Source organism: Malania oleifera, chromosome 10 (assembly GCF_029873635.1).
Source record: "Malania oleifera isolate guangnan ecotype guangnan chromosome 10, ASM2987363v1, whole genome shotgun sequence".
Classification (NCBI taxonomy): domain Eukaryota; kingdom Viridiplantae; phylum Streptophyta; class Magnoliopsida; order Santalales; family Ximeniaceae; genus Malania; species Malania oleifera.
In genome coordinates this window covers 90,437,708-90,726,065 of record NC_080426.1, presented here as the reverse complement: position 1 = coordinate 90,726,065, position 288,358 = coordinate 90,437,708, and the positions used below count along the sequence as shown (strand labels likewise).

Below are 288,358 nucleotides of genomic sequence, written 5' to 3'. Positions count from 1 at the left end.
CAACTGATATACCATCCCTAGTAACCACATGGCCTAAAAATGCAATTTGACTCAACCAGAATTCACATTTCTTCAACTTAGCATACAACTTCTTCTCCCGCAGAATCTGTAGCACTAACCTCAAATGTTCCGCGTGCTCTTCCGTACTCCTTGAGTACACCAGAATATCATCAATGAATAGCACTACGAATCGATCTAGGTACTTATGGAAAACACTGTTTATCAAATCCATGAACACCTCCGGAGCATTCGTTAACCCAAAAGGCATGACTAAAAACTCGTAGTGGCCATATTTGGTTCGGAAAGCCGTCTTCACTACATCCTCCGCTCTAACCCTCACCTGATGATATCCTGACCGCAAATCGATCTTCGAAAAGACCCGTGTCCCCTGCAACTGGTCAACGAGATCATCTACATGAGGTAAAGGATAACGATTCTTCACAGTTACCTTGTTAATCTTACGATAATCAATGCACATCCACATCGACCCATCCTTCTTCTTCACAAACAGTACTGGAGCTCCCCACGGCGAAACACTAGGTTGAATGAATCCCTTGTCCAGTAATTCTTGCAACTGCTCCTTCAACTCCCGAATTTCTGCTGGAGCCATCCGGTACGGAGCTTTAGAGATCGATGCCTTACCGGGCATCAACTCTATCACAAACTCCACCTCACGATCCGAAGGTAAACTGGGTAAATCATTTGGAAACACATCCGAGAACTCACTGACTACCCGAATTTCCTTGAGTATCAACTCATCCCGCGACGGTTCCTTTATACAAGCTGGGTACCCCTGACATTCGTCCAAGAGTAGTCCCTTGGCCTGTAGTGCTGATAGAATTTGTGGAGCTAAATGCACATACGACCCCACGAATTCATATTCCTGCTCCCCAAGAGGTCTGAAAACAACCACCTTCCTACGACAGTATATCACAACATAACTGGAGAACAACCAATCCATCCCCAGAATGATATTGAACCCTGACATGTCGTATACCACAAGATTCGCCGGTAGTAGCTTCTCCTGAATTTCCACTGGACAGTCTACCAACATCTTCCTACAAAAAGATACACTCCCAGATGGCATAGTAACAGATAACACCTCATTCATATCTCGAGTCTCAACCCCACACCGTCCCACAAAATTCACAGATACAAAGGAATGGGTTGCACCCAAATCAAACAAAATAGAAGCTTTATTCAAAAGCAATAATAAGGTACTTGTTACCACGTTACCTGCATGCTCAGCGTCCGCTGGAGTAAGAGAGTATACTCTAGCCGGAGCTATATTTGTCTGAATGGTTCCCCGAGGTATCTAGTTGCTCCCTCGGTCCCCACTAACTGCAGGCACGTTTCGCCTCGGTGCTCGACAATCACGAGACTTGTGGCTTGGTTGGCCACAGTTGTAGCAACTACCCTCAAATGGCCGACACTCACCCTCGTGCCGCCTGTGGCATCTAGTACAACGACCATCAGTTTGGGTCACCTGAGAATCCTAGCGCTTGGTATTCTGTCGATAACCCGAACCTTTACACCTCTTCTTCCATGATCCCTGACGAGATCCAGTCTAAGAACCAGAAGGTACTGTCCTCTTCCTGGATTCCTGATCCATCTCATCCTCTCGGATACCAATATCGATCATCATGGCCTTATCCACCAATACTGAGAACTCGCGGATCTGAAGCATACCCACCAGTCTGCGGATATCCTTCCTCAAACCCTTCTTGAACCTTCGAGCCTTCTTATACTCACTCGAGATCATACATGATGCAAAACGGGACAGCTCTACGTACCGTGCCGCGTATCCCTACACCGTCATACCCCCTGAGTCAACGCAGAAAACTCATCTGCCTTCGCATCGCGTACTGAAGCCGAGAAGTATCTGTCAAAGAACACCTCCTTGAAACGGCACCACGTCATCTTCTCAGGACCAGCTCTCTGCCTCTCCAGTAGATTCACTGCAGTCCACCATCGACCCGCCTCCCCAGACAGCTGGAAGGTGGCATAAAGAACTTGCTGCCTATCCGTGCAGTGCAGGACCTCCAAGATCCTCTCAATCTTTTCCACCCAATCTTCTGCTACCATCGCGTCAAGTCCTCTAGAGAACATCGGAGGATGCATGCGTGTGAACCTTGGGCTCCCGCAATACTTGCCTCGTCAACCCTCGAGGCATAGAAGGAGACTCATCACTCGTAGTCTCCTCGGAGTCACTTCCCAGGTTATTATCCTTGGGCTCCATTCTGCAACACAATAGGAATCTATCAGTATCCCTACAACACATACAGTTAACACAATGATCTATACTAATCATGTTAACCACTTCCTGCCAGGTCTAGGTCTGTCCTATCACACTGACATAAAAGTCATCAATGATCTGCCCTGCTTTTACTAGAATCATCATCCTAGGAAAAACACGGAATACCATCGACAATTTTCGGTCTAGCAACCGAACAACCCTCAACCAACTCTACCCATATCCACATCCTAATACTCTAATATGTACTTATAACTAAGCCTAACCAAGTCTACAAGATCTAGTAACCTGTTTAGCTCTGATACCAAGCTGTCACGCCCCGAACCCGGAAATGGGACTCGGGGGTGAAAATTGTAACTTAACCTGTCATTGTATCATACAAATCATCAGAGATACATCACACTGGATGAGGGTCTAACCCCGTGGGGTTCCCAGGCACCATAAACACATCCAATCATAATTATATTCGCAGCGAAAAAAGTCATTTTATATCAACATATGCAGTACCATACCAGAGTCTATACAAGAGCAGAACATGACTCTAACAAAACGTACAAACTGGGTGCCCAAATACAACTCAAAATGGCAACCCAACAAAACTATAGTCCTAGCACTTACCCAAGCGCTAACGTAGTACACCGGCCACTACGCTCCCTACACCAAGACGCTAGTTTCGGTTACTCGAAGGACCTATAAGAATGTACGTACAGTAGGGATGAGACACCTCTCAGTAAGGAAGAGCATAGGTTATATCGGTGTGTGGCATTTGAGTGTTATCATGACAAAAACATACATGCAGTTAAATGCAGTCTAGTACTAGTTTACACAGTGCATACGTGCACACACAACATATGATTAGTAACTCGGTAACTAGAACTGGCGATCCCATCAACTCAGTCCCATCATATACACACATATGATCAGTACACAGTGTCATCACACTCATTAGCCCAAAGCCGATCTGACATTCCGGTGTTGGCTCGTACCCAACCCGCGAAGCACTATGCCACCGGCACATGGCAAGTCCTCCACTCCCATGGCATCGTACTAGCGTTAACTGGTGGATCCACACCTTTCGGTCTAATCTGCCAGAATAGGCTCACACCCTCGGATATAGAGCCGGCCACTCTCAGTACCTGGAACAATTTCGGAACCGCATTCCTACTAGCATTTCAACGTATCACACACACATGCATGCTCATATAACCAAACAAACCATACCCATTTGGTAATCTAAATCATGGTTTTCCAAACAAACACAGTTTATACAAATTCAAGGCACGTCCATCCCAAACACGTAGTATAAATCAACATATACATAGGTTTTCATCAAAACCAAGGATGCAGCCCGTCGCCCCCCTTTTTCCTAAAAACTGTAATAAATGAAAAACCCATTTTTTCCCCATTAGATTCTCCCAAATGAGTAGCCAAAACACACACAGGACCGTGGACCACAGTTCCACCAAGATCGATTTAAAAAATAACCAATATAAACATAGTTCCCCTTACCTTAACCCCGTAAGAAAATCCCGAACTCCGAGGTCCCTAAACAGCGAACTGAGTTTCAAAACCTACAAATCACAATACAGAATATACTCACAAGACTGATACCTACAAAACTACCACATCAGAATTAAAAATTGAGCCTTACCTCGATTTTACACCGAAACCCAAAAATCTCTGAAACGAGATTCTAATCCGTAGAAGTTGTAGAGAATCCTTCCACGATCCTCATGGTAGCTTCCGTTGTCCGATTCCGTCAATGATCGACAAAGAATTCTAGAGAGAAGGAGAGAGTAGAGAGAGTTTATAGAGAGAGAGAGAGAGAGAGAGAGAGAGAGAGAGAGAGAGAGAGAGAGAGAGAGAGAGAGAGAGAGAGGATTGAGTTTATTTAATGAAGAAGTAAAAGAAATTTCCTTTTATAGCCCTTGACCCAAAATTTTCCAATTTTTCCCCTTTTAATATTTAAACCCATTTTTCATATTTTGGGTTTTTACAGAGTTGCTTGATCGTAAAGCCCTCAGAGCCATCAAAATGACGTTGTTGAAATCTGTGGCGTTCAATATCAAGCATATAACATCCACCAAGTTTCTGATGGATGCGCTCTCTAATATGTACGAGCAGCTTTCAGCCGCAAACAAGGTACATCTCATGCCAAGTACAAGTTAAACAACTAACAACCAAACCAAGATATAAATTATTCAGCACTTTGGTAATATAACAACTCAAGATGGTCGTTTGTTTATATTTGCCAAATTTGAACCAAGCCCTGTAGTGAATGAAAATTTATGTTTGCTGATATAAAGCCCTGTATAGATGAATCAAATCACTTTTTCCAAATATTTAGAACTCAAATAAACTCTTGGTAAATTTATCTTTTGGGATGTTAACCAAGTAACGTACTCCCGTAAGGTTTCCGCAAGATATGGCGTAACCAACGTACTCCCTTTCGGTTTCCGCAACCCAAACCAAAATTAAACTTAAGTTTGTTTGATTTCCAAATATATGTAGTTTATATAATTTTCAAATTTAAAACCATCCACACAATTTAAATATGCTGAAAATAAAGAGTAAGGGAAAGAGAGAATGAGACGGAGATTTTTACGACGTTCGGCTTATACCCAGCCTACGTCCTCGCCTTTGGCAAACCACCAAAGGATTCACTAGTTCAGTTCCATTGACGGGTGGAACAATACCGATTACAACACTCCTTGGTTAAGGCTAGAGCCCGCCTTCTCCAAACGATATTCCCTCGTTCGGTCACTCTTTACATAGGCTAGAGCCCGCCTCTCTAGGCAATATTTCCTTGCTTAGCCAATTATTCAAATAACCCTTGGAATCGTCAAAGAACTACAAGAAACAAGATATAATCTGCGTATAAGTATACTCTCTCAAAGAGCAAGTTAGTACAATTTTAGTACTATATACTTTGAATGTAAAATATCAATATGAAATACAATGAATCTCAACTGTAGAATTCACCAATATCCTTCTTAGAAGAGGATTAGCAGTAGGAATTCAAAGGAGGAAGGATTAGCAACAAGAGAGCTTTTGAAGAACAAGAGTACTTTCAGCTTTACAAGCAGATTTTTCAATTCTTGGATGAGTTTTGATTTGCAAAACCATGTATTTATAGGCTTTCAAACTTGTTTCCATGTTGCAAAAGTTTCCTTTAAGAGTTTCCCAAGTTTTTATAAAATTTGAAGCTCAAACGGCTATATTTTAAAAACCTTAGAATTTAAAAATTTTTCCCGTTGAACATTGTTCAGATGACTGAAGGTTCGAGTTTAGTCATCTGAAGTTCCTTAAACCCCTTTAAAATAGAACTAGATATAGGGTCAATCATCTAAAGTCAGGGTTTAGACATCTGATGTCGTAGGTTCAGTCATCTGATGTCGCAAGTTCAGATGTCTGAACTTGCTACTGAAACTCTCTACCTGTTCTATCTTGTTCTCTATTAGCAGAGACCCTGCTTCAGTGTTTTGATTGTAACTTTTTCTGTATAACTCCAAATTAGGTTTTCTTAATGTCAAATGAAATCTAAGAGAAAATCCTACAACTTTTATGTTGACCACTTTTTAAAATAATGAGTTTTTGATAAAGAAAAATTCACCTTAATGTGGCTATATAAAAATTGGCAGCAAATGGAAAAACTCTTTTTGATGCTTTTCATTCCAAAAATGACTCTAACCTTTTTAAAATAATTTTTGACCTTATAAAAATATTTTCCAAATATTTTAAAAAGTATCTAGGTCTAAGTTAACCTAAGAGCTTCAAAATATTTCAAACGATATTTTAAACATTTAAAGTACTTATATGAAAACTTCTAAAACTTTTCTCATTCTAGGTTCTTGAGTCTTCATGTTTTGTCCTTGGATTGAGTTCATCTTTTCTTCAAGCTTCCATATTCTTTGAGCTTTCTCACTTTGCCTTTCTTGGGCTCTTTAATATTCCTTGGCTTTCAACAACTCATTCATATCCTCATATTCTTCAAGGTTTAATAAATCATCTTCAAATCCATGCTTTGACTCTTTTAAACTTCATTGGATCCTTGTGAGCACTTTGATCTTGCTTTCATCATGTTTGATCCTTGTGAGCACTTTGACCTTACTTTCATATATATGAACCCTGAAATATCATTACTCACACAAATACATTAAATTTCACTTGTTTGTTAGCATCAAAACAAGATAACAATATTTTAAGCCTTGTAAGGCCAACAATCTCCCCCTTTTTGATGATGACAAACAAGGAGGAAAAATTTGAGTAAGCCTTAAAAAAAAAAAAAAAAAAATTCCCCCTTTCAATTAGTTTCATCTTAATAAGATTAATATTAATTTCATCAATCATGCTCATCAATATTTAAATACTTGTTTTGAATAGATATAATGCTCGTGCTCAATTTTTGCTTCACAACTTCTCCCCCTTTTGACATCAATCAAAAAGAAAAGAAAAGATTTAAATTCAAATACAAATCATTTTGAGCATATGAATAACCATGTATTCCGAACATATGTACACACTCAAGTTATTGTTTTTCAATATAGCATGTGTAGTGTGTAGCTCACAGCATTTATTCAAAATACCAGCTGATATTAATTTGATGGTTTTTATGATACCAATTTAAAATTTAAAATTTAATTCATGATATCAATTGATTAATGATTCATGACACTCCCCCTGAATTTAATACATTCAGATTTGACACCAATTATGCTTTTAAGTTTATTATCCATGCTTCATATATGATTCATATCCTCCACGTTCTCATGAACACACTCATCAAAAACCAATATCATGCTAAGATCATCAATGTCACATCATGCTCATAGACATAATCATGCTCATAAATAATTTAACTTTGTGATACCAAGTGAGCTTTTAGATTTGATATCTATTGAAATTTTTATCATGTGAAACCAAAAATACTTTATAGATACCAAAGCTTAATATCACATAATGTATAGTTCGTGGATATCAATATAACTACAATATCTTTCATAGCTCATAGATAAAAAAAATAGTATGTTTATCCATGTGATTCATTTAAAATCATACATGTTCAAGAATTATCCTTATATAAAAAAAAATTATGCTTAAGCTCAATAATCTCATTCTCAATTTTCAACATAGTGAGCCATACTTTTCAATATAAATCAAGTCAAGTTAATTAATACACATGTAGCATATAGCATATCAATACATCACAGGTATGCAAGTAAGCATGTAGCATGTAACATCAAGGCACTTATTAGCTCAGATTTGATATTTTCTATATATATTTTCCTAAGTAAAGCCTTGTAAAAAGTCATCCTATGGTTTTGGCTAACAATGCCATTTTCTATTTTATATATGTGTGAAGTCATTATTTTATTTTTGGTACCCATATTTTCTTGGGTCCGGAGGATTTTTCAAGGAAGATTTCTTTTATTTTCCATACTTGCTTGGTTTTAACACCTTGCCTCTTAAATGGATATTCAAACTTTATATGCCCCTTTTTTTTTCATTGATAGCATATGGTGTTTGTGTAGGCATTAGAAGATGTGCAAGTATAGTCTTTGGATTCTTTCAAGAAATATCCCATGTAAGAATTCTTTTTCTTTTTATTTTCAATTCCATTGAAACCAATGTCTTCTTTATTTAGAGACATTCTTTGTAAGCCAATCATCTTATCAAAGTTTTTCTTTCCTTTTGTGAAGTTATGAATGGTCTTATCTTTAACTTTAATTTGACTCTGAAGATTTTCTATCTCTTTCTTGTTATCAACCTTCTTTTGTAATTTCTCTAACTCTAGAAATAATTTTCTTATTTTATCCTCTAATCCAGAAACATACATATCTTTCTCATATACTGTAGAGGATAGGGATCGAAGGTCTTCTATCATTTGTTCATTCTTGCTTTCTAGTTTCTCAATTTTCAAATTGTTTTCTTTTTCAACGAGATTTTTGGATTCTATTTCTTTCATTGTTGATTCATACTTATGTTCTAATTGCTTGAGTTTTGAGTCTTTATCTCTTTCAGCATTTTTAAAGAATTCTAACTCTTTTATTAAACTTTCATTCTTATTCTTCAATGAGGTGTTTTGTTTATTTGCTTTGACAAGCATCTTATGTACTTTGAATAAATCATTTTGAAGTTCATCATAAGATGGCATACCCTCATCACTTGATTCATCACTACAAGAATTATTTGAAGATTTAGTTGAGAAGCTTTCTTCGTTATCCCATGCCATAAAGCACGTGTAAGCAACCTCTTGGTCACTTATTTCATTCTCCGAACTACTTGTACTATCCCAAGTAGTGGCTTTCATGACATTCTTGTTTTTCTTTTTAGACCCTTTCTTTAATAGTGGACATTCCAGTTTTAAATGTCCAGCTTTATTGCAATTGTAGCATTTAGGAGTTTTATTTTTAGATTTCTTTTTGCTGATTTCTTCTTCTGATTCATCTTACTCGGATTTTTGATTTCTTCCCTTGAATTTGTTTCTCCTTCTTAGTATCCTTACTAGCTTTTTAGATATGAAGGCTTCTTCATCTTCATCCATTTCACTACTTGAATTTTCTTTTAAGGCTTTAAAGGCTATTTTTTCTTTGGCTTTGGTTTTCCCACTCTTTTCATTCATTACCATTTCGTATGTGAGGAGAGAACCTATAAGCTCATCTAAGGATGTATTTTTTAGATTTCTACCTTCCGTGATAGCAGTAGCCTTTGGTTCCCACATGGAGGGAAGGCCTCTTAGAATTTTTCTTATCATCTCATAAGTAGTGTAAGTTTTTCTTAAGGCATTTAGGGAATTAATTATGTGAGTGAACCTCGTAAATATATTTGTAATTGATTCATCCGGGTTCATCTTAAAGGCTTCATACTCACTTGTGAGCATATCTACCCTATTATCCCTAACATCCATTGTTCCTTCATAAGTAACTTCTAGATTATACCATATTTCCTTAGTTGATTTATAAGTCATTACTTGATTAAATTCATTAGCATCTAAAGCATAATATAACGCATTCATAGCACTAGAATTTGTTTGGAGCATTTTATAATCTTGATCGGTCATATCTTTCTTTTCCTTGGGTATTTATTTTCCATCTACTAATGTGGTATGAATTAGATTACCATCCGTGACGACTTCTCAAGCTTTCCAATCCATAGTTTGGAGATATATTTGCATTCTCTTTTTCCATAAAGTATAGTTTTCTCCACAAAAGATTGGTGGCCTAATTGAAGATTGTCCCTCTCCAAAGGGAGCTACACCTATGTTAGTCATTACGATCTTTTTATAGCTTCTAGTTAAGAGTTGCTATAACCCCGCTCTGATATCAATTGAAATTAAGAATAACTTCCCAAGAGGGGGAGGGGGGAGTGAATTGGCTTTTAAAAATTTCTTTTAATTCCTTTTGAGATACCTTAAACTTCCTTTATTTCTTTTAACCAATTCTTGCCTTGTTTGTTTAATTCTTTAATCAATTGAGAATTTAGTTCTTTTATCCAATCAATAACACAATTAAACAACCAATCAATTAAACAATATCTTCAAGCCAAACAATCAATTTATTTTCCAAGTACAAGTTCAACAACAAACAACAAAACCAACATATAAAGTATTCAGCACTTTGGTAATATAACAACTCAAGATGGTTGTTTGTTTATATTTGCCAAATTTGAACCAAGCCCTGTAGTGAATGAGAATTTGTGCTTGCTAATGTAAAGCCCTGTATAGATGAATCAAATCACTTTTTCCAAATATTTAGAACTTAAATAAACTCTTGGTAAATTTATCTTTGGGATGTTAACTAAGTAACGTACTCCTGTAAGGTTTCCATAAGATATGGTGTAACCAACGTACTCCCTTTCGGTTTCCGCAACCCAAATCAAAAATTAAACCTTAAGTTTGTTTGATTTCCAACTATATGTAGTTTATATGATTTTCAAATTTAAACCATCCACGCAATTTAAATATGCTGAAAATAAAGAGTAAGGGAAAGAGAGAATGAGATGGAGATTTTTACAACATTCGGCTTATACCCAGCCTACGTCCTCGCCTTTGGCAAACCACCAAAGGATTCACTAGTTTAGTTTCATTGACGGGTGGAACAATACCGATTACAACACTTCTTGGTTAAGGCTAGAGCCCGCCTTCTCCAAACGATATTCCCTCGTTCGGTCACTCCTTACATAGGCTAGAGCCCGCCTCTCTAAGCAATATTTCCTTGCTTATCCAACAATCCAAACAACCCTTGGAATCGTCAAAGAACTACAAAAAACAAGATATAATCTGCGTACAAGTATACTCTCTCAAAGAGCAAGTTAGTACAATTTCAGCACTATATACTTTCAATGTAAAATATCAATATGAAATACAATGAAGCTCAACTGTAGAATTCACCAATATCCTTCTTAGAAGAGGATTAGCAGTAGGAATTCAAAGGAGGAAGGATTAGCACTTCAGAATTCTCAGCAAAAGAATTTTTCAATGAGTGAGCAAGAGAGCTTTTGAAGAACAAGAGTGCTTTCAGCTTTACAAGCAGATTTTTCAATTCTTGGATGAGTTTTGATTTGCAAAACTATGTATTTATAGGCTTTCAAACTTGTTTCCATATTGCAAAAATTCCTTTGAGATTTTCCCAATTTTTTTAGAAAATTTGAAGCTCAAACGGCTATATTTTAAAGCATTAGAATTTAAAAAATTTTCCCGTTAAACAGTGTCCAGATGACTGAAGGTTCGAGTTCAGTCATCTGAAGTTTCTTAAACCCCTTTAAAATAGAACTAGATATAGGGTTAGATTTCTGAAATCAGGGTTCAGTCATCTGATGTCGCAGGTTCAGATGACTGAAGTCGCAAGTTCAGTCATCTGAACTTGCTGTTGCAACTCTCTGCCTGTTCTCTGACAGCAGTGATCCCATTTCAGTGTTTTGGCCATAACTTTTCCTGTGTAACTCTAAATTAAATGTTATTGGTGTCAAAAGAAAGTTAAGAGAAAATCCTACAACTTTTATGTTGATCACTTTTTAAAATAATGAGTTTTTGATAGATAAACATTCACCTTAATGCGGCTGTATAAAAACTGACAGCAAATGGAAAAACTCTTTTTGATGCTTTTCATTCCAAAAATGACTCTAACCTTTTTAAAATAATTTTTAATCTTATAAAAATATTTTCCAGGTATTTTAAAAAGTATCTAGATATAATTTAACCTAAGAGCTTCAAAATATTTCAAATGATATTTTAAACATTAAAGCACTTACATGAAAACTTCTAAAACTTTTCTCATTTTAGGTTCTTGAGTCTTTATGTTTTGTTTCTTCAAGCTTCAATCTTTTCTTCAAGCTTTCATATTCTTTGAACTTTCTCACTTTACTTTTCTTTGGCTCTTTGGACTTTAATATGCGTTGACTTTCAACAATTCATTCATGTCCTCATATTCTTCAAGGTTTTATATATTATCTTTAAATCCATGTTTTGACTCTTTTAAGCTTCATTTGATCCTTGTGAGCACTATGACCTTGCTTTCTCATATATGAGCCCTGAAATATCATTACTCACACAAATACATTAAATTTCACTTGTTTGTTGGCATCAAAACAAGATAACAAGATTTTAAGCCTTGTAAGGCCAACAACTGGTCATTACAAGAACCAATGCAGAAGTCAGAAGAAAGAATTCAAGACGAGGGCAAATACAGAAGCAAATATTGCTTCTAAAAATGATAAAATGTTGATATTCTCTTTGGAGAGCAAGCAGGAGTCTTGGGTCTTAGACTTCGGAGCCTCATTTCATGCCACATGCTGTAGAGATTGCCTAGAAGTGTACACACCAGGTAATTTTGGTAAGGTGTACCTTAGCAACGATCAACCTTACGACGTAACCGGCAAGGGAGTTGTGAAGATCAATATAAACGGGTCAGTGTGGAAGCTGAAGGATGTTAGGTATATTGCAGACCTAAGAAAGAATTTGATCTCAGTTGGTCAACTGGCAGATGAGGGATACACAACGAAATTCATTGGCGATGAATGGAAAGTTTCAAATGGTGTACTAACGATTACATTAGGTAAGAAAATCGGAACACTTTTTCTAACCTCCAATGCCTCCATGTCTATTGCAGTACAGATTGACATGTGTGAGGATTGTTAAGTCAGGAAACAGAAGAGGGTTAATTTCCAGGTAAACACTCATGCCCCAAAGAAGAAGAGACTAGAACTAGTCCACTTAGAATGTGTCAGGACACAACAACAGAATGCCGAGAATCCTCAAGTGGAGGAACCAATGGAGCAGATCGTCGCACCACCACCTCCTACTCCAGCTTCGAAGCTTAGGAGATCTACTCAGTCCCATGTACCAAACAAAATGTATAATGATTACTTACTTCCTATAGATGGAGGAGAGTCCGAATGCTATGATGAAGCATGTCAGGTGGCAAATAAGAGCAAGTGGGAGCTTACAATGAAAGATGAGATGAAGTCTCTCACCTCTAATAGAAAGTGAGAACTAGTTGAGTTGCCCAAAGGTCTTCACAACAAATGGGTGTATAGAATCGAAGAGGAGCATGACTGCTCTAGAAGGTATAAGCCTCGGTTGGTAGTCAAAGACTTCGAGCAGAAGGAAGGGATTGACTACACCAGAATCTTTGCACCAGTTGTGAAGCTGATAGTCATCAGATTAGTCTGCAGAAATTGAGCAGACAAGAAGATGGTAACTACAGAGAAGCTGAAGTTGTATTCAACTTTAGTTGGTCTTCATGCTTGAAGACACATATTATGTGCACATCATTTATTCATGATACTTTGGTGAGGTGTCTCTGTCTCCAAGTGGGAGATTGTTATAGCTGGAGCCAAGAGACAGCCAGGAGGAGCTAAGTTGGAAAACGTGATGAAATTAATCTCACGCGGTGCAATTTATATCTATTTACCTCATGATTGTAACTTTCTATATTTTTTATTCATTATGTTTAAATTGTAATTAAATTGTGATTGAAAGATCAGCCCTATAAATAGAGGGCTGAGGAATGACACAAAACATAATGAGAAGTTTAGAGAGAGCAGAGAGGAAGAAGGGAGGAAGAGAGGGAGAGAGAGAGAGAGAGAGAGAGAGAGAGAGAGAGAGAATTGTAATTTTTCCGGTGAGATGGTGAACATTTGATGTGTGCTCCGTGGACGTAGGTCGAAATTGACCGAACCACGTTACATCTTTGGTGTCACTTTGATCTGGATGCTCACATGTTCCTAACAATCTTATCATGCTGATAATAATATTATATAATTTATAAATAATTAATTAACTATAGATTGTAAATTATTATATTATTATTTGTAATGCATAAAATCCACTTCTGTATCACTAACTAGTTTAATTATATACAAGAGATGCCCGGCAGAATACAAATCTTGTCAAAGTGGAATCATACTAGGCTAAGCTCTTTCCCAGAAAAAATATATATATATATTGGGCCTTTGCTTGACCCTTGGGCTTGGCCCATCTCTTTTGAGTGATATGATATTCTTTCATCTTGGGCCTAGCCCATCACCGTCTGAGGTGACGTAGCTTAACACATTATATTTTATATAACAAATAATATTTCTAAATTTTAAATAATATTTAGCAATTTTAAGAAATTTTAAATTAAACGATTAAATTTTATATTATAATCATTCCAAGTCCAAGAATATAGTTAGAGCTAGATTTGATATCATAAGGGATTTTCCTTTTCTATTGATTCCTACAGAATGGATTAAAAACAATTCTTGAATGAGGTATTCAACTTCAAGGATGCATAGAAAAAGAAATCTTTATTGGGTTATACCTCTTATTTTTTATGATTGAAATATGATTTGATTAGGTCATCTAAGTTAATTTCTCAATAAATTGAACTTCATTGAACCCACCAGTGCCTTGCTCTCAATTCTCATCATATAAATCTGTAATCAATGAATAGGACATTGCAATAGTTAGTATATTATTATGTGCCTTATTATTGCAATTTTTTTTTTTTGCAGACTTTTTATTATATTTTGTATATATTTTGATATTGAGATTCAAAGAGCACCTTTGTCCCATACTCTCAATAACAACGTCAATATTGTCAAAAAAAAAAAAAAGAGGATTATCAGGCTGATGAATTGCTCACTTCGATGAAAGCTCAAACCTAAGGGTCAGTTGCAACCCAATTTGAAACGAGATTGGCATGATAGGGTTCCCAAAATATTATGGGCATACCGTATAACTTATCATACGCCTACCTAGTCAACACCTTACGCCTTTGTTTACAGCATTGAAGCTGTGCTCCCACTTGAGAAACAAATGCCATCGCTACACATAACGATCCAAGAAGGTTTCACTGAAGAGGAAAATGTACGCCTACGATTGGAAGAGCTAGAGGCTCTAGATGAAAATAAAAAAAAAAAAGGGCTCCAAGCACAACAACAACTAGAGTGCTATCAGACTCGACTCACCAAGGCTTTTGACCGTAAGGTCCGCCCGCAATCTTTCCAAGTTGGAAACTTAGTCCTCGCAGTATGACGACCTATCAATCTGAAGCACCATCCTCGCGATAAGCTTACCTCCAAATGGGATGGTCCATACTTGGACGAAAGCCCAAACCTAAGGGTCAATTGCAGCCCAATCTGAAGTGGCCCAGCTACTCCGACGGCCTAGGCCCACTCCCATTTTAAAATTCAACCCCACCACCGCAAACCGCAGTCATATATATATATATATATATATATAGATATATATATATATATATAGCAATATACTAATAAAATTGTCAATTAAGTAGTACGCATCTAGTAAGTTGCGAATTTTTACTATTAATATATATTTAGCAATATACTAATAAAATTGTCAATTAAGTAGTATGCGTCTAGTAAGTTGCGAATTTTTTACTATTGATAATAATAATTTAAATTATCTAATGAAATTCTACTATAGAGATGTATACTATTTAATTGACAATTTTATTAATATATTGCTATATATATATTTGTAATTAATAAAATTTTTGTAAAGTTGTTAAAAAATTTCTGAATTAGATCGAGTTGGTTTACACATAACTATATTAAACGTGCTTAATACCCACAAAGTAATATTAACATTACAAATAAGAATTTACTCCTAAGAAAGAATATAATTAACACTAAGAAAAAAAAAAATGTTGGCCCTAAAGTCGAATCTTGAGGGGGGTGAATGGACTCTTTTGCGAATTTTAACTTTTCTCTACAAAATATAAAATCTTGACAATATACAAATGATTACTGATTACGCGTCAAAAGTGCGTAATTAAGCGTTTAAAATTATTAATTAAAAATTATAATTCTAATTAAATACCTAGTTATGTTCAGTATTTCAACATTGAGCTCATTTGAGTTAATTATCCTATTTTTACCGTAAATTTACAGATATTCATATTTCATTATCACAGGATAATTTTTGAAAATTAAAATCGAGCCATGTGCGCAAAGATAGACTGTGTACGTGAGCCGTGTGCATGTGTGAAGGAACCGGTCCATGTGTGCGTGAGCTTGAACCCGTGAAGGAGCTAAGAGGCCGGCTTTAAAAGAATTTATTTTTAACTTTGATATGGGCCTTAAAGTCCGTACAACAACATGCCCAGTCCTAGAAGTCCTTGAGCCGAATTCTCGTACAAAAAGGAAGAGAATTAAATGGGAAGGAAAACAAAAAGAGGCGGGGGTGGGTTTAGAAGGCATTTGAAAAAGTCAATATTGGTGCGCTTGAAAATAGTGAGCTGGGCTTAATTTGTGTGAGGTTCGGAGGGCCATGGCCGTGGAACAAAAGTGGAATGGAAATGAAAAAGAAAAAAATGGACAGGTCGTGTGCGTGCGCGCAAAAAAAAAAATTGTCCTTGTGCAGATTAGATTATTGAAGCATCTCTAGTTGTGATAGGGCGCCTTCTTCTTTTATGCTTGTGCAGAAGCAGTGGGCGGACCAAACATCCCGTAATATAATTTATTATTTATTACCACTTTCGCTTTTTAACAAACCTATTATCCTTTTCCTCGCAGGCTGGTCTACGCTTTCTCCCTTTCCGTAGGAAAATTTCTCAAAAAAAATTTCATGTGCCAATTTTTATTTGGCTTGTTTCAATTCCATCACATGAATACATGTTTATATTTGGCTTGTTTCAATTCCATCACAAATATTTCATCTTTGTCGATGAAATAGTACAAATAGTAGATGAAATTTCAGTTTATATTTGGCTTGTTTCAATTCCATCACAAATATTTCAAAATACCAAAGAAACTGAATCTGAACCATGTTCAGTAAATTTTTTTTTTCTCGTTTTGCCCTAGTTTAAAACTAATCTGCATTCTTTGAGAAGATAATCTGACCTATTTAGGCTAATTATTAGACAACGTAACTCCTATACTTGGGACAGTCTTTACACTACTTATTTTTAGAAGTGAGTCAATTACATCACAATATACAAAACATATGTAACGAACCGAAAATTATAATGACTAGATAAATAGGAAAAATAATAAATGGAATAGATAAATAAAGGGAAAAAGGGAAAATTTTGGAAAGAAGAATAGTAGACCTCGTCGACGAATATACTGTCTTCATCGACCAATGTTCTTCTAGAGATCGTTGGTGAAGTCCAGTCCCTTGTTGACGAAGAGATCCCGAGTGAGTGAATTTCATATTTGAAGCTTCGTCAACGAATGCAATATCTCGTCGACGAAGTTCCTTCTGTGAATCATCAATGAACCCTATCATCTTGTTGACGAGGCCACATGGCAACATCGCATATAAAAGGATTTGGGGAAGCTTCTTTGTGAAGAAATCAGTTTTGCTTCTGATTTTATCTCTCTAAAACGTCCTCTCTCCCTTCTCTCTTCAAATCCGGTCCAGATTTAGCCCGAATCAACAAACAGAGACCACTATGGTGTTCTAGGGAAGATTTTCTACACATCTAGCGGAGCAAATTTCTAAACTGGGCTTTTCGGGAAATGCTCCAAAGTTGAGGTAAGAGTTAGGGTTCTTAGTTTTGGGGTTTTAATTGCTTATTTGAGGCTTATAGGTTGAGAAAATGCAGAGATAGTAGATTACTTGGGGTTTATCTAATTAAACTAGGGCTTTTGATTTAAGATTCGAGTGAGCGCCACAGGCATCTGCTAGGGTTCCTATTGGCATAGTTCAAGAAAGCAGGTGAGGAAGAAGTATATTAAACCAGGTTTTTATCAAATTAATTAGATAAAAATGGATCATTTTATATGTATATGTATATGTTTTCTTATGGGTTAAAAATGTCAACCATTTAAATTATGATTTCTGAGGCTAGGGCTGTTTTATTAGTTATGTATATGTGAAAATGGACTGATGAAAGTAAAGAATTTTCAAAAGAATTTTGTAAGAAATGAAAGACATATTTTTAATATTTAAATAATAAATGTAGGTTAACTTATTTTATAGGAAATGTAGGAATTTTACTGCTAAATTGTGTGACATGAATAAAATGAAAATTTTATGTTGAATTATGTTATATGTATGAGTTGCATGTTATATAAGGAATGCAATGAAAGTGAAAATGTTATATGGATTATGCTACATGTGATTGTTAATGCAACCATGTAAATGATGAACAACTAAAAGGAGCTATAAACTAACTGATGACAGCTAAAAGGAGCTGTAGTAGCAAATTTAGCGCATATCTAGGTGGACTAACTGATGTACAACTAAAAGGAGTTGTAGTACGAATGTCTAAAATGAAATGAAAATAATGAAATGAAAGAATGAAATGAAATGGAAATGAAATGTGAAATGTGAATAATGTAAAATAGGAAAGAGTCACGTAAAGTGAAATGCAATGAAATGTCAAAGCTAAGAACATGAACAAATGAGAGATATAGAATAATGACAATCAGAATAATGTATTAAACTAGTATCAGTATGTATGCTAGTATAACATGGTACTTGAATGGGCAGGGCAAACTCTTCGCCCAAGGGCTTGTAGAGAAAGGTGAGTGCCCTAGTAGGTATCAGATGTAGTAGTAGGCTGCATAATGTATTAGAGCAGAGGAAAATTACTTGTATGGGCGGGTAAATTTCCTTATTCTCGAGAGCCTTTGCTGGTAAACTTTTGTATGAACTGTGTGATACGAGATTACTTTTTCACCTGAGGGCTTGCTGAGTAAGGTAAGTGCCCTGATATGTTTCAGTTGTGACCATTGGTTGCCTAAAGTATCAGAGTACAAGGGTGATACTTGTATGGGTGGGTAATCACCCCAATCCTTAGGTATTCTCGTGGGTAAAATATTTTGCATGTGTTTGATCAGGTTCAGAAAATGATTTTAGAAATTATGATAATGATTTGCAAATAATGAATACATATACATATGTTATTTTATAGACTTCATGTTAGTCATATACTGATTTAATATATTGTTTCTTCTCTTATTGAGATGTGTCTCACCTTAATACAAATTTATTTATTTTTAGGACCTCCACAGGATCGATCTTAGAAAGCTCGAAATTATTATAGCATTTTTGGGTTGTAGAAGGGAAAAGGGTATAAAGTTGATGATACTTTTGGGATGTATAAATTTATGCTTTATGTTTTATGTTTTAAGTCTTCTGAGTTGTGAATACTGGAAGTTGTGGTTATGTTGTTTTGGAGATATGTAGATATGTGGATATAGATGGATAAATGGTTTATATGGAATGTTGATAGATGTTGAAAACTCTGGTATTATACTAATTGAGGATTGTAGTTATGTTTTCTGCTGCATAATTGTGAATAGAATAACAGGTATAGGAAAATGGATTACGTGGCACTTGGGTCCCACTAGGTGGATTCGGGGTGCCATAAAGCATGGTTTATTCAGGTATAACACACCAGACCGAGTTTTAGGGTTCGGGGCGTTACAATTTGGTATTTGAGAAATAGGTTTTAGGCTCTGCAAAACTTAGGAATGATTTATACCAGAGTATAGGAATCAGTTAGGATGAGGATACAAGATAGATATGTTAAGTGTTAAGAAGTATAGGATTTTGTTTTGTAGTTTAGAGGCGGAAATACATTGACGATTTCTTGTGATTTTTCTGAAGCAGACGATGGCCTCAGAAGCCGCAATAAACCTTAGATGATTTCGTTTTTAAGCTGTGAGACCTTATATGAAGAACTTGGATGTATAGTGAATTTAAATTTAATGATTGTGTTGTTAGAGTTATGATATGAGATTCTTATATCTTTCTTGTCCTATTTTCAGGATGGATACTAGAGATGAGGATGTGGGGGCTGAAGGAAGGGATGATTCAAGGAGTTCCAATAAAGAGGACATTGATACCTTTGCAATGCTTCGGGGTGTAGCCTGGAAGGTTAGAGCCAAAATGAGGAAGAATCCAATAGAGCATAACTGTCCACCTATAGGGCTGCAACATCAAGGAGTTTATGAGAATGAACCCTATGGCCTTTGTAGGAGGACCTGATCCAGTGGCTGCAGAGAATAGGGTACAGGAGATAGAGGAGATCATGGTTGTACTCGACTGAACGGACTAGTAGAAGGTCTGTTATACCGCATTTAAGATGACCGGAGATGCAAAATGTTGGTGGCTTTCTGTGAAGCTATTAGAGGAGCAGAGGCTGGTAAAGATAGCCTTGATCAAGGAGTGATTTAAAGATTTGTTCTTTGATAGATATTTTCCCTTATCTATCAGAGAGGAAAAGATTGAAGAGTTTACTAACCTGACCTAGGTGAATATGACCGTTGGGGAATATGCAAAAAAATTTGTGGAGCTATCTCGCTTTGCACCCTTTATGATCCTAAATGAGCCAAGAAAGGCCATGAAATTTGGAAAAGGCTTGAGATGCAGAATTTAAGAGCTAGTTGTGGGATTCCAGGTCCAAAATTTCTTAGACTTGGTTGATGAGGTTTCGGTGCTAGAAAATAGCATTTAGGGCAGTACAGAGCCTACAAAGCAGAAGAAAAGGCCTGCACCATCTAGTTTTCAAGTTGTGGTCAGTCAGAGATCAGGGAAAAAGGGGAAAGATGCAGTGGGCTCGAGACAGGAGACAGAAGATCAGGGTAATCAGTTTTACCCCATATGCTAGAAATGTAACCAGAGGCATATGGGTGAATAATGGTTTGGGACTCCTAATTGTTTCAGGTGTGGTAAATCGGGGCATATCAAGAAGAACTGTCAAGAACCGTCGTCGGTTACACCTGCACAGAACCAGGACCAGGGGAAACTGCAGATATCACTAGGCAAGGGTGGTCCAGCACAAGTGTACTTGTTGCTTCAGACTGATGTAGATACTGCTAGAGGTGCAGGTACGAGATTATATATTTAAGATAATGATGATTTAATTTAATTAGGGCTGATTAAGCAGTTTATATGATGATCTTAATATTTATGATGATGTTATTTAATGGTGGAAAATGTAGGAATTCATTTGATATATTTTGGGATATGTGAGATGTATTGAGTTATGAATTCCTAAAATGATAAAATAAATGGTTAACAAAAATTTTGAGGACAAAATTTTCTAAAGGAGGGGAGAATGTAACGACTCGGAAAATTATAATGACTAAATAAATAGGAAAAATAATAAATGGAATAGATAAATAAAGGAAAAAAGGGAAAATTTTGTGTTGACTTTGGTGTATTCCTAAGAGGGGGGGGGGTGAATTGGAAATTTTAAAATTCTCCTTATGTTTAGCTAATCTAGCAGGCAGTATTTCACAAACTTAGGGTCTTTCTATGTATTCACAATCCCAAACAAATATTCAAATAATAAACATAAGCATATAGGTGTAGAACGTAAATTGCAAAAAATAAAATCAACACCAGATATGTTATTGGGGTTCGGCCAATACTGCCTACATCCCCACCTCTAACTCGCAAGCCTGAGGATTCCACTAATACTCACTTAATGGGTGGAACGACACTAGTTACAACTAGGTCAATTAACAGGGCTAACCTCAACCTACACCTTACCAGGATGATGCACCTAACTTTCTTAATCGAATCTAAGTCAATTTGGGACTATTCAACAAGGATAGTATCCCTCTTCAGGCCCGTGCACCTAGAATACAATAAATTTAGCCAATAATGTGTGTGCACATAAAATGCTTCTTACACTAAGTAGATATGTACCAATAAGCTCAATTGAATAATGCACTCGCGTATGATAGGATATTAAGCTCAAGTGAGATTTTGTTAACTCATGTGTTAACTCTCAGCTAAATGTATATCAATGTATGTGTGAGAGTAAGACCTTTGATCTCAAACAAATATGCTTCTTGTGGAAACAATCAAATAGTCTTTACAACCCTAAACGAATATCACATGAATATTTCTCAAAAATAAAGCACAGTAGATAATAAAGGTTTTAAGCTTGCTAAAGATATTTTCGTCAAAGCACAAATCAAGCTTATGAATCTTACAATGAGGATGCAAGATCTTAAGCCAAGTAAGGATTTTTCCCAATCAAATATTTATGAGTGAAATATTATGGGAAAAATCTTAAGCAACTCTCTAAAAATCAATACATAAGCAAATATAAATGAGCGAGAGTTTGAGCTTGTATGAAGATTATGTAAAAACAATCTCACTCAAAATAAATGGCTAGATGAGTATAGGAGAAGAGATTTTGGCAATGAGTATGAAAAATATGGAAGTATAAATGATTTTGACCAAAAATATTTTTAGAGGAATTTGGTTAATCTCAAAACCCTAATCTTATGTTAATTTTGTAAATGAGGGTCTATATATAGAATTTGGAGAAATTATAGCCGTTGGGGACACGCTAGGTATTTTGGAAAAAGATTAAGTGAGTTTAATTAAAAATAACTCAAGTTCAAACTCGGTAAAAATTGGGCAACCTGAGAGGGTCGGTCGACCATCTTGATGGTTTAGTTGACCGTGGTGCTCAGTTCGGTCGACTAGCGATAATTTGAACTATGAGTTCGGTCGACCAGACTTTAGGGAGATTTCTGATCTTCGAGGTTCGGTCGACCAAGGTCTTTTGAACTTGAAGGTTCAGTTGACCAGAACGTTGAGACATCCCGCAAGGTGGTTCGGTCGACCAGATCGTTGCAACTCATTTCTGGTCAGTCGACCGAAGGGTCAAAATGTTGATTCGGTGGAGGTTCGGTCGATCGAAGATCTATGCGTGTTCTGGTTCGGTCGACCAAGTGGTCAACAGTCAACCCTAGTGAGGTTTAGTCAACCAAAGGTGTTCTATATGTTTTGGTTCGGTCGACCGAACATACAAAAACTGTGCATTTAAGTTATAATTTCCATATAAAGTCACCCATTCTCGCATAATTCTCATTTCTAAGTTATAGGGGACTTTTCATGAGATATTTTGGGGTCCTAAAGTCAATCTATGGTCTTTGAGAGATAACCCAAAAAATCTGGCGTCGGTCGATCGAAGGGTGCCCTAAGGTCATTTTGGATCCCTATGGTCATTTGAACTTATCAGTCCTATCATGCATGCAATGCATTAATTATTACATACCATATAAGATTACTGACCCAAAATGATAAATATAAAAATATAATACAACTTGAAATATAAATCGATCTTCACGCATGACTCCTTTGCAATTCCATGGAATACGTCGAGATATGCTTGTTCAGGTGCTCTTACGCCTTCCATATTGTATCATCATCTGTGCTAGCTAAAACATAAACCTACTCAAATACTCAAAGCACACGGATGAGGTACTATGGTTTGTCATAATTAAAATAAGGATCTGACCAAAAAGTCGACATTTTGGAAAGAAGAACAATATATCTCGTCGACGAATATACTGTCTTCGTTGATGAGTGTTCTTCTAAAGATTATCGACGAAGTCCAGTCCCTCGTCGATGAAGAGATCTCGAGTTAATGAATTTCAGATTTGAAGTTTCATCAATGAATGCAATATCTCGTTGACAAAATTCCTTCTATGACTCGTCGACGAATCTTGTCATCTCGTCGATGAGGCCACGTGGCGATATCGCGTATAAAAGGATTTGGGGAAGCTTCTTGGCAAATAAATCAGTTTTTCTTCTAATTTTCTCTCTTTAAAACGTCCTCTCTCCCTTATCTCTTCAAATCTGGCCTAGATTCAACCTGAATCGACAAACAGAGACCGCTACAATGTTATAGGGAAGATTCTCTACACATCTAGCGAAGCAGATTTCTAAACTGGGCTTTTTGAGAAATGCTCCAAAGTTGAGGTAAGGGTTAGGGTTCTTAGTTTTGGGGCTGTAATTGCTTATTTGAGGTTTATAGGTTGAGAAAATGCAAAAAAATAGTAGATTATTTTGGATTTATCTGATTAAACTAGGGTTTTTGATTTAGGGTTCGGGTAAGCGCCACATGCATCTGTTGGGGTTCCTGTTGGCATAGTTCAAGAAAGTAGGTAAAGGGTAAGTATATTAAACCAGATTTTTATAAAATTAATCAAATAAAAATGGATCATTTTATGTGAATATGTATATGTTTTCTTATGGGTTAAGAATGCCAACCGTTTAAATTATGATTTCTGAGCCTAGGGTTGTTTTATTAGTTATGTATATGTGAAAATGGACTGATGAAAGTGAAAGAATTTTTAGGGTAATTGTGTAAGAAATGAAAGGTATATTTTTAATATTTAAATGATAAATGTTGGTTGACTTATTTTATAGGAAATGTATATTTTACTGCTAAATTGTGTGGCATGAATAAAATGGAAATTCTATGTTGAATTATATATGAGATGCAGGTTATACAAGGAATGCAATGAAAATGAAAATGTTATATGGATTATGCTGCATGTGATTGTTAATGCAACCATGTAAATGATGAACAAATGAAAGGAGCTGTAGACTAACTGATGACAGTTAAAAGGAGCTATAGTAGCAGATTTAGCGCATATCTATGTGGACTAACTGGTGTACAGTTAAAAGCAGCTGTAGTATGAATGTATGAAATGAAATGAAAGAATGAAATGAAATGAAAATGAAATGTGAAATGGGAAAGAGCCACGTAAAGTGAAATGCAATGAAATGTCAAAGTTAAGAACATAAACAGACGAGAGATACAAAATAATAACGGACAGAATAATGTATTACAATAGTATCAGTATGTATGCTAGTATAACATGGTACATGTATGGGCGAGGCAAACTCTTTGCTCGAGAGCTTGTAGAGAAAGGTGAGTGCCCTTATAGGTATCAGATGTAGTAGTAGGCTACATAACGTATTAGGGCAGAAGGAAATTATTTGTATGGGCAGGTAAATTTCCTTATTCTCGGGGGCCTTTGCTGGTAAACCTTTGTATGAATTATGTGAGTACGAGATTACTTTTTCACCTGAGGGCTTACTAAGTAAGGTAAGTGCCCTGATATGCTTCAATTATGACCATTGGTTGCCTAAAGTATCAGAGCAGAGGAGTGCTACTTGTATGGGTGGGTAATCACCCCAATTCTTAGGTCTTCTCATGGGTAAAATACTTTGCATGTGTTTGATCAGGTTTAGAAAATGATTTTAGAAATTATGATAATGATATGCAAATGATGAATACATATACATATGTTATTTTACAAACATCATGTTAGCCACATGCTGATTTAATATATTGTTTCTTCCCTTACCAAGATGTGTCTCACCCAAATACAAATTTATCTTTTTCAGGACTTCCACGGGATCGAGCTTAGAGAGCTCGAGATTATTATAGCATTTTTGGGTTATAGAAGGAAAAATGGTATAAACTTGATACTTTTCGGATGTATAAATTTATGTTTTATGTTTTAAGTCTTCTGAGTTGTGAATATTGGAAGTTGTGGTTATGTTTTTTTGGAGATATGTATATATGTAGATACAAGTGGATAAATGGCTTATATGGAATGTTGATAGATGTAAAAAATTATGGTATTATACTGATTGAGGATTGTAGTTATGTTTTCCGCTGTATAATTGTTAATGGAATAACAGGTATAGGAAAATGAATTACGTGGCACTCGAGTCCCACCAGGCGGGTTCAGGGCGCCATGAAGCACGATTTATTTAGATATAACACACTAGACCGGGTTTTTGGGTTCGGGGCATTACAATATAAATCATGCACAAGATATAAATTAAAGAGTATAGGGAAGAAGAGTTGGACAAATGATATTAACGTGGTCCGGCCCCTGCCTATGTCCATGCCTTGAGTTGCACCCAAGGTTTCCACAATCCACTATCAACCTCCTTCACTGGCGGAGAAGCCTTTACAAATGGGAACAAATCCCTTTCGCTCACCAAAAGCCTTTCCAAGGGAACAAATCCCTTAACGTTCACCCAGGGCTGCAAGGTTCACCAAGAATCCTTGCAATTTTGGTTCACTAAGATCCTTCAGCCACGGTTTACCAAGAACCCTTCGCAACCCAGTTCACCAAGAACCTTTTGCAACAAGAAGATGAATTAAAAACAAAGCTCCTTGAATGAGTGGATATGTAATATGATAAAATCTTCACACAAATCTCTCAAGTACTGAATCAACACAAGATTAGAGAGCAAGAGAGAGATTGAGGACAAAAATGATAAACTAAAATGCAGTGTGTTGGGGAATGATAAACACTAAATGTTAATCACTAAGATCACTCCTTAAACAAGTTTTTGAACTTGTATTTATAGTCAAATTGGGTTACTAGCCGTGTTATGGTCGTTGGGCTAATATATAAATTGTTTGCTTTGAAAACTAGCCGTTTATGGTCATTGATGCTAGAATCCCAATGCAAATCATCGACTGTTTACCCCGAGTAGTCAACTATTTACCCCAAATAGTCGACTATTCCATCTGGGGCAAAATCTATATTTAGCTACTGCCTGAAACCTTCTAAGCATCTGGTCAAACCATCGATGGTTTGCGATGTTTCTTCATTAACTTGATTTTTAGGTGCTTGAATGAGGTCTTTGTAAGAACCTGACCTGAAAATTTTGAATTAAATAAATAAGAAAAGAGCAAGGAAATGAAAAAGGGAAAACTAGCTGGGGCTCGTCGATGAGGCTCCTTTTCTCGTCGACGAGGTCCCTTATACAGCTTAGCAAAAAAATTCAGAGGTTCGTCAACAAGAGGATGCCGAGAGATTTTGGGAAATTCTGAAATCTCAGGCTCGTCGACGAGGCAACTCCGTCATCGACGAACTCCCTTCTTATGGTCGTCGAGGAGGACGCCGTATCATCAACAAGGGTGGCCAGGTCAACCAAGTTATAAATATCTATTCATTTCTTAGTTGAGAAGAAAACTCAAAATCTCTCTCTCTCTCTCTCTCTCTCTCTCTCTCTCTAGGGATTCAAGCTATCTGTTACCTGAATCAACAATCCAATGTTACCACGTGGATCAAGAGGGAAATGAAATTAGGAATAGCTTCCCAAGAGGGGGGTGAATTGGCTTTTAAAATTTTCATTTTAGTTCTTTCTAAAGTCCTTAAATTCTTTTAATATTTAACCAATTCTTTTACTTGTTTATCTATTTTGTCAATCAAATAAGAACTAAGTAAACATTCAATCTTCAACCACAACACTTATTGCTTAACCAAACAAGTAATCAACTTTTCAACCAAACCAATCAATTTACCATGACGATCAAACCAAACAATCATATGAATTCTCATCTTGTGTGTAGCCCTGTTGTTAATATGAATTTGAACCAAGCCTTGTATATATGAATTTATACCTTCAATATAATATTCAATGCATCATCCAATCACTCTTTCCAAATATTCAGAATCCAAATAAACTCTCTGTTAATTTATCTTTGGGTGTTTAACCAAGTAACGTAATCCCGTATGGTTTCGGCAAAGAATGGTTCAACCAATGTACTCCCTTTCGGTTTCTGCAACTCAAATCAAAATTAAACCTTAAATTTGTTTGATTTCCAAATATACATAGTTTATATGATTTTCAAATTTAAACCATCCACGCAATTTAAATATGCACTGAAAATAAAGAATAGGGAAAGAGAGAGTGAGACAGAGATTTTTACGAGGTTCTGCTTCAACACAGCTTACGTCCTCGCCTTTGGCAAAACCACCAAAGGATTCACTAAACCTGTTGCATTGACGAGTGGAACAAACCTTTACAACACTCCCTTGTTAAGGTTAGAGTCCAAACAATATCCCCTCGTCCGGTCACTCCTTAACTAGGCTAGAGTCCGCCTCTCTAAGCAATATTCCCTTGCTTAGCCAACGATCCAAACAATCCTTGGAATTGTCCAAAATCTACAAGAGAAATAACAAGAAGCTGGTGTACAAGATATGCTCACACAAAGTGCAGGTTAGTACAAATTGAAACTATGTACTTCAAAAGATAAATATCAAGAAAGAAATACACTCTTGAAGCTTGACAAGAATTTCACCAAATTATTTTTCTCTAGATGAGAAATCAGTAATCTAACTTCAGGAATTGGTGAGCTAGAATTTCAGAATCACAGCACTTTTAGTTTGCAAGAGAATGATCAAGATGAGGCTTTGAGAGCAAGAGAGCTTGAGAGATTTTCAATGCTTGATGTATTTTGATTTACACAAACCATGTATTTATAGGCTTTCAAACAAGTTTCCTTGTTGCTAAAGTTTCCTTAGAGAGTTTCCTACGTTGTTAGAAAATTTTGAGTTCAAACAGCTATAATTTAAAATATTAGATTTTAAAAAATATGCCCGTCGAATAGTGTTCAGATGACTGAAGAGTCGAGTTCAATCATTTGAAGTTCCTGAAACCGTTTAAAAAATGAACTGGACACATGGTCAGATGACTGAAGAGTGGGTTCAGATGTCTGAAGTGTCGAGTTCAGACATCGGAACAGCTACTGCCTGTTTCAGTTTTATCCTAGAAAATCTTCAGACGTCTGAGCTTATTCTTCAGATGTCTAAAGTAATTCTTCAGACATCTGAACAGTGAGTTCAGTCATCTGAACAGACAAAAGCCTGTTTTAAAAATATTTTCCATTAAAAATGATTTGCTCTCTTATTCTGATTTTTACAAAACTTGTTTCAATGATCCTAAATAGGTCTTTAGGTCCTCATAAACTCTTGGAAAAGCTTCAAAACATATTTCAAACGATATTTAGCTTTGAAATACTTATAATATGTTTCCTAAGACTTTATATGCCATGCTTGAGATCATTCTCATTCTTTGCTTTTGAAGTTCTTTGGATATTTGCTTGAGCTAACTTTATCTGCAAATGCCTTAGTTTCTCTTTAGATCATTTGTTAGTTTATCTTCCTTGATGACCCACACTTGATCCATACTTGATCTTCACTTGATCCATATTTCTAGAAACACAAAAACTCAACCTTTCCAAGTTAAATTGTCCTTTGTTTGTTATCACCAAAACTGATTGAAAGACTTTGTTAGGCCAACAATCTCCCCCTTTTTGATGATGACAAACAAGGAGTAAAGGTAAAGGTTTTATGTGAAATGAAGTACTCCCCCTTACTATAAGCATTAATTAGCAAGCCATGTAGATAAGTTCATCATATGCTCATTATGCTCATTCATCATCTATCAAATATTCTTTATTTATCCAATTGATGAGTTACATAGTAAGTTGTTATTGCTAATATCATATATCCATGTCAGCTAAAACCATTCAATCATTTATCTGAAACCATTATGTCATTTATCTTTACTGGGACCACTCTACTCTCTCCCCCTTTGTCATTAGTCAAAAAGAGTAATTAGATTATGAAAATTTATCAAAAAAAATTCTCATAACAAGATGTAATTAGTACAAAAGAGCATCTATAGATCAACTCAAAATGTCAATACATAGAAGTTTCATGTGTACCCTTACAAAAAGTTTCATAGTGCTATGATGACAAAACATCTGAGGTACATTTGGAATCAACATAAGTCCAAATACTTCATTACATGCAAAAGTGTTATGACAACCTAGGTTAGGATGTAACGACCTACTCCTTTTTCACATATATGTATTTTTTATATAAATAAATTATCATCACATCATATATTCCAGCTCAGCAGGTCATAATCCACCTAGGCCCGTGGGCACCAGGGATATAACAAAACATACAGCGGAAGCCTACGCAGCAGAAAGTATAAAATCATATACATCTCATCATAATATGCATAACACATACCAGAGTCACTACAATTACTATCTCACAGTATATACATCTCAAAAATGAAATCTAGGGACAATTCCAACAAAACCTAACTGTCCCTACAAAAAACTTATCCTTCCAAAGAGGGCAAACAACTGATCTAGATCAGCGGGACTTTTCCCGCTCTCCTATCAGGGGCTCCTGAAAAATATATAAGATTTAGGGGTGAGATACCTCTTAGTAAGGGAAATAAACTAATACCAGTGTGTGGCAACATGAGTATTCTTTATTCTACATATACCATACATAACATATTCAATACTGTTTATCAAATCTGGGAAAACATATGCATATCAAAACATGGAAGAACATACTGCATTTTCATAAAAATTTCTCATCTCATATCATAATAATAATAACATAAAAACAATCTTGGTAGGTTAGCTGGCTGTTGTCATGTATTACCCCCACATGACTGGGTTGTGTGACCCGAAGGCGGGACCTGACAATGGTTGGCCGACCACTGCCAAGTCAAACAGTAGTCTGTAGGTCTGATGGGTCTACCCAGACTGGTCCGTACACCAGGGGCGATAACAGCACACTTCTTGAAAATAACCACATCAACCATCCAATCTCACACCACTCCGTACAGCGGCGTTAACACAGATATCATGATCACGAGGACCATGGACACATAGCAACGGTACCGTGCAAGTGCTAGCCTAGACGAAGCCAACCAGGTTCTGATATCATATACATATACTAAAATCATGATACATGGATATTTCATGTCAATAATTATAAAATCAATCATATCATTTTTCACATATACATATTTCATGAAAATCATCGGCCCGTACGCCGGAATTACACATTTTATCATAGCTCGGCCCGTACGCCGGCAAATCACATAGCACAGCCCGTACGTTGGCAAATCACATAGCTCGGCCCATACGCCGACAAATCACGTAGCACAGCCCGTACGCTGGCAAATCTCATCCACATAGCACGGCTCGTACGCTGGCAAACATATCCACATAGCACGATCCATACGCCGGCAAATCACACACACACACACACACACACACATATATATATATATATATATATATCTTGGCCCGTACGTCGGTTTTCCATCATAGAAATCCAGATCGTCCCCATTCCCAGAAAATAGTATTTCACAACATTTTTATACTCATGCCACACTAAACAAATTTTCCACGTATTCAACATATCATTATTTAAACAGTATTTTCCAAATATAAATCATATATATAAATATATTTATTTTGCCTGAAACCAAATGCTACATATATATACATGCACTTTCTCAAAACAAAACTAGCTTAGTTTATCCCCTTACCTGATTCCTGAAAAGCCCATAAGAAAATCTTCCCCGTACCCACAAGGTTCTCAACTCAATACCCTGAAAATGAAAACTTGCAGAATTAAAGTTTAGTATTTTCATACGTATAACATTTTTTATAACTACCACTAAGTCAAATTCAACTTAAAAAGTCTTACCTCAACTTAGGGATGATTCCCAACGTTCCCAATCAACACCTCTGGAACTGAAAATTTCCAGTATTAAAGTTTAGTATTTTTACGTGTATATCACTTTCTTCAACTATCAAAAATCCAAATATTGAATATAAAGCGTTACCTTGGATTTGGGATAAAATCCAACTTCGTTTCCCTAACGATTCGCTCCGGCAGACTTGTAGAGAACTTCGTCAGGAGCGTCGTGGTGGCTTCGGTTTGTCGATCCGATGTAAAACTAGCCCGAAATCAAAGAGAGAGAGAGTCGTAGGAGAGAGAGAGAGAGAAGAGAGAGAGAGAGAGAGAGCACTTCCAAAAAATCTAAGCAAGCTTCTTGAAAAAGCTTGAGTTATATTTTATATATAGTAATCATTAATTAAAGTAAAGCTTCTTGAAGAAGCTTTCACACTTTCTATATATATATATACCTTTAACCTATATATTAAATGCATATCATAATAACTTACTTATATATATACACACACACACACACACACACACATATATATATATATATTCCTTATCATACTATTCATTTTACTTGTTAATTTAATTAATTAATTTTATTTTATTATTTTATTATTTTATTATTATTATTATTTTTTTTAATTTTTTTTCCCGGTTACTACATTCCTTCTCCCTTAAAAGAATTTCGTCCTCGAAATTTACTGTTTCCGTAACTTGCCATCCTTTAATCAGGAAAAAGGGTCTACTCATTTTATTATCTACCCTCACTTATGGCGAAGGAATACCGTGGTTACATTTCAAGTCCTAGAAGATTACATGTACAAAAGAAACTTCTTCTAGAACTAAAATACTACACTATTCAAATCATTACATGTACCTGCAAAAGAAACTACCTAACTACTTACATTTTATCCACTCAGACCTCTTGAAATAAATGCGGATATCTCTGTTTCATCTTCTCTTTGGAGTCCCAAGAAGCCTCTTCTACTACATGATTCCTCCACAAAACCTTTACCTGAGGAATTTTCCTGTTATGTAGTTCATATACTTTCCTATCCAGAATCTGTAGTGGTACCTCCTCATATCCCAGTGAATCACTAAGCTCCAACTCATCATAACTGATAACATGAGAAGGGTCTGGGACGTATTTCCTCAACATAGCAACATGAAATACATCGTGAATCCTGGACAATACAGGTGGCAAAGCTAGCCTGTAGGCTACCGATCCCACTTTATCTAGAATCTCAAATGGACCGATAAACCTAGGACTAAGTTTACCCTTCCTCCCAAATCACATAACCCCTTTCATCGGAGCTATCTTCAAAAATACATGATCACCTACGTAAAACTCTAAATTCCTGCGGTGATGGTCGGCATAACTCTTATGTCGGCTCTAAGCTGCACTGATCCTGTCCCTGATAAGATGAACTTTATCACACGCCTGCTAAACCAGCTCTAGTCCCACTACTCGCCGCTCACCCACTTCATCCCAAAACAAAGGAGAACGGCATCTCCTACTGTACAGAGCCTTAAATGGTGCCATGCCAATGCTAGATTGATAACTGTTATTATATGCAAATTCTACTAATGGCATGAATTGGGTCCAACTACCCCCAAAGTCTAGTACATACGCTTTGAGCATGTCCTCTAATATCTGTATCGTCCTCTCAGTCTGCCCGTCTGCCTGAGAATGGAATGCCGTACTAAACGATAACTGAGACCCTAGAGCCTCCTGTAGACTCCTCCAAAATCGTGATGTCAATTGTGGGTCTCGATCCGACACAATAGATACAGGCACCCCATGAGAACATACTATCTCTTGAATGTAAATCTCCGCTAAACGATTGAGGGAGTAACTGATGTTGATGGGAATAAAGTGGGCAGTCTTCGTCAATCGATCAAAAATCACCCAGATGGCATTATGACCATGTAACGTCATTGGTAGTCTTGACACGAAGTCCATCGATATGTGATCCCACTTCCACTCCGGGATGAATAACGGCTGCAATTGCCCTGCCGGTCTCTGGTGCTCAGCCTTTACCTGCTAGCACGTCAAACACTGCGCTACATACTCGACAATCTCTCTCTTTATACCACTCCACCAGTATGACTCTCACAGATCTCCGTACATCTTCGTACTACCGGGATGAACTGTATACAAAGATCTATGAGCCTCCTCTAGAATAGTCTTCCTGATCTCAGTATCGGCAGGAACACATAATCTGGAACAGAACCGCAAAGCTTCGTCATCTGCAATACTGAACTCCTCCCCCTGCCCACTCTGTACTCTGTCTATCACCTCCACTAGCTCTGGATCTTCCTTCTGGGCAGCTTTAATTCTCTCCTGCAGGGTAGGCTGTACCACTAGGCTGGCAATACATACTGGGAGATCACTCTCCACCAACTCTATGCCGAGTCTCTCTAGATCCATTATGATCAGATGCTGGATTCCCATAGCCTCCAACACTGGCTCCCTAGATTTCCTGCTCAACGCATCAGCTACCATGTTTGCTTTCCCTAGGTGATAACTGATGGTACAATCAAAATCCTTAATCAGCTCCAACCACCTTCTCTGCCTCATATTCAGTTCTTTCTGCCTAAAGAAATACTTCAAACTTTTATGGTCAGAGAAGATCTCACATTGCTCACCGTACAGGTAATGCCTCTAAATCTTCAGTGCGTGTACCACTACAGCCAACTCAAGATCATGGGTAGGGTAGTTCTTCTCATATTCTTTCAACTGCCTGGATGCATACGCCACTACCCTGTCATGCTGCATTAATACACAGCCAAGTCCCTTCAAGGACGCATCACTGTAAATGGTATACCCTTCACCCCCACATGGGATGATCAACACTGGTGCTGTAAGTAGTCTCTGCTTCAGCTCCTGAAAACTCTGCTCACAAATATCGTCCCACTCAAATCTAACATTCTTCCTCATCAGTCGTGTCAAGGGCCCTGACAAAGCTGAGAATCCTTCAATAAAACGACGGTAATAGCCTGCTAGCCCCAAGAAACTCCTGATCTCCTGGACATTTCTTGGTCTAGCCTAATTCACTATAGCCTCAATCTTGCTAGGATCCATAGAAATACCGTCTCCAGATACAACATGCCCCAAGAACACGACCTTCTCCAGCCAAAATTCACATTTACTGAACTTGGCGTACAACTTCTTTTCCCGAAGTGTCTGCAAAACCTACAAGTGCGTCTCATGCTCCTCATAGTTCCTAGAATAGACCAGTACATCATCAATAAAAACAACAACAAACTGGTCTAGGTATTGGTGGAAGACTCTATTCATCAAGTCCATAAATACTGCAGGAGCATTCATCAAACCAAACGGCATTACTAGAAACTCATAATGCTCATACCTAGTTCTGAAGGCCGTCTTTGAGACGTCTTCTGCTTTCACCTTCACCTGATGGTAGCCAGATCTGAGGTCAATCTTCGAATACACCCGTGTACCCTGGAGCTGGTAAAACAAATCATCGATATGGGGTAGAGGATACCTATTCTTGATTGTCACTTTATTTATCTCCCTATAGTCTATACACATCCTCATAGTTCCGTCTTTCTTTTTCACAAATAAAACTGAAGCTCCCCACGGAGATACACTGGGCCGTATGAAGCCCTTATCTAGCAGATCTTGCAACTGATTCTTCAATTCTGCTAACTCCACTGGTGCCATTCAATAAGGTACTTTAGAAATCGGCGCTGTACCGGGAGGTAGATCAATAGAGAAATCCACCTCACGGTCGGGTGGCAAGCCTGGTAAGTCATCTGGAAAAACATCCACAAACTCCTTCACTACAGGCGTGCTAGCAAGTTTCGACTCATTCTCTGACATCTCTTTCACAACCGCCACAAACCCCTGACAACCACTCAGTAGTAGTCTCCTGGCCTGAATAGCTGAAACTAGCTGAGGCAAGGATTGTACATGCGACCCTACAAACTTGAATTTTGCTTCCCCCGGGGGTCTGAATATCACCTCTCGTGCACAACAATCTATGCTGGCAAAATTAGCCGCTAGCTAATCCATGCCAAATATAACGTCAAACCCATGCATGTCTAACACTATCAAATCAGCAAACAATGTTTTCCCCTGAATCTCTACTGGGCAGTCGCGGAGTACCCTACCACACCTCACTACCGACCCAGTTGGTGTAAATACCAACAGTTCAACATCTAATGATTGTGTTTCAGCCTCACATAATTTAATACACCCCAAGGACACAAACGAGTGTGTAGCTCCTGAATCAAATAATGCAATAACTTTAAAAGAAAGCATAATGACCATACCTATCACCACGTCACCTGACGCCTCAGCCTCACCTGGCGTCAGAGTAAACACCCTGGTTGGAGCTGTATTCCTCTACTGGCCCCCCCGTGGTGCTTGATAACTTCCCCGGTATGGTCTAGGAGCTGGAACTGCATCTGGTGGAGTAGGGCAGTCTCGTATCATGTGCCTCGATCTACCGCAGCGATAGCACACCGGAGCTGCATCTGGCGGGGTAGGACAATCTCGCACTATATGTCCCGATCTACCGCAGCGGTAGCACACTACACCACCAGCTTGACACTCCTACCACAAGTCTGACAAACTAGAGGACCCTACCCTGTCTGCACCTCGTGTCCTCCTGTCTCCTGTCTCCGCCCTCTACCATGATTACCTCTCCTCCACTAACCCGGCCTGTGACCTTGTTGGTAGCTCGTAGATGCAGATCTCTTCCTCTGCCCCTGCTCATTTGCATCAAGACGCTCACCAATCTCTGCCAAGGCCGCCCTGTCGACCAACTCAGCGAAGTCCTGGATCTGCAGCACCACCACCTGCCTAAATATACTCCGCCTTAAACCTCTCTCAAACTGCCTCGCCTTCCTCACCTCATCAGGAACAATGTATGGGGCGAATCGAGAGAGCTCGATAAAACATGCTGCATAATGCTGGACGGATAGTTGTCCCTACTTCAGACTCAGGAAGTCTTCTACCTTAGCCTCCCACAATAGCTGAAAAATACCTGTCAAAGAATAGATCTTTAAACCAGTCCCATGTCATAGCTATCGGAGTCACCCTCTGCTGCTCCAATAGTCTCACCACAGTCCACCACCTCTCAACCTCTCCTGTCAATTTATAGGTGGCAAAGAGGACCCTCTGTTCCTCAGTACATTGTAGCACAGCCAAGATTTTCTCAATCTCCTGCTTCCAGTTCTCAGCAGCTACAGGATCAACTCCACCTGAGAACGCCGGAGGATTCATCTTCGTAAATTTCTCTATTGTGCACCCATGGCCTGTAGATGGACCACTCTGCTCCCTCGAGCTCCTAGCAATCTCAGCCATAACCTGCTAAACCACGCTACGTAATACCGCATCAGAGTTGGTCCCAGCTGCACCTGATGGTCCTGCTCCATCACTGCCACTCGCATGGGCACTATTTCCTTCTGCATCCATCTTGGAAAATAGCAGTTGCAATTCAGTAATCCTATCCTCATAATTTACCCACCTATCCTCACCACTTATCTCAACATTTCTAACTCATTGCTAATCCCCAATCCTACATTCTAGGAACACAACCCGACAATAGCTTACTATGGTTTTCCTAAAATCGTCACCCCAGGAAAAACACAGAAATTATCATGGAAGTCCTGCCCCTAGACTGTAGAACAAAACCTCAAATCCTTTTCTAAACTCTGGTATTGTTCGTGCTGCACTCTAAAGTCTACGGAACCTAGCAACCTAGGCTCTGATACCAACTGTAACGACCTGCTCCTTTTTCACATATATATTTTTTTTATATAAATAAATTATCATCACATCATACATTCCAGCTCAGCAGGTCACAATCCACCTGGGCCCGTGGGCACCAGGGATATAACAAAACATACAGCAGAAGCCTACGCAACAGAAAGTATAAAATCATATACATCTCATCATAATGTGCATAACACATACCAGAGTCACTACAATTACTATCTCACAGTATATACATTTCAAAAATGAAATCTAGGGACAATCCCCACAAAACCTAACTGTCCCTACCAAAAACTTACCCTTCCAAAGAGGGCAAACAACTGATCTAGATCAGCGGGGCTTTTTCCGCTCTCCTATCAGGGGCTCCTGAAAAATGTATAAGATTTAGGGGTGAGACACCTCTCAGTAAGGGAATAAACTAATACCAGTGTGTGGCAACATGAGTATTCTTTATTCTACATATACCATACATAACATATTCAATACTGTTGATCAAATTTGGGAAACCATATGCATATCAAAACATGGCAGAACATACTGCATTTTCATAAACATTTCTCATCTCATATCATAATAATAATAACATAAAAACAATCCTGGTAGGTTAGCTGGCTGTTGTCATGTATTACCCCCACATGACTGGGTTGTGTGACCCGAAGGCGAGACCTGACAATAGTTGGCCGACTACTGCCAAGTCAAACAGTAGTCTGTAGGTCTGATGGGTCTACCCAGACTGGTCCGTACACCAGGGGCGATAACAGCACACTTCTTGAAAATAACCACATCGACCATCCAATCTCACACCACTCCGTACAGCGGCGTTAACACAGATATCATGATCACGAGGACCATGGACACATAGCAACGGTACCGTGCAAGTGCTAGCCTAGACCAAGCCAACCAGGTTCTGATATCATATACATATACTAAAATCGTGATACATGGATATTTCATGTCAATAATTATCAAATCAATCATATCATTTTTCACATATACATATTTCATGAAAATCATCGGCCCGTACGCCGGAATTACACATTTTATCATAGCTCGGCCCGTACGCCGGCAAATCACATAGCACAGCCCGTACGTTGGCAAATCACATAGCTCGGCCCGTACGCCGGCAAATCACGTAGCACAGCCCGTACGCTGGCAAATCTCATCCACATAGCACGGCCCGTACGCCGGCAAACATATCCACATAGCACGACCCATACGCCGGCAAATCACACACACACACACACACACACACACACACACACACACACACACACACACACACACACACATATATATATATATATATATAAATATCTCGGCCCGTACGCCGATTTTCCATCATAAAAATTCATATCGTCCCCATTCCCAGAAAATAGTATTTCACAACATTTTTATACTCATGCCACACTAAACAAAATTTTCCACGTATTTAACATATCATCATTTAAACAGTATTTTCTAAATATAAATCATATATATAAATATATTTATTTTTCCTGAAACCAAATGCTACATATATATACATGTATTTTCTCAAAACAAAACTAGCTTAGTTTATCCCCTTACCTGATTCTTGAAAAGCCCCTAAGAAAATCTTTCCCGTACCCACAAGGTTCTCAACTCAATACCCTGAAAATGAAAACTCGCAGAATTAAAGTTTAGTATTTTCATACGTACAACATTTTCTATAACTACCACTAAGTCAAATTCGACTTAAAAAGTCTTACCTCAACTTAGGGATGATTCCCAACGTTCCCAATCAACACCCCTGGAATTGAAAATTGTATTAAAGTTTAGTATTTTTATGCGTATATCACTTTCTTCAACTGTAAAAAATCCAAATATTGAATATAATGTCTTACCTTAGATTTGGGATGAAATCCAACTTCGTTTCCCTGACGATCCGCTCCGGCAGACTTGTAGAGAACTTCGCCAGGAGCGTCGTGGTGGCTTCGGTTTGTCGATCCGGTGTAAAACTAGCCCGAAATCGAAGAGAGAGAGAGTTGTAGGAGAGAGAGAGAAGAGAGAGAGAGAGAGCACTTCCAAAAAATCTAAGCAAGCTTCTTCAAGAAGCTTAAGTTATATTTTATATATAGTAATCATTAATTAAAGTAAAGCTTCTTGAAGAAGCTTTCACACTTTCTCTCTCTCTCTCTCTCTCTCTCTCTCTCTCTATATATATATATATATATATATATATCTTTAACCTATATATTAAATGCATATCATAATAACTTACTTATATACACACACACACACACACACACACACACACATATATATATATACATGCTTCAATATTTATATATATATATATATATATATATATTTTCCTTATTATACTATTCATTTTACTTGTTAATTTAATTAATTAATTTTATTTTATTATTTTATTATTATTATTATTTTTTAAATTTTATTTTTCCCGGTTACTACATAGGAAGTTCTAACTATCTTATCCTTTTTCTTCAGAATCATCTCCTTCTACTTCTTCTTCAGTATTGACTTCATCTTAATAAAATCAATATTAATTTCATCAATCATGCTCATCACTTTCTTTTGGTTTTACAAGCTTTTTCAATCAATATTAAATACTTCTTTTGAATAGATATAATGTTCATGCTCAATTATGCTCAATTTTTGCTTCACAACTTCTCCCCCTTTTGACATCAATCAAAAAGAAAAGAAATAATTTAAATTCAAATACAAATCATTTTAAACATATCAATAACCATGTATTCCAAACATATGTACACACTCGAGTTATTGTTTTTCAATATAGCATGGGTAGTGTGTAACTCACAACATTTATTCAAGATACCAACTGAAATTAATTTGATGGTTTTTTTTATTTTACCAATTTAAAATTTAAAATCTAATTCATGATATCAATTGATTAATAATTCACGACACTCCCCCTGAATTCAATATATTATGTTTTGTTATTAATTTTGCTTTTATCATCCCATGTAAAATATTGAATCATATCATGTATCAAATATCAATATCATGCTAAGATCATCAATATCACATCATGCTCATAAACATAATCATGCTCATAAATAATTTGACTTTGTGATACCAAGAGAGCTTTTAGATTTGATATCTATTAAAATTTTTAACATATAAAACCAAAAATACTTTATAGATACCAAATCTTAATATCACATAATGTATAGTTCATGAATACCAATATAACTACTATATCATTCATAGCTCATAGATAAAGAGCAGATGTTTATCCATGTGATTCATTTAAAGTCATGCATGTTCAAGAATTATCCTTATATAAAAAATTTATGCTTAAGCTCAATAATCTCATTCTCAATTTTCAACATAGTGAGCCATACTTTTCAATATAAATCAAGTCAAGTTAATTAATACACATGTAGCATATAGCATATCAATACATCACATGTAGACAAGTAAGCATGTAGCATGTAACATCAAGGCGCTTATATAATAAGCTCAGATTTGATATTTTCTTTATATTTTCTTAAGTTAAGCCTTGTAAAAAGTCATCCTATGATTTTGGCCAACAATGTCATTTTTTATTTTATATATGTGTGAAGTCATTATTTCATTTTTGGTACCCATATTTTCTTGGGTCCGGAGGATTTTTCAAGGGAGGTTTCTTTTATTTTCCATACTTGTTTGGTTTTAACACCTTTCCTCTTAAACGGACATTCGAACTTTAAATGCCTCTTTTTCTTGCATTGATAGCATATGGTGTTTGTGTAGGCATTAGAAGATGTGCAAGTATAGTCTTTGGATTCTTTCAAGAAATATCCTATGTAAGAATTCTTTTTCTTTTTATTTTCAATTCCATTGAAACCAATGCCTTCTTTATTTAGAGACATTCTTTGCAAGCCAATCATCTTATCAAGGTTTTCCTTTCCTTTTGTGAAGTTGTAAATAATTTTATCCTTATCTTTGATTTGATTCTTGAGATCATTTAACTCTGTGTCTTTCTTCTTATCAACCTCCTTTAATGATTTCTCTAATTCTAGAGATAATTTTCTAATTCTATCCTCTAATTCATAAATATACATATCTTTCTCATATATGGTAGAGGATAAGGATCGAAGGTCTTCTATCATTTGGTCATTCTTATTTTCTAGTTTCTCAATTTTCAAGTTGTTTTCTTTTTCAGTAAGATTTTTGGATTCTATTTCTTTCATTACTAATTCATACTTATGTTCTAATTGCTTGAGTTTTGAGTCTTTATCTCTTTCAGCATTCTTTAGAAATTCTAACTCTTTCATTACACTTTCATTCTTATTCTTTGATGAGGTGTTTTGTTTATTTGCTTTGACCAGCATCTTATGTACTTTGAATAGATCATTTTGAAGTTCATCATAAGATGGCATACCCTCATCACTTGATTCATCACTACAAGAATTATTTGAAGATTTAGTTGATGAGCTTTCTTCATTATCCCATGCCATAAAGCACGTGTAAGCAACCTCTTGGTTGCTTGATTCATATTCCAAACTACTTGTACTATCCCAAGCAGTGGCTTTTATGGTCTTTTTGTTTTTCTTCTTAGACTTTTTATTTAGTAGTGGACATTTCGGTTTTATATGTCCAACTTTATTGCAATTATAGCATGTAGGAGTTTTATTTTTAGATTTCTTTTTGCTAATTTCTTCTTCTAATTCATCTTATTCATATTTTTGATTTCTTCTATTGAATTTGTTTCTCCTTCTTAGTATCCTTGCTAGCTTTTTAGATATGAAGGCTTCTTCATCTTCATCCATTTCACTACTTGAGTTTTCTTTTTTAGGCTTTAAAGGCTATTAATTCTTGGGCTTTGGTTTTTCCATTCTTTTCATTCATTGCCATTTCATATGTAAGGAGATAACCTATAAGTTCATCTAAGGAAGTGTTTTTCAAATTTCTTCCTTCAGTTATGGCAGTGGCTTTTGGTTCTCATATGGTTGGTAGCCCTCTAAGAATTTTCCTTATCATTTCATAAGTAGTGTAGGTTTTTCCTAGTGCATTTAGGGAATTGATTATGTGAGTGAACCTAGTAAACACATTTGTAATTGATTCATCCAGGTTCATCTTAAAGGCTTCATACTCGCTTGTGAGCATATCAACCCTATTATCTCTAACATCCGTTGTTCCTTCATAAGTAACTTCTAGCTTATCCCATATTTCCTTAGCTGATTTACAAGCCATTACTCGATTAAATTCATCAGCATCCAAGGCACAATATAAAGCATTTATAGCACTTGAATTTGTTTGGAGCATTTTATAATCTTGATCGGTCATATCTTTCTTCTCTTTTGGGATTTGTTTTCCATCTACTATCTTAGTGGGAATTCGATCTCCATCTATAACAACTTCCCATACTTTCCAATTCATCGTTTGTAGATAGATTTGCATTCTCTTTTTCCAAAACGTGTAGTTCAAATCACAAAAGAGGGGAGGCCTAGTTGAAGATTGTCCCTCTCCAAAGGGAGCTATGCCTATGTGAGCCATTAGGTTCTTTCTATAGTTACTTGTTAAGATTTACTATAACCCTTCTCTGATACCAATTGAAATTAGGAATAGCTTCCCAAGAGGGGGGGGTGCATTGGCTTTAAAAATTTTCATTTTAGTTCTTTCTAAAGTCCTTAAATTCTTTTAATATTTAACCAATTCTTTTACTTGTTTATCTATTTTGTCAATCAAACAAGAACTAAGTAAACATTCAATCTTCAACCACAACACTTATTGCTTAACCAAACAAGTAATCAACTTTTCAACCAAACCAATCAATTTACCATATTGATCAAACCAAACAATCATAAGAATTCTCATCTTGTGTGTAGCCCTGTTGTTAATATGAATTTGAACCAAGCCATGTATATATGAATTTATTCCTTCAATATAATATTCAATGCATCATCCAATCACTCTTTCCAAATATTCAAAATCCAAATAAACTCTCTGTTAATTTATCTTTGGGTGTTTAACCAAGTAACGTAATCCTGTATGGTTTCCGCAAAGAATGGTTCAACCAACGTACTCCCTTTCAGTTTCTGCAACTCAAATCAAAATTAAACCTTAAATTTGTTTGATTTCCAAATATACATAGTTTATATGATTTTCAAATTTAAACCATCCACGCAATTTAAATATGCACTGAAAATAAAGAATAGGGAAAGAGAGAGTGAGACAGAGATTTTTACGAGGTTCTGCTTCAACACAGCTTACGTCCTCGCCTTTGGCAAAACCACCAAAGGATTCACTAAACCTGTTGCATTGACGGGTGGAACAAACCTTTACAACACTCCTTTATTAAGGCTAGACCCTGCCTTCTCCAAACGATATCCCCTCATCCAGTCACTTCTTAACTAGGCTAGAGCCCGCCTCTCTAAGCAATATCCTCTTGCTTAGCCAACGATCCAAATAATCCTTAGAATCGTCCAAAATCTACAAGAGAAATAACAAGAAGCTGGTGTGCAAGATATGCTCACATAAAGAGCAGGTTAGTACAAATTGAAACTATGTACTTCAAAAGATAAATATCAAGAAAGAAATACACTTTTGAAGCTTAACAAAGATTTCACCAAATTCCATTTCTCTAGATAAGAAATCAGTAATCTAACTTCAGGAATTGATGAGCTTGAATCTCAGAATCCCAGCACTTTCAGTTTGCAAGGGATTGATCAAGATGAGACTTTTAAAGCAAGAGAGCTTGAGAGATTTTCAATACTTGGTGTATTTTGATTTACACAACCATGTATTTATAGGCTTTCAAACAAGTTTCCTTGTTGCAAAAGTTTCCTTAAAGAGTTTTCCAAGTTGTTAGAAAATTTGGAGTTCAAACAGCTATAATTTAAAATATTAGATTTTAAAAAATTTGCCCGTTGAATAGTGTTCAGATGATTGAAGAGTCGAGTTCAGTCATCTGAAGTTCCTGAAACCCCTTTAACAAAATAAATTGGACATAGGGTCAGATGACTGAAGAGTGGGTTCAGATGTCTAAAGTGTTGAGTTCAGATGTCTGAAGTGTCGAGTTCAGACATCTGAACAGCTACTGCCTGTTTCAGTTTTGTCCCAGAAAATCTTCAGACGTCTGAGCTTATTCTTCAGATGTCTGAAGTAATTCTTCAGACATCTGAACAGTGAGTTCAGTCATCTAAACAGAGAAAAAGCTGTTTTAAAAATATTTTCCGTTAAAAATGATTTGCTCTCTTATTCTAATTTTTACAAAACTTGTTTCAATAATCCTAAATAGGTATTTAGGTCCTCGTAAACTCTTGGAAGAGCTTCAAAACATATTTCAAACAATATTTAGCTTTGAAATACTTACAATATGTTTCCTAAGACTTTATATGCCATGCTTGAGATCATTCTCATTCGCTTTTGAAGTTCTTTGGATATTTGCTTGAGCTAGCTTTATTTGCAAATGCCTTAGTTTCTCTTTGGATCATTTGTTAGTTTATCTTCCTTGATGACCCACACTTGATCCATACTTGATCTTCACTTGATCCATTCTTGATCCATATTTCCTTAAACACAAAAACTCAACCTTTCCAAGTTAAATTATCCTTTGTTTGTTATCATCAAAACTGATTGAAAGACCTTTTTAGGCCAACACTCTACGTTTATAGCGGATCGAAATTTCGTTTTGAGGATTTTCAGGTTTCGATCCAAAATCGAGGTAAGAGTCCGATTTCGTTTTTGGTTCAATAGATCTATAGTAGTAGTAGTAGTAGTAGTGAATATATTGAAGTATTGTTCTTCGATTTTTAGGTTTTGGGGGTCCTGTGTCGTTGTTTTGAACCAATGAAGTTCGTGTTTTAGTTTGCGGGAAAGGTAAGGGGTTTCTATTTATATCAGTTGTTTTTGTAATCTGAATCGGTAAAACTGTATTTTACGATTTTGTGGATGTTTTAGTTACTTATTTGGGAAAATCTATCGAGTAAAATTACGGGATTTTTGGTTTACCGTTTTTTGGGAAAATTGGGGGTTTCAGGTATCATCTCCGTTTTTGTTGGAAAACTTTATATTGGTATAAATTGTGATATAGAGATTATCGGGCCTTCGATTATTTTAAACTATATTTTTGGAACACTTGATATGTGATTGTTTGTTTACCCAAATGAGTGTGGAATGAGATGGTAAATTTGAATAATGTATTTTGTAGTAAAGAGTGTCGGTTAACTACTGTAAGCTGGGGATTATTCAAATGTGATATAGGGATGTGAGTTCCAAAATATTCCAAGTTTTGTGAAAACGCCTTGGCGGGATAATACCGGTGGGAATATATCAAAGCGGGCCGGATTAAAACGTCGTAGGCTGCGATATTGAACCAAGCTAGAATAAGACCGCAGGTTTTGTAGTCCAACTTTTGTCGAAGGGTGCGCAATACCACTAGATTGGCCAATTTTCACTGAAGTGTGTGCGAACACTAGACCTGCACCGGTTTAACACTATGGGGGCTTATGCTATGCCAGGTTACCGGGTGCACCGACTTTTGCCAATGGGTGTGAAATATCACCAAACGTATGACTTTTGTCGAAGGGTGTGAAATACCACCAGACAGTCTAGCTTAAGCTGAAGGGTGTGATGACACCAGATCGTATTGCTTTTGTATGTATGTATACTGGAACTGTATTTGCGAAAATATTGCATTATGAAATGTATGTTTTGCTGTTGAAATAACACTCATGTATCCACACATTGATATAACCTATTTCACCTTTATTGAGAGGTGTATACAAATGTTTTTCAAGTCCCTCGAGTAGGCAACACTAGCGTCCTAGCGTTTCAGGAGCATGGTAGTTGGTTAGTTATGTAGGAGTACTTGTGTAAGTACTATTCTTTGGCCGAGTTGTCATTCTGGGTTATGTAGACACCCGTAGTATATATTGTATTTTGGAAGTTAGATCTTGTTTTGTATAGACTCTAGTATGGTTTTATAAATGTATTAAGTTGAATTATTCCACTGCGTATATGGTATATGTGATTGTGGATAGGGTATACATGAACCCTACAGGGTGGGACCTTTGCATTGTATGGTATCATGGACGATTGTATGATACAGGGACAAGTTAGGATACTAAATCATACCTTGGGGCTCATTTCCGAGTTCGGAGCGTGACAATTTTAACCCAACCGGAACCAAGTTTATAAAAGATTACAACACTAGGATGATTTAAAACTTGTCCCTTATGAAAATACATTTGAGTATTGGATATTTTTGTCAAACTCTTTGTTTTGTCTTTGAAAACCATGAGTATTAAACTTATGACTTAGTGAAATCCTATATACTCTTATGTCCTAGTATGCACATGCAATTTGCTCAACTCTTGCTAAATAAACATATGTGAAACAGAACTACAAGAGTTGCAACAAATACTACCTCAAACACTTCCCATTACATATGTTTCTACATTAGCTTCTATTGGTATGTACTTGAGCTCTTTCGATTGAGTGTCCTCTTGATCTTTTCCCATTTGATTGTCCATTCGATCTTTGCCTATGAGAATGTTCACTTGATCTTTGCACAAAATCCTTATCCGTGTCATTTCGCCACTTATACCCGCCACAACTTAGTATCAAAAGATTAGTTTAACTAAGAACTACTAATGGGTTGTTACCATCAAAATATGACAATTAGGATAATGTAGGCACTTAAACTAGTAAAATCAGTTCATGTTCTCATCCTTGATTTGCATGTTTCATCAATATCGAGTATAAAGTAATTCAATATGTAAAGTATAACTTTTCTCCAAAGGTACAAAATCTTTGCGCAAAGTTATTGTATCGTATTGTCTTGAAGACTAATTTCATGTGCAAAGTAGAACTTTTCTCAAAGGCACAAAAAGATTGTTGCACAAAGCTATTGCATAATATTATCTTGAATTTGGTTGCTTGAACATAATTTGGAAGTGTATGGTTCTTCACAAGATGTCTACTAAAAGTAGAGTTGATATTTATAATAAGCTAATAAATATCCCTTCAAGGTAAAGAGTCTAGATTGCAAGAAGTCCAAATATTAGGATTATCATGAACTACTAAATCAAAGCACTTCTAGACTTCTCCAACAAATTTGGGGACTACAACAATAGATGTCTTCCCTATAACTAAAGTAAGAATTAATGAGCAACATTGGGTCTTAATTCCTCTAATTATCATTTCTTTCTTAATGTTCCATCCACTATTTCTCGACCTAAACTAAAGAAAGGGAAGTAGAGAAAGGGAGCTTGATCCATATTCGTAGTGTAAATGAATACAATCAAATAGTTAAAGAAAAGAAAAGGTGAAATTAGAGAAAGGTTGACTAAGAATTTACATTATTTCATGTATCGTTAATGTTGTTTTGTGCAATGTGAGCCTGTAATTAAATTACCATACCGGTTCATTGATTGAGCCATAATATTGTAATTATTGTGTACAATAATTTACATCAATCACATTTTTACTCACCTGTAATTGATGAAATTAGGTTGTGAAGAGAAAAAGCATGTTTAAATCTGTGTCTTAAGAAATAACTATGTTTTTCCTTTATTGTCTGTGTTTCTTGGACTTTGAATTGGTTATAAAATGCTTGACACTTGTGTGATCTTGAAACACAGTTTAATGCTTAATTTTTCAGTGCATTTTATTTTATTTCATTGTCCACAAATATAGTTTACCATTTTATTTTTTTTCTCTTCACATTAAAATAGCAACAAATAGTGAAACTGGAAATTGGAACATGTTAAACGTCTCACCCTGGGAGTATATAGAGTCAAAGGGGGGGGGAGGTGAATGGACTCTTTTTACGTATTTCAATTTTCTCTAGAAAATAAAATACTTGACAAGATTCAAGCAATTATATCACAATATAGGTAAAGTAAATCAAGCACAAGAAAAATAATAAAAAGTAGGGAGAGAAAAACTTAACACTGGTATTTAACGTGGTTTGGCACCAAGCCTACGTCCACACCTAAGCACAAAGTCAAGGATTCTACAATCCACTAAGGATACTCCTTCACCGGTGGAGAAGCTTTACAACTTGGGAACAAATCCCTATCACGCTCACCAAGAGCCATAAGGATCACTAAGATGCCTTGCAAGTTCAGTTCACAAAGAACCTTACAACAAGAAGATGATTACAATAAAGTGCTCCTTATTGAGCTGATATCAAATACAATTCAAGTCTCACACTACTCTCTTAAGGAATGATTCAAACAAGATAAATGAGCAAGAGAGATTGAGCACTTGTGAATGAATAACAAAGATGCAAAGTGCCTAGGTTTTGTATAAAATGATATTTTTCACTATGAACTTGTATAAGTCACCAAAACCATACTAAACAAGTCTATGGACTTGTATTTATTGCCAAAAACCCTTGTTAGTCGTTATTGGACCGTTGGGAGCAAATCCCAAAAGAAACTAGTCGTTTTCTAGTCGTTGGTGTGCTATTCACGATGCGAATCGTTGACGAGTCTACCCCACTCATAGATGAGTCCTCACCAATCATTGACAAGTAATCCTAACTCATCGACGAGTCACTTGGGCTGAAAACTCGTTTTGGCTACTGGAATTGTTAGTCGATGAGTGCAAGCCACTATTTGACGAGTTCGCTGTTTTCCTCATAACTCATGCTTGGACAAGAGTATATTAAAGTTATTAAGTCTAATGAAGATTAATACTTGTCCAAATGAGTTTCCCTTTGAGTATAAGATATCTTGTTTATGAAAACATATGTTAAAGCTCATTTAGATATCTTATATGCTTATATGTCCTTTTATAAAAATATACTTAACTTTCTTTGAGGCTTTAGGACATAAAACTCATTTTAATAAAACCGGGACTGAGTATGTAAATTTCTAAAGTACTAGGATGTTTGAAAACTTGTCCTTTTAGAAAACATATTTGAGTTTAGGATTCTTTTGACAAACTCTTTGTTTTACATTTGAAAACTATTAATGTTGACTTTGTGACTTTAGTGAAATCCTATAAACCCGTGTGTCCTAGTATGCATGTGGAATTTATTAACTCTTGCTCAGAAATCATGTAAGAAACAAAACCTCAAGAGTTACAACATGTTTCTACGTTACACAACCCATATTACAAATAATACAATCATTAAGCTTTGGTTGTGCTTGAGTCCTTCCGAGTGAGTGTCCATTTGATCTTTCCTTCGTGATGTCTACTCAGTCCGATCTTTACCTTTTGACCAATACCTTCATGTATTAGTCACTTGTACTTGTACTTAACATGTTCTGCAAAGATAGGAAACACTAGGAACCACAAATAGGTTAATATCATCAAAACAAATTAATTATGATTATATAACCCCCAAGACTAACAATCTCCCCCTTTTTGATGATGTCTAACCTGTTACTATTTTGCTTAATCTTTGCATTCATGTTTTTACTAACCATAGCTTATTATGCAAAGATGAGTTAACCTAGAACTACTAATGAGTTGTTATCATCAAAAAAAGACAATTAAGCTCATGTAGCCACTAATGCTAACAATCTCCCCCCCCCCCCCCTCTTTTTTTATGATGACAAACCAATGGTATTCTCTATAAGATATAATTTCAAAGCTCCCCCTCAAAATATGCATATTCTTAAATAAGAATAAAAATTGCTCCCCCCTACTATATGGATATTTAAAATTTACTCCCCCTTCCTTTATGCATATAGATCATAATAAAGACATTTATATCTATTGGAGCTTTAACAAGCATTTTTACTACATACATTTCTCTCTAACACAACAACTCCCTAACACCACAAAACTTCTCCCCCTTTGATCATCATCAAAAAGAGAGGTACTCTTCACTTTAAAAAAAAAAGTTTCACCCCCTTAAGATTAGTTTCCATTGTGGTGAGGTGAGTATGTGCTAAATTCATTATATACCCATTTTTGGTGCTAAACCATAACATCTAAAATTCCTAGATTGGCTTCCTTACTTACTCATGAATGATGATTTTTGAGGTTTATTACCACCTGTTGTTGGATCAATCATTCAATGTTAGTTTTCCAATTTGTTGTTATGATTAGCTAAACTCAACTTCATGTATGGGATAGGTTATGCTAAGCTTTATATATACTACTATGTATTCAAACTTAAGCATATATCATCAAAACAAAATATATAACTAAGGAATATATCTTTGTCTTAAAGAGATGAACTAACCTATCATAGCATGCTTTTGAAATTTATATTTAAAACCTTAGTAATTCACATGAGAAAAATAAGGTTTTTCATTTGTCACCCATAAAATTTATTTCTAAATAACAAGCTTTGTTTGCTATTTCATCTCATAAACAATATCCAATACTTCAAAAAGAAATTAACCAATCAACAAGATATATATACAATTAAAACATCAAATTGGTTATAACATTTGAATTCATCAATATTGGCATGAATCTCTAAAGCTCCCAACAAAGTAATCAACCAATTTAAAATGCATAATCTATGATTTTTATACTTTGAGCACATCCACAAAAACTTTAATAAGTTTTTTTTTTTTTAATTTAGCACTACAAAAATTCTCTTAGTCAACACTTATTCCATTTCACCTAGGTTCGGTTAAATCTACCTAAATCCTAGGTTCTAAAAATTTCAACAAGACTAAGTAGTTTGCTTAGGCACCCATTCTTCCTTGGGTCCCAAGGGATTGGTGTTCTTAACAACCCATTCCATATTCCTTTCTTTGCCTTTAGCTCCTCTAAAAGGGCAAAAATATCTTATGTGACCCTTTCTTTCACAATATAAACAAATTTTGTTTGAGTGCGAGGCTTTTGATTCATTTGCATTATTTTTGCTTGTTGAGGCATAATCATATGATTTATAATAGGATTTCAAATTCTTTTTTGGAAAGATTATTTCTCTCAACTCCCAAAGATATATTTGAGTTTTCTTTTCCTCTTATGATATTACCATGATCTTCATTTTTCTTTTTCAATAGAGTATTCTCTTTTAAAACATTTGTAATTTGAATTTTCAAATTTTCCACTTCTTCTTGAAAAAATTCATGGTCTTTTTGAGATTTTTCAATAAGCTCCTTATTTTCCTTTTAAAGGAAATATTTTCCTCTTTCAAGGTGGAACAAAGGTAAGGTTCTTTTCCTTTGTATTTTAACAATTTATCTTCTAAAACTTCAACATCATTTAAACCACAATAAATAATATTTTTCGCTTTAAAGTTCAATTCAACTAACCTCTTTTTGCTTATTGAAAGCTCTGTTAAGGACTTCGGAATATCCTCATTCTTGTTGTTTTTCTTTGTGAAAGAAAAGTCTCCATTTGAGATGATCTCCCACAAATCCAAGTCGTATGCTTGAATGAATACGACCATTTGATTTTTTCACGAGAGGTAGTTGGTGCCTTCGAACAACGGTGGTTGATAAATGGATCGTCTCAGGGAGGAGGAGGTGTTCACCAAATATGCAATTTGATCTTTTATGCTCTGGATTTTACTCCAAAAAATGCAAGCGCCTTGCTCTGATACCACTTGTTAAACGTCCCACTCAGGAGTATATAAAGTCAGAAATGGGGTGAATGGACTTTTTTCGTGTATTTCGATTTTCTCAACAAAATAAAATACTTGGTAAGATTCAAGCAATTATATCACAATATAGGTAAAGTAAACCAAGCACAAGAGTACAAATAATAAATAGTAAGGAGAGATAAGCTTAATACCAGTATTTAACGTGGTTCGGCACTAAGACTATGTTCCATGCCTTAACACCAAGTCAAGGATTCCACAATCCACTAAGGATACTCCTTCATCGACAGAGAAGCCTTACAACTCGGGAACAAATCCCTACCGCACTCACCAAGAGTCACAAGGATCACCAAGATGCCTTGCAAGTATAGTTTACAAAGAATTTTCACCAAACGGTTCACAAATAACCTTACAACAAGAAGATGATTACAATAAAGCGCTCCTTATTGAGCTGATATCAAATACAATTCAAACCTCACACTACTCTCTCAATGAATGATTCAAATAAGATAAATGAGCACGAGAGATTGAGCACTTGTGAATGAATAACAAAGATGCAAAGTACATAGGTTTTGTATAAAATGATATTTCCCACCATGAACTTGTATAAATCACCAAAACCATACTAAACAAGTTTATGGACTTGTACTTATAGCCAAAAACTCTTACTAGTCGTTATTAGACCGTTGTGAGCAAATCCCACAAGAAACTAGTCGTTTTCTAGTCGTTGGTGTGCTGTTTATGATGCAAATCGTCAACGAGTCTACCCCACTCGTCGACGAGTCCTCACTAGTCGTCGACGAGTCACCTAGGTTGAAAACTCATTTTGGCTACTGGAATTGTTAGTCGACGAGTGCAAGCCATTAGTTGACGAGTCCCCTGTTTTCCTCGCTAATGAACCTCTAAATGAACTAACTCATGCTAGGACAAGAGTATATTAAAGTTACCCCCAGGGTGTGGTTCAGGTGGTAGTGCGGGTTGCGGGAGTGCCTTTCACGAGGTCAAGTGTTCAAACCCTCCCGGACTCGTTTCTGCCATTGGACTCCTGAATTTACCCTCCTTTTGGAATTGTGAGGTCAACTTCAAGGGGCGCAGGATTAGTCACGTGGACCGTAAAATGGACGCGTGGATACCCGATGCGTATTCCAAAAAAAAAAGAGTATATTAAAGTTATTAAGTTTAATGAAGATTAATACTTGTCAAAATGAGTTTCCTCTCAAGTACAATATATCTTCTTTATGAGAACGTATTTTAAAACTCATTTAAATATCTTATATGCTTATATGTCCTTTTATTAAAATATACTTAATTTTTTTTTGAGGTTTTAGGACATAAAACTCGCCAAGTTCAAAGTGTAAGTTTCACTTTAGAGCTTGTCATTATACATTGGGTCCATCAAAATAATTAATTAAAAAAAGTTACCTAATATAGGCATTTAAAATTTTTTTTAAACCCCTACGGTGCAGCAGAGATCCATCCGGTTCGCATGTGCTGAAGAATTCTTTGGCCGCCATGCTCACTCGGGATCAAGAGAAAACCAATAAAACGATGCCACGTGTTAGAAGACTTTAGAACTTTTCATTTTTATTTCCTGGTGAGCATTAAGTAACCCACGTGCCTTTTGTTCGGAGTCGGACGCGCGAGCTGCACGAGGTATATATATTTTTTTTGGAGTGAGTTGCACGAGGTGGAGCTAATTTTTGTATAATAGAACAGTAATACAAAAAAATTTAAAAGCTGGGGCACTCTTTGACCATAACTTCATTAAATTAAAGGAGGACTGTTCATTTACCTTAATCATGGTTTTGTATTTAAGTGCCAGCTATTAATATATCTAATATTTATATTTATTATTTAATATATCATACGGTAAAAGCTGAAAAAAAATTTTTCGAACTTTTATTTCGATATGTATACATAGACCAGCAGAGACCCCGTGTTAATTTTATTTTTAAAATAGCCTTATATAAAATCATTAAATTATAAATTTTTAAAAAATATGAAATTTAGTTTTATGTATTGAATTAAACCATGTGATTAGATATGAGCTTGAAATTTTAGCAATATTATATATATATATATATATATATTTCAAATATTTTCCTTAAATCTAATTTTCGTAAAAATTTTAAGGTCCCATTTAGAGCTTGAAAGTACTAGAGAAATAAAAGAAAAATATGAATAATCCAATTTTACATATTTAGTTGTGGAATGAAAGAGAGTGAATAATAAAATTTTAAAAAAATAAAATTAATAAAAAAATTTTGATTTTAAACATCACTAACATTTGTTTTTTTTTTTTCTTTAGTTTGAAATCAAATTAGGGCAAACTTTTATTTTTAATAATATTTAGTGAGGGTGAATATAATGAAAAATAGGTTTCTCAATGAACAAAATTGATTTTAAGTATCACCAACATTTATTTCTCTTAACTTTTAATTATATTAGAATAATTTTAATTTTTAGTCTATTTGCAATTTTTATCTTCAAACCACCATAGGCCATGCATAATTAAAATGGATTTATTTCAAAAAACACCCTATGAGTTTATAATTTTATTTATCTAAAATCTAATAAAAATTGAATTAAATTAACTATAATTACAATGACATCTTAAAAATATGTAGCAATACTAATCATTAATTTTCCAAAAGTAATGCATTGTCAAGTGAGAAGTCTCTGTAAATGTTTTACGGACCTCCTTAATATCAATGTTTCGGAGTATATTTAATTTACATTTATTTAAATAATTCTAACACTTTCTTCAAATTAAGACAGCGTAATTAAAATGATAATATTTAAAGAAGAAGAATAATTTTTCTTTAAAAAAACCATGTCTCATCCCAACCAGGCCAGCCATTGACCGAGAGATTGCTGCCCTATAAAATGCACCACTCACCCCCATACCGTATGCAAAGAGCCTCAGTCCCAACCAGGCTCTCCCTTCCATGCTTGTGCTTAATTAATTATATATATATATATATATGCATACATGCATCTCCAATATTATTATTATTGAGTAAATCTTTTCGCAAGTAGCAGAAGGGAGATCTTTTAGATCTATATTTCATATTATCAATGGATATCTTCTACCTCTCCCTGCTCCTCCTCTCCGTCCTCCTCGTCTCTCTCTTCTTCCTGTTCTACGATAACAAGAACAAGTCGTCGTCGTCATCTTCCTCGTCCCCTCTTCCTCGCGGCCGCAGCGGATGGCCCTTCATCGGCGAAACCCTGGAGTTTCTGTCCACCGGCAAGAAAGGCCACCCCGAGAAATTCATATTCGACCGCATGGCCAAGTTCTCCACCGACGTCTTCAGGACGTCCCTGCTGGGGGAGCCCGCAGCCGTGTTCTGCGGGTCGGCGGGGAACAAGTTCCTGTTCTCGAACGAGAACAGGCTGGTGACCCCCTGGTGGCCCTCCTCCGTCAACAAGATCTTCCCAACCTCCCTCCAGTCCTCCTCCAACGAGGAATCCAAGAAGATGCGCAAGATGCTCCCCAACTTCCTCAAGCCCGAAGCCCTCCAGCGCTACATACCCATCATGGACGACATCGCCGCCCGCCACTTCCAGTCCGGGTGGGAGGGCAAATCAGAGGTGGAGGTCTTCCCTCTCGCCAAGCGCTTCACCTTTTGGCTGGCCTGCCGCCTATTCATCAGCGTGGAGGATCCTGACCAGGTGGCCAAGTACGCCGACCCCTTCAACGCCCTGGCTTCCGGGATCATATCCATGCCCATCGACCTGCCCGGCACCACCTTCAACCGGGCGGTGAAGGCGTCTGTGGTGATAAGGAAGGAGTTGCTGGCGGTTATAAAGCAGAGGAAGGTGGACCTGGCGGAGCAGAAGGCTTCCCCCACTCAGGATATACTCTCCCACATGCTGCTGGCCACCGACGACAACGGCCAGTTCCTGAGCGAGCTGGATATTGCGGATAAGATACTGGGCCTCTTGATCGGCGGCCACGACACCGCCAGCGCCGCCTGCACTTTCCTCGTCAAGTACCTCGCCGAGTTGCCCCACGTCTACGATCAAGTCTACAATGGTAATATATATTTATATTGATAGAAAAAATTAATCCAGCTGTGCTTCGTTGTCGTCAACCATTAATTTTCATTTTACTTGATTAATAAATTATGACTGCGCACTTCATATTTATTTTCAATTTTAAAAAATAAAAAAATTAATATTTATATATGTATAATAGAGCAAATGGAGATAGCGAAATCAAAAGCAGCGGGAGAGAAGCTGAACTGGGACGACATTCAGAAGATGAGGTATTCGTGGAACGTGGCGTGCGAAGTGATGAGACTGGCGCCCCCGCTCCAAGGAGCTTTCAGAGAAGCCATCAACGACTTCATCTTCGCCGGTTTCACCATTCCTAAGGGCTGGAAAGTATGTCCAATAAACTTTAATAATTTTCAACTTTCTTTAATTGCCTCATTATGTGTGTTTGTGTGTGTGTGTGTGTATATGGCATGAAATGAATGAATGAATGAATGCGCGCATGCATGCAGTTGTACTGGAGTGCGAACTCGACGCATAAAAATCCGGCGTACTTCCCGGAGCCGGAAAAGTTCGACCCGGAGAGGTTCGAAGGGAAGGGACCGGCGCCGTACACGTACGTGCCGTTCGGAGGAGGACCCAGGATGTGCCCTGGCAAGGAATACGCCCGCCTGGAGATACTGGTCTTCATCCACAACCTGGTTAAACGCTTCAAATGGGAGAAGCTCATTCCCCACGAGAAAATCACCGTCGATCCCATGCCCATCCCTGCCAACGGTCTTCCTGTTCGTCTTATTCCCCACCATCGTACCTAAGCCTTAAATTATTGTTCTTCTTTTTCTTCTCCTTCTTCTTTTATATATATTAGCTGCCTAGCTAGCCAGCTAGTATATGCCTACGCAATATATATATATATATATATATATATATATATATATATATATCTTGGTGTGCGAATTGTGGGTTCCTATACGCTCATCATCATCAACTCGGTCATTGTATTCGCAGCCGTACTTGCATGCTGCATGTACGCTGGCATCCATTGAAGATATATGTACGTAGATCTCAATTTTTCCACTTAGCCATTTACTCAATAGGTTATGTTAAATGGGTGGAACCATTACTGCCATCTACTTTGACCTGGAATGTAAAATGGCATAATAATAATAATAATAATACATAAAAAAAAAAAGAGCCTATCTGCCCTGTGTACAAGCTGCTGCCTAGCTTCCATTCACAATAAATAATATAAGATTCGTTTTAAATATATATATAAAATTTCAGATGTCTAAGTTGTATAATATATTGTAGCTAAAACCATAAAATATATAACATTTAAATAACACAATGTAAATTATTTAAGACCAAAAGCAGGGTGTCCCCGCTGAATTTAATGACCTATCACCAAAATCAACCAAATATGTACTTATTACCTCAAACATATCCGAATTGAAAATAATCTAAATGTGGGAGGGTATCTTTTTAAAATTTGTAGCTCGCTCACACAACCGTGACCAAATTAACTAGATTCGTTAATGACGCACAAATTTGTTCAATCACACAATCCAATATGTATACAAGGTCTTTCAACAACAAAATTTTATTTTTACAGTGAATGGTGCAAAAAAAATAAAGAAAAAAAAACTTGAAAATTGATATTATTGATGTCTACTAAGAGCATTGCGAATACTCGTTATTTGTGATGCAAGATTTATAATTGTATGGCCCAAAGATTTCCATCCACAATTTTTAAAATAATTATCACCAGTTTTTTTTATGTCACCAATAATCAATGGAAGAGAGATCTTTCTGCAGGCCTTTACTTTTTGTGGTGTTTCAAAAAAATGTTGCTAAATATGTCACTCATTTTATCACTAGGAGTTAAAAAAGTTCATCACGGAAAGTAGTAGCGACTGAATGACAAATATAGCACTTATTTCATCGCTAAAATGTTAAATTAGTACTTTTTTTTTTTTTTTTTGTGATGGACACTATGGTCGCTTAAGGTACACAAACATCTAAAGACTTCTTGAAATTGGCAAACAAATTCTCATCATTTAGGTCAGAAATGGCGTGAATATGTTGAAATGTCATGTTTGGTTAAGATCTGTGTGGATTTAGCACCAAAAAATAGGAATAAGAACCCTTATTCCCCTTTTTTTTAAGAGGTAAAGAACAAGCTTGATTAAAACAAAAAAAAAAAGAGTCAAGCCAGAAGCTTGAGCCATATAATGGAAACCATTATTAAAACAAAAACTTAATTAAACAAAAAAGTAGTAGAAATGAATAAACTAATAGGCTAACTAACATCCTTGGTGTTGAGGATACTGGTAAGCTCGTTAAGGCTTGAGTCCTTGACTATCAAAGATAAAATTTATAACCTAACTATCTCTAAGTTCAGTAGAACAATGAGTAAGCCGGGTGTTGATCTTCAGGGACTCCAGTGCAGCTGTTTACCACTTCTAGCTTAATTTACTACTCTTTGTGTAAAAGGGAAAAAGATGAGATTTTGAAAGTGTTTTTCTATCAACTACAAAAGCAAGTAAAATTATATTAACACTACTCCTACAAAGCATATCTCAAATAATGAATCAAACTTAGGTTGTCATGTGCCATAGCTATGTCTGGTCAGCTATCCGTATCGGGCTAAACAGTTAAGTGAACCATTCGAGTGTTATAGGGTAGCGAAGGTGCACCAATCATCTGGAGCATGATCAAGAACCAGAGTATACCCTATCCATCGATCACGAGAACACCCCGTACATGAACTGTAGTCTAGTCCGTATAAATGATTGAATCCCTAGCTATGCTATCCTTTACCCTGAGGTCTCATCACAATTAGAGAAGTACAATTGCATGAAAATTAAAGACAATGTATTTAAAGTGCAGATATTTAAATGAAAGCAAAGTAAAGAAAGAATGTAATAAAAATGGCTTCAATTGCAACTCAACGGTCTGTCACTAATGATCGAGAATACAACCAAAGAACTAGCTATCTATGCGGAAGCACCAGGAACTCGAAGGTTGTCATAGGCCTTCGAAGAATCCAAGAACGAACCAATACACAGAATTGAAAGGAAAGCAGTAAATCTATTCTAAGTGGCACCCAAAGACTCTCTAGGTTTGTCACTAACCAAAGAGGGGTCCAAAGGGGAACCCCAGGCATATAAACGAAGCTAGCTTTTATACCCAAAAGGGTTTACATAGCTTCAAATTCAAATTAGGAAACTTTGGTAGAAAATATTGCAAAGCAGTTCGCTGGGCTCGCATTTGTCAACTAGGTTGCACCCATGTCTTCCCCTAATCGTGCCCTAGTCGAGGCTCACGAGAATTCTGTGATTCAAACTTCAGGCATCCTCGACCTGGTCGCACCTATATGTAACAACCTCAAAATTCATACCATTTATATATATATATATATATATATATATATATATATATATATATATCTGTGTATTCACATCCATCCCTAAGCAGCGGAAACACATATCATACAACCATTCACATATATACTATGCAATACCAGAATCCAGTATATACAGACTTTAACCATACAAAAATGCCCCTCCAGCATCATCTACTCAAAAACATAACTCAGTCAAAAACTCACCCTAACCAGGGTGATATATATATATATATATATATATATATATATATATATATATATATATCTGTGTATTCACATCCATCCCTAAGCAGCGGAAACACATATCATACAACCATTCACATATATACTATGCAATACCAGAATCCAGTATATACAGACTTTAACCATACAAAAATGCCCCTCCAGCATCATCTACTAAAAAACATAACTCAGTCAAAAACTCACCCTAACCAGGGTGATCAAACACTCTCTCTATCTACGAGCCTGATCTATTCGCCTAACTGGCTCACCTGAAAAATGTTAGAGTAATGGGGTGAGTCGACGCTCAGTAAGTGAAAAAATGTTATTACTAGTGTGTGGCAGCTAAGTTAAGAATACTTTTTAATGCAATAATCTATAAAATACATCTTTCATGTAGGTCTATCTTTCTCAATTTAAAATATATTGTATTGTCTGTATTTTCTACTTTTCATACTGATAATATCATACTATACTCATTACATACAGTAAAACTGTATACATATATATATAACTGTACTTATTCCCTGGGACTCTGTACGTCATGGTTTGACCCTTCATGACAGGGTTGTGCGGCCCGCAAGCGGGACTTCATCTGGTCGGCCCTCTAGATAAGTCAATATACTCTACTTTACCTCAGTCCGGCCAAACTACATACTCTCCTAGGCACGGGACTGGCTGCTACCTCGTCAAACCGGCCCCCTCAACCTAGTGAACTGGGGAGTTGCAAACTCTCCGAGCATGGCTGACGGTACCCACACACTATCTAAGATATGTGGTTGCACTCTATCTGTATCTAGCAATGGTACCGTGCTCTATATTCTATATCTATATTGTATCTGTCTGTAATCTTTTCACAGGGATCTGATACTATATACATATATACATATATATTCTTTTACTGTTTTCTTCATCATGTTTCCAAAATTACCATAATTCTATCTTTCCGTACTGGTAAATGATGTAATCTCTATATACTGTATCCGTAACATTTTGATGCTACCTCTGTATATCTATCTGTATACTCTGTCTATATACTCTGTCTGAATACTATGTACATTATGGTAATAGGAAACATGGTATACTATAACTCTGTATATACTATTCTGTATAAAGTTGTAATATAAATAGTGATCTGAGTAAAACTGTATGCATGTATATGTATATATGTATTTATCTGTTTCATAAAACTATTCATATAAAGACTGTATATGCATGTAAATTTCTCTGTATAATCTCTATAAATATAAATCTATATCTCCTTAATCTGTACAATCTCATATACTGGAAAACTATATAAAATGTATATACTATCTATTTATATCTTTGTATTCAGTATAGTATGATATTTCATAAAAACTATATAAATTCCTTCATCACATGAAAATCTACTCAGGCCACACAAGCATTTAAATTCATATTCTGTAAATACTGCATAATAAACTGGAATAAATATGCGTTTATGAAGTCTCTGTTAACATTATAAAAACTCCTAAGATAGCATATTTCCCTTACCTTATCTCTGAAAAGCCCCTATAAAATTCTGGTTCTATACCCGCAGGGTTCTTAACTCAACATCTTGAAAACACAATCACCCAGAACAAAATATCAGTATTTCTTAGTCTACATCATTTCCTACAACTGCCAGGAAGTCAAAAACTGAATAAAAGACCTTACCCTGGATTTGGGATGAAATCCAACTTTGTTTTCCCGACGATCCGCTTCGGCAAACTTATAGAGAACTCTGCTAAGAGCGTCGTGGTAGCTTTGGATCGTCGATCCGGCGACTGGTGGGGCCGGAATCGAAGAGAGAAGGGAGAGAAAATCATAGAGAGAGAGAGAGAGAGGGCGCGGATAAATGGATAAAATCCTGATTTTTCACTATTTATAGGGCTAGATTCGTCAACGAAACACGTCACTTCGTCGATGAATCCTTCAGTAAGTTCGTCGATGAAGCCCTGTATTCGTCGACGAAATTCAAACTGCCCCAGACCCTCTCTCGATATTTTCTCGTCGACAAGGCCATGTATTCGTCGACGAATTTTCTTATGTACTCGTCGACGAAGCCCTGTATGCGTCGACGAAATTCCTTATGTACTCGTTGACGAAGCCCTGGCAATTCCTTGAAATTTATTATTATTATCCCTAAAATACGATGTCGTCGACGAAGTCTACTGCCTCTTTCTGTTCCTATTTCCATTTTTCTCTATCTTTAATATTTAAATATCAGTATTTTCTGGGTCGTTACATCCTCCCCTCCTTATAAAATTTCGTCCTCGAAATTTATTATCTGTATCCCCATCTATACACTTCGTCATTCTGTAGAAGAAAAAGGATTTACTTATTTTATTTCCTGCCCTCGCTTGTGGCGGAGGAATGCCGTGGTTACATTTACGTTATGGGAAAATTACATATATAAAACCAAAACCATCTACTAACTAAAATCATTACATGTACCTGCAAAAGAAACCTATCTAACTATTATACCTTACCTGAGTACCTCTATACCTCTTGGAACAACTGCGGGTATCTCTGTCTAATCTGCTTCTCAAGCTCCCAAGAAGCTTCCTCTATAGCATGATTCCTCCACAAAACTTTAACTAACTGTATTTCTTTAGTACGTAAGGTCTGTATCTTTCTATCCAAAATCTGCACTGGTACTTCTTCATATGCCAAGGAATCCTTCAGCTCTATCTCTGCATAGCTAATGATGTGGGATGGGTCTGGGATGTATTTCCTTAATATGGCAACATGAAACACGTCATGAATACGAGCCAAAGCTGGTGGCAAAGCTAGCCTATAGGCAACTGACCCTATTCTTTCAAGTATCTCAAAAGGGCCAATAAACCTAGGGCTCAACTTGCCCTTCTTTCCAAACCTCATAACTCCTTTCAGTGGAGCTATCTTCAAAAATACTCGATCTCCCACATCAAATTCCAACTCTCGGCGGCGAGTGTTTGCATAACTTTTCTGCCGACTCTGTGCTGTATTGATTTTTTCTCTAATTAACCGAACTTTGTCGGACGCCTGTTGTACTAAATCTGGACCCAAAACTCGCTTTCACCTACTTCATCCCAGAAAAGAGGAGAACGACATCTCTTGCCATATAGTGCTTCGTATGGAGCCATGCCGATACTAGCCTAATAGCTATTATTGTAAGCAAACTCCACTAACGGCATATACTGGATCCAATTGCCCCCAAAATCAAGCACACAGGAACGAAGCGTATCCTCTAATATCTGAATTGTCCTCTCTGTCTGACCATCTTTCTGGGGATGAAAAGCAGTACTAAAAGCTAACTGCGTACTCATAGCCTCCTGAAAACTTTTCAAGAATCGTGAAGTAAACCGAGGATCTCGGTTCGAGACTATGGATATTGGTACTCCATGAACACAAACTATCTTCTGAACATATATTTCCGCCAGTCTGTTCATGGAATAACCAATTTTAATAGGGATAAAATGGGCGGTCTTCGTTAGACGGTCTACAACCACCCAAATCGCATTCAGTCCCTGTCGTACTGGTGGTAACCCCATAACAAAGTCCATCGAAACGTGGTCCCATTTCCATTCTGGAATAAACAACGGCTGTAACTGTCCTGCTAGTCTCTGGTGTTCGACTTTAACTTGTTGACACGTCAAGCATTGCTGAACAAACTCAACTATCTCTCTCTTCATTCCACTCCACCAGAAATACTCTCGCAGGTCCCTGTACATTTTAGTACTACAGGGATGAATCGTGTATAGGGATCTATGAGCCTCCTCCAGTATAGTCCTCCTAATCTCGGTATTTGCAGGAACACATAGCGTAGTACGGAATCGCAGAGCTCCATCATTTGATATGCTGAACTCCTCACCCTGACCATCACGTACTCTAGCCATCATTGCTGCCAACTCTGTGTCATCACCCTAAGTTGCCTTAATCCTCTCGTAAAGTGTAGGCTAAACCACTAAGCTAGCAATAACTGCCTGAGGACTCTCCTCCACCAATTCTATACTGAGATTCTCCAGGTCCACCAGAATCGAGTGCTGAATCTCCATAACTGCCAGTACGGATCCCCCTGATTTCCTGCTTAGAGCATCTGCCACTACATTTGCTTTTCCTAGGTGGTAGCTAATCGTACAATCATAGTCTTTAATAAGTTCTAGCCACCTTCTTTGTCCCATATTTAATTCTTTCTAAGTAAAGAAATATTTCAAACTCTTATGATCCGTGTAAATCTCGCACTTTCCACCATATAAGTAATGCCTCCAAATCTTAAGAGCATACACCACTGCAGCAAGCTCTAAATCATGGACAGGATAATTCTTCTCATATTCTTTAAGCTGCCTAGACACATATGCAATAACCCTGTCGTGCTGCATCAACACGCAACCAAGACCTTCAAAGAGGCATCACTATAAATCACAAAACCGTCCTCCCCTGATGGAATAGCCAGTACTGGAGCTGAAACTAATCACTGCTTCAACTTTTGAAAGTTCTGCTCACAGTCATCAGTCCATTCAAATTTTACATTTTTTCTCGTAAGTCGTGTTAATGGACCTGATAGCCTGGAGAAACCATCCACAAAGAGTCGGTAATAACCTGCCAATCGCATAAAACTATTGACTTCCTGAACATTTCCTGGCCTCTCCCAATTCACCACTGCCTCAATCTTGCTTGGATCAACAGATACACCTGCTTCAAAAATCACATGGCCGAGAAAAGTAACCTGCCTTAACCAAAACTCGCATTTCTTGAATTTTGCATATAATTTCCTTTCCCTTAATACTTGCAACACCAGTCTCAAATGATGCTCATGCTCCTCAAGACTTCTGGAGTAAACCAGTATATCATCAATGACACAACCACAAACTGGTCCAAATACTGGTGGAACACCCGATTCATCAAATCCATGTAAACCGCTGGTGCATTAGTCAACCCAAATGGCATCACCAAGAACTCGTAATGCCCATATCTGGTACAAAAAGCGGTTTTCGAAATTTCCTCTGCTTTAATTTTCACCTGATGGTAACCTGACTGCAGATTAATCTTAGAGTATACCTGGGTCCCCTGGAGCTGATCAAATAAATCATTGATCCTAGGGAGAGGATATTTATTCTTGACTGTCAATTTATTTATCTCCCTATAATCGATGCACAATCTCATGGTTCCATCTTTCTTTTTCACAAAAAGAACTGGCGCTCCCTAGGGCGACACACTGGATCTGATAAAACCCTTATCCAGTAATTCCTATAGCTGATCTTTCAATTCTTTCAACTCGACTGGGGCAATACGGTGCGATGCTTTAGATACTGGTGCAGACCCCGGCAACAAATCTATAGTAAACTCAATCTCATGGTCTGGTAGCAAACAAGGCAATTCTTCTGGAAACACATCTGGAAATTCCCGCACAACTGGTATATCAGCTTGTCTCAATTCTTCTTTTGGCAATTCTTTTATGTATACAACATATCCCTGGAAACCACCCTATAACAATCTCCTCACCTAAATAGCCAACACTAGCCGTGGTGAGGCACGTACACGTGAACCCGCAAATCTAAACTCTGACTCGCTTGGGGGTTTAAAAATTACTTCTTTTCGATGGCAATCTATGCTAGCGTGACAAAGGGCTAACCAATCCATGCCCAATATCACATCAAAACCCTGCATATCTAGGACCATAAGATCGGCTAGCAGTACTCTCTCCTAAAAAATTACTGAAAAATTTCGAAGTACCCTCCTACATCTAATCACAGATCCCATTGGCGTGCCCACTGACAATTCTATATCTAATGGTTGTGTCTCTATTCTAGAAAGAGTGCATGGTACCTGTGTAAAAAAAAAATCATTCTATATGGTAAAGCAGTAAGAGTACCTATGACCACGTCTCCAGTTGTCTCAGCTTCTCCTGGTGTCAACACATAGACCCTCGCCAGCGCAGTGTTCCTCTGCTGATCACCGCGGGGCGCCTAATATCCACCTCAAAATGGTCTAGAAGTCTATACATAATTCAACGGCATTTGACATGATTGAGCTATATGACCCAGCCGTCCACAACGATAACAAACATTCTCCCCAAATCGGCACTCCCCAGGATGTCTCCGTCCACATCTAAGACAAATGGCAGGAAGTTGACCACCCTGAAATCCCCTGTGCTCTGCCATCTGTCTCTGGCCTCCACCAGATCTACCTCCTCTCCAAAGGCCTCGGCTGGGACCCGCTTGAAAACTCAAAGGCATAACCCTCTTCTTCTAACTTGGTATCTCCATCTCTCCAGATAGACTCTCCTCCGCTATGGTGGCCCTGTCAACCAATTTTGAAAAATCATAGATCCTTAGTACCGCCACCTACCTATAAATATCATGCCTTAAGTTTCTCTCAAACATTCTGGCCTTCTTTGCTTCATCTGGGACAACATAGGGGCAGAAACGAGAGAGCTCAATAAATCTCGCTGCATACTGTGAAATAGTCAACGATCCCTGGGACAAAATCAGGAACTCCTGCACTCGAGCATCTCTAACTGAAGCAGGGTAATATCTATCAAAGAACATGTCCCTGAATCGGGCCCAGGTCATCTGCACTAGTATAGCCCTCTACTCCTCTAGAAATTTGGTGGCTGCCCACCATCTCTCAGCTTCCCCTGCCAGCCTATATATAGCATATAAAACCTTCTGCTCATCGGTGCAGTGAAGCACTGTCAGAATCTTCTCTATCTCCTGCACCCAGTTCTTAGCAATTGCAGGATCAATCACTCTAGAAAAAACTAGTGGATTCATCTTCATGAATTTCTACATCCCCAAGTTGAGAATGGACCTCCTTGCTCTCTAGAGCTCCGCGCTATCTCAGCCATGACTTGCTGAGCCACACTGCGTAGCACAGCATCTGAATCCCCACTTGCTGCACCTGAAGGACCAGCACCATCATCCCCACTGGCGTGAGTGCTATTGCCTCCTGGGTCCATCCTGCAAACACATAGAACACTGTTTCAAAATTCTATCTTCCTACAGACCCAACTTACTCAACTAAAACTCCAAATCTCTTATTAACTATCCCTCATGTTTCTAACCCCAAAATCTACTCCTGCAACCCAAACACATGACTCGTCGACAGTTTACTATGATTTTCCTGGAATCGTCACCCCACGAAAAATACAGAAACAATCACAAAATCCTGTATCCAGATCACAGAACAAATCCTCAAATCTTTCTCCTATATTCAGGTATTGTTTTCCACTGCACTCTAGAGTCTACAGAACCTAGCAACCTAGGCTCTGATACCAAATTGTAACGACCTCAAAATTTATACCATTATATATATATATATATATATATATTGTGTATTCACATCCATCCCTAAGCAGCAGAAACACATATCATACAACCATTCACATATATACTATGCAATACCAGAATCCAGTATATACAGACTTTAACCATACAAAAATGCCCCTCCAGCATCATCTACTAAAAAAAATATACATAACTCAGTCAAAAACTCACCCTAACCGGGGTGATCAAACACTCTCTCTATCCGCGAGCTTGATCTGCTCACCTAACTGGCTCACCTGAAAAATGTTAGAGTAATGGGGTGAGTCGACGCTCAGTAAGTGAAAATATGCTATTACTAGTGTGTGGCAGCTAAGTTAAGAATACTTTTTAAAAATAACAACTAAACTGTAATGCAACAATCTATAAAATACATCTTTCAAGCAGGTCTATCTTTCTCAATTTAAAATATACTGTATCGTCTGTATTTTCTACTTTCCATACTAATAATATCATACTATACTCATCACGTATAGTAAAACTGTATACATATATATAACTGTACTTATTCCCTGGGACTTTGTACGTCATGATTTGACCCCTCATGACAGGGTTGTGCGGCCTGCAAACGGGATTTCATCTAGTCGGCCCTCTAGATAAGTCAATATACTCTACTCTACCTTAGCTCGGCCAAACTGCATACTCTCCTAGGCGCGGTACTGGCTGCTACTTTGTCAAATCGACCCCCTCAACCCAGTGAACTAGGGAGCTGCAAACTCTCCGAGCACGGCTGACGGTACCCACACACTATCTGAGATATGTGGTTGCACTCTATATGTATCTAGCAACGGTACCGTGCTCTGTATTCTATATCTATACTGTATCTGTCTGTAATCTTTCCACAGGGATCTGATACTATATACATATATAGATATATATATATATATATATATATTCTTTTACTGTTTTCTTCATCATATTTCCAAAATTACCATAACTCTATCTTTCCGTACTGTAAATGATGTAATCTCTATATACTGTATCCACAGCATCTTGATGCTACCTCTGTATATCTATCTATATACTCTGTCTATATACTCTGTCTGAATACTATGTACATTATAATAATAGGAAACATTGTATACTACAACTCTGTATATACTGTTCTGTATAAAACTGTAATATAAATAGTGATTTGAGTAAAACTGTATGCATGTATATGTATATATATATTTATCTGTTTCATAAAACTATTCATATAAAGACTGTATATGCATGTAAATTTCTCTGTATAATCTCTGTAAATATAAATCTATATCTCCATAATCTGTACAATCTCATATACTGGAAAACTATATAAAATGTATATACTATCTATCTATATCTTTGTATTCAGTATAGTATGATATTTCATAAAAACTATATAAATTCCTTCATCACATGAAAATCTACTCAGGTCACACAAGCATTTAAATTCATATTCTGTAAATACTGCATAATAAACTGGAATAAATATGCGTTTATGAAGTCTCTGTTAACATTATAAAAACTCCTAGGATAGCATATTTCCCTTACCTTAACTCTGAAAAGCCCCTATAAAATTCTAGCTCTATACCCGCAGGGTTCCTAACTCAACATCCTGAAAACATAATCACCCAGAACAAAACATCAGTATTTCTTAGTCTACATCATTTCCTACAATTGCCAGGAAGTCAAAAACTGAATAAAAGACCTTATCCTGGATTTGAGATGAAATCCAACTTTGTTTTCCCGACGATCCGCTCCGGCAAACTTGTAGAGAACTCCGCCAGGAGCGTCGTGATAGCTTTAGATCATTGATCCGGTGACTGGTGGGGCCGGAATCGAAGAGAGAAGGGAGAGAAAGTCATAGAGAGAGAGAGAGAGGAGAGAGAGAGGGCGCGGATAAATGGATAAAATTCTGGTTTTTCACTATTTATAGGACCAGATTCGTTGACGAGACACGTCACTTCGTCGACGAATCCTTCAGTAAGTTCGTTGATGAAGTCCTGTATTCGTCGACGAAATTCAAACTGCCCCAGACCCTCTCTCGGTATTTTCTCGTCGACGAGGCCCTGTATTCGTCGACGAATTTTCTTATGTACTCGTCGACGAAGCCCTGTATTCATCAACGAAATTCCTTATGTACTCGTCGACAAAGCCCTGGCAATTCCTTGAAATTTATTATTATTATCCCCAAAATACGATGTCGTCGACGAAGTCTACTGCCTCTTTTTGTTCCTGTTTCCATTTTCCTCTCTCTTTAATATTTAAATATCAGTATTTTTCGGGTCGTTACACTATATGTCTTTCTTGTTGCGCCGATAGTCGAGACTTGTAGGATCTCAGCTTCAGTAAATCTCAGGTTCTCGACCTGGTCGCCCCTCAGGTTCTCTTGGTCGAGCTATTGGTTGAGACTCTTGGGATCTATGGCTATGTCAGTCTTAGGTTCTTAACCTAGTCACACCTTAGGGTCACTTGGTCGAGTAGTTGGTTGAACCTTGCAGCATCTCACTTTTAGTCTGAACCTTGGAGTCTTCCGTTTGTGACCTGGTCACCCCCCGTGTTAGTTGGTTGTACCATGGTCGAACCAAGTCTTCACTACAAAAAAATTGGTTTTTAGTGACGAAGGTATTAGTAACGAATTCAATTTCGTCACTAAAACTTGGTATTAGTGACGGTTTTTAAGAATCGTCACTAATACTTTCGTCACTAAAAACAACGCGGTAAACAATTTTCGCGCGAAAATTTTTTCGAAAAAATATTAGTGACGATTCTAGGGTATTAGTGACGGTTTTGAAACCGTCACTACTAGTTTTTTTATTTAAAAAATATTTTAAAAAAATATTTAAGGGTATTAGTGACGATTTGGGAGAACCGTCACTAATAAGTGGGTATTAGTGACAGTTTTGAAATCGTCACTACTAGTTTTTTTATTTAAAAAATATTAAAAAAGAAATGGTTAAGGGTATTAGTGACGGTTTGGGAGGACCGTCACTAATAAGTGGGTATTACTGACGGTTTTGAAACCGTCACTGATGCTCAAAATCTGACATCCCCACCTTAATTTCTTCTTTCTTCTACTCCAACCTCCTTCTCCCTCCTACCATCTTTTCTTTCCCCAAATCTCATTCTGCTCCTCCCTCTTCCCCTCCCTCCTTGCTCCTCCATGCACGTAGTGCCACCCACAGCGTCTCCTCCATCTCTGCATCCATGGCAGAACGATGGGCGGGCTTGCAGTGTGGTCTGGGTGGGACGACTTTCCGAAGCCGAAAACTTGCTGCTGCCCCTCCGTCTTCTTCTTCTTCTTCTCTCATCTTCAGACCATTCTCCAGAACCCTATACCTATCCCTATCCCTAGGTTTATTTTCCAACCATCACTCTCCTCGAAGACCCCCGCCATTTCTCACTAGAGCTATTTCTGCTTTCGCTATTCAAGCTACTCCCGTCTCTACACCCGATGACAATGGTTGTCTCTCTTTCTCACCGATTTCATTTTCCATTTCTATTTTAATTATTAATTGGCTCTATGTGTTTCTGCAGTGAAGCATCAATGGAAGGCTGCAATAGACTTCAAGTGGATAAGAGACAACAAGGCCGATGTAGTTGCCAACATAAGGAATAGGAATGTCCATGCCGATCTGGAGCTCGTGCTTTAGCTCTACCAGAAAATCACCAATCTTCAGAAGGTTAAGGTTCTACTATCTTAATATATTGTTTGTTTGCGAGGCTTATGTGTGACATCTGGATTTAAATGAATTATTTTCTGCTTTGCATTAAGCTCAGAAAAGTAATATTGCTTATTTTGCCAAATATTGACCCCAGATTTCTAGTTTCTTGCTCTTGTGAAGTAATTTTTACATCTTACGTTTCAAAGTTTTTCAAGTAAGTCAGTCTATTTTCTTTGAGTTAAGGGACGGCGATGATTTCCTGGATTCAGAGCTGGGTTTAGCACTATTGGGAAAGTACTGTTACCGTTTCTGTTGAACTTGGTGCATTTCTTGTTTTTTTTACTAGTTCAATTACTATCGGTTTCAAGCTGGGTTTGTCAGTTTGTGATCTGAAGAGCTTGGAGCTGGGAATTAAGGATTTGGGTGCTTGAATTATTACTGTTGGGTTTGAATTTCTGGTTTTGGGGTTTATTTGGTATGTGGGTTGTTTTTAATTGGAACCATGGATGCGTCGGAGTGCTGTTTCTTGGCTTTTGGGGGCGAACTGAGGCTGATTAAGTGAAGTATTTAGGTTTTTGTTCGGGGGTTTTGAGCTGCGATTTGTGACAAGGTTTCACTTTCTGTAATCTATACTATTTTTGTACATGTCTTAATCTCTTGTTAAGGTTTCTCCTTGGTTAAAACCTTGTCAAAAGAATTAGCAAAAAATTTTGATTTATACAATGATTAGTTCTAAATTTTGCAAGTGTGATTCAGCTATCTTATCTGGTGTCACATTAATGCTATTTGCTTGCATTGTGTGGTTAAAATTGGTTTCTTATGCACATACAAGCTATGATATGTGAGCATTTTATTAACTCTTTACTAATAGTATGAATATTTTGTTATTGACTATGAATGTTTGATTTGCTAGCATGTTGCATATCTTGTTCTGGATGCCTCCACTTTATTCTTTGGAGTTTATGATGGACATGGAGGTAAGAATCGGGAGGTTCGGGTACTCTTATAGTGGGGTGGATGGTTATTCTTTATCTAGTTTACCCGGAGTTTCTTTTCAAAATTGATTTGAAATGCGATAAGCCTGCTCATGTAGACAAAATGAATTTTAGCCTTTTATCATCCACGACCTCGTCGATGCAGCCACCACCATCCACAACCTCGTCATCCTTCTCTGTCATCCATGACCTCATTGTCCTTCATCACCCTCCATGACCTCGTCGTCTGCTCCATCACCATCAAGGTCGAGGATTCTGAAGTTGGGCCTTAGATTGCAGATTGAGCCTTATTGTTCGAGAACTTCACCCTCGAGGATGACGCTGCAGCAAGCCATAGCCGCCCATGCAGCCATGGTCTCTCAGTACTGTCGAAGCTCGCATCACCATCATGGTGGATCCATGATATATTTAGGTCGATCCAGGCAGCGCTGTGGGTGTCGATGGAGTCTGACTGGGCGGTGGTGATCGTGATGACCTCAGTGGCTGTGATTGTCGACTTTGTGGTGTTTTTGTGGTAGAGATCGAGGGAGCAAGGGAAGGATAATGTATTTGAATTTGAATTTGTATATTGTATTTGTATTTAAATTTGAATTTGTATAATATATTTGTATTTGAATTTGTATAATATATTTGTATTTTTATTTAAATTTGAATTTGAATTTGAATTTTGAATAATTTATGAATGTTTTAGCAATTATGTTTTAATGTTACGTATACGAAAATGTAATTACATATTTTTATAGGAATTAATAATTGGAAAAAAATTAATTTAAAATTATTAGTGACAATTTCGAATTTAAGTATTAGTGAAGGTTTCAAAACCGTCACTAATAATTGTCTTTTTTTTTTTTTTAAGAGTTTTAGTGAAGGTTTTCAAATTGTCACTAATAATATAGTATTAGTGACGGTTTTAGAGTATTAGTGACGGTTTGAAAACCATCACTAATAGTTGCCTGTGAGCAATAGTGACGAATTTCAAACTGTCACTAATAGTACAACATTAGTGACGAATTTACAACCATCACTAATACTATGGCTTTAGTGTGATTTTTGATCGAGCCGGTGTAGAATTTATAGTGACAGACTTAGGGTTTTTAGTGACGGTTTTAATTCGTCACTAATACTTTATTATTAGTGACGGTTTGAAAAATTCGTCACTAATAAGTATTAGTAACGGCAGATATAGCAACTAATTCAAAACTGTCACTAATAACCTTATTTTTTGTTGTTTGCTTTGATAAACTAAAGCTTTAGGGGCTCGGTTGAGCATCTAATTTGAGTTTTTTGTTTCCAATTACTCCTTTGGCTTCTTGCATTGCTTAACTTCTCGATTTTAACCTGATTTTTTTAAAACATGAACAAACCTTGCATAAATTTGAACTATGATAAGAAGGGGTAAATGCATGATAAATAAGAGCAAAACAAAGGTAAATGGGGGCCTAAATTAGTGTATTTTAGGGACACATCACAACCCCCAACTTACACTCTGCTAGTCCTCGAGCAAAGCAAAACTAAGAAAACTATAAAAGATAACCAAAATCCTATCTACCTCCCCTTTCATGTGAAACACGATTGCATTTACCATATGCATCTCGTGAGGGTTTCTAGGGCGATACCCATAAACACCAATCTTAGTGGATATTAAATAAGATCAACATGTAACACAATCATGTCATTTCACATACAGGAATATAACCTAATTAAAAGTAGGCTCCTCTATACATAATTTCATTATACAAACAACTCTAAAGTAAATCACTCATACAAGTCTTAACAGTGTATAGCAATCACTCTCATTTAAGAGGATTTCACTGAATATTTTCTTCAAAGCATCATGCCAAGAACAAAGCAAACTACAAACCGAGGCTCCACCTAAGGGAAGGATGATACCCAAGATATTGAAAGGTGGTTGATCACTCCTCAAGCGAGAATGATGTACTGAGGACATATCCAATCTACCGAACCCATTCTAAGTAAGGTTTTAGATGTTTCTTTTCTACGAGAAGCTTTTCCCAATATTTTGCCTATGTTTAATACTTTGGGTTGGGAAAGATTTATCACTTATCAAGCTAAATGTGTTTATCCCAACTTAGTTCGGCTATTCTACGCCAACATGACAAGGGGTGAAAATTTGTACTCCACTACAGTCATGAATAAATCATTTGTTGTCACTCCTCAAACTCTAGCCATTAGGCTTAGAATCCAAGAAGGAGAGTTTGTATGTCCACAACTTGGACAATCTTGGATTATGGCCCAAGATTTCACTCCCGAGGAGTTCTTACCCATGATAATTACTGAAGAACTCATTTATTTTGGTCACCTTCCATAATACCGATAGCTCAATCTAGAACCTTGAATATTGCACAACCTCATTACATATAACATCTTGCCTAGGGTAGGGTCCCATGACCATATATCCTACTTAGATTGCTTTGTGATGTGGTGTTTGTATAAGGGTAAGTGGCTTGACTTGCCTAGCCTGGTGTTGAAATAGATTATTTCAAGAGAAGAAGCAACACGGATAATTCTTTCTTATGGAGAAATTTTAACCCTCATCTTTGAACATCTAGGAGTCACTATCCCATCCACCCTGTTTATCAAATGAACACATTATGATATCTTTTTATCCGCTACTGTTAAGAAAATGGGTTATGAAAAGTATCAGGAACATGGATGGGTGTCTAAGGGTGGCAGGGCACGTAGAGCTGATGTAGGACTCCGGGCTAATCGGAAACAAGCTCAGCAGCCCCAATAGGCTGCACCAATAGCAGATGATGCTCCTTCATGGTTTGTCAATTATCATCAGAATATGGATGTAAAGACCCGAAAATTTAAAAGGATTAAAATAATTTGAAAAAAATAATAATAAATAAAATAACAAATAAATAAATAAAAGGAATGGCGTTGGAAAAAGAAGGAAAAATTAAAATTAAAGAAATTAAATTAAATTAAGATAAATTAAATAATTAAATAATTAGTTATTAAATTAAACATTTTTGCATTGGATTAAAAAAAAAAACTAATTAGAATGATATATATAAGTAAGTTATTATAATATATATATATAAAGTAAAGTAAAAGAAAAAAGAAGAAGAAGAAGAAAGAAGAAGAAGAAAAAGAACAGAGGCTCGGTTCACGCCTCTTACCCCCCCCCCCCTGAAATATTTCTTGCGGCCGCTCTGTCTCCATCTCTCTCTCTCTCAATTTCTCGATGGATTTGTAGCGGATTGGAAAAGGGAAGGTGCCGTTGGATTCCTGATTCCACTGCCGACATTTCTACTAGAGCATATTTGTCGTGGGAATGGCTTAGGTATTGCTCCTAGGGAAAGGTAATTTTTCCCCATTTTCTCAATTTCGCTGTTAATATGCGGTTAAATCGACGATCGGACACCACCACGGGGTCCTAGTCATCGTCGTCGTCATTTTGGCGTAGGTAATTTTTCAATTGGGGTTTTCTAGGCACTACTCCAAAGTGAGAGTGAGATTTGAGAAATTTGGCAATTTGAGTATATTTGCGGGTATTATTATTTATTTAGAAATTATGGCCCTAGGAAATTTTAAATAATATTTTATTTAAAAATAATTTATTGGAACTAGAAATTTAATTTCAGGATCCGGGTGAGTGCCGCAGGTATTTTTCGGAGTCCCTATTGGCGTTATTCAAGAAACCAGGTAAGGGAAAAAATATATATTAAATCACAATTTTTATGAATTTGATGGAAAAATAAATTGTATTATATGTACGTGTATATGTTTCAATATGGGTAAAATGCCAACTATTTAAATTGTATTTTTTTCGAGTTTAAGGCTATTTATTAGATATGTATATGTGAAAATGAACAGATGAAAGTGAAAAAATATTTTCAGTGTAATTATGTAAGGAATGAAAGGTATTTTCAGTATATAAACGTTAAATATTGGTTGGCTTATTTTATAGGCAATGTATGAATTTTACTGCTAAACTGTGGCATGAGATTCTGTGCAAATATATGTTAAATGTACGAGATGCAAGTTAAGTAAGTAAAGGAATGAGAATAAAATGTGTTATGAACAATGTTGCTTGTGTATGTTAAATGCAATCGTGTAAATATAAGACAGCTGAAAGACAGTCATGTTAGCAGATCTAGCTCATTTCTATGTGGACTAACTGATGACAGTTAAAATGAGTTGTGTTAGATTCTAGCACATTTCTATGTGAACTAACTGATGATGGCTAAAGAGCAGCTGTAGTACAAAGGAATGAAATGAAAATGTTATGCAATGAAATGACAATAGAATGACAATGCAATGAAATTAAATGTGAAACATGAATGATATGAATGGGAAAGAGTCACTTAAAGTGAAATGCAATGTAATGTTAAACTATAAATATGAACAGATGTGTATGATTAAATTATGATAGAAATAATGAGGTATTATGATATTAGAAGTATGTATGTACGTAGAACATGTTACGATTGGGCGAGGCGTACCTTTCGCCTAAGGGCTTGCTGAGTAAGGCGAGTGCCCTAGTGGCTACAGATGTGGCAGTAGCCGCATAACGTACTAGGGCAGAAGGAACCTACTTGTATGGGCGGGTAGATTTCCCTATCCTTAGGGCCTTTGTCGATAAACTTTGGTATGAACTGTATGAGTACGAGATCAATTTATCACTTGAGGGCTTACCGAGTAAGGTGAGTGCCCTGGTATGCTTTAACTGCTACATTTGGGTTGCCTAAATATCATAGCAGAGGGGTGCTACTGGTATGGGCGGGTAATCACCCCTATCCTCAGGTAATCTCGTGAGTTAAACATTTGCATGTGTTTGATTAGGTTCAGAGAATGATTTCAAAAATTACGTTAACGATTTTCAAATGTTAAATAATATGTCATATATAAACTCATGTTGGCCACATACTGTTTTAATATATTATTTCTTCCCTTACTAAGATGTGTCTCACCCGAATATGAATTTATCTTTTTTCAGTATTTCCTCGAGATCGAGCTTTGAGAGCTCGAGGTTTTTATAGCATTATTGGGAAATAAAAAAAGAAAATGGTATATTTCTATGTTAATTTTGGGGAATGTAAATATTTATGTTTTATGCCTTTATGTTTTAAGGCTATTGAGTAAGGAATGATTGTGAAAATATTGAATTGTTTTGGGAGTTATGTAAATTTATGGAAATGCTGGTGATGGATGATTTATTATGGATTATAGTTAAAATTAGTAAACTCTAGTATTATGTTATATGGAGTTATGATTATGTTTTCCGCTGCGTATGTTATGGATTATGATTTATCAGGATACGATTAGGTATGACGCACCGGACCCGGGTTTAAGGGTTCGGGGTGTTACAATGGATTCGCAACTGAGTGCAATTCATGGAGACATGAACACAAATTTTAGTGCACTCCAATCCAGCGTCACTTCCCACTTCACTGCTTTTGATCAGAGGCTCGGATGACTAGAAAGCTATATGGGTGGCTCTTCTTCATTTGCAAGGGAAGGATCTCATGGAGACGAGCTCAGGAGGTGATGATGATGATGAGGAGGAGGGTAGTGACACTGATGGTGGTGATGAAGCTAAGTTTTACTTTTATTTCACTAAACAAAATTGGGTTGTAATATTTGTATTTTGCTACAGCTCTTGACAATTCTCTTTTATCTTTTGCTACTTTCTCTTACTATTTTCTTTTGGATATGTAGTAATCCATGCTGACTATGGTTTTTATTGAATACTCTTTGCATGTTGATTGTTGAATATCCTATATGACATCTTGCTGGATTTTTCTTGAAAACTGCATGCTAAATTTGGACCATGTATTTGAGAACCGATTGCTAATTTTTGGTCCTAAGTTGATTTGTATGTTATTTTTCTTAGTTAATCCTTTTTGTTGATGTCAAAAGGGGGAGAAGTATGCTGAAGACAAAATGAGAAGATATCATATTATGCTTGCTGGAAAAGTGTGTGGCATGCTGATAGGCCATAAGTGTTGATATGAGTTTTTAAGAGTTTTTCATGTTATATTCGTGTTGAATGCATATTTATGGTAAATGCTTACATGTTAAGATATGCATGCTGAATGTGTTTATCTTATGGATGTATTGAATGTTGAATGTTATCAAGGAAGATATTACGTTCAGGGGAGAAAAAAAAAATCTCATTCCCATTAACCTTAATTGGATAAAAAAAATCTCGTGTTCAAAACAATTAGGGGGTTTTTGTTTTCAACATCTTTCAAGATTCTTGGAATGTAATGTGTATGGTATTTCATTCCTACATATTTTTTAGCATAGGAATCAAATATGCAGGCATATTCATTCTTGGGAATGTAAGAATTCTCATCAGACATAAGCATCCCATTCCCACCTCACCCCATAGGTGAGTTTCGTAAGAATCTTATTTCTATGGAAATGCTACTTTTTGGGCCAAATTGCCCTCATTATTTTTACTTTTGGACAATAATGCTCTTATAATGTATTATAATTGCACTCCATCATTATATTTAACATAATAAATTACTAATAAATTAAAATTAAAAATTTTAAATTAGCATAAATAGTAATTACTTTAATTAGAATATATATATATAATGTTAATTAAATATATTTTTTATTTAATTAATTATTAATTGGACATAATTAAAATTTTATTTTAAAAACATTAAGAATGGCAAGTAAATATATTAATTAGCATAATTTTTAGTCAATTTTTAATTAGAAATATTAAAAAATATTAATTACAAATGTTAATCGGAAAATTTTAATTAATTTTTAATTAGACAATATTTATAATGTCTATTAATAGTGTTAAATATTTATGCTAATTAACATTATAATTGACATTTTAAATTTATTAAATAAAAGTAATATTATTTTATAAAAATTTAATATAGTAATTAATATTTAGACACTCTATTGCCTCCAATTATTTTGGTCAATCGATTATTAAGTGTTAAATATTTTAAATTTATAATTTTTAAAAATTTTATAATATATATTTGATTAAGTACATATTTTTAGTAAAATGTAATTGCTATTTGTATATTCATTATACACATTTCAAGTGCATAATAGTTATCTTTTTAAAATACCTATTAGGATCCTCATGTTGAACCAAATACTGATATAAGAATGATGTGTACATTCTTGAAAATCTTATAACGTGGGGAAAATTTACACATGAGAATTTGGTTACTACTCTAACGTTGGGAAAAGAAACCCTGAATTTAGAAGAGGTAACAAGTGCATTGCTGGGTTTTTATCAAAGAAAGACGATCGGCGATGAAATTTCACAAGGTGAAGGGCTTGTGGTAAAGGGTAATTAGGAACGTGGGAGAAGCAAGTTCCGGAGTAGATTGAGTGGTAATAAATCTCGATTGCAATCCAGAAAGAAGAAAGACATAAGGTGTTTTAAGTGCAAGAAAATTGGGCACATAAAATCGAAATGTCTAAAGTGGAAGAAAGGGAATGCTAAAAATCAAGAGGGTTCATCAAAATCTACAAATGTAGTGGAAGAAGGAGACTCGGGGAGTAATGATGGTGATATGCTTTCTATTTCATCGAGTTCAGAATGCCTCACAGATTCTTGGATCCTAGATTCGAGATGTTCTTATCACATGACACAAAATAGAAATTGATTCAACACTTACAGGTCAGTTAATTCTAGTTTTGTTCTAATGGGAAATGATGCTAGCTTCATGCAAAATTATTGGAATAGGAAATTTTAGAATTAAAATGTATGATGGTGTTGTGAGAACATTATAAGATTTAAGGCATATTGTACCGGATTTATGGAAGAACGTGATTTCATTAGGCACTTTAGATTGTAACGGGTATAGTTACAAGTCTAAAAGTGGGATAATGAAAGTGTGTAAAGACGTCTTGATGGTGATGAAGGGATAGAAGTTTGCAAAAAATATCTATGCACTGCTGGGTACCACAATTGTAGGTAGAGCTATAGTTGTAAAATCTAAGTTAGGTAATACTATTTTGTGTAAAATAACCAACCACACACAAGACGAAAGGTATTCTTGACTACATTTATTCAGATGTTTGGGGGCCGGTGAGGATCATGGGGTGGGCATATGTACTTCGTGAGTTTATCATGAAAGGTCTTGGTATACTTCATGCAACACAAGTTAGAGATGTTTTGTAGGAACCCGAACCAATAAAAAGAAAAAAAAAAGAGAAAAAAAGAAGAAGAAGGAAATCGATCGGTTTGGCATAGGACCAAACCATCGACGATTTCAGTGAGCTTAAGGAAACCGTCGATGGTTTCAACTACTGAGAGCTCATATGTGCAGTACACGGGAGAATTTGGTTTGGTAAGTGATCAAACCATCAAAGGTTTTAGGAAAATCGTCGATGGTTTTCTACGGGGCATGAGCTTATAAGTTACGTTTTTGTTATAAAATTTCATTTCAACTCATACTTTCTCTCTCCTAGGGTTTCCTCTCTCAACCCTCATTTGTCTTTTTCAATCTCTCTCACAAGCTCCCCTGGGTCACCCTGTCGCTCTCTGATCCTCTCTCCCTTCTCTCGGCTTGCAAGTCCATGTTCCTCAGTCGATTCAGAAGCTACGGTTTCGGTTCTCCAAAGGTTTTAGGCAGATTTTTCAAGAACAGGTAAAGGGATTAGCTTATGTTAGCTATTTTTTAAATATAAACCGATTAAATTGAAGTATATGATCACAGGAACAGTATATATGATTTTCTGAACGAATCAGGTATGTGAGAATGATGGTTTTGCTTGTTATACGTATTTGGGGAAAACTAAAGTGAATGGGTTGATCATCTCTTGTTTCTAGTAAAACATATATTTTGAGTTAAATTAAACCCTAGAGATGATCATACCTTTTTTTTCAGCAAATTACATGTTCCCTGGGCAGATTATTATATTATGATTTATCAGCCAAAACTGTGTGGCATGAGAACAATATTATGGCATAGTTCAACCTGGTGGTTTTATTAGATGACTTTATCAATATATGATATGCCAAATTTATACAGATATAATGATATGTCGGCTATGTGCCGATTATGATATTATGATATGGCGGCTATAAGCCGGTTATGATATAATGATATGGCGGCTATATGCTGGTTATGATATGATATGGCGGCTATATGCTGGTTTTGATACAATGATATGGTAGCTTTATGCCGATTTTGATATTATGATATGGCGGCTATATGTCGGTTATGATATAATGATATGGTGGCTATATGCCGGTTATGATATTATGATATAGCGGCTATATGTCGGTTATAATATAATGATATGGCGACTATATGCTGGTTATGATATTTTGATATGGCGGCTATATGTCGGTTATGATATAATGATATGGCGGCTATATGCTGGTTATGATATTATGATATGGCGGTTATATGCCCGTTATGATATTATGATATGGCGGTTATGATATTATGATATGGTAGCTATATGTCGGTTATGATATAATGATATGGCGGCTATATACCGGTTGTGATATTATGGTATGGCGGCTATATGCCAGTTATGATATAATGATATGGCGGCTATATACCAGTTATGATATATGGCAGCTATATGTCAGTTATGATATAATGGCCAAATGTCGGATTATGATATGGCGGCTATATGCCCGTTATGATATACGATATGATAGGTCGTATATGAAATTATAAAAATGAGTTCAGGTTACTGTTTTTTTTCCATATATATATATGATTTACGAGAAATGGGTTATACTGAGCTGAATTATGTTATGAAGAAAAGTATATGTATTTTTAGTTATACAGGTGAGTACAGTTTTCAAATGTCATTTTCTGTTCTGTTAAATAAATGGAAATATTATGTTCACACTAAAACTGATGTAGCCACACATTGATGATAATCTAATCGGTCTTATTGAGAAGTGTCTCACCCCAATATCCATCTCATATTTTAGGTCCTACAGGGAATTGTGTCTAGCGTGCTATGGGGCTGGGATTAGACTTTTTGGTAGTTATTATAAGTGCCAGTGAGACACTAGATTATTATGTTTGGGTAACTTTGGGATGTAATATATAATATGGAGATCCATATGTATAGTTGGGATGGTTAGAACTCTGGTAAAGTGTTTTGAGGTTGCATGTCTTCCGTTGCATGTTTTGTTTTCAGTTATGGACAGGAACACCCAAGATCCCCTTTTGGGGGCGGGTGGCATAATTTATGGTATCAGAGACTATTACAGTGAATTATGCATATAGAAATAGAACTTTGGGCCCCACTGAGTTCGAGGCGCCACATGTTTTCTAGGTTTAACTTGTGGTTAAGGTGAAAAATCAGACTAAGAGAGAGATCCTCAGGTCATACATTGGAAGTAAGTATGCTCGTTCAGCTCAAGGAGTTTTGTGAGTAGCATGACGGGTTGTTTGCAATGCTTGCAAGGAACTTCTTGGTAAAGTCAGTAAGTATGACATGTTTCTCGTTTAACTGATTGCCAAGGGTATCACTAGATAAGAAAGTTGCAAAAGAGGTGGGGACAAGTAATGTGGTAGACTAGACCGGTTTGAGAGTGTTTGGATGTCCAACGATACACGTTTCTAGTGAGGTGAGATCTAAGCTTAGTGAAATGTCTAGATGGTACATTTTTATGGGGTATAAGAAAGGTGGGTTCAAGCTATGTGATTCAATGGCAAATAAGGTGGTGATAAGTGAAGACATGTTTTTTGGTTAGAAAACCATGGTATAGCATACTCGAGTAGATGAAGAGAAACAAATGTCAGAAAACTACAGCAGTAATAAGCATGTGATGTAGGAGCAGGATCACAATAAATCCAGATCCACTATTAGGTCACCACTCAGGTATGAATTTTATGATCTGGTGTTTTATGCATTCATTACTACCAGCAATGTTTCTACTATTTTTCAAGATGTGGTGCACAACAAAGGGAAAAATAGATGGATAAATGTTATGGTGGAGATGATGGAGTTATTGCAAAAAAATCACATGTGGGAGTTCGTGGAGCTTCTAGAAAGGAAGAGGGTGATAAGATGCAAATGGGTGATGTATCTATTGTTTTATGTGAATGACATGTCAATTTTTAGGAAGGTTTTGACTGAGGCTAATTAGTTGGGAACTCTGTTGAAAAAAGGTTTTGACATGAACATTTTGGGTATGGCCAAGAAGAGTCTTGGTTTGGAGATTTGCAAGGACAAAGCTATAGGGATATTGGGGTTATCTCAGGGTGGCTTTATGGACAGAATTGCAAAGAGATTGTGGTTGTCTCAAGGTGTTTTGTGAAGAACCAATGTAAATTGTCTACCACTTGGTACCCAAGGATGAACGATGATGTTCGGGATATGTCAAAGGTTCCCTATGCTAGTGTAGTAGGGTGTTTTAACAAGCAACAAAGTGATCCGTAAATTGTGAGATTTGCGGATGCAGACTATGCATGGCACTTGGATGACAAGAGCTCTACAACAGGGTATGTGTTTACTATTGTGGGAAGGTTTAATTGTTGGAAGTCCAGCGTACAGTCTCAGGTTGCACTATTTACAATTGAGTCAAGGTTTTCAGCAAAAGATGAAGCTATCATGGGCAAGTTCAAGCTTTGCTTAGATTTGGTTTATGTCTCTAGTTTCTAGACAGGAGGCAGTCCCAACCTAATGTCCTAAGGACAAGGTAGAGCAACAGGCTTATGTTTTCAGTTTTCTCCTAAAGGGTGTATATTCACCAAGAGCTTTAGTCACAAAATTGAAGTTTAGAAGTACTTACATGAGATTCTAAGAAAAATTAAATACATTTAAATCCTAAGTCTTCATTTCATATAGCTTTAATATTGTCCAAGCTTGATCAACACTTGAATAAGCTCGTATTCTTCATGAATTGTAACTTTAAGTTAGACTTCATTCAATCTTTGCCAAGTATAATCATTGTACTTTGTGAAAAACACAATTCTTGAAATTTAATCTTGAAAGCACAATTAGTAATCTTAATTTGTTATCATCAAAATAAGATTAAGTCTTGTTAGGCCAACACTAGATCCTGACAAAGGAAAGAGAATCTTGCAGACTAATGCTGGTGATTTCTACAAGGGAACAAGTTTAATCGAGGAAAAATAATATGGGACTAGACATATCTGCAGATAAAAGAGTGGAGCATTCAAAGAATCAGAATCACATTATCACTCCACCTTCAAAGAGATATTAGCAGAAAAGAGAGGGATTGAAAAGTTTGAATTCCATCTGATTGGACATACTTTTCTAATCGAAATGGATATGTCCTTTCCAAAGGTGATCCAATTCAAGCAGAAGATCCTCCCACAAGGACAACTCCTTAGATGAGCAAACTGGTTCTCAACAAACAAAGGTTTTTGAGTAAGAGTTTTACCAGTTAGAAGGTTTCAGTTTGCTCTACTATCCTGATTTTATTTTGTAATTCTATTTTGTAGTTTTGTTTTTGTTTTTCTTTTTTTATTGTGCTTCTGGAATTTAGGTTCTCTCTACTTCATACAACAAATTTTTCAAGAATAAAAATAACAATAACAATAACAAACACAACAATAATAATGATGGTGATGACAATGATGATGACGATATTATTATTATTATTATTGTTGTTGTTTTGATTATATATATATTATCATTATTGATGTTGCTACTACCATTACTATTGCATCTAAAAGACAAGAAGAAAATGTAAATGAAAGTATTATTACTGTTATTATTATTAAAAAGGTAAAATATATTATGATCCGAAAAAACATGCACAACTTTTTAATAAAAAAATAATTTTGAATTGAAGCAATATATTTGAATGATTACAAAATTAGATAATGTTCTATTGGAGGGATTTTGTAAAAGTGACTTATTTTTTATTCCATTATAATCGCCATTGAAAATTTCAAATGTTGGAAAGGAATAGAGGCTGCAATTTCAAATTATTTTGTGTTATTAATCAAAGACAGTAATCACATTCCAACAATGACCCCATTCCTACCTTTATTCCATTCAAACTTCAATTATTTTCCTATTTTTATTCCATTTAGTAACTAAAAGATTGACTTATATATAGAATTACATAGAAAGTAGATATTGTCAGACTGCAAATTCCATATTTCAATCTCTACGTGCCCAAAAAAAGTCGTAATATCAAAATTAGAAAGGAAAGCAATTAGTACTAAAGAAAACATAAAATGTTGATAACTTGACTCAACTCAATTAACTCAAGTTTGAGACACATTCGACCTACTCAAATAGTTCAACAAATGGAAATCTAGTTTTATAATACTACTTCAAGCCTAATTTACTCGTCATGAGCTATTTCAGTGATCAATTCATTCTATTAATCGACTCAACTCGATTCTACTCGAATTTGAGTAATGTAGAATTGAGTTGCATCGATTTCCAACTGTTCAAGTAACTTAATAAGTTGAATTTAAATTTTTTAATGCTATCCATGAATCAACTTGTTTTATAGAACTTGATCTAGTCAAAGTTTAGTTTTAGAAAAAAAAAAATGTAATTAGAATAATTTTAAAGTCGGGTCATTTAAATCAGACGGAATTCGAATATATTATTGTGTGGGTGCGGATACACTCTTATCAGGTTTTCATTGAATTTCAATTGGGCACGTCCAATTAAATTAGTTATGTGACATGTAAGTTGGGGAAAAAATATTGATATTCATTGAAGTGTGTCAACCAGATTTTTGGACTTCTTGTAATGAATAACAATAAGCTATTTACAGAAGGCAGAGCCAATACCAGATATCATTAAATGGGAAGTGTGGGCATCAAAACGAAAGTATGCATGAAGGCTACCAGGCTGTCGCTGCATATGTTCTTCCTTAATTATCATTTGCTTTAATTTTATTTTAAATTTTTGAGTCATGCCAACCAACCTATTGACATTTTTTTTTTTTTTTTCTTCTTAAGATTCAAACTCAATGAAGATCTTAAGTAATGATCAAATGTTTCTTATGCAGTGATGGTAGAATAGGATTAAATAGTGAATATGAAATGTCAGATACACAAGCCATCATAATTTTGAAACTTAGATTGTCCATTGGAATTAATCTGATCAAAGGATGATATAAGCTGGCCAAACCCCATAGACGAGCACTATAACTTAGCTTGTGTTGTGTTGCTTAACATAAACAATTGAATTACGTACACAACCTACAGCATATGCATTGCATTCACACGCACATCATGTTAACAACTCGCAGACGTTAGGAATTACAGACCCTGAGATGAATTAAATTAGTTCCAACTAGTATTATTAGTCACCAAGGATTATTTTCATTATTTAAATAATTTATTATATTGAAAACCGAAGATGGAATAAATTTAGTGTTCGTTAATAGTACTTTTACCTCTCTATCTGCGAGCATGAATTTCGAATTTTAAATTTAAGTTCAGATGAATTTGAATAAGCTTTAATACAATTTATATTATATTTTATTGTTCAAATCCATATAAATCTAAATTGAAGACGTATTCCAAAATGGATGAGAGAAATGGGGCCGGTTACTGAGAGAGTCTACTGAAGATTGCAAAGAAAGAAAGTTGGAATGTGGAGAATCAATCTTCTTCTAGCTATACACATGCTTCCTCCCACTATAAATCACGACCTCCAAACCACTCATCACCCCCTTTCCAGTCAAAGACTCGCATGTACCACAATTGTTTAATGCCATTAATTAAAAAAAAAAAAAAAAAATCATTTTTTTGAACAGAGTATTATTCTCTCCCAATCAAAAGGGCCCTCAGCCTTACTCCAATCCGAAAAGCTATTTAATGGACGCCTGGCTGAGACCTATGAGTAGCTTACCATGTTGGGAAGCCTATAGTGCGTTTCGAGAGCTACAACCATTCAAGATGGAACATAACAATTAGATCCCATAATTATAATTAGTCTCCTTTGGCACATCAACAACTTGGATACATCTACACAAACACACCATTTAATGAGGGAGGGTCTGCGAAGATCCAGGAGGGATAAGAAAGTCACCAACCATTTGAGTTCTCGGAAAGTTTGAAAGTAGGATCGGGAATTTGGCACGCCGCCGCCCCTCCCCTAACTTCTGCAAGTGCAGAGCGGAGCCTCCATCTATCTACAACAGTTGCTATTGTATCTTTCTTCCATAATAATAATAAAAGATCAACAAGGGTACTTAATTAAATGATCAATGCAAACTATAACTTTTTATTTGAGACAATACATTGGTATTGAAGTAAAGAAAGATAAAAGGAGCAGATCCAGACTCATTATTCTGATGAATTAGCCAAGTGTCCAAAGGGCCTCGAACACCATCATTTCAAAATAATAATAATAATAATAATAATAATAAAATATCAATGCCATAACATAATCTCATTCAGTTGCAGTGGGAATCAGATCATTCATTCAAAAAATTATACTCACAAAATGAACTACTGGAAACACATCACATTGATGTAATCATACTCCCCACCCCACCCAAACCCCCTCCTTCCTCTGTTCAGGGAAATCACCTATTCATTCATTAATACACTTTTGACTAAAAAAAACATTATTCATTCATTAATACACTTTTGACTGAAAAAAACATTAATTCTTCTCCCAAGGGCTTCGGCAATAGAGAGAGAGAGAGAGAGAGTACAAAAAATGGAAAATCCTTCTATCAAATAAAACTGCGGGGTACAAAAAACAGGACACCGGCAGAACAAAAAGAATCGCTGGACTCTTTAATGAGCCAAACAGAAAAAGGTTTGGGTACTCCAGTAATCTACAGCAAAACCAAGACAAAAGAATGAACTGACGGACCCATTTGGTAACATGCAAGGATCACCCAAAAAAAAAAAAGCACCAGACAGTTCAGCCTAAATGAAAAAAACAACCTCCTGCATGGAAGCCCTACATGATCGAAGTACCAAAGCAAAGTAGGAAGGTGGGAAAGAAATCATAGATGGACAAGGCGAGTCCACCAGCTGAATGAACTTCTGATAATCTCCATATTCGATAAGCCAAACAGCACAATAAAGCTCAATAAGCACATCAAATTGTGGCTTGTAAAGCACAGGATGATAAATGGCATGGTGTGGACTTCCTCAAACTGGATTATGCACATCACGATTGACTAACATAAAGGACAGGTACCAGTCCAGCCATTTTTCCATCCCTCCCAGGGCGCTTCTTCTTCACCTGCAAAGTTGTGTGAATAACCAGCATGTCAAATGAGCACATGATTGCGGAAGAAAAGATAGCCTCGGGGTCATACCCTCTGACAATATCTGTCAGCTTTGCAGGTGAGAATACCATATTATATATTTGGGAGGGGGGGTGGAGAATAAACCAACAAAGAAAAAGAATCAGATATGAGCTAAGTGGTTCAGCCAGACTCAAAAGACATACATCCATGTTCCTGCTCCGTAAATATTTGGAAATATTCCAAGGTAGACACACAAATCAACTCCAACTTTTGCCCCAATGACCCTATTCAATGCATTCATGGAAATGCATGTTCATGACTTGCATTTTTCTTATTATTACTAGATTTTTAAGATAGGCATGCTGAAAAGGCGGGGTCCCACTCTTTTAGAAAAAAATATCTTATATATACTTACATAAAACCAGCCATCAACTTCATAATCGATTTCAACATCTTCTCCGGCCGTTAAATTTAACTGCAAGAAAGAGAAGAACAAATCACCTCCATGTATTTACCTGGGTCCCAAATCAACCAAAATAGCATAACCCAGAGGAGGCATAATGCATGGGACATATCAAATAGCAAAGCCCAGCCCTACAGATTGTAGAACTGGTAAAGCTCTTTATATACCATTTTATGTTGCCTGGTCCAACTTCAGCAAATTAGTAGAATCACATAAAAAAAAACATGCAACATTTGAACTCTAGCTTTTTGAATGATGAATAAGCAGTGCACTATTTCCTTATTTTAACAAAGTCAGACATACCTCATCATCTCCACCAGCAGTGAAGTCGTAAAGTGCTGTTCCAAACTGTGGATTTCCAGAAGAAATTCGTTCCTCGTCTTGAGATCCAAAGCTCTGGGAACCCCGCCCAGCCAAGGGGTTCTCAAATGACTCAAACCTTTGCATAATAGGTGATGTATATGATGATGGTTCTTCCCTAATCTGAGAAAGCACTGGAAAATTAGAACTCAAAAACATGCACTACCAAACAATATTTGTAAGTGGTTATAAGATCTAACCGGGGAACCTCGACCTTCATACAATGAGGAACCACCCATGGATGGATTGCTAAACCGGTTTGCTGCTGACCTCTCCTGCAACAGACAACAGGAGATTTAACACCGACTTTTTCAAAGCGACGCATGAAAAAGTAAGATAGCCAGTATCGGACACTAAGAATGCCTAGGCATCTATCTGGTAATTTTTTGGAGTCTGCTTTTCCCTTGCCTTTGAGAGGCGAACTGCTTCATTTTTTCCCTTAAAAACAAAACAAAATAAAATAAAATAAAGCAAGCAAAACAATAAAGAAAGAAAGCAAGAATTTCATCCACAACACTAACCAGGTTCAACAGGGGTAATTAGATGTCACCAAGTAGCATGACACCCAAAGGGACGACAAAAAGTCGCATAATTTCCTTACTACCAACATTACATTGAAAACACACAGGAAACCATCAGACCCAAATTGACATTCAGTACAAAATTATGCATGTTCATGTCCACCTCATTTTGCATCCTGCTAAAAAGAAAAAGACAAAAAACAAAAAAAAAACAAAAAACAAAAAGCAAATACAAAAACAAAAACGAAAACAAACAAACAAAATCTCGCACAAAAACTTGAACTACACCCCTCTCCCTCTCTAATCAGGTAATCTACTTAATCACTTATGTAATCTTAACTTCCATTATTAGTAATCTAAATGCTAACTGTAGATCAGGAAGAAGCATGGATTACAAAGACAAATCTCCAAAAGAGATGTTAGGCAGTCGTTTACTTGTAACTTAGTAAGCGATTTGTTTAGAATTTGAACTAAAACTTTGTCAGTTTCAATTAGTAACTTGTCCATGACACACCAATGTTTCTAACATCTAAAATAGGGAAACAAGGAAAATTAATGCACAGCATCAATCTATCCGACAACAATTCGCTTCATAAGGCATTTGGCTAATCCATAACTGAATAAAAACAAATATTAAATTCAATATGAATGCATGGTTTTAGAGAAATACTGAAGACTGTGAAGCCCCATATGATGGCCGTGAGCTGAACAATGATGGGTAACTCATCCCACCAAAATGAGACGATATGGAAGTTTCAACCGATCCTGTTGACTCAGGAGAAGATGTACCAGATGATCTCGCATCATCTTCCTGCAAAACCAAATTAGTACATTTAGTAAATTTCCTTTTTTCCAGAACTTTTCCAGAAATGACTATCAGCTGGAGCCTCATGGTGTTCTTTGCCTATTTTAACTGCACATATGATACATAGGAATGGAATGAAATTGGGCGGGGGGGAATCAAATTTATCACTTGATTTGGTCACTCTCCATTCAAATTTTTATTCCTTACTTTCCTACCCCATTAAATTCTGCAAACCAAACATGCTGAAAGGGATTCAGGCAAGACTCATACCTCTACTTCTGAAGTCTCCAAGAGTGTCTTCGCCCACATATCATCATAACTAACAGAAGGCCTTGATATGATATTCTCCTCCTCAACATCTGGAGCATCAGTTCCAGCACCAGCAAGAAATTCATTAACCTAACAAGAAGTTGATTCAAAATAATCCTCGAGTTAAAAATGTGAGTTGGGACTTAATACGCACACATAAACATACAGATTTCATATGCAGGCCGTTCCAAACAATCTAGCAAATTGAGCCTAAAACAATATTTAGGCAGGAGGTACATCCTTATTTAAACATTGGGCTAGAGTTTAATGAAGATGCAAAAACCTTCACCCCAGATGCACCTCATATCATTAAAAAAAAAAAAATTAAATGTGCCATGCTGAAATTAATTTCAAAACGGGGAAAAGGCCAACTAGATCAACCATGTTCTTACCCTGTTCATTGCCGGTGCATTGTTTCCCCACAAGCCATCATCACCAAGGTTTGCTGCCCAAGCATTTACCAGGTCATCATCAAGTGCATCAGGCTCTGCAGGTGTTGCTTTAGATTCATAAACAAGGTCTGAGATTCCTGTAGCAACAGCTGGATCACTCAATCCAGATGAGGCGTTTATATTGTGCCGTGCACGGTAGATGTCAATTAATTTTGCACTGTCATAAGAAATTTTGAACGAAAGAATTGTGACTTCAGAAATATGAAAGCAAAGTAGACTGAAATCTAATGCTGAATATCTGATGCAGGGGGACATCAAGGTTCTGCAGCCCTGGAGAAATTTGAAGAGAGGAAGGAAGGTGAAGGGAGGAGAGAGGAGATAATATGGGGAAAACTCACGTTCGCGTCAATTCAATTTCATCAACAACTAACTACAACATGGCTTTCACACACTATTTAAAAGAAAGCCTCTTTACATGAAATTACACAACCCCTAAAACTACATTACAATACAAATATACCCTTATTTTACACAAATATTACAAATAACCCCCAAATACACATTGAAAACTAAAGTGTAGTCCCAAGAAGGGGGTGAATTGGATTTTTAAAAGTTTCTTTTGAGTCTTTTGTACAAATTCACAACCTTTAGTAAATTCAGCAAACACATGAGTTTTTTTTTAAAATTTTAATTCTTTAATTTGATCAACCCAAAATTCAATGACAATCAACCAACCAAACAATCAATTAATCAACCAATCAAAGTACCAATGTATAAGCTGCAGCACTTTGCAATATTCAGCGTTTGCAAAAACTCAAAAGTAGAGTTTGATTGAAAGCCCTGTATTGATTTTGATTAAATCCCTATTTAAAATTTTGCTTCCTTTTAACTAAGGTTTCTGCAAACGATTAATCAACATACTCCCTTTAAGGTTTCCGCAAAAGCTTAATCAACATACTCCCCTAAATTATAAGTCTTCTCAATCTTAGCTTTTAGCTTCCTGCACTCAAATACACACCACACAATTTATGTATGCAAAAATTTAAAGAGAAAAGGGTAGAGAGTGAGACTGAGATTTTTATGAGGTTTGACTTATACCCAACCTACGTCCTCGCCTTAGGCAAGACCACCTAAGGATTCCACTATACCGTTCCTTTCCGGGCGGAACAAACCGTTTACAATCTCCTTAAGGGTAAAGCTCCCTCTCCAAGCGACCACACTTGGTACAACCTTGAACCGTCAAAGAACAACAAGAACAAGAACAAGAACAAGAACAAGAACAAATTCTTGGATTACAAAGACACTCTCAAAACAGAGCTGATTAATACAAGTTAGAGCACTAATATACTTCAAATCAAATATTAAATAAAGACAATATCACCGAAGGTTCTTTCTTAGAATTGAGAAACGCAGTAACAGATTAAGAACTGTAGGCTTTTGATCAGTAGAATATTAGTAGTATTCTTCAGCAAGAGTTTAAGCAAGAGAGGATTTTAGAAGAATTTGCAATATCAATGCTTGAATGCTGATTGTATTGCTTGGTGTATCAAAATCCTTGAGTTTAGGGAGTATTTATGGAGTTTTAGAAAGTAATTCCTTGTTTCCCACGTTACTTAGAGTGTTTCCCAAGTTTTCACAACGTTTAGAATTCAAAAACTTATTTTTAGAAATTTCTCATTGCTGTTTAAAATTTAAAATTTCTGCAGGTTAGTCGGCCGAGTCAGTTGACTAGGCCTATTATGTTTGAGTGTCGGTTGACTCGACTGGATCCATTCTGTCTGAGCAAAAATTTAGTTAAAAAAATTCTCAGTCAACTGGAATTTCTCGTCAGCCGGCTGAGGTATCAAATTTTCACAATTTTCAATTTTTCAATACTTACATAAGACTTCTTAAACGTAAACACTTTAAGCACTAAGTCTTCATGCTTTTTCCATTTCTTTGAGTCCATCTTGACTTCATGTCTCAATATGCTTCAAACTTTGATAAGGCTTCAATATTCATTGAGCTTTCATCTTTCTTTTAAATCCAAGCTTCAATATCCGGCAAGCTTTCTCCTTTGATAAGGCTTGTGAGTATTTTGAACATTCAATCTTGAACTTATATGTTTGTTTCCTGAAATATTATCACTTTAACAAACACATGTTAAATTCCCCTGATTTGTTATCATCAAAATAAGATTCGTAAGCCTTACTAGGCCAACACACATAATTCTATACTAATTAATACTGAACACACATAATAAACTACTAACTTAACCTCACAATTCCTTAACCCTACTCTTATTAATTATTCTCTAGCAAGGATCCCCCCAAGGTCTTGCTTCTTGTCCTACATCAACCCTGCCCCAGTTAGGAAAAATTTGGCCTCCAATTTTGAAATGTTGGAGAATTAAAAGGGAGAAGCAAACTTGGATTCTTTGAAAGCCATCGCTTGAGTCCTACAAGCAACCACAATCATTTGGCAGCATCATAGACTTGAATTGAGAGTTAGCATTAGTAAGTACATCGAGAATGACAAACTCAACAATTGGAATGTCTGAAGAACTTTGGATGTCTTCAAACACATTCATTTCCTTCCTTATATTGTCTTCAAGCTGAGTAATGTAGTCAACGACCTGGACTCTCATAAATAGACTGGATTAGCGAGATCAATCTTCACCCGAACCCCATCTTGTTAAGCCAAAGAGTCATCCAACCAAGGAGAACCAAGGAGTACATGGCCATCTTCATAGGTAGGATATCACACCAAACATTAGCCAAATATTCACCCATTTGGATGGGAACCAAACATCTTTCATAAACATGTACATTAGAGTTATCAACCCAAAACATCTCACAAGGCTCTGGGTGAAATTCTGAATGAAGTTGCATTCAAGTGACTCCATTTATGAAACCAAATTCATTGGACACATTCCATCAATAATGATTTTGCAAACCTTCTCCACATTTGAGAAAGGTGTTGAAGAGCTTGAAACTGTGCCCAAGGTATGATAAATGGCATTCCTTTTCCTATAATTTGTCACCATGTGGCTAAATTTATGGATATATATGCTGCAATGTAGATATCACCAACCCCCTCCAACACAATTTTCTATAATCCTTATTCCCAATTCACCTTGATATTGTTTTTCCTGCTGAAATGAAACAAATTCACAAAGAAAACTCACAAATTACAGCCAAAAAAACCTGATTTTTAGTCCTGGAGCAACAATTTCTAGGGTTCCATGCCAAAAATTATGGCATATGCTTGCAATATATTATGTCCACAATCAAAATATCTTCTTGCAGCTCAAAATATCACAAAGAATACAAAATATCGTGGCTGGGCAATATCTTGGGACACTGGAAACAGGAGATGCTAACAAACACTCTCACTTGCAGTTGTTGGCGCGTGGGCTGCCGGAAATGGTGCTCTAGTGATGACTTTTCAGGCGAGGGTAGATCAGGGGGTAGGGAATACAGTGGTGGTGGCTGTATGCCAAAAAAAATTCCTGCAATGGTGGATTTTGAAGGGGTCGGCAGCTAAAGAAGTTTGTCCGGCACGTGGGTGTCCTCCAGTGCTTAGAAGGCGATGAAATTTTGAAGGGAAGGGCATCAATGGGTTCTGTTTTGGTGGTATGGGTGGTGTTGCAGGACAGTGGTTGGAAGGTGGTGTTTGAAGAAATAGGGACCCGGATGGAATTTTCTGAAAAGTTATGTAACTGCAGAACTGCTTTTCTGTTTTTTTTTTTCTAAAGACTAACACCAACCAAAACCAAGCCTTAGTCTCACTAAGTGGGGTCGGCTATATGAATCATTTTCCGCCAATTTATGCAATCATGGACCATTTCTTTTGATAGATTCAAGGATATTAAATCCTTATTCACTATCTCCTCCAAAGTTATTTTAGGTCTACCCCTACCCCTTCTACTGCCCCCCACAGTAACTAAATCACTTTTCCTCATAGGTGCCCTATAAGGCCTACATTGCAAGTGTCCATACCATCTGAGTCGTCTCTCCCTTATCTTATCTTCTATGGGAACTACACCTAACTTACCACGAATATGTTCGTTCTTTAATTTATCTTTCAATGTTATACCACTCATCCATCTAAACATTCTCATCTCAACAACTTTTACTTTTTGGATATTATGTCTCTTCATCGCCCAACATTCCGATCCACATAGCATAGCTGGTCTTATAGCTGTCCTATAAAACTTTCCCTTTAATTTTAAGGGTATTCTACAATCACATAACACACTTGAAACACTTCTCCATTTTACCCAACCTGCTTTAACTCTATGCATTACATTATCTTCAATTTCTCCTTCAACTTGCATAATAGGTATCAAAATCTACAAGTGCTATTTATTTCTTCATCATCAAGTTTAACTTTGTCTCCAATATTCCTCCTATCATTACTAAAATTACATTTCATATATTTTGTTTTATTTCTACTTATCCTAAAGCATCTAGATTCCAAAGCTTCTCTCCATAATTCTAACTTAACCTCTACTCCGTTCCTAGTTTCGTCAATTAATACAATGTCATCTGCAAACAACATACATCATGGAACCTCCTTTTGAACACTCTCAGTCAATTGGTCCATCACTAAAGCAAAAAGATAAGGACTCAAAGCAAATCCTTGATGTGCACCTATGGTAATTGGACATTCTCTAATTTCTCCATCTATAGTCCTTACACTAGTCATTACTCCATCGTACATATCCTTAATGACATCGATATACCTACAACATACACCCTTTTTTTCTAAAACCCACCATAGAACTTCCCTAGGTATCCTATCATATGTTTTCTCAAGGTCAATAAATATCATATGCAAGTTCCTCTTCTTTTTCCTAAACTTTTCCATTAATCTTCTTAAAAGATAAAGAGCTTCTATGGTAGATCTCTCAGACATAAAACCAAATTGATTTTCTGAGATCTTTGTTTCTAACCTTAATCTTTGTTCAATTACCCTTTCCCATAGTTTCATCGTATGAATCATAAGTTTAATTCCACGATAGTTATTACAATTTTGAATATCTCCTTTATTTTTGTATATAGGTATTAAAGTATTTTTCCTCCATTCATCTAACATTTTCTTAGTTTTTACAATTGTATTAAATAAATTAGTTAACCACATAATTTCGTTATCACCTAAGCATTTCCAAACTTCAATTGGGATGTTATCTGCTCTTATAGCTTTCCCATTTTTCATCTTTTTTAGTGCAAACTTAACTTCGTTAACTCTAATTTTGCAAATGAATCATATATTTTTAGTCTTTTCCTCATTTGACAATTCTAAGTTTAAGCCTTCTATTTGGTTTTCATTAAACAACTTACTAAAGTAACTTCGCCATCTTTCTTTAAAATCTTCGTCCTTAACCAAGACAATATCATCCTCACTTTTTATACATTTTACATTTCCTAAGTCCTTACTTTTCCTTTCTCTACCTTTAGCAAATTTAAATATATCTCTTTCCCCTTCTTTTGTACCTAATCTATCATACAAATTATTAAATGATCTATATTTAGCTTCACTAACGGCCCTTTTTGCATCTTTTCTTGCCTTCTTATATTTTTCAAAGTTATCTCTGTTTCTACATTTTTGCCACGTTTTATACCAAATTCTTTTTATCTTTATGATTTTTTTGTACATCTTTATCCCACCATCAACTCTCTTTGCTATTCAAAAATCTTCCCCTTGATTCACCAAAAATCTCTCTTGCTATCTTTTTAATAGAGCTAGCTAATCTATTCCAAAGAGTATTTGAATCTATCCCATCCTCTAAGGTTCAATCCCTATCTTTGATTATTTTATCTTTAAATTTTATTATATTTTCTCCTTTTAGGTTCCACCATTTAGTTATCCTACACTGGTTTATTTTATCTTTTTTCTTCCATTTTTTAATGCATATATACTCAATGTTGTGTGGTTAGGCTTTCACCTGGAATAACTTTACAATCCTTGCGTGATAAACGATCTACCCTCCTAGTTAAAAAAAAATCTATTTGACTTCTATGTTGTCCACTTTTAAAGGTTATTAAGTGTTCTTCTCTCTTCTTAAAGCAAGTATTCACTATACTAAAATCATATGACATAGCAAAGTCTAAGATCATCTCTCCGGACTCATTTTTGTCTCCATATCCATATCCTCTATGTATCCTCTCATAATTTTGATTATCTCTTCCAACATGTCCATTCAGATCTCCTCCTATAAATATTTTCATAGTCCCTGGTATGTCTTGTATAATACTATCCATATCTTCCCAAAATTGTCTCTTAAGATTTTCTGTTAAGCCAACTTGAGGAACATAAGCACTAATAATATTTATTATCTCTTGTCCTAATACCATCTTGATTTTTATAATTCTATCTCTTACTCTAGTTACATCCACAACGCTATCTTTTAAGTTTTTGTCTATAATAATATCTACTCTATTCTTATGCTTTTCTTTTCCAGTGTACCAAAGTTTAAATCCTGATTTATCAATTTCTCTAACTTTCTCCCCCACCCACTTAGTTTCTTGTAGGCAAATTATATTAATTCTTCTTATAATCATTGTATCTACAATTTCCATGCTTTTACCCGTAAGTGTCCCTATATTCCAAGTTGTTAATCTAATCCTAATTTCCTGAACTAACGTCTTTACCTGCCCACGTCCAAAATGATGCAAGAAACCTCGCATATTTGACAGCGTACCCGGGAAAGAAGTTACAGAACAAAGGAAGAGAAGGAAAGAAGAAGAAGAGGAGGAAGAGAAGCAGCAGCAGAGAAGGAGGGAGAGGTTACAGAACAGAGGAGAAGGAAAGAAGAAGAAGAAAAGGAGAAGAAAAACAGAGAAGAAGAAGAGGGCAGACTGCTGCTAGGCAGCAGGGAATTATGGACAGAGCAGGAGATCAGAAGCAGAGAAGAAAGAAGAAGCAGCAGCAGAGAGGGAGGGTGAAGTTACAGAACAAAGGAAGAGAAGGAGAAGCAGCAGCAGCAGAGAGGGAGGAAGAGTTACAGAACAGAGGAGAAGAAAGAAGAACAAGAGAAGGAGAAGAGAAACAGACAAGAAGAAGAGGGCAGACTGCTGCTGGGCAACAGGGAATTATGCAAAGAGCTAGAGATCAGAAGCAGAGAAGAAAGAAGAAGAGAAGGAAGAAGAAGAAGAAGAGAAAAGGAGAAGAGTGAGGAAGAATGGGTGGACTGAAATAGAAGAATGGAGATCATGGTTGGGCTCTGATACCAAATGATGCAGGGGCACATCAAGGTTCTGCAGCCATGGAGAAAATAGAAGAGTGGAAGGAAGGGGAAGGGAGGAGAGAAGAGATACCAGGGGGAAAACTCACGTTCACTTCAATTCAAATTCATCAACAACTACAACATGGCATATAATCCCTAAAACTACATTACATTATAAATTACACAACCCCTAAAACTACATAAAATTACATAACCCCTAAAACTACATTACATTATAAATATACCCCTATTTTACCCAAATATTACAAACAACCCCCAAATGCATATAATCCTATACTAATTAATACTGAACACACATAATAAACTACTAACTTAACCTCACAATTCCTGAACCCTACACTTCTTAATTATTCTCCAACAATGATCCTCCCAAGGTCTTGCCTCTTGTCCTACATCAATGTCATATACTAAACATGTTTTAAACCAAATAATTATTTTACAATACACTGCCCTAAATACAATGCAGAATCTTGACAACGTAGTACAAAATCAATGATACAATCAATGTAGATGATACAGAAAAACTATTACATTTTATTTTTTGATGAGCTTCAAAATATGAAGCATATTTTATTTTTCTTTCATTGAAGTTCCACTCCCCTTCATAAAATTGATTCAACCGACTCCAATCCATCAAGAGGAGCCATATTATTAATTTATTACATATATTTTTATGAAAATAACTTTCCAAACTTGAAATTCAGAAATTAAAACTTCAAAACTGTAAAATGTTCACACACATCAGAAAAATTATATTTTACTGTTACAATTTAGCAATATATCATCAGAGACTGTAAAAGAACCTGTTTTCCATTTCAACTTTCAAGTAAACCATTTCAACTTCATCAATTTAGGGAGTTTCTGCTTGAGTTTTCTGCACATTACTAATTGAAAAAATAGATGTGTGTGTGTGTGCGCGTCTTGCCATGAAAAGCTAAACTTTCGACATTTAATTTGCTGCAGACATAGCCATTAATCACTAATCATGTGTTTTGTATTTTTGTTCATCCACTATTATACATAATTTCACATTCCATTTTCATTTTTTTCACATAATATTAAAAATTTAACAGCACTGCCACCACAACATGAAAATATAGAGGTCATATTCAATAAACATATAAATTGATCCTTTTTGTGTCTATTGCAAAAGTGTTGTGTTTGGGACAATAAAAATATAGATTGGGCTTCCCTCTTTAAAACCTTAAACAGAAAAATACATAAATCCATTGTACAAGTAGGATTGGTAGGATCCAAAGTAGGATCATGATCTTATGATCACCAACCCTAATATGATCCTACTTGATTCCAGTTCTGCATACAATCTGGATCGATTAGGCAAGTCTGGTTCATAGGATCGTATGATCCTACTATCCGGATGGATTTTGATAACACCATGCTAGAAATGACTTAGCCTTCCACTCAGTGAGGGGTTCTAATCTTACCTTCATTCTTTTTCCCATTTTATATGATAACAATGTTTCAAAAGGCTCAATTGAGGCTCACCTTAAGGCTCGCCTCAAGGAACAACATGCCTAAAACGCCTTGAGGCTCAATCTAAAATACCAAATTCCAAAAAGGCTAACGCATTTTTACAAAAGGCACACCTTTTGCGCCTTTTTAGTTGAGGCTCACACATATTGGGTGTGTGATTCTCAAGTAAAAATTGGTTAAAAAATTTTAACTACTTGTTTGTATAAAAGGAATCTCATAATAACAGTTGATTTATAGAACTCTTGAACCTCAATCTTTCCAAAATAATAGAGAATTGAATCTTAGATCATGAAAATAGTTTGAACTTTGTAATGGTATAGTTTGAACTTTGTAATAGTATAGCCATCTCTTGTCATGATTTATGGCATGTATGCAAGTTAGCCATTTTTGAGTGAGCTGACAAGTAGTTTGCAAAGTATATATAATTTTTCTTACATTATATTTGTGATTTTCTTAATTTTTCTTTATTTTTAAACTATACAAAATTTATTTACATTTTTTTAATCTTAAAAATAAATTCTTAAAAGGCCTACACCTCACCTTTTAAGAGTTAATATGCCTCACCTTTTAAAACATTGTATGATAATATACATTCATCAGTGGGATGCCTGAACACGAACACACTCAAAAACTCCATTAATGCTCCTGATTCTCTCACAGCCTCACAGTCAACTATAAAAAAATATCAAATACTTTTATTCTCGATCTTCACAAGGCACCAATAAGACATTAAGACTACCTCTCAATTTCCAGATCCATCTTTTTCCCTCACAGGCAACCACCAAGAATAGTCTGATTGAACATAGTCGACAAAACATTCGACTGGACCAAGTTTCAGGAAAACTTTGACCTCGTCTCCTGTCTTCTCTTCCTTCCCCTATTCCCCTTTCAGATATCATCAAAGGTTCTTTAGGCTCTTAATCAATTTGATTGGTCTTTTTAATATCATCAAATTTTTTAAAATCAATGATTTATGATAATTGAATTTTAAATGTGTTTAATGAAATTATAGATAGCAGTATAAGCGGTATTTTCCCAAAATGTTGAAAAAAATAAAAATAAAAACCTAGTTTTTTTCAAATTTTGGCACCAATCAGCCAGCTGTTCCCCAGTTTTTCTTAGTTTGACGACTTTTAAATTAGTCAAAAATTAATATGTAACCCAGAACAGAGAGGATTTTTCCCAGTTCAATAAGTCTGGTCCAGGTTTAAAATATATTGATTCAATTATATCTACGTAAAAAAAGCTTGATTTAATATTGATACTTCACAACTAAACTTCTACATACTAATTTTACCTAGAGTGTTGACAGAAGTAACCAAATCAGAAAAAGTAAACTTAAAACAATTACTGAGCTGAGAGTCTAGACTCCAAGATTACTGTAAAAATAGTGTTTAGAACCTAAGCTACAATGTGTAATGTGGATGACACACAAATCCATCTTTCTCAAAAACAACAATAACCGCCACACCAATCTCCCACTAGGTGAGGTTGGTTATGTGGGTTCATTTCTGGCATTCTACACAATTTAGAGCAGTATCCATAAAAAGGAGTGATGTCAAATCTTCTAATTCTAGAATGGACCTCCCCCCCACTATTACAACACAGCTACACCCATAACATCAACTAAATCACTCCCTCGCACTAGCATATATAAGTGCATACTACAAAAGTTATGCTATGTTGATAAGCGACCTTGTCAACTGAAGACTCCAAAAGGCTATAGGAAGGGCAAGGATTGACTTAGAATAACTTGGACTGATGCAGTAAGAATTTAGCCCAACTCCAACCTTTCGAGGATATTTCCCTAGATTATGCAGAATGGTAGAAAATAATTCATATAAACAACCCTACCCAATGGAGTTTTAGGCTTCAGTTTGCTGGTGGTGTCAGTTATAGCAGTCGTAAGTTGCCAAAACAAGAATTAGACAGTTACAGGTTTCTTTTTTAAAATAAAATAAAATTTATGTTAACTTCACATCACTTGAAACACACAACAGAGGATTAGAGACTCTGTACCTTGTTGGTCCTAGAGGCAGATACTTTGCTCTGGGAACGTAACAAAAGAGTGAGACCAGATCTAGCAACATCTCATGGGTTTCATATAGTTTTTTAAGTTCATCATCTGTCCATTCCTTATTTGCATTGTCATGGTTGCGCATTTCCCTATGCAACATGCACACATTTTATCAGGTTTCATCCATAAAAGGACAAAAAAAGTACCAAGAAAAGAATCTAGCTCTTACTTAATCAAGTCATCCTGGGCTCTATACATTTCATCAAGGACCTTTAACATGGGGCTTATTAAAGATCCGAGGCCAGTGCCACTAGCCCCTTGATCTTCACCATTACTAAGATGCATATCAGAAAACTGAGACTGCACACCACCCTGTGCTAAAGCATGTAAAAATTCATAGATCTGTAGCCTGTAAGGCTCACCAGACCTTATTGCCATCGTTGTAAGAGCCTGAGCAGCAACAATACGAACCTGGAGTGTCCATTTAATCATAACAAAAGAAGGAAATAAAAAAAAAATTAGAAGCAATATTTATTTAAATAATCTCAAAAAAAAAACAAGAAAATTAATCATTAACACATAACAAGCCAACAAGCTTTCACTGTTGTATGTATGTAACTCTCTGACCCAGAGCACATAACTCCCATGCCATACTGGGCATTGGGAAGGCATGATGTAGGCAGCCTATCATATGACTTTGGTTTTAAGACTTGAACTTGTGACCTTAAGGACTGGGCATAAAAGCCTCACAGTTGGCTCAAAGCTCATTCTCACTTAGCATACTGAATATCATCAAAATAAAGAAGAAGAAAAATGGTAGAAGGAGGTGATTAATGATTTAGAGGATGTATTTTTTGGGGAATTAAGGAGTTGGAGGCAAAAGATGAAGTTTAAGTGGATTAAGGAAGCTGATTGGTTCCAATTTTTTTCAGTCTAGCTACTAGTGGTAGAAAGAGGAATATGATTACAAAATTGAAGCTGAAGGAGAGGTTACTACTGATTCTTCTTTGATTACTAGGGAGATTACAGTTTATTTCTAATTTGTTTAACAAGGAGAATAGTTATAGGCCAATGTGTGAGGGGCTGGATTGGAGTCCTGTCTGTTGTGATCAGATGAGGTGGCTGGAGCGGCCTTTTGAGAAAACTGAGGTAAAGAGACCGTGTTTAAGATGGAGAGGGATAAGGTTCCGGGTGGTCCAGATAGGTTCAATATAGCTTTCTTCCAAGATTTGTGGGACATTGTCAGAGCAGCTTCAATGAAGATCTTCAATGAATTTATTTTAATGAGATTTTTTGTAAAAGAATTAATTCTATTTTCATCACTTTGGTTCCTAAGATGAGCAGGACTATTAAAGTTGCAGATTTTCGGCCTATCAGTATATAGTGATTAGCCTATATAAGATTATTACTAAGGTTTTAGCTCTGAGGAAGGGTTTGTTGATAGGGTAAAATATTTCGGAGGCTCAAAGTGCTTTTTTGGGAAAAGGAAGATCTTGGATGCAATTTTAGTAGCAAATGAGGTTATTAAGGATGTTCATAGAAGGGGAAATAAAGGGGTGCCGTTTAAGACTGATTTTGGAAAGGCTTATGATCAAATTAGTTGAAACTTTCTTGGTAAAATCTTTGTAAGAAAGGGTTTTGGTCATAGATGGAGACATGGTTTTAAATCACGGTAGTGGGCAGTGTAACGTAACGGCAACGAGCAGCGGGAGCAGTGGATGTTACATAACAGGAAGCGTATGTAACGGCTGTGAATTTTTTTGAAACACACACAAAACTTGGTGCATATTAGTGTACTTGCATGTTTTAAGCTTTTAGCCCTTCTTAGAAAGAGTTTTAGTGTGCGCGCGCGCGCGTGTGTGTGTGCGTGTGTGATAAATTCTTATGTGTGCTAAATTAATTAATAAAACAAAATACATTATACACTCAATTATGTTGGCATTACAAGGCTTAACATCCTGTTTTGATGCTAACAAACAGATGGAACTTAACATATTTGGTTGAGTAATGATATTTCAGGATTCAAGTTCTTGAAGCTCAAGAATATGTATACAAGGATGATCAAAAGAAGCTTAAAGTATGGATTTCAAGATGATTTTTTAAAGCTTGAAGAATATGAGAGAAAGCTTAAAAGTATATCAAAGCTTGAAGAAAAACAAGCAATACAAAAGAAAGCAAAGCAAGAGAACTCAAAGAAAAGACAAGCATGAAGACTCAAGTGCCAAGAATGTCAAAATGTCTTAGAAGTCTTTATGTAAGTACTTTAATGTTTAAATATCATTTGAAATACTTTTAAACTCTTTAGGGAATCTTTAGGGAATATTTATGGACTTAGAAACCTATTTTAAAATCCCGGAAAATGTTTTATGAAAGATCAGAGCAAGAAAGCAAAATTAATTTTGAAAACCAAAAATGAAAAACCAGAAAAATGAAATGGTCAGCCGATTGACCAGTTTGCACAAGGCTTCCTCAGCCGACTGAAAAAATACCAGAATGAATAAAATGTTCAGCCGACTGACCATTTTTAAACTGTGTTCAATTAGCCGACTGACCATTTATTGAAATAATTTTTGGACAGACAGAACGTTGTCAGCCGCCTGTCCAGCTGACTGACCTGCACAAAATTTGACTCAATTGAGTAAGTCAGCCGACTGACTCCACGGAGATTTTGAAATTCAAACTTAACGGGAAGATTTTCAAATTTAATTCTAGGATTTCAAATCTTTTGCAAAGTTGACCAACTCCAAGTCAACTTGGTAAATAAGGAAACTCTTTCTTAAGAAAACTCTATAAATACCTCTTTAGACTCATGAATCAGAGAGAGAGAGAGATAGAAAAGCTAGACAAACATCCTACATTCATACTCTCCAAAAGTTCATACTTGCTCATATCTTTGCTGGGAGAACTCTACGAAATTGTTGGTTGATCAAAAGTCTTGGTTCTGATTTGCAACTAAGTTTTCTCTATCTATAAGAAAGAATCTTGGTGAATTTTATACTTGAGCTTCATATTATTTCATCTTGATATTTAAAGTTTGAAGTATATAGTGGTGAAATTGTACTAATCTACTCTTTGAGAGAGTGTTCTTGAATGCAGCGTTTATCTTGTATTCTTGCAGTATTTTTGACGTTTCCAGGTTGTTGGATCGTTGCCCAAGCGTGGGGTGCTTGGAGAGGCTTTGCTATAGCCTAGTGAAGGAGTGTTTAAGCGTGGAATTCGCTTGTAACGGTTTTTTGTTTCGCCCGGGAAGGAACAGGTATAGTGAAATCCTTAGGTGGTTTGCCTAAGGCAAGGACATAGGCTGAGGATAAGCCAAACCTCATAAAAACAGCGGTGTCACTCTCTTTCCCTTATTCTCTTTAAATTCCAGCAAAAATATAAACTATGTGGATGTTGTAATTCTCTCAATCATTAAAAACAACATGTATTGGAAATTAAATAAACCAAAGCTTAAATTGTTCTTGGACTTGCGGAAACCGAAAAGAAGTACGTTGGTTAATCAATACTTTGTGGAAACCGTGAGGGAGTACATTAATTGGTTAACAATCCAAAACCTATTAACTGAAGGTTTATTTGAATTCTGATTTTGGAAAGAGTGATTGGATGTTATTTTTGTTATCAATTGAAAGGCCAATTATATTCTCTACAAGGCTTACATATTCATATACATAGGACTGCAAACAATCAAGCTGAATATTGCCAAAAGAATTGCAAAGCATATATTGATTGGTTACTCATATTGTGGTTGATTGGTTTGAGTAGTTAATTGATTGTTTATTTGTGTTGTGGTTGTGGATTGAATAAAAGACTTAAGTTTTTGTGTGATTGCTAAAAGAAGTCAAGAAATCTTTGAAAGAATTATAAAAGGTTAAGAATTCATAAAAGAATTTAAAAGAAATTTTAATAACCCAATTCACCCCCCCACCCCCCTCTTGGGGCTACAACTTAGTTTTCATTTGGTATCAGAGCGGGATTATAGCAAATCTTAATTAGTAGCTATACAAAGATCTTAATAGCACGCTTAGGTGTAGCTCCCTTTGGAGAAGGACAATCCTCAACTAGGCCTCCCCTCTTTTGTGGTTTAAACTATACATTTTGGAAACAACGTATGAGGATCTTCCTTCAAACCATGGATTGAAAAGGTTGGGAGGTTGTCACGGATGGTGATCTAATTCCTACCAAACTAATAGATGGAAAACAAATCCCTAAGGAGAAAAAGGACATGACTGAAATAGATCACAAAATGCTGCAAGTAAATTCAAGTGCTATCAATGCTTTGTATTGTGCTCTAGATATTAATGAATTCAATAGAGTCATGGCTTGCAAAATAGCCAAAGAAATTTGGGATAATCTAGAGGTAACCTATGAAGGAACTGTAGATGTAGGAGATAATAGGATCGATATGCTTACTAGCGAATATGAAGCCTTTAGGATGAATCCCGAAGAATCAATCACTAGTATGTACACTAGGTTCACCCATATTACAAACTCCTTCAATGCCCTAGGAAAGACATACACCACCTATGAGATGATTCGAAAAATTCTTAGAGGGCTGCCACCAATGTGGGAACCAAAAGTCACAACAATAATTGAAGGAAGAAATCTTAAAAACACTTCCCTAGATGAACTCACAGGTTCTCTCCTCACATACGAAATGGTCATGAATGAAAAAAGAGGAAAAACTAAAGCTCAAGAATCCATAGCTTTTAAAACAACAAATAAAAGTTTTAGTGATGATGAAGAAGAGTTGAATGAACATGAATTAGCCTACATATCCAAGAAATTTGCTAAGATCCTTAGAAGGAAGAATAAATTTACCAGAAAATCAAAATCTGAATCAGATGAAGAAATTAGCAAGAAGAAATCAAGAAATAAAATTCCTACATGTTATAATTGCAACAAAGCTGGACATATAAAACCAGAATGTCCACTACTTAAGAAGCTTCAAAAAGAAAAATTCAATGAAAGCCACTACTTGGGATAATCTAAGTACAAGTAGTTCCGATGATGAATCAAGTGACGAAGAAGTTGCTTATACTTGCTATATGGCATGGGATGATGATGAAGAACATTGTTCATCATCCAAATCAAATAATGAATATGGTAGTGATTCATCTAATGAATCCGATGATGAGAGTATGTCATCTTATGAAGAACTTCAAAATGATTTATTCAAGGTTCATAAGATGTTAGTTAATGATACACATCATTGAAAAACAAGAATGAAGGAGTTATGAAAGGGTTAGAAGCTAAAAATCTTACTGAAAAGGAAAAAGATTTGAAAATCAAGAAATTAGAAAGCAAGAATGAAAATTTGATGAAAGAAATAGAAGATCTAAGATTTCAAATTTCTATGGAAATTGAGAAAGACATATATATTTCTGAATTAAAAAGTAAAATCAATAACTTGTCTCAAGAAATAGTGAAATCACAAGTGAATGTTGATGGCAAGAAAGATATAAAGATAAATGATCTCAAAAGAAAAATTGAAGATAAAGAAAAGATCATGTACAATTTTACTAGAGGGAAAGAAAATTTTGACAAAATAATTGGATCACAAAGAATGTCCTTAAACAAAGAAGGCATAGGATTTAATAGAACTGAGAATAAAAGAAAAAAGAATCTCTACATGGGATACTTTACAAAAGCCTCAAAAAATTATGCTAGCACCTCTTTTAATGTCTATACTCACACTATATGCTACTTATGTAAGAAGAAGGGGCATATAAAGTTTGAATGTCCATTAAAGAGGAAAGCTGTGAAAGTTAAACAAGTTTGGAAAGTAAAAGAAACTTCTCTTGTTAAATCATCCGGACCCAAGAAAGTATGGGTTCCTAGATGAAATACCTAACCAAGGATGTCAGAGATATTAAGCCATTCTCCTTTAGAGAACAAGAAAGTTATATAAGGTAATGCTAAAAAGAGAACTTGAACTTTTACACAGTAGGGAAACAAGTTAGGAATGATTCAAATCAAGAAGACAGAGACTTAAGAAAATTAGATACTTCGGTCAACCGAACTACAAGTACAGGCTCCTAAAGGTACTTCAGGCTACTGAAGTCTAACCCTCAAGCGACCGAAGTGTCTCCACCGGCTAAAATTCATTCCATAAATTCTTCAGGCAACCGAACTAAATCTTTAGGCGCCTGAAGTCGCGGATCCCCTTTATATTTATCGCACAAAACCCTATTTTTTTCTTAAACGTCAGGCTCCTAAACTATGGTACATCAATCACTTGAAGTTCCCTCACCATTTTTCTCTCAATCCCTTGCTCCAAAACCTACAAATCCTAGCTCCTTTGCACGATTACTCATCTTCCCCATGAAATCTAGGGTTTGCTTGTCGATATTTGTTCACTCCCCAAATCCTCACTGTACCAAGATAAAAGTCTAGTTCATAAATCAAGGACTTCATAGATGTTAGGTATTCCTTTTAGAAATTATGAAAGAAACTTAATCACATCTTCTACAAGGATATTGAACCGGTTGAAATGAAAAGATTAATTTAAGAAGCCTACTGATGCTTATCATGTTAAAACTAATAAAAATTGTTGGTCTCAATCAATGAATGAATTGTACAAGGCTCTAGTTAGAAAACATTAAGATTTGCAAAGCAAATGTTGGAGTTCTTATGAAATCAAAGGAAAGAAAATCTGAAGCAATATGAAAAATATTTGAGCAAAATGAGAAGTAGTTAAGCAGAATGAGAAACACTGAAGAAACATGAGCAAAATTGTAGCACAATGCAATAATATGCTCCATGCCTATATGATATGTTGTTATACTTGCATGCTTATATGTCATACTGATATGCTACATGCTTACATGCCGATAGTGCCAAAGACATGAAAATGATTTGACTTATATTGATAATTTATGGCTCACTATATATTGAAAATTTGAGCATGAAGTTATTGAGCATAATTTTGATGCATGAATTTTGATATGACATTGATATATGAATATGAAATTAATTCTTGATTGTACATACTAATAGATAAACTTATTTGTCTTGTGCTGCTCCTTCTTTATGTAAAGTTGTTAACTAATGTCAAAAAAAAAAGAAGTTAAATTGAAAAATTGGCATCTAAATAATTTGATATCCATGATCAGTGCATGATGTGACATCAACATTAGTATCTATGAAGTATATTGGTATCCATGAATATATCAATTAGTATTTGAGCATGACAACATAATAATATCCATGAGCAAGTTATGATATTAATGATATTGACATGATATTATTATTTGATATTAGTATCCATGAGCACATACATGATATGAATCAATGTTTGAAGCAAGGGATGATAAACTTAAAAGCATAATTGGTATCAAATCTAAATGAATGAAATTCACGGGGAGTATTATGACTCATTGCTTGTATTATGATTTCTCCCTAACTTTCAATTGTTATCATATGAAATTATCAAATTGGTATCATGAAATAAACAATTGGCATCATGAATTAATGTCAAAGAGGGAAATAATGTTGAAAGAATGATGAATTATGAATGACAAATATGACTTTTGAAGTATTTTTAGCTAATATAAATGTTGTACAACATTTGCTTGATTGTAAATTTAAAGATGTCACAACACATATGCAATATGAACGACAAACATGAAATATGCATGACTATTTGACAATTGAAGCACACTACATACACTATATTGCAATATATTGGGAAGAGTGTGTTCATATGTTCATATGCTCAAAATATGATTTTATTTGAACGTAATCATTTTTGATATCCTACTCTTTTTGATTGATGTCGAAAGGGGCGGAAGTTTTAAGCAAAAACTGAGCATGATATATGTATCAAAAGGGGGAGAAGTATTTGATATTGAATGATCTTGAACTGAATGATGTAATGAAGCATAATAGTTATTGAAATTGATCTTGATATTGCTAAGTTTGTTAAGATGATGCTTATTGTAAGGGGGAGCCTTTTAAGGCTTACTCAATTTTTTTGCTCCTTGTTTGTCATCATTAAAAATGGGAAGATTGTTGGTCTTACAAGGCTTAACATCCTATTCTGATGTTAACAAACAAATGGAATTTAACATATTTGGTTGAGTAATGATATTTCAGGATTCAAGTTCTTGAAGCTCAAGAATATGTATACAAGGATGATCAAAAGAAGCTTAAAGTATGGATTTCAAGATGATATTTTAAAGCTTGAAGAATATGAGAGAAAGCTTAAAAGTATATCAAAGCTTGAAGAAAAATAAGAGAGACAAAAGAAAGCAAAGCAAGAGAGCTCAAAAAAAAAAGACAAGCATGAAGATTCAAGCGCCAAGAATGTCCAAATGTCTTAGAAGTCTTTATGTAAGTACTTTAATGTTTAAATATCATTTGAAGTACTTTGAAGCTCTTTAGGGAATCTTTAGGGGATATTTATGGACTTAAAAACCTATTTTAAAATTCCGGAAAATGTTTTATGAAAGATCAAGCAAGAGAGCAAAATTAATTTTGAAAACCAAAAATGAAAAACTAGAAAAATGAACTGGTCAGCCAACTAACCAGTTTGCACAGGGCTTCCTCAGCCGACTGACAAAATACCAAAATGAATAAACTGTCCAGCCGACTGACCATTTTTTAACTGTGTTCAGTTGGCCAACTGACTATTTAATGAAATAATTTTTGGACAGACTGAACGCTGTCAGCCGCCTGTCCAGCCTACTAACTCCGCAGGGATTTTGAAATTCGAACTTAACGGGAAGATTTTCAAATTTAATTCAAGGATTTCAAATCTTTTGCAAAGTTGACCAACTCCAAGTCAACTTGGTAAATAAGGAAACCCTTTCTCAAGAAAACTCTATGAATACCTCTTTAGACTCATGAATCAAAGAGAGAGAAAAAAGCTAGACAAACATCCTACATTCATACTCTCCAAAAGTCCATACTTGCTCATATCCTTGTCGGGAAAACTCTACGAAATTGCTAGTTGATCAAAAGTCTTGGTTTTGATTTGCAACTAAGTTTTCTCTATCTATAAGAAAGAATCTTGGTGAATTCTATACTTGAGCTTCATATTATTTCATCTTAATATTTAAAGTTTAAAGTATATAGTGGTGAAATTGTACTAATCTATTCTTTGACAGAGTGTTCTTGCACGCAGCGTTTATCTTGTATTCTTGCAGTTTTTTTGACGATTCCAGGTTGTTGGATTGTTGCCCAAGCGTGGGGGTATCGCTTGGAGAGGCTTTTCTCTAACCTAGTGAAGGAGTGTTTGAGCGTGGAATTCACTTGTAAAAGTTTTTTGTTCCGCCCAAAAAGGAACAGGTATAGTGAAATCCTTAGGTGGTTTGCCTAAGGCGAGGACGTATGCTGGGGATAAGCCGAACCTCGTAAAAATAGCAGTGTCACTCTCTTTCCCTTATTCTCTTTAAATTCCAGTAAAAATATAAACTTTGTGGATGTTGTAATTATCTCAATCATTAAAAACGTGTATTGGAAATTAAATAAACCAAAGCTTAAATTGTTCTTGGACTTGCGAAAACCGAAAAGGAGTACGTTGGTTAATCAATACTTTGTGGAAACCGTAAGGGAGTACATTAATTGGTTAACAATCCAAAACCTATTAACTGAAGGTTTATTTGAATTCTGATTTTGGAAAGAATGATTGGATGTTATTTTTGTTATCAATTGAAAGGCCAATTATATTCTCTATAGGGCTTACATATTCATATACACAGGGCTACAAACAATCAAGCTAAATATTGCCAAAAGAATTGCAAAGCATATATTGATTGGTTACTCATATTGTGGTTGATTGGTTTGAGTAGTTAATTGATTGTTTATTTGTATTGTGGTTGTGGATTGAATAAAAGACTTGAGCTTTTGTGTGATTGCTAAAAAAAGTCAAGAAATCTTTGAAAGAATTATAAAAGGTCAAGAATTTATAAAAGAATTTAAAAGAAATTTTAATAACCCAATTAATCCATTAGACACATAAGACATACGAATAATACAAATAAAAAATAGCTAGAAAAGAAAGAAGGTTGAAGTTGAAAAATATAGAACATAAATATCACATTTAAATATTATCAAAATAAAATATTTTCCTAACACGTTAATATTTTCAAATTGTTAATTAATGCATCTATTGTATGTATTTAAAGAAATAGTAAATTTTGTATCATTGTCATCCTCATTATAATCTTTTCCACCTCTTGCCACTTGGTATATTGAGAATGATACATGAAAGAGAGGGAAAAAGTGAGAATAAAAAGTAAAAAATAAAATATTTTTTTTGGTGTAACAGTCCTGCAACGGTTACGTAGCGGCCATAGCAACCTTTACGTAACGGTCGTGGTCCGTAATGGCCGCTACGCTCGTGATTTTTCTTCCCACCGATTTTGTGGTGTGTAACGATATTAGTAACCCAAAAAACCGTTACGTAACGGCCTTACGTAATAGTTGCGGCTGTTATTGAAAACCATGGATGGAGATCTTTGTTCTTTCTTCTGGTAGATGTTTTGAGTAGATTGGTTTCTAGAGCTGTGGTCAGAGGTCTTGTTAAAGGGATTGTGGTGGGAAGTCAACGGGTTGTGGTTTCTCATCTCCAGTTTTTGCTAATGATACTATTTTCTGTTTAAAAGATCATAGAGAGTCTCTTGCTAATGTGCTTTGAATTTTGAAATTGTTTAAGAGGATCTCTAGTTCGAAAATAAATTTTCTGAAGAGTGAGTTAGCTTGTATTAATTGGATATTTCTAGATCTTTGGAATTGTCTTCTTTAGTTGGGTGTGGAGTGCGGTACTCTTGATTGGCCTGAGTTATCTAGGTGTACCTCTAGGTTGTAATCCTAGATTGCTTGTGTTTTAGGATCTTGTGGTGGAAAAGGTGTCTAAGAGGTTGGATGAGTGCAAGAGTGCTTTATTTTCTCTAGGCGAGAGTATCACACACATTCAAGCTTGCCTTGCTAAAATTCCTCTTTACTTCTAGTCTATCTTTAGAATACCAGTGAGGGTAGCCAGTAGTATTGAGAAGATCATGACAGACTTTCCTTGGTCCAGGATGTGGGAGAATAAAGATCATTTGGTTAGTTGGGAGGTTGTCTGTAGGTCTAAAAATGAGGGAGGGTTTGCGTCTCAATAAGTTGGTGTCTAAAAACATTGCTTTGATGGGTAAATGATTGTGGAGAATTCCCTTGCAGGAGTTTTCCCTTCAGCGTGAAGTTGTTAAGACTAAATTTGGCTTGCAGGATAAAGGTGGGATGCTAATTTTGGTTTGGGATGTTCTTATGTTCTTGTAATAGTCCTTGGAAGGGTATTTCACAACTATATCCTCTCTTTACTCCTTATACAAATTTTATTGTGGGAAGAAATCATGTTCAGTTTTGGGAAGATATTGGATGGGGGGTTCTTCCCTTTGTTCTTCTTTTCCCTATTTGTTTAGATTGTCCTCTTTCCACAATGAACCAGTTTCTTCTTCATAGGGTTGGTTTCTATTGGGATTTCCATTTTCACAAGGCTTTGAAAGATAGGGAGGTTTTGGAGCTTGCCTTCTTATTAAGTTTGTTTGATGGTAGGCTCCTTTCCCAAAGGAGAGACTATCGTTCTTATATTCTTGATTTTTCTAGGGACTATTCATATTTTTCTTTTCTTTTCTTTTTCTTTTTTTGTTTTTCTTTGGGGGGGGGGGGGGGGGGGTGGGGGAGAAGAGAGGGGGGGGGGAACATTTAACCAACAATAGCTTGTCTTTTCCACTTCATAAATCCATTCGGAAGGCTAAAGTTCCCACTAAGATTAAGGCTTTTATTTGGTTGGTCGTTCCTAATATAGTTAACACCAACAATCTATTATAGAGTAGGAGGACTTTTAAGGCTTTATCACTGAATGTTTGTTCTCTCTGTTAACCGCGCTGTTTTATTTATTTAGATCTTGTTTTTAATTTTTTGAGGATTGCTTATGCTCCTTGTACTTCTTCTTAATAAAATCTTCTCTTTTTATCAAAAGGGGAAAAAAAGTAAATTTTGATTTTGTTTCTGCTCCTTATTGTACTTCTTAATAAAAAAAAAAAATTTTATCAAAAGAAAAAAAAAGTACAAAACAAAGTGTGAAAATAAATAAATAAATAAATGCATACTCTATGATATATATATATATATATATATATATTTCCAATTATTAGATGACTGCCACTTTCTGAGGATATTGCCCAACATCTAGGATCATTGTGGAAAAGGATTCATCCAGCTAACCCCATCTAGAGTGACTTAAAAGGCTTTATTGTGGCTGTTGTACAGGGAGGGGCAGGATTTGTCTGCAAGATAGCAACTTCTATCTTTGTTTCCATCTTCCTTTTCATTCCAATCCATCAAGCAGGAGACAAAATGATTACACAAGACCAAAAGAGAAAAAAGGAATTACTACAAAAGGGCTTAGAAACCATATCAAAATTACCATAACTTTCAGAATTTGTATATAATATCCCTAAATTGGTATAACAAATATGCAATAAATTATGACTAGAATAAAATCAATTGCCAAAGGCAAAAGAAAAATAATCCGCAAATCAACTTGATAGAAATTTATACCTCCCAGCTTCCACTGAAAGCACACCTTTGGAGTCGTGTCAATGCTCCAGCTAGAGTAGGGTTACGGGAGCTGGCAGCAGCAACCATTTTATCTGCATCTAGCATCATCAGTGCAGTACCAGGAGGAGTTGCTGATTCCCAAGCATATTCAGAAGCAGCATAATTTGCATTCTCTCCAAGGAACCAGACCTGAGATTGCATTACTCCGCATATTTATATATAGATATTTAAAAAAAAAACCAACTCAAATTCTATTCTAATAGTATTTTGTGGTTGAAAAACATCTCAAAGCATAGTTATCAAAAAGATGAGGTGCATACTGCTGCTTGGACTAATCTCTGTAATGCCAATGCTGACTTTGGATCAGATGCCGATACCCTATCCACTGAGGTCAGACCTGACATTGACCCAGGCTGTGGTGGAGGAAGGTCAAGGACTATTGTGACTGCTTCCAAAGCCGTATGTTTCCCATCAGGACCAGCCCCAACAAGGCATGTCTGAAAAAGCAAAAATCATTAGATCCACAAAGGATACATGTTGCCCAACATCAACAGTTCATGCAACTTAATACAAGCTACTCCCTAATTTCACACTGGACAAATAACGTAAGACCACGCACAATGGATATAAAAATTAAAATAAGCAACACGAAAAAAGAATATTGTCAAGATCAATCTAAAACAACAAAAGCATGTCAGTCAGCAATCACCATAAACAAAATTAGGCAACTCTCTGCAACATATATGATGAGAAACTTGAGCAAAATATGTCCCAAAAAAAAAAACTAAAGTAGAAAAACATGACAATTAATACAAGATAGCAGATCAGTCACACTGAACATCTTCGAAACGAGCAACAAAGCCCATAAAGAAGCCAAACACTGAATCTGATAGCAAACCTAAACCCAAGAAAGCCTTCTTCCCCATAAAAATGTGACTCTTCCTTTCCATCCATATGCTCCAGAGTACCCTACACAGACTCCAGAGTCCGAACAAACCCAACTTTCCCCAATAAAATAGAATAATTTGTTCCAGATCCTCAAAGAGAAAGAACAATGAATAAACAAATGAGAGGCAGATTAAGAACTATCAAAACACAGAACGCACACATCTGGAGTTAATGCCATAGAAAGTCTCCTACAATGCAAGAAATTGTTACTGTTAACTCGATCAAGAACAACCAACCAAATGAAAGCCTTAATTTTAGAGGGAACCTCAGCCTTCCAAATTAAATGAAAGTGTTGTGAATAGAGAAGAAGACGAGACAAGAGAAGAGAAGGAAAAAAGAGAGGAAAAAAACAGAGTGGCAGTTTCCTGGAGTTTACACCAGATCTGCCCTTTTATATATATATATTTTATCATAAAGGGTAAAATGTATTGATCAAAGCATATATACAATATACACTGGGCATACCCCAGAATAGGGAACAAGCCCCATCACAATTGCAAAGCAAAAGTCTAAGAAAGACTAAGCCAACAAAAGAAGACTAGCTAAGACAAGTAGATCACTACTCCCAAGACAAAGCCTTAGCCTATAGAGTGTAAATCAAATTTGCCAAAAACAACTCTATAAATGTGTCTCTGGATTACCACAATCAACTCCTCAGAAGAAATAGTCTCACCATCAAACCTGCACTTATTCCTAAAGTGCCATAGGAAATAGACTGTAGTAGCAAGACCAATCCACTTTCCCACTGAAAAAATTCCAGTCCCTCTCACCTCTTTGTGGAGCCACCTTACTGCAGCTTTTAAGGTAGTCATAGCCCTTTGTAGTCCCAACCAACTCCTAATGCAATCCCAGACATGAGAGGAGAACTTGCATTTGAAGAATTTGTGGCAATAGTTTCCACCTCATTTTTACAAAAAACGCACTTATGGTCACCATCATCCCAATACAGCTTATCACATGTGAGAAGTTTCCCTTTAATTCCCAACCATAAAGTAAAGGAGTGCTTGGGGGTACTTCCACTTCACACTTCATTAACCCAAGGAACCTTACTTCCCTTCTGTCTCCAGTAATCATAACATTGAGAGGAGCCTTTATGATCCAAGGCCCACCCATTCAGCATTCTTTCTGCAGCAGCTATTTGATTATTAGAGCTCTGAAGAATCTGGTTCTTGATGTCAATCATCTTCTTAAAAAGGGGGAAGTCTTCATGTTTTGAAGCCAACTCCCAAAGATTGGATCCTTTCAGGTAGATTTGGTGAACCCACCTTGACCACAAAGTGTCTTTAGCTTGAACATTCCACAAAGCTTTAGTGAGGAGAGCCTTGTTCCATATTTTAAGATCAAAAACCCCCAGCCCACCTTCAGATTTTAGGAGGCAAACTTCCCTCCAAGCCACAAGTGGTTTCTTCCTACCACCTCAAAGAAAAGCACTGCACAATTTTACAACATGCTCCAGGACATAATTTGGAATAGGGAAGATGGCAAGCCAAAAACATTCCACACCTTGGACAACAGAGTTGATAAGCTCCAATTTTCCTGCATAAGAAATAGTGTGACCAGGCCAGCTTTTAAACAGGTTAGCAATTCTGTTTACCAGAGGAGAGTACTGGCTGGAGATAAGCCTGGATGCAACAAGAGGAATACCAAGGTAACGAAAAGGAAATTCACCCTCATTAAAGCCAGTCATCTGTTAAATCCCCTCCAAGTCATTCTCCCGGATTCCAGCATGATACATATTAGATTTGAGGCAGTTTGCAGTTAGACCTGAACAATCCAAGAACTTGCTTAGACAATCCATTAGGAGCCTAACAGAATGCCAATCCCCTCTAGAGAAAAGAATCAGATCATCTGCGAAAGCCAAGTGCGAAATTTTCAACTTCTCACACTTAGGATGATATGTAAAATCTGTATTTTGCTCCAAAGTCTTCAGCACCCTTGAAAAGTATTCAAGACAAATCACAAACAGAAGGGGAGATAATGGGTCTCCTTGCCTAAGGCTCTTCCTACCTTTAAAAAAACCATGGTAGCCCCCGTTAAAAGATAAGGAATATGTTGTAGTTGAGACAAATTCCATGATCCAATTAATCATCAAATCTGGGAAGCTTAAATGAATCAGCATCTCTTTTAGGAAGCTCCAGGAAATTGAATCATAGGCCTTTTTGAGATCAATCTTGAGCATACATCTCGGAAAGACCCTTTTCCTTGCATATTTTCTCACAAGCTCCTGGACAATATAAATGTTCTCCACCATACTCCTATGCTTAACTAAGGCAGACTGAGCTGGGTTAATAATCTCTTCAAGACCAGGCTTAATTCTTTCCTCTAAAATCTTAGCAATAACCTTGTACATAACATTGCAACAAGATATAGGTCTATAGTCTCCAACTGCAGAAGCATGATCATACTTTGGGATCAAAGCAATAACAGTATGATTAAGCTGTTTTAACATCTTCCCAGCAGCAAAAAATTCTTTCACAGCTTCAGAGAAATCCCTACCCACAGTGTTCCAAGACTTCTTAAAAAAACATGCAGAAAACCCATCAAGCCCTGGTGATTTGTCATCACCAATGCTAAAAACAGCTTTCTTTATCTCATCATCAGAAATGGGAGATATCATACTAACATTTTGGGAGTCCTTCAGAAGAGGGCCTTGTTCAATAAGATGACTTTCAACCCCAGAAACAGACCCCTCCATTCCCAAAAGATGATAATAGAACCCCAGGAATACCCCAACAACCTCAGTTTGAGACTTAGATTGATATTATTACTACTAATAGTCTTAAGAAAAAAAATACCCCAATTAACACAGCTTAATTACTAAAATAACATTTTCTTTTCTAACACACCCCCAAAAGCTAGAGGTGTAACCTAACCCCAGCTTGGAGAAAACATTAGACTAGGAAGAAAGCTTAAGTAAAGGCTTCACAAAAACATTGCCGATCTGATCCACAGATTTCAGAAAGGGAGTCCTCATGACCTTCTTCAACACCGCATCCCTTACAAAATGAAAGTAAACTTCTATGTGCTCTATCCTCTCATGAAACACTTCATTGCTAGCAATATAAATGGCAGCTTGATTATTACTAAACATACCCAATAACTATTGGCTTTGTCACCAAGAATCCCATCTCTGACATGAGAGACTTCAGCCACATATGCTTACACAGTATGAACCATACCTCAATATTCCGCTTCAGCCCTAGAACTTGCAGCAGTAGTCTGTGTCCTGCTATGACAAGTTACAAGATTACCTCCGACAAATGTACAATATCAGCAGTAGACCTTTGATCATCAACAAATCCAGCCCAATCTGCATCAGAATCACCGATAATCTCACAATTTCTACTACATTTATATAACAAACTTTTACCGATGGAGCCTTTGAGACATAGTAAAATCCTACAAACAGCATCCCAATGTGGTTGTTTGGGATTTTCCATCAACAAACTCACCTGCACCACTACAAAAGATATGTCAGGTTTAGTGACAGTCAAGTAGATCAACTAGCCAACCAGCTGCTTGTTTTCCCTCAATATATGGTCCAACATCCCAAAACAAAACAACTTCACATTGGGATCTATAAGAGTAATTGGTTTAGCTCCCAACAACCCAGCTCACTAGAAGTCCAATGTATGTTTTCGCTGAGATAGATTCAACCACTTCCTACATTGTAAAATCTCAATATCAAGAAAGTAACCCTTTCTTGAAGCCACTTCTTAACATTTGCAATCCTGCTCTGGTCCCTACCAGTGATTATGACGTTATCAACAAAAACTACTAGAAGTACCACACTTGTTTATGTTTTCTGGGCAAAAACTAAATGATCAGAGTAGCACTGGATAAAGCCAAATGTAGAGACTACAACAATTAATTTTCCAAATCAAGCTCAAGGAGACTGCTTAAGACCATAAACGGCCTTATGCAACCTTCATACTTTAACATCCTCCCCCTGAGCAACATACCCAAGATGTTGCTCCGTGTATAACTCTTCCTGCAAACCCCCCTACAAAAAGGCATTCTTCACATCCAACTGATATAAGGGCCGATCAAATTAACTACCAATGAGATCAATATACGAACAAAATTTAGTCAAGCAACAGGAGACGAGGTCTCAAAATAATAAATACTATATGTTTAGGTGTACCCCTTGGCAACCAACCGAACCTTAAGTCATTCATAGAAGCATCAGCAAGATATTTGATGATGTAGACCAACAACACATAACCAACTCTTTACTAGGAGGAAGATCCACCAAGTCCGAAGTCCTATGTCCCTCAAGTGGTCAAGGCATCCATTTCTGAATCCATTGCATGCTTCCACTCACGGTTAGCAAGTGCTTCAACATACGAGGAAGGGATAGAAACTAAGAAAATATACAAGGCAAAAGAATGCATAGGACTAGTAAGGTGAATAAATAAAACATAATGAGCAATAGGAATAGGATAAGCAACTGAGGATTGCTGAGCACAGATTCGAATACCTTTCTAGAGAGCAATGGACAAATCCAATTCACATTGGCATGAATCTCTAGAAACAGAAGTCGAAATAGTGACGGGCAGAAGAGGGGCCTACATGGTGATGTTTATGCTTGTTTTTCGTCATTCATAAACCTTAAATTGTTTCTCTTGATCAGTAAATAATGGCTTTGGAAGAGGGACAAAAGATATCTCGTGAGGGATAAGGGTAGGAATAGGAGGATTAACACGAAGGGGAACCATAAATCCTTGATGTAATCAAAACAGATTCATCTAAAAAAGTCCCAACAGTGGAGAAATAGGGTGCCGCCCCCCAAAAAAGGCGACATCAACACTAACATATTTCCTACGAGTGTGGGGATCATAACATCTATATCTTTTCTGAGTTCTCGAGTACCCAATAAAAACACATTTAACAGCACAAGCAGAAAACTTGCCTTAACTAGCATGTGAAACTTGAACAAAACATGTGCACCAGAAGGCATGAGGCACACTAGAGAACATGGATATTTCTAGGTACACAATGGAGAAGGGAATTTGTCCCCCTGGAATGCTTGAGGGCATTCTGTTGAGCAGAAAAAAGGTTGTACGAAGAGCATTGGTCCAAAAGATTTTAGGAACATGCATGTGAAGTATTAAAGACCGTGCTATGTCAAGTAAATGTCTATTTTTTTTCGTTCAGCTACAGCATTCTATTGAGGGGTATGTATACATAATGTTTGATGAATAATCCCTTTGGCCAAGCTAAGAGACTGCAGCTCATTTTGAACAAATTCAAGTGCATTATCAGATCAAAAAATTGAATACTGTTGCTGAACTGAGTTTTTAGTAAAATTGGGTAAACACATTCAAAATTTCAAAACTATCTTTTTAACAAATAGATCCAGTTCATACACAAAAAATCATCCACAAAGGACAAATTATTGATGACTAGTCAACCTCTTGACTCTACACAGACCCCAAATATCTAAATTAGTTAGAGAAAACAATGATTTACTACGAGACTCAACTATAGACAGAAAATATGTCCTAATATGCTTTCCCAACTGACACGCAAAACGCTCAAAACAAGAAATGGACTTCAACATGGGAAAAACTCATAGTTTTTTAAGGGATGAGTGACCCAAATGAGCGTGCTTCTTGTCAAGAGAAACGCCAAAAGTAGAAACTGAGGAAGCTGCATGACAAGAATCAGACCCACTATGAGTCCGTGACCACCATTGAAATAGTACAAGCCATCCTTCTCATGCTCTACACCAATCATCTTCTCTGTCCAAAGATCTTGAATAACACAATGAGAAGGAAAGGTCACGTTACAAGAAAAAGTTAATTGACTAATTGATAGAAGGTTCAAGGGAAATTTAAGCACATATATTGCAAAAAAAAGAGGAGTTGAAGGAATTTAAAGAATATTGCCAGAACCAAAAACAGGTGTACTCAAACCATCAGCAAGAATAACCTTAGTGTGAATGGTAGTGGGGGTCAAGGAGTAAAACAAGGACTACCTATCATATGGGAGGAGGCACCAAACTCGAGGATGCACCAAACTCTATAACCCCCAGTGACGAGGATGAAGAGGCAAGAAGCCCGGCTGAATGGGCCATAGCAACACTAGATGTAAAAGACTGAGATCGGAGTTGTTGAACCATGCAAGAAAGATTGTTAAGCTCCTCTCGGGACAAGGTGGATGTACGCAACTCCAATGTGGAATGGCTAGGTGCATGAAGTGTCAGTAGTAGAATTTCCCTTTGCAAGAGACTTATTGGCCCAAGCTGGTTTCCCAAGGACATCGCAACAGCGATCAATGGTGTGATTTTCCTTGGCACAATGTGTGCAAATGCCAGATTGCCATGATGAACTTCTTATCTTAACACACAGCTGTTGCCATGACTTCAATTCCAACCTTGTCCTTGACCACCAAAACTTCCCCTACTACGGTTAGATGTAGCATACATGCCTGACTTATCGCAGGAAGGAGCTTGAGAAGTCAGGAAGCTCACACTAGCACAAACAACACTTTCAGGACTACAAAAAACCAGAAGTTACAACACTACAGAATTCTCAAAATCCAGAACTTTAGTATGCAACTAATAGCTGACTACAGAAGTGACCTTACAATATCCTAGGAGGAATTACTTAACCACCAAGAACAGGGAAAACCACAACAAAGTACTGCAGGCATAATTACTTAACCACCAAGAACAGAGCAGACCACAGCAAAGTAATGCAGGCATTTAATAAACAAACTGGCAGCATCTCCAGGCATTATGGCTGGCAGCGACTGGAAACGAACGCAAAAAAGAACAGGAAATAAATATTTGAACACCAACCAGCACAAAATTCCAAGCAAACAATCACAAACACACACACTCAAAACAGCATCATCAGCAAACCACAAACAGAGTGACAGAGGTACAGCAGCGGCAGCAGCACACTCAAAAGAGAGTATAACTGACTTCACATCAGCAAATCAACATGAAAGCACACTGCATCTGGCCAAGGATGCTGCACAACCTAACCCAAAGGAAGGGTGTCCTTAAACGACTCTCAAACCAACCAGAAAATTGTATCTGAGGACTGATTAGGAGAGGATAGGGGGAAAAAACTGAAAAAAGGAGTACCAAAACCAATTCAGAAAAATCAAATTTGAAGGAGATCAATGCTCTGATGCCATGTTGTGAAGTTAGAGATTGAGGAGAGGAGAAAAGAGAGAAAAGATGAGAAAAGGAGGGGCCAAAAAAAAACAAAAAACCTGAGCAGCAGCTTTCTGAAGCCTGTGTACAGCTCCAAGTCTGCCCTCTTACATATTAATAATAAAAATAGAAGACAAAAATACCCTCATTAAGACAACCTAATTACTAAAATAGCATATCCACAGAAAGAAATGGACATGTTCTCTTGGGTCAAGAACTCAAAGAAAGAATTGAAAGAAAACTCTTCTAGGCATCCACCTCCTCTCATCCCTCCCAATTGGAAGCACAACTACTCTCCAACAAACTCATGCAAGCTCCTCCACCTCTCCATCATTCAAAGATATACAAAAAATGAAAATCTCACGAAAAATCTCTCCATTAGAATAAAAAATAGAAGAAACAGACCATTATCCAATGAAGAAAGATGATATAAACAAGCAAAAGACATGAAATGAGCTGAATCCTCCGCCCCGAGGGCTTTCCTGGAAATGAATGCACATTCAATTACCACCTCATATTTGGTAGGAATAAAATGTGGATAAAGCTGATATACAAATCTCCAGGACCTCAGAAGGAGATCTAAAACCTATATTAGTACACTCATTTCTTTGTACACCAAATTTACTTTTAACTACTTTATGCCAATGTGGAATTAATGCCTCAACCCACAATCCCATTATGGAAAAACTCATGGAACACTCTAAAAGGATTGTTCTTCAAGAAATTCTAGCAATCCTGAAAGAGAGCAAATGTGAACCCATATGGCCGAATAGCCCTCTCTCTATCCAAATCAAACACTACATCTCTAATCTTGTCCTCCTCAAAAGGCTTCTCTAACCAATGTGCTTTCTGAAAGGGAATGGGGCACCAACACAAACCCTCAATTATAGTCCTACGATTCCTGCCTTCATCCACCTTAGAAGAAAGGTTCCTTTAAAAATAATTAGTCACAATGCAATCAAGATCCCTAATAATCATGCACCTATCATCCTCCAATTCTTTTATTATGTTCCTCCCCACCAACTCACCACCAAATGAAAGAATCTTGTATTACAATCTCCCTCCTCAATTCAATCTAAACACCTACCACCAATTAACCTCTTCCCTCAAAAGAACCTGCTCAAACTCAGTAGAGGGATAAACCCTTTTGGCCATGAAATCTTCTAATCGAGGCCCCTCCTTAGCTAACCGATCTACAGCACCTAGATCATCTAACATTTCTATTTCCTAAAGCGCACATCACCAGAAGCCTCCACATTCCAAGTTCTAAGTTTATCTTTCAAAAATTTCAGCCCACAAAAACCTTCCTATCCTTCCACATTACACACTCCCCACCACTCCCTATCCAAAAAATATCCATTTCATGTTGTAAGTTTGGGTTTCAAATGCACATATTATAGTTGCAATATGCACTTGATGGAGTATTTTGTGTAGGAGGCCTAGGCCTTGGTATGAAATCAGACTACTGATAATTGGATTAGGAAGTAAAGAGTGTGTAAAAGAAATTGTAAGATGCTACAACCACTACAAAACGACATCTTTGGCAATTTGACTTGTGCATGGTTATATCAAGAACACAGTACAAGCAATTAAGGAGACAACACATCTCGTAAAGAACGGCAGAAGTATACTGATTTTACACTATCCACTATTTTGTGGTGCGTTAGGATCTACAGAAAAGAACTCTAAAATATGAGTTGCACATAGAAGCAATCAAATAAAATCCACATTTTTGTACTAAACTAATTTAAAATGACTTAGCTTTTGGTTTTTATACAGGACACATACAATTCAACACATGCAACTCTAATCACACAATTTTCACATTTGAGTACACCAGTCTAGTCACTTTCATTTTGTTCAATAAAATATATGTTACTACATATAAAAGGGAGGGAAATAAAGCGCTTCCTAGAAAATTTGAAAACTTATCCCATTTTCCAACTTAAACATATTCACAAACTGCCTACAAAAAGATAATATACAGAAGATAAAATATTCAAGATTTATGGTTCAAAGAACAAGTTACATAGAATGTAAGCAATTTGAAATGCTCAAACAATAATGATATGCTAATTATACGCAATGACTCTGAGAAACTTACTTTCCACAATAGCTGTAACACATCAGCATCAATCTTCCCAGGAACTTTAGTGGCAAAAATTCTAGCAATTTCAAGAAGAGTGACGGCCATATCTGGAGTTGCCTAATATGCAACAAAAGTGAAGAAAATAAAAAACAAGAGCCATAGAAACAGGGAAAAATTACAAAACTACAACCATAACACTAAAATTAGGCATAAAAATCTAAATAAGTCATTGATTATGCTTTATGCAATGCATGAGATGACTTATGAGCTAAATTCCAATCCAAGGTCTTCAAATTCAATTTCAACTAAAATTTCAATGCTCCAAAAGTACAGAAATTTCATGGAAATTTTGATTTTGATGTCAATTTTAATTTTGATTCGAAAAAACAATGGGTGTCAGTAGTTAAACACGGGGATGTTTTATGAAACATTAGAAACGGTTAATAGACATAGAAACGTAAGTTTTAGGACTAATATATTACAATTTGAACATCTACGTTGTGCATGAGATGTAATAGTTGTAATATAATATGTATATTAAACATATTCATAATAAAATGTGTTTATTAAACATAAGTCGGTTAGTATAAATGAAATCCATAAATCAATTAAATACTAATTATACAAATAAAGATAATTTAGACATGAGTGGTTGGATAAAATGCAGTCTAAGACTAATTTTTGAAATAATTCCAAAAATTATTGTAAAAATCTACAGTTTCAATTAAAAAAAAAGATAAATTAGAAAAGAAATTTCACTTTGTGTCTAAGTCTTGCCTTTTAATTCTAAAGAAATTTTATTCTATAGTTAGTTTGAAGATTTAATAAATTTTGGATGATTCATTGAAATTTCGATGGAAATTATGTAAGATAAAAATTGAATGCCATTTCAATTTCGAGGGTGATGGAAACCATAAATTTCGACAGTTTCGTAGAAATTTAAGACCATGTTCTCGTCTATACTTAAAATGTTTGTTAACAAGACTAATACAATCTTCCAAGACTAACCAAACACAAAGAACAAAAAATACAAAAATTGAATTTGCAACCCAATAAATCATAAAGTCTCATATAGGACGGGCTCCGTAACTGCCACCCCTTCTCTCTCAATAATTTCATTATTGCATTACAAATGAACATCTAATTGAAAGAAATAAAAAATATAAAATTCTGCATGATTGTGTTATTAAAAAAAAAAACAAAATAAAAATCCACAGAGTCAAAGTACCTACATCACGCTAATTTGCCATTCACGCTCAAAGTCATTTTTCAGAAAAACTTCAGCTCATATTATTGTAATTTTTTCCAGTTACTCAAGCTTTCCAATATGACAAGTGTATAGACCACCAAATCTGAAGTTTCTCATTCGCTGGACTGGAATTAGCATCTAAACTTATTCATGTGCTGAATCATTTTCTAATTCATATTTAAGATTACTAAATACAAATTTAATTTTGATTCAATATAGTTCATACGAAAATACAGTAAAGGATATATTTTAAGGCAAACATCCTTGAGCTTTGTCATTTCTCACATCAAGGGGAAAAGTATCCCATTTTCATTGCACAAAATGATCATTTCCAATTTCAAGCCAAAAAATAAACAATTTAACGTACATAGTGTTCAAAGTTACAGTAAATGCTGAACTACTAAACATTATAACCATATGATGAAACATCACGACAAAGATTCATAGAGCATGTACGATGACTATGTGCAGCCGCACTGCAGGTTTTACTGCGAGCAGTACAAGAACAGACCCCAGGAAAAGAAAAATGTTGTGAAGAAAAGAAATGTTGGCCTCTGTTCAACTAAAAAAAAGAGGATCTAGCAAGAATGTACAAATGATGAAAAAACAAAGGTCATGTAGCCAACCCCAAAATAGCGAGGATGAGATCGGTTAAAATAAGTTAAGCCGATTGAATCATATTCAATTAAACTACATTTAAAAATAGGATAAAAGATTGCTGAAAGTTGGGCAATTGGCTTATTTTCTTCTTTCATGATAACTGGATGTCTCTCTCTCTCCTCCGCTGATTATTTCTAAATTCTAATGATTATCTTCCAATTGAACTGGGCATTTCAAGCAATGCCAAAGTTGCTGATCCTCACAAAAATGGGAATTGGAGTTGGCCCAGATGGCTTTCACAAAATTCATAACAGTTGAAAATTAACATATCCATCTCTTTACTCCCTGATAAAGCAGATAGACATTCACTGGATTCATACTTCCACAGGTGAATTAGCATTCCTCTCAGCTTGGAACCAGACCAGGAAGCCTACTGTTATTTGGTGTTTCAGCCATCTGGTTAAAAGGAATGTTCCCAAATTCCCTTTCATTGCATGGTCAACAATATGGGACAAGCTATCTACTTTTGAAAAGTTCTGCGCTTTGGGTATTGTCACTTGTCCTCGCTGCAAGATATGTGGCACTTCTATTGAAGACAAAGATCAACTATTCTTCAACTGTGAAATCACAAAACCCATCTAAATTGAAGCCTATGCTAGGTTCAATTTAAATAAGCATTTCAAGTCCTGGAATGAAGACTAGTTCGGATCTATTCTCTGTGTAAGAAAAAGGATTATGACTACTTCAGGCTGATCTAGACAGCAGTCATCTATCATACTTGGAGAGCTTGAAATTCACTGTTATATGACCAAGTCCCCTTCAACACAGAATTTATAGTCTGCAAAAACTATCATAGCCTATGAGTTGTTTGTCATCTGTTTTGTTCTTTAGTCTGTTCACAGCCTGTCTGCAGTTTTTCCCAACTGTTGTAGGAATGTTCTATACTCTTTTGGACTGGTGCCATGTTTGTTCCTTTTGGTTGGTTTCCCTGGGCTAATATCCACATACCTTTGCAAAAATAAATAAATAAATAAAAGACATTGACCTTGCTTAAGGTTTAGCAAGAAGACACGGATCTACCCTGCAGTAACAAAAATAAATGACAAGCCCAACGAGGGAGTATATCTGTCCCAGCATTCAAAGCCGCAAAAGATCCGTGGAATTATTAAAACTTCGTTGGAAGTTGGCATCTATTTTTAAAACTTTAGGAGAGGTCCGTGCAATTTTTGAAACCTCAAGGTTAGAGTCTTATGCCCTTAGAAATAACAAGAACTGCAGAAGGGAATACTAAACTTCATATATTGGGGGGGGGGGGGGGGGGGTGTGTGGTGAAGCTAGGGGTGAGCATAATCGGTGAAAACCGAATTAACCGACCGAAATTGGCCGGTTCAGTTCGGGTAAAAATCCTGGTTCGGTAAGTTCGGTTATAATTCTACAAAATTTCGGTTAATCAGTTTCGGTTCGGTTAAGGGTAAAAAAAATTTCGGTTAACCGATTAACCAAATTAGTAATTAATTAGATTTTAAATACAATTTATGAATATAAATTTTGCTTATGCAAGTGCATTAAGGACTTTAATTAACCTATTTGGATTCTTTGTTCTATGGTAAAATATTATTTTCATTACTATAATTAATAAATAAGGTATTTAATAAAGCTGGATTTGGTTTTAAAAAAAATTTATAATTGTATTATATTTCTAGCAATTAATTTTAAATGATTTCGGTTAAAATCGGTAAACCGAATTACCCGAATGGGCAATTCGGTCGGGGTCGGTTCGGTGTCCTTCGTCAATTCGGTTAATGGTATTATTTAACCAAATTTTTCGATTAATTCAGTTAATTACCCAAATTTAACCGAACCGACCGTTTGCTCACCCCTAGGTGAAGCAGCACCATGCACAAACCTCATGCATATGCGGGGTCTAGGTAAGGAGCAGATGCCAATCAGTCTATAGTAAGCAACCTCACCTTGCATTTTTGCAAGAGAATGTTTCCACACCTAGAACCCATGATCTCCAAGTCACATGGCGACAACTCTACCATTATGCCAAGGCTCCTCTTCAAATACTAAACTTAATATAAAATAATAAAATAAAGAAACCTAATTTTTCAAATTAATCGTATTTTAAAATTAACAAAATAACATCCAGAAGGCAATGAACACATCACAATCACACAATAGGTTACTTCTAGGAAAAGATTGGAACTTTACGAAATATTGAGCTTAGGTACTAGGTAAAAAGATTGTATGTCATATAAGATGGTTTCATATATGATATGAATAGATCATTGATGTTCTCAAACATGCTCACTCCTATTAATTACCAAGAAAAAAATTTCTTTATAAACTTGTCATATGCATTAAACACAACAAAAAAGGAATAATATTATTAATAGGGAAAGAATGTACATGTTGAAAATATTGTTTTCTTGTTAAACTCAATATATTTCATATTTCAACTAAGTTTTGATGATATCTAAAACACATTTATTTGTGTCTCTAATTTACTACTTTGGGTTATATGAAATTATGCTTGCATGTGTGTTATTGTGGTATTAGATTCTTTATGAGACAATCTAACCAAGTGTCTAATGCATGGTTGCATGCAAGGTCTTCAATTTTGATTTCAACTCAAATTTCAAAGTTCCAAAAGTACGGAAAAAATAACGGAAATCAGTAGCAAAGCATGGAATTCTTTGTGAAACTTTAAAAATGGTAAACAAACATAATAACGTAAGTTTTAGAACTAATATATTGCAAGTTAAATACATCTATGTTGTGTATGAGGTGGAAAGTTGTAATAAAGTATGTGTAACAAACATATTTGTAAAACAATGTACATTAAACATATTCAGTTAATACAAATGGAATTCATAAATCATTTAAATATTATTTATTATGCAAATAATGATAATTTAGACATGAATGATTAAATAAAATGTTGCTGTAAGTTTATTTTTTCATATAATTTCAAAAGCACTTTTAAATAAAATAAATTAAGGGAGAAATTTCACTCACTCCTAAATCTCTCATTTGATATCCGAGGAAATTTCATTGTATAGTTAAAATTTCGACAAGTTTCGCTAAAATATTGAAATTTTGATAAATTTCGGATGATTCGTTGAGATTTCGACGGAAATTTTGCAAGATGGAAATCAACTGCCATTTTGATTTCGAGGGTGGTGGAAACCAAAAATTTCTACAATTTCGTGGAAATTTAAACCTTGGTTGCATGGGTTATGTACATATTTGCTAGTTATGAATTGTAAGTTACTCATGAGACATGTCTATGGCATCTCTAATGCTTGCACTTGATATTCACTGTAGCATATCTATTTTACTTACTTGTGCAATGATTTTGTACTTCATTGAATGAACTTGGTTTTAAATCAAGAGTAAACACTAAGATGATTTGTTCTATTTAATCAAGAAATTGTGCTGCTTTAAATTAAATCATAGATTCCCAGGATTTTTACTCATCCAAATTGGGAATAATTTTTTCTTTTAACTTCATTCCACTTAATTGTAAAGTTTGTAAACATAGCCTCTGGATTTTCTAAAGCCTAATTGGATTGCAAATTCAAATTATATCTTTTGGATGCTTTACAAAACATAGATGACTTTAAAAAATTTTGTAATTGAAAAAATTTTCCCCATAAGAAACAAAATTTCACTCTATCTCTCTCACTCTCTTGGCCAAAGCTGTTTTTCCAACAATAGCAGTCAACCTCTTGTCCACCAACACAAAATTCAAATTCAAATTTAGCCTTTAATGTAATATGTCAATTGATTCCTACATTGCTTAATTGATTTCTTGTGTTTGATTTTGCAGCTGCCTAGACATGTATATATAGACGCACACACGCGCATACAAGTTTCTCTTCCTCAAAGAAGAACTTGCTAGCATGAGTAAAAGAGTTAAAATGGAAAAGCTTGTAGAACTTGAAGAGAAAAACTGAGAGTTTCTTGAGTATACCTTGCTCACTGAAGAAGTGATAAGTGATTGCTGCAAGCAACTGACTGTTTTTGATTGAGAAGATTGTACTTCATTGTTTTATCATCTTTATTTCTCCTCAACACATCAAAAACTTGACATTTTCACTTGAATTAACCAAGCTCTATCAATCTCATTTTGGGTTGATTAAGTAAAAGGCCTTGGAGATCAACTTTATTTGTGGTACATTCTTATGCCTCTTGGTTAGCTTGGACCATTTCATCCATGGACTATTTAGTCTCAGATTTCATTCACTTTGTTTAAGTAGTATATGGCCCTTCAGCTCAATTGGCTCTCAACATGAATTTATGTTCTATCTTGTTAGCCAATTGGACCTCTACTATTGTTTGGACAAGTTTGTTCGTCCACATCGTGCACGAGTGGTTGTAATATCTATTAATATAATGGAATGCTCAAATTTCTACTTAGGCAATGAATGTAGGGCAAATTGGTCAATTATTATCAATCTTGTGTTTGTGGTTGCTTGCTTGTTTAGGTGATTCCTTTACTTGCTTCGATGCATTTATTTGGAAAAAATTTAATCACTCCCCCACTTGGGAGCCTTTACTTGGATCGAAAATTGGTATAAGAGCAATTGCTCTTGTTCTCTTGCATATACCCTAACGTAGATCCATATGACATCCATGGCAAGCACTAGACTTGCGGCAGGTCAGTCGACCCATAGACCATGTTTGTTTGTGGCAAAAACTATACCTGAAAGCCCAGGTGCAAATCTATGTACAATAGACACAACCTTACAGAATATTATTATGATTGGTTCTCGCATACCTATTAAGAATGTAGATGGTGTGTCTATTGCTAAATATGAACATGAATGGCATGATATTGATGACAAGAAAAATCAATTGAATGCTAAGGCTATGAATATATAGTTCTCTAGATCTAATTAGCTAAAACAATTTGGATAAACTAGAGGTCATCATCTTACTGAACTCTTTCGAATTAAGAGATTTAATTCATGAAGGAACCAAACAAGTTATGGAAACTAAGATAAATCTTTTAATGCATGGCTATGAGATGTTTTGCATCAAAGATAATGAGTATGCCCACTCGCTTGACTAATATCACCAATCTAATGAAAGGATTGGATAAATTTTTTATTAATGGTCAACATAGAAAATGTAGCAATTTAAAAATAATAATAATAATAATAATAATAAACGGGATTTATAAGAAGGAAATCATTTAGAAAAATGTCAAAGACTAACAAGAAAAAAAAAAAAGATGTAACTTGTTGTAAATGTCAAAAGCAAGGTCATTATCGTACTAATTGTCCCCTCGATGAAAAAGAGGAAATCCAAGGGTCAAAAGAAAGCAATGGTGGAGACCTAGAGTTATTTGAAATTGGACTTTAGAAGTGAGTTTGAACAACATGAAACGGCCAACCTATGTCGCATGGTGGATCTAAAGGATGAATCTAAGAAAAGTTCTCTACACCGTCCTTTTTGATGGATGAGTTACAAGATGCTTTCAAATACATATATTCAAAATTTCTGAAAAGCGAACAAAAGATAATTGTTTCAGGAAAAGGAAATTTTTTGAGTTGAAACAAATCAATCGACAAGATCAAGAAGAATTTGTTACCCAAAGAACTTTGTTTGAAAAAGAAAGAGATGGTTTTCAAAAGAAATCAACAGCCTTGAAAATAAGATGAACACTTTGCTAAGACAAATGATGGATTTAAACAAAACATTGGAAAAGTTTACAATGACCATGATAATCTAAAAATTCTTTTGGTTAAAACAAAGGTGTGTGTTTGATAAGAATATATTATGTTTCAAACCTACTTCAAAACAAAAGTTACATAGGAGTACACAACCCCTTTTACAAAATTTCATTTTTGTAATAAGAAATGTCATATTGAAAGAAACTATTTTACCAAAGAAAAAATGAGAACTCTTTTCAAAAGAACACAAAGGGGAAACAAATTTGGCTCTTAAAGATAAGTCCCATCCCTACCCTGGTCTTCATAGGGCCTTCTGTAGGCACATGACTGGAGACGAGGCTATGTTCTTGATGCAAATAGGAGTACAATAGTAGAAAATTCACAAATGAAGGCTGAGATTTCAGAACTGTTTTAGCTATGATTCTTGATTCATATAACTACTGAATCCTCAAAATGATAAGTTACGGCTATCTCTAGGCACAACAAAAAAAATAGGCAATTTTTAGGCACGACAGCAAGTTAATCCTCAGATTAGTACCTGTTCTTGGGAAACAGTGGCTTTCTGCTAGCCTCTCGCGCCTTCAGTAGCGATGAAGGGACTAGTAGGCACCACAAGGTTGAATCCTCAAAACAGAAGCATCCAAATCTTCGAACCCTAACCGATCTAGAACTGAGGTTTGCAGAGAAATCTTCTCAAGACAAAAGCCTTAAAAAAAAAAACAAAACAAAACAAAAAACTCCTAGAAAAGTTCAAGAAGGCTCCTACTTATACCAACCCCAAGGCTTCCAAGTTCCAGGAGAAGCCAACTCTAATATTGCACATAACCCACTCTAAAGACCACTTATCTTCTAAAGCCCCAACAAAAATAGAACCCATCACAATAATACCCTGAATAGTAAAAATGACCCCTTACCCCAAAATCCAATTTAACCAAAATAAACCCAAAAATTCAGGGATTACATAAATACCCCTAGCACCCATAAGGCCATAAATAACAACATTTGATACAAACATAAAATTTAATAAACATTGCAGATCTGTTCTCCTCTACTCAACCTAGAGAGTATGGATATTACACACTTGGTGATAGTTAGGGAAAGTTATTAGGTGAAGATGTAATTGGTAAGGTACCTAATATCTCAATTGAGAATGTGTACAGATGGTCTAAAGCATAATCTACCAAGTATTAGCCAACTTTGCAGCAAAAGTAAATCCATTATGTTTTCCAAATCTAAATGTGTGGTTAAGAATTCTTATGGCAATTTACTGCTCCAAGAGAACGTAACATTTGCATTGTTAACTTTGATTCTGCAAAAGGTGATAAATGCATATTTTCATTGCATGATGATGATCGACATGGTCTTAAATTTCCACAAAACTTCCGAAATTTCTGCTTTCATCGCCCTCGAAATCGAAATGACATCTGATTTCTGTCTTACAAAATTCCCATCAAAATTTCAAATAATCATCTAAAATTCATCAAAATCTAATTTAGCAAAACTAGTCAAAATTTTAACTATGTAATGATGTTCCCTTGGAATTCATGATATTTAGACAAAGTGAAATTTTCACTTAATTATCTTATCCTTTGGTATTGAAACAAAAGATTATTACAAGAGGAAAATTTAAACTTAGGTATTAGCAACAACATTTTATGTAACCATTAATGTCTTAATTATCTTTATTTGCACAAAAAAAAAAATATTTAATTGATTTACGAATTTCATTTATATTAACCAAATATGTTCAAGATGCTCATTATGTTACTAATATGTTTGATACACATAGTAAATTACAACAGTTGCACCTTATACACAACATAGATGTACTTAATTTATAATAAATTAATCCTAAAACTTACATTATTATGTCTATTAATCACTTCTAACGTTTCACAAAAATGTTCCATAATTTACAACTAATTTCCATTGTTTTTTGAATCGAAATCAAAATTTTCATTGACATTTCCATACTTTTTGGAGCTTCAAAATTTAAGACATGATTATTATTTACAGCATAGAAGGCTTAGTCACATTAGTTTCAATACTCTCGCAAATGTTTTTAAAAATGATCTGGTTAAAGGTTCACCATGTTTTGACACTAATAAACATATTTTCTATGATGTTTGCGTGAAAGGAAAACAAATCAAGAGTTCTTTAAATCCAAAAATTTGATTTCCGCAAACAAATATCTTCAGCTGCATTTAGACCTTTTTGAAACTATGCAAACCCACCAGGAACTCCAGAACAAAACAGTGTTGTTGAATGCAAAAACAGAACATCGAATGAGATGGCATGCACTATGCTTATTGACTATAACTTGCCCAAGAATTTGTGGGCTGAAGCTAGAAACACTCGTTATATCTTGAACTCTGTGTGTTCCTGTTAGACCTGTTCTAATAAAAGATCGTATGGACTGCTATTTGGTAAAAAGCCTTCCATTGGATGTCTTCAAAAAATCAGATGTGAAAGCTTTATTATGAAAAAAAAAAATTGCAAAAATTAAATTTGATTCTATGATAGAAGAAGGAATATTTCTTGTTATGCTCTTGCTAGAGAAGCTTATTGAGTTTTTAGTTAGAGAACTCTAGTTGTAGTCCTGTAGAAGAGAGCAGGCATGACAAATTTGACAATCAATTTTCCTCAAAGAGCAGATCTGGCTGATGACAAAGAAGAACCATTAGAAGATACAAGTTAATACAAAAAAAAGAAACTTCAAACAAATGTTGAAGTTGCAGATCAGATGCAAGATCAGATCATCAGATTCAGATGTCTAATGAAACGTAGATCAGACGAGAGGCGATCCCACCAGACAGTAAAAATCAACCCTAACAGTGACCTAACCATCTTCTGGATCAAGTAATAGGTAACTTAAATTTAGGAATACAAGCCAGATCTTCTCTCAAACAACCCTGAGGCAACTATGCTCTCATTTCTCAAATTGATATTAAAAATTTTGAGGACAAAAATGATGAATTATGGACGATTCCCATGCAAAATAAATTAAATCAGTTTAACAGAAATATTATTTGGGCATTAGTTCCTAAACCTAAAAATTATTCCGTAATCAGTACAAAAGGATCTTCAAGAACAAACTTGATGAATCTAGTAATATAATTAGAAGTAAAGCTCATTTGGTAACTTGAGGCTACACTCACAAAGAAGGAATTGATTTTGATGAAACTTTTGCACTCGTGGCAAACATTAGAAGCCATTTGCATATTACTTGCATTTGCATGCTCCAAGAATTTTAAATTGTATGTTAAAAGTGCATTTCTCAATGCTTTTATTGAAAAAGTTTTTGTAAGACAACCCCCAGGTTTTGAATGGATCTCAAGTATTAGTTGATGACATAATTGTTGGTTCTAATAATGAGATTTTGTGTAAAAACATCCCTCACAGCCTATGGAAGCAGAATTCAAAATGAGTCTCATGGGAGAACTCAACTACTTCCTCTCAAACTTCATATTAAACAGTGCCAAAAAAACGAAGGCACTTCCATAAATTAGTCAAAGTACACCTGTGCTGGTAAAGAAATATTGTGTGGAAGTCTTGAGGTATTCAGTACTCCAACGAGCACATCTCTCAAGCTTGATCTTGATGAGAATGGTAATTCAGTAGAAAGTAAAATATGCTGTAGTATAATTGATTATTAATTATACTTTTTAGCAGTTATTTATTTCTTTTAGTATTATTATTATTATTAAGTATGTTAGTATGTTAATTAGTGAGGGTTAGTAAGGGTATTATTGTCAGTAGAATGTATTTAATTTTTATTATAAATAGAGGGAGAGACCTATCTTGAAGTTAAATCAGTCATTTTAATCAAAATATCAACGAGGTAATCAGAGCATGATCCAACCTAGGCCCTATCATATTCAGCCGTCGCTGGAAAAACATATTCCCATCACTGCCGTTCTCAGATCCACCTCCATCCTTCATTATTTCACAAAACCAACCATATAGACAAAAATAGAACCCTCCAAAGCCTACCATCACAAAAACCCATCGCCAGAAACAGCACAACACACCGGCCAAATGTGGCAGTGCCGACACCACACACCAGCGCATGAGAGAGTTTCTGGCCACCTTTTTTTTTTTTTTTCCCCTCTGCCATGTTCTAATTCCCTCTCTAGATAATATTATCAAGCTATTGGACATGTTTTTTTTCCAAAGATCCAACCTTTTCCAACCACAGGCTCATGATAATAAATTAGTTTTTGTTCGGTGTTTGTAAAGGCTTCTTTGTGGGTTTCTTGGAGTAGTGGCAATTTTTGCAAGTTAAGATTGTGAGGCTGTGGCAGTGCCATCTCAGTTGGTAAGTCGTTCACCTCATCCATGGTTGTGTCGGTGCTTCACATAGCTTGCGATTGTCCAGTATAAAAAACTAACAAATGACTTTTTGTATTACGTTGTGTACCTCAATAAGCCAGTCAATTAGTATAGCTCTCATTTTCCCATTAATGTCAAATTGTTTTGACATCTAGTCTGCAGGACACAGCTTGAACATAAATGTGATTCTCGGCACACTACATTTAGAGTTTCTAAGAATGGCAGCTTTCCACATGCAGCAGATCTTCAAGACTCCCCGGCGAATAGATGTCAGTCATTCCAAGGTCGTCCAATAGAGCTTCATAAGTCTTCCTGTCTAACCCTTTAGTAAACAAATCTGCCACTTGTTGAGCCATAGGGATATATGGCATACACACATCTCCTGACTCAATTTTCTCTCTAATGAAGTGTCTATCAATCTCAATATGTTTAGTTCTTTCATGTAGTGCCGGATTGTGAGCTAATGAGATTGCTGACTTGTTGTCACGGTAGAGCTTCATGGTTCCATTGATGTTCATTCGCAGGTCCTTCAAAATTAGTTTAATCCACAGTATCTCATCTAATCCTTTAGCTAGGGCTCAGAATTCTGCTTCTGTACTGGATCTAGCAACAACAACATTTTGCTTCTTACTCTTCCATGTAACTAAGTTTCTCGCCATATACACGTAGTATCCTGTAGAGGATCTTCTATCATCTAGACATCCTGCCCAATCTGAGTCAATATGACTAATACATTCAGTGTATCAAGTTTTTTGTATAGGATGCCCTTTCCTGTGCATGACTTCAAATACCTTAGGATTCGATTCATAACTTCCATATGTTCTTTACCAAGACACTACATGAACCTACTCACATAACTTACAGCAAAAGCAACATCAGGTCTAGTATGTGATAGGTAAATTAATCTATCAACTAACTACTGATATCTTCCCTTATCAACTGCTTTGCCCCCTTCATTCACTCTTAGCTCCGCATTTGCTTCAATTGGAGTTCCTGCTGGTCTACTTCCTTCCATCCCAACCTCTTTTAATACATCAAGAACATATTTCCTTTTGAGTGATAAAAATACACCGTTTAGATCTGGCAACTTCTATTCTCAGAAAATACTTTAGATTTTCAAGGTCTTTGATCTCAAATTCTCGGGTCATTCTCAACTTCAGATTCTCCATTTCTTCTTTATCATTCCCTGCAACAATAATATCATCTACATACAAAATCAAGACAGCAATCGTGTTACCTGTAGAGTGTTTGATGAATAAAGTATGATCACCTTGACTCTGACTATTATAACCCATTTCTCTCATGAACCTTGTAAATATCCCAAACCATGTTCTAGGTGACTGTTTTAGTCCATACCCCATACAAGGATTTCTAAAGGTGACACACTTTCCCCTTTACATCTTATCTAGTTAGCCTTGGTGGAATTTCCATGTAGACCTCTTCCTCAATTTTTCCATGAAGAAATGCATTCTTAACATCATATTGTTTCAATTCCCAATCCAGACTTGCTGCTAGAGACAGTAGGATTCTAATTGTACTAATCTTAGCCATTGGAGAAAAAGTTTCAAAGTAATCAACACCTGGAGTTTGAGTATATCCTTTAGCTACTAGGCGCGCTTTGAACCTTTCAACACTTCCATCTGGTTTATACTTTACTACAAATACCCATCTGCAACCAACTTCCTTTTTTCTTCTCGATAGTGTGCACAACTTCCACGTCTGATTCTTTTCTAACGCTCCCAACTCTTCAAATACTGCTTTCCTCCAATTGTCCTGTTGAAGTGCGTTTGTGACATTCTTTGGAATTGAAAGACTTGTTAGGCTGGTAGTGAAAGCTTTAAACACTGGTCCAAGTCTATGATAAGATACATAATTTAACAGTGGATGTTTAGTGCATGTTCAAACCCCCTTCCTAATAGCAATAGGCATATCAAGTTCATTTGTGCAAATCAAAAGCTGACTTTGTACCTTCAGATATACTTTCCTCTATTGCATCCAAGGCATCTTGTGAGGAATGAATGGGTTCAATTGTGCCTGGTCCCTTTTCTGGTATATGCAGTGTCTTTCCCCTTCTCTGGTATGTCAAAAACTCTGCTGTTTTTGGCAATTTAGAAGAGTCAGTCTACTACAAGCTGTCTGTGGGTTCAGGTTCATGTTGCAAAGTGTCTAGTGGTAGGATGTCTCCAGGTGCATGTTCAGATTGCAGGAGATCAGGCCGCAGCTCAGGGTGTTCAGGCTGCAGGCCAGGGTGGTCAGGCTGTTCAGGTCGCAGGTCATGGTGTTCAGGCCGCATGTAGTCAAGCTATTCAGGCCACAAATCAGGGTGTTCTATATGACAGTTTCATATTCCTGCACGTCAGTAGGCATAGCAATTGGCATATAGACTTGATCTAGACCTTGATTAGGACTCCAGAACTGCTCAGGTGACCCTTTTCTCCCCCTGCCGAGCACTAGGGAGGCAAAACGGGACCAACTCGTGGAAGGTGACATCTCTACTAATAAACAGCTTACTAGTCTGTGGACAATAACACCTATACCCTTTGTGAAAAATCAAGTACCCGAGGAAAATACAAGATTTTGCACGAGGTTCTAACTTACTAATATTGCTTGACACATTCTAAACAAAGGCAACACACCCTAAAACATGTAGTGGGAGATCAAAATAGAATTTAACCGTGGGATAAATAGCTTTGAGTTTGTCCAGTGGAGATTCAAAGTCTAAAACTCTAGAAGGCATCTCGTTAATAAGAAAGGCAGCAGTTAAGGGGGCATCACCCCAAAATGCTTATAAACATTATGATTAAAGAATAAGTTGTGATTGACATCTAGAAGGTGCCGGTTTTTTCTTTCTACTAGACCATTCTGAGGAGAGGTGTGTGCACATGACATATGGTGAATAATGCCTTTTTCGGTAAAGAATTATTTGAAGTCATTATTGACATATTCTCTACCTTGGTCACTGTGAAGTATTCTGATTTTTGTGTCAAAGATTTTGGATCAAGTTGTAAAAAATAACAAACAATTAAAAAACCTCAGATTTGTCACGCATCAGATCCATCCACATATGTCTAGTGTGCTCATCTATGGATGTTACAAACCAACAATGACCAAAGACAGAAGATATGCGACAAGGTCCCCCACACACCTGAATGAATAACTAAAAAAGGAGTAGATGCTTTATAGGTACTTGAAGGATAAGACACTCTATGATATTTAGCTAATTCACAAGTAGAACAATGAAACTGGGATACATCAGAGGGCTTTATTAGGCTAGGAAACATTTTACTAAGAACAAGGAAAGATGGATGACCAAGCCTCATATGCCACATCCAAGCTTCAGCAGGATCACTAGGTTCTTGCACTACATGAAAACCTGTGGATCGTATCTGCTATTGGTGCCCATTGTGCATCTTCACCAGGTACAACCCATTTTCTTCCTCACCCAGACCACTCTTCTGCATTGAGGTCAAATCTTGAAGAAAACAACTAGATCCAGAAAAACACACTAAACAGTTAAGTTGCCTACATAACTTTTGAACAGAGATTAGGTTTGCTGATTGTCGAGGCACATGCAAAACATTAAGTAATGTCAATTTCCCTCCAAGATGAACTGTTCCTTTTCCTGCAACTACTAATGCTAAACCATCAGCAATTTCAACTTTATGGTTATTAGGGCTAGGTTTTATGGGGATAAAAACATATATATTTCCTGTCATATGGTCTGAAGCACCTGAATCAACAATCCATGTGTTACAATTATTTGTAGTAGTAGAGAGAGCATAGGAAGTTTTACCACCCTCTATGGAAGTCTCAGCAAGGATTTCTAGTAATTTCATTAGTTCTACAAGCTGCTAGTTGGTAAAAGCTAACTCATTCTCCTCCTGTTGTTGAGCACCTTTAGCCATATGTGCTTTACTCACCCTTTTACCTTTATCTCTATGAGCTTCTGGTCTACCATGTATCTCCAACATGTGTCAATAGTATGCTTCCATTTATAGCATCAGTCACACCAAAGATTGTCCTTGTTGTCCCCATTCTTCCTCTTATTTGGAGGTTCTCTGTTGACTGCCATAGCCACAGATTCTCCACTCCAATCCTTAGAGATGGCCCTTCTTCTGCTCTCTTCACTTCGTACCATCCAGAAGCTTCACTAAGGGAAGGAAAAGGAGCTCTATTAATCAACATGGAGCACGCATTATCAAATTCAAATTGTAAACCAGCCAAGAATTAATACGTCCTACCCTTCTCCATGAGGCGAGTAACTCTTATTGGTACATGAGTATTCTCGAGTTCTAAATTTTGATAATAATCAAATTCCATCCATAATCCTTTTAGAGTACTGAAATAAGAGTTAACATCTAAATCACCTTGTTTAGTGTCTCGGATCTGATTCTCCAACTCATACAATGAACCATCATTACCTCCACTTGAAAATTCCTCTTTCATAGCTGCCCACAGATCGTTTGCCTTCTCCATGAATAGGTAGTTACGCCCAATGTTTGGCTGCATAGTGTTGATCAGCCAAGCCAACAACTGTGACTTCTCATCTTCCCATCTCTCTGCTATAGTTGCATCTTCTTCTGGCTGATTCTTAGAGCCATCTAGATATCGCAACTTGCTCTTCCCTCCAATGGTCTTCTTGACTGGTTGTGCCCAATTGACATAATTGGTGGAATTCAACTTTTCAGACACCATTGGGAGGTTGGATTAATCATGCTGGCTATTGAATTGCATAGCTGACACGAGATGTTTACTGTCAACAGGCATGGTGATTTGTGAGGTTTCTAGTTGTAGGTGTGAAGGGACGTGTGGTAGCTAGGGTTTTGCTTAAGAATGGGGTGGCGGCTGAACTTCTTTCTCAACCTGAGAGGGTGGCAGTTGAACCTCATCGCTGGACTTCTTTCTCGGCCTAATAGGGTGTTAGCTGAACCTATTTCTCGGCACAAGTCTGTGCTCGAGAAGCTGATGGTGGCTAGGATTTTCCCACAGATGGAATGTGCAGCTAGGGTTTTTCAGGACTGTGAGGCTAGGGTGTTAAGAATGCCCTAATACCAAGTAGAAAAAACTAACAAATGACTTATGTATTATGTTGTGCACCTCAATAAGCCAATCAATTAACATAGCTCTCATTTTCCCATTAATGTCACATTGTTGTGACATGTAGTCTAGCATGACACAGCTTGAACATAATTGTGATTCTCGGCACACTATATTTAGAGGTGCCAAGAATGATAGCTTTCCATATGCGGCAAATCTTCAACATGTCCCAATAAGTTTTGATTGTTCTTCTTGTTGACATTGGTGCAGTTGCAAGTTTTTGAGTGTTGGAATGGAGTCTATGAATCCCAAAAATATGTTTCCTTCATTGCTGCAAGAGATAACAACTGAAATGTTGGATGGAAATAATGTTCAATGGTCTAAAGTTGTTTGGGTTTATTTAGCAGGATTAGGAAAATCTGACCACTTGCTCCAATCTGATCCTACTAATGAGAAGAGAAACAAAGTGTGGATTAAAGAAGATGCCTTGATTGTTTCCCTCTTGTGGAATTTGATGGAGCCACGAATTGCACAGATGTTTATGCATTTAGACACATGTGAGGAGATTATGGATTATGCCAAGCTTCTATACTCTAGTAACATTACACGTATGTATAATTTATTCTAAAGTACTTTCAGTTACAAGAAGGAGATGGAGCATTGCAGATTATTTTGGAGAGATGACAAGTATTCATGAGGAGCTTAACCTCGTGCAACCTATAATCCCGGCGTTCATGAGATGTAGAAGCAAAGGGAACAAATGACAATTCCTCAAGTTCTAGCAGGCTTGAGACCCAAGTTTGAGGGAAACAAATCCCAGATACTTAGTAGTGCAAAGACACCATTGTTTGCCAATGGTCATTCTCGCGTCCTTCATGCTTCCTTTAGCACACATTATGCTACTCTTGAATCTAGCTATGAGAGGACAGCCTTTGCTACACAAGGTTATTCTAGTTCTTTCCCAAACAACTGTGGAAGTTATCGAGGCGGCTTGAGCGGTCAATGTGGTAGAGATGGTAGAGGTAAAGACACTCCTAGCAAGTGCACCCATTGTGCACTAAGTAATCATACTATTGAGCAGTGTTAGGATCTCCAAGGTAGACCTTCACGTGTTGCCAATGCAGCCACCACCGACTTCACACCTTTGGGGAGAGCCAATGCAGCCATCACCCACTACACACCTTTGGGGCTAAGTGGGGGGCAACGTACTGTATCCATGCCAAAGCAAGAGTATTCCAAGTTCTAGCAGTATCAACAAGCTTCTCTTCCCATTGCATCTCTTGCTCAAACAGGTAATCCCAAAATATGCCTATCATCCAGTGCTTCTTGTCCTCGTCTTTGGGTCATACACTCCGCTGCCACTAATATATCACAAGTATACCTAATTTCTTCTCCACTCTTTAATATCCTGCAAATCTACCTTGCGTTACTCTTGCTGATGAATCCACCACTGCAATCAAGGGAATTTGGACTGTAAATCCCACTTCTTCTATTTCTCTTCCATCGATTTTGTATATTCACAAATTTCCTTCCAATCTTACGTCCGTTAGCAAGATTACTAAAACATGGATTGTTCAGTGACGTTCTTCCTTGATTCTGTGGTTATTCAAGATTTGAATACGAGGGAAGACGATTGGTGGAGGGCATGAAACGCGTGGACCTCATCACTTTATGCCACTATCTCCTTCTAGTGCCTGCATCACTGCTTCCATGCCTCCCCAAATTCATTGTCATCTTGGTCATCCTTCACTGGAAAAGTTAAAAAGTCTTATTCTTGATTTGAGTTTTGTGTCTAGTCTTGATTGTGAGTCTTGTAAGTCGGGAAAGCACCATCGTTAGGCTTTCTGAATCAATAAGCGGTCTGCAAGCCCTTTCATATGTTTGGGCTCCCAGTAGAGTTGTGTCCAAGTCATATTTCCGGTACTTTGTAACCTTTGTTGATGATTATTCAAGAATGGCTTGGCTATATTTAATACAAGATTGTTCCAAATTATTTCATGTATTTTGTGCCTTTTGTTCTGAAATAAAGACTCAACTTAGTTTGCCAATTTGAATGCTTCGTAGTGATAATGTCAAAGATTATTTCAGTGCACAATTCACTACTTTTATGACTCAGTTTGGTAGTGTTCATCAATCATCATGTGCCCACACTCAACAAAATAGGTTTGCAGAGAGGAAAAATAGACATATCTTTGAAATCCCCAGCACCTTAATTTATCCAATGCATGTACCTCAAGTGTTTTGGAGTGATGATGTACTTACTGGTTGGTATCTGATCAACAGGATGTCATCCTTTGTCCTTAAGTGGTAAAATTCCCTACTCCATTCTCTTTCCTAATTCACCTTTATTCTCTCTCCCACCTTGTATACTTAGGTGTGTGTCCTTTGTTCATCAACTTACTCCTGGGGAGGATAAGTTGGATCCTCGTGCTATAAAATGTGTCTTTCTAGGCTACTCATATACTCAAAAGGGATATTGTTGTTATAGTCATGCGCTACATTGCTTCTTTGTTTCTATCGATGTTACCTTCTTTGAGTCTACACCTTACTACACCCAATCCCTGAGTGCTTCAGAGCTCAATGAATCTCATCTTCCAAATTCTACTTTGTTGTCCTTGCCCAACAAACTATCTAAGTCTCCATGTAGTTCAAGTCCCTCTCATCATCTTGATTATCCAAATTTGTAGGCGTATTCACGACAATAGCTCCAAGGAAGAGAGTCCCCTTTAGCTTCTACTACCACACCTTTGGTTTCCTCGTCTGATGATAATATTTTCATGATGTTGATCCTCCCATTGTTGTCTGGAAAGGTAAACTCACATGCACTCAACATCCCATTTCCAACTATATTTGTTATGCCTTCTTATCACCCTCTTCTTATTGTTTTGTTACTACTCTATCATCTATTACCCTTCCTAAATCTATTTAAGAAGCCTTAGCCCACTTTGGGTGGAGGAATTCTATGGTTGAAGAGATGAATGCTTTACAGGACAATGGCAAGTGGGACTTGGTATCTCTTCCTCTTGACCAATTTGTGGCTGGTTGTCATTGGTTTTGCACTATGAAAGTCAACTCTAATGGTTTTGTGGCTCATATGAAGGCCCATCTTGTTGCTAAGGGGTATTCTCAAGTGTATTCTTTGGATTATTCAGACACTTTTTCTCCAATTGCCAAACTTACATCAGTACATTTGTTCATCTCCTTGGCTACCATGTGCCATTGACCTCTACATCAGTTAGCTATGAAGGATGCCTTCTTGCATGGTGACCTTGAAGAGGAGGTCTATATGGAGCAACCACCTAGGTTGGTTGCTCTAAGGGAGTGAGGTCTAGTGTGTCGGCTCAAGAAGGCACCATATGGTTTAAAACAATCTCCCAGAGCGTGGTTTGGTAGTTTCAGTGTTGTAGTACTTGAGTTTGGTCTTCGACAGTGTGTAGTGGATCATTAAATGTTTTATCATTATACTTCATCAAGTAGGATCCTTCTTTTTCTTTATGTGGATGATATTGTTATTACAAGTGATGATGATAAAGGTATTCAAAATCTCAAACTTTCTCTAAAAACTAAGATTCAAACAAAATATTTGGGACCGTTGAAATACTTCTTGGGTATAGAAGTATCTAGAGCTTGTATTAGAATTTTTTTGACACAAAAGAAGTACGTTCTTGATCTATTGGATGAGACTGGATTGTTGGGATATAAACCGGTTGATACACCCATGGAACCTAATAGCAAGATAGTGTTGGATATGGGTGATTTGCTACCTAATCCTAGACAATACAGGACACCTGTTGAAAAGTTGAATTTTCTCATAGCCACTCAGCCAAATATATCTTTTGCAAGTGTTGTGAGTCAATTTCTAGATTCTCCAAGGACAAGTCATTGGGACGCAGTAATTCGCATCTTAAGATATCTCAAAGGTGCACCTAAGAGAGGTATTTTATATCATGACAAGGGTCACACTTATATTCATAGATATACAAATGCAAATTGGGCTAATTCACCATCCGACTGGAGATCCACAACCGGGTACTGTATCTTTGTTGGTGGTAATTTTGTTTCTTGAAAGAGTAAGAAACAAATTGTCGTGGTCAGGTCAAATGCTGAATCAGAATACAGAGCTATGGCTCACACTACTTTTGAACTTGTCTGGTTGAAGAATATGTCAGAAGAATTGGGTTTTTCACATTCCCTTCCTATGAAGTTGATGTGTGATAATCAAGTTGCTCTTAATATTGACTCCACCCCAATCTTTCATGAGCAGACAAAGCACATTGAAGTTGATGGCCACTTTGTTCAAGAGAAAATTGTGCAGAAGCTCATTACTAAAGTCTACGTGAAGTCTGCTATGCAACTTGCTGATTTGTTTACCAAAAATTTATTTGTAACAAGCTAGGAGCATATGGCATTTATTGCAGCCAAAGAGTTATGCCCAGTCCAGTTAGGCCCAACATCTAGGCCCAAATTTGAAGGGAAGCCTTGGCAAAACAGTAGAGTTGTCTTCGTGTGACCTTGATATCACAAGTTCAAGGCGTAGAAACAGCTTCTTGCAAAAATGCAAGGTACGGCTGCATATTATAGACCCATCATGGCTAGGGGTCGCAAAACAAGTTAACAGGCCGGGTTCGGGCGGGTCGTAAACAGGTCGAGGTTAAACAGGTTCGGGTTTGGGTTGACCCGTTTATTAACATATCATTACCATGTAAACCCTAACCCGCCCATTTAATAAATAGGTCACCCGTTCAAAAAATATAATTTATTTATTTTAAAAAATTTTAAACATTTTATAACATATTTTTAAAAAAGCTCCACAAATCAGAAGCTCCCCACCCTTGGGATATATCAAAGGCCTTTGCAGAGAATTTGGAAAAGGGTTTTACAGCACCAATCTGATCGAGCTCCTGAAAATCGCACCTGTCAAAGTCCCTCTGATTTCAAGCCCCAGAGATCATGACCATCGGCCAAGCATTCACACCGACGTTAGAGAGACCGGCGAGGCCATGGATGCAGCCGAGGCCGGAGACTTCAGTATGGCTGTATTCAAATTGATGTATTCAAATCGAAATTGGGAGGATGGGACGACCAGCTTGAGGTTCGAGATATCGTCAACAAGTATGCCTTCAAGTCGCTATATGCGAGGACTCGGGATTCCCAACGAGCCGCTCCGATCTGGTTCAACCAGAAAAATTGAAAGTCTTTGCTTTCTTACAAGGATGGATCTGTGATTTCCGTCGATGGGGAGCCTAAGGTGTTTATCTCTTTTTTCTTCAGTGATGAAATGGGGAGTATAGAGCAGAGGGGGCTGAAGCAATATTCAGCACCTGAACCCGTCTAACCTGTTTAATAAATGTGTCAGGTCAAGGTTTACCCGTTTCAACTTGTATTAAACTCAAACCCGATTTAAATAGGCGAGTCACGGGTCACCCGTCGGGTTTCGGCCCGTTTTGCCACCCCTAATCATGGTCCACACCTTCCCCAAACCCCACATATGTGGGAGCTTTGTGTACCAGGATGCCCTTTAAATTTTAAAATCCCATAGTATCCTCCAATGTCAAAGATCCTCCCTTAAAATCTGAACTACTCCCCTAGTTTCTTACTTGAAATCTCGCCACTCCATCACAACCACCAACTTTAGTAGAACCCTCCCACGAGGTTGACACAGAACATCAATATAAGATAGATGCTAAAAGACCGACCTTGATTTCTCATAGCTTCTGATATTCCTCAAGCAACAATCCTGACAGAAGAAACCATACCTTGATTTCTCTTCACCTCCTCTCCCCTTTCAATCGAAACATCTGTCAAAATTTTCTGAAAGTTCCACCAACCTGCCACTTCCCTTCCTTCTAGTATTCTAACAAATCAATAATACATTTTTCCTTCATTTTTTTTCGGGCACAAGAGACAAACCCCGTTGTCGAACAGCAATTTAACACTAAAAACCTTCCTTCATTCCTTAATAGGGCTCCCCCCTGAAACCTTGTATAGTTGACAATGTCCAGACCAGAAAAACAGTAACAAAGCGCATCTGCCTGCAAACTCTGTTAGACAAATAGAACCAGTTTCAAAGAATTCATATTAAAACCCTTCCATTCAGCTTTAGAATAATTGTGAAGATCCATGTTAAATTAATCAAAATGAAATGCTCACATAACTTCCTATATCCTATCATAGGTCTACAACCCAGAATGATCCTTAAAGACATCAGTTCATGCTAAGAACCAATCCGTGTTCGATTATCTAGCTTCAGCCTCGCTTGCCTCGCTTCTCCCTGAAACAAAAATGAAATTTCCCCAGCATTTCAACTAACCCAATTGGAAAGATGCCTGCTGAAGTCTATGATATTACATCATGATTCCATGTTCGATTATCTAGCTTCAGCCTCTCTTGCCTCACTTCTCCCTGAAACAACAATGAAATATCCACAGCATTTCAACTAACTCAATTGGAAAGATGCCTGCTGAAGTCTATGATATTACATCATGATGCAGGACAAGAACCAAGACCTTGGGAAGATCCTTATTGGAGAATAATTAAGACAACTTGGATCAAAGGGTTTGGGTTTAGTTGATAGTTTATTATATGTTTAGTTTTATTAGTATAAGATTGTGTATTTGGGGGCTTGTTTGTAATATTTATGTATTTAGGGGTATGTTTGTAAATTCATATTGTTTTAGGGGTATATGTGTAATTTCATGTAAAAGAGACTCTCTTACAAATAGTGTGTGAAAGCCATGTTGTACAAGGTTGTTGAATTTGAATTTGAATTGAACGTGAGATTTTCCCCTTGTATCTCCTCTCTTCCCCTTCCTTCTCTTCAATTTCTTCTAATTTCTCACCATGGCTGCAGATCCTCGATGCTGCCCCTGCATCACATTGCCTATTGTATTGCCACACTTTCTCCCTTAAACAAAATGAGAAATCTACAGATTTTTTATTTGACTCAATCGAAGAAATGACTTCCTGGATATGGAATTACATACCTCTCTTAATTCACATCACTGCATCATATAGAAAATCCCAAATCACACCACTGATGTATCTACACTAATAATGATATCATAATATTATGCCTTTTTCAGTGTATCAAAGCTACCAAATATCTCTATTCATGTGTTACCATATGTTAACTTACGTACATAGTAAGATAAACACATGCATTAGAAACTGGCATAATCAATAGAACAAGGAAAAAATTGGGGAAATTATATATTTTTGCTTGAAAAAGGGCTTATAGCAAACAATAATTCAAGGTTTCAGCAGAAATAAATTTTTATGCAAGCATATTAAGTACCTTAAACCGAGCATGCAAAGTCAACAAGATATCATTCAATAATGTCGCTGGCCAAACTGGATCAGACAGCTCTGATGCAATGATGGATTCTAGTTCGTCAAATGATTCATGAGGACTTTGCATCCAGATCAATGCTTTAATTACCATTGCTCGAACATAAACACATTCACATGCTACAGTTGTCCGTACAACTTCCATTAGTGAAGCTAGTAAACTTGATATTGTATCCCGACCACTTGATCCGTTAGACAAAGATGAAGCCCTTCGAATACCTGCAAGAAACAAAGAAGGGGTGCTTTAAGAAAGAGTAAAATTACCCATCCTTTGGCCACAAACATAGAACCATACTGTAAATAAATCAACAATATCGTCCAGTATCCAGTAGACAAATGTACATAGTCTATACAATCCCTCATTTATCCAAAAGCATCAAAAGAAATGAAAGCTAATGAAAAAAGAAAAAAAATAAAAAAGCAAAATTCAGAACATCAAAATAAACCAAGAGAGTTGGAAAAGCCTCAAGCTGACACCTCATTCACAAGATACCATAAATTAAAACCGGGTAGTAAAAAGAAAATCCAAGGAATGTTCTGCACAAATTATGCTCTCCCAGAGGGGGAGGGTAGAATTCAAAAAAGGTAAACAGTCACCATTACAGTTAGCCCAGCAACAGCCATTGCTCCTAGGGGTGTACAAAAATTACAGGGAAAAATAAAAAATAAAAAGCAGCACCAAAACCAAACCATTTAATATTTTGGTCCACTTTCTCATTTTTAGTTTTCAATTTCAATTTCAATTTTTTATTATATTAAAATTGGTTTTTGGTTCTACAAGAAAGCCAAACTGAAAAACTGAAATATAAATGTTTTTTAAAATTTTTATGTTCATATACTTATGTAATCATAAGTACTGATATTTTTATTTTTAAAGAGCATAACAGTAAATCCCCTATAGGTTGACTCAAACACAATGAGGTATCTTGTGGTCTCATTTAGACCACTAACCCCTTGTGCTCCTCAAAACTATGCAAAGTATTAATTTCACTGCTTTTTGTTAATAAAAGGTGCTGAAAGACCGACATACCCACAAAAACAATTTTTCAAACCAAAAATAAGATTAATTTCTGCACAAATTTCTAGGCTTAATTAACCCCTACTCACCTTTGAGTGCATCTTCATAACCTTAGACAAAACCATTATTTTAGTTGCTCACATTCCATTAACAAGGCTTTCATTGTTGTCTCACTCTCTATGGACTCCCTCACCCATTGATATCATGTGTCGTCACCCAATGAGCTCAGAGGTGGATATGAAAGGCGTCTGATTTGACATGCTTGCTGCTAACAAGGTCAGAGTAAGCCTTGAATTTTGTATGGATAGTGGATATTAATCTAATTAATAATATCCTAAATTAATTAATTAATTGTGCAGATATTTTGGCCTTTCTAGCTTGTTTTCTCGTAAAAATTAATCAGATCATGATTTTATACAGTTTTTTCAAAAAAAATGGTTGGGTTTAGTGTTGGTAATAAAACCAGTGTACCTCCTAGTTTTTGAGTCAAACCACATCGGGGGCCATGTTTTTTTCCCTTATTTTTAATGTTGAATTTTTGTCTAATTTCAATTTGTTGATTTTATTTTCCTTCAAAAATGTAAACAACAAATTAGAAGGTGTGAGTTTTTAGTGCTCAAAGTTACCTTTTGTTGATAGAAAGGGAGAAGGATGCTTCCCCTGCCAGTGCAGCACCCCAGTACTAATGCAGCGCAGCCCCTTACTGTTGCAGCCTCCAACACACTGCTGCCTTTGTACGCATCCCGCTTATGAGACGGGAAGAGCCTTCGTCCTCTCATAAATATCCATCCCACCCCATTTAACTCAAAATTCATGGGCCTCATCCCAGTTATGAGGGCTCAATTATCCTCACATAACATTCCAGTAACTTGATTACATATTGGGCAAAGCATTAGATACTAACTTAAGTCAGTTGAACCAATTTATATAGTATAAAACTGGTAAATAACCTACCAACCAATTAATACGGGAGTTTGGTTTTTATTGAAACATAGGTGTTTGGTTTGGTTTTGGTTTATAAATTTATTTTAAAAAACACGTTAGTTTGGTATGGTCATTGGTTTTGGATTAAACCCAACCAAACTGAACCAATTACAGCCTTAGTGATCCCTTATCAATATGCTCATGCTGCAACTTTACTACCAATTCTGGCAGCTTCCAGAATTAACCCTTCCTGCACATCTTCAACAGCATCTCACTCCCAATCAGAAGGAAACTCCTGTCTCTGGTGCCTACTCTCCAAAACACATGCCACAATCAGGGCATCCATTATTTATTGAATGGTGCAACAGGTTCTAATGCCGAATCCTAAAATCAGAATTTTGATCAAATCACACATCGCAAGTTTATAAGTGATTGTCTGATAATGAGCAATGAATTTCCATCTTTCTGCTAGAAAGAGAATTGTATTGGGGTGCGATGTGCATTCCATATCATATTTGGAAATTATATATAGTTGCATGATTTTAAGATAAAGAATTGTGAGACACCATTCTAGGATTCATTTCCTAGTACCATGACCAAAATAAACTTCTGCCTCCATCATCTCTTCCAAATGGATGTGAATGCTACAATATCTTCTTGTCACACCTCCCCACACTAATAATCCCCTGCTGCTCTGATGGCTTCCAGTTGACCGTTGGACCTTCCAGTCATTGGGCCTGGCTATCCATTTCTTTTGGCCCAACAGGTGGCCACTCACACTCTGGCATATATCCACCTTTACTAACTATTGGCCCACCAGAATAAAGAGGATGAAACTAGGCCTCTTTTTCATTACTGAACCTCTTTTCAGTTAGCTGAGCTTCCCTATTGAAATTAAAGAAGTCCCCAAACTTACACAACAGCTCACCCAAGTCAAAACTCCAGAATCACATAGGCCCATTCCAACCAGGAAAGCTCCCCTTACCTTTTGAAGAGCTCCGCCCTGCAAAAAACCCTAATCAATCATCTCCAACAACTGCCAAAGATCCATCTTCTGGAAAGCTCCATTATTCTCTCATCTCACACAGTGCCAGCCATGAACAGAGGGCTCCAAAGGAATTCCCCCTTTACATATTCACTCCGCTGACACTTACCCATTCTCATATTAAACCGACTCATAGCATCCTACCAGATCTTGTAAACATTCCATGTATTTTCTCAAACTTTCTCCTTTCAAACCTCGAAAAACAAAGATCGAATATTCATTCCCCTCAGAACTGACTCCCATGTCAAGAATTATCCCAATCCAAGTCAGCCTAATCAAATAAAAAAAATGAAATTGAATCAAACAAATCTTTTTTCTCAAACCGAACAACTCAATTGAGACCACACCAAGAAAAAAAAAATGCTGAATTCATTGTACCACGAACAAAAGTGCCCTCACCCAGTGCGTTCTTTCCATATTCTTCTCAGTTAGAGCCACAAAACCTCCTACCTTATCCTATCTAGCATCAGTTTGAAAGATTTCCATTCAATCAGCACATTTCCAGAGATTGTTCTCTGTTATAGGCTATTGCCTTCGCTCAACGTCATGGTAGGGGAAGAATGAGAGAGAGAGAGAGAGAGAGAGAGAGAGAGAGAGAGAGAGCTTGCTCACGCAAACTCACAGTAGCGTTCTCAATTTCAATAATGGAAGCTTCCCCAAAACATACTTGTCAAATCCTTTATATAGTCCTAAACCCTAAACCAAATAAAAGCTTAAATAATGTTAAATCTATAAAGAAATATAACTGCAAAATAAACGTTAAATAAATAATAAATCTCAAATGTTTCTTTCTTCCAACATCAAAAGATAGACATGCAGTATCGATCCCCAGAATAGAAGAAATCATTGTACCCATTGGACTCATAGGAACGTCCAGAAGAGGAAATACTTGCAGATTTACTCTGAAGGCAGAAAATAGCATCCAATGAAAAAAGATTTTCCTTGATGACAAGCAATTCTAAGTTTAATCCATACCCAGTTCTATCCGAGAACCACCAAAACATAGGCTTGAATGCAATCAATGCAGGATACCAAGTTAGCCTGAACTTCAGAGTTCAGACTAGCATCACCCCATGTCTATGCATTTATTAGTATGCAGCACAAAGACATTCTAACCATAACAAAAGAAGGCAAAAAGAACAAGGTTCCAAAACTGTCACATGAAGAGAAGGAACTATATTGGTACCAAATAGAAACACCACAGAAAAAAAATAAAGAAAAAGAATACAGAAACAAATCCATAAATATACATGAGTGCACCAGCCTGCCTGGAGAAGAAGTGAAGCAATGATACAGGACTGTCCTCTGACTGCACCAGGACAGATGAAGGGAGAACTTATTGCTGAACACAGCCAGAACTGGCATAGATGAAAGATCATTTTGACCAATTTCATTCTTTCCTCAAAAATAGAACCAAACGTCAACAATAATATATGAATAGAGCCAATGATTCAAACAGCAGAAAATGGATCGCTCAAAACCAACTATGAAATTCTTCAGAAGCAGCATAAATACTGAATATGAACTTTAAAATTCATTAAAAATCAGACAAGCATCATATTGTGGCAGCAGAGAATGGGCTGCAGACATGTCATAATTTCTCACTTGCATCTAATCAAAGGAACAAGCCAAGGTTGAAAAGTTATACGAGTGACCAGAATGCAAGAATATAAAAAGGTTAGGGATTTAAAGAGCAGGACAAAACAGAAAACCAAGTACCTAGTGAATTTGGTCTTTCGAAGTTCAAAATTACTTCAATTAAAAGTTGTTTTGTTCAAGTCTAGTAAATTTTGTGTATGTTTGTACGGTTGTACCCAAAATATAATTTATAAAAAGAAAAAGTAAATGCATAGTAGATAAATAAAGGTGATTGAAACCTCACAATTAAGAACCAAAAAACAATTATCTATGCAGAATGACAAGCACGGATTCTGAGAAAATGAATCCAATTCAGCACCATCAAATGTGGTTCAAAGTTTTAAGGATCAATATCACCCCAGTAGATTCAATAAAGGATGGACTGCAAGTAAAAAATTAGTTAAGATAAAGGAAAATTACCTTCACCTTGCAAGTTCTCATCAGCATCAAGCGAGTCAACATTCTCAGAAAATGCATTAATGTGGACACCTTCATCAATATCTTGTAATCCTAAAGCAAATGCTGCAGCCCGGCTTTTCCCCATCTCCTGCACAACTCTTGCCGCTGCATGAAGCACAGGTCTAGAGAAACTACGGAAGGAACTCTCCAACCTGAGAAAAAAATAGGAATAAAATAAAGTACTTGAAAAAAATAAAGCACTTATCAAGTAGTCACTAAAACTAAACATTAACGATATAATTTATGAACAGAAATTCGAGCATAGTTCAATAGACTTTGAGGATTAACAGCATTCGAGAAATTCTCTCCTAATATATCTTCTTTTTCATCAAAAAAATTAATTTAAAAAAAAAAGGGGAAGAAAAAACAGCATTTGAGAGCAAAGATATCTGGAAATCAAAAACTCTAGGAACCCAGAAAAATATTATGGACCCCCAGACCTTCTCATTACAAGTTTTATGAGAGGTTGTGGGCGCCTTGTCTTTTGTGATTTTTCCTTGGTAGCCTTTGGTGGAAGTCCATCTTTTGAATCTGCATTAGGTTCCTTAGATGATACAGAAGGTGCTTCTGGCAACTTGAGAATCTCTCTAGTTAAGCGATACCATCCAGCAGCTCGCTCTTCAGTTCTACAGGGAATGAAGTAAGACACAGATGATTGACCAGTAAAATAGAATGCAGCAATAAATGCAGGAAAGGTAAAAATTGGAGACATTGCACACCATACAAGTACAAACTTGCAAAAAAGGGGTAAAAGTACAGAGTACAAGATTTAATATGCAAAATGAAGAAAATAAAAGAGGCACCTCTCAACATTATCATATTTTCCCAATACACATTGGATTGCCTCAAAACAAACTCTTTCACTGGGGTCCAGGAGAAGTTGATAGAGCACAGAGTTGAATTGAGATTTAATGTCTGGTCTTTCTGCAACAGCAATGTTTTTGGTTATGCAAACCATCTCAAGCCTTTGAAGGCAAATGAACATTTGACACAGGAATGGAATTTCAAACACACTCACCATCTAATGCTCGGGCTCTAGATATAGAATAGCACAACCTGGCCAATGAAACTCTAGCAAGAACATCATGCAAATGCAGAACATCCTGCAAAGCCCCTGCTTCATGCAACATTCAAGAAAATGAATAACTGTAGCTTGACAATGTGGCAAGGTTGCATCACCCAGAGTATATGAACAACGGTCACATAAATTATTCCCAAAGTTCAATTAAATTTAGTGATTTTATAATATTATTTTATCTTACAGAATATTTGCAAAGCACATTTCAGATTGAAAATTACTGGATTCACAGGCACCGCCTAAAATGTGCTTCAACTAAACTAAACAAGACATATAAGTAAAAAACTGGAGTCAAAAATATTCTTCTTACACTAAACCAAGAAATATCCTGATGAGGGGGGGAAAAAAAGGAATAAATAAAGAAATACAATGACGTAGCCTTTAGGGACCAAGTCCTCACAAGCCACATGAACAGACATGAAATCCCGACTCTCAAAAAAAATGCATGAAGCTATGATGAAAGCCACATATCACCAAACAAAGCAGGAAACTCAAAGGTGCTTCAACAGATGCACACCTCCTACAATGTACCAAAATTTATATTCTGTGGAGTTCATGAAGGATGCAGACAAATCCAACAGCTTGAGCAAAAAGACTTTTAAAGGAGTTTTTGGAAAATGCTCAGAAAAATTAAAACCATAACAAAATCAACAGAGAACTCAAGTGTAATTAAATTTAGCAATTTTATAATATTATTTTATCTTAAAAAATATCTGCCAAGCACATTTCAGATTGGAAATCACTGGATGCATGGGCACTGCTTGAAATGTGCTTGAACTAAACTAACAAGTCATGTAAGTAAAAAAACTGGAGTCAAAAATATTCTTCTTATGAAAAAAAAAAAACAAATAAATAAATAAATACAATGATGTGGCCTTTAGGGACCAAGTCCTCACAAGCCACAAGAACAGACATGAAACCCAAACTCTTAAACAAAATGCATGAAGCTATGATGAAAGCCACAAATCACCCAACAAAGTAGGAGACTCAAAGTAGCCTCGATAAGAGTGCACGCCTCCTACAATGAACCAAAATTTATATTCTGTAAAGTTCATAAAGGATGCAGACAAATCCAACAGCTCAAGCAAAAAGACTCCTAAGGAATTTTTGGACAATGCTCAGAAAAATTAAAACCATACCAAAATCTACAGAGGACAACAGCCCCACAACGAAGATCAGCACGTAGTTTATTATAACAAAGCTCTCATCATTTTTGCTTGGCATGGACACCACGAATGAACAAAGCATTCAATGAATTAAGAGATGTAGGTGACAAAGAATAAATTTAAGATATCTGAAGAAGAACAAGAACAAGAACAAGAAGAAGGAAACTACCAAAATGATGTCCCCCTAATTCAACGGATTAATAATCATCACACTTGAGACTGATCGGTAATTCCAACAGACGATACATCATCGCAGAATGGCCAAAGGCTCAACCCTAATGTGACCTAATAAATCAAGCAATAGCAACATCAAACAAAGACTATGCTGATCACCCACCTTGTGCTTCAAAGGAACCATGGAACATCAGGTGTACTAGAGACCGAAGAGGCAGCTCCAAATGATATAAGCTGTTGGACTAACTTGCTCAAAACTCAATAAGCACCAAATATTAAGAGGAAAGTCTAGGGCCGTTTTAGTTTAGGAAAACAGTTTTCATTTCCCATTCTAGTTTTCCAAAAAAATTACAAAAACATTAGCTAATTTCCATTTTTATAACATTTGTATGAAATAAATAAACAATAATAAAAACTTTTGGCACTATTAGCCTGTGCAAATAGTCTAATTTTTCATTTCTAGTTTTTTAAAATAACTACAAAAAATGTCACCTTATTTTCCTATTTTCAAAATTCATAAAAAAAAAATGGTTGTAAAACATCTTATTATTTTTCTAAATTTCTAACTCTTACTTTGCACATGGGAACATGGAATTTGGACATTGGATTCTAATGTTTTGGATTATGTGAGTTTCTTCCAAATCCATACAAAGCCAAACTCAAGCCTCAAATACTTTTAAAATGAAAAAAAAGGGCAGCTTGGTGCACAAAGCTCCCACGTATGCAAAGTCTATGGAAAGGGCGGACCACATTGGGTCTATAGTACGCAACCTTACCTTGAATTTTTGCAAGAGGCTGTTTCCACGCCTCGAACCTACAACCTTATATAATTTTTGAAAAACTGAAAAATAAATTGTCATTTTTGTAATTATTTTGAATATAAATAAAAAATAAAAAATTAATTTGCACATTTAAACAAACTCTTTATTTTATTACCTTTTTTTAATAAGAATATTAATAAAATTTTAAATAAATTATAATTTTATAATTCTTATGGAAAACTGCGAAAAGGAAAATTGAAAATGTTTTTCACAACTAACAAGCCCTTAGCGTTTTTTATGGATAGAGATCGAGCTTTGTTTGCAAGGGTGTAGTTTCAAACAACCAAATCCCCCCAACAAAGAATTCGAGGAAACATTCAAATTCTCCTTGGAATTCTCAAGCATACAATGCATTTGAGAGAGAATTATCCACAGCCTTATCACAAGATCACAACCCCTGACAATTTTCTATCCTCAGAATTATCCACCACCTCTGAGTGCAAACCATTGCCAAATCACTCCTCATCCTGACCTTCAACAGACATAACTCCAGCCCACTTGAGTTTTTCCACCCTTAGCATCTTCAACAAAAAGCTCACTTGTCAACCCAGTACGAGAGAATTTATGACACCCAGATGATCTACTGGCATTACCACATCTTTTGTCTGTAAAAGGCACCGTTCCACCACTTGAAACATTGTCAGAGCAGCACTGCTCCTTGCACTGATCCCTTTGGCCAGGGATCTTGGGATACAAACCTTCTGGGCCTCTCCACTACTTGGACCCCCACATGTAGAAATCCATGGTCATTATTTAAAGGATAAATAGATACTGCCGTGAATTTCAGTTCAGCAAATATGACAATTTCTAGTCATGACAGCAACTTAATCCCCAACCAGTACCTGTTTTGGCACTGTTTCAGAATGGTAATTGCAGCTTTTTGCTAGCCTCTCGTGCCTTTAGCTGCAATGGAGGGATTGGAGGCCTCATAGGGTCAAATCCTCAAAACCCTAGCCTCTAAATCTTCACAACCCTAGCTGGTCTGGAGCTGAGCTCTTCCAAGAAAAGCCAACTCGTTTGCACACAAACCCTTCTAAAAACCACTCATTTTCTCAGGCCCCGCCAAAATAACTATAATCACAAAAACACCCTTGAAAATTACAAAATGACCCCTCAAAGATAATCTGCAAAAATAAACTCCCAAAATTCAGAAATTACAAAAATACCCCTAGCACCCATAAATAGCAACACTAAGCAGAAATTTAAATAAAGACTGCTGATTGCATCATAGAGACTGCAGATATAGATGCACATATAAAAAGAAAAATGCAAAAGCAAAACAAAGAATATTAGAGATACCTCCAGGAAGCACTGCCTTCCCTGCACAAAGAAAAAGAGGGGCAATATTAGATGCCAAACCGATCTTGGCCTCAAAACCACATTACAGCAACAATCACATAATGCTGGAAATGGTAACATGGCAAATAAAGACGCACTTGCATTTGATATTAAGCAACCAGGGTAAGTATTAAATCAACCATCCAGAAACTAACCATACCTAACCATACCCCAAGTCAACAGAAAAGAATGAGCCCACAATGAGAGAAGTAGGACTGACATGCAAATGCCATAATATCATCTTTCAATATCAAATCCTAAATTTGTCAAGAGTTGCAGATGATACAAACAGTTTGGTCTAGAATCTTAAGCACAGAAATATATAAAAGTTATCTGGTATCTATATTTCCAGAAGGCCACTGTTACACATAATTTGCAAATTTAATAAAAACTGGGCAGATCTTCAATCAAAAGATTCTCCATGTCAAGATGCTTTAACAATTTCACACAGCTTGATCAAAATTAAATCATATTAAAAACTCGAAATGTCACAAATGCATATGTTGAAAATTGCTTTTCAAGATGCTTTAACAATTCCATGCAGCTTGATCAAAATTAAAACATATTTAAATCACAAAGGATCTCACAACTGCACATGTTGAAAATTGTGCTAAAAAAATGCATTTCCAAATTACGCACAATGAAAGCAAATCCTGCCAACAAGAATAGGAACTCCCTAGTTGTTAAAAATCTTATGACTCATGATTTGATTCATACGATTTGTTTCAATTCCACACCAAATCCATTCGAATCTTACTAGCAAATCCAAAATGACTAAATTGTAGCTGAATCTATCAATTCTTCACCTTACAAATCTAGAAAATCGTGAATCTATCAATTAGCACACAGACCCAACTGGTTTAAAACCCCATTTCCTTATGTATTGATTTTATTTTTACAAAAATTGACGTCCATTCCATATCTGCATCAGTTTCGTACTAAAAAAGAGAAGAAAATAGAACTTCAGGCCTTATATTGCCTTCATTAAACCATTCTTCACTCTTGGAGGAGTATAGTGTTCTGCCATTGGGAAAGGCAGACCACTCATTGGCTAAGGTGGTATTGATATTTGTTGTGTTGTTAAGATCATGGTCTTAAATTTCCATGAAATTGTTGAAATTTCCATTGAAATTTCCGGTTTCTGTTACCCTTGAAATCAAAATGGCAGTCGATTTCCGTCTTGCATAATTTCCATCGAAATCTCAACAGATCATCTAAAATTTATCGAAATCTCTAAAATTTATCGAAAGCTCGAAATTTTAGCGAAACTGATCAAAATTTTAACTATACAATGAAATTTCATTAGAATTCAAATGAGAGATTTAGGAGTGAAGTGAAATTTCTCTCTTAATTTATTTTATTTGTTTTTATTGAAACAAAATATTATTACAAGTGCTTTTGAAATTATATGAAAAATAAACTTACAGCAACATTTTATTTAATCATTCATGTCTAAATTATCAATATTTGTATAATAAATAATATTTAAATGATTTATGAATTTCATTTGTATTAACTTAATATCTTTAATACACATTATCTTACAAATATGTTTGATACACATACTATATTATAACTTTTCCACCCCATACATAATATAAATGTATTTAACTTGTAATATATTAGTCCTAAGACTTAGATTATTATGTGTGTTAACCATTTCTAAAGTTTCACAAAGAATTCCATGCTTTACTACTTATTTCCGTTGTTTTTTTTGAATCAAAATTTCAGTACTTTTGGGGCTTCGAAATTTGAGTCGAAATCAAAATTTAAGACCTTGGTTAAGATTCAAAAATTGGTCTTTTTAGTGGTTTGTTCAACTATTATCATTTTTTTAATGTTAAATTTTTTGTTCCTTTTAATTCAAGGAAGAATGTACGACAACATTTTTTTTTAAAAAATTATTTTTTACTCACTCCTGTACTTTTCATTTGTTTAGGAGAAGCGTACACATAAATATCATTTTCTTTTATCATCAAATTTTAAATGCATTATTATTTTGCTTGTTTGTATGTCAATATATGCAGGTCATTTAGAACTGATTTTGGAAATTTGTACTGAATCTTAGAGTTAGAATCGATTCTCAATTCTCCATTCCCAAAGTTGGAGTTTTGATTCACAATTCGAATCTTGATTTGAAAACTATAAGTCAATCCACCATAGTCAAGCACATCTGTACATGCACCAAAAAGAAATGCATACATAAATCATACAAATGCATAAATGAAAATAGAAAACATGCAAACATGTGCTAGGGAAAACTAAAACTCCATAATCAGCTTCAGCAATTTTCCCTTGATTTTTTTACAGTGGCACTTCAAAATTATTGAGTAAAGTACAAGAAAAACAAGTGTGCAAGAACCATGCATATGTGATTCTAGACCACCTTTATCTCACTCATGTCAAAGCCTTATTAAATTAGTTGGAGACACAGAAAAGTCACTCAAACTCTATCAAAACTCAAAAGCGAACAGTCTTTTAAAAGGCATCCTCAAGGCACACCTGATGTGTTTTCAGGCAAAAATGCCCCAAGGCGTGTGGTAAAATGCATAGCTCCCCAAACGTGCATTCCTTTTGCAGCTGGGTGTATGCCTTGCCAAAACACTGCACCTCTCATGCCTAATAGTTTAAGGCGTACACATAATGATAGCCCCATCTATCCGTTTTCTGAAATATAAAAAAATATTTTAAGAAATTTAAAAAAAAAAAAAAAAAAAGGCAGATTAGGGCATGAATGCCCTTCATTTGTGCAAGCTCCAGTTCCTCCTCGATGATGGCAGCCCCTCGACGAAGCAATGCCCTAGATGAAGTCTCTCTTAGAGAAAGTTGTGTTGATCTTTCTCCATCGGTACTCCTCCAACGCCATTGTGCCTCTTGCAGACCACAATTTCCAATCTTCTCTCTCTCCAAGGGCCGATTGGTGTCTTCGAGTCCCTCTCTCATCTCTCACTTCGAAAGTTTCTCTCTCTCACATGATCTCAAGTCTCTATCTCTCATCAAGTGATATCCCACACCCAGTCCAGTAGCCTACAGATGAGCTGCTCCCCACCCTTTTTTGCATCCTTTTTTCATTTCTACCAGGGCCGAATGTCGCATGGCTCTTTGATTATAGCCCATGACATGGGCATGTGCCTAGTTTATGTATTTTAAACTTAGATTTTTTTCTACACTATTTTTTAGTTTTAAAATTCAGACAATAAAATTTATAACCTATTTTAATAAATTTCATATTAATTTTGATCTATATAATTTATCTTCATATATTTAAAATAAAAATTAAATTCACAAAAGGCTTATGCCTCAAGGCTTACACCTTGCCTTGCCAAGGGTAAACTCGCCTTACACCTTCACCTTATAAAACATTAAAAGTGAGCACCAATACAAAGGGGTACATAGTCATTCCATAACAAGAAAGAGAAAAGAATAAATTCAAGAATATAATAAAAAAAAAATTTGACTAAACTAAATCTATATTAAAATGTTCCTTCCCCATACTTATTATTTATTAAAAAAAAAAAAAAAAACTTTAAGGCAAACTCATGGATTTGACAAGAATGTGTGTGTGTGTGTGTGTGTGTCACAATTTACTTGATTTCCTGGATGTATTTCCTAATAGTGCTCAAAATTTGACTAGGTATCAGCATGTATTTATGTCTAATCTAAGCAGGTCATACATAGAACATGTCCATGACAGCAAACACAATTGCCAATGCATTTAAGAACATTTGGCTTGAGTTATTTTTATTTCCATTCCTGTCTTCACTTTTCAAAAAGGCTAAACAGATGAAACATGTTTAGTCAGATGCACTCTGGTTCCAAAAATGTGGAAACAACTTTCCAAAAATTTTCACACCATCCAACAAAACGTATATAACAAAATCCATAATATGGAAAAGGAAAGAGAAACCAAAATGTATCCAAACAAACCAAAGGAATTTCTTAGGATTGATCAAGTCACCTAGTGCCATTGCAACTGCGTAAGGGTCTCTGCTAGCTATCTCAGAGATAATTTCCAAAGCATGCCTGACAGCAACTGGATCAGCAAATGAAACCCTGCAACATGTCAAATCACCCCCAAAACGACAACCTGAAATAAGCAACTTCAATGGATACAACAAATAAAATGCAGATGAAAGAAAGAACTAAAGGAATGTTGGCACAATAAAATGATAATTGAACAAGAGGGATGATTCTTTCCAATTTGGAGGTATGTAACTATGTGATTTTAACTCATGAAAAGGTTAAGGCCAGAGGCATTGTGTTAGTAAGCGGGAGTTATATGTGCAGAGATTAGAGAAGAGATGCAGAAAAGAAGCAAGACATGGGCTCACATGCTTTTACACTGCCACCACAATGGTGCAGGCTATGTTCTCACTGTGTCATATTCAATGGGTCATGCCAGAACCAGCTCCCCAGTTACTAAGGACCTGTTTGATATCGTTGTTGTTTTCTGTTTTTTTGTTCCTATTTCTCCACATTGAAAAAATAGATTATAAAAATGCGTTTGTTTCTATTGTCAATTTACTTGGGTTGAGCCCAAATTTTGGCACCATGTACTAAAACACCTTTTAAATTTTAATAGTAATAAAAATACATGGGGACAGTGACCTACATGTTGATTTGGAAGATGGCTTTAATGATTTTAGAGGATTGGAGAGCTGGGTTGGAGGTTTGTGAGAAGGGGGAGGCTGTGATGGTGATGTTTAGTGGAGAGAAGTCACCATTGGAAGAACACCATGTTGAGGAATATTATGAGTTTTGGATTAGTATTTACTAGTGAGTTCGATCAGGGTTGGTCAATTAATGATAGAGGATTGTTTAATGATGAAGACATTGAACCTGATGAACTTATAAAAATTGTTGCCGCATGCTTGAGCCCAGAAGTTTTTTTTTTTTTTTTTTTGAGTAACAGGCGAGGGGGACAATGGACCTGGGAAGGACCTCTGAGAATATGCAGGTTGGTATTTGCCATTTGAAGGGTGACGGTGACCAGCAAGAGGCTAGAATTGAGGAAGGACTTTGGAGTAGTTATATGCTGCTTTTAGTTTTGCAAACCTATGTGGATTGTTGGGGGTGGAGAGGGGGGCGGGAATTTCTATGCTGCATAAATTTCCTATGGAGAAAAAAAATGGCTGACCAATTTTCCTCTAGTATGCAAAGGTTTGATTTTTCATCCCAGATTGTGGGATCATTGGCACACCATTGGAGAATGCTGTGTTTCCCTGGTCATTTGGAGAGGAGATGGCACTTCCACATTCGACTCAAGTAGTCTAGCCTAGATAAGTGGGCAGTGGCTAGTCAATTGGATAGATTTTTGTTAATGAAGAGCAGGAGACTGAATTTCTAGATTTTACTCGACTAGTGATGCAAACGGGCCCCACTATCATGATATTGTTTGATGTGGGGAGTGTTATCCCTCACAACTTTAAAAAGCGTCATACTAGGGTAGGGGACCCAACCCACATAAGAGGCCCTCCCTTTTAGCCTTCCTAGCTGAATAAACCGATGTGGGACATTTTCCTCATCCTCCTTGGAGCTTGTCGGGCAAAACAATGGGGGCACACTAACCCCTACTCGCAAGGCTGCATGTCCTAAACAAGTGGCCCCCACATCACTGGGTAAGGTTTAGGATGTGATACAAGTTGATGCAAATGAGCCCCACCAGCATGATATTGCCTACTATGGGAATGAGTGGCAAAACTTCACGAGTGTCTTCTGTGAGATAACAGTTTTCGTGAGGATACTAGGAGTGTAGAAGCAGTCAACTCTTCTTGATACAGATCGTGGAGTCAGGTGGTGGTGGTGAAGGCAAGAATCGCAAAGGTGTTGGCCGATGTAGTCAAGTTCAATTTGAAAAGCTAGGTCTGAAGGCTGGGGAACAAGGGTTGTGTCATTGATGTGGAGATGCGATGGAGCTGATTGGACCTAGGGCCATGGCAAATTGGTTGGATTCGATTAACTGGAGCAAGAAAGAAGCTAGGATTCCAGATGGTGCAGAGACGATAACAGATGCAACTGGGGTATCATTCAGGGAAGAGGCCGTGAAGAGAATTGGGCTGCGGGCCAGACCCAAGATTCGGTAATCAGGGGCCTAAATACTCCCATGTTAGTTCTGGAAAATAGGCAGGCAAGAATTGCTGTTCCTACACCTCAAAATACGAGTATAGGAAAGGAGGAAGCTCTTCCGTCTGGTATTGGAATTTTCATTCAGCCTCCAGTTATTGAAAATTTGAATCATACTAATGCAGAGTTAAAGAAAGGCCAGGATTCTAGCATTTTAGGTTCAAATCAAGATTTTGGGGACAAAAGTGTGTCTAGTTCCTAAAATGTATTAGAAGGTGGTGCGGAAAAGAGTAAAGAAGAAGTGGGGTCAGGAGAGAAATGTGATGATTGCCGTTTTGTACTGATAAATTCGAAGGCAAAACTAATAAGGTTTACATTTGTCGAAAGGCGGCTTGTTTGGGTGCTGAAATGAAGAAGATACTGTATTTGTAGAATTCCCTCATGCTGAGAAGAATGTTGGATGCAGGAATGAGACTAGTAAAGGTAAGGTGGTAAAGAAATGGGGAGATTTTTCAGACTCAGAAAGTGATGATAATAGTGATTTTGATTGTGATGAGGGGTCGTTGTTGGGTGAGATTTGAGACCAAAATGGATATGTTTCTAATTCCTGTAATGAAACAGGGGATTTATCTTATGTGCATCCACCGCAGCAAGAAGGTTGGAAGGGAGTTTCTATGTTTGATAATGATGGATTCAAAAATAAGTTTCAGTGTAGGGATGGAATTTTGCTTGCACTAGTAGACGAGAATCTGAAGGAGGAGTTGGAAGCTCAAATTCTTCTAGATAAAATGGATTTAAAGTTACGTGATATTGGAGGAAATGAAGTGTGTTTGGATGTTGGCAAAAGTTTAAAGGTGAAGGGTCAAAGGGAACTAGCAAGTTTGAAATGTTTGGTATTAATATGGAAATGGTTTGAAAAGGGGTTTCTCGGTTAATTTTGTTTAATTTTACTTTTGGATCTTGTCTTTCTTTTTTTTTCTTTTTTTTCTTTTTCCTTTTTTCCTTTGGTGAGTGTTTTAATATGGTTGACTCCTCGTCCCCGCATGCTGTACCTTCTCTTCTTTCTATTTAATGTACATTCTTTTATTACCAAAAAAAAAAATCTGAAACTTTCAGTTTGGAAAGTCTGATCTCATTGTCTTGCTCTCTTTTGTTTGGATTTTAGGCTTCCTTTGATATGTTTCTAATTATTTATTTTTGAAGAAATAAATGTTTATGGAATTGCTTCTTTCATTCAAATATCATTTTTAGCTTGGTGTTATATTTCTTCTTTGGTTTTTTCCCCGTGTTAGTGAATGATGCATCATTCTCTCTTTTGTTTATTCCGTCTTCACTTGAAAGAATAAAATTCTGTCTTAAAAACTTACCATAATAACAGAAATTTTTGCAGCAGTATCTCCTACAGTTTTCTGCTAATATCAGCTTTAATCTGACCTTTTTTCCGAGCAAAATATCCAATTTTGAAGCAATATCCCCCGTTGAAATCTCTTTTTTTTATATATAGCAAAAGAAGAATATTAATCATAGATTAAGAATTTACAACCAGGAGAATAAGACATTTCCTTAGCAAGGGCTGGAAAAATCCAACCAAAAAGAGAAAATCAAAAACTAAAAAGAACAAATGAAACCAGCGCAATTTAACAATTAAGCAAATATGACAAGTCACGCTGAAGATCTGAAAAGCTCACCCCCTTAAAATTCCTATGATCGACACACCAAAGAGAAGTCAAATAATGTATCTTCTCCCAAACCAGCAAACACAACAACTTCTTTGAATAAATACGCATATTGCACTGCATTCACTGCCCCCAAAATACTGCAAAGAAAGCACATTTCCAAAGTGCTGCCCTTTCCTTTTTGCTGCCAAAAACAACAAAAGAAACTACCAAAAATTCCTCCACTGTCTCTGAACTCACCCAACATTCACCTAACAAACTAAATAACTTATTCCATACCCTCCAAGCATAATCAAAATGTATAAAAAATGCGATGAAGATTCTGAACAGTTATGAAAAAGTACACAAACATCTGTAGAAAAATCCTTCAAAGGTCCCCTGATCTGTAGTGAGCTATTGGTATTACTTTTATCAAGCACAACCAACCAAATAAAAGCCTTGATTTTAGAGGGGGCTTTGGTCTTCCAAATGGATTTATAGAGTGGAAAATAAGAATTAGATCTGCTCAAAAAATTCAGAAAAAAATTTGCAGGAATAAACCCCCAAAGGACCCAAAGATCAAAGGCCGATGATCCTCCTCCAAAGAAAACCAACAGTTATTCAACAAGACTAGCAAAGAAGATAACTCTACCAACTCCCTATCATCCGGCAACCTTCAAAAGTGAAAATCCCACGAAGATAAAGACCACCAGGATCGACAACAAAAGAAGAAATGAAATCATCCTGCCCTCAGCTCAAGTGAAAGAGACAAGGAAAAGAGGCATACAAAACTACATTCCCCAACCAAGGATATTTCCAAAAGCAGATATTACAACCCCTACCTGACAGAAATACAGTATGGAGGGTGAAAAGAGGATAAATATGAGAACTCTCCAAAGAAGAGCTAAATCCCAAATTAATATCCCACCCATTCTTATCAAATCCATACTTTTTACAACTCTATGCCACAAGGAAGAATTCTCTAGTTAACCACCGAAGCCATTTAGCCGGGAGAGTTTGTTTTTAGACACCAAATTTCCAGGACCCAAACCAACCTCCCATTTAGACCTGCACACCACTTCCAGGCTAATCAGATGATCCCTAAAGCTCCCTACCCCTAATCACAAGAAATCTCTTATTATTTTCTCGATCTCACTAGCAACACCCACTGGAATCCTAAAAATGGAGAGGAAGTACAATTGGATACTAGAAAGACAAGCCTACATGAGAGTAATTCTACCACCAAGAGAAAAAACAGTACCCTTCCAACTACTCTGAAATAGGATCCTAAAAACTAATAGATCTAGGGTTAGCCCCTCACCCCCCAAAAGAACCCCCAAATAGGCCAACAACCAATCCAAAACACTACGACCCACCTCCAAAGACCACTTCCTAGCCAATGCCTTCTCCATCATCCTAAAAAATAGACACAGCCTCTAAACTGTCCAGCAGACAAAGAGCCACATAATAATTATCACCCGATAAATCATAAGACTCACATTCATATCCAACATGATTACAAACCTCGACTAAAATCAATCCTCTTTTTTCAAGAAAAATCACTATTTGACACACTTTTGTCATCTGACACATCTCTAGACTTCTTCACCGTAATAGTTTTTCCCCATTTCTTTTCATTAACTTAATTATACACACATGCCTGAACCATAAGGCATCTCAACAAGAGAATTATTTTCTACCATGTACTCTTACCAGTGTCCAGCAAGCATAAATCATTGACATTACTGACTTCCCTCAATCACCCCACCTTTGTATTATTAGATCCCTTGCCATTTCAAGTACCAACATGATCATGAACCATATTGACCTCCATCTATGTTTTCTGCCTCTCTTGTACCTTCACCCAACCTCCATCCTCCCATGTGAAACCTCGAGAATTCTCATAGGATGCAATAACCCCTTCCCCGCAGACTCAGCACAGTTGATAAAAACTCATAAACACCACCTGAAATTTGCCCCCTCACTGGAGAAGGAACATTGATCAAGCCATGGATCTTCTTCTTCTCTGCTTGCACACTCACCGAGATGCCAACACTGCTGCAGCTGTTCATTACCGCATGGACTTTTCATATATGGTTTTCAATAAGTGATAATTTCTGGGTCTTCAAGTAATTTTTTTGTGCATATATTTAAATTTAAAAGAAAAAAAAAATCTTAAAGAATGTGAGCAACCACCAGAAACACAACAGCTCATGACAATGACAAAAATATTTCCATAGATGACAGGAGACAAAACAAGACGGTGTAGGAAACCCATAAGGAGGGGCTAAGGTTAACTATGTCAAGCTCTCACCCAGACAATGCCTCAGCACTACCTCAGTTAGGCTCTTTTTCATGTCCAAGCTAGCGGTCAGCAAGACAGGCTTGTGATTGCTCTCAATCTACCAAGTGCAAACCCAAAGTTAAGAAACTAATCAATGCTAGTCCATAATCAAGGAGTATACAAGAAGAAAATAAATTATAACCTGGAGGGGATTCTTTCCAATATGTTCTCAACTCAAAAAACCACTCTTCCAATCAATTTGGAACATTTTATGCAAGAATATAGTTAAATAATCATGAGAATAACCATTCCTATCCACGTTTTTGTAAAGAGCCTTGGCTGGGTAACACATCCTCATCCACTTCTTTCCCTCCTCTCTTTCAACTGAGCTCCAAGCAAATAGAGTCGTACCATTCTCTGTTGGGGATTTGAGTAGCCCATTGGTTTCCTGTAATCTCCATTTTCAGGAGACCACTTAATGATACGAAGTTGGTGGAATTGTCTTCTTTTTCATCTCTATTGAATGGGAGTTGCAAATATTTTTTTTGAATTCTTGACTCACTCCAATTCTTCTCACACACTAACGTATCATTCGGAAGGTCAAGCCCCACCCCCCCCCCCCTCCCACCCCAAAAAAAAAATATTAAGGCTTTCACTTTGTTGGTTGTGCTTAAATTAATACTAATAACTTGCTGCAAATCAGGAGACATTTGAAGGCCAGTGGCGGATGAGTAACGCGTAAGAACCTGCCCTTGGGAGGGGAACAACAGCTGGAAACGGCTGCTAATACCCCATGTAGGCTGAGGAGCAAAAGGAGGAATCCGCCCGAGGAGGGGCACGAAATAAATCAGATTAATTTTTCGTTCAAAAGTAAAGTACTATGTGAAATCTTCGGTTTTTCCTCTTCCTCTATCCCTATCACTCTCTCCTGATGTATGCGTGCTGTATTGCAAAATTCGGGGACAGCTTCTTATATTCTTTTGCACTGTGAATTTTCTTGGAGGATTTGGAAAAAGATTTTTGGTATTTCAGGAGAGAGCTGGCTATGCCCTTCTTCAATGTGAGAATTCTTAGCTGTTTTTTTTGCAGGCTTTGGAAGAAGGAAGGAAAGTGCAGTTCTATAGAATACTTGCAGTTTTAAGGGGGTTATGGTTGGAGCGTAATGAATGGTTATTCACCAAGAAGAAATTAAACTGGGAGCTGGTTGGGATAAAATTCAGTACCTGGCCTCACTGTGGTGCTTTGGTTTGGAATTTTTCCGGAGGAATTAGCTTCCAGGAGTTACAAAAAGATTAGAGGAACCTATTGGCTTGTTGATCTTCTCTTTTTGTTAGTTATTAGTTGTTTTTTCTCTGGATTGTTCCAGGCCTTTTTCAGGAGATGTCTCATTCTCCCTCATGTAAACTCTCTTCCTATTAATGAATTTTATTTCTCCATAAATAAAATAAATAAATAATCATGAGAATAACATGTTACAAGAAACTTTTATGTGTGTGTGTATATATATATATATAGTCAGTCCACCCTCTTTTATGTTCATTTAACAATGTCAATCCACCCTCAATCTAACAGCTCTTCCAATAGCAGATACTAACGAAGCATAAAGTAAATTAATAAATAGATAGAATTATCACTGCCTGCTTCCACATGTCAGGAAGCTCCAAAAAAGTAAAAATAAAAATAAAATAAACCAGAGCAACTAAAAACTTTCATGCATCGAGAGAGAGAGAGAGAGAGAAATAAAAAGAACCCTTTGTTTCATAAGAAATAATGGCAATCAAAACTTGATAAACGAAATTGATTAATTTTCAAGTTGTTGAAGCAGTACTATAAGCATGAAACCAACATCGAATAATGTTCCAATCCCTTGATTTCATGTAATTCAATGTTACAACTATGAAACTTACCCCTGTACAGCACGATGGAGAAACGCAGGATTTCCTGGATCCAGAGGAAGTCTTCTCAAAGCACTTAGAGCAGCATATTGCAAATTACTCCGAATAATGGACTAACAATTTCATAGAAAGACATTAACTGAGATTTTACGAATAAATGTTGTACAATCTATAACCATAACCAAAGAGATGATGAAAAATGGGAAGATAGAATGCACCAAGTGAACGTAAACATACAGCTTTGCACTAAAGAAGCCTGTTAGAGCTGTTAGTTCTCTTGTAAAGGATACTTTTGTCATATTACACTAAGGGGCATTTTAGTTGTCAATAACGAAAATATAGGGTGATGCTGAACTCATCTGCTTTGGCTGTAATTTTCTTTTTTCTTTCCTATTTTCTCTTCTATTCACTAGTTGAAATCCCAATTCATCTCTTGTTTGTCTATCTTACATTTCTCAGATTTATAACATGGTATGTAAGCAATAAGATATTCCAATGTCAATGATCCGAATTGGTTTTAGACTTTTCTTTATTTTTCTCTCTCTCCCTATGAATTCGTAAATCAGATACTCTCTGTGCTTTGAGAGGAGCATAAGGACTTTTGTTTTTCTCACCTGGGCTGCGTGCATCCTTTATTGGATGCATGTGTGGTCATGCAGTGCTTGTTAATGTGAAGGCAGTCGCACTCTGTTATTAACAGACTGCTTTACTGGAGACTGCTGTCGCTAATTTTGTGTATTCCTTGTTGGTTGTGTGCTTGATCATGTGAAGCCTAGCACATAAAAAATTAGGAAAATGATAAAGACACCACAAATTACAACATCAACCTAAGAAATCATATTTTGAACCATGTCTCAACTATATCAACCATAATTTAATCGTTATTCTCTCATATTCAGTCATAACTCTGTTCCCCTTGCTATTACATAACCATACATGAGATTTTCATCTTGTACAACTCCTTGAGGGACTCAAATAAATCTAAGAACTGGTTCAACATTATTTATCATATCTTAATATGATTGTAGAAGTATGTTAAAATTTATCACGTCAATGAATTAGAATAATAAACTACTGTTTTCTATAATTAAATGTTTCTAAATTGCTCCCATTCTTCCTGCGACCATGAGCCTGCTGCTGCTGGGCTTCTGATTGGTACTTCTCTGTTTTCTGTAACTGTTTCTGTCCGCTTCCGCAACCAGTTGATGTCAGGTAGTATTTTGATTGTGAATGAAATCCATGGCCAATCTTTCAACACCTCCAGGACATTATTACTGTCTGCATTACAGTTTGAGGTAGATTCAAGACCTGCAGCTGCGGTTGATATTGTCCAGGTTTTATCCCTGTGCTTTTCTTCATTTACTTCAATTACTGTTAGCTTCGCTAGTCCTGCTGACTGTATGAGGGCATTTTGTTCAACTTGACAGTAGTGTGTTGTGGGTCACTTTAAGTACTGGTCCCATGGCTTCTATGGAAAAAATCTCTACCAATTACATGAATGTGCAGATTACAGCCATTAAGTTTGCTGGTTCCTCAAGTTCTCTTGTGTGGTCCCAGGCAGTAAGAGTGGATATTATGTAAAGGGCAAGACTAATGATCTAGAATCAAGGACTCCTATGGATGGGCTTGGACTTTTGATCTGCTTCACAAACACCCCCCAAGGAGTGTTCAGCAGCTCAGCCACGGTACATGCTATCTGGGCCATGGAAAGAATGATAATAGTGGGAAAAAAAAAGGTCCAAATGGACTGTTGAAGAGGTGTTGGTTCTGGATGAAGCGCAAGTCATAGTGATGCTCATCTCTGCACTCATTGTGGGAAAGAAAACCATATTACTGATCACTGCTAGATCTCCATGACAAACCGACCTTAGCTACCAAGTCAGTTGCTGACAGTGACATTGAAAGGATCGTCTAGCACACTTGGCCACTCTACTAAGGGAATGAGCACATCATCCACTGTGTCTTGAGATGAGTGTAACAACCTGGTTTGCATGGTCCAACAGCTCGTTTTCCTTGCTAATGGTTACTCATGTCCCTAATTGTTTGAGAGATTCATTTTCCCCCTGTTCAACTCTCCTCTATTTTATATGCACCAAAATTCCATTCAAATTTGCTATTAGTAAGTCACCTGGCAAAGTCTTCGTTCAGTAACCTTTTATCCATCATATTTATCACCAGAATATCCACAAAAATAAGTAGATTAATGGAGAAATTGGGAAGGATGGATCATTACCATTTTAATGGAGGCAATTAGTTTAAGTTCTCCTCATATCATGTCCTTTTATTCTTTTCATGGAGTTTATTTGGATCAGCAACATGCTCAATTGGAACATCCATCTCTTTTGAATAATCAGCAAGGACGGCAAGCCATTGAGTTTGTTTCTCACCTTGAGTGTCAGCTGTATCAGTTAGGCATACTAAGACTTTTCAGCCTAGGATTGGGCCCCATTATGAATCCTTGTTCTCTCCTGTTCATTCAGGCATTTGTGGTTTATGCATGGTCCTGAGCCTGTCTGATTATTAGTACTTTGTGTGCTTCGCCAATGATTTCTTTTATAGCAAAAGAAATATATTAAGATAAAGGAAAGAGAATTACAAGCTCAAAGAGGCAAGTGATCCTCAAAGCAAAAATAGAAGAGAGAAAAAAAATTTAAAAGAACTAAAAAAGAGCCAACTCTTACTAGGAAAACCCTTCTTTAAACCCTTCCCTTCATAATCAATTGAGCTCTTGACTGACTTTTATTCACTTTTCTCTAGCACCATCAAACAGAACTTCATTCCCTCCATGATCCTCGAGCCAAAAACCCATTTCATCAAAAAGTTTTTAAGCACCTTCATCCTATGCACTAATCTCCTCCACATGAGTAGGTAATAACTCATCCCTGCATTTATTAGTCACATCTAAATCTACACCCAATTCCACCCCCCCCCCCCCAAAAAAAATAGTTGTATCCTCTAAATCTTCAGACAGAGGAGGCACATAGGAAAGATCCCCAAGTGCATCAAAAGAGCCTGAAACATAACCCATTTTTCCACAAATCTCATCCCACAAAAGACCACTCTCACAAGCAAAATTGAAACCAAACTCGCTATCCTCGTCTGAGATAATTTCCCATTTTTTCCTCCTGAAAATGTTTTCCTCAACAAACGATTTTCCCCATAAACATGGCTATTTTTTTATTAAACTTTGAGTGGCTTTAGTTCCTTAATGTATTCATTCAATCTTATAATAAAATTGTGTCTGGTATTGATACTAATTTTTTTTCATTCTGATAATGCTCCTGAATTTGTTCAAAATCAGATTCAATATTTTAACTTAGATAAAGAGATCAATCATCAGACTACTTGTACCTATGTTCCTCAGCAGAATGACATTGCTCAAATGAAAATTAGGCATTTACTTGACATAGCCAGGTTATTTTCATTAGGATGTACCCAAAATGTGTTGGGTTGATGTTGTTCTTACAGCTTGTTTTCTAATTAACAGAAGCCTTCTGTGGAGTGAAAAGTTCCCTCTCTATTGTGCATTCTGACGCTCCCTTGCTTCCAATTATGCCCCATGTCTTTGGGTGAACTTGTTTTCTTCATGTTGAAGTACTTGGTGAATTAAAGGACCTAATCGGAGCAATAGGTCTCTCCCTCTATTTATAATAAATGTCGAGTACATACAACGACCATAATACCCTTACTAACTCATGCTTACCACATAACCCTAGCACATACTAATAATGCTAAATGACTAAAATAAACATTAACACTCCCCCTCAAGCCGGAGCATATATATCACACACTCCTAGCTTTTTACAAGAACTTAACACAAGAACAGCCAAAGGCTTTAGAGAATAAATCAGCAAGCTGCAAATCAAACTTCACATTAGTGGTTGTAAATCGAAATGAGCTTCTACACAAGTTTCTCTTGAACAAAGTGGCAATCAATTTCAATGTGTTTTGTCCGCTCATAGAAGACTGAATTGGAGGCAATATGAATAGCAACTTAATTATCACACATCAATTCCATAGATTGAGGATGTGGAAAACCCAGTTCTTCCAACATGTTCTTCAACTAAACAAGTTCACATGTAGTGTGAGTCATGGCCAATGCTCTAACTCAGCACTTAACTCAGCCATCATAATTTTTTCTTATTCTTCCAAGAAACTGAATTACGGCCAACAAAGATACAATACCCAATTGTGGGTCTTCCGCCATAAGGTGACCCAGCCCTTTCTGCATCAGTACATCCCTAAATATGCATGCAACCTAGATCCTGATATAAAAGACCTCCCAGATGCACCTTTGAGATATCTCAAGATGCAAATTACTGCATCCCAGTTACTTGTTCTCATAGAATCAAGAAACTAACTCACAACACTTACCCTACATTTGGTTCGCAAAAGGTCTATTCCTAAGACCAATTAATTATAATAGTTTAGTTATAATTAGTTATACAAAAAATTATGTTGATATCATAAAGCAATTAATAATGTGAAACTTTTTACGAGTCCATAGCAAGAAATAGACAAGGAACAACCATCCCTATATTTCACCATGGCAACGTAGATATTTTCTTCCTACATGTTGAATGAAATATTAAGAAATATACAAGGAATAGATATAACCTATATTCCCAAAATTTTCACTATATTTCGTCTTATTCCAAGGAATAACTATTCCACAAACCAAACGAGCCCTTACTGCGAAAGATATATCCAGTCAAGTGGCCATGAGATAATTCAACTTTCCAACAAGTCTCCCATACCCCCTAGTTAGGCAACCAATCACTCATGTCTGACTCAAACTTACCGCTGGGATCTTTGGGTGCACCAAAAGGTTTGGGTCCCAATAGCCCAATCTAATCTAAAAGATCCATACTTCCTTTGTGACAAGATGGTTCCCTTACAAGATCTCGACACCTCCATACCAAATAAGTACTTCATTTGTCCCAAATTCTTAGTCTAAAACTTATTCTAAAGGAAAAGCTTTAGGCCTTAGATGCCTTGATCATCATCATTAGTAACCATGGTCTTAAATTTCCACGAAATTATCGAAATTTCAGTCAAAATTTCTGGTTTCCGTCACCCTCAAAATCAAAACGGTAGTCAATTTTCATCTAACATAATTTCTATCGAAATCTCAATGAATCATCCTAAATTTATCAATATCTCAAAATTTTAGCAAATTTTGTTGAAATTTTAACTATAGAATCAAATTTCCTCAGAATTCAAAAAAAAAAAAGATTAGGAGTGAAGTGAAATTTCTTTCTTAGTTTCTTTTATTTTTTTTATCGAAACAAAAGATTATTAGTTTATTACTAGGGCTTTTGAAGTTATATGAAGAAATAAACTTACAACAACATTTTATATAACCATTCATGTCTAAATTATCATTATTTTTATAATAAATAACATTTAAATTCATATAAACTTACAACAACATTTTATTTAACCATTCATGACTAAATTATCATTAGTTGTATAATAAATAATATTAAAATGATTTATGAATTTCATTTTTATTAACTGAATATGTTTAATGCACATCATCTTACAAATATATTTACACATATTATATTACAACTTTTCCACCTCATACACAACATAGATGTATTTAACTTGTAATATATTGCTCCTAAAACTTACATTGATATGTCTATTAACCATTTCTAAGGTTTCATAAGAAAATTTCAAGCTTTACTAGTGATTTCCGTTATTTTTTCAAATTGAAATTGAAATTTCTATCAAAATTTCTCTATTTTTGGAGCTTCGAAATTTGTGTCGAAATAGACATCTAAGACCTTTCTAGTAATCACAATATCATCAAACACCTAAGCAATAAGCAGAATCCTTCTTGATGGAGTATGAAAATAACATACAAAGTGATGAGACTAGTTTAGACCATATAAAGATTTCACTAAGCCCCCACCTCCCAGAGCAACAATCTCAGATAATTGCTCCATATAGACCTCCTCCTAAAGATCAACATGTAGGAAAGCATTCTTGACATCTAACTGATGTAGAAGCCAATGACAAGTCGTGGCTACGCAAATGAACAAAGAGGCAAGTTTGGCACCTAGGGAGACTGTCAAAATAATCCAAACCATACACTTGAGTGTATCACTTAGCAACAAGGCCGACTATCAATCGATCCATGAAACCTCTAAATTGGTCTTTACAACATACATCCAACAACAACCAACCACAGACTTGTCAAGAGGGAGAGGTACCAACTCTTGAGTATCATTATCCTATAGCGCATACATCTCTTCAATCAGTGCAATTCTCTAGCAAAATGGGAAGGCCTTCAACAATAGATTTATACAAACAACCGAAGATAGAGTAGTGTACTTATGAAACAGTAATATGAGTGTGACAAGATATCAAAACAAACAAAATTTGAGACTGAATGTTGGGTACAAGAGCATTTAAATTTTTGAACAGCAATAGGGGGGTCAACATCATGGGAAGGGGATCAACATCATGGGAAGTAGGATCGTCCGATAAGGGTACTAGAGGCATGGAAGTTGACACTACATAAGGCTCTCCTTGATTAAGTTGTCGTGTGTACACTTGCAAATTGGGATGATCCAAGAGACAAGAAGGACTTAAGCTAGATGAAGATATAGGAGGACTAAGTGCAGAAAATAGGTTAGGATCTGGAAGGCTAGGCAGAGGAAAGGGACTCATCAAGGCCAATAAAACTCAAGGAATCAAAATAGTGGCGTGTAGACTTAAAAAAGGTGACATTAATAGAGACAAAGAATCAATGTAAACTAGGGGTATAACAACGATATCCCTTTTGATACATCATACAAGTATAGCCTAGAAAGATGCATTTGGTAGCACAAGGATCCAACTAATCCATTCCTAGATTTAACTGATGAACAAAGAACACAGATCCAAGTATGAGGAGAAAGTAAAACAAAGGAGCCTTAGGCAAGATAACTGAATAGGAATTTTACCACCAAGGAAGAGGATGGCATTTTATTGATGAGAGAGTGAGCAGTGAGCACAGCATCACTTCAAAAAACTTCTTTTTTTTTATACTAAAAGAAGAATTTCATTAATAAAATAAGAATATACAGCCCAGAGAGTAAGACAACTCCTTAACATGGCTTGGAAAAGCCAGATACAAAACACAAAGAAACAATCTGAAAACAACCAAAAAAAAAGAGAAAAATCAACACAAACCTAACACTCACATAACGCCAATCGCCCTGATATCAGAAAGGCCCACCCCCTTAAAATTCACAAGCCCCACACACCAAAGAGAAGCCAAATAATGTACCTTTTTTCCAAAACCAGCAATACAATTTCTTCCCAAGAGAAATACGTGCATTACGCTCCATCCACAGCCCCCAAAAGATTGAAGAGAAAAAAAAAACACACACACACACACACATTTCCAGGTTGCGCACTATTAGCAAGTGCATCACTTTAAAAAAACTTTGGGACATTCATTTGATACAATCAGGGTCAAGTGACTTCGAAAATATGTCTATTTGTCTACTCTCAACTCCAATTTGTTGTGGAGTGAGGACACAAGATAACAAATGGATCTTGCAATAGATACTCATATAGGTAGTAAATTGAGTAATGAAGTACTCCTTAGCATCATTACTACTAAGCATCCTAACTAGCCTATCAAACTAAGTCCTCATTTGACAGAAGACATGGAAGAGATTAAACGATCTCTTGTTAAATACAACCAGGTCATTATGGAGTAGTTATCAATAAATGTAACAAATTACCGAAACCCTAACTTTGACGGGATACTACTAGGACCCCAGACAGAAAGGGTTGACCAGCCGTTTATTGACTCATAAGCAAAGGAAACATGATGATGTTATCCTAATTGACAAAACTCTCACTCAAGATTAGACATAGAACTCAAAGTAAGAACTAGTTGTTTTAACTTATCCAAAGACGGATGATCAAGGCGCCCATGGATCTGATGTGGTGTAGCAGCAAAACTACAGGCAATAAGAGGAGAGAACGAATCAAAGTAGTAAAGTCCACCGGCCTCACGACTTGTGCCAATTGTCTTCTCCATATTCAAATCCCGGATAAAGACTACATAACAATGTAGTGACTTTGTAAGTTCACTAATAAAATATGAAACTGAAGAGAGATTTGGGAATGTATAAAACAAAAGATCAATGGAGGGAGTAGGATTTACTATTCCTTTTAAAATACTAGAGGGTAGAAAAGAAGTTGGTGATACCTGTCCTATAATCAGTAGTAGCAGAATCGATAACCTAAGGACTAGTGGGAGAGATACCAAATGACATACAGACTATAGGATTACCCTTTTGAACAAAATATGCAATGTGATGAGATGCTTGTCGAGATGCTTGATACTGCAAGAATCTTGAATACTCTTCCTTTGGGGAATTAAAGTATGCCGTTTACCTAAACAAGTGACTAACGAGGGAAACACACTTTTGGGATTTTGGGATGCCATCCCGACACACAGAACTCTGATACACTAGCAAATCAGAAATACATATAAAACAAAATGCACTTGGAATTCACAAACTCCATCCCAACACTCACAAACAAAACCAACTACAAACAAGGTGAACTTCCAAACAAACTAAAACAACCATCAATAAGATTAACTACTGACACAGCCACAAATGAATCGCCAACAATCGGACATAGAAGAGCCACAACCCCCAAAAATTAGCCTGCACACACTACCACAACCGCAAGGCACCAATCATTGCCTTAATAATACTAAACAACAACTAACGAATTGCCATGAGTGAACAATCGAAAAAGGTTGAATCTTTGAACAAAAAACATGACCAACAACTTGATATTTATGATCTATGGAAGAAATCAAAGCATTCTCAAAAACAGCATAGCAAAAAATTTGCTCGAAAATTCTCAAGCGCCAGCCCATGAAGTCAGAGCTGCCGGCTTCTAGTCGGCACATGAAGCACGCTGTAGCTATGAAATTTCGTTGGTCAATTAATCAACATGTTCTATGTGTGCCAGAAGACCCCATTCTTTCAGTGGTATTGCCTTATTTGTATTGCCTTTCTTCATTACAAGATGGTTTGTTTCTTCTTTTTGATTTCTAATGAGGAGATTTTTTCTTAGGACGTCCATTTATGTAGAGCCATAAATGATAGAGAGGTGATTGAGCTTGTGAGATGCGTCTTTGTTGACGTTATTGAAGGAATGCTATCCTTCCAATGTTGGGTTGAATAGGCTTACCAAAGTTGGGACCTCCATATATTTTCATCCATGATCTTTGTTGGATTACCACTTTACCTAAAAGCTTAAGCTATTTGGTTGTAGGCCAACAATATATATCAAGCTTTAGCACCCCCATACGTGCAGCTCAATAGAATGTGGAGAGACCAACACGCGATAAATAACACCCATCACGGGGAATAAAATAATTTTTTTAAGCACCACACAATAAATGCTAGCAACAATATTAGAACCAAGGATCTCCAAGGAACTTGGTTGTGATACCATATTAGATTACCACTTTACCTAAAAGCTTAAGTTGTTTGAATATATGCCAACAATGTATATAAAGCTTTTCTTCATTTTCAGATTTTACATTCAAATTTGATTTTCATTTATTGAAATTTCCTTCTTTGTTTATATTCTCACATTTTTATGGTCCTAAACAACTAAATGAGATCACAAATATTAAAGGTTAATGTGGTAAAACTGCACAAATTCATTCATGTACTTTCTTCTCAGGCTTCAGTGAAGCTTGGGTAGCTTTACGGGTCTTGGGGAATTTCCTGCAAGTGCGGAATTTTGGCAAGTCCAGAAAGGTAGGTGATGTAGTGGCAGCAACAAGGTTCTGCAGCCATGGAGAAATTGGAAGAGGAAGGAAGGGGAAGGGGAAGGGGAAGGGGAGAGGGAGAAAATGCTAGGGAGAAAAATCACATTCAATTTCAATTCAAATTCATAAATAACTTATTACAACAAGGCTTTCACCCACTATTTATAAAAAAGCTTCTTCATATGAAATTACATGAGCCCCTAAAACTACATTACATTACAAACATACCCCTACTTTACACAAATATTACAAACCAACCCCAAATACACATTATTCCATACTAATTAACACTAAACAAACATAATACTACTAACTAAACCCAACAATTATTGATCCAATTCTTCTTAAGTAGTCTCCAACATGGATCTTCGCAGGGTCTTGCTTAGTGTCCTACATCAACTCTCCCCAAGTTAGAAAAAGTTCAACCTCGAATTTTGAAATGCAGGAGGATCAAAAGTAAGAAGCAAACTTGGACCCTTTGGAAAGCTAACACTTGAATGAGACAAGAAACCATGTTCCATTGGCAGCACCATATATTTGACTTGAGAATTAGCATCGATGAACTCATTATGGATGACAAACTCTACAATAGGAATGTTTGAAAGACTTTGGATGTCTTCAAACAAATTCATTGCCTTACTTGTAGCATTTTTAAGTTGAGTAACTTTGACATGACCAATAATCTCATATTCTTTGTCTTGGTTGGTTAGTAGAGCAGGCTTCAAAATTATTTTCTTTACATTATAGTGGAAGACATGTGTGTTTTATGTCCTTGAGTCACACTCGAATCATCCAACCAAGGAGAACCAATGAGTACATGCCTAATCTTCATAGGTATGATATCACACCAAACATTATGAAAGTAAGCACCCATTTGGATAGGAACCAAACATCTTTCACAAACATGTACATTATAATTATCAATCCAAGACATCTCATAAGGCTCTGGGTGAGCTTCTCGCTGAAGCTACATTTGAGTGACCCCATTTATGGAAACCACATGCATTGGGCATCTTCCATCATGGTGATTTTGCAAACATTTCCACCACAATTGAGAAAGATGTGGAAAAGCTTGAAATTGTGCCTAAGGTATGATAAATGACACTCCTTTGTCCAATAATTTGTTACTATATTGCCGGATATATATACCACTGATTCTCAACACACTCGCCCACAATTCTCAAACTAATCATGCAAAACCATAAACTTGACTCCCAATTTTCAAGAAATATCTTCAATTCACATTAGATCTTCAGTGCCTTGCTGAAATGAAACAAATTCACTTACAAAACTCTCAAATGGCAACAATAAAACCTAAATTTTTATGCTGGTAGTGACAGTTTCTAGAGTTTCATGCCCAATTATCACACTTGATTGCAATATGTTATGTCCACAACAAAATATCTCCTTGCAGGTCAAAATATCATGGAGAAAATCCAAAATCTCGCGGCAGAAGCAATTTTTCGCGAGACTTGAAATTGTAGAAACACTCTGGAAGTTTCCCAGTCGAGGGTCGCCGGACAAGGGTTCTCCCGCGATGAGTTTTCAGGCGAAGATAGATCAGGGGATGGGGAATACAGTGGTGGAAATAACTCCGGCAAGTATGGATTTTGAAGAAGAAGACAGCAGCAGAGGGAGATAGTATTTGAGGAACAATGGGGAAAGAATGGAATAAGAAGGAAAAAGAAGACAGGAGGAGGAGGAAGAAGAAAAGAGAAGAGTGAAAGGAAAATGGGGGACAGGAATGGTAGAATAGAGATAGATGGGCTCTGATAACAAATGATGCAGGGGTAGCATCAAGGTTCTGCAGCCATGGAGAAATTAGAAGAGGAAGGAAGGGGAAGGGAAGAGGGCGGAGATACCAGGGAGAAAACTCACATTCAATTCCAATTCAAATTCATCAATAACTGTTTACAACATGGCTTTCACACACAATTCATAAGAAAGCCTTTTCGCATGAAATTACACATAAACCCCTTAAACTACATTACATTACAAACATACCCCTACTTTACACAAATATTACAAACAACCCCAAATACACATAATTCTATTCTAATTAATACTAAACATGCATAATAAACTACTAATTGAACCCAACAATTATCGATCCAATTCTTCTTAAAGTAGTCTCCAACATGAATCTTCCCAAGGTCCTGCTGCTTGTCCTACATCAGTATGGCTTTATGGAGATGCATGGATTTTGCTACCTTTTGGACCCTTTGGATTGGGCAGAAATTAAGAATCTTCAAAGACCGCACAACTTCTTTTAGTTTGATATGGGATGAAGTTGTGTTTCTTGCCCCTTGTGGGCCCATTATTTTTGGGTTTTTTTCCTGGGGGATGCTGCTGCATGACCTGCAAAGGGATAGGAGAGCTGCTCTTTGGTAATTGCTTATATTTTTTCTTTTGTTTCTTTGGAAAACATCTTGTTCTCCTCTCTTTCTACTTGGTTATTTTGTTAATATATTTTTCCTTATCCCAAAAAAGGGGGGGGAATGGTTTTAAATAGCATTACCAAACAACTCTAAATTCTTCAGTGTTCAGATACAGATATTAGATTCTGAACAGGTTTGCTAGCACATAAGTTGATTCAGACTACAGAATTAAAAACTTGGTTTTATCAGAAGGCCCTTTAAAAGTCATGAAATTCTTTTTAGGAATATTCTTCGAAGTTAGTTTCATCAGAAGGCTCTTTAAAAGCCATGAAATTCTTTTTAGGAAAATTCTTGCACTCAAAAGAGTCGTACAGGACAGAAAAAAAAAAAAAAAATTAAACTTCATTAAGGAAAGAGAATAAAAATAAACTTATAAATCCTCTTATATAATATATATATATATATACATATATATATATATATATAAATTCCAACTGCAAAATTATAATAAAAATAATAAAATTCAGAACCATTAATTGAATAATGCACCAATTTTGAAAGAAAAAATAAATACAGATAATTTCCAGCAATTATATTCCAATGAAATAATTAGCCATCAGCTTTGAAAAAAAAAAATTGAGAATAAATAAAGTTTACTCAAAATACAAATCAGTTAATAGGACTCTGCAATTTCACACAATAAATGGAAGCAAAGCAGCACAGCAGCACCAGACATTGTGCGCGCGTGTGTGCGTGCATCACTCTTCCTCCCTGTCTGCATGTGCATGCATGTGAAATATCTATCAATATCAAATACATTAGGGGTGTCAATATTAGATATCTAAAACTCATATTCATGAATGACAAGATCAGTGCCGTTGTCACGTTCCAGTTATCGAAATCTAAAAAATCTGTTAAATGTAAATAAGCATAAAATGAAATTTAAAAGCATAAGTGGGAGGGAGGTAATTTTAAACTGAAAAACTTACCTCCTTATCACCACCTTTGTTCCCAAAAATACCTTTCTTACGTTTCTGTGGTGCATCAGCAACCTGAAGATAAAAACATCCATACATTAGAGAGATGAAATTCAGATCATTTTTTCTTACAAGGAAATGAAATGATGCACTGAAACAAAAAACAGAAGGGTAAAAAAAAACAGAATTAAACTCAATAACTTGTTTGAACCAAATGTAAATGCCAATCCGGGGGAGAACATGAATTCTTGATGGCATCACAGACCAGGAAGGCATCCCCTCAAAAATGACTTTCTGCAAGCGCAACTTCCAAACGGCAGCATCAAAGTTTTTCTTTAAAACACCCAGTGGATGAGAGATCCCAGAAGCAGGCTACAAGCTTTGAATACAGACCAACCTGCCTTATGCTTATGGAATGTCTTTCATACTGAGTTGTCCACATTTAAGACTTGAGGGATTGAACCAAGTGGAGCCCCTTATTTCTAGCGAGCCAAATTGAATCCATAACAATAGCTGCATATGAAGGAAATCATGACTTTGCTCTGAGTGGATTGGAAGGAAATCCTTAGGGGCAAGGATGATTTTCAACAAGGGGTGTGCAATCAGCCAGTTCAGCCAATTCAATCAATTAACCGAATTAACCAAAAAAAAAATTGGTTAACTATATGCCATAACCAAACCAACCGAATTAGCCTTCTTACCCGACCCTTACCCGACTGAACCGAATTTTTGGTTAATTCAGTTAACTGAATTTAACCAAACCAAATTACAGTCAATTATGGGGAAAAAAATGCTTTGTATGCTTTCAAAATTCAACTTAATGATTTTAAAAATCATTTCTATTGCATCCATGCCATAACAAACATTAAAGCATCTAGAAACAAAAGATCAGCACAAGATTCACAAATCACAACTAGCAATTCTTAGGTTATCCATATGCAACAAAGACTAATTGTACAGAATGCAGAAATGGCATAAATCTCAAATCTCAAATGACTTAGTAACAACCTGAAACTCTAAGAGGCGACGGCCACATCGAGAGCTTGGGTGACGGTCACGGCAAGGACTAGGGCAACAGCATGGCGAGGGCTAGGGCTAGGGCTAGGGCGACAGCAAAGGGCCAATGGCAAGGTGACTCAAACTCTCGAAGTCTCTGCTCTCGATCACAAAGCCGATTAGTCGAATGGTGGGATGGAAGTTTGGATTTGGAGTCGGAGTGAGCACAACAGACTGACGGAGTGCGCACTGCGAAATGCTAAGTGCGAACCTATTACCTGGTCCTGGAGGGCCGGAGGTTGGCTGGTTGGCAAGGTCGCTGACTCGCTGGAGGGTGGAGGCTGGCTGGTCAGTGACCGGTATGGTCACAAACTCGCTCACTAGAGCTGGATGCTAGAGGGTGGAGGGCCTGGAGGCCCAAAGTCTTGATTACTCAAACTGGTTCCAAATTGTGGAAACTGGAAACCTGGAATGGGAACCCTAATTCCTAAAACCCCAACGGCAAAGAGTGGAAGAGAGACTGGGTAGGCGGGTAACCAGTTAAATTAACTGAGTTAACAATTTAACACTTAACAGTATATATAATTTATATTTAATTATTAATTATTATATAATTCAGTTAAATCGGTCAACCAAAATTTAATTTACCCATAACCAAACCAAAAACCGAAAAACCGATTTTACCCAAAATTGAAACTGAACTGAACTGACCAAATTTGGTTGGTCAATTCAGGTAATTCAGTTGTCACTGAATTGTGCACACCCCTATTTTCAACCATTCATCTATCAGCAGTTCCAAAAAACAGATAATATCTTGGGCTAATAAAACATTAAAAGTTGCTCCTGGTACTCAGGCTAGAGCCTTGAGCATTATATAAGGACATGCCAAAGGAGTAACTCATTACCTTCTGGGAAGAATTGCCAAAGCAGGCATGAATGTTAGTTTAGCACTGATGACTTACCCTCCTTGTTGTACTCATCAAAAAAAATCAAACTATCAATATTGAACAATTTTTGTCCATAAAAATAGTTCAATTTCACTTCCTTCCAACTATTTTAACAAGGGTTTCATTCCAATCAAGTCAAATTCAAATCATATCAAAAAACCTGATTATAACAACCTTGTGTAAACCCAATCTATCAACCAAAAGCCCAGCTTTGAGATCCTTGCCAGCAATATCCTCTGTGGGGTTTCCATCAGCACCCATTTGCATTTTATCCATGCCAGCACTTTTAGAAATTCTAATTCACTCATATCCCAGGTGGTGGCACATACATTAAATCTTCAAGAAAATCAGATGAATCAGACGCATAGCCACACTGCTCCAAAATCTCGTCCAAAAGTAAAGCCCCATCACATTCAAAATCATTATTGCCTTCACTTCCATTGTCCAAAACATCCCCCCAATTCCTTTTTATCCTTGCAAATGCTAACCCTCCTGTTAGTATCACCCTCCCGAACAATTGGCTCTTCCACTATATTTAAACTTCCTCCTAAATCTCTCCTTAGAACATCTTTTTGTTATCTCACCAGAAGTATCTCGCTTTTCTTCAAACTTTTTCCTCATTCCAATGCCCATCTGCATTGCCATTGAACGAGCATAAACATTTTGACCATTAAATTTATTTGAATTTGCTTCCTTACAAGTAGTCTTTTCACCCACAAAACAACAATAATCCCTTTAATTTCATCCTCACAATAATTTTAATTCTTAGAGGACCCTGCTCCACACTTTTTTCATCCACTGCAGACGGCACACTGAAGGTCCTCTCCTCTACAGGAAAAGTCTCTCCCTCTAAAAAAACACAATCAACAGCCAAACTTCCTGAATCATTAGAAACTAGTCTCTCTATAGTTGAAACTAGTAAGTAACTTTAGCGTACACACTAACATTCGCAACTTATTTTCTACACACCAAGCTAGGTTTTTCAACTTCCTTCCTTTCCTAGAAAACCAAGCATGTGCACGCACACATGCGTGCATATGTATACAAGAATAGGGGGATGGCATTAGATGGAATCCCATAAAAAAGATAAAAACATCTGAAGCAATTTTTCCACTGCTTTAGCTCAGAACACTCCACTCACAAAGAGGGAAAAAATTTAGGCCCACGACTTCTGCCTTCCTTTCTGAATCAGGAGCAAATTGCCAACTTTGTAAAATTACTGATCACTGCACTCTGGCAGTTGCCATAGCACAACACTGTTCATGCTACTGTAGCAGAATTATTTTTCAGGGGCTATTGGGCTTTTATGTCCTTTTCAGTTCTTGCATTAAAGATTAAACCTGTCTTAAGAATTAGGATTGGACTTCCTTTTCTTTTGTTAAAGTGTAACAACCGCTAACAGGCCTCTTCATGTCCTTTTCAGTTCTTGTATTAAAGATTAAACCTGTCTTAAGAATTAGGATTTGACTTCCGTTTTTTTTGTGAAAGTGTAACAACCGCTAACAGGCCTCTTAAGGAGGACTTACCCCAAGTAAAGCCAAAAATCTATAAACAAAAACTATCACAAGGAATATATATATATATATCAACAGAACCTACAAAAAATCAAAGTTTGTCAACTTCCCTTTCATATTTCCATGGTTGCATATGACTCCCTCAAAGGGTCTGGTATTCCTGTGTCACCAAATTATTCACTACACTACCAGAGAGATGACACCGCACAAGTCTTTGTCTCTGTTTCAGCACCTGGAGGCTCCCCAAGCCAACAGCTCTAATTTAACACTTTCAGATACCACCCCATTAATTCCCAAAATTGCACAAACTAGACACCACAACGCTCTCAACCAATTCCAAAGCAAAAAAACTGGTTAACTGCTTCCCCCTGTTCCTTGCAGAAAAAACATCTATTAGCTGTACACACTCCTCTTGACATTTAATTGAAGAAGGGTAGAGGGGCAGGCTAATTATCCCAAAGTTTACATGCCTACAGGCATGGTTTTACTGTAATCTGAAAAAAAAAAAAAAATCCAAAAAACTGTACACAGTCCTATACTCATCAAATTAACTACAGTAGAGGTCTTCTCCAATGAAGCCTCCCAAGTAAAAACAAAAAGTAAAAGATAAATAATTTGGTTGGAACCTATGTTTTCCAAATATCTTTCCCAGGAAAATTAGCAAAGCCTGCCCCCACTTCCTTTCGTTTAATCAAAGAATAAAGAGACTTTACAGTGAAGCACACTGTCTTTAAAGGATGAAAAATGGAAAAGCTATAGGACCCGATAACATCCCAATTGAAGTTTGGAAAATGCCTAGGTGATAACAGAATTATATTGTTAACTAAATTATTTAAAATTGTAGTAAACTAATAACTATCATGGAATTAAATTTATGAGTCATACAATAAAACGGTGGATATTCTTTTGATCAGAAATTCTTTTGACCAGGACATGGATATTCTGACAGATTTCTTCAGCTAGCTTTATAAATTTCAGTGTCAAGACACCCCCAATAAGCCCATGTGGTCCCTGACCAAAGATGGTATTTTCAGTCACTTCTCACTTCAATCACCTCAGCTCCCCAGTGGCTTGCAACTTTAATTTCCCTTGGATTATCATCTGCAAAACAGCAGCTCCCTCAAAGGTGGCTTTTTTCACATGGCAGGCAACTCTTGGCAAGATCCTTACCCTTGATAACCTTCACAAAAAGGGCTTACCACTTGTAAATAGGTACTTTCTATGCTTTGGGCAAGCTGAATCAGTTGAACGCATCCTTTTGCATTGTTCTTGGACCAAAAACCTCAGGAGTTTCCTGGAAGAGGTGGGTCACTACGCTTTGGTGGAACGTGAATTTTGGATTGGGCTGGGATCCGAACAAATAAAGTCAGAAGGAAAACCCTTGCCCTCATCCCCCTTGCTGTTTTCTGGACTGTCTGGAGGGAAAGGAACAGAACAGCTTTTGTGGGAACATCTTCCCCTCTACATGTTGTCAAAGATTGGTGGTTAGCTATGATTTCTAATTGGCATTGTAAGATTTTTTTTTTTTATAACGAAAGAATTTCATTGATAGAATTGGAATGTTCAAGCAGGAGAGAAAGACATCTCCTTCCAAAACTCTGGGTTACCCCAGAAAAATAAAAAATGAAAAACCAAAAAGAACACTAGAAACAACTTGAAAAAATCAGCAGGTCCTATCATTTTCATTTCAACAAGGAAAGCCAATCACGCTGAACATCTGAAAAGCACACCCCCCCTGAAGTTCCCATTACCCACACACCAAAGAAAAGCCAAATGTCGAATCTTCTCCCAAACCAGCAAAAGAGCCAACTTTTTCCCTGAAAAAATGTGCGCATTTTGCTCCATCCACATGCCCCAATATGCAGAAAACAAGGCACAACTCCATAACTCCTTACCCTCCTTTTTCCTGCCAAAACCAACAAAATGAACTGTCAAAAACTCCTCCAGTTTTTGGACAAACCCAACATTCCCCAAAATAATTAATAGCTTGTTCCAAATCCTCCAGGCAGAGTCACAATGTGAGAGAAGACACGAAGCAGTTTCAGAGCAATTAAAACAAAGCACGCATATGTCTGGAGATAGAACCTTGAACAGTCTTCTAATCTGTAACAAGTTACTGGTGTTTATCCCATTAAGCACAACCAGCCAGAGGATAGCTTTGATTTTAGAGGGTAATTTGGCCTTCCAAATAGCTTTATAGAGAGGAAAATAAAAACCAGAGCTAGTCAAGAACTCACAAAAAGATTTGCAGGAATAAAACCCTGAGGATCCAAGGACCAAGAACGGCTATCAGCTTCCAAAGAGACTTGACAATCATTCAGCAAGACTAACAAGGAGGGCAGCTCCTCCATCTCCCTGTCATTCAAGGGTTTCCTAGATGAAAATCCAAAGAAGGTATAGGATCACCCGGCTCCACAATAAAGAAGAAATAGATCCATCCTGTCCTAAGCTCAAGTGGAATGGGCGAGGAAAAAATATGGATAAAACAACATTCCCCAACCATAGATCTTTCCAAAAACAAATATTGTAGCCCCTACCCCATGTAAATTTAGTATGGGGAATAATAAAGAGGGAATACAATTGAGAGATGGCTTTCCATGGACTTTCCGAAGAAAATCTAAGAGTCAAATTGGTACCCCCACTTGCTCACATCAAGTTCAGATTCACTTTTTATAACTTTATGCCACACGGAGGGGGCCTCTAAAGGAAATTTCCAAAGCCATTTGGTCAAGAGAGTTGTGCTTTTAGACACTAAACACTACCTCAACAACAATGACGGTTGCAATGTTTTCTTTTTCTACATTGTATTTGGGTGGCATCCCCTTGATGCCTTTTTCCCTCCTTAATAAGTTGTCCCTTTGCTGATCAAAAAGAAAGAGGGAAAATAAAAAGTGTCTCTCCTCGTTCATTATAGACTTGTCCATTCTTTTTTCCATTTCATTATCTTACTTCCAACTGTAATTTGTTTTACATATACAGTAACATTCTCAGTTCAACTACACTTCGTTTTGTATAAACTGTAACATTCTTATTTCTTGTTTATTCTTTCTTTTTCCTTTTGATTTTGTTTCTACTATATTTACTCCTCTTTGTACTTTTCTCTCTCTCTTTTTCCTTAACATAATTCTTTGTTTATCTATAGTACATATATACACACATCTGCACTCATTATTGTCTCTCCATTGCATCTATCCAGGGCACAAGCTACAGCATCTCTCCCCCATCCCCCCCCCCCCCAAAAAAAAAAAAGGAAAAAAAAACAGCCAAAACCAACATAGGCAACTTACCACATGCCAAAGGGACAATAACTAAGACATTTCAATTATCAATCCGTAACTGCACCATATCAGATATTTATAGATGAGCAGTCATGAATGTCACTGCAGCCAGGTTTAAAATAAAATGAAGGCTCAACATGATTCAAACCTTATCAAGAATGCCAAATACAATTTCATACAATTTGGACAAAATTTCTGAGTTGCTTGAAGGAGCAGATGTAAGAGCCTTTAAAGCCTGAAGTCTTCTTGCATGAACTTCAAAACAAATAAACAGGAGTCAAAACATTATCTTCAACCACCTCTGCTCCAAATCATGTACAAAGTTTACAAATAATGTTAGATAAAGAATATGTTTAAAATTTAAAAATCAATCTTTGATTTCATTCTTCAGGATAAATACATTCCATGCAGCAAAAAAAAATTTAACTATCTATGCAACAAAAACAATAATGTGTTTAACTATCTATCATGTTTCCACCATATAGTCAGAAAGTTGACGTGTATCACGGTAAAAATCCAGATAGTTTCAGGATAAGCATTGTGAAAGAAAAATAGGTCATAACAACTAGATGACCTTGTTTCCAGCAACATACTCGCCATATAATTTAGCTAAACTGTTACTTCCAAATCAGCTATATCCCATATTATATGCCAGCTTCGACAGCATGTCTAACCCTTGATTGGCTCAAATATACACCGATTATTTAAAAAATGAAATTTGGTTTCAGAAATCCCCTTTTATGGCCTACAATCTCTGCTCAAGCACTGTACAAGCCTTTAAATTTAATTATAAAATTTAAAGTGGATGGGGAAATCCACCTCTCGTTAATATAATAAAATGCAGCTTAATTGATAAAGACCAGGCAACAATTAATACAAGCCCCGCCAAAAATAATCAGTCAGGTGTTAAAAAAATTTAACATTGAAGTACTCAATTAAGTCTACATAAACATATTTACTAGGAACTAGCTCAAAGGGTTTCAGAAAAACCATAGCTTTTCAATTTCCTTCCTAAATAAATGACTTTGTTTATTTTTAAAAAAAGAAAAATAAATAAAAGTGAAACCATAGCTTGAAAATTTTTAAGCAAGCATAAGCAGTATGACTTCGAAAAAAAATTCCCCAGTTCAAACTGTATATCCTGCTTTAAGATAGTTTAAAAGAGATAAGTTGCAAAGAAAGAATTTACATGTCAATCATAGTATATATCATCCTTGGGATTAAGGTAGGTTATGATATTTGCATCATTTCTCATCTTCAGTTCACAGATGATACTATTCTCTTCCTATCAGATAACATAAGCTGCTTCTGTAATTTGTTGACTATCTTACAGGTGTTTTGAGGCTGAAAATTAATTTCTCGAAGAGTGATCTAGTGGGTCTGGGTATTAATGTGGATTCATTTGCGAGGCTAGCTGGCTGTGCCATTTTGACTTGGCCTATTTCTTATTTAGGCATCCCCCTTGGTGGTAGTCCCAATGTGGACTCTTTTGGGGACCTTGTTTTTGAGAGAGTGACGAGGAGACTGGATGGGTGGAAAGGAGCGTTCTTTGCTTTAGGGGATCGTCTAACCCTTATCCATGCTCATCTATCTTCTATACCTTTGTGTTACCTTTCTCCTTTTAGAATCCCTGTGAGATTTGCAAGGAAGCTTGAGAAAATAATTTCTTATGGTCAAGTGGGGGAGAGGGTAGTAGAGATCATCTTGTAGGTTGGAAGACTGTTCGTTGGCCTAAAAGGGAGGGAGGTTTGGGTCTTTGTAACTTGGTGTCCAAAAACATCTCTTTGGTGGGGAAATGGTTGTGGCGCTTTCCTTTAGAACCTTATTCTCTTTGACATAAGGTAATTCACGGTAAATTTGGAATGCTACAAAATGGGTGGGATGCTTAAGTGGGAATTAACACTACTTATTTGAGTCCTTGGAAGCTTGTATCTCAGACTTATGATTATTCCCTTCCTAAATTCCATTATATAGTGGGTAATGTGGAGCAAATTCACTTTTGGGAGGATCATTGGCTGGGGGAGATGCCTTTGGCTAGTATTTTCCCTCACTTTTTCGTTTATCGAATCTTCATAACACCCCAATTTCTGCTTTACTTCTTTTGCAAGAAGATGGGCATTTCTGGAACTTCCATTTTGGGAGAAATTTAAATAAGAAAGATTAATAAGATGGTTCTTTTGACTGGGTTGCTCAATTATTTTCATGTTCATTTGGGGAGTAATAATAGGGTTTGGAGTTTAGATCCTTCTGGGGAATTCTCTTGTGAATCTTTTTTCACCTACTTGAATTGTTATTCTACTGCAGCTCTTTTTTCTTTGTACCCTTCAATTTAGAAAGCTAAAGCTCCCTGAAAAATAAAAGCTTTTATTTGGACTGCAATGCTAGAAAGAATTAATACCAATGACCTAATAAGGCCCTGTTGCTGGCATTTGTGTCATTTGTATGAGTACTGAAGAAACTTGTGCACATCTCTTTCTTCATTGCCCTTTCACGTTGGCAATTTGGAATAAGTTATTTGGCATATTAGGTGAAAATTGGGTCTGTCCATACACTTTGAAGGCCTTTTAAACCATTATTTTTAGGATTTTGGTAAAGGAAAAGAAAAGAAAGCTCTATGGCATTGCACCATTATGGCTTTTATTTGGAGTGTTTGGTTGGAAAAGAATGCTAGAATATTCAAAGGTGTGGATACTGCTAACAATTTCCTTTGGAAAAGGGTTGTGTATCTTGCATCACTGTGGATGTCGGAAAATGTTTTTTTTTTTAGTCGTGTTTCTCTGGAAGACTTGCAACAGGGTTGGTTGGCCCTGTTACATTGAGTTTAAGTCTATGTTTAGGTTGCATTCTTTGTAACTAGTTTCTATTGATGTAAAGGAAGGATTTTTTATTCTCTGTCTTTCCTTTTTTCTTTTCCTTTCTCTTTCTAATTTTCTGATGTATGTTCTTTTCTCTTTAATAAAATTCTTTGTTTATCAAAAGAAAATATATATTAACAGGTCAAGCTCATCAAAAACAAATAAGATTAACATTTCTAGCGAAACTAAGAAACAACTTTACATTCAACATTGGCGTTGGAGGCCTCTGCAGTAAGCTGATTTACTATCCGAGGCACAACATCAGCTCGGGTCACTCCACCAACAGCATCAATGTCAGCAAGAGCATCCCAGTTTGGCGTGGGAATCCCACCACCTGGAGTTAAACCTTGAGCACCAGTATCCGATAAAATTCTGGCCAAGTAATAATAGACATATCGTAGAATAGTCCCATCTTCACACTGCTGGCTAAGCTGCAGAATTACAAATTAAGGATAAACAACGTAGATGTCCATGATTACAGAATAATAGATCATAAAACTAAATGGCCCATACTTTTCAGATTTTCATACTCCGGTGTCAGATATAAATTTCTCTACGCCAAAAATACAATAATAACAAGTAATATGCAAAGTAAGAACAAGAGCCAAGCAACAAGCATGCAACTAGAAAGTCTGAAGGACTAATCCCACATATCACCCAAATTTAGCAATAAAGCCAGTAAATATCAATTAAAACCTTAACTGAAACCAAGTCAGCCACTATTAGTGGTGGCAAATACTACCCCATACCCATTAACCCACCATACCCATGATAAATAAAAAGGTTAGGGTACACCCATATAATTATATGGGTCATAAATGGGTGACCCATTTTGACCCATTTATTAAATGGGTTAAATGGGTGACCCATTTTGACCCATTTATTAAATGGGTTAAATGGGTGTACCCACTTAACCCATCAACCCATTTAAATTTCCAACCTTAATTAATCTATTTAATTTATCACATTTAAAAATATACTACAAGTAAATAGCTAATATTATAATGAGAATTTCTACGTACGTAATGTAATTATGTATTTAAATATTTATATAACTACGTACATAATTTGACTTGATTTTCAAACCAATTAATATTCACGCATGTTCATAATTGCATAATTGGTTCGGCTTATACATGTCCGAAATTATGTCGGTATGTAATTATTGTCTATACTCATTATTTGTAATTAAATAATATAATTATGTAATTAATATTACAATTAAGAAATTTATATGCATAATTTTATATTATGGACAACTTAGTTACAATATGGATGTAATTATACAATTATGTATATGCAAGTAATTTGATTTACATTGATTTTTCAAACCAATTAATACGCATGCATGTATGTAGTTTACATAATTGGTCCAATTTAGATATGTCCGTAATTTTATTGGTATGTAATTATATTAATTGTTGACTATACTTATTATTTGAAATTAAATTACATAATTACGTAATTAACAAAAATCTATGTACATAATTTTGTAATTATGAGAAATTATAAATGTATACAATTGGTTTGGTTCATATGCATACATGTCGGGCTCGATTTAAATATGTTCGTAATTATGTAGTATGTGATTAAACAACACAATTACATTGTTAATACTATAATTTGATAGTGTATGAACATAGGCTTATTATCATGGACAATTCCATTTGAATATGTACGTAATAATGCAATTTTGTATGTATGTAATTGATTTGATTTGGTTTTCCAAACCAATTGATATGCATGTATGTACATAATTACGTAATCGATTCAATTTATAATTACGTAAATGATACGATTTATATATCTCTATGATTATATACAACAACAAAACCAAGCCTTAATTCCCACTAGATGGGGTCGGCTATATGAATCATTTTTCGCCAATTTATGCGATCATGGACCATTTCTTTTGACAGATTCAGGGATATTAAATCCTTACTCAATATCTCCTCCCAAGTTATTTTAGGTCTACCCCTACCCCTTCTACTGCCCTACACAGTAACTAACTAGCTCCTCCTCATTGGTGCACCACAAATATGTTCATTCCTTAATTTATCTTTCCATGTTATAACAGTCATCCATCTAAGCATTCTCATCACAGCAATTTTTACTTTTTGGATATTATGTTTCTTCGTCACCCAACATTTCAATCCATATAGCATAACTGGTCTTAAAGTTGTCTTGTAAAACTTCCCTTTTAATTTTAAGGATATTCTACGATCACAGAGCACACTTGAAGCACTTCTCCATTTTACTCAACCTGCTTTAACTCTATGCATTACATCATCTTCAATTTCTCCTTCAGCTTGCATAATAGATCCAAGGTATCAAAATCTACAAGTGCTATTTATTTCTTCATCATCAAGTTTAACTTTGTCTCCAATATTCCTCCTATCATTACTAAAATTACATTTCATATATTCTGTCTCATTTCTACTTATCCTAAAGCCTCTAGATTCCAAAGCTTCTCTTCATAATTTTAACTCAGTCTCTACTCCATCCCTAGTTTCAACAATTAATACAATATCATCTGCAAACAACATACACCATGGAACCTCCTTTTGAATACTCATAGTTACTTGGTCCATCACTAAAGCAAAAAGATAAGGGCTCAAAGAAGATCCTTGATGTACACCTATGGTGATTGGAAATTCTCTAGTTTCTCCATCTATAGTCCTTACACTAGTCATTACTCCATCGTACATATCCTTAATGACATCAATATACCTAATACATCACCCTTTTTTTCTAAAATCTACCGTAGAACTTCCCTAGGTATCCTATCATATACTTTATCAAGGTCAATAAATATCATATGCAAGTCCCTCTTCTTTTCCCTAAACTTTTCCATTAATCTTCTTAAAAGATACATGGCTTCTATGGTAGATCTCCTCGGCATAAAACCAAATCGATTTTCTGAGACCTTCGTTTCTTACCTTAATCTTTGTTCAACTACCCTTTCCTATAGTTTCATCATATGACTCATAAGTTTAATTCCACAATAGTTATTACAATTTTGAATATCTCCTTTATTTTTGTATACAGGTATTAAAATGTTTTTCCTCCATTCATCTGGCATTTTCTTAGTTCTTATAATTGTATTAAATAAATTAGATAACCATATAATTCCGTTATCACCTAAGCATTTCCAAACATCAATTAGGATGTTATCTGGTCCCATATCTTTCCCATTTTTCATCTTTTTCAGTGCAAATTTAACATCATTAACTCTAATTTTGCAAATAAATCTCATATTTTTAGTCTTTTCCTCTTTTGACAATTCTATGTTTAAACCTTCTATTTGGTTTTCATTAAACAACTTACTAAAATAACTTCGCCATCTTTCTTTAATGTCTTCGTTCTTAACCAAGACAATATCATCCTCACTTTTTATACATTTTACATTTCCTAAGTCCTTACTTTTCCTTTCTCTAGCTCTAGCAGCTTTAAGCATATCCCTTTCCTCTTCTTTTGTATCTAATCTATCATACAAACTATTAAATGATATGTATTTAACTTTACTAACAGCCTTTTTTGCATCTTTTCTTACCTCCTTATACTTTTCAAAGTTATCCCTGTTTCTATATTTTTGCCACGTTTTATACCAAATTCTTTTTGTCTTTACGGCTTTTTGTACTTCATTATCCCACCACCAACTTCCTTTGCTATTCGAGAATCTTCCCCTTGATTCACCTAAAATCTCTTTTGTTATCTTTTTAATAGAGCTAGCTAATCTACTCCAAAGAGTATTTGTATCTATCCCATCTGCTATAGTCCAATCTCCATCTTTGATCATTTTATCTTTAAATTTTATTATATTTTTTCTTTTTAGGTTCCACCAACTAGTTCTCTTACACTGGTTTATTTTATCATTTTTCTTCAATTTTTTAATACATATATCTAACACTAAAACTCTATGTTGTGTGGTTAGGCTTTCACCTGGAATAACTTTACAATCCTTGCATGATAAACGATCTACTCTCCTAGTTTAAAAAAAAAAAATCTATTTGACTTCTATTTTGTCCACTTTTAAAGGTTATTAAGTGTTATTCTCTCTTCTTAAAGCAAGTATTCATTATACTAAAATCATGTGACATAGAGAAGTCTAAGATCATCTCCCCAGACTCATTGTTGTCTCCATATCCATATCCTCTATGTATCCTCTCATTATTTTTATTATCCCTTCCAACGTGTCCATTCAGATCTCCTCCTATAAATATTTTCTCAATCCTTGGTACGCCTTGTATAATACTATCCATATCTTCCCAAAATTGTTTCTTAAGATTTTCTGCTAAGCCAACTTGAGGAGCATAAGCACTAATGATATTTACTATCTCGTGTCCTAATACCATCTTAATATTTATAATTCTATCACATACTCTATTTACATCAACAACGCTATCTTTTAAGTATTTGTCTATAATAATTCCTATTTCATTCTTATGTTTTTCTTTTCCAATGTACCAAAGTTTAAATCCTGATTTATCAATTTCTCTAGCTTTCTCCCCCACCAACTTAGTTTCTTGAAGGCAAATTATATTAATTCTTCTTCTGATCATTGTGTCCACAATTTCTATGCTTTTACCCGTAAGTGTCTCTATATTCCAAGTTGCTAATCTAATTAGTCTCTTGAACTAACATCTTTACCTACCCACATCCAGAATGATGCAGGAATCCTAGCATATTTGACACCGTACCCGGGCGCCAACACAGCGCGTCGCTTCGGGGCGACAACCTAGCTCACCCTCACCCACTTTTCGCTACACTCGGGTGGTACAAGTGCAACGCATCGCTCGTAGGAGACGCCCCAGCAGATATTCGGTAAGGATTCATATCATAGTGATCTGACAAATTTTCCGTGGCTATCAACTACCTAACACAAACCTCCTCCTTTACCCGGGCTTGGGACCGGCTATGTGTGAAAAAATTAAGACATTAAGTGCATCACAGGCAGAATTATCTCTGTGATTATATAAATATGTAATTATAGTATTAGTTATACATATCATTTGAAATTAAAATTCATAATTGTGCAATGAATTCTAAAATTTGGATATCTGTGTACATAATTTTGTAATATGTTAATAGTTTGGTTCGAATATGCACGTACTTACGTAATTATATGTACATAATTGATTTATTTTAATTATGTGTACTTAATTATGCAATTATAAGTGTACAATCGGTTGGGTTTGTTTATACAAACCAAGTAATATGCATGCATGTACGTAATTACATAATTGGTTGATTAAGATATATATGTAATTTATAGTTATGTACATAATAATTATTATTGGTTACAACTAGCTCTTAAAATTAAACTATATAATTGATTACAAAATCAATATCATAATTTAGAAATCCATATACATAATTTTGTAATTGTGGATACATCAATTTAAATATATATGTAGGTAATTATGCAATTATGAGCGTATATAATTGGTTGAGTTCGGTTATGCAAACCAATTAATATAAATGCATGTATGTATGTAATTACGTAACTCATTGATCAAGATATTTCCATAATTATATTGACATGTAATTATAGTATTTTCTATAATTACCATTTGAAATTAAACTATATAATTTATTACATAATTAATACTATAACTCGAAAATCTTTACATAATTTTGTAATTATTGACACATCGTTTCAAATATGTACATAATTATGCAATTATAAGTATATCAATTGATTCGGTTTGGTTAAGCAAACCAATTAATATGAAGGCATGCATGTACATCATTTACGTAATTACCTACATATTTTTCAATCGAGTAATAGATCGAATAACCTTCAAAGATGGCAGTAAGTTGTGACAAGATATGTTAAAAGATAGTTATAAGTTTTAGTCATATTCAACAATTGATTTCGCGTGCATCAAATTAAATGGGTAAATGCATTGACCCATGCTTAAATGGGTATGGGTCATAAATGACCCTACCCATCTTGATCCATAACCACCCATTTAACATGTCTAGCCACCATGTTGTGCAAAAGAATTGTAAACATTTTGAGTTTATGACAAAGGCAGCAAACAAAAGAACATATAAATGAAGAAAACAATATCTACTCCCAATATAAAATGACAAATTAGAGTCTGCAAAATAGTAATTCAAAAAAACCTATAAATCAATAGCATGGCTTGGAGCCGAATGATACCAACTCACATTACCTAGTAATAATATGCATAACTAGATCTGACATGTTAACAAACCAATAAGTAAAAGACAAAGTCTCAGATGTGCCATGCACGCATACACCTAAAAAAAAAAAATCAACTGCAAGCATGTGTCCCCGACCTTGTTGGCCTCTTCATCTCCAACACTTTTCAACTGCTCACTTAATAATTCTGCAAATAAATTACAATGAAAATCCTTCCAAGTACCATCACGATGTATGAGCATCCAACAACTGTGGTAAACCCAACTGAAAAATTTCTCTCTTTATTTCAGTTCAAATTAAACTACTATTATATTTCTAGAATATTGCAAATAATCATGTGCCTTTGGGCCACCTGTGTAAGATTCGGACTGAAATGGGCTAGCACTAGAAATTTTTGGAGGTTCAGGCAATGGGTTCTTAGGGCTGCTGCAGCAAATATATTAAATAAAACTTCAGTTTAAATTTTGATTTCAATTTTAATTTGGATAAAACAATGGGAAACTGAAGTGAATAGTGCAAATTTTAAAAGAAACGCCATAAAGTATCAATAAAAACCATACTACATGATTTCAAAAAGGAATGGGGGAGGGTCATCACAATGTGTGCAACCATATCCCTGCTTTTATGTAAAGAGGCTATTTCCTTGGACATGAACCCGTGACCAACCGGTCACAAAGGAGCAACCATACCGTTGATCAAAATATATTATTATTTCTGAAATGCTTCCATGACAAGCCCGTGGTTTTTTTAAAAATAAAAGAAAAAAATTTATTAAGATAAAAAGAATTCAAGAATTGGAGGGCAACATATGCTACAATAAACAAAACAAAAGGCAAAAACTAAAAGAAACTAGTAATGTAACAAGCAACAACAACAGAAACAACAACAAACCAAACCTTAAGTCTCACTAGGTGGGGTCGGCTACATAAATCCTTTTCCGCCAATTTACATGATCGTGGGCAATTTTCTATGACAATTTAAAAGCTATTAAACACTTACTATCTCATTCCAAGTTATTTTAGATCTACCTCTTTCCCTTCTATTGCCACTAATAGTAACTAGCTCACCCCTCCATGGTGCACTATATAGCCTATGCCTACGTTGTAGATGCCAAAACCTTTTAAGCTATCCCTCCCTTATCTTATCTTCTATAGTTTTCATAACTTACAGTTAATATTTTCATTCCTTAATTTATCATTTAACATTATACCACTCATCCGCCTTAATATTCTCATTACGCCTTTTGGATATGTTGTTTTCTAGTTGCACAACATTATGGTCCATATAGCATAGTTGGTCTTTTAACCATTCTATTAAACTTTCCTTTTAACTTTAAAGGTATTCTATGATCCCACAACACAACCCTAAGCACTTTTCCATTTTACCCACCTTGCAGCATCTTCAATTACTCCTTTAGCTTTCATAATAGGCCCTAGGCATCAAAATCTAGTGGTGCTACTAATTTATTGATCATCAAATTGAATCTTTTCTCCAATATTTCTCCTACCACTGAAATTACATTTCATCTATTTCGACTCATTTCTACTTATCCTAAAACCTCTAGATTCTAAAACTTCTCTCCATAACTCAACTTAGATTCTAATCCACCCCTACTTTCATCAATCAAGACAATATCATCTGCAAACAACATACATCATGGAACTTTATATTGGATACTCTCAATAAGTTCATCCATCACTAGCACAAAAAGATCAAGACTCAACACAAAACCTTGATGTACACCTATTTTGATTTGAAATTCCCTAAACTTTCCACACATAGTCCTAACACTAGTCATAACTCTATCATACATATCCTTAGTTACATCAATATACCTACAACATACTCTCTTTTTTTCCTAAAATCTACCATAGAACTTCCCTAGGTTTATCAATAGTCAATTTTTTGACCAAATAAATAACAATCCAGTTGAAGAAATCAAAATTCAAGAAAAATAAAGAGAAAATAAACTTTTTACGGTCGACCAGCCACTTATAGGCAATTGATCGGCCCTTCTCTTCCCCACTTTTTCATGCATATGCAAAGCTAGTTAGTGCCATTTGCATACGAATGATTGGTCCCCTAAGGCTGTCGACCAGCCCAGTGCAAATTTGAATTTTGAATTCTTGTCTCGTGATTGGTTGGCATTTTTTATTGTGGCATGTGTCCCAATCGATGCCACATGTCAGGCAACGAATGAGGACGTTGGTAGTTATGTTACTTTGAATTTGAATTTTCATAATTCAAAACTCAAACTTATTTCCTTCCAGTTTTGCATGTTCTACATAATGCATGAGCCATTCTAGGGCCATCCTAGAAGATTTCCGTGCATTTTAGGAGGAGATCTCTTATTCGCAATAAATCCATCATTTCCATCATTCTTCTCATCTTTACATCTTTCCATTCCTTCCATCTTTCCAATATTCATTCAAGTGAGTTTTCCCCTCTAGTCTACATTGAAAAGCAATCTTTAGGTCAGTCCAACATCTCCTATTTGGTATTCATTTTCATGTCATCTTTTGCCTATTTGCTTATTTGGGAATATAAGCAGGCATGACTGATTTTGCATGATTCTGACATATGCATGTTGATTTTGAGTGATAGCATGTCATCTAGGATCATTTTAAAATAGGACCGCACATTGGTTTCAAACAAAATTGCACGAAAATTCTGAATATGGTAAAACACGCATGTAGACAGTCAATCGGTCTAGCCAGAATGCTGAATCTTCATTATTTTCATGTTCTATTTTGATTTTCTAGAATGCAGCAATGTTTATATGATATGTGATGAGATTGGTCGAGTCCTCTAGTAATGAATAGCGTCAGTTTTATGGCATTTCTCTTTAAAAAGTCAAAAAAAAAAATCATCATTTTTAAAGTTACATGATTTTCCTTAATCAAAAAAGCCAAGTTATTTTTGGAAAATTTAACTTCTAAATGAATTATCCATGATGTGGCTGGGGGATAGATTAAAAAACCTCTTCTCTGAAAACAAAGCCAATGACATCAAGTTAGGTTTAATGGTTTTTCCTTTCAAATAAACCTAAGCACTCTTTTAGAAAATTTAACTTTCAATGAACTATCCAATGTGGATGTTTGATAGATTAAAAGGCCTCTTTTCTAAAAGGTAAAATTAGGATTTTCAAGTTAGTTTTATGGTTTTCTTCCCAAAGAAACCAAGCATTCAAAGTTAAGAGAGTTTTCTTAAAATAACCCAAAAAAAAAATTTGAAATTAAAATTTGCAAACATTTTTTGGGAACTATAGATAGTTTGATTCCTCTTCGAAAGATATGCAAGCAATCTACTTTGCAGATCCAGCCATACTAACAAAAAAATCAATAAATTCACTTTCCCTTTTCCTTCTCTTTTTTTTCTGTGTGTGAATGTATGTATGATTTAACAAGACATAAACTAATAGAATTTTCATGATGTTAAGGCCTCTATATAGACCTTACAAAAGCCTTTTCCAAAAAGGTTAGGGAATAGAAAATTTCTGAAAACAACAAAAAAAAAAAAAAAAGAGAAGAAAAATTGCAGTCGGTGGTCGGCCGGCTGATGTTGTAACTTGTTTTTCATGTTTTTTAGATCATTTTTCAAAAATTGCTTTCAAAAAAGGCAAACACACACAAACACAAGAAAATACGTAACCATTTATAAAGTGGGTGCTTTAAGGTGCTAGTTCTTTGAATTCTAACAAAGAGGAATTTAATGAATTACCTTCCCTATTTACAAAGGTACACTCAAACCTAATCTCTTTTCAAAAAGGTTTTCCTTTACTTTGCCTTTTTTAAAACTAAAAAAAGTGGCAACTCCATTTTCCTAAAAAAAATAGGCAAGTTAGAGAACCAGTGGTCTGGTTGTCTATACTTGTTTAATTTTTAAACGGTCATCAAATATGTCAGCAACTAAAACGGGCCACTCGAATCTAATGTCAACAATAACTATCATAGGCTTTCTCCAAGCCAATGAAAAATCATATACAAGTCCTTCCTTTCCCTAAACTTTTCCATTTATCTTCTTAAAAGATATATAGTTTCTGTAGTCAATCTCTGAACATAAAACTAAAATGATTTTTTAAGATCCTCATTTTTAACCTTAATCTTTGTTAAATTACCATGTTCCCACAGTTTCATTGTATAAGTTTAATTCCACAATAGTTAATACAATTGTGAATATCTCCCTTTTTTTTTGTATATATGTGTTAAATTGTCTTTCCTCCATTCATCTGGCATTGTCTTAATTTTTATACAAAAAGAACAAGCCTTAAGTCCCACTAGGTGGGGTTGACTACATGAATCCTTTTCCCCCAATTCACCCAATCAAAACCATTTTCCTCTATTAGATTAAGGGCTACTAAATCCCTCCTCACTACCTCCTTCCAAGTTATTTTAGGCCTACCCCAACCCCTTTTTCATGTCAGACACAATAACTAACTCACTTCTCCTTACAGATGCTCTAGTAGGCCTACGTTTCAAATGCCCAAACCATCTAAGTCGCCCCTCCCTTCTCTTGTTTTCAACTAGTGCTATGCCTAAATTATTACGTTTATGTTCATTTCTTACTTTATCTTTTAATGTTAAACCACCCATCCACCTTAACATTCGCATCTCAACAACTCTTATTTCTTGTACATGTTTTTTCTTAGTTGCCCAACATTCTGAACCATAAAGCATAGCTGGCCTTATAGCTGTCTAATAAAACTTTCCTTCTAATTTTAAAGGTATTCTACGATTACACAACATACTTGACGCACACCTCCATTTTACCCAGCCTATTTTAATTCTATGTACTACATCTTATTCAATTTCCCCTTAAACTTGCATAATGGATCCAAGATATCCAAATCTACCAGTGCTATTAATCCCTTGATTATCAAGTTCAATCTTATTTCTATTGCTACTCCTTACATTACTAAAATTACATTTCATATATTTTGTCTTATTCCTACTTATCCTAAACCCTTTAGATTCTAATGTGGCTCTCCAAAGTTCTAACTTAGATTCCACTCCGCTCCTACTATCATCAAATCAACACGATATCATCTGCAAACAACATACACCAAGGGGTCTCATTTTGAATATTCTTAGTTAGTTCATCAATTACTAAAGTAAAAAGATAACAACTAAAAGTAGAACCTTGACGTGCACCTACTGTGATTGGAAAATGTCTAGATATACCTCCTACAGTCCTAACACTAATCACTACTCTATCATACATATCCTTAACGACCTCCGTATATCTACTACAAACTCCCTTCTTTTCTAAGACCCGCCAAAGAACTAGGTACTCTATCATAAGTTTTCGCTAGGTCAATAAAAACCATATGCAAATCCCTTTTATTTTCCCTAAACCTTTCCATTAAACTTCTTAAAAGATAAATAGCACCTATTCTTGATCTCCCAGGCATGAAACCAAATTGATTTTATGAAATCTTCGCATCTAATCTTATCCTATGTTCAATTACTCTTTCCCATAATTTCATCGTATGACTCATAATCCTAATTCCACGATAATTATTACAATTTTGAATATCGCCTTTGTTTTTGTACAAAGGTACTAACGTACTTTTCCTCCATTCTTCTAGCATTTTCTTGGTTTTTATAATAGTGTTGAATAGATAAGTTAACCAATTATTTCCTTTATCCCCTAAACATTTCCAAACTTCAATTTGTTCTTAGACATTCCCTACTTTTCATCTTTTTTAATGCCATCTTAACTTCAAGTACTCTAATTTTGCAAATAAATCTTGTATTTTTAGTCTTCTCCTCATTTGTCACTTCCAAGTTAAATCTTTCATTTTGTTTTCACTAAACAACTTATCAAAGTATCTTCGTCACCTCTCTTTTTATGTTTCTTCTCTAATTAAGACACTATCATTCTCATCCTGTATACATTTTACATCACCTAAATCTTTGCATTTTCTTTCTCTAGTTTTAGCAAGTTTATAAAATTTTTTTTCTCCTTCTTTTGTATCTGGTTTAGTATATAAAGTATCATAAGCTCTATGTTTAGCTTCATTACTAGTCATTCTTGCAATTTTTCTTGCTTCTTTATATTTTTCAAGATTTTCTATATTTCTACAATTTTGCCATATTTTATACCAAGTATCTTCCTTTGAACCCACCTAAAACCTCTTTTGCTATCCTTACGATAAAATTTGCCCTTCTATTCCAAACAGTATTTGCTTCAACCTTATCCCCTACAGCCCAATCACACTCTTTGATCATTTTATCTTCAAATTTTGCTATATTATCTCCCTTCAAGTCCCACCATCTAGTTCTCTTGCGTTGATTTATGCTACTCCTCCTCTTCCATTTTTTATATGCATATCTAATACTAAGACTCTATGTAGTGTAGTCAAAGTTTCACCTGGAATGACTTTACAATCCTTACAAGATGTTTAAGAAGAAATCTATTTGGCTTTTATTATACCCACTCTTGAAGGTTATTAAGTGTTCTTATTTTTTTTAAAGCAAGTACTCAAAATAATAAAATTGTAAGACATGGCAAAATCTAATGTTGTATCACCGGCCTCATTTTTATCTCTATATCCGTGGCCTCCATGCATCCTCTCACATATCTTATATTATCCTTTCTACCAATGTGACCATTCAAATCAGCTCCTATGACTGTCTTTCCAGACATTGGTATCCCTTTAAAATACTATCAAAATCTTTCCAAAATTGTCTTTTAAGATTTTCTACTAATCCTATTTGGGGAGCATACGCACTATTGACGTTCACTATCTCCAAGCCTAGAGCTATTCTGATTTTATGATCCTATCCACTATTCTTTTAGCATCTACTACATCATCTTTTTGGTCTTTTTCTACGATAATATCCACCCCGTTTTTATGCTTCTCTTTACCAAAGTATCAAAGTTTAAATCCTAATTTTTCAATTTCTCTAGCTTTCTCTCGTACCCATTTCGTCTCTTGAAGGCAGATTAAGTTAATTTTCCTCCTAAACATTATTTCCACTATTTCCATGCTTTTTTCCCGTAAGAGTTCCTATATTCCAAGTTGCTAATTTAATCTTAGTTTCTTGTGCTAACTTATTTATCCTCTCCCTTTTATACTAACCCGATCCATTCCCTTGACCTAGGTGAATTTGGTAAGAATTCAAGATAATAAGATCTCACAAAGTTTTACGCCGGCTATCAACTACCTAATACAATCCTGCTCCTTTATTCCACTCTTTGATCATTTTATCTTTAAATTTTGCTATATTATCTCCCTTCAAGTCCCACCATCTAGTTCTCTTGCGTTGATTTAAGCTACTCCTTCTCTTCCATTTTTTATATGTATATCTAATACTAAGACTCTATGTAGTGTAGTCAAACTATCACCTGGAATGACTTTACAATTGGTTAAGAAGAAATCTATGGCTTTTATTATACCCACTCTTGAAGGTTATTAAGTGTTCTTCTTTTTTTTAAAGCAAGTACTATAAATAATAAAATTGTAAGACATGGCAAAATCTAATATTGTATCACCGGCCTCATTTTTATCTCTATATCCATGGCCTCCATGCATCCTCTCATATCCTATATTATCCTTTCCAAAGTGACCATTCAAATCAGCTCCTATGAATGTCTTGTCAGACATTGGTATCCCTTGTAAAATACTATCAATATCTTTCCAAAATTGTCTTTTAACATTTTCTGCTAGTCCTATTTGGGGAGCATACGCACTAATGAAGTTCACTATCTCAAAGCCTAGAGCTATTCTGATTTTATGATCCTATCCACTGTTCTTTTAGCATCTACTACATCATCTTTTTGGTCTTTTTCTATGATAATATCCACCTCGTTTTTAAGTTTCTCGTTACCAATGTATCAAAGTTTAAATCCTGATTTTTCAATTTCTCTAGCTTTCTCTCCTACCCATTTCGTCTCTTAAAGGCAGATTAAGTTAATTTTCCTCCTAAACATTATTTCCACGCTTTTTTCCCCTAAGAGTCCCTATATTCCAAGTTGCTAATTTAATCTTAGTTTCTTGTGCTAACTTATTTATCCTCTCCCTTTTATACTAACCCAATCTATTCCCTTGACCTAGGTGAATTTGGTAAGAATTCACGATAATAAGATCTCAAAAAAGTTTTACGCTGACTATCAACTACCCAACACAATCCTGCTCCTTTATCCGGGCTTGGGAGCTGCCGTGTACAAAGAATTTATGTTACACAAGCGAAGTATACATTTGCATTTTATTTTTTTTCCACATAGAAAAATTTCTAAATCACACCCTATAAGTAGTAGAAACAACATACACCATTTTTAATACTAATGCATTAAAATAAATTTAAAGCATACAATTTTGAGTGTGAATCAAGCAAGACTACAATTAAAAAATCATGCAATAGTACTTTTTGAAAAAATAAAAACTTATATCCAAAACTTGCAAATGAAAATCACAAAAATGCATATATTAAGCCTACAAATCATAAACACAAAATCTCCATTACTAACCAACTATTAGAAATTTTTTTAATGATAGTAATAAGAAAAGAAATAACAAGAGAAGAGAAGATCACACCGGTGATTGAAACTAAAAAGACAACCGCTTGAAAAATACTATAGTACGTACCCTTTGCCAGAAGAAATTTTGATGTCGCTAACAAAAATCAATCGAAGAATATTTAAGAACCGAGGGATTGCAAGAATTCTTCAATCTAAATTCAAGATTCAAAATCCAAGAATATTGAAGAAACAAGATTTCTCAACCCATAAAATCTCTATTGCTTCTTCATGATTTTGCAGCTGAAGAAACAAGAATCCTTGAATTTGTTTGGGTCTTTGGGAGAAAAGAAAGGAAAGAAAAGGAAGTTCACAGAGGGGATCTGTTTGGTTGGTGAGAAAACAAAATCAAGAAGGAAAGAACAGAATAAAGAAAATGAAAGAAACAAAAGAGAAAAGAAAAGAAGATGGGAGGTTGGAAGAGTTGCTGGACAGAAACTGCCAACAAACAGCAACAGAATTCAGAAATGAGAAAAAGATTCGAGAGAGTTATTGAAGAGAATTAAAGAGAAGAAGTAGAAGAGAACAGGAGATCAGAACAGAGAAGAGAGAAGAAGAGAGAATTGTCTTAATTTTTATAATTGTTATAAATAAATTAGTTAACCATATAATTCCATTATCACCTAGACATTTCCAAAATTCAATTGGCATGTCATCTGATTCTGCTTTTCCATTTTTAATATTTTTTAGCACAAACTTACTTCGTTAACTCTAATTTTGCAAATAAACCTCAAATTTTTAGTTTTCCCCTCATTCATCTATTCTAAGTTTAAGACTTTTACTTGGTTTTCATTAAATAGCTTATTAAAGTAGCCATATTTCTTTTATGTCTCCTATTTTAACCAAGACAATATCATCCTCATCTTTCATACATTTTACATAAGTTCATAACCTACGTCCTTGCTCTTTCTTTTCTCTAGCCCTAGCAAATTTAAATATGTCGCTTTCCCCTTCTTTTGTATCTAATCTAGCTTGTAAATTAGTATATGGTCTATGTTCAACTTCAGGCCTTTTTTGCATCTTTTCTTGCCTCTTTATACTTCTCAAAATTTTACGCGTTTCTACTTTTTTGTCTTATTTGCATATTAGCCAGCTGCACTCCTCTAAACAAAACAAAACCAAGCACCACAGCAAAGCCCAAAAGAGAACCCTACCCCAAACCAATTCAAAAGACACCATTCTCTCATACAAGATTATAGATTTTTGCTCCAACCTATCACATCACATCTTCCCCTTCTCCCCATCACCAAAGCCCTTAAACATACAAAAACTTTCCAAAGAATTACAAACCTGAAGTTGCAGTGGGTCCCATAATCACCTCAAGGTAGATGCTTGGGGCGGGGCAATCCGTGCTTTTCTCCTCAACTATATTGCCTCTCCTTAGTGCAAAATGACGTCAGTGCTTCCTTTTTTACCTCAAATGCAACTACCACTTCTCAAAATTTCCATTTTCATAAGCCTCTAATGATAAGCAGGTGAAGGAACTCTCTTCCTTGTTTTTGTTGGAAGGATGTCATCTCTCATGTGGGAGAGAGAGCCAATTATTGGGCTTAGATTCTTTGGCAGTCTATTCTTGTAAATCTTTTTTTGAGCATTTGGCTAGAGCTTATATATCCTTTCCTCTTCATCATACTAGCTAGAATGCTAAAGTCCCCTTGAAGATGAAGGCTGTTAGTTAGCTAGTTGTTCTTATTAAAGTTTACACCAACATGTCTTCCAGAGCAGAAGGCCTTTGAAGATATCATCTCCAAGTGTTTGTATCTTATGCTTGGATAACTCAGAATCTACACTGTTTTTTGCATGTCTCTTGGGGGATTTCGAATAACTTGTTTGGTTTATCTGAAGAGAAGTGGATTTGACCAGGATTGTGGATGAATTGTAGAACATTCCCTTTAACAGGCTTTGGGAAGAGTGGAGATAGTCCAGTTTTATGATATTGTGGTCCTTTTGCAGTTCTATAGGGAATTTGGTTGGAAAGGATTCATTACTTGAATTTTCTTCAATCCTTTGCAGCTGGCTATTTTAAAGGGTTATCTTCTTTGAATCCACACCAAATTGGACAGCAGTGTTACATTTTGATTGTAGCTTCTTCTTTACGTTTCCTTTTTTTTTTTTTTTAACATTAGACAATGTCTTATCTTTTGTTAGCAAAAGAGATTTTAGGTGAATCAAGGGGAAGATTTTCGAATAGCAAAGAAAGTTGGTGGTGGGATAAAGATGTACAAAAAATCATAAAGACAAAAAGAATTTGGTATAAAACGTGGCAAAAATGTAGAAACAGAGATAACTTTGAAAAATATAAGGAGGCAAGAAAAGATGCAAAAAGGGTCTTTAGTGAAGCTAAGTATGGATCATTTAATAGTTTGTATGACAAATTAGGTACAAAAGAAGGGGAAAGAGATATATTTAAATTTGCTAAAGCTAGAGAAAGGAAGAGCAAGGACTTAGGAAATGTAAAATGTATAAAAAGTGAGGATGATATTGTCTTGGTTAAGGATGAAGATATTAAAGAAAGATGGCGAAGTTACTTTAGTAAGTTGTTTAACGAAAACCAAATAGAAGAATTAAACCTAGGATTGTCAAATGAGGAAAAGACTAAAAATATAAGATTTATTCGCAAAATTAGAGTTAACAAAGTTAAGTTTGCACTAAAAAAGATGAAAAATGGGAAAGCTATGGGACCAGATAACATCCCAATTAAAGTTTGGAAATGCTTGGGTGATAACGGAATTATATGGTTGACTAATTTATTTAATACAATTGTAAAAACTAAAAAAATGTCAAATGAATGGAGGAAAAGCACTTTAATACCTATATACAATAATAAAGGAGATATTCAAAATTGTAATAACTATCGTGGAATTAAACTTATGAGTCATACGAAGAAACTATGGGAAAGAGTAGTTGAACAAAGATTAGGTTAGAAACGAAGATCCCAGAAAATCAATTTGGTTTTATGTCTGAGAGATCTACCACAGAAGCTCTTTATCTTTTAAGAAGATTAATGGAAAAGTTTAGGGAAAAGAAGAGGGACTTGCATATGATATTTATTGACCTTGAGAAAACATATGATAGGATACCTAGGGAAGTTCTATGGTGGGTTTTAGAAAAAAAGGGTGCATGTTGTAGGTATACCGATGTCATTAAGGATATGTACGATGGAGTAATGACTAGTGTAAGGACTATAGATGGAGAAATTAGAGAATTTCCAATTACCATAGGTGCACATCAAGGATTTGCTTTGAGTCCTTATCTTTTTACTTTAGTGATGGACCAATTGACTGAGAGTATTCAAAAGGAGGTTCCATGATGTATGTTGTTTGCAGATGACATTGTATTAATTGACGAAACTAGGAACGGAGTAGAGGTTAAGCTAGAATTATGGAGAGAGGTTTTGGAATCTAGATGCTTTAGGATAAGTAGAAATAAAACAAAATATATGAAATGTAATTTTAGTAATGATAGGAGGAATATTGGAGACAAAGTTAAACTTGATGATAAAGAAATAAATAGCACTAGTAGATTTCGATACCTTAGATCTATTATGCAAGCTGAAGGAGAAATTGAAGATGATGTAATGCATAGAGTTAAAAAAGGTTGGGTAAAATGGAAAAGTGCTTCAAGTATGTTATGTGATCGTAGAATACCCTTAAAATTGAAAGAGAAGTTTTATAAGACAGCTATAAGACCAGCTATGCTACACGGATCGGAATGTTGGGCGACAAAGAAACATAATATCCAAAAAGTAAAAGTTGCCGAGATGAGAATGCTTAGATGGATGAGTGGTATAACATTGAAAGATAAATTAAGGAATGAACATATTTGTGGTAAGTTAGGTGTAACTCCTATAGAAGAAAAGATAAGGGAGGAACGACTCAGATGGTATGGACACTTACAACGTAGGCCTTATAGTGCAACTGTGAGGAAGAATGACTTAGTTACTATGGGGGGCAATAGAAGGGGTAGGGGTAGACCTAAAATAACTTGGGAGGAGATAGTGAGTAAGAATTTAATATCTTTGAATCTAAGAAATGGTCCATAATCGCATAAATTGGCGGAAAAGGATTCATATTACCGACCCCACTTAGTGAGACTAAGGCTTGGTTTTGTTGTTGTTGTGTAATGTCTTATCTTTTGTACATTTTTTCTTCTTTAATGAAATTTCTCTCTTTCTATCCAAAAAGAGTTTATATGCCCAAAGTTCCCCAAAACACCAAAAAGCTTACTCCAAATGTGCCAAGAAAAAGAACAATGCAAAAACAAATGGGCATTTCACTCTCCACTTCAAAAACAAAGAACGCTAATTTGCATTTCCAATGGGGGTGGCTAATATTGAGAGGCATAAGATATTTCTTGTGGTTTAAGTGCAGGGGAAAGAGGATCATCGGGTCAATTGGCAGATTGTTTGTAGCTCCAAAAAGGAGGGGGTCTTGGTAAGGTGGTGTCTAAAAACATTGCTTTATTGGATAAATGGCTTCAATGTCTTCGCTTAGAGGATTCCTCCCATTGGCATAAAATTATTAAAAGAAAATTTGATATGCAAGGTAGTGGGTGAGATGCAAGTTTCAACCTTAGAATGTAGAGAGTCCTTGGAAGTGTATTTAGCAAACATACCCTTTTTTTATTCTTTATACTAAATTTTGTGGGCAATGGGTTCCACATTCAGTTTAGGAGAACATTTTAGGTGGTATTCCACGCTCAAGCACTTCTTATACTCATTTGTATAGGTTGTCCTCATTGCATAATGGATCTATTCCTTCTTTATTTTAGATAAGGATGGATCTCTTGGGATTTTCATTTGCTTAGGCCTTTTAATGATGGGGAGGTGTTGGAGCTCACCTTCTTATTATGCTTGTTGGAGGATAGCAGTTCTTTCATCTAAGAGGGGCTATCAGTCGGGAGTTCTCAACTCTTCTGCTCAAGGGGTGGGGGATGGGATTGAGGGAGTCACACATAAAATGTCTTTCTTGCTTTGCTGTACTATTTTGGAAGGCCAAAGTCCCTTCGAAGATTAAAGATTTTATTTGGTTAATTGTTCTTAATAAGGTTAACACTAACAATACGTTATAGAGTAGAAGGCCTTTTTAAGGTTTTAACTCTAGATGTATGTTCTTTGTGTTTCAATAGTTAAAAATCTGTTTCTCACTTGTTTCTTCATTATTCCTTTTCATCAAGGGCGTGGAATAATTTATTTAGAATATCTCGAGGAGTTGGGTGTGTCTCGAATTAGTGAAGGATTTGTTGGCCATCTCACTCTGGATTTAGGAGGAATAGAGATGGTTTGATGTTGTGGAGGTGCAGGTTTTTGCCGTTTTGTGGGGGAATTGGTTGGAGCGGAATGCACTTATGTTCATGGTAAATAACATGTTTTTACATATGCTTTGGAATAGGATTCAATATTTGGCCTCGCTGAGTGCTTTTGCAACTTCTTGTTTCAGTGGAATCCTTTTTCAGCCTTCCAGCAGTATTGGCAGACAGTGTCGTGTTGATACTTTTTCTATTTTGTTCTCATATCTCCTATGGAGGAGGATTTCTTATGATCCTTTTTGTACCTTCTTTTTTCTCCAATAAAATCCCTTCTATTTCTATTATATATATATATATATAATGAAAATAGGAAAAAAAAAATGACATTCAACAAACTTTCTCAGCCATATAACAACCCATGTAACAGTAGAATAGAAGCACTTGAGAGATTCAAATAACTGCAAAAATAAGTTGAAATTTTCAAAACATATCAGTGTGACCACAGAATTAGGTGAGTACAAAACCCTGACAGTATTTGTAGAACGAGCGTCCCAACCCCCATAAGAGCCCATATTTTTCATTACATTGGCATAAATAGAGAAAATGTAAAAGGAATGGTATAATGTCAAACTAACAAGCTAAACTAAGCAACGTTAATTTGTAACACCACAGAGAGACCAAACCTCAATCTCTAAGGGCAAATGTTATCAAAGATCTAAAATAAGCAGCACTAGAAAAACTTTGATGTACAGATGTTTATATTAATATCTCATATTAGTTACCCATAAAAGTTTTTTTTTTCATGCACGATGCAGTTGTACACCAACTGGTCAAAAACAACATGACTATTTTTGAAGAAATGCAATAATTTTTTTAACAATCAATGCTAGCAACATCTTCCAAAAATTCTTTGGGTAATGTCACCCATGATGAATAGCAGTATTCATAAGTCTAGCATCATAAATAATGAACTCAAAACTGAAAATTCTTCTAAGAAGTGCCTATTTAGAAAGGATCAAAATATTTAAAGGTAAAAAAATGGAATCTGAGAGAACAAAGCAGAGCAAAACCCATACCATGAGGAGAGATGGTGCCAATGAAGGGTCAACTGAATTGTACACAGCAAGTTTGGGGAACACATGCTGCACTAACTGCTTCTGGGAACTTTTCTGTAGAATTTAACAAATAGATTAAAAAAGTCCAGTAGAGATGAAGACAACCGAAGGGATGAAGAATTCAAAGGGCAACTAATACACACCTGATCAGAGGTAGCAGCCAATTCATGAATACTACGTGCAAGTTGTGAATATGAAACAGGCTGTTAAAACAAGAAAATGGCGACATTTATTCACAAACACAATACAGTGCGACCGGAAAATTCGTAACATATCCCAACGCAGCTAAGGCGCAGCAAATTACGTGTATAAGTCAATCAATTGCACATGAATTAATTAAACAAAACCCATTTATAATAAATTTTAAAAATGCGAACTGTTTGACAAACTAACTAGCATGATCCAAAGAAGAGTCTTCAAAATAGCTCAATCAAACAAATGGTAGTGTAGAAATGAAAATAAGAGACAATAGACGGAGTGAGGGTGAAGGGAGAACCTTTTTCTTCTGTCTTTGGGGCATGATGTTGGTCTTGACAGGATTCAAAGCAGCCTTGGCAGCAGAAATGGTGTCGCTTTGGATCTGCATGAGAGTGGCTCTCTTAGACCTTCGATCAGTCTGCACTGGTTTCCCTAAGGACGTGGGATGGGGAGGGAGAGCAGTAGAAGAAACTAGCGAAACAGTGGAAGAGGAGGAAGAAGATGAAGAAGCAGCGGCAGCGGCAGCGGTAGCGGCAGGTGCTGATGATGCCGAAGATGAAGGGTCCGAAGTGATTAGATCCATCAGCGTCATCCCCGCAGAAGAGTCCTGTTCGAACGAGTAAAACCCCAAACTAAGCACAGCTTCAACAATTCTCGTTTGCAGAAAGATGGAGAAATGAGAGGCGTGTTTGTGCGTGTGCGTGCGTGCGTGTGTGTGTGTGTGTGTGTGTGTGTGTGAGAGAGAGAGAGAGAGAGAGAGAGAGATCCGATGCTTTACCGCCATTGTTTTCCGATCAGGTTGATGGGCTGCGGGCTGGGCCGCTGTAGGGGAAGAGGCGAAAGCGAGACGCGCTGTCTCTCTGTTTTCGTTCCCTTCGAACGAACTCCTGCTCGGAGGAATACCCACTCCCGACTCTAATACTATTATTACAAAATTACATTGGCCTCCCATTCGGTACCATTAATTACTTTTTTCCTACTTATTTTTAAACAAATTGCATTTTCCTCCCCCTCGTGTCGCCCGGTCACGGGACCGCCAAGAAGGGCTCCTACGGTCGGCCGCAACCGTCATACTTGTTATTTTGGTCGGAAAAAGATTAAAAGCAAGTTAATAATGTTTGTTGCCTACCGACTTGCTAGAATCGGCATTTAGAATCGGCCGATGAAGAAGTGATTATTCTAAAACAAATGTTACATTTAATGTATTAATATGAATTTAAATATATTAATATAGAGCAATGCACTTGGTACACAATACCTTGAGATGGGAATTATCGATTTTTTGAATTTAATTTTGGTTCAGGATTTATGTGAATTTGCTTTAACTTTTATGGTTGTTTGTTATTCTTCATTTAGTTATGACACATGTTAATATCACATCCAACATCAATTCTATTCCTATGCTAAATGGCTCGAACTTTAAGTCATGGAATGAGAACTTTTTATTGTTCTTGGAGTCATGGACCTTGGCCTTGTGTTAAGGATTGATTCTCCCCCACCTATTACGGACAAAACTACCCCTGATGAGAAAAGGGACTTTGAAAGGTGGGAGAAATCAAATCGCATGTGTATAATGATCATGAAGAGAGCTATTCCATAAGCATTTAGGGGCACTATGTCTGATAAAATAACTACAGCTAAGGATTTCTTTGCCGACATTGAAAAGGGGCTTGTCAAGAATAAAAAGTTTGAATTTAGTACACTCTTGACAAGCCTAATTTCAATGAGGTATAACGGTAAGGGTAGCATTGGGGAGTACATTCTATAACTATCTCATCTGGCTTCTAAGTTAAAAGCACTTAAACTTAAACTCTCTGAGGACTTGTTAGTACATTAGATATTATTATCCCTTTCGGCATAGTTTATGTGACGCCCCGATTTTTCGTACCAATTTTTTTTCATAAACAATAATAAATAATTTACATGTCATCAACAACATCCATAAATCGGCCACGTCAACAACCCTATTACCAATCATATGACCCAACCCGCATTGGGTACCGGATACAAAGTTATTTCATTTATACAACCTAACAGCGGAAGACATAATATTTATATCATCCAAAATGCAATACTCAGAGTATCAACATATACATATACACAATACTAGCTTATACCCAAAAATAATACAACCCTATGGAATCACACCTCCCTAGTCCACCAAAAACTCACCCTGTGTGTGTCAGGGTCTCAACTCGCTATGATCATGGAGTTCTATCACCCGATCTATCCCTATTCCCTGAAAAATTTAGATAATTTGTATGAGATACATCTCAGTAAGAAGGAATAAATTATTTACAGTGTGTGGTCATATGAGTTCAGTTATAATACACTTTACTTTTCAAATCATCATTTTATTTGAGAAAATACACTGATATACACATTCTCATAGTCATATAGATATACAACATAAGCTTTTATAAGCTTTAAAATCATTTCTCAAATTCAATTATTTCCAACACATATTTGCAGCGAAGTTCCTAAGAATAGGGAAGATTACCCGCCCATACAGGTAGCTTCCCTCTACCTTAACACGTTATGCAGCTACGTATGGCCACATCTGATATCTATCAGGGCATTCACCTTACTTAGTAAGCCCTCAGGCGGAGAGTTTCACTTCCCCTCAAATATTTATATCATTCACTCACACAAATCATTTCTCATTTTTAACATTCTTTATTTTTCAATTTCCATTCTTTCTTTTATTTCTCATTTTAGTCAATTTTATCATTCTTTCACTTTCTGTTTCCATTTTTACTTTCTGGCTCATGAGTATCCTTGGTATCAAATACCAACATCACGTTTGTAACTCATGGCCACCCTGAGGATCTTTCTATCCACGTCATGCTTCCCCCCATGGTCAAGGCTGTGCGGCTCGAAGGCTGGATCTAACTGCAATTGGCCGGCCCAATTAGATCAAATATCATATCACATATCACATTTGTAGTATGACTGGCTGGCCTATAGCCCTGATCAGGACTCAGGGGGGCCCACAACCCTACAAAATGGCTCAGTTGACTGTCACGCCACATGCTCCAAGAGTCTGTGTGGTTACACTAACACCACTAGCAATGGTACTGTACTCAATATCATAACCATCCATCAGGGTTCACTACCACATACCCGCAATCATTATGCGGTATTGGCATTTCATCAATCATATTCCAGTATATCACAATTCAGTTCAATATAAATATTTTTATCATTTTCTATGCACATTTCATCATCTCGTAAAAACATATATCATATTTCACGTATTTTTCACATTTTCACAAAATATTATATCAATAATTTGTACAAACTCATTTCTCATGCAAATAATTTTCACTCACATATAAATACCACATTTCATTATTTTTTACTAATCACATCAATCATTCTTGTAGTGACCCGAAAAATAATAAATATTTAAATAATAAAGAGGGAGAGAAATAGAAGCAGTAATAGAAGAAGGCAGTCGACAACATCGCATTTTGAATATAAAAACCCAAGGGATTTTCTTATGGCCTCGTCAATGAACACAAGGGATTCGTCGACGAGGGTATAAGAGGGTCTCGTCAATGGAGGCAAGTTTTGTCGATGAGAAGATACCGAGAAGGATTTTTGAGAAGTTTCAAATTCGTCGATGAAGGTGCAGGTTCGTCGACGAACTTCCTATAGGACTCGTTGACGTGGCTCGTCGACGAATCCCACAATATAAATAGTGCTTAAACTCAGTTTTTATGCAGAATTTCAGCGCAGACTCTCTCTCTCTTCTCTTCTACGGCCTCACCCTCTCCCTCTTCTCTCTTCGATTTCGGCCCCATCGTTCACCGGATTAATGATCTGAGGCTACCACGACGCTCCTAGCGGAGTTCTCTTCAAGTCTTCTGGAGTGGATCGTTGGTGGAACAAAGTCAGAATTCATCCCAAATATAGGGTAAGGTTTTTTATTTGAAATTTGGGTTTCCAACAGTTGTAAGAAATGTAATAGACGTAGAAATAGTAATGTTTTGGTTTGAGATTTATGATATTTAAGGTGTTGAGTGGAGAACCCTGCGAGTGTAGAACCCATTACAGTATGAGGGTTTTAGCAGAAATCAGGTAAGGGAAATATTTTATGCTAGGTTATTTGCGTATGATTTCAGTATAAAATTATAAATGTTCCACCAGAGTATTATTCACGGCAAAGACTTATACAGTTTATCAAGTATGATTTATATGTTTTAAAATTACTATGTGGCTTGAGAATATAGATATAGTATAGAAACATGTTTTACAGTATTTTTCAGAGATGTGTTTTACAAAATATACAGACAGTGAATGTATTTTACAGCAATTACAAAAATACCATGATTATACAGTTTTACAGTATCATAACATACAGATTTACAGTTAATTACAGAAACACAGTTGAAATAGATACAGTTTTCTACAGCGTCATGGTTTATACAGTTATTATAGAATCATGGTAAAACAAATAGTTGTATATAGAGATGTATTATATAGTATCAAATCCTTTTGGACTATACAGTTACAGAGCACGGTACCGTAGCTACATATAGTATATAGAGTGCAACCACCTATTCAGATAATACATGGTATAAAGGTCGATCGCATAGAGCCCACGAGTGGATAGGCTCCCCATCAGATATGGGTAGAGGAGTGCTGATCAAACCTATGGAGTATAGTGATCTATTCCTGGTTGGCCAGCCAGGGTAGATCCCGCCTATAGGCCACACAACCCTGTCATGAGAGGTTAAATCATAACACACAGTTATCCACAGGAAAGATTTCAATTCTTACTATGTTTATACAAATTTACAGAGATAGAAAATATATATATTTATTAGAAGTATTTTTAGTAGAAGCTTAAAGTATAGAAATGTTAAACAATAGATAAAAGATGATGATTTATATTACTGGTATTGTACTTTACATATTCAGTGATACATGATTATATAGTAATAGATTTTCACAGTATTGTAACTCATTGCCACACACTAGCAATAGCATATTTCGTCTTACTGAGCGTTAGCTCGTCCCAATTAATTTAACATTTTTTAGGTAATCCAGGTAGGTGAACAGATTAGGCTCGCAAATAGAGGGGCCTCAGTATTGCCCTGATATTAGAATAAGTATTTTTGGGAGTATTTTTGCATAGCCTTAGCCAGTTGAGGATATTTATAGGGAACGGTCATATATGTATATTTTGGGAAAAGATTTAGCACTCTGGTATTGTATATAATTACATATGGTTATGTTTATTTGATTTCTGCTTCTCGCTGCTTAGGTTGATGATTGGGTTTAATCCAGTGTGATATCAGAGCGTTATAAATGTCAGAGTATAAAAAAAAAAAAAAAAAACCAAGTTAAATAGTAGGTCGTTACAATTCTCATTTCAATATTTTCTCAGAAAATACCCATTGTTATATTTCACATTTTTCAACACATGTCATGTGCCACACAGTTTTCATCTAATATTCATAATACATTAATTTCAGACTCCAAAGCATCACAAATTAATATTACTCAAATGTCACACAATTTATCTGATATTTATATCATAACAATTTTCAGGCAAAATACAATATGCTCATTTTCATATATTAATTCAAACCAAAATTCTAAAAATACTACTATAATTTATTTCACTTACTTGGCTTTTTGAGAGACTCGTTAACACCCAAATTCTACGCCATTGGTGCCCGAAACTCAAATTTTGAAATTCACATTTTTCCTAAATTAATTAACTTATTTCCCCCCAAAACAATACTCAACTAACCTTCCCTAAGCTCCATACACCCCAAATTATCATTTAAACTATTATTTAACACTCCCACTTAATTTTCTGAATTTTACCTGCGAGTCCCAAAATTAAACTCGCGGCGCTCACCTGGACCCTAAATTTCAGAAATCCTACTTCAACCTCAGATGCTCAATATTTTAGCATTTATAAATTAATACTAATTAATTAAAAATAAGCCCCTTAATAACCCTCGTACCCCAAATTTGGGGTTTTGCCCACGACGACCCCACGAGAATTTCGTCCCGCTAGACTTGTAAAGAATCATCCCTAGATTCTCGTGGTGGTGTCCGTTCGTCGATTGGGCTTATATTTTGTAAGAAATTAAAAAAAAAAAAAAATTAGCATACCCCAAGAGATACGTTTACGCCACTCCTACCACCGATCTACTCCGGTAAAAATGACGGCAACGAAGAATGGAGTCCAGCGGTATCTTCCGATTTTCGATTAGGCAAAAATCAGCCACGAAATCGAGGAAAGAGGGATAGAGAATGAGAGGAGAGAGAGAGAGTCTATGCGCGCAGGAAACAGAAGAAGAAAATAAGAAGAAAAGAAGAAGAAGAAGAAGAAAGAACAAAAAGAAAACCAAAAGTAAAAAAATGAATCTAGCTTCAGGATAATAATAATAATAATAATAATAATAATAATAATAATAATAATAATAATAATAACATATTTAATTAATATTAATAATAATATTTTTTTATTAATAAAAATAAAAATAAATTTTAATTATTTTTTAAAATCTGATTAATTAATTAATTAATTTTTATATATTTTTTATTTTATTTTTTTGGAATCACTCTACTAATCTTCTATAGCCCTTTTTGGGGTTATTACATTCTCCCCTCCTTATAAAAATTTCGTCCTCGAAATTTGCTCTTCATCACTTTTCATTCTTAAAGAGAAACACCCTAATTTTATTAATTACCCTCACTTATGGCGAAGGAACACCATGGTTACAACGAGGGTTCTAGGAGATTACAAATTTTTCAAAATTCCCCCAAAGTCATTCATATTTCAAAATTAAAAACTCTATCTATCCTACATTACACTATACAAATAAAAATATACAATATTATTCATTTCACTTGACTGACTCAACTCTAAGCTCCACTGAATAAGTGTCGATATTTCTAGCGCATCTGATCCTCTATTTCCCACGAAGCCTCCTTAACGGCATGATTGCACCACTAAACTTTTACCAGTGGAATCTTCTTCTTACGTAGCTCCTGTTCCTTCCAGTCAAGAATCTGCACTGACACTTCCTCATAAGCTAAAGTATCACCCAACTCCAGTGCTTCAAATCTGATCACATGGGAGGGGTCTGGGATGCATTTTCTCAGCATAGAAACGTGGAATACGTCATGGATCCTATATAGGATCAGTGGTAATTCCAAATGATAGGCAACTGGACTCACTCTTTCAAGAATCTCGAATGGTCCAATATACCTAGGGCTCAACTTACCCTTCCTCCCGAACCTCATAAATCCCTTCATCGGTGCCACCTTCAGGAACACGTGATCTCCTACATCAAACTCCAATTCTCTCTGACGAGTATCAGCATAACTCTTCTGCTGGTTGTGCGCTATCCTAATCCTGTCTCTAATAAGTCCGACTTTATCCTGACTCTACTGTATCAGCTCTGGCCCCAATACATGTCTCTCTCCAACCTCATCTCAGTATAACGGGGATCGGCATCTCCTACCATAAAGCGCCTCTAATGGTGCCATCCCAATGCTAGTCTCGTAGCTGTTGTTATACGCAAACTCAACTAATGGCAAATGCTGCATCCAACGACCTCTAAAGTCCAACACACATGCTCGCAGCATATCCTTCAGAATCTGTATCGTCCTCTCCATCTACTCATTTGTCCGAGGATGAAAAGTTGTGCTGAACGAGAACTGAGAACCCATGGCCCCTTGTAGACTCTTCATATAACGAAATGTGAACCATGGGTCTCTATCTGAAACTATGGACACCGGGACGTCGTGGAGCCTAACTATCTCTTGGATGTATAACTTAGTTAATATGTTAATGGAGTAGCTAACTCTGACTGGTAAAAAGTGGGCAATCTTCCTCAGTCGATCCACCACTACCCAAATAGTGTCTTGTCCATTCAATGCCGGCAATAATTATGTGATGAAATCCATCGCTATATATGCTCCCACTTCCACTCAAGAATATGGAGTGGCTGCAATGATCCCGCCGGTCTCTGATGCTCAGCTTTCACTTGCTGGCATGTCAAACACTGATCCACATACTGGGCTATATCCCTCTTCATGTTGCTCCATCAGAAGGACTCTCGAAGATACATGTACATTTTAGTGTTACCTGGATGTATAGTATATAGGGACCGATGCGCTTCCTCCAAGATAACCCTTTTGATCTCAGGGTTGGCAGGAACGCATAACCTGGTATGGAACCTCAAGACTCCATCATCTAAAATGCTGAACTCTATTTCTTGACCATCTTGCACCTTCTCCATAAACTCTACTAGTTTTGCATCATTCCTCTAAGCTACTTTAATCCTCTCCTATAGAGTTGACTGCAAAACCAAGTCAGCAATGAACGCCTGGTGATTGCCCTTTACCAGCTCCACGTCAAGCCTCTTCAGATCTATCTAGATCGGACGCTGAATCTCCACTGTAGACACAGATAAATCCACTGATTTCCGGCTCAAAGCATCAGCAACCACATTAGCCTTCCCTGGGTGGTAGCTGATAGTGCAGTTGTAATCCTTTATTAGCTCTAGCCATCTCCTCTGCCTCATATTTAATTCCTTCTGCGTGAAGAAATACTTTAAGCTCTTATGATCAGTAAATATCTCACATCTACCCCTATATAGATAGTGCCTCCAAATCTTCAGTGCGTAAACAACCGCTGCCAACTCTAAATCATGGGTAGGGTAGTTCTTCTCATATCCTTTCAACTGTCGTGAGGCATAGGCTATCACTCTCCCTCGTTGCATCAGCACGCATCTGAGCCCTTTATGGGATGCATCATTGTAAATCACAAACCCCTCTTCTCCTTAAGGAATCGTCAACACAGGCATAGTGATGAGTCGCTGCTTCAATTCCTGGAAGCTCTGTTCACATTCATCATACCACTCAAATTTCACTCCCTTCCTGGTCAATCTGGTCAATGGGCCTGATAGTCTAAGGAAGCCCTCAACAAACCTGCGGTAGTTTAAGGTGAGCTATAACTGTCAGAAAGAGACCGAAGAGGAAAGAAATGAGCAAGATAAGGCAGAGAGTGCTCACCTAGCCTCGACCTCCAAAAAGAGAAAACAAAAGAAAGAAGAGGAAGAAGGATAAGATTGCTGTAGATATAGCACCTCATAAGTAACAACAAAAGAAATTGACCGAACAGGAAGGTACATGTTATTTCTTCTGTGGAGTTGAATGGCATAAAAAGAAGCAATGCACCAACTATCACGCCTGGCGTGCTAAGAAAGGTATGCTTCTTAATTTGATTCGTTTTGAGGTTAACTTAATTTTGGTACCTGAACACACTTGGTGGATAGATTCTGGTGCAACCACTCACATCAGTGTGTCTATGAAGGGTTGCCTGAATTGCCAAAAGCCAAATGATGCTAAAAGACACATCTATGTGGGTGATAGCAAGACAAATCAAGTTGAGGCAATAAGACTATTTAGATTATTGCTAAAGACTGGATTTTATTTGGATCTTGTTGAAACATTTATTGTACTGTCTTTTAGACGGAACTTGATTTCTATTTATGCTTTGGACAAGTCTGGTTATTGTTGTTCATTTGGGAATGGAAAATTTAGTTTGTTTCAAGATTCAAAATTGGTTGGTTATGGTTCTTTATCGGGTTATGATAATCTTTATATGATAGATACAATTACCTCATTTAATGTATCCCTGCGTTTAAGTACGCGTGATAGAGAATTCAGTTACGTTATGGCACTAGAGATTAGGTCATATCTCCAAACGAAAAATAAAGAGACTTGTGTTAGACAAAATTTTAGACCCCTTAGATTTCACAGATTTTAATGTTTGTGTAAATTTTATTAAGGGAAAACAAACCAATAAAAGGAGATTTGAAGCCAATAGGAACTTGGACGTCTTATAACTTATACATACGGATATTTGTGGGCCATTCCTTATGGTTGCTTGGAATGGTCAATAATATTCTATAACGTTCATAGATGATTTTTCCAGATATGGCTATATATATATATATCACTCATGAAAAGTCCCAGTCATTGGATGTGTTTAAAAACTTTAAAGTTAAAGTTGAAAATCAACTCAACAAAAGGATTAAAACCATCAGATCTAACCGTGGTGGTGAATACTATGGTAGATATGATGGTTCAAGTGAACAACGTCTAGAGCCGTTTGCTAAATTCTTAGAGGATTGCGGTATTGTCCCTCAGTACAGTATGCCGAGTTCGTCCACTATGAATGGTGTTGCCGAGAGATGAAATATGACGCTTAAGGATGTGGTGAGGAATATGATTAGTCATTCCACCTTTCCAGAATCACTCTGAGGAGAAGCACTTAAGACTGCAACATATATCCTTAACAGAGTCCCACCTAAAGCGACTTCCAAAACCCCTTATGAAATTTGGACAGGTAAAAAACCTAGTCTAAACCACTTTCATATTTGGGGATGTCCAGTTGAGGCCAGGCCTTATAGGCCTAATGAAAAGAAACTGGATTCAAGGACAGTGAGTTGTTATTTTATTGGGTACTCTAAAAGATCCAGGGGGTACAAATTTTATGATCCCAGAACTAAATCGGTTTTTAAGTTAAGAAATGCCTGGTTCTCTGAGGATGTCGAGTTTGCGAGGGGAGATATAATTAGGGACTTTGTCTTTGAAGAGGAATATGTAGATATTCCAGAGGTGTTGTTGGCATTGATCAGGATTTTATTCTTGAACCTGTTCAAGACACATTAATTCAAGACAATGTCATAGTACCTCCCATCCAAGAAATTATTCGAGAAGAACAAACTCTTGCACCTCAAGAACCTATGCCATTAAGAAGATCCATTAGAGAGAGAAGAAGTGCAGTGTCAGATGATTACATTGTATTTCTTCAAGAACATGAGGATGACATTGGAGTGATGGAAGATGATCCTATCAACTTCCATCAAGCCATGGTAAATTCTAATTCTCAGAAGTGGGTTGATGCCATGAATAAGGAGATTAAGTCCATGAAGGACAATGACGTGTGGGATCTTGTCCCATTACCAGAAGGTACGAAACTTGTTAGCTTTAAAGAATTTCCAAGAGGGGGGTGAATTGGGTAATTAAAATTTATTCTTAGGTATGTCCAAATCAGCAGCAGTAATACTCAACCTAAGGTCTGTCTATATACTCATAAACCCAAATGCGTAGATAAATGTAAGAAGTGGAAATTAAATCATGCGCAACATTCACACTATAACATACACGTGTAGAAATACAAATTATGGAAATATAAAGAGTGCACACATGATATGTTATCGGGGTTCGATCAATACTGCCTATGTCCCTGCCTCTATCTCGCAAGCCCGAGAATTCCACTAATGCTCACTTAACGGGTGGAGTGGCACCAATTATAATCAAGTCAAATTAATACAGGTTGACTTCAACCTTTACAAATTCTCCTTACGGGGCAGAGAAGGCCCTAGGTCAAATTCACAGGGTTGACCTCAACCAAAACCTTTCGGGCTAGATCAAACCCCCTCTGGCCACGCCTGTAATTACAACCAATAAAATTTTTGTACAAATAAAAGTGCTTCTAATACAAGCAAATTTGTACAGCAATATAGTCCAAAGTATGTACTCACAAATGATATGAATTTATGCTCAAATGAGATCTTGAAATTTAATTCAAGATAAAGTATTCAACAAGTGAATATTCAAGATACCTCAAAAATCCTAATCAAGTATCACACAAATATTTTATCAAATATAATCACAACAGATACTTAGCGCTTAAGCTTGCAAAAGATTTATCAAATCAAACAGTGCAAGCTTTCAAGTCTTGCAATATGAATGCCAAGACTAGCAAGCTAAAAATCAGATCTTCTCAATCAAATATTTATATGAAATATTATGGGAAAGATCAATAAGCAAGAACTCTCAAAAATAGATTTTCAAAAACGTGTGAGTATGTGAGAGTCTATGCCTAGAAAATGATTTGTAAAGATGTATACAATGAGCACAAACCAACTCCCTACAATCTTGCAATTGATTTGCAAGAGAGGAAAATAAATCAAATACACTTTATTTCAAAAATATGATTTCTAGTAAATATGAAAGAGTGTAATGAAAGTATATACTTGGAAAAAAAAGAATGTAGCAAAAGGAGTATATAGGTTTTGAGAGAAAAAAATTTTAATCACTTTTGCTAATCACACCTCCTTACAAATGAACTAGTATATATAGGCAAGGGGCAAATTATGACCGTTGGGGATTAATGGGTATTATTAGAAAAGATTTAAAACAAGTTTAAAGTTTTAACCCATTTTAACCCCTAATTACCTTGGTAAAAACAAACAACCCGAGAGTTTTCGGGTGCCCAAACAGACACAGTGCAAAAAGGTGTTGTTCGAGGTTCGGGTGTCCGAAAATGGGTTCGGTTAGCTAAATGAGGCGACTCCTCAAAAGGTATGCGGTTCGGTTGCTCGATCCAACATTCGGTTATCCAAACTTATGTGTTCGGTCGCCCGAGGCCCAATTTGAATGTAAATGTTTTGTTGGCTGAGTTGGTGGAAAAAATCAGTTTAGGGGTTTGGTCGCCCGTAGAAAGTATGTTCATATTTGGTTTGGTTGCTCGAAACCAAGTCAACTTGCTGACTTCTCAGCTGTTCGAGCGCTCGAAGTGTTTTGAACACAACGGGTTCGATTGCCCGACCTCTCACATTTTGTCTTATTAAGTCCATTTACACTTCAATTTGTTCCCGTGATATTATAAAGTGATTATATAAACTATTTTGTGCATATGTGTAAGGACCTAAGGTCTTTATAGGGTCTATGATGTAACGGCCTGAATCCTTAAACCCGGGTCCGGCGATTTATACCTGATAAAATCCCTGATAATCCATAATTAACATATACGCAGCGGAAGACATAAATATAATCTCCCAATTATAATACCAGAGTTTTCTAAAATCTATCTATAATCCATATTAAATTATCCATCACCTGCATTTCCATAAATACATAACTCCCAAAACAATTCAGTATTTTCACAATCATTCTTTACTCAATAGCCTTAAAACATAAAGACATAAAACAAAAATATTTACATTCCCCAAAATTAACATAGAAATATACCTTTTTCTTTTTCTATTTCCCAATAATGCTATAAAACCTCGAGCTCTCAAAGCTAGACCTCGAGGATGTCCTGAAAAAGAAATCCATTTATATTCGGGTGAGACACATCTCAGCAAGGGAATAAACAATATATTAAACTCAGCGTGTAGCCATCATGAGATTATACATATCATTTTATAATATTTGCAAATCATTAACATAATACTGAAAGTCATTTTCTGAACCTAACAATCACATGCAATGGTTTACCCACGAGATTACCCAAGGATAGGGGTGATTACTCGCCCATACAAGTAGCACCCCTCTGCTCTGATACTTAGGTAACCCGAAGGTCACTACTGAAGCATACCAAAGCACTCACCTAACTCAGTAAGCCCTCAAGTGTTAACTTGATCTCGTACTCACGCATTCAATAACAATTTACCAGCAAAGGCCCTAAGGATAGGGAATTTTACCCACCCATACAAGTAGGTTCCCTCTACCCTAGTGCGTTATGCAGCTATTGCCACATTTGAAGCTACTAGTGCACTCACCTTACTCAGCAGGCCCTCAGGTGAAGAGTATGTCTCGCCCAATCGTAACATGTTTTACACACATAGATACTTCTAATATCATAATACATCATTATTTCCATCGTTATTCAATCATTTGCATTCTTTCATGTTCATAACTTAACATTTCCTTGTGTTTCACTTTAAGTGACTCTTTTCCATTTGTATCATTCACATTTCACATTTCATTTCATTGCATTGTCATTCTTTGTCGTTTCATTTCATAATATTTTCATTTCATTCCTTTGTACTACAACCGCTATTTAGTCGTCATCAGTTAGTCCACATAGAAATGCGCTATAATCTGCTACAGTTAGTCCACATAGAAATGCGCTAGAATCTGCTAACCCGGCTTTTAGCTGTCGTACCTTTACATGGTTGCATTTAACATACACAGTCAACATTGTTCATATCATATTTTATTCTTATTTCTTTACTTACTTAGCTTGCATCTCATACATTCAACATCTAATTTGCACAGATTCTCATGTCACACAATTTAGTAGTAAAATTCATACATATTTCTTATAAAATAAGTCAACCCACATTTAACATTTATATGCTCAAAATACATTTCATTTCTTATTTAATTCATCAGAAATTTTTTTTTCACTTTCACATATACATAACTATATCGACAATCCTAAGCTCAGAAAACATAAATTTCATGGCTAGCATTTTAAACCCACATAAAAACATATATACATAAATAACACATAATCATTTTTAATTCATGAAAAATCTGATTTAATATATAAATTTTCCCCTTACTTGATTTCTTGAACTACGCCAACAAGGACTCCGAAAAATACCTGCGGCGCTCACCCGGACCCTGAAATTAAATTCCTAATTCCAATAAATTATTCCTGAATAAAATACTATTTAAATATTTCCTAGGGCCATAATTCCCAAATAAATAGTAATACCCGCAAATATAACTAATTTGCCAGATTTTCCAAATCTCACTCTCGCTTTGGAGTGGGACTTAGAAAACCCCAATTGGAACTTTACTTATGTCAAAATGACGACAACCGTGATTAGGACCACGTGGTGGTGCCCGATCGTCGATTTAACAACAGATTTAAAGCAAAATTGAGAAAATGAGGAAAAGTTACCTTTCCCCAGGAGCAGTGCCTAAGCTGTTCCCACGATAAATCTGCTCTAGTAGAAATGTCGACAGTGAAACCAAGAATCCAACGGCACCTTCCGTTTCCCGATCCACTGCAAATTCGCCAAGAAATTGAGAGAAGGAGAGAGACGGAGACGGAGGTGGAGTGCGCTGCACGTAGGAAACAATTTGTAGAGAGGAGGGGCGTAAATTAGGCACGGGAGAGAAGAATTAAACATTGAATTGGATTTCAAATTAAAATCCAATTCACTTAATTCTATCTTTATATTATTTTATATTATATATATATACTTATTACTTTAACCATATATATATATACCATGTCCTTACATATATATATATATATATACCCATCATATAATTTACTTAATTAATTTATTTAAATAACGTTTAATTGATTTATTAATTCAATCAAATAATATTCAATTAATTAACTAATTAATAATTAGTCTAATTTCATTTTATTTTATATATATATATATATATTTTATTTTTTTCCAGACTATTCCTTTTATCTGTTCATTTATTATTTTATTTATTATTATTTTTTTCTAATTATTTTAATCATTTTAATTTTTCAAGTCTTTACATGAGAGAACACCGAAAAAATTCAGTATCGGTTGACCGAACCCTTGTTCAATCTACGGTCTTTGAGCATTCATCTCTATCATGCATGTAGATGCAGTTATTACAAACCATATTAAAATATTACAGACACGAGATAAACATAACATGAATTGCAATACAAAATAAATCTTTTGTGTCTTTAGTCTTAAAGACTTCATGTGCCATCAAATGATCAAGCTAATATGAACGTGGATACAAACTTGATAGACATTAAATATAAATAATATTTGTCATTATCAAAATCGGGATATGACCAATAAGGTCTACAAAACCCATTGGTTGTAAATTGATATTTAAGACCAAGAGGGATTCAAAAGGTAATGTGGAAAGGTACAAGGCTCGTCTTGTTGCGAAGGGCTTTACACTGAAAGAAGCCATTGATTATAAAGAAACTTTCTCTTTGGTTTTTTCGAAAGACTCTTTTAGGATTATAATGGCATTAGTAACGCATTTTAATCTTGAGTTACTTCTTATGGATGTAAAGACAGTGTTTCTCAATGGTAGCATTGATGAGACAATCTATATGGTGCGGTCAGAAAACTTCCAATGAGTCTTCCCTGGATTTGAAATAAACCTGCTGACACCTCCCACTACTTAACCAATATCTGGTCTAGTACCAACCATGACATACATGAGACTTCTAACGACTGAGGCGTAAGGTACCTTAGCCATGAAATCCTTCTCTTCATCTGTCCGGGGAGCCTAATCCTTAGAGAGATGGAAGTTATCAGCCAATGATTTATTTACTGCTTTCGCACTGCTCTTGTTGAATCTTTGTAAAACATGGCTAATATACTCTGACTCAGATAATCACAACGTTCCCTGTTGCTTATCTCGGGAGATCCGCATCCCAAGTATTTGCTTGGCTGAACCCAAGTCCTTAATGTCAAACTCCCCTAACATTTGCTATTTTAATTTTCTAATCTCTTCTATATCTGGTCCTACGACTGACATGTCATTGACATATAATAGTAGAATGATATAACTAGACCGATACCTCTTGAAGTAGCTGACATTGCAATTCTAAAAATCTTTCCTGCACATAAAGTTGTCAAATTTTCTATACCATTGTCTGGGAGCTTGTTTGAGACCATACAAGGTCTTATTCAATCTACACACAAGATCCCCCTTACCTTTTACTGAAAATCTTTCTGGCTGTTGCATGTAAATCTCTTCGTCAAGATCACCATGAATAAATGTCATATTCACATCCAATTGTTCGATATGTAGGCCCTCCAAGGAAACAATGCTCAAAACTGATATGATAGTTGTTAACTTCACAACTGGTGCAAAGATGTCAATGTAGTCAATTCCTTCTTTCTATTCGAAACCTTTGACTACCAATCGGGTTTTATACCTCCTGGATCCATCATGCACTTCTTTGATCTTGTACACCACTTGTTATGAAGGACCTTCTTACCTTTGGGCAATTTAGCTAGTTCTTACGTTTTGTTGGAGTTGAGGGACTTCATCTCGTCCTTCATTGCAAGCTCCCACTTGCTCGAATCTCTCGCCTAACATGCTTCATCATAAGATTTGGGGTCTCCTCTATCTATAAGAAGTAAATAATTCGTATACCTCTTATTTGGTACGTGCAGCCGGGAAGATCTCATAAGCTCCAGGGTTGGAGTAGGAGGCAGTGATGCTACAATCTACTCCACAGGTTCCTTCGCTTGAGGAATCTCTGCGTTTTGCTGTTGTATCTCCTTTACTTTAGGATTCTCGGTGTATTGTGTCCCGACACCTTATAGGACATCACCCAAGTCTACATAGGTTGTTTCATTTTGAACTAGTTCTGTGGGTTCTTTTGGTTCTGTTGTGTGTCTGTATTTGTACATCACCTTTTCATTAAATATCACATCTCTGTTTGTTATCACCTTCTTATTTTCATCATCTCAAATTCAGTACTCATACTCATCTTCACCATAACCGATGAAGGTGCATTTCCGGAACTTTAGATCAAACTTGTTTCTGACATGATCATTAACATGCACATATGCTATACAACCAAAAACTTTAAAATGTGAAAGTATCACCTATTTTTCGTTCCATACCACTTATGGTAAACGACGGTCCAATGGTACCGATGGACTCATGTTAATCAAGTATACTGCTGTGTTGACTGCTTCTGCCCATAACTGCTTTGGTAAGCCTGATTACATATGCATGCTTTTGGCTCTTTCAGTCAATAATCGGTTCATCCGCTCGACTACGCCGTTGTGCTGAGGCATACTTGGCACAATTTTTTCCATCCTGATACCATGTTCATAGCATAATTTCTTGAACCCGATGTCTTCATACTCACCACCATTATCGGTTTTTCAGCTTCTTGATTTTCAAACCAGTTTCATTTTCAACCAATGCTTTCCAAATATTGAAAGCATCAAAGACATCGAATTTGTATTTCATAAAGTATACTCATACCTTCCGAGAATGATCTTCAATAAATGTCACGAACTAATTCCTTCCACCTATGGATGAGACAGTCGCTGGTCCCCATATATCTGAGTGGACTAGTCAAAGTCTCTTATTCTTTGGGGTCCTGGTGTATGTTTGAAAACTGACTCTCTTCTATTTCGCGAGTATGCAATCCCTGCACATATCAATCTCTACTGACCTTAGATCACTCAACTTTCCCTTTGAATGCATCACTCTAAGTCCCTCATCACTTATGTGATTGAGTCATTGATGCCAAATGTTGCTATCGTCATTTTCCTGAAGCAACTGAAATAGACATACAGACATTAGAAGTCACATGAAGTGTTCCACTTTTCTTACCTCGTGCAATTGTTAGTGTACCTTTTAATATCTTCCATTCATCGCCAATGAATATTGTGGTGTATCCCTCATCTACCAGTTGACCAATTGAGATCAAGTTCTTTCTCAAGTCTGGAATATATCTGACATCCTTCAACTTCCATATTGACTCATTCATCTTAATCTTCACAATTCCCTTGTTGGTTATGTCGCAAGGTTGATCATTGCCAAGGTATACCTTACCGAAGTCATCTGATGTATACTCTTTAGGCAATCTTTATTGCAAGTGGCAGTAAATAAGGCTTTAGAGTCTAAGACCAAAGACTCCTTCTTTGTCTTCAAAGAGCATATCAACATATCACCTTCATTTGAAGCAACATTTGCTTCTGTCTTCGCCTCATATTTCTTTTTTGGACCTTTGCACTGGTTTTTGAAATGATCAAACTTTTCACAGTTCCAGCACTCGATGTTCTTTGTGCCCTAGGAACCTCTAGGATTTTTGGATTTGGACCGCCTGGCCTTAGATCTACTGCGATTGTTTGATTGTCCATGCCCGCTTCCTTTCCATGAACCTCTCCCTCGACTTTTCACATTCATGGCTAAAGTTGAAGTGGAAGCACTATTTGACTACATCATATTCTTTTTCATTAAAATCATGCCGACAAATTCATTAAAATTCAGTTTTGATTTTCCCGAGGAACTACTGATTGGAGTAACAACACCTTTCCAACTCTTAGGCAACTAACTAAAAATCAGTAAGACACGGATCTCACTGTTAAACTTGATTTCAACTAAGGCGAGTTGATCCGATAACACGTTGAAATTATTCATATGTCTACTAAAACTTTCATGCAACGACCTGCTATTTATTCTCCACTTCTGATTTATATTTTTTTTTATACTGTGAAATTTATAATGCTCTGATACCTACTAGATTAAACCAAACCATCAACCTAAGCAACAAGAACTGAAATTCATATAAAATCAATCAAGGAAATATACAATACTAGAGTTCTAAAATGTTCCCCAAAATATACATATATGGCTATTTCCCAAAATACCCTCAATTGGGCTAGGGCTATACATAAATACTCCCAAAAATACTCACTCTACTAACAGGGTAGTACTGAAGCCCCTCTATCTGCGAGCCTGATCTGCTCGCATACTTGGATCACCTGAAAAATGTTAAAGTAATGTGATGAAACGACACTCAGTAAGACAAAATATGCTATTGCTAGTGTGTGGCAAATGAGTTACAATACTATGAAGATCTATTTCTATATAATCATGTATAACTGAATCTGTAAATATAGTACAAATAATATAACCACCACCTTTCCTATGTTGCTTAACATATCTGTATTTTAGGTTTCTATACATAATACTTTTAATATAGATATACATATATTCCCTGTTTTTGTAAAACTGTATATACATAATAATAACTGAAAACTTCCCTGGATGGATAACTGTATGTCATGATTCAATCCCACATAGCAGGGTTGTGCGGCCCGTAGACGGGATCTATCTTGCCTAGCCAAACAGAATAAACCACTATACTCCATTAGTTTGATCAACCCTCCTCAACTCATATCTAATGGGGAGCTTGTCCACACGTGGGCATTTGATCGACCTACTTACCACGTATTATCTAAATAGGTGGTTGCACTTTATACTGTATGTAGCAACGGTACCGTGCTCTATAAACTGTATCTGTATGATCCATCAGGGTCTGATACTATATAATACATCTCTATATACAACTATCTGTTGTACCATGATTTCGTAATAATTGTATCAACCATGACACTATGATAAACTGTATATGTATCAACTGTATTTCTGAAATAAACTATAAAATTGTATGTCATGTTACTGTAAACTGTATAATCATGGTATTCCGTAATTATTGTAAAACATATCCACTGTCTGTATATTCTATAAAACATAACTCTGAAAAATACTATAAAGCATGTTTCTGTACTATATCTATATTTTCAAGCCACACAGTAATTTAAAACATATTATTCATAATTAATAAACTATTTAAAGTTCTGCTGTAAATAATAACCTGATAAAATATACATTTCATACTGAAAATTATTCTAAAATTGCATAGCATAGCGTATTTCCCTTACATGATTCCTGCTAAAATCCCCCTACTATGACGGGCCCTACACCCGCAAGGTTCTCCACTCAACACCCTGAAAACCATATATCCCAGAACAAAATATTACTATTTCTACGTCTACAGCATTTCCTACAACTGCTGGAAAATCAAATTTCAACAAAAATGGCTTACTTTGAATCCGAGATGAAATCCAACTTCGTCCCACCGACGATCCGCTCCTACAGACCTGAAGAGAACCTCCCTAGGAGCATCGCGGTGGTCTCAGATCATCAATCCGGAGACTAACGGGGCCAGAATCGAAAAGAGAAGAGGGAGGAACCATAGGGAGGAGAGAGAGAGGGTTTCAGTGAGCTTCTTGCGCAAGAAAATGAGTTTAGCACTATTTATACTATGGCCTTCATCGACAAGCCACGTCATCTCATCAACGAGGTCACGAAGGAGGTTCATCGATGAACACCATCTCTTCGTCGACGAATTTTAGAGTTTAGAAAACAACCTTTCGGTATCTTTTCGTTGACGAAACTTGTCTTCGTCAACAAGTCTCTCTTGCACCCTCATCGAAGAATTTCCTGTGTTCGTCGATGAAGACCTGATAAATTTTCTTGGGTCATTTCATCCCAAAGTGCAACGTCATCGAAGTCGGCTACCTCCTTCTATTACTGTTTCAATTTCTCTCCCTCTTTATTATTTAAATACCATTATTCTTCGGGTCGTTACATTCTCCCCTCCTTATAAAATTTCATCCTCAAAATTTACTATTCATATAGCTTATCATCCCTTAAAGGCAAAATGGTCTACTTATTTTATTACCTACCCTCACTTATTGTGGAGGAATACTGTAATTACATGGGTAGTTTTGGGAGATTACAAGTATAAAAGAAAATTCTCCCAAAACCAAAATACTACCTATCCTATACACTACATTACAATTCCACTATTTAAACAAAATAAAATTACTATTACTTTATTTATACATCACTATTGTATTCACCAAACAAGTGGGGATATTTCCGTCCAATCTCATCTTCAAGCTCCCACGAGGCTTCTTCTATCGCGTGATTCCTCCACAGGACTTTTACTAATGGTATCCATTTATTACGCAATTCTTGTTCTTTTCCATCTAAGATCTATATTAGAGCTTCCTCATACGCTAGATCACCACTAAGTTCCAATTTTGCATAGCTGATGATATAGGAAGGATTTGGGACGTATTTTCTTAACATAGAAATATGAAACACGTCGTGAATCTTGAGTAGAGATGGCGGTAAAGCCAGTCGATAGGCAACTGACCTAATCTTCTCGAGTATCTCAAATCGGCCAATCAAACTAGAGCTCAACTTACCCTTCTTCCCAAATCTCATAATCCCCTTCAATGGTGCGATTTTCAGAAATATGTGATCACCCACTTCAAATTCTAGTTCTTGGCGGCAAGTATCTGCGTAGCTTTTCTGCCTACTCTGTGCTGCACTGATTCGATCTCGAATAAGTCAGACTTTATCATACACCTGTTGTACTATCTCTAGCCCCAAAACTCGCCTCTTACCTAGCTTACTCCAGTGTAAAGGGGAACGACACTTCCTACTAGGGGTGAGCAAAATTCGGTGAAAACCGAATTAACCGAATTAACAGGCCGAAATTGGTCGGTTCGGTTCGGGTAAAAATCCCGGTTCGGTCGGTTCGGTTATAATTCTACAAAATTTCGGTTAATCGGTTTCGGTTCGGTTAAGGGTAAAAAAAATTTTGGTTAACCGAATTAACCGAATTACTAATTAATTAGATTTTAAATATAATTTATGAATATAAATTTTTCTTATGTAAGTACATTACGGAGTTTAATTAACCTATTTGGATTCTTTGTTTTATGGTAAAATATTATTTTCATTAATAAAATTAATAAGGTATTTAATTAAGTTGGATTTGGTTTTAAAAAAAATTTATAATTGTATTATATTTCTAACAATTAATTTTAAATGATTTCGGTTAAAATCGGTTAACCGAATTACCCGAATGGGCAATTCGGTCGGGGTCGGTTCGGTGTCTTTCGTCAATTCGGTCGGTTCGGTTAATGGTTTATATTAACCGAATTTTTCGGTTAATTCGGTTAATTACCCGAATTTAACCGAACCGACCGTTTGCTCACCCCTACTTCCTACCATAAAGTGCTTCATAAGGAGCCATGCCTATGCTAGCCTGATAGCTGTTGTTGTATGCAAATTCCACCAATGGCATATACTAAGTCCAGCTACCCCCAAAATCTAATACACACGCTCACAACATATCCTCGAGTACCTGAATCATTCTCTCTGTCTGACCGTCCGTCTGAGGATGGAAAGCGGTGTTGAATGCTAGCTGTGTCCCCAATGCCTCCTGTAAACTCCTCCAGAACGGCAATGTATAAAGATATGTGTGCCTGCTCTAAAATCATCCACCTGATGCTGTCATCTGCAAGCATACACAATCTGGTGTGAAATCTTAAAGCCCCATCATCAGAAATACTGAATTCTTCTCCCTGATCGTCCTGTATTCTGACTATCACTTCTGCCAATTCTGGATCATTCCCCTGAGTGACTTTAATCCTTTCATAAAGTGTAGGTTGTACAACCAGACTGGCAATAAATGCCTCAAGATCATCTGCTACTAATTCCACGCAGGCTTTCCAAGTCCATTTGAATTGGGTGCTGAACTATTGTTGCTAGCTATATTGTATCTTCTGATTTACGACTCAAAGCATCAGCCACCACATTTGCTTTACTGAGGTGGTAACTGATGGTACAGTCGTAATCCTTGATGAGTTCCAACCATCTCCTCTGATGTATATTTAGCTCTTTCTGTGTAAAGAAGTACTTTAGGCTCTTGTGATCAGAGAATATTTCACATTTCTCACCATATAAGTAATGTCTTCAGATCTTTAGTGCATGTACAACCGTAGCGGATTCTAGATCGTGAGTAGGGTAGATCTTTTCATTCTTTTAACTGCCTGGACGCATACGCCACCACCTTACCATGTTGCATTACTACACAATTGAGTCCTCTCAAAGACGCATTACTGTAAATCACATAACCATCACCTCTTGATGGAATCGTTTGTACTGGTGCAGTGACGAGTCGTTGCTTTAATTAGAAACTTCCGACGGTAATAACCTGCAAGTTCCAAGAAACTTCTGACTTCCTACACGTTTTTCAGTCTAACCCAATTCTCTACCGCATCAATCTTTTTAGGATCCACTGAAATACCATTTTTTGAGATCACGTGGCCTAAAAATGCAACTTTTTTAAGCCAGAAAGCACACTTGTTAAACTTGGCATAGAGTTTCTCTTCCCTGGTGTTTGTAAAACCTGTCTCAAAAGCACCTCATGATCCTCAAAACTCCTCAAGTATACAAGTATATCATCAATAAAAACTACTTCAAACTGATCTAAATACTAATGAAAAACTATATTCATCAAGTCCATGAATACAGCTGGGGCATTTGTCAAACCAAAAGACATAACGAGAAATTCAGAATGCCCGTACCTGGTCCTGAAGGTTGTTTTTGCAATGTCCTCTGCCTTTACTCTCACCTGATGATAACCTTATTTGAGGTCGATCTTGGAATACACCCGTGTACCCTGAAGCTGATCAAACAGATCATCAATACGGGGTAGAGGATATTTATTCTTAATAGTAACCTTATTGATTTCCCTGTAATCAATACACATCCTCAAAGACCCGTCTTTCTTCTTTACAAACAACATTAGAGCTCCCTATGGCGATACACTGGGTCGTATAAATCCCCTATTCAGCAAGTCTTGCAACTGATTCTTCAATTGTCCTAATGCAGCTGGAGCCATACGATAGGGAACCTTAGAGATCGACGCTGTCGCTGGAGGCAAATATATAGGAAATTCCACTTCGCGTTTAGGAGGCAACCCTAGTAGCTCCTCTGGAAAAACATTTGGAAATTGTTGTACGACTAGGGTACTGTCAAGCTTTAATTCATTCTCTGACACTTCCTTTACAAAAGCCACAAACCCCTGACTTCCATCCCGGAGTAGTCGGCTTGCTTGTATAGTGGATACCAACTGCGACGACGCACGTACACTTGAACCAATAAACCTAAATTCTTTCTCACTAGGGGGTCTGAAAATTACTTCTTTCTTATAACAATTAATACTGATGTGATTAGTTGCCAATCAATCCATACCTATTATTACATCAAACCCGCACATCTCAAACACAATCAGGTCTACTAGAAGCACTTTCCCCTGAAGTTCTAAAGGATACCCTCTCAGCACCCTCTGACACTGTATCATTGACCCTGACAGCGTAGCTACTAACAATTACATATCTAATAATTGGGTCTCACTTCGAGATAATTTAATGTAGGATGCAGAGACAAATGAATGAGTTGCACCTGAATCAAATAAAGCAATAACGGAATGTGATAAAATAGTAAAAGTACCTGTCACCACATCCGCGGCAGCTTCAGCATCGCCCGGCGTCAACGCATAAACCCTCACCGGGGTCATATTCCTCTGCTGTCCTCCACAAGGCGCCTGATATCCTCCCCGATAGGGCCTGGGAACTGGGACCTGGTTTAGCAGACTTGGGCATGCACGTGCCATGTGGCCAAGTCTCCCACAGGGATAACATACATCTCTCCCTACCCAACACTCCCCTAAATGACATCACCCACACGTCTGACATACCGGGAAAATCGGCGCACCCTGATTCCCACGAGCTCCTGCCATCTACCTCTGATCTCCCTTATCGCGACCTCCTCTCCATGGACCCCTATTGGAGCCAGCCTGAAAGCCCTGAGGCACGTGCCCCTTCCTCTGACTCTGAGCCGCTATACCCCTCTGTATACCACTCTCAATGATCGCAACTTTGTCTACAACCTCTATAAATGTCTGAACTCTAAAGCCTATCACCTGCTCAAACAAGTTTTGCCTTAATCCCTCTTCAAACTTCCTTGCCTTTTTCTCTTCATCTAGTGCTAGATGTGGAGCAAAACGCGACAACTCGATAAACCGAGCCGCGTACTGAGATACCGACATCTGCCCCTGTACCAGGTGCATAAATTCTACTGCCTTCGCGCTCCGAATGATAGCAGGGAAATACCGCTCAAAGAACAGCTCCTTGAATCGATCCTACGTCACTGGCACTGGAACCGACCTCTGCTCCTCTACTAATCGTGCTGATCTCCACCGGCGCTTCGCCTCCTCTATCAACTTAAATGCTGCAAATACTACCTTTTGCTCATCTGAACAAGGAAGCACTGCCAATGACTCTTCGATGTCCTAGACCCAATTCTCTGCTACAATCGGGTCATCTCCTCCAGCAAAGGATAGGGGCTTCATCCACGTAAACTACTTGATCAAACAACCACACTCCCTAGAGCTCTTGGCCATCTCAGCCATCACCTGCTAAGTGACGCCGCGCAGTACAGCATCTGTATCTCCGCCACCTATGTTGAAAGGTCCTAGCCTATCCTCCTAAGCATTCGTACCACTACTTCTCGGGTCCATCCTGAAATAAGAAACTCACTTAAGCACCTTATCTTCTACACAGAACTATCCTATACCAATTCAAAATTAACTACCTTCCCTTCCCTTAACTCAACATCCAGTTTTGTCACCTAGACACACGACCCGACAATAGTTTACTATGGTTTTCCTGAATTCATCACCCCAGGAAAAACACAGAAACCACCACGGTAATCCTATACCTAGACCACAAAACAAACCTAAAGTCCTTTCCTATACTCTGGTATTGCTTCCGCTGCACTCTAAAGTCTACAGAACCTAGCAACCTAGGCTTTGATACCAAACTGTAACGACCTGCTATTTATTTTCCAGTTCTAATTTATATATTTTTTATACTGTGAAATTTATAATGCTATGATACCTACTATATTAAACCAAACCATCAACCTAAGCAGCGAGAACTGAAATTCATATAAACACAATCAAGAAAATATACAATATCAGAGTGCTAAAATGTTCCCTAAAATATACATATGTGACTATTTCCCAAAATACCCTCAACTGGGCATGGGCTATACATAAATACTTCCAAAAATAAACACTCTACTAACAAGGCAGTATTGAAGCCCCTCTATCTGCGGGGTTGATCTGCTTGCTTACCTGGATCACCTGAAAAATATTAAGGTAATGGGATGAGACGACAGTCAGTAAGACAAAATATGTTATTGCTAGTGTGTGGAAAATGAGTTACAATACTATGAAGATCTATTTCTATATAATCATGTATAACTGAATCTGTAAATATAGTGCAAGTAATATAACCACCACCTTTCCCATGTTGCTTAACATATCTGTATTTTAGGTTTCTATACATAATACTTTTAATATAGATATACATATATTCCCTGTTTTTATGCAGCTGTATATACATAATAATAGATGAAAACTTCCCTAGATGGATAACTGTATGTCATGATTTAATCCCTCATGACAAGGTTGTGCAGCCCGTAGGTGGGATCTATCTTGCCTAGTCGACCAAAATAAACCACTATACTCCATCAGTCTGATCAGCCCTCCTCAACCCATATCTAATGGGGAACCTGTCCACACGTGGGCATTTGATCGACCTACTTACTACATGTTATCTAAATAGGTAGTTGCACTTTATACTGTATGTAGCAACGGAACCGTGCTCTGTAAACTGTATTTGTATGGTCCATCAGGGTCTGATACTATATAATACATCTCTATATACAACTATCTGTTTTAGCATGATTCTGTAATAACTGTATCAACCAAGACACCATGATAAACTGTATATGTATCAACTGTATTTCTGAAATGAACTATAAAATTGTATGTCATGGTACTGTAAACTGTATAATTATGGTATTTTGTAATTACTGTAAAACATATCCACTGTTTGTATATTCTGTAAAACATAACTCTGAAAAATTTTATAAAGCATGTTTCTGTACTATATCTATATTCTCAAGTCACACAGTTATTTAAAACATATTATTTATAATTAATAAACTATATAAAGTTCTGTTGTGACTAATAACCTGGAAAAATATACATTTCATACTCTAAATCATTCTAAAACTGCCTAGCATAGCATATTTCTCTTACTTGATTCCTGCTAAAATCCCCCAACTATGACGGGTCCTACACCCGCTGGATTCTCCACTCAACACCCCGAAAACAATATATCCCAAAACAAAATATTACAATTTCTAGGTCTACAACATTTCCTACAACTGCTGGAAAGTCAAATTTCAACAAAAATGCCCTACCATGAATCTAAGATGAAATCCAATTTCGTCCCACCGACAATCCGCTCATTCAGACTTGACTAGAACATCTCTAGGAGTGTTGTGGTGGCCTCAGATCATCGATCTGGTGACTAATGGGGCCGAAATTGAAGAGAGAAAAGGGAGGAACCGTAGGGAGGAGAGAGAGGGGGTTTCGCTGAGTTACCTGCGCAATAAAATGAGTTTAGCACAATTTATACTACGGCCTTCTTTGAAGAGCCACGTCATCTCATCGACGAGCCACGTCATCTCGTCAACAAGGTCATGAAGGAGGTTCGTCGACGAACACCATCTCCTCGTCGATGAATTTCAGAGTTTAGAAAACAGCCTCTTGGTATCTTCTCATCGATGAAACTTGTCTTCGTCGACGAAGGTACATGAGAACCTCGTCGACAAGGTAGCATTTCGTCGACGAGAAAATACCGAGCTGTCGTTTTTCAAAGTCTGAATTTCATTGACAAGGACAAGGTATTCATCGAAGAACCTCCTTATGGACCTCGTCAATGAGATGACGTGGCTCGTCGACGAAGGCCGCAGTGTAAATAGCTCTCAACTGGGTTTAATCGCAGAATTTCAATGAAAATCATCCTCTCTCTCTCTCTCTCTCTCTCTCTCTCTCTCTTTCTCTCTCTCTCTCTCTCTTCTACGATTCTTCTTACAACCCTTTTCGATTTCGGCCCTATTAGTCGCCGGATTGACGATCTAAGGCCACCACGACGCTCCTGGTGAAGTTCTCTCCAAGTTTACCAGGGCGGATCATCGGTGGGATCAAGTTGAATTTCCCCCCAAGTTCAGGGTAAGGTCTTTTATTTGAAATTAGTTTTTCCAACAGTTATAAGAAATGAAGTAGACAGAGAAATAATGATGTTTTGTTCTGGTGTATGTTGTTTTCAGGGAGTTGAGTGGGAAACCCTGCAAGTGTATGACCGATATCTAGTAGAGGCTTTCTAGTAGTCAGGTAAGGGAAATATAATATGCTAGGTAACCCTTTTATGATTTCAGCATGAACTATATATTTTTATCAAATTATTATTCAGATTATATATATTTACGGTTTCCAAAACTTGATAATATTATTATTTACTTGTGTGGCCTGAGTTGATAACAGAAATAGTACCATATTTATAGAATTTGTGAATACCATGTTTGTAGTTATTAGCAGAAACACCATATTATTTGCATGTTTATAGAATGACAAATTTTTCAGTATACGGTATACTTAGAAATATGCATTTTCAGAAATTTCAGAATAACACGTTTATCAGTACCATAATGCCCCAATATACAGATACTCATACAGCAGTTCAGTTATACATAAATCAGATTTTCAGTTAGTTTATTTAGAATTTCAGATAAATTCTCTAGGTTATGGTTATTTTAGAAACCACAGTAAAAACAGTGTAACGCCTCGAACCCTTAAACCCAGGTTCGGTGCGTTATACCTGATAAAATCCTGATAATCTATAATTCATAATACACACAGCGGAAAACATAACTACCATCTTTCAACAAATATAATACCAGAGTTCTCTACATCCATCTACACACCATAATAAATCATGCATCCACTTGTATTCCCATATATACACATATCTCCCAAAATTATTTAGTATTTATAATACCAATATGTTTCACAACCATTCATAATATCTAAAAGAATTAAAACATAAAACATAAATATTATACATCCCAAAATTAACATAGAAATATACCCTTTTATTTTTCTATTTTCCTATAATGCTATAAAAACCTCAAGCTCTTAAAGCTCGATCTCGAGGAAATCTTGAAAATGATAAATTCATATTCATGTGAGACACATCTCAGTAAGGGAAGAAACAATATATTAAAACAGTGTGTGGCTCACATGAGTTTATATAATAATATAATATTTAACATTTGAAAATCGTTAACACAATTTCTGAAATCATTCTCTGATCTTAACCAAACACATGCAAAAGATTTAACCCACGAGATTACCCAAGGATAGGGGTGATTACCCGCCCATACAAGTAGCACCCCTCTGCTCTGATACCTAGGCAACCCAAAGGTCATAGCTAAAGCATACTAGGGCACTCACCTTACTCAATAAGCCCTTGAGTGATAAATTGATCTCGTACTTACACAGTTCATATAAAAGTTTACCGGCTAAAGCTCCCAAGAATAGGAAAATCTACCCGCCCATACAAGTAGTTTCCCTCTGCCCTAGCACGTTCTGCAGCCTACTGCTACACCTGATATAACCAGGGCACTCCCCTTTCTCAGCAAGCCCTCGGGCGAAGAGTTTCCTTCACCCAAACGTAACATGTTCTATTAGCATAAATTCTTCTAATGTCATAATACATTATTCTTTTCTGTCATTATTCAATCATACACATTCGTTCATGTTCATAGCTTAAACATTGCATTTCATTTCACTTTAAGTGACTCTTTCCCATTTTACATTTTTTCCATTTCACATTTTATTTCCATTCCATTCATTTCTTTTTTCATTTCATTTCATTTCATTTTATACCCAACATCTTTCAACTATTTTACCCAGCATCTTTCGGCTGTTTTACCCAGCATTTTTCAGCTGTTACATATTTACCCAACATCTTTTAGCTGTTTTACCCAACATCTTTCAGTTGTTTTACCTAACATTTTTCAACTGTTTACCTAACATTTTTCAGCTATTTACATGGTTGCATTAACACACACAAGCACTATAGTCTATATCATGTTTTATTCACAATGCATTACTTACTTAACCTGCATCTCATACATTTAACATATATTTGCAAAGAATCTCATGCCACACAATTTAGCAATAAAATTCATACATTACCTATAAAATAAGCCAACCAACATTTAACGTTTATATACTGAAGATACCTTCCATTTCTTACATTGTCGTCCTGAAAATATTTTTCCACTTTCATCAGTTCATTTTCACATATACATATCTAATAAACAATCCTAAACTCAGAAAAATATAATTTAAACAGTTAGCATTTTACCCATACCGAAACGTATACACGCATATATTACACAATTTATTTTTCCACTAAATTCATAAAAATTCTGGTTTAATATATATATTTTCCCTTACCTGGTTTCTTGAACTACACCAACAGGGACCCCGAAAAATACTTGCGGCACTCACCCGGGCCCTGAATCAAAAATCGTAATTCCATTAAATTAACCCTAAATAAAATATTATTTTAATATTTCCTAGGGCCATAAATTCTAAATAAATAAATATACCCTTAAATTTAGCCAAATTACCAAAATTTTCAAATCCCACTCTCGCTTTAGAGTGGGGCCTAAAAAACCCCAATTGAAACTTTACTTATGTCAAAATGACGACGATCACGATTAGGACCCCGTGGTGGTGCCCGATCGTCGATTCAACAGTAGATTTAACCAAAATTTGAGAAATTAGGGAAAATATACCTTTCCCTAGGAATGGTGTCTACGCCGCTCTCATGACAAATCCGCTCCGGTAAAAATATCGGTGGTGGAGTTAGGAATCCAACGACACCTTTTGTTTGCTGATCGGTCAAATATTCGTCGAGAAATAAGGGGAGAGAGAGAGAGAGAGAGAGAGGTGGAGACGGAGAGGCAAGACGGGAGAGACGACTGAGAGAGCTGTGCTCTCTCTACAATTTCATCTACAGGAAGCTTCAGCTTCCTTATTTTCTCTTTTCCTTTTTTTACTTACTTTATCATATAATATAATAATAATATTATATTATATATATGTATACATCTATACTTTAACCATTACATATATATATATATATTATTATTTATTCAACAATTTAAATTTAACAATACTTAATTAATTAATTGATTAATAATAAATAATGTTAATTTAATTTAATTTTTTCCTTTTATTTGTTTATTTAATTAATTAATTTAATAATGTTTAATTAATTAAGTAATCAATAATTACTCTTAATATTAAATTTTTTTAATAATTTTTTTTCCGGGTTATTACAAATAGTATATTACAGATATCAGTTACCTATATAGTATCAGACCCTGATAGATTAGACAACAGAGCATGGTACCATAACTATAGATATTTAGTTCAGAGTGCAACCACTTTACTCAGACAATAAGTGGTATGAGGCCGATCATGCCCACATCGAGACAAACTCTCTATTTGATATGGATTGACGGGGTCGATCAGACTGTTGGAGTTCAATTGACTTACCCTGGTAAGCCAGTCAGGATAGGTCCTGCCTTTGGGCCTCACAACCTTATCATGAGGGATTAAATCATGACATACAGCCATCTAGGGAAATTTTCTTAGACATTATAAGTATAAGTAAATTTCAAAAATAGTAGTAGTATTATGAAAAGTAAATTTATATAGTTTTAATATATGTTGTTTATACAAGAATTTATAATTTTTGTTATCCATGATATTATTTCTAAATCAGTTTATAAATATAGAGATATAACTCAGTAGCCACACACTAGTTATAGCATGTTTCGTCTTACTAAGCATTGGCTCATCCAAGTGTTGAATTGTTTTTTAGGTGAACCAGGTAGGCGAGCCGAGCAGGCTCACAAGTAGAGGGGCTGTTGTACTGCCTTTTTTGAGTGTGAATATTATAATAGGTGACATGTTTGTAAACCCTTGGTATTAATAAGGGTAGTTTCGAGAGAACCATGATGTTTGTATATTGTGGGATGATTTGACACTCTGGTATTGTATTACATGTGGATTTATTTTTATGATTGATCTTCCGCTAATTTGGTTAATGATTGAATCTAAAACTAGGGAAAAATATTTTATTTTTTTAGAAGGTCGTTTCAATTTGGTATTAGAGCCTAGGTTGTTAGGTTCTGTAGACTTTAGAATGCAGCAGAAGAAATACCAGAGTATAGGAAATGATTTAAGGTTTGTTCTTTGGTCTGAGTACAAGATTTTCCTTGATGGTTTCTGTGTTTTTCCTGGGGTGTCGATTTCAGGAAAATCATAGTAAATTATCGTCGGGTCGTGTATCTAGGTTGCAGAACTGGATTTTGAGTTAAGATTTGGGAGACTAGTTAATTATAAGTATAGGATTTGAGTAGAATGAAATGGATAGGGTCTGTGCAGAAGATAAGGTTCTTAAGTGTGTTATTGTTTTTTTCCAGATGGATATAAGAAGTAGCGGTACAAACGCTGGGAGGGATGGAGCAGGACCTTCCAGTATGGGAGGTGCCGATACGGATGTCGTTCACCCAGCAGGTGATGGTTGAGATGGCCAGGAGCTCTGGGGAGCGCAGCTGTTCGATCGAGTAGTTTATGCGGATGAAGCCCCCATCTTTTACTGGAGGAGATGACCCGATTGTAGCTGAGAATTGGGTCCAGGATATCGAAGAGACGCTGGCTGTGCTTCCATGTATGGATGAACAGAAGGTGGTATTTGTAGCATTTAAACTGATAGGGGAGGCAAAGCGCTTGTGGAGGAGTAGAGGCTGATTCCAATGCCAATTACTTGGGATCGATTCAAGGAGCCGTTCTTTGAGCGATATTTTCCTTCTATCATTCGGAGCATGAAGGCAGTAGAGTTTCTGCATCTAGTATAGGGGCAGATGATCGTATCCCAGTATACAACTCGGTTTATCGAGTTGTCACATTTTACTCCACATCTAGCACCTAATGAAGAGAAAAAGGCCAAGAAGTTTGAAGAGGGATTAAGGCAGAACTTGTTTGAGCAGGTGATTGGGTTCAGAGCTCAGACATTTACAAAGGTTGTAGACAGAGCTGCGATTATTGAGAGTGGTATTCAGAAGGGTTTAGCAGCGCAGAGTTAGAGGAAGAGGTCGACACCTTAGGGTTATCAAGCTGGCTCTAGTAGGGGTCCATGGAGAGGAGGTCGTGATAGAGGAAATTAGAGGCAGATGACAGGACCTCAGGAGTACCAGGGTATACAGTCCTTTCCAATGAGCCAGACTTGCAAAAGACATCATTCGAGGAAGTGTCTAGTAGGGAAAGGTGTATGTTATCACTGTGGGAGACCCATCCATATGGCACGTGCATGCCCAGGGCCGCAGGACCAGGTTCTATCTCTCAAGCCCTATCGAGGAGGACATTAGGCAGCTCGGGAAGGATATCATGCGCCTCGTGGAGGATAACAGAGGAATGTAGCCCTAGCGTGAGTTTACGCTCAGAAGCCAGGTGATACGGAGGCTGCCGCGGATGTGGTAACAAGTAGTTTTACTATTTTATCATATCCGGTTAATGTTTTATTTGACTCAGGTGCCACTCATTCCTTTCTCTCTGCATCTTACATTAAATTATCTGGAAGTGAGACCCAATTGTTAGATATAGCATTGTCACTAGCTACACCATCAGGGTTAATGATAAGATGTCAAAGGGTACTTGGAAGCCATCCAATAGAAATTCAGGGGAGAGTGTTACCAGCTGATTTGATTGTAATGGATATATGTGGGTTTGATGTAATATTGGGTATGGACTAGTTGGCTGTTAATCACGCCAGCATTGATTGTTGTCAGAAAGAAGTAATCTTCAGACCCCCTGGTGAGTAGGAATTCAGATTCGTTGGTTCACGGGTACGTACTCCACCTCAGCTGGTGTCAGCTATACAAGCAAGAAGACTACTCCGGGACGGAAGTCAGGGATTCGTGGCTTTTATAAAGGAAGCATTAGAAAATGAATCGAAGCTCGACAGCACCTCAGTCGTGCGGGAATTTCCATATGTTTTTCCAGAGGAACTACTAGGATTGCCTCCCGAACGAGAGGTGGATTTTCCTATAGATTTGCCTCCAAGGATAGCACCGATCTCTAAGGTTCCCTACCGTGTGACTCCAGCTAACTTGGGAGAATTAAAGGAGCATTTGCAGGACTTGCTTAGCAAGGGTTTTATACGACCCAGTGTATCGCCATGGGGATCTCCAGTGTTGCTTGTAAAGAAGAAAAACAGGTCTTTGGGGATGTGTATTGATTACAAAGAAATCAACAAGGTTACTATCAAGAATAAATATCCTTTGCCCTGTATCAACGATCTATTTGATCAGCTTTAGGGTACACGAATGTATTCTAAGATTGACCTCAGATCAGGGTATCATTGGGTGAGAGTAAAGGCAGAGGACGTAGCAAAGACAACCTTCAGGACCATGTATGGGCATTATGAATTTCTCGTTATGCCTTTTGGTCTGACGAATGCCCCAGCTGTGTTCATGGACTTGATGAATAGAGTTTTTCACCAGTATCTAGATCAATTTGTAGTGGTTTTTATTGATGATATACTGGTGTACTTAAAGAATTTCGAGGATCATGAGGTGCATTTGAGGCAGGTACTGCAGACACTTAGGGAGGAAAAGTTTTACGCCAAGTTTAGTAAGTGTGAGTTCTGGCTTGAGAAGGTTGCATTTTTTAGCCATGTGATCTTGAGAGATGGTATTTCAGTAGATCCTAGCAAGATTGACGTGGTGGTGAATTGGGCCAGGTCGAGGAATGTACAGGAAGTCAGGAGTTTCTTGGGGCAGGTAGGTTATTACCGTTGATTCGTTGAGGGGTTTTTAGTTTTATTAGGACCTCTCACGTGTTTGACTAGGGAAAATGCCAGATTTGTGTGGGATGAAGAATGCGAGCAGAGTTTCCAGGAATTAAAGCAACGGCTCGTCACTGCACCAATTCTGACGATTCCTTCTGGAGGTGATGGTTATGTTATCTATAGTGACGTGTCTTTGAAAGGGTTCGGTTGTGTACTGATGTAACATGGTAGGGTGGAAGTGTATGCATCCAGACAGTTCAAAGAATATGAAAAGAATTACCGTACTCACAATCTGGAATTAGCTGCAATTGTACATGCACTGAAGATCTGGAGACATTACGTATATGGTGAGAGGTGTGAGATATTTTCTGATCACAACAGCCTAAAGTATTTCTTTATACAGAAAGAGTTGAATATGAGCCAGAGAAGGTGGTTAGAACTCATCAAGGATTACGATTGTACCATCAGTTACCACCCCGGTAAAGCAAATGTGGTGGCTGATACTTTAAGCCATAAATCAAAGGATATAACGTAGTTAGCAGTAGCAATTCAGAACTCGATTCAAATGGACTTGGAAAGGTTTGGTGTAGAGTTAGTAGAAGATAATCCTCAAGCGTTTATTACCAGTCTGGTTGTACAGCGTGCATTGTATGAAAGAATTAAAACTGCTCAAAGAAATGATCCTGAATTAGTGGAGGTGCTAGCCAGAGTTCAGGATGGTCAGGGAGAGGAACTCAGCATTTTCGATGATGGAGCTTTGAGATTTCGTACTAGATTGTGTGTGCCTGCAGATGACAGTATCAAGAAGACGATTCTAGAAGAGGCACACGGATCTTTATACACTGTTCATCCTAGCAGTATGAAAATGAATAGGGATCTATGGGAGTATTTCTGGCGGAGTGGCTTGAAGAGGGAATTAGCAGAATATGTGTAGCAGTGTTTGACATGCCAGCAGGTTAAAGCTAAGCACCAGAGGCCAACTGGTCAATTGCAACCACTTTTTATTCCCGAGTGGAAATGGGACCATGTTTCCATGGACTTTGTTACTGGTCTACCGTCGGTGCCACATAGTCAGAATGCCATTTGGGTGATTGTTGATAGGCTGACGAAGATGGCTCATTTTCTACCTATTAAAGTTAGCTACCCTTTGAGTAGATTAGTAGATATTTACATTCAGGAGATTGCTCGACCCCATGGAGTGCCGGTATCCATAGTCTCGGACCGTGATCCATGTTTTACATCGCAGTTTTAGAGGAGCTTGCAGGAGGCACTGGGGACTCAGCTAACATTAAGCACCGCTTTCCATCCTTAGACAGTCAGCAAGATAGATTGAATAATCCAAATACTTGAGGATATGTTGCGAGCGTGTATACTGGATTTTGGGGGTAGCTGGACTCAATTTTTGCCGTTAGTTGAATTTTCCTATAATAATAGTTATCAGGCTAGCATCGACATGACACCATACGAAGTGTTATATGGTAGAAGATGTCGATCTCCTCTTTTCTGGGATGAAGTCAGCGAGAGGCGAGTTTTGGGTCTAGAGATGGTTCAATAGGCATGCGAAAAAGTTCGACTCATTTGAGATAGAATCAGTGCGGGACTGAGTCGGCAGAAGAGCTACGCAGATACTCGCCGCCAGCAACTGGAATTTGAAGTGGGTGATCTTGTATTTTTGAAAATCGCACCATTGAAGGGGATCGTGAGGTTTGGGAAGAAGGGTAAGTTGAGCCCTAGGTTCATTGGCCCATTTGAGATACTAGAGAAGATTGGGTCAGTTGCCTATCGACTGGATTTACCGCCATCTCTACTCAGGATTCACAACGTGTTTCATGTTTCTATGTATAGGAACGTAAGTTCCAAAATGATTCCAGGTTTTGTGAAATCAACTAGGGGCGGCTAATTACCGTACATTGAAACAGCTATGTGGCGATTAATTACCGTATACTGCGCCATATACCAGTTAACTATAGTGGGCGAGTGTGGCTAGCTCAATATCAGGGGTGTGAAATATTACCAGTATGTTTCGGCTGGTCACCAATGGGTGTGTTCTACACTGTATGGAGCAATGTAATCACTATTGGGCCTCAGTCGTTGCAGCGTAGTTGCGTATATAGTAATGTAATCGCTGTGAGACTTAGGTGACCTTGTGTAGTTGTGTATGAAGCAATGTAATCACTATTGGGCCTCGGTCATCGCAGCATAGTTGCGTATGTAGCAATATAATCGCTGTGAGACTTAGGTGACCTTGTGTAGTTGCATACTAGTGTGACAACACTGATCTATGTTTTGGGTATCGTATGTATTGGAATGGTTTTGTGAAAATACTGGAACTGTATGTAATCGTATGAAACTGTATGGAAATGTTTCGAACGGTATCTTATTTTGTAGTGTTATGAAATATGTAAAATAACACTGGTATGCCACACATTGATCTAACCTGCTTTCTTCCTTACTGAGAGGTGTCTCACCCCGAATGTACATTTTTTTCAGGTCCTTTAGGTAGCCGTAATTAACATCTTAGCGTTTTGAAGCGGGGGGGTGTCGTTAGCTACTCCTAGTACCTATTAGGTACGAAATTTGGTATCCGGGTTGTCCAGATAGTTTTGCAGACACCTAGGGTATGTTTTGTATTATTGGAATGTATATCCTAGCTTGTATAGACTCTGGTATGATACTGTATAAGACAACATTCTGTTGCATATTTTGGATGAGTATGGATGTCTATATGTATGTATATGGGCATTTGTTCACCCCACGGGGTCGGACCCTCTTTTGTATTGTATCATATATGTTTTAAATTGATACAGAGACAGGTTAGGTTACTACATTTTCACCCCTGGGTCCCATTTCTGGGTTTGGGGCGTGATAGCTTGGTATCCGAGCTAACCAGGTTGTTAGGTCTTGTAGACTTGGTCAGGAGTATTAATGTGTACATACTAGAGTATAGGATGTAGAAAATGGGTAGTGTTGGTTGAGGGTTGTTCTGTTACTAGACCAGGATTTGTCGGCGGTATTTCGTGTTTTTCCTGGGATGACGATTCCAGTAAAGGCAGGACAGACCATTGACGACTTTCGTTTCAGTGTGACGGGACAAGCTTAGACCTAAGAGAGTAATAGTTGACAAGATTAGGTATAAGATTGTGTTAACTGTGTACGATGTAGGAATTCTAACCGATTCCTATTCTATTTTTAAAATGGAGCCCAAGGATAATAACTTGGAGAGTGGCTCTGAGGAGACGGTGATCGATGAGTCTCCTTCCGTGTCTCGTGGCTTAGCGAGACAGGTGATCTGAGAAATTGGGCGGAGTGTTAGGAGACGCGAGAGCTCTCCTACTAGTGCAGGGTGCACCATCGAGAGGTTCACACGCATGCACCCTTCGACATTTACGGGAGGACCTGATCCGATAGTGGCGGAGGACTGGGTCGAGAACACCGAGAGAATTTTGGAAGTCCTCCCCTGCACTGAGAAGCAGAAGGTCTTGTATGCTACCTTTCAGCTGACTGGGAAGGCAGGGCGATGGTGGATGGCGGTGAGTCTGCTTGAGAGGCAGAGAGTTGGTCCATCTGGCATGACGTAGGGCCGCTTCAGGGAGGTATTTTTCGAGAGATAATTTCCGGTCTCCACTCGGGATGCGAAGGCTAATGAGTTTTTGGGGCTAACGTAGGGAACTTTGACGGTGTAGAGGTATGCTGCCAAATTTATCGAGTTATCTCGATTTGTGCCATAATTGGTTATGAATGAGCACGAGAAGGCTCAGAGGTTCGAGAGGGGTATGAGGAAAGACATCCGTCATCTTGTGGGGATGTTGCAGATCCATGAGTTCTTTGTCCTAGTGGATAAAGCCACCATAGTTGGGATCTACCTTCAGGGAGATGAAGTAGTACAGGATCAAGGGAAGAGGGCAGTATCTTCTGGTCCTCAGAGTGGTCTTCGGCAGGGTTAGTGGTGGAAGAAGAAGAAGAACTACAGCTCTGGTTATCGGCGAAACACCGAGCGGCCGAATTCTTAGGGGGATCCATCCTCTGCACCGTGCGCCAAATGCCGTAAATGGCACAATGGTGAATGTCAGCCATTCTAGGGTGTTTGCTACAACTGTGGCAAGTCGGGCCACATGGCAAAGAGCTGTCAGGAACAGAGGAGGATTATGCCCGCACAGAGTCAAAACCGTGGGAGTAATCAGATGCCTTGGGGGATCTACCAAGCAACCACGGCTCCGGCGAGAGTATATTCACTTACTCCAACGGACGCGGAACATGCTGGGAACATGGTGACAGGTACCATATTATTGCTTTCGAATAGAGCTGTTGTTTTATTTGATTCAGGGGCAACCCATTCGTTCATATTTGTTAGTTTTGTGAAGTTGTGTGAGGTGGAAACCTGTGTGATGAATGAGATGTTGTCTGTAACTACGCCGACTGGGAGTGTAACGATTTGTAGTAAGATATTAGGAAACTGCCCAGTTGTGATTCAAAAGAGACTGCTATCGGCGAATCTTGTAATATACAACATGTCGGGTTTCGACGTCATACTGGGAATGGATTGGTTGTTCTCCAGCTATGTGGTGATTGATTGTCGTAAGAAGGTAGTAGTGTTCAGACCTCCTGGGAAGCAGGAGTATAAGTTCGTGGGATCGTGTGTGCATTTGGCACCACAGATTTTATCTGCATTACAGGCGAGGAGGTTACTCTTGGATGGTTGTCAGGGGTATCTAGCTTGCATGAAGGAACAACCGCGAGATGAATTGATACTTGAGGATATTCGGGTGATCAACGAGTTTCTGGATGTGTTTCCTAAAGAATTACCCGGTTTACCTCCAGATCAGGAGGTGGAGTTTACAATAGAGTTGTTGTCTGGAAAGGCACCGATCTCTAAAGCTCCGTATCGGATGGCTCCAGCAGAACTTCGGGAGTTGAAGGAGCAGTTGCAGGAATTACTAGACAAGGGATTCATTCGATCTAGTGTTTCGCCCTGGGGAATTGTAGTACTGTTTGTGAAGAAGAAGGACTAGTCGATGCTGATGTGCATTGATTACCATGAGATCAACAAAGTGACGGTGAAGAACCATTACCCTTTGCCTCGTATAGATGATCTCTTTGACCGGTTGGAGGTAATGCATGTCTTTTCGAAGATCGACCTACGGTCAGGGTATCATCAGGTGAGGGTTAGATTTGAGGATGTAGCAAAGACCGCTTTCCAAACCAGATATGGCCATTATGAGTTCTTTGTTATGCCGTTTGGGTTGACCAATGCGTCGGTAGTATTTATGGGTCTAATAAACAGGGTGTTTCCCGAGTACCTGGATCAGTTCGTAGTGGTGTTCATCGATGACATTCTAGTATACTAAAGGAGTTCGGAAGAGCATGAGAATCATCTGAGGTTGGTGCTACAGAGATTGTGAGAGAAGAAGCTGTATGCTAAGCTGAAGAAGTGTGAGTTCTGGTTGAATTAGGTCGCGTTCTTAGGCCATGTGGTGTCTAAGGGCGGTTTCTCCGTTGATCCTAGCAAGATTGAAGCTATGGTCAACTCAGTGAGACCGAAGAGTGTGCAAAAGGTTCAGAGTTTTCTGAGACTGGCAGGTTACTATTGTCGGTTCGTGAAGGGTTTCTCTAAGTTGTCTAGACTTCTGACACGATTGACTAAGACGGGGGTGAAGTTTGACTGGACTAGTGATTGCGAGCAGTGCTTTCTCGAGTTGAAGCATCGACTAGTTACTGCTCGAGTATTGACCATTCCTTCAGGGGATAGGGGTTTTGTGATCTATAGCAACGCGTCCCTGAAGGGTTTGGGATGTATGTTTATGCAAAAGGGTAAGGTGGTGGCTTATGCTTCTCGACAACTTAAGGAGTATGAGAAGAATTACCCTACGCATGATTTAGAATTGGCTACTATTGTTTATGCTTTAACGATTTGGCGACACTACCTGTACGGTGTTCAGTGTGAGATTTTCACTGACCACAAAAGCCTAAAGTACTTTTTCACGCAAAAAAAGCTGAATATGAGGCAAAGGTAGCGGCTAGAGTTAATCAAAGACTACGATTGCGCGATTAGTTACCATCCGGGGAAGGCTAACGTGGTAGCTGATGTGTTGAGTCGGAAGTCAGAACGTGCTTCAGTAACTGCAGTTGTAGCTCAGCATCATGTCAGATGGGATCTGGAAAGCCTTGGCATGGAATTGGTTTCTGGTAATCATCAGGCTTTCATTGCTAGCTTGGTGGTCCAGCCGACCTTGTTTGAGCGTATTAAAGCCGCACAGGCTAGTGATGTAGAGTTAGCTGAGATTGTGGAGAAAGTGCAGCAGGGTTTGGCTGTGGATTTTAACATCTCTGACAAAGGTGTGTTGAGGTTTGGGACCAAGTTGTGTGTTCCAAATGACGATGAGATCGGAATGACGATTTTGGGGGAAGTGCATCGTTCTTTGTATACAGTACATTCGGGTAGTACGAAGATGTATCGAGATTTGTGCGAGTCCTTCTGGTGGAGTGGTATGATGAGGGATGTTGCTCGGTTCGTGGAGCAGTGTCTGACATGTCAGCAGGTGAAAGCTGAACATCAGAGGCCGGCAGGGCCGTTACAACCCTTGCTTATTCCGATGTGGAAATGAGAGCACATTTCCATGGACTTTTTTACTGGATTGCCATCAACGCTTCATGGGCAGAATGCCATTTGGGTAATCGTAGACCGATTGACGAAATCCACTCATTTTGTATCAACGAAGGTTAGCTACCCTTTGAGTAGACTAGTGGACCTATATGTGCATAAGATAATGAGAATGCATGGTGTACCGGTGTCCATTGTTTCAGATCGGGATTCGAGGTTTACTTATCGATTTTGGAAGAGCTTGCAGAAAGCACTGGGGACGAAGCTTACTTCAGTACAATGTTCCACCCCTAGACTAATGGACAATCGGAGAGGACAATACAGATCTTGGAGGATACGTTACAGGCTGTGTATTAGACTTCAGTGGTAGTTGGATTCAGTTTCTGCCACTAGTGGAGTTTGCCTATAACAATAGCTTCCACGCTAGTATTGGGATGGCACTGTTCGAGGCTTTGTATGGTCGGAGGTGTCGATCTCCTTTGTATTGGGATGAGGTCGGTGAACATAAGATTTTAGGACCTAAACTCATGCAGTAGGCGTCTGAGAAAGTAGGTTTGATTCGGGAGAGGATTAGATCGGCTCAGAGTCGGTAGAAGAGTTATGCGGATGTTCACAACAGTGAGTTGGAGTTCGAGGTAGGGGGTAAAGTATTCCTTAGAATCGCTCTGATGAAGGGAGTGATGAGATTCGGAAGGAAGGGCAAGTTGAGCCCAAGGTATATTGGACCATTTAAGGTTATTGAGCGAGTGGGTTTGGTAGCCTACAGAGTTGCACTACCCCCAGCACTCTCGAGGGTCCACGATGTGTTTCATGTATCCATGCTAAGAAGGTACGTGTTAGATCCATCTTATATTATCAGTTATGATGAGTTAGAAATTGATGATACTTTAGCATATGAGGAAATAGCTATTCAGGTTCTCGACCGTAAAGTTCAGAAGCTACGTACCAAGGAAATATCATTAGTAAAGGTATTGTGGCGGAATCATGCGGTTGAGGAAGCTTCTTGGGAACTAGAAACAGAAATACGCCGAAAGTATCCGTAGTTGTTTTGAGTAGTAGTTGGATAGCAGGGTGGTGTGAGTATATATATATGTAAGTAATCCTATGTTATTGTATTGTATTTGGTGGTTAGTCTCTGGGAGGGTCATGTTGTATTGTAAACTCCCGAGGCCATGTATGTATGTAACCACAGTATTCCTCCACCATAAGTGAGGTAGAGTATGTATGTATCGTAATGGGGCTGCGTATAAATGGCCACCATTTTCTTTAGAGTGTGTATGTATGTAATAGTATGAATGTGGTTGTGATGAGAGATTGCAAATTTCGATGATGAAATTTTTGTAAGGAGGGGAGGTTGTAAGAACCCGAACTGTGATATGTGGAGTTATTATGAAAAATAAGGATAAAATGGTAAATTGAGCAGAGTTCATCGATAAGGCCAGGGTTCGTCAACGAAATTCAGAGGCTCCTCGATGAGGTAATTCCGACATGTTTAGGAAAAATTGAAATATCTAGCTCGTCGATGAGGCCACCGACTCGTTGACGAAGCTAGTGGCGGATTCGTTGACGAGGACGCCAATTCATCGACAAATCCACTCGAGTCAAAGGAGCTATAAATGATATTTTTGGTTGCTTTGGGGCTAAGTTTCCCTAAACTCTCTCCCTCTCTCTCTAGAACTTGAAGCTCTCTCTCTCTCTCCTCGATTTCTTCGCCGTATGTCACCTGATTCATAAATCCAATGTTACTGCGAGGATCATAGAAGGATTCTCTACGTTTCTAGCGGATCGGAATCTCGTTTCGAGCGATTTCAGGTTTCTGGCTATAATCGAGGTAAGGCTCAGTTTTCATTTTTGATTTAGTATATGTATAGTAGTACGAATTGTAAGTATGTATTGTATTATGGTTTGTAGGTTTTGGAGTCTTGGTTCGTAGTTTTGAGGTCCGTAGAGTTCGTAGTTGGAATTCGGGTTAAGGTAAGGGGATTCAGTTTATATATGTTATTTTCAAAATCAGGATCAGTAAGCTTGTAGATTACGATCGTATATATGTTTTGGCTACTTATTTGGGTAAATCTATCGAGTAAAATACGGGATTTTCGGGTTACAGTTTTTGAGAAAATTTGGGGATTTCGGGTATCATCTCTACCTTGTTTGGAAAACCGTTCATTTTGTTTAAACTGTATTATTGAGATGACTGTTATCCATATTTGCATAAACTGTATACTTGAAATGGAAAACGATATGATTTACCGTAAACCAAATAAGTGTGGTATGTATGGTTGTATGTATTTGTTCCAGGTACTTGTAAAATAGCTAGTGGTGGCTAATTACCGTACGCTGAAATGTATAGGAACGTGAGTTCCAAATTGATTCTAGGTTTTGTGAAATCGGCTAGGGGCGGGTAATTACTGTACATCGAAACAGTTATGTGGCGGCTAATTATCGTACGCTGCGCCATGTACCGGGTAACTACCGTGGGCGAGAGTGGTCGGTTCTATATCCAGAGTGTGAAATATCACCAGTATGTTCCGACTGGTCACCGATGGGTGTGTTCTACACCGTATGGAGTAGTGTAATCACTATTGGGCCTTGGTCGTCGCAGCGTAGTTGCGTATGTAGTAATGTAATCGCTGTGAGACTTAGGTGACCTTGTGTAGTTGCGTATGAAGCAATGTAATCACTATTGGGCCTCAGTCGTCGCAGCGTAGTTGTGTATGTAGCAATGTAATCACTGTGAGAGTTAGGTGACCATGTGTAGTTGCATACTAATGTGACAACACTGACCGCATGTTTTGGGTATCGTATGTACTAGAATGGTTTTGTGAAAATACTGGAATTGTATGTAATTGTATGAAACTGTATGGAAATGTTTCGAATGAATCTTATTTTATAGTGTTATGAAATATGTAAAATAACACTGGTATGACCGATCTAACCTGCTTTATTTCTTACTGAGAGGTGTCTCACCCTGAATGTACGTACAATGTTTTTTTTTTTAGGTCCTTCAGGTAGCCGTAATTAGCATCCTAGCGTCTGGAAGCGGAGGGGGGGGGGTGTTGTTAGCTACTACTAGTACCTGTTAGGTACGAAATTTGGTATCCGGGTTGTCGGGGTAGTTTTGTAGACACTTGGGGTATGTTTTGTATTATGGGAATGCATATCCTATCTTGTATAGACTCTAGTATGATACTGTATATGTATAAAAGACCGCATTCCGCTGCGTATTTTGGATGAGTATGGATTTTTATGTGTATGTATATGGGCATCTGTTCACCCTACGGGGTCGGACCCTCTTTTGTATTGTATCGTGTAGGTTTTAAATTGATACAGAGACAAGTTAGGTTACTACATTTTCACCCCTGGGTCCCATTTCCGGGTTCGGGGCATGACAAAGTATGATAGAATTCATTTTGGGATGGTCCAAGTAGGACTATTTCCTCTTACAAGAGTAGGATTAAACAAACCAGTTTGTGTTATCCTTTGTGATGCTAGGCATCATGAATTCAATGATTCCCTACTCGGGATGTTAGAATCAAACATTGTAGAAGGGCCAATTTATTTTGAATGTTATCCAAACATGAGAGCAAACCTTCAAGATAAATCATTATACAAACTTTTAACTCTTGATATTCAAACCAAAGGTTACGATATGGATTCAAGGAGTTCAAATTTGGGAATGATTTACCAAGTTTATTACAAAGCTACAACTACAACAATTCTTCCAAACTCTCTTCAAATTAGCGAAAAATGAGAAACAATTATGCTTCAAGCAAACTTTAACAGACAGTCACTTGTATCTCATCCCAAGAAACTACTATGGCATGAGATTCAAGCCGGCGGAGATTGGGAATTCAATAACTTAAACGAAACTGATCACGAAGTTATTCCAAATATTCAAAAAACAGTTGCCACAAAAATTATCCAAGATGAAAGTGAAAACGTTAAAATTAATTTTCAAACATTTTTAACAAGAAGTAGAAGCGTTGGTCAATCTTCAAAACAATCAATTGACTCAGGAAGAAAAAGTATTTCAAGCCTTTATACATACACATAACCAAATAAGAATCTCAAACTTAAAGGAGTTGATTTCGGTCCAGAAGTTCCTTAGGGTTATTACCAAGAAGTATTTGAACCAAATTCTCCAACCGAAACTCAAATTTTAACGAAAGATCAAAGAGAAATCTTAAAATAAGAACATCAAAGAAAAAACCATATGATGATAAACAAAGCTTTCGAACCAGATATGGAAAAAATTAGAAGAGATTACATACATGAACTTAACAAAGAAAATAGAAATAAATTTTTCAAAGAATACAATGAAGAAGAACGAGAAAAAATTAAAGATGCTTGCTTTTAAAAAATGAATAGATTAAAAAGAGACATTCCATTTTTCAACTTTGTCAAACAAAAGCAATCCGTAAATGTAATTAATGATAAAAAGAAAAATTGGAAATTGATAGATAACAATTTTGTAACACCAACTCATCCTCCTGAAAGTTCTTTTAAGATTCATTATAAAGGATCAGAAGTTACTGCCTCGCCTTTTAAAGAAACTAAAGGAAATTCAGAAGTCGATCAATTAATCAGTCATAATAACTATACAAATCAAATGTTTAGAACAATGGTAGAACAATCAACAAGAATTGAAAATCATTTAGAGTATCTTTCTGAAATCAAAGAAAATAGTACTTATAAAATTGGAGAATCTAGTAAAGCAAAGCCCAAGTTAGAAAGTCAAATACCAATTAATGCTTTAGATAAGGGTTTAAAAGATTTGAAGTTTGAAAAGCAAAATGAATTACTTAGTCAAAAAATTGACGAACTTATAAATAAAACTACAAATTTGAGAATCAATATGCTATCAAAAGATGAAGCCATTAATGCTTTAGAATCCAACTTTAAGGACAATGAAGAATTAGAAATCAATAAAATTAGAGATTGGAAAAATCAAAGTCAAAGAACTTATTACAAAAAATCAACACCTCTAAGCCTTTTATTTGAAGAATCAAATGATATGCTACCACAAAAGATATTTCAAGGAAATGAAATCCATGAATGGAGAATTGGTGGTCTAATAGAACATCAAATTCATGCATTACTACATCAAATGTCAGTCGTAGCAACAGCCTTTAGGCTACATTCTCCAAGAGTTAGTGAAAGTCAAATTGTTGCTCTCATAACTCATGGTTTTGTTAGAATCCTTAAAGAATGGTGGGATCATTATCTCACAACTCATGAAAAAAGATCAAATAATGGAAGCAAAAAAGGTCAAAGAAGAAAATGGAGTTCAAACTCAAGAAAGTGATGCTGTCGCAGCACTTATTTGGTCAATCTTTAGGCAATTCATTGGAGACTCAACAAGTCAGCACGAAAAAAGTAGTGTCATACTCCTAAATCTTACATGTCCAAAGTTATCAGATTTTTAATGGTACAAAGATATTTTTATTGCAAAGATCATGAGTAGACCAGATAGAAGATCTGGATTTGGAAAGAAAAATTCATTAGTGGATTACCAAAATTATTTGCTCAAAGAATTAGAGATCGAGTCAAAGAAACCTTAGGATCAAACTACGAATCAATCACTTATGGACAAATTGTTTGTGTTATTAATCATGAAGGATTTAAACTTTGCAATGAATTAAAAATTCAATCCCAAATGAAAAGCGAGTTCAAAAGAAATAAAGGAGAATTAGGTGATTTTTGTGCTCAATATGGCTATGAAAGAATTAGAGCACCATCCAAAAAACATCATAAAAAACCTTCACATAAAAAATATAAATCATCAGAAGGATATTACGAAAAATATGATAGAAATTATTATAAGAAGAGAAAGAAAGGTTCAAAACCTCAAAACAAAGAAAAATATCAAACTAGAGAAAAGAATCAAAAAACTTGTTTTAAATGTGGAAAGAAGGGTCATTACGCAAGGGATTGTAAAGTTAAGCAAGAAATCAAAGAATTAAATATTGTAATAAAACTCAAAAACAATTGTTGAATCTGATAATTAGCAGTGAATCAGAAAGTTCTGAAGAAATCTCATTATCAAAAACAAAGAATGAATTAGTCAAAGAAATTCAAACAAGTTCAAGTTCTGAAGATCAAAATAGTTTTGAGAAAACATGTCAAGAAGATATTGGATTCTGTACTTGCAATAAATGTTTTAAATCAATCAATGTAATTTCAAAAGAAAATGAGATCATTTTCGAAATGATTGAACACATCAATGATCCATAAATAAAAAATAAATATTTACATCAATTAAAAAAGAATTTAGAAAAAGATAAGACTCCAAAAATAAATAAAGGATTTGATATCAATGAAATTTATTAATAGATACAAGGATAAAGAATTCAAAACAAGTATTGAACCAAACATTCAAGATCTACAAAGAGAGATAAATCAAACCAAGAAAGAAATTAGATTATTAAAAGAACAAAATGAAAAATTTAAGCATAATGTATATAAACTACAATCAAGGGTTGATAAGATTGATACAAAAGGAAAATCAAAGATTGAGGAAATCATTGATCCAAATGAAGAAGAATTTCAATATAATCCAAAAATGGTATTCTGAGATAAAAGTTGTAATCAATAAATCATTTGTTCTTAAAACTCGTGCCCTCTTAGACACAGGAGCTTATATGAACTGTATACAAGAAGGACTCATACCAACTTACTATTACGAAAAAGCAAAAATGCAATTATACAGTGCAACAAATTCAGCTTTAAAAATCCAATACAAGATTACAGATGCTCATGTATGTAAACAAGACATTTGCCTTAAAACTACATTTGTACTTGTCAAAAATATGCAGCAAGAAATCATACTAGGAACCCCATTTTTTACAATGATTTATACTTTTAAAGTAGATGAAATTGGAATTCATATTTCAATTGGTGGGCAAGATATTTCATTTGAATTCATTGATAAGATGCAAGAGAAAGAAGTTAACATGCTAAAGGACTTAGCAGTTAGTAGAATCAATCTTATTCAAAATAAAAAGAAACATATACAATCTTTAACCAAAGAAACTAATCATAAAAGAATAGAGGAACAAATTCAAAATCCAGAAATTAAAGCTCAAATCGGTTTATTTAAAGAAAAACTTGAAAAGGAAGTTTGTTCAAATCTTCCAAATGTCTTTTAGAATAGGAAGAAACATTTTGTCAAACTACCTTATACCAAAGACTTTACAGAAGACAAAATACCCACTAAAGCAAGACCTATTCAAATGAACAAAGAATTACTTGAATACTGTAAAAAAGAAATTCAAGATTTACTTGACAAAAAATTAATTAGAAAGAGTAAATCTCCTTGAAGTTGTGCAGCCTTCTATGTTCAGAATCAAGTTGAAATAGAAAGAGGAGCTCCAAGGCTTGTCATAAACTACAAGCCATTAAATAAAGCATTACAGTGGATTAGGTATCTGATACCTAATAAGAGAGACTTACTCAATAGACTAAATACAACTTCAATATACTCAAAATTTGACATGAAATTAGGATTCTGGCAAATTCAAATCACAAAAGAAGACAAATACAAAATAGTTTTTACAATACCATTCGGACACTATGAATGGAACGTAATGCCATTTGATTTAAAAAATGTACCCTCAGAATTTCAAAATATTATGAATGAAATTTTCAATGATTATACAAAATTCACAATTGTATACATTGACGATGTTCTTATATACTCTGAATCAATAAGTCAACATTTCAAACATCTCAACATCTTTTACAATGTTGTTAAAAGAAATGGGTTGGTTGTATCTCAACCACAAATCAAATTATTTCAAACCAATATTAGATTCCTTGGTCATCAAATTTATCAAAATAAAATTACTCCAATCCAAAGGTCATTAGAATTTGCAGATAAATTTCCAAATGAAATTAGAAATGAAAATCAATTGCAAAGATTTTTAAGATATCTCAATATGTTGCTGATTTTATTCCAAATATTAGAATTATAATCAAACCATTACTCAAAAGATAAAAATGTAAAAGAATATAAATTTTAAATATATATAATAAGATAAAAATAATTATAATTATTTGATATAATTACAATTTTAAAAATATTTTAAAAATTTTCCAAGAATAATATTGTATATGACAATTGAAAAATATTTTTTGAGATTTGACTTTTATTATTATTTTCAAAATTATAAAAATTTTATAGATATTTTATTTTAATTAAATTTTAAATTCATATCATCATTTTATCTTAATTGTTTATTAAAAATTTTGTAAATAATAATTTTATACACTCTAGATCCTAAAGTAACAAGGCAACAACTATTACAACTTAATTGATCAAAAATATTTAAAAATTGAATTGAACCAATTATATAATCCAAATGGAACCAAAATTTTTGTTAACAATTTTGTTTTATTTGGTTTCATTTTGCCCCTTACATTTTCTAGTTATTGGTTCAATTTCAATTTTTAATGTTTATGAATCTACAATTACATAAACTAAACCAATACACATATACATATGTGTGTGTGTATATATTATAGTATATTATATATCTTCAAATTACAAAATTTACACAACTATTTTAAAAAATATATGAAAAGAGAAGCTAAAATTGAATATTGAAAATAATAATCTAGTTGATAAATATGTTTAAAGCTAAAAAAATTAAAAATCTAACTGAATTATGTTAAGCAAATATGGAAACGGAGAAATAAATATGAAATTTAATGGCTTGATGAGGATGAGCTGCAGATCGCGGAGGAGCTAGCTCTCATACGCTGAAATGAAAATACCACGTGCTTATTTATCCTATTAAATATCACGTCTTCATTTATCCCATTAAAATGAAATAACTTATTTCTTTCTCTATCTATCCTATATGTCTATAAACGAGAGCATTTGTGTTGTGTGAATAGTGCAAGCGAGTGAGCGAGGAGTGTGAGACAGTGAGAGTGCTGAAGGTGAGAGAGAGAAAAGTGTGAGAAGAGTTGAGTTGAGTTGAGTGTGTGTCTCCTCCTCTTGTTTTTCTTCCAGATTATAGTATATTCACCATTCAGTGTGCTTCATGGACGTAGGTTAGATTAGACCGAACCACGTAAATCTGGTGTTCTTATTTTGTGTACTTGTTTTACTTGTGTATGTGATTATTGTTCTTAGATCCCTAACAATTAGTATCAGAGCCAGATCGAAGCAAAGTCACCAAATCATAGCAAGATTGCCAAATCGGAGCAAAGTCGTTAGATTAGAGGTCCTAGGAGCTATATTGTGCTAATTACGTGTCTAAGTAAAATTCTGCTTAGGAAAGTGGGACTTAAGCAGTCCATTGTGACCCCCCCACTTCCCTAGGAATTTATCTGGTGTAATTTGACACAATCATCACTCACTCCACTGCCACATCAGCACTAGGCCCCACTACCGCATAAGCGCCACATCATCACTGGGCCCCACTTGCCACGCTAGCACCACATCATCACCGAGTCCCACCTGCCATGTTAGCAACTAGTTAATGGTGTCAGTAATGGTATCAAGAATATTTCGTTAAGTGGAACTACATTCTGTTAAGTTTAACAGATAGTTGGCCAGTTCGACTATAAATTTTAACTAGATTTTTGAAATCATTTTGGATCCGTTTTTTGAATGACTATAACCATTTCTAAGGTTTTTGGCCATTCCGGATCAAATTGTGCTGTCTGTTTGAGCTGATTCCATCTCAAGATAGGCAAATCGAGATGTCAAATGAAAATAGCTCAAAGATCAAGATGTTTAATAGCACCAACTTTGGTTTCTAGAAGATGCAGGTCGAGGGTTACTTGTTTGATAAGGAGTTACACTTATCATTTAAGGGAAAACCAGATTCAATGATGAAGGACAAGTGGGAGTTGCTTAATCGAAAAGCTCTCGAAGCTATTAGGATGACGTTGGCAAATTTTGTTGCCTTTCAATATCAAGCATATAACAACCACCAAGTATCTTATGGATGCACTCTCCAACATGTATGAGCGGCCATCAGTCGCTAAAAGGTACACTTAATGGAGAAGTTATTTACCATGAAAATGTTCATAGGTGAAATGTAAAGACGCGAAGAATAATGGTATTTAAATAATAAAGAATGAGAGAAATGGAAACAGTAACAGAAGGAGGCAACCGACTTCGACGACGTTGCACTTTGGGATGCAATGACCCAAGAAAATTTATCACGTCCTCATCGACGAACACAGAGGATTCGTCGACGAGGGTACAAGAGAGCCTCTGAAACGACCTGCTAAAAAAATAAAATTTTTTTCCCTAATTTTAAATTCAATCATTAACCTAAAAAGCGGAAGACCAATCATAAAAATAAATACATACGTAATACAATACCAGAGCGTCAAATCATCCCATAATATACAAACATCACTATTCTCTCGAAACTATCCTTACTAATACCAAAGGTTTACAAAACATGCCACCCATTATAATACTCACTCTCAAAAAGGGCAGTACAACAACCCCTCTACCTGCGAGCCTACTCCACTCGCCTACTTGGTTCACCTGAAAAACAATTCAACACTAGGATAAGCCAACACTCAGTAAGACGAAACATGCTATTACTAGTGTGTGGCTATTGAGTTATATCTCTGTATTTATAATATGATTTAGAAATAATATCATGGATAACTGAAATTGTAAATGCTGGTATAAATAACATATATTAAAACTATATAAATTTACTTTTCATAATACTACTACTATTTCTAGAAATCTACTTATACTTATAATATCTGAGAAAATTTTTCTGGATGGCTGTATGTCATGATTTAATCCCTCATGATAGGGTTGTGCAGCCCAAAGGTGGGACCTATCCTGACTGGCCTACCAAGGTAAGTCAACTGAACTCCGATAGTTTGATTGGCCCCCTCAATCCATAACTGATGGAGAGCCTGTCCCGACGTGGGCACGATTGACCTCATACCACTTACTATCTGAGTAAAGTGGTTGCACTCTGAACGGAATATCTGTATCGGATACCTGATCCGCTGTAATGCTTTATTTAATGGCTTGTAGTTTATGACAAGCCTTGGAGCTCCTCTTTTTATTTCAACTTTATTCTGAACATAGAAGGCTGCACAACTTCAAGGAGATTTACTTTTTCTAATTAATTTTTTGTCAAGTAAATCTAGAATTTATTGTTTGCAGTATTCAAGTAATTCCTTGTTCATTTGAATAAGTCTTCCTTTAGTGGGTATTTTGTCTTCTGTAAAGTCTTTGGTATAAGGTAATTTGACAGAATGTTTATTCCTATTCCAAAAGGCATTTGGAAGATTTGAACAAACTTCATTTTTAAGTTTTTCTTTAAATAAACCGATTTGAGCTTTAATTTCTGGATTTTGAATTTGTTCCTCTATTATTTTATGATGAATTTCTTTGGTTAAAAGTTGTATATGTTTCTTTTTATTTTGAAGATATATAATATACTATGATATATACACACACACACATATGTATATGTGTATTGGTTTAGTTTATGTAATTGTTGATTCATAAACATTAAAAATTGAAATTGAACCAATAATTAGAAAATATAAGGGGCAAAATGAAACCAAATAAAACAAAATTGTTAACAAAAATTTTGGTTCCATTTGGATTATATTATTGGTTCAATTCAATTTTTAAATATTTTTGATCAGCTAAGTTGTAATAGTTGTTGCCTTGTTACTTTAGGATCTAGAGTGTATAAAATTATTATTTACAAAATTTTTAATAAACAATTAAGATAAAATGATGACATGAATTTAAAATTTAATTAAAATATTAATATCTATAAAATTTTTATAATTTTGAAAATAATAATAAAAGTCAAATCTCAAAAAATATTTTTCAATTGTCATATACAATATTATTCTTGGAAAATTTTAAAAATAATTTTAAAATTGTAATTATATAAAATAATTAAAATTATTTTTATCTTATTATATATATTTAAAATTTATATTCTTTTACATTTTCCTTCTTCTAATCATATTTTAAACTTTTATTTGATTTTATGACAAAAATGAAAAATTTTTTAGCTTTAAAATTATTAACAAATAAATTGCTAATTTTTAATTTTAAAGTTTTTATTTTTTTATTTTTATTACTCACACTTATCTAAGTTGAAATGGCAGCCAAAAAAAAAAATATTAATACGAAAAAAGAACAACAACAATAACAATAATAATAATAGTAACAATAATAATAATAATTTTATTATTGAATTAATGAATGGTTTTTAATAATTTTAACTATAATAAATGAAGAATTTAAAAACGTATGAACATTAAATTATTAAAGTTACACGTTTTCTGCTTTTTTTCTTTACATTATTTAATTGTAAATATATCTATAATATTATTTTGTATTTTTCTTGGCTAATTAAAGCAAAATGATTCTTAAAAGAAAAAGAAAATAAATTCAAATCTTTATTTTAGACGGTGTTTGATAAAATGTGCATAGTTAATATGATAGTTACTAGTTAATGCACAGCATCAACTTAGTTATGGCCGTGTCTGTCTGTCCGACATGCTCTTGTAACATTGACTGTGTGGACTCGGCAACATCCCACCAATCACATTACGAGTTTGCGCGTGGGAGAGGCGGTCTGCTGACCCAGTCAAGCCAAACCCGGTGACTATATCACACCCACTTCGGAGATTCACTTGCATAGGCTCCTCCTCACCAGCGAGCGTGTTCCCTCAAGTTTAGATGAGTGATCCGACGGATATTATCGTCCGTTTTGGACGCGATAGAGACGCGTGTAGAGTGCGAGTGATCGCACCGAAGGCCAGCCCACTGGAAGGGAAAAAAGAAATGAGAGACGAAGACCAGCTCAGCCATTGTTTGGTGTGTAGCTCATCTTCTTTCGTTACGCTCCCTCTCCCTCTCCCTCTCCCCGGTCGTCTCCTGGTCTTCAAGAGCTTGCAATCTTCATCTCCGCGAAGCATTCTCTTCGATCTCTGTGTCTTCTTAGCTCATTCCCTTCAGAGGACTCCGTCATCGTGATCGCGGTCAAACCCTCTCGATCGAGGTAGATTTCTCTGTAATCCGTGAATTGGACGCCTAGATCGATATGTTCTCAAATTTCCATGGTCTCTTATTTTTTTTGCTTCTTCGGTTTTTCTTGCATCACTCTTTGAATTTTCGTCGCTGTTTGCTTTGGTTTGAGTAAATTTGGGGTAGATGTTGGTGGTGTTCTTGCCGTAAAGCTCCCAAAAATCTCGCCTCGGAAGGGTTTCTTGATGACTTTAGAGCTTTTATAAGATTTGACTTTTTTTTTTGTTTGATGTTTTTCTTTCAAGTTAAGAGAATCAGATTTAGATGCAGTTGGACGTTTTTATTTTCAGTTGTTAGATGTTTTTATTTTCAATTTCCTAGTGAACCTCAATTTTACAAATTTTTGTCGTCCTTGGAGGATCCTCTCTGATTAATCTGTGGGGTTTACTTTGGAAAACTGCCCTCTGAAAAGTCTTTGCATTCGAGAGATGTGAAGATTTGGGCTTGGCTTAACGTTTTGTCTTTGGTGTGTAAGATTAGGGCTTAAGATTTTGTCTTTTGGTCTAAATTTATCCTCAAGTTGGTTACGAGAAAAATGAGGGAAAATGAACGAAAATAGATGTTTAAATCTCTTGTTTATGCAATTCTGCTTTTCTAAAACTTGAGAAACTCTCCTTTAAATGTCATATCTTGATCAGCTAGCTAGGGAAAGGGTTTTTTTCTTTGCTGGTTTCATCAATTTTTTTTCCTTCCTTAATTTTATCAATGTCCTAACGGAGGATTAAGGTTTGTCGAAGTCTTGAGGAAAATTTTTAATTCAGTTTGCCCTATCATATGATTTAGATGTTTAGATCATAAGTTCATTGCAATTTTGATTCTTTCTTTCAGAGAAGGGTTCAAGCTTTGAAAAACTGATATGAAGAAGAATTTGTGCAATGAATTTGGTTTTTTAGGGTTTTGGTTAGCTGGGATTTGAGCCTGGAGAGTTCGATGCTGAAGAAATAAGAAGACTTTAGGGTCGTGCTTGTTGGTCAAGGAAGATGTTGGAGGGTCCGAAATTCACTGGAATTATAGGTTTAAACAACAATGAAAACAACTTCTATGATTTCTCACAAGGGTTTTACCATAAACTCGGGGAGGGTTCCAACATGTCGATTGACAGTTTTGGGAGCTTGCAAACGAGTAATGGTGGAGGTTCTGTTGCGATGTCTGTTGATAACAGCAGTGTTGGGTCAAATGATTCCCATACTCGCATCTTGAACCACCAAGGGTTGCGGCGTGTTAACCAAAATTATTCTGTTGCCCAGAGTGTTAATCACCGAGGAAGAGTCTCGCATGCCCTTAGTGATGATGCATTGGCTCAAGCTCTAATGGACAGTAGTTCCCCCACAGAGGGGCTTGAGAATTTTGAGGAGTGGACTATCGACTTGGGGAAGCTGAATATGGGGGCAGCTTTTGCTCAAGGGGCTTTTGGAAAACTCTACAAAGGCACTTACAACGGTGAAGATGTTGCTATCAAGATTTTGGAGAGGCCGGAAAATGACCCAGAGAAGGCACAGTTGATGGAGCAGCAATTTCAACAAGAAGTCATGATGCTGGCCACTTTAAAGCATCCAAATATTGTCAGATTTCTGGGGGCATGTCGCAAGCCAATGGTTTGGTGCATCGTTACGGAATATGCAAAGGGTGGTTCAGTTCGGCAGTTCTTGATGAAGCGACAGAACCGATCAGTGCCATTGAAACTGGCAGTCAAGCAAGCGTTGGATGTTGCAAGGGGGATGGCATATGTGCATGGACTTGGGTTGATTCATAGAGATTTGAAATCTGACAACCTTTTGATTTCAGCAGACAAATCAATCAAAATAGCAGACTTTGGGGTTGCCCGGATTGAGGTGCAAACTGAAGGAATGACACCAGAGACAGGAACATACCGCTGGATGGCTCCGTAAGTCATTCGATCCTTTTGCTGCCTATAATTCTTTTTCTTTTTTGTATGCTGTCTCCTTCATATTGTCCTGGATTGCTTTGCTAGCTTATCGTACAGCTTTTATTGTGTGGTTGTTTTTCTGAATTATGTTGGACATTCTGGTGGTTGCTATATTTGAACTTCCTTGTATGCAGGCATGGCATTTTGTTTGGTTGTGAGACTCCACTATGTCTTTTCAGTGCAAATTTTTATGCATGTTGTTCTGTTTAGTCTGTTGGAGAGAAATTATTTATGATGGCTGCTTTTCTTGAGAATGTTAGGGCCTGTTTACTTGTGGAAGACTGTTCTCATTTTCATTTTTAGTTTTTCAAAAAATTATAAAAAAGCCTGCTTATTTTCTGATTTCCAGGATTTGTATTAAAAAGGTAGAAAATAAAGGATTTGTTTAGTTGCTGAAAATATTTTTAATTTTCATTTCTAGATCCAAATGATAACAAAATTATATCTTGTTTTTCAAATTTTTGGAATTTATATAAGAAATCAGAAATCTTGAAAATAATTAAATGACTTTCTCCAACTTTCCTATACAAATTATAGAAAATTGGAAAATGAGGTGGCATAGTTGTAATTATTTGAAAAAAATGTAAATGGAAAATGAAACTGTTTTTCACAAATGCATTGTGCCAAAACTTTTTATTGTTTTTTTTTTTAATTATATAAATGTTGCAAATAGGCCCTTAACTTATGTCCCTAGAATATGCTGGATATCTCACACTTGCTGCTGTGAAGTTCCAATCAAATAATTTTAAGTTGCAAATTTGTTATTGTGCCAGTGGCCGTGTTGATATGTTTCTCATTGCCATGCATAAACTTGTTATGTGAGTGTGTGTATCCACTGGACGAAGAAATTTTGTATGTTTCTAATTTAATGGCTTCTGAATGCCCAATCATCAATGTTAATATGACTGTTATATGATTTGATTTGAAAGTGGTGAAAATACAAATAAAAATGAGTTATTACTATCACTATAAAATGCTGACTAAACATGTGATTTTTTTACATTATGACATGATCTATGTATAGGAGTACACCATTCACATGGGTGTCGTCATCTTCTTCTGATTTCAGGTTTATCTGGGCATGGGCTCATAACAAAGTAATGCTGTCTCTCTTTTTTAATTGCATAGGGCTCATAACATAGTATGTTTGACATGAATACTCTGGTCACAAAATATCTGTGCAGGACCTTGGGCACCGATGGTACACTAAGATTATGTTCTGTTTCTTTGCACATAAATCTTGGCTAATTGTTCCACAATCAGTCCATTCAACGCATCTGAGGTCCATGCTTGCTAGCTTCATCATTTGGTATCTTGATTCTGAATAATGAACATTGTGTTATACTGTTTCTTTTTGGGCGACAACTGATACATGTGATGTTGTTTGTTAGTTGATATTCAAAATGTGCTGTTAGCATGCTTTGTGCAATTGTGCATCTACATGTGTCTGGCTTTGAGTTGATTTGAATTATGGAGCAGTGAAAGGATCCTGGGAACTTATAGTAGTCCAAGATTATGTTCTGTTTCTTTGTGGGTCTTGGCTAATTGTTCAACCATCAGTCCATTTAACACATCTGATGCTCATACTTCCTAGCTTCATCATTTAGGTATCTTGATTCTGAATGATGAACTTCATTATACCGTTTTTGATCGGTGATAACTGATACATGTGGATGTTGTTTGATACTTAAGATAAAAAATTTGTTCGCATGTTTTGTTGCAATTGTGCATGTGTGTTTGCACATAGGTGCATGGCATCGAGTTGATTTGAATTATGGAGCAGTAAATGTTTAGTTGGAAATATTGCATTTTTTAATGATGAGAAGAATTAAGAACTTTAATTGATGGTGCATTCGTCGAATTTAACCAGTGCTATGAAATGGATTGACTAAAAATTTTCTGTTACTGGTGACTTCATTAAAATTCTAAGGTGATGACATTTTAAAGTTCCCATGATGTTAAATAATATGGTAATTAGTAGAAGGCTTTTGAACTTTCAGTTGATCGACCTTGTGATTCTTGATTTCGCATCATTGCCTAGGGAGCTTGGCCAGATAAATCAAAGATTGAAAATTACTTTTGGCAGTGATGTGTGTTGTGAAGTGGGTGGATTTGATAAGCTTTGTTAAACTAACTGAACCTGTCTGAATCGTGTGAGATGAGCCAATTGCAATTATGTTCGAGGTTTCTCATAACTATGTTATGTATGTGGACTTTCATGATTTAATAAATTTTATGTGTGTTATCTATTAGTTTTATGCATGCCTATGTAAAAGTAACCGATTGTATCTGATTACTGTTTTTTTTTAATTAAAAAAGGAATTGTATTAAGAAAAGAAAAAAATTACAAACTAAAAACGGACCAGAAATCCTGAAGAAAAAGTGAATAAACAATAGAAGAAAAAAAAAACTAATTAAGAAAACCCCTTCCCATAATTATTTACCGAACACTGCATATTAGCTAATTAATAAAACTAATCTGCTTACGGTAGTATTAGTAACACGACACTCTCTAAGGTTGTTTAGTTACTCCTGATTTTATTTCATGATTAAGTTTCATTTGTTTCGTTCTTTTGCATTTAATATCTACTGCAAGGTTAAAATTATGTTGTTTGAGGCCTATTGGCCTGTGCAGAATCTGCAGAATAGGGCTGATCGGCCAAACAAAAAGGGTTGTGTTTTTTAGTCTTGATTTATAATTTTGTGTCATTTAAATGATTAGAAGTTTAAGAAAATAGTCATGTAAGGCATTCCTTATTTGATATGATCTTAATATGCAGGTTAGGTTTCATTTTCACTTTTTTTTATTTCTGGTTACCACTGACTTTTTTATGGCTAAGTGACTTGAATAGTTGGCCATGCCTGACTTCATGCGGTTGAAGATTGGGGTGGATCTTTTGTTATGATCTTACTATGCAGGCTAAGTGACTTTTTTATTGTTAATCTTTTGTTCATGGGCCTGGATCCTGGCCATTTATGATAAGGTGGCCTTGTGGTGGTGTCAATAATGCTGCTTGGGGTGGCCGAGCAGTGGGGTAGTTGGTGGTGGCGATAGCTGTTGGAAAGATGTTGTGATGATGGTCTACAGTTACTTTGGGTTTAGTAATATTGATACAGTTAGATCTTACAAAAAAGAAAAAGGATCTTAGTTTCTTGTAGGATGAAGCTTGGCATAAGAGTGCTGCTGGCTCTCTGTTAGCTTGTATACAACTTCAAGGCTATTGCAACTTGTGCTGTTCACAGAAACCTGGTAACTTTGAACTTTGAGTGGGACAAAATCAGGATCTATATATTTGCGTCTGTCCCTTTACTGCTAGAGAGTAATTAATTATTACCAGCTTTAACTATGGTCCTCGTGATTAGCATTATGTTCTTTTATAGTCTTTCTTTGTGCCTTATTATGAACAAAATCTAGTCATCACATGGAGTGAACAGTAACAACATTTCACCAATTTTTCCTGGCCATTTTTTTGGTTCTGCATATCTTACATTTAGCAGAGTTGAATGAGTTGCATTTTATGTGTTTTCACTTCGTAGTTTGCATTCTGTCTGTGGATGTGCAGGGAGATGATCCAGCACAGGCCCTACACACAGAAAGTAGATGTCTATAGCTTTGGAATTGTTCTGTGGGAACTCATCACTGGAATGCTCCCCTTCCAGAACATGACTGCTGTGCAGGCAGCATTTGCAGTTGTTAATAAGGGTGTAAGACCAGTCATTCCCAATGACTGCTTACCTGCTCTTAGCGAGATCATGAATCGTTGTTGGGATGCCAATCCTGATGTGAGGCCACCCTTCTCTGATGTTGTCAAGATGCTTGAGAGTGCAGAGACCGAGATAATGACTACAGTCCGCAAGGCCCGTTTCAGGTGCTGCATGGTCCAGCCGATGACAGCAGAGTAAGCAGGGAAAAGAAAAAAAGTGGAAGCAAAGCAGCACATTTGGATGTGGTAAGAACAGAGAGAAAAGAAAAAGATATATGGGAAAAGTTTTTTCAAAAAAAAAGAAAAAGGGAGGAAGCTAGAAAATGTGATTTTTCTTAGCTTTTGTGTATTTATCCGGGTCAATTTCTTTTGTCAGATTTGAAAAAAAAAGAAGAGGGAAAGTTACAATAACCTGCTGCTTTCTGGTTTTTCTATCTTAATGGATATGTTGCTGAATTAGTAGGAGAAAGGATATTTGCTGTGTATGTGTACATCTGTGTTAACCTGCCATTGTTTAGTTGATTTATTTTGCTGCTGCTGCTACTACTAGCCTACTACATTTTCATCTCATTTGTGCTCCGCATGTCCGTACGTGTTCTACTGATTCTCTCTTGAATGAACAAAGCTTTTGCATCCTATAAAGGCCTAAACTTTCCAATAGTAAAAAAAGTTTTTGTTCCACATGAGCTTGAGCTTGAGCTTGAGCTTGAGCTTGAGCTTGAATCTGTCGGTTAGTCGTGCATAATAACTGGCCAAGCAGCCGGAAATCCCTTTTAGGAAACAAAATGTGCATGAGGAAAACGCGGACTTTGTACTTTTCCCGCCTACTACTCTCCACATGAATCAACTAGGAAAAGTGAGAATTATTTTTTATTTCCTCAACCAAGCAGAATGTCAGGATTTATTTATTTATTTTTATTTCTTAGGGAATGCAGGAAAAATAGTCCCCTGTAAGGACATTTCAGAAATTTCACTCAGATGGGATGCTAATCTCATGCAAAAATTTTGGTGTGGGGGCAGATTAATAGCTAGATGTCCATGTTGATGTTTGGTTCAACGTGGGGTTAAGATAGATTATCATTATGTTAGTAGCATTTAATCAGTTATAAAAAATGAGGTTTTAAATTGTTTTTCATGATGACAATAAGTGATTTTCCTTTATATATATATAAAACGCATTTGCTTCCTTGTTTTTGAAATGTCACAACAATTAAAACAATGGATTGTTTTGTTAAGATTGATCTGGTTAAATGAGACGAGGAAAATATTAAATGCCTATTTGGTCCATGGAAATTTAAAAATGGTTGCCTTTGGAATAATTTTTTATTATCAATTAAAAAGAATATTTTATTATTATTATTAGTAAACATGTGGCTTGAGGTGCATATAAATACATAAATATTATTGCCAAGTTACAAACATTTTTATAATTTTTAATGAAATTTAAAAATATTTTTAGCACAAGTTAATAATATATATCGTCATAATTTAGTGTACAAGTTTTAAAGTGTGGATACTCGAAAGTAAAAAAATATATTTTATCTAAAATCATAAAATACATGCACATACATGTATGAAATACTATTATGATACCACATAAATATACGAATAAAAAAAATCTTAAATATAGGATATGATATGATGGAGATGCTCTAACTAAAATTATACAAAATATTATTTGATTATTTATGTAATATTATACATAAAAATATTTAACAAATGCATTTTTTACTATTTTTTATTTTTTTAATAAAAAATTTCAATGTATAAATTCTTTCAAATGAAAATATTAACAAATTTATCACAATTTTTAAATTGTGATTTTCAAGCTAAAATAGTTGTTGTGATATTTTATTTACTGGATGATCAATTAATGAGTTTTTTAAAATTTTAAATAAAATTAAAATTTATTATTTGGATGTATTTTTAGGTCTATAATCTTATTTCAAAATTTGAACTTTTTTCCTCCTCATTTAATTGGTCTATATATAGATCTTGTTGGGGTAAGTTTTGGGCATGCATACGGTGGGAAAAAGAGTGAGGAACACTAGAAAAACTAGGGATTTGTGTATACATTGCTTAGGGATCCATTAGGTTTTATGTTATCATCTCTTCTCTTTCCATTTTCTTCTTACCATTTTCTGTGTGAATTGAGTGTTTTTTCTTCAAGTCAGTCACTTTTACCATCCTCTTTAATTTCCTATGCATGATTTATTTCATTTGATATTTTGGTTATGAGTTTGTGTGTAGGATTAAATAAAGATGGCATGTTTAAAAAGATGGAAGTGTTTCATTTGGTATTATTTTTTTTGAAAAGGAGCATGTTTTCAAAATGATTTGCATGTTTACTACGTATGCATGTTGAAATTTAGTCTTTATATGTCATTTATGATAAGTTTAGAGTAGAATGGTATTATGATTTTACGAAATTTGCTTGAAAAAATAATTTGCTTTAGGATAGAATTTGCACATAAGAGGTCAACCCGCCATGAAGGCATGATTGGTTAGGTTTTAATGCATGGATGGTCAATCGATCATTAAGTGTAGTCAGTACATCGACCAATTTAGACATCACTTTTTGCCATTTTTTGGACTATTTTTGGAACTTTTCTAGTGTTTCAGGATTTATATATATATATATATATATATATATATATATATTTGCGATAATTGGTCAAATCTTTTGGATTATTGTTGTTAAGTTTGTGGTTTTTCCATTTAAAAAATAAAAAATAATCACTGTTTAAAAAAAAAATTAAAAATATTTTTCATGAAATGGTTTTGAAAATTTCTTTTCCACAAAAGTTCTTTTGAGCATGGATAAAAAAAAACATTTCCCCTAAAAAATTAGTCCTTTCAAATTATACTGTTTTCGAGGTTATTTTTCTAAAAAAAATTATTTTTTTTTTCAAAAATTATGATTTTTTAAAAAAATTTTAAAGTTTTTTTACTTTAAAAATATAAAAATATTTTTAGGAGCTATAGTGGCTTGATCCCTCTCTAAGGGTATGCAATGTGTAGGTTCAGCGAAACAAAAAATTAAAGTCAAAGGACACTCACCTCCCTTGAAGCCTTGTAGAAAGATAGAGACCTGCCTTGAGGTTTCAAAAATGTCATAATCCTCTCCAAAAAATATTTGTCTTCTTGTAAAATATAAGAGAGGTTTATGACTTTTGGACAAACCTCAAGGCAAGTCCCTAAAAAGAGGTTGTTGTCTTTTTGGCAAACCTTATGCATGGTCATTGTTTTTTTAGCCAAGTCGAGATTAGTACCTTTTGCCCAAAAATCAAATATACTCTTTCCTTTCTTATTTGTAATTTTTGTATGTTCAATGAAAATTGGAAAGGTAATGAAGTAGTGGGTTTTCTGTGAGGCTTTGCCCCTCACACAAATCTTATAGAATAACTTCCTAAGGAATTTGGGGATCAATTAAACATTTTCTGAAAAAAAAAATAAAAGTTTTACAATCTGCTATAAGCGGTCGACCGCCCACTATGGGTTGGTTGATCGGCTTAATCTGAGAACAGGTGAGGTCAATCAATCCCTAGAGTGTGGTCGACCGACCCCTGTCCTCTCTCATTTTTATGCAATTTGTTTCAAAATTTAACTTTAGAAAAATATTTCTTTCTAAAGGAAACATATATATAAAACTACAGTAATCGTTTCTAGGATGGGTGCTAGTAGGATGCTGGTTGGTTAATTCCCTATTTTGGGAAACTAACTAATGGGCTACCTTCCTTATTCACAAGTATACTATTGAACTCAAACTTTACAATTATTATTTTTTTTTATTTTACCTTTTTCATAAAGAAAAAACAAAATAAAGTAACGGCTTTGTTTTCAAAATAAAAAAGCTGAATTAACGAACTAATGGATCAATTTTCCATATTTATCTTATTTTTAAAATAATCACCAAATTTATTGACTTAAAAATGGATCACCCAAGTCCGATGTTAACATTATCAACATCGCGAGTGAAGTAATAATTTTAGTCATTCTACCATATTAATAAAAATCATTTTAATCTTTATACTTTTATTTGGTATAATAAAGGATTTATTAAAATTATGTAATTAAAATGCTCACTTCTTGATTGGAGATCCCTCCCTCCACACCTTCCTAATAGTAGGCTGATAGCAACTAAACCAATGTTTGGTACACTAGAATCTAATGAGTTAGAAGTGCAATAAAATGAATAATTATATTACGCACAAAATATAAAGAATAATTTCATTTCATTCTATTTTTACGTACTATACAAATCACTTAACAATATGTTTGGCATGCAGGAAACGGAGTTGAGTTTATCACTTGATTTTGTCATGTTCACCATTCAAATTTTCATTCCATTCCTCCCTTACGTCATTCTATTTCACAAACCAAATATGGCATAATAGTAATACATTAACTAGTAATACTAAGTCAATATTTTATGTACCCTCTTGAGTTTCATTAATACCATTAAACCCAATTTAAATGGAAAAAATATAATACAAAAATAGTTAAGTATACATCCTTCATTGCACTAATAAAAAAGTATAGAATTCGGATAATTTTCGTATGGGGATTAACTTATAATTTTGTTGTTATTAACATTGTTTGTAGTTGTGGGTAGCACACAATATTATCATTTGTATGGGAGAAATGGTGACCCTAGGTCCCATTGGCCTATAAATTCAGTTCTAGAATCGATGTGGGTTGGTTATAGAGTCAACTACAGATCAACATAAGCTAGTTTATAATTGGCCATTAATTCAGTTCTAGAATTAATTTTTGTGAGTTGGTTATAGAGTCAATTGCAAGTAAGTTAACTTAAATTCTAAAACCAAGACTATAAAGATAATTTTATCGTGTGGTAGAACCATAACCTACTTGGATAGGACTGAGTTAGTGGGGACCGTGGATGGTAATAGAGATGTGTCCCGGAGGTCGGGTTGACCGAACGTACAATTGATGTACGGAAGCCATGTCCACATTCCGAACTTTACTTGATCAGCAAGACTTAGGGGGAGGACGCTGATCCGTAGGTTTGGTGCCGGACCAAGGGGTCCGAAGGACTTGTTGGTGGCTGAAGTTCCTATGTAATTAAAAAAATAAGTGTTCATTGCAATTATTATTATTGTTAATATTATTCATAATCGAGACATCATACTTGCACTTTTTACAAAGATTATGATTTGCATTAGTGGGGCTCTCTACATTTTGACAGACGCTAGGTTTTCTTGCTAAAATGGAATAGAGATAGTAATATTTTTATTTACATAATATTTATTTTTTCTTATTTGTATTTTAAATACATATTAAAACAATATAGTTTTGCATTTTTAGCTATTATTTAATGTAATAAGAACTGCGTTCGAATTTTAGAAGTTCTTGATATCATATTGTGAAATGATATAATAATAGGAGGGTGTTTTGAAAATTCATTAAAAAATGTTTAGTACTCAGTTTCAAGGCTTCAATTCTTTTCCCCTCCCCCAATGCTTTCTCTCATTACTTTCTCTCTTTAAAAAGAGATAGGCATATTTCTCTCAAAAAATAAGAATGAAATATAAACAAGAAGAAAGGTGGAGAAGAAGAAGAAGAAGAAGAAGAAGAAGAAGAAGAAGAAGAAGAGGTGATTACCTTCATTGTCTTATGGTGGAGATGGTTTCTTGCTTATGTTAGGTGATTCATGTAAATTCAAGAACATGCAATCAACACACAAACTAACGTACAATGTCTACATTAAACATAAAAATGTTAGCCTCCAAGTTTCATGACCTAGTTTTGATCATAACAGACTATTGATAAACTAGCTAATTACTCTGAGTTTGAGTTGTCGTATTGTTAGAAAATTTTAATTTCCTATTATGGGCTCACATTTTTAAAAGCAATTATGTTACTTTGACATTTATTGGATATGAGTTTTGCAATGTGTAGGAACCCAATGCTAAGATGATTTAGGATTGATGAACTTCTAAAATAACCTAATATATAAGGAAAACATAATAGGGTTATGGTTCCCAAGTTAGATAAGAAATAGTTTCACATTCTTTCTTTTCCCCATCTAAAGAGAAGAACACAAGTGAGACACTTAGGGATTTGATTGTGGAAGATCAAAACTCTCCGCTAAAGGCCGCTGGACAATCAAATCAAACACATCCATGGATCCAAATTTTTATTCCACATTTAGTATGGATCCAACTATTTATTCCGCATTTAGTTTTTCTTAATTGAATAATATGATAATCTTGAGTTATCAGATTTTATGGATTAAAGTTGTTTCTAACAAGTGGTATCAGAGTCTAAGAAACTATGCATGATCTGATCTAAGAATGATATTGATTGTATTAAAACCATAAATCTAGGTTTTACATGATAAAGTTTAAAGAAAATCTAGATTGGAGATGCTGTGGATCAATTGCTCATAAAATCAACTTTGGTAGTATGCGTGGTTAATCTTTTTGGTTAAATTTTGCATTGTCCTCTGCGCTGGTTATGGACCTGTGGAGGTATATGTGCTAGGCAGATTTGGATTTACACGCGAGTGCGCAGACTTGGTTCTAGAAAAGACTTGAAGGATAATTTTTGAATCATGTGTTGCAAATTCTGTATTGATTTCTTTTAGGTTATCGTTATGTTTGGTTGGTGAGAATCTGTATAATGAAAAAGAGAAAAAAAAAAGGGCAACAGGAGGAAATGGCGTGCAATCATCTTGTATGCCAGAATGCTCAACCTTTTTGGAATTTAAAAATCAAAAGACTTCACGAATGACGCATCCATGTATTGAAATTTTTTATAACTTGCCTGCCCTCCCTTCACCAAAATCTATAGAACACATCGCGGCAAACGAGAGCCGCGGACACTTTCTCAAAACCTTCGTCGTCGTCGTCGCCGTCGCCAGCATGGTCTGCCATCCCTCGAAATAAAAGTGGTGTGGCTGATTACAAATTAAAAAAAAAAACACTTCATGCTTTCCTTTTTTTGAATTTGTTTGCAGAATATATGCATGCATATTTCACTGCCCATTTCCTACACTCTGTAGGCTACCTTGAATTCCTTATGCCTGCATGCTTCATTTGCTGCTATTATTAAAGCTTTAATGATTCGTTTGTCGGACGATGCATGATATCTACACATATTATCGGACATTTATTTTTGATTCTATAATTTTTTGTAAAAAAAAATTCGACATAATTTTACTTTATTTTATTATTATTATGAGAATCAATCCTACCACTTTTAGCCCTGGGGTTTCCGCGCGTGAAAAAAAAAATAAAAAACTCGGGGCATATCACTCAAATCATTGGTCCGGTACTGGATGTAGCTTTGCCCCCGCGTATTGAAAGAGTTTCCCCCAATTTGGTATATTCTTTGTATTCCTTGAACCGAACCAAGGGAATGCTGCCCAGTTACAGCAAAAAGGAAAAAGTAAAGAATCATTTAGTGTAATTAAATTTTTTTTTTTTTTAAGATAATTTGTGTATGTTTACTATTTTAGTATAAGTATATTGAAGTAATAAGTTGTCAAAGTTGCAGTGATCCGAACCCATATGGGTTCTTATAAATAATTTTTTAGCGGAAGCAAATAAAACCTCAAATACATTTATTACCAAAGTACTAATTACTTTATTACAGCAATATCTCAAATATCAAAATTAACATCTTTAAAATTTTAAAATATTAAAAAATATCTAATTTAATATTTATCCTAAATAACTCTTTCTAATCCCACCCACACTTTCACTACGCTACTCCAATTTTCGACACACTCTTCAATCTTATCTGTAATATGGAATAATGATTGGTGTGAGACGATGCTCAGTAAGTAAAGATTAGATTATTGTCAGTGTGTGGTTAAGATGAACTTTACAGTGTAAAAATTCATTTAATAATTTAGTTGCTAAAAGCTGTATTTGAATAATTGTAAATCATTTTTATTCAAATAGACGTATGCATATAACTATATATATTTCCCTTTATATATTTCTTTCACATCATCATTTAACCTTACCAAACAAGGTTCTGTTCATATATACATATATACTTTATTATACTGAAAATCATCATATAAGCCCTTTAAATATGATCATGTATAAATATATATATGCATACTTTTCCTTCAAATAATTATGTAGGTTTAATAAATGGCACTAATCATATAAATATATAAATGTGTATAAAAAAACTTTTTTTGGCCATGGGTGTCATGTTTACCCCCATGATTGGGTTGTGCAGTCCGAAAATTGGATTTAACTGGTTGGCTGACCAAACTAAATTAAACCATATCTGTAAGTGAGATTTTCTTTATTAAGTCCTGGTCCGAAATCAGGTATACACTTAAGAGAAATCTACTACCATTCACCAACACTTACACAACAGTATGACTACACTCAAAATTTCTATAAGCTACGATACCGATCATTCATAACATTCGAGCCATCAGGATTCTTAAAACATACAATTATAATTTATGCAATAAAAATAGTATCATAAAAATCTCATCATTTCTTAATATAAAACTTATATTAAAATCTCATCATTATTCGCAATAAAACATGTAACAAATATAACACTGTAAAAATCTCATACTTACTTATTTATGTAATAAGATAAGTTAATGCCACACGATTTACGTGCTAATCATTATTATAATGTTATAAATTAACTGAAAAAATTTATAATATTTTCTTAACCAAATATACTCAGGTATATTTAAATAAAAAGCGGGTATGATCAAATTCACATATTTTAATTCAACTCAGATATATTTAAATAAAAAACAGATATGATCAAATCCACGTAATTTAATTTAACTTAGGTATATATTTAAATAGAACAAATATAATTAAATTCACTTAATTTAAATCAGATATATTTATGAAAAATCTGACATAATCTAGCCCACTTATCTTGATCTGTTCCTCTAATACAATAAAATAATAAATTTCTAAAGTGAGTTGGGAAAGAGTGGAAGAGTGAAAATTTAAGTGTACCAAAAATTCTTCGTCCACCACTAAATTTTTTTTGTCACTTTTTCCTTCAATTTCTCTTTGAAATTTCTTATGAAATTAAACTTAGGATTTGATCCTTTTTATAAGGGAATTAAGGAAAGGGTATAATTGTAAATATGCAGGATACGATGTAATGACCTGGGAAATTTTAATGATAAAATAATTAGGAAAAGTAATAGATGAAAAAGATAAATAAGGAATAAAAGGAAAAGGGGAAATGGAAGTAAGCGAAAAGGAATTTGAAAAGGGATAATAAGCAGGTGCTTGTTGATGACCAGGATTTTCTCGTCGACGAGTGATGGTGTGTGCCTCGTCGCTGAGTAAGTATGTCTCGTCAACGAGGATTAACCGAGAGGATTTGAGCTGTTCTGAAACTCATCGGCGAGCTCACGATCTTGCCGATAGTATTCTTCAGTGGTTCGTCGACGAGTCCTATCTTCTCGTCGATGAGTCCACGTGGCAAGGACGAGTATATAAAGACCTAAGGTTGCTTTCTTGCGAAGGAAATCAATTTTCCTACGTTTCTCTCTCTCTAAAATCGTCTCTCTCACTTCTCTCTAGCTTTCCAGCCCGGATTCAGTCCGAATCGACGATCAGAAGTCGCTACGTTGTTCTAGGGAGGATTCTCTACACATCTAGACTTTTTAGGAAATGCTCCTAAGTTGAGGTAAGGGTTTGGATTTGTAGTTTTGGGTTTTTAAAAGGTTATTTAAGGTTTATAAGTTGAGAAAATGCAGAAATAATAGTTTATTTGGAGTTTTTTAATTAAACAAGGGTTTTGAACCAGGGTCCGGGTGAGCATCACATGCATCGGTTTGGGATACCTGTTGGTGTAATTCAAGGATTCTAGTAAGGGGGAAATTATATATATTAAATTAGGTTTTTATCAATTAAATAAAAATGAACTATGTTATATATGTATATATGTTTTTATGTGGGTATAAAATGCCAGCCATGTAAACCATGTTTTCTGAGCTTAGGGTTGCTTGTTTAGCTACGTATATGTGAAAATGAATTGATAAAAGTGGAAAGTATTTCAGGTTAATTATGTAAGAAATGAAGGTACTTTCAGTAAATAAACGTTAAATAATGGTTGACTTATTTTATAGGCAATGTATGAATTTTATTACTCAAATTGTGTGGCATGAGCAGATGGTAATGTAATGTAAATGTATGTTATATGTATGAGGCGCAAACTATGTAAGTAATGCATTGATAATGAAATGTTATACGAACCATGTTGCTTGTATATGATAATGCAACCATGTATGCAATGACAGCTAAAAGGAGCTGTAGACTAATTGATAAAAGCTAAAAGGAGCTGTGTTAGCAGATTCTAGCACATATCTATGTGGACTAACTGATGTACAGTTAAAAGGAGTTGTAGTACGAATGAATGAAATGGAAGTGTGAATGAAATGGATGTGAAATATGAAATGTGAACGATATAAAATGTTAAAGGTTACGTAAAGTGAAATGCTAAAGTTATGAACATGAACAGATATGAATGGTTAAATAACAACAGATAGAATAATGTATTATGATATTATCAAGTATGTATGTTAGTAGAACGTGTTACTTTAGGGCGGGGCAAACTCTTCGCCCGAGGGCTTGCTGAAAAAGGCGAGTACACTAGTAGTATCAGATGTAGAAGTAGGCTGCATAATGCACTGAGGCAGATGGAAATTACTTGTATGGGCGGGTAGATTTCCTTATTCTTGGGGGCCTTCGCTAGTAAACCTTTGTATGAACTGTGTGAGTACGAGATTAATCAGTCACTTGAGGACTTACTGAGTAAGGTGAGTGCTCTGGTATGCTTCAGTTGTGACCTTCGGGTTGCTTAATATATCAGAGCAGATGGGTGCTATTTGTATGGGCGGGTAATCACTCCTATCCTTGGGTAGTCTCGTGGGTAAATATTTGCTTGTGTATGATTTGGTTCAGAAAATGATTTCAAAATTTATGTTAATGATTTGCAAATGATATTAAAATGTTGATTATAATCTAATGTTGACTACACACTTTTTTTAATATATATTGTTTCTTTCCCTTATTGAGACGTGTCTTATCCAATTACGAAATTATTCTTTTCAGGACCACCACGTAAATGAGCTTAGAGAAGCTCGAAGTTGATATCATTTTTGGGGTTCTAGATAGAGGAAAGGGTATAAACATTGTAATGATAATTTGGGATGTATATAAGTTATATTTTATGTTTTATGTTTTAAGTCTTCTGAATTTTATGAATGGTTGTGAAACATACTGGTATTGTGACTACTGAATATTTTTGGAGATATGTATATATATGAGAATACAGGTAATGAATGACTTTTTTGGATTATAGATAGAATTAATAAACTCTAGTATTTATTTATTTATTTATTTTTATGATTGAGCATCATAGTCATGTTTTCCATTGCATATGTATGATTTAATTATGAATTATCAGGATTTAATCAAGTATAACGCATCGAACCGGTTTAAGGGTTTGAGGCGTTACATACGAAATTTACATACGGAGGCGTAGATGCACGCATGCAAGCAAGGGAGGGTTTAGGGTAGGAATTTACAATTTTATTGGGGGAAGGGGTCTTTTGCCTTGCATGAAAAAGGAAAAAAGGAAAGAATTGAAGTTAATACATATACATTGGGTCTCAGTTGCATGCCTTGGGTTTGAGGGATTTTAATGCAAGCAAATAAAAAAAAATATAGAAAAGGGGATATGCATGCATGGGGAAGATTGAATTTAAAGTTTAAAAATATATGTTGGGAAGGTGTTACAGTCATGGGAAGAGGGTTACTTTAAAGGAATCAAACAAATAACAAAAGTAAAAAGGAGGGGGGTGTACGTAGGCAATTTGAGTGTGTGTGTGTGTCAGTTAGTTCCTTATTCATATATAATTACTATATGTATATATATTATATACTTCTATTATATTATTATGGAGAGAGTGTAAGACAAGAAAACAAAAAGGCAAGGGGAGGATGTTTTACTTTATTGCAAATAGACAAAAGGTAGGAAAATGACGTATCTTACATGCTTGCATTAATTGTAAACAAGTAGGGAATTGGGTGAAGAGTTTGGTTTTGAACTCTACATTCTACCGACATCAATATATTATTATTATTATTATTGTTATTATATTATATTATTTAATTATTATTATTATTATTAATTAATACATTTATTAATTTATTTAATTAATCAATTAACTAATTAATTAATAAATTTTTTTTTTTTCGAATTATAACATCCTCCCCTCCTTATATAAGTAAACATGATCTACAGTATAATGTAGTGACCCGAACCCGTGAGGACTCCTATAAATAATTTTGCAGCGAAAACAAATATTACCTCAAATACATTTATTACCAGAGTAGTAATTACTTTATTACAACAATATCTCCAATATCAAAATTAACATCTTAAAAATTTCCAAAACATATAAAAACATAACTAATTTAATATTTAATCTAAATTACTCTTTCTATCCCACCCACGTTTTCGCTGCGCTACTTTGATTTCTAGTATGCTCTTCAAGGTATTTGTAATGTATGATAATAATTGGGTTGAGACAACACTCAATAAATAAGTAAACTTGATTATATCAGCTTTTTATTAAAATGTTTCCAAGTTTATTTATCTTGGGATAATTTACAACATTATTATATTTTGTTAAAAATAAATAAATATTTTTAATACGAAAATCGTGTGACATGAGCTCATTTTTATTTAATTACATTGCATGTTAGATATGATAAAATTATACGATGCCGTATTAATTGCATATATAAAGAATATGTTCTGTAATAACCCGGATAATTATTGAAATTAAATAATAAAGAAAAGAGAGGAAAAAATAATTTTAAAGGGGCACGCAGTAGAAGACGTCAGTAACGACGTCAATAACGGCAGGTATTGTAATGACCCAAAAATTTAAAATAATTAGGAAATACAATAAAGGAAATGGATTAATGGATAATAAGGAAGGATTTTTAGAAGAAATAACAGGCCTCGTCGACAAATGTCTTGTTTTCATCGATGAGTGTCCTTCTGGAGATCATCGACGAACTCAATCCCTCGTGGACGAAGGAATCCCGAGAAAGTAATTTTGAAACTTTGAATTTTTTTGACGAAGGTATCTTCTCGTCGACGAAGTATCTATAGTGGCTCGTCGATGAAGCCTTATTTATAAATAGAGTTTTCTTTCATTTTCAGCGAGAAACTTGGGAATTCTCTCCTTCTCTCTCTAAAAAACGATCTCCCAACCTTCTCTCTTTGATTTTGAGTCGGATTTGACCTGGTTTGACGATCGGGAACCACCACGAGGTTTGTAGGATCGTTCTTTACAAGGCTGTAAGAGCTGATCATTGGTTTGAGGGGTTTGAGAAACATCCCAAAATTAGGGTAAGTGAATTATTTTGGAATTTTCTTAATGAATAATGTTATTTGGAGCTTAGGAAGTAGTAAATAAGTGTTTTTCTTAAGATTTGAGTTAGTTGGAATTTATGTTAATTAAAATTAGATTTTTGGTTCAGGGTCCAAGTGAACGTTGCAGATATCAGTTTAGGGATCCTACCAGCGTAGTTTAAAAGTTAGGTAAGGGAAAATTATATATTAAATCAGATTTTATGAAATTAAAGGTAATAAATTATGTTTTATTATATGTATGTTTTGGTGTGAATTATAAAATGCCAACCATGTAAAATTATGTTTTCTGAGCCTAGGACTACTTATATAGTTATGTATATGTGAAAGTAAATGAATGAAAGTGAAAAGTAATTTCTGAGGAATTATGTAAGAAATGAAATGTATTTTCAGCATATAAATGTTAAATGTGGGTTGGCCTATGTTATAGGAATATGTATGATTTTTATTGCTAAATTATGTGGCATGAGTAAATGTAAATTCTGTGCAAATATATGTTAAATGTATGAGATGCAGACTAAGTAAGTAAAGCATTGAGAATAAAATATGATATGGACTATGTTTCTTGTGTATGTTAAATGCAACCATGTAAATGTAAGATAGCTGAAAAGAGTCATGTTTGCAGATTCTAACACATTTCTATGTATACTAATTGATGACAGCTAAAAGGAGCTGTAGACTAATTGATGATTGCTAAAGACTAGCTGTAGTACAAATGAAAGAAAGTAAAATGTCATGAAATGACAATGAAACGACAATGGAATGAAATGACAAATGTGAACGATGTAATGTTGAAGATTACGTAAAGTGAAATGCAATGCAATGTTTAGGTTATGAACATGAACAGATGTGTATGATTGAATAATGACAGAAAGAATAATGTATTATGATATTAGAAGTATCTATGTATGTAGAACATGTTATGATTGGGCAGGGTGTACTCTTTGCCTGAAGGCTTGCTGAGTAAGGTGAGTGCACTAGTAACTTTAGACGTGGGAGTAGCTGCATAACGTATTAGGGTAGAGGGAACCTACTTGTATGGGTGGGTAGATTTTCCTATCCTTAGGGCCTTTGCTAGTAAACTATTGTTGAACTGTGTGAGTACGAGATCAATCTATTACTTGAGGGCTTACTGAGTAAGGTGAGTGCTCTAGTATGCTTTAGTAGTGACCTTCGGGTTGCTTATGTATCAGAGCAGAGGGGTGCTACTTGTATGGGCGGGTAATCACCCCTATCCTTGGGTAATCTCGTGGGTTAAATCTTTGCTTGTGATTGGTTAGGTTTAGATAATGTTTTCAGTGTTACGTTAATGATTTGCAAATGTATTTAAAATGATATCCATATACCTTATGTTAACCACACACTGTTTTAATATGTATATTTCTTCCCTTATTGAGATGTGTCTGACCCGAATATGATTATTTCTTTTTCAGGACATCCTTGAGGTCGAACTTAGGGAGCTCGAGGGTTTATAGTCTTTTGAGGATTGTAAAAGAGAAAGGTTATATTTTTGATATATTGTGGGATTGTATTAAGTTTAAGTATATGTTTTATGTTTTATATTGTTATGTTTTAAGGATGTTGAGTAAGGAATGGTTGTGAAAATACTGAAATGTTTTGGGAGTTATGTAGATATATGGAAATGTAGGTGATGAATGGTTAATATGGATAATAGATAGAAATAGTAAACTCTGGTATTACAATATTATGGTATTATATATGGAGATTATTTTTATATTTTTTGTTGC

The 288,358-nt window shown here is 36.1% G+C and overlaps 3 protein-coding genes across 5 annotated transcripts; 2 read left to right on the top strand and 1 right to left on the bottom strand.

Moving 5' to 3' along the window:
• The first annotated feature begins 54,051 nt into the window (after positions 1 to 54,051).
• LOC131166194 (beta-amyrin 28-monooxygenase-like) lies at positions 54,052 to 55,808 on the top strand. Its single transcript, XM_058124530.1, has 3 exons — positions 54,052 to 55,033; positions 55,196 to 55,383; positions 55,506 to 55,808. The coding sequence occupies exons 1-3, from the start codon at positions 54,073 to 54,075 to the stop codon at positions 55,806 to 55,808; spliced, it is 1,452 nt and encodes a 483-aa protein (XP_057980513.1). The 5' UTR covers positions 54,052 to 54,072.
• Positions 55,809 to 86,005: 30,197 nt separating this feature from the next.
• Positions 86,006 to 213,781, bottom strand: LOC131166454 (uncharacterized). 2 transcript variants are annotated; one of them, XM_058125043.1, is made up of 27 exons: positions 213,630 to 213,781; positions 213,150 to 213,458; positions 212,797 to 212,856; positions 212,615 to 212,707; positions 191,802 to 192,030; positions 188,893 to 188,999; positions 182,022 to 182,084; positions 168,859 to 168,959; positions 160,908 to 161,002; positions 156,911 to 156,931; positions 153,391 to 153,486; positions 153,176 to 153,296; positions 152,813 to 152,998; positions 152,334 to 152,524; positions 147,236 to 147,507; positions 123,055 to 123,156; positions 113,155 to 113,331; positions 112,835 to 113,023; positions 100,518 to 100,759; positions 100,291 to 100,437; positions 89,547 to 89,763; positions 89,116 to 89,244; positions 88,711 to 88,851; positions 87,720 to 87,794; positions 87,463 to 87,642; positions 87,112 to 87,171; positions 86,006 to 86,689 (listed from the first exon to the last, which is right to left on the bottom strand). In XM_058125043.1, the coding sequence occupies exons 1-27, from the start codon at positions 213,633 to 213,635 to the stop codon at positions 86,615 to 86,617; spliced, it is 3,684 nt and encodes a 1,227-aa protein (XP_057981026.1). In that variant the 5' UTR covers positions 213,636 to 213,781; the 3' UTR covers positions 86,006 to 86,614. The 2 variants fall into 2 exon arrangements, with proteins under 2 accessions (XP_057981026.1, XP_057981027.1); XM_058125044.1 differs by having other exon boundaries at positions 152,340 to 152,524.
• A 53,383-nt stretch (positions 213,782 to 267,164) lies between these two features.
• LOC131165671 (serine/threonine-protein kinase STY13-like) lies at positions 267,165 to 273,728 on the top strand. Of its 2 annotated transcripts, none has more exons than XM_058123661.1 (3): positions 267,165 to 267,528; positions 268,448 to 269,439; positions 273,045 to 273,728. In XM_058123661.1, the coding sequence occupies exons 2-3, from the start codon at positions 268,535 to 268,537 to the stop codon at positions 273,382 to 273,384; spliced, it is 1,245 nt and encodes a 414-aa protein (XP_057979644.1). In that variant the 5' UTR covers positions 267,165 to 267,528; positions 268,448 to 268,534; the 3' UTR covers positions 273,385 to 273,728. The 2 variants fall into 2 exon arrangements, with proteins under 2 accessions (XP_057979644.1, XP_057979643.1); XM_058123660.1 differs by having other exon boundaries at positions 267,167 to 267,528; positions 268,383 to 269,439.
• The last annotated feature ends 14,630 nt before the right edge of the window (positions 273,729 to 288,358 follow it).

Bases quoted from the DNA above. Each gene is read 5' to 3' on its own strand.
- LOC131165671 (XM_058123661.1), top strand. From the start codon at position 268,535: ATGTTGGAGGGTCCGAAATTCACTGGAATTATAGGTTTAAACAACAAT. The intron at 269,440-273,044 runs GTAAGTCATTCG...GTGGATGTGCAG, and splicing joins ACATACCGCTGGATGGCTCC to GGAGATGATCCAGCACAGGC.
- LOC131166194 (XM_058124530.1), top strand. From the start codon at position 54,073: ATGGATATCTTCTACCTCTCCCTGCTCCTCCTCTCCGTCCTCCTCGTC. The intron at 55,034-55,195 runs GTAATATATATT...TATGTATAATAG, and splicing joins CTACGATCAAGTCTACAATG to AGCAAATGGAGATAGCGAAA. The intron at 55,384-55,505 runs GTATGTCCAATA...GCATGCATGCAG, and splicing joins CCATTCCTAAGGGCTGGAAA to TTGTACTGGAGTGCGAACTC.
- LOC131166454 (XM_058125043.1), bottom strand. The intron at 100,438-100,517 runs GTAAGAGCTAGA...CATGTTGCATAG, and splicing joins GCCCAGGATGACTTGATTAA to GGAAATGCGCAACCATGACA. The intron at 86,690-87,111 runs GTAAGTATATAT...ACAACTTTGCAG, and splicing joins AAGTTGATGGCTGGTTTTAT to GTGAAGAAGAAGCGCCCTGG.